This window comes from Podarcis melisellensis (assembly GCF_964234715.1).
Source record: "Podarcis melisellensis genome assembly, chromosome: 13".
In the NCBI taxonomy this organism is placed as follows: domain Eukaryota; kingdom Metazoa; phylum Chordata; class Lepidosauria; order Squamata; family Lacertidae; genus Podarcis; species Podarcis melisellensis.
In genome coordinates this window covers 55,373,094-55,575,380 of record NC_138545.1, presented here as the reverse complement: position 1 = coordinate 55,575,380, position 202,287 = coordinate 55,373,094, and the positions used below count along the sequence as shown (strand labels likewise).

At 44.6% G+C, this 202,287-nt stretch overlaps 2 protein-coding genes across 9 annotated transcripts; both read right to left on the bottom strand.

The window, feature by feature from the left end:
• Positions 1-2,219: 2,219 nt before the first annotated feature.
• LOC309354483 (beta-crystallin B3-like) lies at positions 2,220-14,350 on the bottom strand. The gene is given in 6 exon segments (XM_081884636.1): positions 2,220-2,535; positions 7,293-7,435; positions 7,777-7,909; positions 9,399-9,517; positions 13,657-13,785; positions 13,789-14,350. Coding segments are annotated over 6 exon segments (753 nt in total). The 5' UTR covers positions 13,852-14,350; the 3' UTR covers positions 2,220-2,369.
• A 1,863-nt stretch (positions 14,351-16,213) lies between these two features.
• KIAA1671 lies at positions 16,214-145,967 on the bottom strand. Of its 8 annotated transcripts, none has more exons than XR_014162325.1 (14): positions 145,865-145,967; positions 118,877-118,978; positions 116,624-118,345; positions 115,264-115,357; positions 111,569-114,631; positions 110,970-111,095; positions 55,159-55,277; positions 43,077-43,317; positions 42,809-42,986; positions 41,516-41,640; positions 40,294-40,424; positions 38,877-38,994; positions 35,782-36,238; positions 16,214-18,924 (listed from the first exon to the last, which is right to left on the bottom strand). XR_014162325.1 is itself a non-coding variant. In XM_081884560.1 (13 exons), the coding sequence occupies exons 3-12, from the start codon at positions 118,306-118,308 to the stop codon at positions 38,916-38,918; spliced, it is 5,841 nt and encodes a 1,946-aa protein (XP_081740686.1). In that variant the 5' UTR covers positions 118,309-118,345; positions 118,877-118,978; positions 145,865-145,967; the 3' UTR covers positions 16,214-18,924; positions 38,877-38,915. The 8 variants fall into 8 exon arrangements, 6 of the variants coding, with proteins under 6 accessions (XP_081740686.1, XP_081740688.1, XP_081740689.1 ...); XR_014162326.1 differs by having other exon boundaries at positions 38,908-38,994; XM_081884560.1 differs by lacking the exon at positions 35,782-36,238.
• Between the last annotated feature and the right edge of the window lie 56,320 nt (positions 145,968-202,287).

Sequence of the window (202,287 nt, the reverse complement as noted above, 5' to 3'; positions counted from 1 at the left end):
AGACGCCGCGTCTCGGTGCGTAGCAGCAGCCAGCCCTGCCCTTGGAGCCCTAAAGAGACGCTTACTCGCAAGTAAGCTGCAATCGTTTCAAGGCCGCTTGTTCAGCGCCTGAAGCCCACTGAAATGAAATGTGCTATGGATTGTGCCCCTGGGAAGCTAAGCGCAGCGGCTGCCCCCCCTTGCCTCTTTTTCCAGCTCCCTCCCCCCCATGCCACTTCTCCAGCCCGCCACAAGGTCTGAGGGACAGTGGACCAGCCTGTGACCAAAAGGAGAACATGCAACAGCAGTTTTTAAGATTTCTTATTATAGCAAATGTGGATCACGGAGCTTCATTTTATGCAAAGCAGATTGGAACCCTCCACACAGAATGGCATGTCACGGTTTGTAAACACATGTACAGTGGAACCTCGGGTAATCCGTGACGGAGGCAATGTCTGCAACCCGCAGCGTTCGCATCCTGAAGGGTAATTCCATAACCCGAAAAAACGTAACCTGAAGCGTCAGTAACATGAGGTATGACTGTAGATGATGTTGAGGCCTGTAGACATCCTGGGCAGCCCAGGATCAAAAAAAGAAGAGGGCCCTGAGCTTGACAGGCGCAGCAGAGAGCCAGAGAGGCGTAGGCAGTGAGGTGGTCAAGGCTGGTGGACCATCCTGGCTCCAACCCTGAGCAGGGTCCGGAAGAGGCAGAGCCTCACAACCAAGTGGGATCAGGGCGCTCGGGGGTGTGTGTGCAGGATCCCTCGCCAGTCCAGCCACAGCGCCCAACTGCCAGGAAGGCCAAGGGGCGGGGGGGCAGCCAGGAGCAGCAGCTGTCCAGCACACCCTCTTCCCCGCCCTGCGGGATGCAGTGGGTGTGGACCACCCGGGGTGTAATCACTGAGGGGGGTGACAAAATGGCAAAAATATGTGTGTTTTTATAAAACAAGGGTGCCCGGCAACCCTAAAATAACTCCCTCACCCCCTTCCAAAGTGAGGCATTGGGCCTGCATCTCTCCTGAGGGGGAGGTGGCAGGCGGACTGCCTGCAGTCTCTGAGCGGCTTTTTCGAGCAGCATGGGGCTTGGTCTGCCCACCACCTCAGCCGCCCTACAGCTGAGGGGGAAGCTGCGGAGGGGCTCCATGCAGTGCACCCTCCCTTGGCTCGCTCCGCCCCCAGTTGCAAGATGCTCCCCTCCTGGGGTCTCCAGTAACTGGCCTTTGGAAGCATCTCTGGCTCTGACCGTGGAGGCAGAACAGAGCCAGCAGGGCTAGTGGGCACCAATAGCCTTATCCTTCTTCATGAATTTGTCCTCTTTTAAAGCCATCCACATTGGTGGCCATCCCTGCCTGCTGTGGGAGGGAGTTCCACAGTTTATCAAAAGAAAACTATGTGCTGCGTGAAGGACTTTCTTTTATCCATCCAGACTCTCTTGACATTCAGTTTCATTGGATGTGGCCCCAAGTTCTAGTGTCAGGAGAGAGAGAAACCTTTCTTTGTCCACTCTCATGTCATGCAAAATTTTGTAAACTTCTGGGGTCCTGATGGCTCAAATCTCCCAGACTTGGTGGGCTCAGGAGATTTTGGGGGTGGCACTTTGACCCCACCCCTATGAGAATCTTAATTCAATTGGAAGGCAAGCAGGTCAGACCACCTCCAGACCTTTATTTCCCTTTCCCCCCTTTTTTTCTTTTTTCCGCCTCCATTCCATTTTAGATTAAGCATTTCTTTTATTTCAGTGTATTATAAAAATATACTATGTATTGGGTATGAACTTTTGCATATCCGTGTGTGTGTGTGTGTGTGTGTGTGTGTGTGTGTGTGACAAAAAACTCCTAAGAGACATGATGGATGGAGCTTGGGCTGATGTGAGTGCAAGGGCAAAACTGGATGAACCAATGCTAAGTACTGGCAGCCTTGCATTATGGCCTTTTTTGGCACAAGGTGAAGACTTTGATTTTCCCATGTGTTTTAAGATCACTTGTGTCTTGATGGTGATATGACCTAAGGATCTAGCAGGAACCACCTTTGCTCCCAGTGAACAAGCCATAGGAACATTCAAAGCTGCCTTAGAGTGTGCCAGATTCACTTAGCCCGTCGCTGTGTCCACTCTCTGTGGCCATCCCCAGCCCTGTGAACACCTGAGGTCCTTTTTAACTAAAGCAGTGGAGGACTGAACAGGGGACCTGCTGCCTACAAAGTTCTGCCATCAAGTGACAAACGAGGGGAGACACAGCAAAGAGCAGAAGCCTTGGAGGCTCAGAACTTTATTGAGAACATTAGGCTTTATTTTTATTTAGACAGCAAAACACAGCCTTTTGCCAGCACTTCAGGGAGGGGAGGGTCTCATTTCTGTTTCTTCTCCTTGACGAATGTGACTCGCTATTACTTTAGCTTTCCTCAAAGCAGCCTCTTTTGTGCCATTGCTGGTCCCGGATGCGCCGCACTGACTGGATCAAAGGTTGGCTGGCATCCCACTCATTCCAGTGGCAGTACTCACCCTTCTCAAAGACGTACTGGCGGCCACGATACCCGGGATACTCATATCCCACCCATCTATGGAGACAGAGGGGCAAGAGAAGGAGGACCTATCAGTATAGGCTCAGCCAGGCATCCTTCCCAACACAGCTCATCGCAGTAACAACTCATTTCCAAAGATCCAAACTACTCATTGAAGCCAGAACTACTCATTGAAGCCAGAACTACTGCCTTTGGGCTCTCAACAGTTCCTCTCCGAAGACAATTTACAAAATGAAATTTTCATTTACATAATAAGATTCAACAAAACAGAGCTATATGGTAGGTTAGGTATGAAAGTTGAAAAAACTTGGTGTAAAATATGAAAAGGATACACACACACACACACACACACGAAGCCTCTTTTGGGAAGTAGTTCCACAATTAGGGTATTACAGCTGAAAAGGTCTTCTCCTGTATCCCAACGAAATGTACTTCTCCTGGTGGAAGAACCTGGATCAAAGGTCCCAAGGTAAATGTGGTGGGCTGTCAGGTTCATATGGAAGAAGGCCATGTCCCAAACAGTTTACGGCACACTTCCCCAAGCTGGTGAATATTGGACTACAGTTCCCATCATCCCTGGTCATCAGTTATGCTGGCTGGGACTGATGGGAAATGGAGTCATGAGAGTAGCCGTGATTTATGTTAGGGGGGCAAACCTCCATTAGTTATGTATTTTTATTGATTTACCTGATCTGGGGGGCAGTCCCCCCTGCCCCCTGGCTACACCCATGAATGGAGTCCAGCAATGTCTGTTGGGCACTAGCTTGGAGAAAGAATGGTTTCCCTTAAAAGGGAGTTAGCAACATCTTGAATTGGGTCCTGAAATTAATTAGACGTCAGCACAAGTACCAGGAAGATAAGATCATCTCACACCAGTTTTAATTTCCATGTGCCGTTCAAAGGCAAATTCAGGCAGAATGTGTGTTAGAATTAGTTCACAGAATTAGTTCAAAAATCTCTGAACTATGCATAAAGGTAGTTCCCATGATTTCTGGTTGAACTAAACTAGGTTTGTTTCTAGTTTATCTTCAATTTCATTTCCTTACACACTTTTTTACTCTCTAAGTTCGTAATTGTTGAGGGAAATGAACTTATTGAGTCACGTTCCACTGTCTGTGTGGTTCAATGTCTTCTGAAGTATATGTCACACCAGTACAGTAGCTGCTGACATCCTGAATGCTGAATTCCCTCCCACCCCGGAGGATCATTTAGATGAATTTAACAACATCAGCAGAGCCTACTGGATCCAAAGAGAGCCATCTAGTACAGCATCCTGTTCTCACAGTGGCCACCTAGATGCACTAAAGGGGAGAATCCCTCAACCAGGAGCTTCTAGCAACTGGTATTTAGAAGCATTACGTGAACTCCATTTTTTCTCGAGAAAGACAGATGCCAACAACTTGAACTAAACTGGTTGCTGAACCACTTTGTTTTGTAAAGGGACAAACATGAACTGGAATTACTTTCTGTTGTGGCATGTCAAGCATGATCTAGTATTAGTTCCTTTCAAAAATGAACTTCCCAAACTCTGGTTACAATAATATAAGCTGGATTGGAGCCTGCCCTCTGCCCCCTTCCTGTGGGCTGCTATTTGCATTGGTGGGGGGCATGATTTTAAGGACATCCTCAAACTCTATTTATTTTAAAACCCAATCCTTGATTATGCTTGCATATCCTTCAGTTTTGAGCAACACATTCCAGGTCTCTGAGATTTGTTTGTGATGCAGGCTCTAATTAATTTGCTTACTATGTTTTTTTTTGGGGGGGTTATTTTTAGTTCATTTAAGCCACCACAAAGGCCATCTGACTGGAAAAAAGCAGGATATAAATGCTACAAAGGAATTCATTCATTTATAGATTGCTCACCCATCAGTGTCCTCTGGGTGAATTACATCTCAGTACAGTACTGGTCAAATAGTCCTTCAAGATGCTTTCCTGGGCATTTTATGGCCACCTGTGCTGCTTGTTACAGTTTTCAACTCATAGACTCACAGAATCATGGAGCTGTAGGGTTGCAAGGGACCCCAATGGCCCTATAAGCTAGGGTTACTAGAAGTCCCCGTTTCCCTGGGATAGTCCCCGCATTTGCGAATAATGTCCCTGGATTTCATCTAATATCCCCGGGAAATGCAGCAGCGGGAGTCTCAGCAGCCCAGAGCAGTTGGCTCTGGCTGGCTTCAGGAGCTGCTCAGAAATCCCCATATGATGGTAGTGCAGGGGCTCTAAGGTGCAGCTTCCAAGCTACTTCCACCTTCCCTGACCCCAGCAATTAAGCTGTGAAGGGAGGCTTCATTATGCCTACCAAAGCAGCCTCCCAACTCCTACTTGCGTGCAAGCAGGACGTGCAAGCATCTCTCAGTTAGGCATGAGGAAGCTGAGGGATCCCCGCCTCCTCCTGCTTGCACACAAGTAGGAATGGGATTGGGGCTGCTCCAATGGGAAGGGAGGCATTGCGCTGCCCCAGCCGCTGCCGCTGCTCTCGGCCCTCCTTCTCTGCCTTCCATGCCTGACCCACTGCGCACTGCTTCCCCCCCCCACCACCACTGAAGAACCAACAACTCAGGGGCTGCCCAGGCTCATGGAGAAAGAAGATAGAAGCCTCGGAGGAAGGGGAAACATCGCGGTTGAGGTCAAGGTGGCGGCCGCCCCTCTGCCACCGACATTGCTGCAGCATCAACGTCCTGAACATGTAGCATTTATTTATTTATTATTTATTTATTTATTTATAGTGTCCCCAGATTCATTTTAAAAAAATCTGGTAACCTTACTATAAGCCAAATCCCTGCAATGCAGGAATCGCAACTAAAGAATCCCTGGCAGATGGGCATCCAACATCTGTTAAAAAAAGCCTCCAGTGAAGGTTCATCACCTTCTGAGGTCATCTGTCCCACTGCTGAACAGCTCTACTGTCAGAAAGTTCTTCCTAATGTTTAGTCAGAATTTGAATCCAACTCTCTTTTCATTTTTCATTGTTCATATCACTTTTTAATTCCCTTTTTTGTGGAATGCTTTCCCCAGGGAAAAATACCAGAGACAATCCATTTTTATTTGCCCAGACCTTGTATATTATTGCTTTGCATTTTTTTCTGTTTTAATCTCATTTTATGCAGCACCTAGAGAGCATTTGTACTGGACATCTGATTAATAAAATATATAAGACCAAAATGCCCAAAGATATTCAAGCACCCACCAGCCACTCTGGTTATAAGCATGATTGTTAATAGATCTTTCTCACTGGCCATTGTCCCTCCCAGAGCCAACATTACATTCATTTATAATATTTGAAGCATTTTTACTGCCATCATCCCAAATTCTTTGGCTGGAAAAGACTATCAGAGTAGCTTACAAAGATCTATAATGAGAGACAGGTTTTAAGAGCAAGAACCACGCTAATAGTCTTGGCCCTTATTCCTCACATTTCAAATAATGCGAAGATGGAGGCCAGAGACTGGGAGAGAAAGGCAAAGAGCAAAAGGGGGCCTGGACAAGGTGTGTGGACAATTAAAATGAGATCAAGTCCTGGCAGAAACATTTATGGGGGTTGCTTCAGGAACGCCAAAATGGCTCAGGAAGTTGAAGGTTGTTCCTGAAGGAAAGTCTGTTCCAAATGTGTTTGAGCTATAGTCAGTAGCTCAGAGCCACCACTTTGGAGAACCAGCTCCTCCTTCCTGCATTTTTGGGGTTTCTGTGCCTCCTGCCTATTCTTTTCATTTTTTTGGGGGGGGGAGAGATAAGCCCACATGCCAGAATGAGCCAAAATAGGTTGAGTTCCATCATTATTTATTTCATACAATTTATATTCCACTTGATTGTAAAAAAAGAAAACCCTCAAAGTGGTTTACAACAAAGATAAAACAATAAAATTGTCTATAAGAAGAATTAATAACAATTTAAGACTAAAACAATTTAAGGCTAAAAACAATTTAAGGCTAAAAGCGGATTAAAATACTAACTTTCAACTGGGTAGGTTTGGCTAAACAAGAATGTTTTTAACAGGGCTATATCATTCTATATCGTTTTAACAGAGATATATCATTCTAAAACGTCACAGGTTTTTTTACCTTTTTATTTGTCAAAGCGGCTGTCTTCCTACTGCCGGTTGCTGGCTGCTCTGCAGTGCCCTCTGGTGTCACCTTTCAACAACTCATTAGGACATAATGTGTCCTGTGGCTGTCAAAACCATTTCTTAGCCCTTCCTTAAGGTTAAAAACCCCTGGAAAAGACCCTGATGTTGGGAAAGATTGAGGGCACAAGGAGAAGGGGACAACAGAGGACGAGATGGTGGGACAGTGTTCTTGAAGCTAGCAACATGAGTCTGACTGCGGGAGGCAGTGGAAGTGCCTGGTGTGCTCTGGTCCATGGGTTCACGAAGAGTCGGACACGACTAAACGACTAAACAACAACAAGGTTAAAAACCCTGAGTGTAGATCTGCCCCAGGTGCTAAAAAGAGTACAGTGAAGGCACCTGCCTGATGTCAATAGGAAGGGAGTTCCAGTGTGTAGGTGCTGCCACACTAAAATATCCATTTCCTACAAATGTGGAATAGATATTATGCAGCCCCTGCAAGAATGCCAGATCTGCCAATTGCAGCGGTGAAGGGGGAAAAGATATGGGGCAAGCTGGTCCCAAATTAAGGGTTTTATATATACTAATTCTAAGGAAGCTGGTTTAGGGATTTGCTCTTCCAAGAGAAGCAACCGTGCAAAGAAGCCCCCTTCTGAAGCAGAGGCACCCCTCCACCTTTCACAAGGGGCTACAGGATTTGCCTCCCCTCCCCCCGCTTCCTCCTTACATTCCATTCAGGGCCTTAATGCTGGCCACGCGGTCCTGGAAGCCATGAGCCCACAAGCTGGGGACGTCATCCTCCACGATCTCCATCTTCCTGCCCCCATAGCTGGTGTTTTCAAAGAGGTGGATTTTGTGGTCTGCACTGTCCTGCAATGGGAACAAGTGATGGGAGCTGGTGTGGAGTGGGGGTGGCTGAACCCTCTCCCCCTGCAACCACATATTCACAATGCACACAGAACACAGGTGATGAGAAGGAAGCGCTCTGCCTGAGCTCCTGGAAAGCTGTTGCCAACCAGAGTGGACAGCATGGGGCTAGAAGGATAAATATCCTGAACAAACAGGATATGATAAAGGGAGCATGAAACTGGCATACAAGGGCTGCCCAAGGCACTGGGGTGTCCTCCCCCAATGTAGTTCAGGACAATAACAGATACACATAATTTAGTCCATGGCCGCTGCCCTTTCGTGGGCAAATATCTGTGACTTACGATCAGCAGGGGGCGAATGGAGAGGAGGCTGTCACTGCAGTGGCTGTTGGACCAGGAGTCCCAGCGAGGGTAGTCGCCCTTCTCCAACACAAACTGCTCGCCACTGAATGCCTGACGCTCAAACCCGAGCCACCTGTGGGAGGAATCAAACCTATTGTTGTTCCTCAGTCAACCTGAGAAGCTTGGCGTGTAAAGAGGTTGCTCCAAATTCAGACTACATGGCTATCACAAGCCAATATTGAATTCCTGTGCAGCATTTTCTGAATACTGTATGGAAAAGCACATGAATGTGACCTTTAGGAAGTTTGTAAATAAACCATTTTTAACTTACTAAACATGTGGTCTTTTTCTATACTGGGGAAGAGGGGAACTTTGGAAGGAACTCAGAAGGGCATATCTAACAGCCCATATTTCCTCACTTTACTTTGCTGTATATTTTGTGATTTTAAATCTCTGCTGGGTTTGTCTCATCAGAGAGTACATGCCCCAAACCTGGATGTTGGCATCCAGGTTATTATTCTTTTATATCTATTTTTTCCTTGCCAGCAATAGTTAATTTGCTACCCATTGACAGAATGTCTGTGTTATCAACATGTAAATGGCCCCTGTAACACTGCCTCTAACTTTTGTGTATTAATTTCCCTCTGACCTAGACCAGCCATGTAAAGTCTTAACCTGATTTTGGGAATATGCGAAATTAATTGTTTCTGTTTTGATTTTATTTTATTTTTTGTTCTTCTCTTCCTTAGTGGGTTGTGCTTTCTATAGGTAAGGAGCCCTGGGAAGTGGGCAGTGCCACATGACACTTGGTTTTTCTGCAAGAGCCTAACAAGACTTCTAGAAGCTGTGCTGATTGTCAATAAAGAAAACACAGGTTAAAAACAGCAGTTATCAGAATCAGTACCAATTTTATCCCCATAACTCAGACAGGAAGGCTGAGGGGCCAGGTTACTTACTGCCCAGGGGTTGAGCTAGATGACCCTTTAGGTCCCTTCCAACCAGGGCTCCTTTTTTTTTTTTCAGCTGGAACTCACCAGAACTCAGTTCCGGCATATTCAGAGAGGGTGCCATTGCCATTATTATAAGAGAACAAAGGAGGTGTTTAGGTGCCAAATAGTTCTGGCATCTATTTTTCTAGAAACTCTACAATTCTATGATTCTGGAAGTGAGTTTGTGACGGGAGCAATTCCCTGATTTGTAGCTCAGCCTCTTAGCCAATTCACCTCTTGCTCTGCTTGCTCCCTTTGGGATCACCTGGGCACAGCATTTAAAGCTTTTTTTTTTTAAGGACACACAGCTGCCTGTAATTGGCTGCACAGAGCTGAGGAGGCCTAAGGGAGTTCACTGCAGCTTTGCAGCCCCCGGGCCTTTCCTGACTGGCACCCCCCCAAACCAGAACTTTGCCAGCAGTCCAGAACTAGAAAAGAGGTGCCTTCAGGGGGCAACTAGGAGCATTATACACCTCTCAAACTACTTTTACTCCTCACAAAAGCTTCTGGGATAAAACCCAAATCAAAATTGGGTGCTTTTAAAATCTAGCTTTCCTTGAGAATGCTCAGATTTCAAGACATGTGCTTCTAGCCCGGTGTGGCTCCCTGCTCTTTCCCATGCTTGGTACTCACGGGCCAGCCTCCACCTGGATGGAGCCCACTTTGTCCAACTCCTTCTCCGTCACGTTGGGGTTCTCATCCATGAGCTCACATTTCCTGCCCTGGAAATTCTCCATCTCGAAGAGGGTGACCTAGATGAGGGCACAGAAGTCAAGTGGCCCAACAGCCATCAAGGGGTAAAGAGCCTCAAAAAGGAGCATGTACTGATGGAGAAACAGTTTTGGGAGAGAAGCTATCAGCCAGCTTGTTTGCAGGGGGAGAAAAAAGCATTCCCAAATTGAGATGCCCTCCACCAAAGGTGACACAGACACCTTTAGGACAGACAAAGCTGTTTCTCTCTGTGTGGAGGAGGGAAGGCCAAAGAATGAAGACTCTCTGAATATATTTGCAGCTTCCAGCAGCTCTTATTTTTCATTTGTATTCCACCTTTCCTCCATGGAGCCTGAGGTGGTATGCATAGTCTTCCCGCTTCTCGTTTAATCCCCACAACCACCTTGTGAGATAGGCCTGGCTGAGTGGGGATTTGAACCCGGGTCTCCCTGGTACAGCACTCTAACCACTGCACCACATCACAATTAAGGCACAATTGTGGTGAAATTTGAAAGACTTTATTCAGGGACAACAAGGACACAACCACAGAGGCAGGGGGACAGTGTTCAAAAAGTAGCTTCTAACAAGGGGCCCAAGAAAGGTGCAGGAAAACTTTTGTTAAGGAAAGTTTTATAAGAAAAAAACTGCTCCTTTTCCCTTATGGGGTATCCAAGTGGGTTTCCTATCAGTTGGAGAAAATAACAGAGGCCAACCAGAGTATATACAGAAGCAAAGTGGCTAGTAAATCTGATCTTTATTAACTGTTGCAACAGGGTCCCCACTCCCCACATGCAGGAGGGAGGAGAGAACCCTGAGCAATGGAGCGTGAGTCCTTACACAGACTTTTGAAACTGCCCACCATGTAGCTCAGGACCCCCCCCCCCAAAAAAAAACACATCATACATACATCACAGAAGGAGGCGGTCTACAGCAAAAATAAATCACAGGAGGTGGTCTACAGCAGAAATCCTGTCTGCCAGGATACCTGAAAATGGTCACTGATTGCACTGATTACATTACCTGGGCATTACCTGGGCAGCCAGGCTCACCCTTATACACAAATACGCGCCCTTAAGACAGGATTTGTAAGCAAAAGACAATGGGGAGGATTTCCCATTTCCTTCCTCCTTGCAGAGAAATATTTGAGGTCAATTTGGGAGAGTCAAAATGGCTTTAGGATTGCTCTTTCAGACAAATGGTATGTATGTGTTTGCCTTGTACATTTATGAACATTTAATTTATATTTGAGACCTTAGAATTCTCATAACAAAAGCCTTAGAGAAAAGAGGTGGAAGTGGAGGGGAGGTGTGTGTCGAAGAAAGTAATAGTTCAAATATGTAGCAAGTGATGGCCAGCTCATTGAAAGACGACAAGGTCTTGAAGATATGATTGCCAGGTCTCCAGGTCTGATTTGAAGCCTCTGGGTTTGCCTGGACCCCTCCAGCTGGAGGACTTGATTCTCAGGGTGGGTGAGAGTACCTTTATCAATAAGAAAAAATATCAAGCTTCAGCTTGGCAGGGGCTGGCTGCAAATTGGGGGGGGGGCTGCCTTCCTTCACTCCCCTCTCCCAAGTAACCTCTGTTTCCTGGGCCTCCTACCATGACATCACCAGGGGCCACTCTTAGGTTTCAGGCCATCACTGGATGAAGGCAACCATCATCACCAGGCCCAGCCTGGCAGCCCAGCCCAGCCTGGCAGCCCTGATGCCACTGCAAGAACATTCATCCCCAACAGGCTGTGCATATCTGAACACAGGAGGCTCTTCAGCAGTCGGCCCAACCATTAGACACAGTGAGGCAGCTGCCTCAAGTACAGAGTGGTCAGGAGCACCCCAGGTCCTGAGATTTCAGATCTCTCTGATACCCAGATGAATTTTCCAGAGATAGGGAGCAATGCCACAGGCTCAAGAGGTCACTGGGAAGGCAGTTGAATTTAGGTATCCAAACTCTTGAAAAAGAAGAAAAGGAGCAGAAGGTGGTCTAGTATAAACCACCAGAAAGTTTACACAGACAGCCCAGAACGATGAAGTGGGCTCTAACCAGTTACGTTGTTGCAGAAACCCTTGGCTGTCTTTGCACACATGCGCAGCACATGCCCACAAACACCTCCTACCACAGCCGGCTGTTGTTGGGCAGGAAAGGAGAGGCTGGGGAAAGTGTATGTGCTGGGGAGAGGGAGAAGCTATGCGGAGCCCAGTGCTTGGGAAGCAGGGAGGGCCCGAGGAAGGGATGCACCTGTGAGCACCCATACCCTGCCCTAGACGAGTGCAATGCCCTTGAGTGCAAGGTGCAAGCAGAAGGGCTGAGGAGGTGTGTGCAACTGCCAACTGCAGGCATAGGAGTCAACTCCTAGGGGCCAAGGGGTCTTTGCCTCCCTTAAATATTTGAGGGGCTGCCCCCCCAAAGTGGATAGGCATTGCCTTTCAAATGGTGTGTGTGCACTGCATCATGTGATCAATTATGGGGACGGGGCTTACACCCCCCCAACTTTTATTCAAGTTGCCACCCCAGCTGAAAGGGCTATGGCTAGCAAGACAGTGGCCTGGCACATCCTAGCCCAGTGATATGCAGAAATGGCAACCCTGGTGAGAAGCTGGCCGCGCAGCACCCATACCCAGCTGTCATGGGAGCAAGCGTGCTGCCCCGACACCTGCCCTGATCCAGCTCACCAAGAGGTGCCACTTGGGCAGCGAGTGCTGCAGGAGACCCAACTAGTCCCCGGGGTTGGGAGAGCAAGGTTGCCGGTCAAAGTGCGAGAGGAGCCGATTACCCAGCAATCCCAATTCCAGCCTGAGTCCTAAGCTACAACGCTTGCAATGTCAGTGTTTTTGCACCCTTAAGGATTTTGCTCCTGGGACAACTGCCCCAACACTACGCCACTGGAAAAGGCCACAAACTACATGCTATGGAAAGATAATCACATCACTCCTTGCATGTTTGCTGGTACATGGAGGTCAGGCTGTGCTCAGACTTGCTCTTGGCAAGCAAAAGATTTGTTGGATAAGTCAAGAGTGCCATCTTCTGTCTAAATCTAGAACAACCAGCTTTGAAAAAAATACAGTGGTACCCCGGGCTAAGTACTTAATTCATTCCGGAGGTCCGTACTTAACCTGAAACTGTACTTAACCTGAAGCACCACTTTAGCTAATGGGGCCTCCCGCTGCTGCCGCACCACTGGAGCCTGATTTCTCTTCTCATCCTGAAGCAAATTTCTTAACCTGAAGCACTATTTCTGGGTAAGCAGAGTCTGTAACCTGAAGCGTATGTAACCTGAGGTACCACTGGTATCTGCTTCTAGTAAAACGTGCACCATGTATTGTTACATGCCCCCTATTCAATCTTTGAGCAGTGAGAGAATTCAGGAGTTCCAGGAGCTTACCTAGTTGCATTCCTTGGAATGAAGGTCAATGGAGACTGTGGCGTACAGCTTCCGGGTCATGTGGCCAGCATGACTAAGCCGCTTCTGGCAAACCAGAGCAGCGCACGGAAACGCCGTTTACCTTCCCGCCGCAGCGGTACCTATTTATCTACTTGCACTTTGATGTGCTTTCGAACTGCTAGGTTGGCAGGAGCAGGGACTGAGCAATGGGAGCTCACCCCGTCACGGGGATTCAAACCGTCAACCTTCTGATCGAAAAGTCCTAGGCTCTGTGGTTTAACCCACAGCGCCACCTGCATTGACATTATTTACACATTATTTACAACATGAGCATAAATGGATGGACTCACAGCATTAAAACCCCCAAGGATCTTGTTTCTCCATTAGTCAAGTCACAGTTTGGGATCCAGCACAGAGCAAGCAGGCCTCTGGGTCTCCAGCCTGTTTTCAGCTCAAAACTCACTCTCTCTCCTGGCTATTGTTCTCTTACTTAACAGTTAGGTGAGAGGGGTGGAGGAAAGGGCCCCATATCTGCCTGGAGGGCTCCATCATTTAGTTATTGCCCTTGCTACCATTGCATGCCATTGAGGACACTTAAGTAGCCAGCTAAGCTTCTTGTTTCACAGAGAAACTTGTCTGAACAGCTCAGCAATATAACCCTTTATTTCTACCCTCACTGGGTACAGGACCCCAAGAAGGGGCTCAGGGCATCATCCAGACTGACTCCCCAAACCTGCAACAGTATAAAATCTTCAGGGGCTTTGTGGGACAGGGAAGGGATGAATTCAACACTTGCCATACCTTGTAATTTGGCCCCATTTCCTCTGGGCTTTCCGCAGCTGCCATCTCCTCCATAGGTGTTTGTTGTTCAGTCATGGTGTCTGCAATCAAACCCTGTCCCGCCCCCATCCCCGTGCAAGTTAGAGATGGTTATTGCTCCAAGGAGGAAAATCCTCTCTGCCAAAGATTTCTGCCAGCCTTTCTGTCAGAGAGCATGAGAATGAAGATATCATCATCTGCATAAGGAGACTCCCAGTCTCCAGGGACTCTGGGAGAGTGACCTGCAAAGAACTGGCCAAAGTAAGGCAGTGGTCATTCCTACTTTATTGTCTAGCTTTAAGACCAAAAGGGCAGGAGAGCTTTGGGGAGGAACCTATTTGTGATGGAGGCAACTGTCAACTTCATTGGACTGGAGACAGGGGACACAGGGATGGAGAGTAAACACATCCCACACCCAGCTGGTCTTTTTCTCATTCCTTATTACTGGTGAAGCTGGTTGACCCTTAGGATTCCTTCCAACTCTGCAGTTCTAAGCTTCAGGGAGGCAGAGACACATGGAAGGTTCTCCTCCAAGAGTGCATGACTCAAAGCTCTGCACCTCAAGGAACTGCAGAGCAGCACACTGCATTTTTGCTGTTACAGATCAACCCTGTAAGATTCCTCTCAGCACTCTGCCCACCCACTGACCCACAATGAGTTGTAGTTCAAGACGCCACCTCATTTGCAGCTTCCTTCAGGTTTCAGTCTTGGAATTCCACTGCTGGTGTTCCAGCTCCCCACCCTCCCAAGGCCCTCCGCGACATCTCCCTGGCCTTCCCTCACTGCTGTCTCTGGTACAAAGACAGATGCCGTTACATACATCTACCTCTCATCTCATCTACCTCTTTTTTTGGCTGTGGGGGGATAACATGGATCAAAAGCTTAAGTATGACATTCAAAAGCTTTTGCTGGAGGTAGGGAAGCGCTATGCGAAGGACTCCGGGGTAACCATGTGTCTGGTGAGGACACATTCATACCTCCTTTTCCAGATGCTGTTGGAAACTCTGACAGGCAGGCAGGCAGGCAGGCAGGCAGGCAGAGGAAGCAGGCGCCTATTTATGCGCTTGCCTCTGAGCGCAGCCCTGGCTTTCGAGGGGTGCTGAGGCAGCAGCAACTCCATCCAGCAGACCCCACCCATTGCCTTTCACTTCAATATTGAGGGCTCCACTCCACAATACGGAGCCATTATGCAGAGGCCTCCCAGCTGACAGTTTGGAGAAGATTAACAGCCTGCCTGCGAGTCAGCCCATCAGCATGTTGGCACTGCTCCTTGCCAGAACTTTACAGAAGTTCTGGGTCAGCAGCTTTCCAACCCCAAACCAAAGCCCTTTCAGCAGCAGCAGACACTCATGCCGTATGTCCAAGGCCAGGGAGATGTTGCGGAGGGCCTTTCCATTGAAAGGAGCAAGAATTCTGTGCCTCCAGTCTCAGGTTGCTGGACTTTAAAAGGCAGGCTCATGAGAATCCTCATCCAGGTTATTAAAACTACGTGTTTATTCTAGAGAGTGGAAGTGATTTGAACCAGCAATGTAAGGAGGATATTGACAAGCTGGAACATGTGCGGAGAAGGGAAACCAAGATGATTAAGGGTCTGGAAATCAAACCTTATGAGTTGAAGGAATTGGGTATATTTAGCCTGGATGAAAGGAGTTATGATTGTTATCTTCAAATATCTTAAGGGCTACCACACAAAAGATGGAGCAAAGCTTGTTTTCTCCTGCTCTGGAGGGTAGGACTCGAACCAATGGCTTCAAGTTCAAGAAAGGAGATTCCAGCTAAACATCAGGAAGAACTTTTTGACAGTAAGAGCTTATTGACAGTGGCAAGGTCTCCCTTGGGAGGTTGTGGACTCTCCTTCCTTGGAGGTTTTTAAGCAGAGGTTGCACGGCCATCTGTCATAGCTGTTTTAGTTGCATTGCAGAGGGTTGGACTAGATGGCCCTTTGTGTTCCGTCCAACTGTACAATTCTATGATTTATGAATTTTGCTCTGTCTGTTTTGCATGTCTATGCATCTTCCTCTAGGTGCCAACCAGCTTAGCTTCAGCAAAGTGGTGAACACATCACAACACTCATTCATATCATTCTCTGAAGCCAGAAACTTGTGGTCTTGCAACTTGTGTGGAATTGTTTTGCTATGCTTCATAGCAGCCATCATCTGGTAGGATGCAAGAGTTGGAACTGGGACCCAAGCTGCCCGAAAATGGTATAGCTACCACCTCAGGAGTAAGAAAGGGCCCTGCCAAACTCCCATCTAGTCTTCTCTCCTTTCCAAACTATATGTATAGGAGGGGGGGGGAGAAGGCAGAGATGCTGGGACCCTTCTTCAGCTACCTGTTCCCTCTTTCTGGCTACCTCAGAGAGAGAGCAAGCAAGGCTGCTGCAGGTGAACAACCCTTGCCCCCCCCATCCTGTTCTGAGAGAGTAACATTTAAAAACAGACTGTGGAGTCTTCTATGGGGGAGGAAAAGGGGAAGGAAAACCTTCTGCTTCAATAAATGTGAATAGTTTAAAAGAAAAATGAAAGATGGACATGCAAAGTCATTCTGAATGCTGTTTTTAATCAGATATAGTTGTCCAAACATTTCTTAGTAGTAAAACTACTAAAATACAGAATTTCAGTGCCTTGCACAAGCACAAAAGAGAACCCGTGTGTGTACAGATTCAGAGGGATTTGCCTTGATGCCACCTTAATCCCGCTCCTTTGTGCAGGGCCAGCTCCCCGGGGAATCCAGGCATTGCATACATTCCAACAAACCCCCTGCCTCCCCCCCCCCACATGAAAGAGATGCTGTGGATGCCCCAAACTTTGCTGTAGGCCCTCACATCCCAGCAAAAGGTTTCTGCTAGGCTGGGAAGGAGTCTGTAGAGAGAGAGAGAGTGTGTGTGTGTGTGCATACTCAGTGCAATTTAAGGAAAGGCTTCTAGCACACATTAGAGTCACAGACGGAAATTAAACCAAATGAGAACACCAGGACAAAATCAACTGATTTTTTTTAAAGCGAAGCAAATGGGAAGATTGTCAGCACCTTCAGGGGCATTTTGGTGCTAATCACGTTTGCCACTACAGCACAGCCAACCCACCTAGCAAACAAAACAAACAGACTAGGGCCAAACCAAAATATCCTGAGTCTTAGGAAGTGGCAAGGTCTGGGGGGAAATCTATACCCACAGCTACTTGAAAAGGAGGGGCATTGTGACGGCATCTCTCTAATCCCCTTCCCAAACCATGCCAACTGGGTCTTCCCTGTGGGCTGGGAGTGGTGTGAGGATGCTGCTAAGCAGCACTGAGGAGCCCAGGATACATCCTTAGTGGTGCTCAGAGCAGAATATATTATGTTTTCCTATGGCAAAATATTACTGCTATTTCTGCTCTGAGAGGAACCCATGGGAGGTGTCTGGTTTAATAGGGGCAGATCCCCAGGGGATGTATAAAGCTTATTCTAGCTTATTCTGCCTCATCCCAAGAAAGAAGGTGCTCCATCCCAGGCACAGCCACTTAGCTGAGGAATGGTCTCCTGAAAGGGAGGGGCTGACTGGGAGACAGCACCATTTGCATGGGGCTTGGGCATAGGCCGAAGACTGCAAAACCCACGTGGGGCAGGGCAGGGAAGAGCAGAAAAAGCCAACTGCGTGAGGAATTGGCACAAAGGTTACAAATGTCTGAAAGCCCACAAGGGCAAATTGGGGGTGCTCATCTTCAGGGTTATGCCTAGATCAGTGGGACACATCCCCTGCCCGTTCCTAAGGGCCAGTGCAGATGTATTTTTGTACTCCCAACAGGGCTGTGAACTTGTGAGACACTGCTCAGCAGTGAAATCTTCTGCCCACCACAGACCATGTGTGCATGTCCATGGAGGACATCTGTGCAATGCAATAGAAATCTGTCTAATTATGTGACAATATAAACTTTAATTTTCTGAAAATAGAACATTTCTGGGAAGAGCACTTAGGGGTAATGCTATTTTCTTAACATCCAAAGAAGGAATCCCAAACATGGGGGCTTTGGGTAAGGAAACAACAACAGCAACAGAGAAACCTCATTATGGACGAAAGAATCTTGCAGATCCTTCATGGGAACTTGTTCAGGTAAAGAGGCTTCCTAGATGGCAAAAGCAGAGACTCAGCAATGGAAAAGAGGAAGGAAGGTGCTTTGCAGGGTCATAATTCACCTGCCCCCCCCCCCGTACATTCACAAGAATGAGCGACCCTGGATTTCTTTTGACAGATTGTGACAAGGTAAAAAGGCTTCTTAGAGTCTGTCTCCAAGAACGCTTGGAGACCACAGGCAGGGACCCTAAGCTCCTTCACTGATACCATCCAAGTTTAACATTTGTGGAAAAATAGTTACACACTTCTGCAACTGAACTTTTGAAATAATCAGAGGAATATAAACTATTTATTTACCCCTTTATTTACAGAAAGAAAAAACTTAAACTTCCAGCAAGAGAACCCAGTAGGGTTCCTACGCAGCCCTGATACTGGCAAGGTGAGACTTCCCTTCTTTTTTCAGTAAATAGTGAGGGGTGGGGAACCACCCCTCAGATTATTTACAACTATTTTAATGAGGAATGTCTGATGTTATTGCTTTATCCCTCTAGAAATGGGATGCTCATTACTCTGTGTGCTGACAAAACACACGCACATACAATCTCACTTAAACAATAAAATCTCATTTGATCCTAAAAAAGAAAGAAAGAGTATATATCACATTGTCTTGGCGGAACAGATGATCCACAAAGTTAATACCAGCCAATCAAAATTTTCTTAAAAAATAATCAGTCAAGTTTCCTCTTTCAATATGGCAGTAAACATAATCTGTTTCTTCCTCTTTCCATTTTCCATCCTCAGACAGCAACAAGTCTTTTTGCAAGAGACCAGCCTATAAGTTCATCCGCTACAACATCCTCTCTTTGTTCATAAGCCAACAAAAGAGCAGGTTGGTGTGCCCAATTCCCCAGCCAGAAGGCCAGTGCGTCAGGCACAGCACCGCCCCCCCGGCAGCTGGAGTGGGGGGTCAGCTCTGCAGCACAAGGAGACCATAACAGCCACAGCTGCGGAGGGACGGAATGGATCCTGAGGAGTTGGACAGCCTTCCGCATCAGGCCCACCATGGACTATGGAGAAATTCTTCACACCAGATGGAAAGGCACTGCGCACACAGCAGTCAGGGCGGGAAGCAGCAGCAGCAGGGGAGAGGGGCGTGAGCAAGTTAAGGCTTCTTCTGTCTTCCAAGTCATCCGGACTTCCACCTGGAAAGTTGGGGGAGAAACACTATTTCATATCTGCTGGTGGAAGAAGGCCTTCTTCACACAGTGCATAGTTAAACTGTGGAACTCTCACGGACAGGAGGCAGCGATGGCCACCAACTTGGATGCATGCACACGAAAGCTCATACCAAGAACTAACTTAGTTGGTCTTTAAGGTGCTACTGGAAGGATTTTTTTTTTGTTTTGACTCTGGCAGACCAACACGGCTACCTATCTGTAACTGTTTCTTTGCCACAGACTCTGGAGAGCCCCTGCAAGCCAAAGGAGGCCATGCTTTCATATATCATCATCATCATCACCACCATCATCAAATTATTACTATTATTATTGTTCAGCTGCTAACAAGCCTCTTCAAATTCCTGATAGCCATCTTCAAATATCTCAAGGGCTTTTACAGGGAAGATGGAGCAAGTTTGTTTTCTCCTGCTCTGGAGGGTAGGACCTGAACCAATGGCTTCAAGTTACAAGAAAGGAGATTCAGACTAAACATCAGAAAAAACTTTTTGACAGTAAGAGCTGTTCAACTGTGGAACAGTCTCCTTTGGGTGGACTCTCCTTCCTTGGAGGTTTTTAAGCAGTAGTTGGATGGTCCTTTGTCACGGCTGTTTTAGTTGAGATTCCTGCATTGCAGGGGGTTGGACTAGATGATTCTTGAGGTCTGTTCCAAATGTACAATTCTAGGATTCTACAAGTAACTTGTGTCTGCTAATTCCAACAGGCAGGAGTGGCCCATTTCACCACTTGAAGCAAAATGGGAATTTCTCTCTCCTTCCCCCTCCCCACCCCACCCCTTCCCTTCCACTGCAGGAACCTTGGTGTCAGGGAACTGCCATCAGCTCGGAAGTGGGAGGTGGAAGAGCAGTTGGGTTACAGGGAGCCGCCAAAGATTGTGAGAAGCAGCTTGTCCTCCGAGGAGGAGCAAAGCCATGCCTCCAGTGGGGAAAGGGATGCAGGGCTCGGAAGATGCAAGGGAGAGCCGCAACACTGAACCTGAGCAAAGCGGGGGGGGAGGCAGGTCCAGCCTTGCCCATGCCCTCTCTGCACAGAGAGGGGAGGCGTAGGATGGGGGTAAAAAAACTGCTCTGCTGGGGAAAGTTTAAGGACCGCCCACTCCCAGATTCTGCTAGTGACTGAGCAGACAAGGAAAAGAGTCGATTTGCATTGTGAACGTTTTGGACAGAAAATAAAGCCTTGGAAAGACACCAACAGGAAGTCTTGCCTGTTTGCTCTTGAGCAACCAGGCCGGCATTTATAACACTTGGCATTTGCAAAGCGTTGCTGATGTGTTTTTCTGCCTGCAGACAGGGAAGCCGAGTGGTGGCCCCTCCTGCTGGAACACCCTCTCTCACCAGTGAGAGGGAGACATTCTGGGAGCAGGAGAAGCAGTGGGGCAGGTGGAGAACACCTCTTGCATTTCCGCTGCCTGAGCCGGGTGCTTCCCCTTGCCTCATAGGTGGGCCAGCTTTGTCAATTAGGGAGGCAAAAAGTTTTCCCATTTATAAAGTTTCCAGAAACTTACAGACTTACCGTATTTTTCCCTCTATAACACGCAGATTTTTTCTCCTAAAAAGTAAGGGGAAATGTCTGTGCGTGTTATTGAGCGAATGTGTGGTCCCTGGAGCCGTTTGTCCCAAGTGCATGGCAAAAATCATATTGCGCCGTCACGGAGGAGAGGAGGCTGCTGCTTTCCTGCATTCTGCCTCCGGGTCTTACTGCCCACCCTGTTCTGTTTCGGTTGCTGTTTGCTCAAACGGAATAAAGAGCAGTGAAATCCCCTCCCCTCCAGGCAAGCAGAGAGGAAAGCAGAGGTCCTTCCTTCTAATTCCTCTCCGTGCTCCCTCTCCGTGCTCCAGTGCTGCTGCTGTGTCTGGGGACTCGACAGGCAGCGGAAAACATGCAGATGAGAGAGAGGGAGGGAGGGAGGGCTGGCTTGGGTGGGTGGACTTTTGCCTTCCTCCCCCCCCCCCCGCTTTAAACCCCTCTCCTGCATTCTTAGCCAGCTGCTTCTCCGCACACCCCTCTCGTGCTCCTTGTCCCTTCTATATTTTTCCTTCCCTCCCCACTTAAAACGTGGTTACAAAGCACGGATCCACATGGATCCTCAGGATCTTTGCATTGGGTCACCTCAAATTCACCATCAGATCACATAGCATGTCCATGGCTACAGCCTGCACCAAAAAAATCACGCACCCACTGTTGCCTGGGGCTGCAATGGTGCAAAAATGTGGTTACAAAGCATGGATCCACATGGATCCTCAGGATCTTTGCATTTGTTGTTTAGTCATTTAGTCGTGTCCGACTCTTCGTGACCCCATGGACCAGAGAACGCCAGGCACCTCTGTCCTCCACTGCCTCCCGCATTGGGTCACCTCATCTTTGCATTGCGTCACCTCAAATTCACCATCAGATCACATAGCATGTCCATGGCTACAGCCTGCCCCCCAAAAATCACGCACCCACTGTTGCCTGGGGCTGCAATGGTGCAAAAATGTGGTTACAAAGCATGGATCCACATGGATCCTCAGGATCTTTGCATTTGTTGTTTAGTCATTTAGTCGTGTCCGACTCTTCGTGACCCCATGGACCAGAGAACGCCAGGCACCTCTGTCCTCCACTGCCTCCCGCATTGGGTCACCTCATCGTTGCATTGCGTCACCTCAAATTCACCATCAGAGCACATAGCATGTCCATGGCTACAGCCTGCCCCCCAAAATCATGCACCCACTGTTGCCTGGGGCTGCAATGGTGCAAAAATGTGGTTACAAAGCATGGATCTACATGGATCCTCAGGATCTTTGCATTGGGTCACCCCAAATTCACCATCAGATCACATAGCATGTCCATGGCTACAGCCTGCCCCCCCCAAAATCACGCACCCACTGTTGCCTGGGGCTGCAATGGTGCAAAAACGTGGTTACAAAACATGGATCCACATGGATCCTCAGGATCTTTGCATTGGGTCACCCCAAATTCACCATTAGAGCACATAGCATGTCCATGGCTACAGCCTGCCCCCCCAAAATCACACACCCACTGTTGCCTGGGGCTGCAATGGTGCAAAAACGTGGTTACAAAGCATGGATCCACAGGGATTCTCAGGATTTTTACATTGGGTCACCCCAAATTCACCATCAGATCACATGTCTGTGGCCACAGCACGAAGCACAAAAATGATACATCCACTGTTTCATTCAGAATGTTTTTCCCCTTGTTTTCCTCCTCTAAAAACGATGTGAGTGTTATGGTCAGGTGCGTGTTATAGAGCGAAAAATACGGTACACATTAAATATCTGGGGGGTATGACTGACAGCTAAAAACATTAGACTTTAAAATATATTTAAAGACAATTACATAAACACTTGGAAAGAAATATAGTGGTACCTCGGTTTTTGAACAGCTTAGCTCCTGAACAACTTGGAACTTGAACGCTGCCTATCATTCAAGTGTTCTTACAAAAGTCAGTGTTCTGGTTTGTGAACTTTGCTTCGGAAGCCGAACATGCTCCTGAACTTCTGTTTTCACTGTTGAGCTGCTAATTTGCATTGCCCCATTCTAATCAAAGCCTTTTCCCTCCCATTTTCACTGTTGCACTGCTAATTTGCACCCCCCATTGTAATCAAAGCCTTCCCTTTCCAATTGCAGTGTTCCGAGGTGATATTTGGAGCTTATATTTGGTGCTTTTGTTTTTGCTATTTTTTTGCATTTTTGTTTGTGTGGCTTTTTCGTTTGTGTGGCTTGTTCTTCATTTTATTATTTATTTATAAAAGTAACAACCCGTGAGTAATATGGAAATTGGACTTATAAAAGGGAAAAATTTTCTTTGGATTAGGCACGATCGGGGAAGGTGCAAAGAGGCGTCTCCCCACCTTGTAAACAACTTAAAGCAAGGACTAGATAACTAAGGTTGAGAGAACACCTTCTTCTTTAGTGGATAAAAGTAATTAATTTCACGTTTTGGCAGTATAAGTGATCTTTGCTGGAGGACAAGAGTTAACTTTGAGAGCGGAAGTGTCACCCCCCCCCCCAGGACCCGGGAGTGATCCGTGAGAGAGCCTGTTGAAGAGACATAGAAGATTTTGACAGCTGCCAAACTAGCTGTCAAAGTTGGGAAGAAAAGAGAACTTTGTTTCTGGTGTCTTTGCTGGTTAGATTTGTTGCAATCTGGTTATAAATTGTTGAGAACAAAGAAGAATAAGTTAACTGGACTTTTGGGTTAGAACTGGAAAGAATACTAAGTAACCAGAATCCCTCTAGGGATGTTCAGGGACATTACAAGAATGGCTGCAAGTGGAAAAATACTGACTGAACTGGATAGGGTTTTCTTTCTCTTGGGAAAGTTACAAGAGCAAAGTGATGTTTTGGATTATGATGGGAGATATGAATGGGGTGGTATCAACCAACATGGATAAGTCATATAGCCAAAACGTGACAAAAGATGGCAGACTACCTAAAACATTTTTTGAACTGACTGACAATATGGACTTGATTGATATTTGGAGGACAAAGAACCCCCTGGGAAGAGAAGGAACATTCTTTTCTGAAGCCCAACTGACATGGACAAGAATCAACCAAATATGGATAACTAGAGGTCTGGCACCCAAGACAAGAAAAGTGGAAATCTGCCCAAAGACCTGCTCCGACCATAATGCCGTAAAGATGGATATGAGACTAACTCCAACCGGCTCCTTCAGATGGAAGATGAATGACAATTTGTTTAGAGATCAGGAGATTACTAAAAAGGCCCAAAAAGCTTTGAAAGACTATTTTGAGATAAACTTGAACACTACGGTGGAAAAAAGAATCATCTGGGACGCAAGTAAAGCGGTTATGAGGGGGTTTCTGATACAACAGAACACCATAAAGAAAAGAGCACAGAATGAGAAAAAAGACAAGATCCTGGAGAAAATTAAAGAATGTGAGAAGAAGTTAAGATCGAGACCGAAGTCAAAGGAGATTTTGAGAGAAATTAAACTTTATCAAGCACAATATTCTAAATTGATAAATCAGGGAGTGGAAAGTTAAGCTAATGAAACAAAGATCATTTGAATCGGCAAATAAATGTGGAAAACTGTTAGCATGGCAGTTGAAAAAGAGGCAAAAACTAAATACGGTCACAAATCTAGAGATTGAAGGAAGAAATATTCAGAATCCAGTGGAGATCAGAAAGTGTTTCCAGAGATACTTCAAACAACTATACACTCAAGGGCCGCAAAATGAGGTTGAGATAAAACAATTTTTGATAAAGAATGGTTTACCAAAGCTGTCTCAAGAAAATAGAACAATCCTGAATTATAAAATAACACAAGAGATTGAAGAAGCCATTCAGAATATGCAACTGGGCAAGTCTCCAGGACCAAATGGGCTTACCTCCAAATATTATAAGACATTGAAAGACTACCTGATACATCCATTAATGGAGGTTTGCAATGAAATTATGGAGGGGAAGAAGGCACCGGAGTCGTGGAAAGACGCTTTCATCACATTGATACCTAAACTAGAAACTGAAAAGACACAACTCAAGAACTACCGCCCCATCTCCCTCCTAAATTTGGATTACAAAATATTTGCAGACATTTTAGCAAGCAGGTTTAAAAAAGTTTTAAATGAAGTAATTCATAAGGACCAGGCAGGCTTTCTCCCAGGTAGACATTTGTTTGGTAACACAAGGAACATTATTGACATTTTGGAACTTTTGCAAACAAATATTAATACAAAAGCAGTGTTAATATTTATAGATGCGGAGAAGGCCTTTGATAATATTTCATGGAAGTTTATGAAGAAAAACTTGGAAGGGATGGGAGTGGGACGGGGATTTGAGAATGGGATAGATGCAATTTATTCAGAACAAAAGGCTAAATTGATAGTGAACAATGTGGTGACGGAAGAGTTCAAAATTGAAAAAGGAACACGACAAGGTTGCCCTATCTTTCCTTTGTTATTCATTTCGGTCCTGGAGGTGCTCTTGAACATGATTAGAGGGGACCGGTTGGTGGAAGGAATTCAGGTCGGAGCGAAACAGTGTAAACTCAAAGCTTTTGCAGATGACCTGGTTTTGACCCTACAGGAGCCAGAATCTAGTACGAAAAGGGTATTACAATTGATTCAGGAGTTTGGTCGGGTGGCGGGATTTAAACTTAACAAGCAGAAAACTAAGGTATTGGGGGGAAAATTGACACCTTTAGAATCAGAAAGGTTTCAGAAAGAGACAGAGTTAAACGTGGTTAAAACAGTAAGATACCTAGGGGTAAACATAACAGCTAAGAATTTGAGTCTATTTAAGGATAACTATGAAAAGTGTTGGTCAGAAATCAAAAGGGATTTAGAAGGTTGGTCAAGATTGAAACTTTCCTTGTCGGGCTGAATTGCTGCTATAAAGATGAATGTATTGCCAAAAATGCTGTTTTTGTTTCAGACTTTACAGATTGTGGATAAAATGGAGTGTTTTGGGAAGTGGCAAAGAGACATTTCTAAATTTGTCTGGCAGGGCAAAAAGCCCAGACTTAAGTTTAAGATATTAACTGATGCTAAAGAAAGAGGGGGCTTTGCCCTGCCAGACTTAAAGTTGTACTATGAATCAGCAGCTTTCTGCTGGTTGAAAGATTGGCTGCTTCTTGAAAACACGGATGTTTTGGATTTGGAAGGTTTTAACAATGCTTATGGATGGCATGCATATTTGTGGTACGACAAGGTTAAAAGTCACAAGGCTTTCAAGAACCATATTGTCAGGAAAGCAGTGTTTAATGTCTGGACAAAATATAAAGACTTATTGGAAAACAAGACCCCAAGGTGGTTATCACCAATGGAAGCTAAGGCCCGGAAAAGACTCAATATGGAGGCCAAATGGCAGAAATATTGGGAAATACTAGAAAAAGATGGAGATAATTGGAGGCTGCAGAGTTTGGAGAAACTAAAAGATAAAGTGCGAGATTGGTTACATTATGCTCAGATCAAAGAGGTTTTTAAGTTGGATAAAAAGATAGGATTCCAGGTGGAAAAATCAAAGTTGGAAACGGAATTGCTAGAACCTAAGACTAAGGTACTTTCAAGAATGTATAATTTGCTGTTAAAATGGAATACACAAGATGAAACGGTCAAATCGGCTATGATAAAATGGGCACAGGACATTGGGTACAATATCATGTGTGCTGACTGGGAAAGGTTATTGTGATGGGATAATGAGCTGCTTGTGCGTAAAAGCTTGATCCCTCCTGGCTTTGGCTGGTCAGCCAGCCTGAGTCACTAACGGAGCTCCCAAAGCATGACTCCGTTAGTCGCTGGTAGAATCCGACAGTGGGCGTCTACGGAACTTACTCCAACATAAAAGCTGTTTGACGGACATGCGCCTCCTGGACTCTCTGCGTGACAGTTTCCGGCGAAGGGTGGGAACTCCTAAAGGGGCCCTTGTTACCTCCTCACTGTTCTCACTGGAAGTATCCCAGAGCCTCCCCTCCGACTCCCTTCCCGTTGGAACTCCTGCTCTCCCCCTGCTGGTTCCCTCTTCTGCTGCAGACTCTCTCCTATTCTCCTGGAGCCCTTCCGCCACCTGTCCTTCCGATGGCAGTTCCCTGACATCCACCTCCCCCCTAGGGCCCCCTTCACCCCCTCCCGCCTCCTCTCCCACTGGCGGTGAGGGCGGAAAGCCCCTGAAGGAACTCTCCTCATCGTCCGAGGATTCAAACACTTCTAGCCACGGCTTACCGTCTCTTTCTCCGTCTTCCTCTTCTTCGTCGGAGTCGGTTTCTTCACCCACCCCTGACTCTGGGAACCCTTCAAACTCCCCTTCCTCATCGGTGGTCCCAAAGTGTTCCCTTCTAAATCGAGCCACGGGTTGCGGTTTTTTTGGGAAACGCTGATGAAATGTTTCTATTAAAACCTCGTCATTGACTACCTCTGCTGGTACCCAAGTATTTTCTGACTCTACTTCCCCCTCCCATTCTACCAGATATTCCACCTGATTCCCCTTCCACCTGGAATCAATGATTCCTGCCACGTTCATGTCGCGTTCTCTCTCTTCTATTACGGGCGTTTGGGTGACCTCTTTCTCACGCTCCCCCCACTCACGTCCCTCTCGGTGCGGCGACAGTAATGACTGGTGAAATACTGGGTGCAACTTCATATGACTGGGCAGTCTGAGTTTGAATGCTACTGGGTTGACCTGCTGTATGACCTCAAAGGGTCCCAATCTTTTGGGTCTCAATTTCTTACTCCCTCCCTTGAACGGTAGTCCTTGGGTGGATAGCCACACCCGGTCTCCCACCCTTACAGTTTCACCTTCCCTCCTATTTCTGTCTGCTTGCTTCTTATATTCTTCCTTGGCTTTCTCTAAGTTAAGTTGAAGCTGACGGTGTATTGCTTCCATCTCTTCAACAAAATGTTCCGCCGCCGGCACGCTCCACCTCTCCCCTCCTTCTCCTGGAAATGCCCGGGGATGACACCCATAATTTGCCAGAAAGGGACTCATCCCTGTGGACACGTTCTCCGCGTTGTTGTAGGCAAATTCTGCCAGAGGTAACTTATCTACCCAATCATTTTCTCTGTCTTTTACATAACACCTCAGGTATTGTTGTAAAATCCCGTTTGCCCTTTCCGCTTGCCCATTCGTTTCTGGGTGCCGGGCAGTTGAAAAATTGATTTCTACGTGCAGTAAGCTCATAAGTTTCCTCCAGAACCTGGAAGTAAACTGCTTCCCTCTGTCGCTGACCACCCTCAAGGGGGCGCCATGCAACCTGAAAATATGCTCTACAAACAACTTGGCGGTTTCCTCCGCTGTGACCGCATGTGAACAGGCTATAAAATGACACATCTTACTTAATAGATCTACCACCACCATAACAGCTGTTTTGCCCTTGGATTTTGGCAGGTCCGTCATAAAATCTATGGATACTGCCTCCCATGGCCTTTCTGGTGTGGGTAAGGGTTGTAATAGCCCCGCTGGCGCCACCCTCTCCCCTTTTGCTCGCTGGCACCTGTCGCAACCCCTGACATATTCCCGTACATCCTCCCTCACCTTAGGCCACCAAAACTCCCTGGTAACCAACCACATGGTTTTGTGCTGTCCAAAATGCCCCGCGGTGGGGCTGTCATGCAACTGCTTGAGTACTCTGCCCCTCAGTTCCCCATCGGGTATGTGCAGTGCCCCTTTGTAATACAACGCCCCGTTCTTTTCTTCAAACCCCCGTGTTCTCCTCTGTCCTCCTGAGTTCTCTGAGTTTCTCTTGGGCGTAATCATCGTTCTCCGTACCCTCTAACAGTTCTCTCTGCCCCACCAATGCCGCCCCACACACCCAGCGGTCTTCAGGGATTACATGCCTTGCCTCAGGCGCACCCTCCCCCTCTAAGTACTCAGGTTTCCTGGAAAGAGCGTCCGCCCTTATGTTCTCGGAGCCTGGCACGTAAAGAATCTCAAAGTGGAATTTGGAGAACTCCTGGGCCCATCTTACTTGTCTCTGGTTCAGCACTCAGGCTGTTCTCCAGTATTCCAGATTTTTGTGGTCAGTTCGGACTTGAATCTTGTGCTGCGCCCCAATCAGCAAGTGCCGCCATCTCCGGAATGCTTCATGAATGGCGAGCAGTTCTTGGTCGTATACTGTGTAGTTCCTCTCGGATTTGCTCAACTTCCGCGAGAAGAATGCACACGGTCTCCATTCAGACGTATCTTTTCCCGGCTGGAGAAGCACGGCTCCCACCATTCGGTCTGACGCGTCAGTCTCCACTCTCATTGGTTGCTGTAGATCTACATGCAAAAGTTGCTCTGCCGACGCAAACGCCTGCTTTAAGTGTTCGAACGCCTGCTGCGCTTCTTCCGTCCAAACAAATTTTTTCTTGCTGCTAAGACAATCCGTGATGGGCGCTGTTAAATGGGCAAAGTTTTTGATGAACTTCCTATAGAAGTTTCCAAAGCCCAGGAATCTTTGCACGTCCTTCTTGGTCTTTGGTGTTTTCCACTCCAGTACCGCTTGAACCTTGCTGGGATCCATGGCCAATCCCTTGTCAGACAACCGGTACCCCAGGAATTCCACCTCCCTGGTATGAAACTGACACTTCTCCAGTTTCACCCACAGCCGATTTTCTCGCAGTTTGCTCAGTACTTCTCTTACATCTCGCACATGCTGCTCCTCATTCTCTGAATACACCAGGACGTCATCTAAGAACGCTGCGCAGTTCTTGTAGAGCAATGGCCCCAGGACGTGATTCATGAATGATTGAAAACAGGCCGAGCCCGCTTGTAATCCGAAAGGCATAACCAAGTACTCAAAAGCCCCCAAGGGGGTGAACATAGTGGTCTTCCACTCATCCCCCTTTCTCACACGTATCAAGTTATATGCCCCCCTAAGGTCCAGTTTGGTAAAAATTTTCCCTTTTCTCACCCGTGTCAGAATGTCATCAATTCTAGGCATAGGGAAAGTCACTGGTTCTGACACTGCATTTAGGGCTCTGAAATCACATACAAGCCTGGGTTTACCCGTGTTTTTTTTGTCCACAAAGAACACTGGGCTGCCCCCCACTGCGCGTGACTCTCTTATGAAACCTCGCTTAAGGTTCTTGTCAATAAACTCCCTTAACTCCTGCATCTCACTGTCTGACATTGCATACAGCTTGCCCACTGGCAATTGTGCTCCTGGGAGTAAGTTAATTTGACAGTCAAAGGGTCTGTGCGGGGGCAGTTTATCTGCTTCCTTTTCGCTAAAGACGTCAATCAAGTCAGCGTATTGTGGTGGCACCTTCCCCTTGTCCATCACTTCCATCCCTGCTAGAGTGGCCCTGGCCCCTGCCTGAGCCTCTCCCTCCTTGCAGTGTTCTAGGCAATGTGCTGATCCAAAGGAAACCACTCTCTGATGCCAGCCTACTAGCGGATCGTGTAGTGCCAGCCAGCTCATTCCCAAAATAATAGGAGCTCCTCCCAAGGTGGCTACGTTAAACGCTATCAGTTCTGTGTGTCTTGCCACCCTCATTATCATTGGTACAGTCTGTTGGCTCACTTCTCCTCCCAACAGTTCCCTCCCATCAATCGTGGTAACCTGCAAAGGCTTACTTAATGGGATAGTCTGTATCTGGTGTTCGGCTGCAAACTCCTTACTCATGAAATTACAGGAGCTGCCTGAATCCAATAGCGCTTTTATCTTTAGTGGGTGTCCGTTTGACAGTTCCAGCAACAGCTCTATCACAAGCGCTGGTCTTGGAGGTTCCGGCGTGGGCACATTCACTACTCCCTGGCCTGGCTGTTGCCCTGATGTTGGCAGCCAGGCGTTGGCTTTTACTTGCTCCTGAATTTCTTCTTCCTCCTTCCCCCCAACAGTTCCCGCCATCCTTTGCCATTCCTTCCTTTGCGGACAGACTCTGGCAAAGTGACCTGGCTTTTGGCAGAGATAACATCTCTTGGCACTCTTTCCCTCCTTCTTCCGCCCTTCACTGTTGTTTGAAACTGCGCGCGCGCGCGCGCTGTTCCAAGTTCCATCGGCTCTGCTGGCGGGAAAGGCTGCTCCGGAATCTCTGGAATGCGGAAGTCCTTCCAACGTTCCCCCTTTCCTTCCCGCTTTTCCAAAGCTCTTGCCTCCTGGCGTGCTCCTATGGACAGCGCAGATTTAGTCAGCTGGTCCATAGACTCTGCCCTAGGCGCCCGGGAAAGTTCATCTTTCACTGCCGGAGAGAGCCCTTCTTCAAACAGCATTTGAATGGGTTCACTCGCTAGATTCCACCCCAGTCTATGTATCAGCTTGGTGAACTCAGTCCAGTACTCACGTACAGATCGGCTCCCCTGTTTACACGCCATTAACTGCCTGCGCACCACTCCCTGCTCAATCTCGCTGGAAAACATCAGGTCCATGGCGCGAAAAAACTTCATCGTGTCCTTTAAGATTTCATTGTTGGCTGCCATCAGGGGTCTAACCCAGTCCTTCGCCCCTCCCTCTAGATGGCCAATAACGTACGCCACTCTAGAGTTCTCATCGGGGAAGTCATCAAACAGTAGATTGAGAGCATATTGCATCTCTGTTCTAAAGGCTTGATAGTTCCTGGGATCCCCCCAAAATCTCTGCACCAATCCAGGCACCTTTCTGGCAAGTGGGGTGGTTTTCCCCTTATCCGCATCTTGAGCCCTCCTCTCCTCAAGCCTCGCCGTTTGCAACGTGAGCTGGACCTCCAACGCCCTGTACCTTTCTTCCAGGCTTGGACCCGCTCCAGCTCCAGCTCCTCCGGTTCCGGCTGGTTCGCTCATGATGCCCTCTGCTTGCACAAGCTGCTTCCAAAGACTGTCGGATTGCTGTGATAATGAGCTGCTTGTGTGTAAAAGCTTGATCCCTCCTGGCTTTGGCTGGTCAGCCAGCCTGAGTCACTAACGGAGCTCCCAAAGCATGACTCCGTTAGTCGCTGGTAGAATCCGACAGTGGGCGTCTACGGAACTTACTCCAACATAAAAGCTGTTTGACGGACATGCGCCTCCTGGACTCTCTGCGTGACAGTTTCCGGCGAAGGGTGGGAACTCCTAAAGGGGCCCTTGTTACCTCCTCACTGTTCTCACTGGAAGTATCCCAGAGCCTCCCCTCCGACTCCCTTCCCGTTGGAACTCCTGCTCTCCCCCTGCTGGTTCCCTCTTCTGCTGCAGACTCTCTCCTATTCTCCTGGAGCCCTTCCGCCACCTGTCCTTCCGATGGCAGTTTCCTGACAGTTATGGACCACCGGTCTGAAATTTACGGCATGTAATGACTTGAAAGAAAATATTATGAAAATGATATATAGGTGGTACATGACTCCAGTCAAGCTTGCAAAAATATACCATTTGTCTGATAATAAATGTTGGAAATGTAAAGAAACTGAAGGAACGTTCTTTCACCTCTGGTGGACCTGCCCTAGAGTTAAGGCTTTCTGGGAAATGATATATAATGAGTTGAAAAAGGTATTTAAGTATACCTTCCCTAAGAAACCAGAGGCCTTTCTTTTAGGCATCGTCGGCCAGAGGGTGTTAAAGAAGGACCGAACATTTTTAATGTATGCAACAACAGCAGCAAGGATACTTGTCGCCAAGCACTGGAAAACCCAAGATTTGCCCACACTGGAAGAATGGCAGATGCAACTGATAGACTATATGGAGCTAGCAGAAATGACTGGCAGAATCCGAGACCTGGGAGAAGAGGCTGTGGAGGAGGACTGGAAGAAATTTAAGGACTATTTACAAAAATCTTGTAAATTGTATGTGTTAAGAAAGATGCAAGATTATAAATAATATGGCACCATTAAGTTAGTCGAAAGGAATATGAAGATAAGTGAAAATATAAGAAAAGATAAATTTTGGATAAATATTATGCTAAAATCAAGCTTTTAAGGTTTGGGTAAAATTATCTAAAATTAGGAACACAATACTGGAAAATTATAAAATAAGAATTGAAACAAGGTGATAAATTGCTGGGTAAAGTTTGACAAACTTGGAACGCAGGAACGAGAGACGCGAGGAAGTCCAATGAAGCGAAGAAAATATGGCTACTGTAAAGTTACATGTTATTTTGTTTGTTTTTTCTATTGTATTAAGAAAATCTTTAATAAATATCTTATAAAAAAAAACCAAAAAAAACAACAAAGTGATGTTTTGGCTACAAATGTTACAACACTGAAACAGTAAATAAACTTACTGAATCTGGAAGGGACTTAACTCAAGTCTTTGCAGCTGAACAAAAAGTCTTTGTAGCTGAACAAAAAGTCTTTGCAGCTGAAGAAGAAAAGAAATCTGAGAAATCTGAGAAAGTGGAGAAAGAGATACATGATGATCTGGAGGGAAAGGAAGGAGGAGCTACAATGCCGCAGATGATTAAGGAGAGCCAGAGGCCTGTTAAGATGGACATAAAGGAAAATAGGATCTGGATGATGAAAATCTGGTTTGAATTGAAGAATTAAGAATGGAGAGATCTCCTTATGTGGAGATCTGAAGACCTATGGATTACAAATTTGACCAAGGTGGAAGCTGGAGCTTTTGGAGCATTTGGACTTAAAAGAAGCAAGAAACAAGACTTGGGCTCCACTCTTAAATATGGAGGTCTGGCTGGAAGAAAAATGGACATTTTGGGGACAGAGCTTCTCCGAGACTTGGTGTTTAATATAAAGGACTATCAAAAAAACCGGCAGAGAGGAGTTGAGAGAGAATTAAGAGCCTCGGATGTGAGGTCTCCAGGCTGATAGCAGTTAGACTGATGGATATTTGTTGGGGATCAAAACCGGGAAAGGGGGGGTGAGGCTTGGGAATCCAAAGGGTGTACAATTATATTTTGTTTTTGTTTTTTATTTTGTTTTGTTATTAGTATAAAAATTGGGGAATTCGTGGAAGGGAATTGGGGTCGACCTTAGAAAAAGATTTTAAGAATGGGTACTGATGTATAAAGACTGATGTTTATAAGTTAAAATTGATTATATAAAATGAACTAAATATAATAATGAACTATATATAATAAGATTAAAAATTGGGGATAAGAACTTGTTGAACTAAAAATTGGAATTGGAATACAAGAAGGGGAGGCGTGGGGAAGTCATGGAACTAAGTTATTGAAAATTAGGCTTGTAAATGTGGAGTGTTTTTTTTCTTTTTTAAATTTTTTTTCTTTTTTTCTTTTTTTCCCTCTTTGAAAATTTCAATAAATATCTTTTTTTTAAAAAAAAAGGAAGTACAGGACACTTCAAGGAATGGCAAAAAGTTATTTCTAGATTTATCTGGCAGGGAACGCCAAGGATAAAACATAAATTGTTAACAGATGCTAAAGAGAGAGGAGGCTTCACCCTGCCAGATTTGAAATTATATTATGAAGCGTCCTGCAGTTGCTGGATCTGGGAATGGATAACATTGGAAAAAGAAAGATTAGCTTACCTGAGGTGTAGATTTATGAAATGGGGACGCTGGGGAGAGTAGATTGGGTATTTCCTCTCACATGACCTCAGGCAAACAATAAAGGAAAACAATCAGTGCGACTGCAGACCATCATAGGGAGGGTTCCACTGTCCCCAGCATCCCCAATTCATAAATCTACACTTCAGGTAAGCCAATCATTCTATTTATTTCATGGGACGCTGGGAACAGTGGATTGGGACATACCACAGCACTTCCCAATCCGGCTTACGCACTGACTACAAAACTTGGTATACACTGTATGGCCAAAAGCCGCCTCAGCTGAAGACATTTAGTTTAACTTACAATGCCTAGTGAAAGTGGAAGGAGGCAACCAAGTAGCTGCCCTACAAATCTCTATTAAAGTGTCATCAGCCATAAAGGCAGCAGAAGTCGAGGCTGAACCAGAGGACTGAGCAAAATATGAGATGGGTGGGGCAATTTCATAGTATCATAAGCTAAGGAAATGCCCACCCTAATCCCTCTAGCTAAGGAAACTGTAGTGCCCTTTGCACCTAAGGTGGAAGGATGAAAAGACACAAACAAAGAATTAGTGTATATACACTTTTAAGGCTCTGCGGACATCCAAAGAGTGCCAAGCCTTTTCCAACGGATGTTTTTGATCAGCACAAAAAGTCAGGAGAATGAGTTCCTGTCGAATGTGGAATTTTGTAAGATCTTTTGGTAGAAAGGAGGGATCTTCCACCTTCTCCTAATGGAAGATGCATAAATGCTTTGCTACCGACAAGGCTGACAGTTCTGAAACTCATCTCACCTGAGGTATCGTAACCAAAAATAGGATTTCAAAAGAAAGGTTCTTTAAGGAAATTTGGCATAGTGGTTCAAATGGAGGCCGTTGCAGTGCCGACAGAACAGAATGCAAGTTCCATGATGGAAAATGGTACTCACTGGAGGATGCTGTAACATAGTTCCTTTGAGAAAACGTTTGATTAGCAACGTTCTGTGACAGTGAAGAACAGCCAGCAGAACTTAAAGTCGAAGAAATGGTGGAAAGGTGACATTTTAAAGTATTAGGCCATAGACCATTTTGCAGACCATGTTGGAGATAGTGGAGAACTCTGTGTGACCACAGCTTTACACTAGGAGGTAAAGGCTGACCATGTTGATTGATAAATACATCTTGCGGGTGGACATCTGGAAGCTAGAATGGTGGAGATAACAATCTCATCCAGACCACGATATTTCAGTCTATAGCGCTCAAACACCATGCAGTCAGGTTCAACCATTGTAGGATTGGATGAGTCAATGGTTCCTGGCGAAGTAAATTGGAAGTAAATACAGGAAGATGAAATGGTGGTGCCACTGAAAGGCTGAATCTCTTGACAGCCAAGGTCTGCGGGGCCAGAATGGTGCAACAAGACCCACCTGAGCTGTTTCCAACCTTTCAGAGGACTCTTGGAATGATAGCTTGAGGAGGGAAGGCATACAATAATTCCTTTGGCCATGGTGTCATTAGGGCATCCCAGGTGTCTGCTTGGTTGTCTTTGAACCTGCCAAAGTAATGGGGTAGCTGACAGTTTAGCTTGTGAGCAAAGAGATCGACTTGTAGAGGACCCCAGCATTGTTCAATCTGAAGAAACTCCTGTTCATTCAGTATCCATTCCCCTTGATTTACCTGGGATCTGCTCAATCAAACTGTTTGCCGTCACCAGTGGCAAGATCTGTCGTGAGGCTGAGGAGTTGACTCTCAGCCCAACTGTAGAGAAGAGCCATCTCTTTCTGGAGAGATTCCAAATGGGTCTCTCCTTAATGAGATATGTGGACTTTTGTTGTTGAGCTGTCTGTTCAAAGTGATGGAGTTGAAGACGAGAGGAGAAGCAAACAATTGCCAGTCTGGCTGCTCTCAACTCTAGCCAATTGATGGAGTAAGTGGCCTTCGGAGGCATTGAGTGTAGAGAGATTAAACCTTGTAATCCATTTGTAATCCATTTTTTTTTTTTTGCAAACATTGTTACCTGAGTGCTGCAGGGATTTCTGAATGGAGTGCCTTTCCAAAGACTGGAAGTTTGCGCAGCATGGACAGTTTGAGTTGAGGAGATAAGAGCAAAGACCTGGGCCAATTTTGAATGATCTCTCATTGATGCAGAAGTAAAAACCACTGCAGGGTTCTTGTGTGGTGTTTCGCTCAAGGTGTAATCTGAGAGACTCACATGCAGAGACCTAGAATTGTTGACAGTTGTTTGGCTGCCATCTTTTTTGTCTTTAAGATTGAAGCTGCCGCTGTGGAGATTTTGCTGATCTGCTCTGGTGAAGAGTCACGAGATTTGAACCGTATCTAGCCGGGTACCTAAGTGAATGATCCTTTGTGATGGAACAACTTTTTTGTAGTTGATCAAGAAGCTGTGAGATTGAGGGTGATCTGCAAATGGAGATGAGCCTGTTGAAGGGATGTTGCCTGGAGGAGCAGGTCGTCTAGGAACGGATAAATATGAACGCGTTCTCTTCCAATGCCACAATCATGGACTATGGGAAATGGCACAAACATACATCTCTCCAATGCAGTCACAAGTGGATTGGGTCTGCAAGACGCAGAATAATAAATGAAAATAATAATAAACAATTGAATCACTCCTTAACTAAGAGGTTCAGAAGCAGTCTATCAGTGCCTGCTCACTCCGTTGCCATGACTGCGAACTGGGAGGAGAATATATAATAACCCCAACTCCTTCTGCCGTACCACGAACTAGGAGAGTAGTCAATATGAAGCCTTAATGAAGCCTGAAATGATACAGAAATGGCTAATGGCTAAAGACTGTAGAAATCACCAAAGAAATGAGGTGGTGATTTGGAGCCAGCAGCCACTAAAATTGAGCTGCAATTGCAAAAAGACTTGGGTAGGATCCCCCCCCCATCTTTAAATCTGATAAATGTGGCAAAACGGAGCCACAGCATGCAAAAAACGAGCATATTCAGTGACCGTGAAGGAGAACACTATACAAGGATGCTCTCCAAGAAAGTATACAAAATAAACTAAAAACAAGAAGAACTAAGGTTGCTAAGGGAAACAACCAGGGTGGGGAGGGATGAAATATTTTCTGGAGAGTGTGTGTGTGTATGCAAGACTCAAAGACGGGGTAAGTTGCTAAAACTAAGCAGGATTAGATAAAATAAAGCAATAATAAAATGAGATCAAAATTGAAAAACTTATCTGAAGAAGGAAAGCCAGGCAGAACAGACTGCTGAGTCAGGCAGGAGAAAAAAGACTGAGGAGGAAGTGCCTGCCTCCCACAAGTCTTTGCTCCTGCCTGAGGTCATGCGAGAGGAAATACCCAATCCACTGTCCCCAGCGTTCCATGAAATAAATTGCAGATATTTTAAATCTAGAAGGACACGATAATAGATTTGGATGGCACAAATACTTATGTTATGAAAAAGCAAAGGTGCATAAAGGTTTTCAGAACCACTTAATAAGAAAATAAATTTTTATGATAAGGGGAAAATATAAAAACTTACATCTTGGTGGCTTTAGAAACAATATCTCTGAAAAAATTGGCCGACTAGGAGGCAATAAGAGATTTATTAACGGATTGGTTACAGTATCACCAATTAGATTATATCTCTAAGACAGATAAAAAGAAAAGTATTAGTTGTGAAATATCAAGATTTCAAAAAGAGTTGTTAGAAAATAATGTTAAATTATTGTCCAAAATGTCTAGTTTGCTTTTAGAGTGGCATACAAACATGAACAAGTCAGTAATGATACACTGGGCAAAGGATTTGGGACATAATATCCAAATGGCAGATTGGGAAAGGTTATGGAAAACAGACTTGAAATTTACAGTGCACTGAAAGAAAACTATATGAAAATGATGTACCAGTGATATCTGACACCTACTAAGCTGACAAAAATGTATAGGACAAGTACAAATACCTGCTGGACATGTAAAGAAAAAGAAGGTACCTTTTACCATATGTGGTGGAACTGTAAGGTAATAAAAGCTTTCTGGGAGATGATATATAATGAAATGAAAAAAAATGCTTAAAATAACCTTTCTTAAGAAACCAGAAGCTTTTCTATTAGGAATTACAGGTACCAACATTCCAAAGGAACAGAAAAGACTTTTCATGTATGGAACAACAGCTGCCCAGATGTTACTCACCCAGAAATGGAAAGAACACAAAGTCCCTACCAGAGAGGAGTGGCAAACCAAACTGATGGACCATGCCGAGATGGCAAAACTGACCGGAAAACTCAGAAACCAAGAGGACAAAAACTTTATAAAAGAATGGGAAAAAATTATAAGTTATTTAGGAAACCACTGTAAGCAGATGGAAACATTAGCAGGACTTTGATTTCATTTGTAGTGTAACAATTACCATGTATAATATGGATTGATATAAAAGTTGCATTAGCGAAGAATATGTAGTAATAAATGCAGTGATGGCCAAAATTGGCCTTCCATCTGTTTTGGGACTACAACTCCCATCATCCCTAGCTAACAGGACCAGTGGTCAGGGATGTTGGGAATTGGTAGTCCCAAAACAGATGGAGGGCCAAATTTGGCCATCACTGATTAAATGTTTAAAATGGGACCCCATGGAGTGGATCGGGGGAAGTCCTCAGATTTGGAGAAATCTCTATATATGGATATATATTTGGATACTTTTTATAACTTTGTACAGTCATACCTCGGGTTGAATGTGCTTCTCATTGAGCATGTTCGAGTTGAGCTCCGCGCCAACCTGGAAGTAACAGAGCGCGTTACTTCCAGGTTTCACCGCTCGTGCATGCACAAATGTTCAAAATGACGTCATGCTCATGCACGGAAGCAGCAAACCGCAACCCGCCCACGTGCTGTCGCTTGTTACGTTCGCTTCAGGATGCGAATGTGGCTCCGGAACGGATCCTGTTTGCATCCCGAGGTACCACTGTATTTGTAAAACCAACTAAAAATGATTTCAAAAAAACAAAGTTTCTAAAAATGCTCGCTACCCCAGCATCTGGAATCCAGAGCTCCTGGATGGCCCCATGTCACCCCGCCCTTTCTCCCCTGCATTGGGCCACGCTCATTTGCTCTGCAGACCCTCTTCCACTCAACAGGCAGCTAACCCCATCACCGCCACTGCCGCCACCTCCAGACCTCGGTCGTCACACTTGGTTCTCGTATTGGCTCTGCCTCTTCTTGGACTTCAGCTCCTTCAGCCAATGTGGAGACAGCTCCTCCGACCTGGAATGCAGGAAACAGGCCTGGGTCACCCCCTTTACAAACAAATGCACATCCCATTCGAGGTCCTTCCACGAGAAATTCATTACTGGGGAGCTGAAATAAAGAGGGTGCCTGCTTCTCGCAAGCCCATCTTCCCTCTGCCCTTAGCCCTTGTTTGGTCCTCTTTGCGCACAGGTGAGAAGGCGCAACATCCTGGTTGCCCAAAGTTTCAGCAACACCTTTGGATTCAATCCTACTAATGCATCTAAAGGAGGGTCTTTTCCCTCTGCACTCCATGGCGGGATGTGCAGCCATTGCTCCCTCACAGCTGATCAAGCTGAGCTTGGCTGGGGCAGAAGTTCGGAAGTCTTGCCAATGCAGCCCTGGCTGGTGATTATGGTCGCCTGAACCCAGAAAGACAAGGTGGTGTCGGCCCACTTTCCTCAGCAACTGCTTTGCGCTTCCTCCCACTGACACCATGAGTGAAGCCTTTGTTTGCCTTTTGAGATGCTGCCAGATGACCAAATCTGATAGAAGGTGCAGCGAACAGGATGATACAGTTCTGCTGGGTGATTCCTTATTGGCTTCACTCACAGAACAAGAAGAAAAAACTTAAAATACGGACATTGAAAATAGCAGCTTATCTGGGGCTGGAAACAGGGCAATCAAAAAACAAAGAAACTGCATGAGTTCCCCAAGTTTCCCCAAGAGGCTTTTCATGCCTTTTGAAAGCACACTTCTCATTTAAAAAATGTTTAAAGTGCAAAAACTCAGCAAAGTGCTGGTATTTATGTAAATACAGTCTCAAAACTGGGGACGAGAATAGGCTCTGTATGTAGTCTTGAATGTAGTACAGTGGTACCTTGGTTCAAGAACAGACCTGTTTATGAACTATTTGGAATATGAACTCCGCAAAACTGAAAGTAGTGTTCTGGTTAGCAAACTTTACCTTGGTCTATGAACGGAAGCCAAATGGTGGGAGGGCACCGGCGGCGGGAGGTCTCATTAGGGAAAGCACACCTCAGTCTAAGAACGGCTTTGGTTAACAATGCACTTCCAGAATGGATTAAGTTCGTAAACTGAGGTGCCACTGTATAAGCTGTAGAATTCCACTTCAAGATGTATAATTTTAAAGTCACCAGCCCTTATGACTATAAAGGCATTTAAAGTATTTGGGCAACCCCTGCTGGAATCTCAGAAACCAAAAGACTTTTGGGAAGCTAGAAGGTGGGGCTTTCACAAGTAGCAAAGCAGTAAAATCTGCAGAAAAACTTAAAGGTGAATTTATCAGAATGTCACCCTGACAACAAGCCTCCTCACCTCTCTTCTTTCTCCGTGCCAACAGGCAGAACTCTGCCAGCAGGAACTCCAGCCTGAAACGGGAATTTTGGTGACTTGGACAACTGCACTTCTCCTGTTCCATCTGGTTCATGTCTTTTCCTGAGTTGAGCCTGGAGGGTGGCGGGAGGGGAACCCTGTAAATGTCACGGTTGGATCACAAGTTTCACAAAAGTCAGCATGAGAAAGGGACCCATCAGCAATGAGCTCACTCCAAGGAATGTCTAGCCAAGGGTCATCACCAAGGCAAGGGTGGTTATGCATCATGTGGAGGGGCATGATTTCAGGGATGGAGCACCCGGCTAGTGCATCCAGTCACCAAGTAATCAAGGAGCAGCTCGTGGAAAAGACCTGAGGAGGCCTTTGAGGGGAGACCAGGCTGAGACCAGACTGCCCTCACTTACGACACCCAGCAGATCTCTGCAGTTTGCAGGACAGTCTCTCCTGCAATTTCCCCAAACCCTACTCCACAGGAACTCAGGACAGGGCTTTTAGTGCAGCTGCAACTGTTCTGTGGAACAGCATCTCGGATGAGAGACGGAAGGAGTCCACTTTCTGGAAACAGCTGAAGACATTTTTGTTCCAACAGGCTTTCCCAACCAGATAAACCATGGACTTTGCCATGAATGTGTATTTTGTATGGTTTTAATCTTGTTTCAAATTTATTTGTTACTTTAGTGTTTCTAACTGCTTTTAATTATCTGACATGTAAATCACCTTGAGATGATGGTTTGGAAGGCAATAAATAAATTAATTGTAGCAATAATACAATAATACAAACATTCTGACACGGTAAGGGGCAGCTTCCTAAATCTTCAGGCAGCGTTGAATGGAGGCTCACAGCACAGGGCATGGGCCTCCCAGCTGTCTACTGGGCATCCTGTTCCCAGTCTCCAGTCACTGGCCCCTTCCTCCCACACCGTTCCACTGCCTCCTTGCATGCAACATGTGAGGTACCCCATTTCCATAGCCCACCCTCAGGTGCCTTTGGGGCTTAGAATGGGCTCCAGGTATTCCCATTGGTACCCAAAGTGCCCCCAAGACATTTCTCTTCTTGTGTTATCAAATTACACGAACTAGTACCATGTGTTTCTCAGCGCAGGTTGAGGCAGAATCAACCCCTCCACAGTGTCTCTGAAATATACTCCACGACAGGTTCCCAATGCTAAGGACAATTGTGTATGGGGGGTGCACCAACATTCACCTTGAGGGCTGAGTGGTCCATCCCTGGAAAGACAGGGAGCCTCTGCAGCTGAGAGATGGGCGACCTCTCTGTTGGCTGTGGGTTTCCGTCCTCACCAGAGTCTTCTTTCTTGGCTGAGCTTTCTGCTTAAGAATGAGGATTACTCATGAGGCTTCAGACACTTTGGGAGGGAGGGAGGGAAGGAAGGCACAAAACACAGGGCTAGAAACCCACTGCTTGGCCCCCTCCCACCAGCAGCTTCTGTCTCCTTTCAAAGCAGTCCTTGGGATGACTTTCCAATCAATTCTCCCAAGCCAGAAGCACCAGAAAGCAGCTTGGTCAGCTGGGGGATGCGACTTCACCCTCTGCCATCTTTGCTCCTGCCCAGGCCTCTGTGACTTTGCTGACCAGGTCCCTCTGTCTCCAATCTCCCTGTGGTGGAAAGGTCAGGCACTGTGGCCCCAAGACTAGCCAAGGGCCCACTGCTGCTCCAGCAACCACCCGCTTTGCAACCAGAGGCACCATGGGGGAATTCTGGGTCTACACAACCTTTCCTGACCCTTCCAGGTACAGAGGTGACTGGAGAGGTAGCAGGGCAGCAGTAATAAGATCCTTGCTGGCTGGGAGGTGAAAATCAAGTTTAGCCTCCCCCTCCCTTCTTTCCTGCATTTGCACCTGTTGAAGAGCCAGAAGGCTGAGCCAGTGAGTCCCACAGCTACAGCTGCTTCCAGAGAGAAGCCCGTCGCATGGGCCATTGTGTTGTGGGTGGCAGCTGTGTTTTGGTCCGAGCACAAATGCAGCTTGGGAAAGTATGAAGTATGAATCACCGGGTGCTGCTAAATGGATTTACGTCCACATTTGTATTTACTATAGCTTTATTGTATTGTCTCTCATATTAATTTGTTCACCGTTTTGTGGGTCTTGGCCAGAAAACAGTATAGAAACAAGTGGACGAAGATGATGATGAAAGTCTCGGAGCCCGCACTGATGGGTACTTCCAACCTACAAAGGCGGGAAGAGTTCCATGTGCTTTTGGCTAAGGTCTCCCACCTCACCTCTCCCTCACAGTGAACCATCCAGATAGGAAGCTAGAGAGCATGTAGCTGCACCTGACAATATATCCGTTGGACACTATTCTAAGGGCACAACGACCAGGCACACAGCTCTGTGCTATCCAACACCCTTTCAACGTGCTCAAGGATGGCAAGTAATCCAGGTTCAAATTGGCTGCAGCCTGGCTCGCTTACTTGTATCACTCATGGAACTATTTGGCAGATTCTGGGGATTTGGGACAGGACACCTTCCCTCTGCTACCTGTGGAGCCCTTGAAGAACCACGTGCTGTCTGCCTCTTCTGTCACAGAGAGTCGCTGCTCAGTGTCTCCCCCGGTGCTTCTTCTGAGCGAGTGGGAAATTGGGGCTCGGTGCTGGCGCCTCCTTTTGCTGAGCTGCACGCGGGTTTTCAAGACACTGGAGTCCAGCACAGGAGTTTGCTTTGAGAAGAACAAACACACATGCTGTCAAACACAGACCTGCAACACTGCCTGCAATGTGTCCCTCAGGGACATGCCTCAAGAACTTACCTCCAGGAAGGAGAAGTCTGGGCCATCCCCTGCTAACGCAGGGGCCTTAGCCCCGTCTGCAGATTCTACATCTGTGCTGAAGCGGTCCAGACTGGTGCTCCTGTGGTCCCTGGAGGAATCGTGCTGGTCGGTTGCAGAGGCAGGATCTGTTTGAGAGGAGAAGGACGAGAACCGGCTGCTGGGGGGCTGTTTCCGGGCTGAAGCCATATTGCTTTCTGAGGAAGGGGACTCTGGCACAAAGCTACGACAACCAAGGGGAACAGAGCAGTGGTTAGCCAGAGGAATACAAAGCAGGGAAGGTTGGGGGGTGACTGAATCACCCCCCAACCCAGGAGACAGCTGCCTCTTGAAGCAGGCTGCTTAAAGCTCAACCTCACCTCCTGTGTTTGGAGGCCCACCGTTCTTGTCCCCTAGAGGCCCACCCAGATGTTAATATCAGCAGAGGGGGCCCTTTTGGTAGCTCCCTCAGGGTTGTAGGGTGGGCGTGTGGGCCTGGAGAGGGCCTTCTCTGTTGCAACCCCTGAGTTGTGGGACCTGCACTATACAGCCTTGGGGAAATTCCGAAACCCTGGCCTTTGGCACCTGAGATGTGTATCTTTAGGATCCCTCTTAGTTCTGTGATTCTAAATTGTTTTAAACTCCTTTCGATGCTGTTTTTGAATGTTGTAACCTGCCCTGGGACCTGAGGGAGGAGGACAGTTAATGAATAACAGTAGTAATACTGACAATAACCTATTATCTCACTTGACATTCTTCCTTTCTTGCCCCTTTCTTGCCACAGAGCACAGGAAGTGATATGTTTACAAAGCCAAGGAGAGGCAGGGGGTCCCAGGATGCCCTGCAACACTGAAGAGTCCAGGTACCAAGGAAGAAAACACTGACTGCATCTTGGAAGGAAGTGCAGAATGGCCATTTCGGAGTTTACATGAAGAGAATGATGGACATTTTAAGAGAAAAGCCCCAGTGATCATACCCAAAGAACCATCTTGTCCCTTACTCTTTCCCTACAGTGGTTAGCCAGATTGGGAACCCACACACTGCATGCCCACAGGCTTCTATACACCAACATCAGACCAATGGTTCAGGTTGAAGGGATTACCTGGGGCTGCTAATAGGCAGCAGAGGGGGCTGGAGGTATAAAGGAGTATCAGGCTTTGGAAAGCCTGGTTGTCACATGCAGGAGGCATTTGAGAAGAATGGAAAAGCAAAGCCCATTTCAGCCTGGTCCCAGATGGCAAAAGACTGACAGCTCCCTCCATGGACCCCTATGGGACCTAGGCTGGCTTTTGAAACCCGGGGAGGTCTCCTCCCCTGTGAAGGGCTGTTGTCCACGACAAAAGACAAAGGGGGGGGGGTGCACACAGGGCCAGCAGCATTACTGAGCACTCTTTCTCTGTGCAACCTGTCTGCTTCCTTCCCTCAATTCTTCCTTTGCTTCAGCAGCCCCCTCCCCACAATTATTCACCTTCTATTAAGACAGATCTGAACTGGTCACTTGCAGAGGACCAGGTGGAGTTAGGCAGGCTCCCCAGTCCCAGTTCAGCAATTGTTCTGGATGGTAACTCAGTGACATCCCCTAAAGGGACCCTTCCTGGCCAAATCAGCATTCCCAAATGGTTTCTAATGACAGCAGCAGCAGCAGCAGCAGCAGCAGCGTGGAATAGTTTGACAACCTCCTGGGGCCTGGCTGTTCTTAGCAGGTGGCCACCTGGCTGAGACACAAACTCCACCCTCCCACCCCAGGGAAGGCTGCTCACGTCTGAACTCACCAACAGTGAACAGAAGCCTGAAACAACTAAGCATCATCTCACAGCACCATTTTAAGAGGCTGCTGCCTTAAAAACACACTGAACAGGCATATTTCTCAAGCTCTGGTGCCGACTGATTGAGAGGCAGACAGGCCTTGAAAAGAGAACACTCAAGAACAGAATCCTTAGGCAGCTTCTTCTGCCCAGAAATGGCAGCACCAAGCAGCCAAAGGCAGCCTCTTCTCATCAGCTCTCCAGGTCAATTAAGACCACCTCCTAATGAGCTCCTAATGACCTCACCATTTGCAGTGAAGGATATCTTTAACTCAGGGATCAGCAAACTTTTTCAGCAGGGGGCCGGTCCACTGTCCCTCAAATCTTGGGAGGGGGGGCAAGGACTATATTTTTTGGGGTGTGTGTGAAAGAATTCCTATGCCCCACAAACAGCCCAGAGGTGCATTTTACATAAAAGCTCACATTCTCCTCATGTAAAAACATGCTGATTTCTGGACCATCTGTGGGCTGGATTTAGAAGGCAATTTGGCTCGATCCGTCCCCTGGGCCTTAGTTTGCCTTAACTGAATTTGCTTAGTTTGCTTTAACCGAATATGCCCTGATGTGGAAGAATGGAGACCGTTGGCCACACTTGCCTTTCTTTCAGTCTTTACAGGGTTTTAGGCTCCTTTTTGTTCCACAGTTTTCCCCATGAAGACTTGCTATTTAAAGCTGTCCTGAGCTTTCCTTGTGAAAACCATCTCTTTAAAGCTCAATCAGAGCAAACCTCAATCCACAGAATACCTGAAATAAGGTTTGCACTGATTCAGCTTTAAAGAGATGATTTTCACAAGGAAAGCTCAGGACAAAATCCCCCAACACCACTAAGACTCAGAGCATTAAAGCATGGGTAAGCAAACTAAGGCCCGGGGACCAGATACGGGCCAATTGCCTTCTAAATCTGGCCCACGGATGGTCCGGGAATCAGCATGTTTTTACATGAGTAGAATGTGTCCGTTTATTTAAAATGCATCTCTGGGTTATTTATGGGGCATAGGAATTCATTCATTTCACCCCAAAAAGTATAGTCCAGCCCCCCACAAGGTCTGAGGGAAAAAGTTTGCTGCTGGAAAGGTTTGCTGACCCCTGCATTAAAGGATGGACCTCTGCCTGGAAAGATGGATAACTGATGTTATACAGTGGTTCCGCTCCTTCCTCCTGGGTCGTGTCCAGAAAGTGGTGGTGGGGGATGAGTGTTCAGACCCCTGGGCTCTCGCTTGTGGGGTGCCTCAGGGTTCCATCCTCTCCACTATGCTATTCAACATCTATATGCAGCTGCTGGGAGATCATCAGGGGGTTTGGGCTGGGTGTCCATCAATATGCAGATGATACCCAGCTCTACCTCTCTTTTAAATCAGAACCAGTGAAGGCGGTGAAGGTCCTGTGTGAGTGAGTGCCTGGAGGCGGTTGGAGGATGGATGGCGGCTAACAGATTGAGGGTGAATCCTGACAAGACAGAAGTACTGTTTTGGGGGGAACAGGAGGTGGGCAGGTGTGGAGGACTTGCTGGTCCTGAAAGGGGTAGCTGTGCCCCTGAAGAAACAGTTGCACAGCCTGGGAGTCATTTTGGACTCACAGCTGTCCATGGAGGCGCAGGTCAATTCTGTATCCAGGGCAGCTGTCTACCAGCTCCATCTGGTACACAGGCTGAGTCCTTCCCTGCCCGCACACTGTCTCGCCAGAGTGGTGCATGCTCTAGTTATCTCCCGCTTGGACTACTGCAATGTGCTCTATGTGGGGCTACTTTTGAAGGTGACCCGGAAACTACAACTAATCCAGAATGCGGCAGCTAGACTGGTGACTGGGAGCGGCTACCGAGACCACATAACACCGGTCTTGAAAGACCTACGTTTCCGAGCACAATTCAAAGTGTTGGTGCTGACCTTTAAAGCCCTAAACGGCCTCGGTCCAGTATACCCCCATTGTTCTGGCTGGACACTGAGATCCAGCGCCAGATCCGGTTCCCTCGCTGTGAGAAGCCAAGTTACAAGGAACCAGGCTGAGGGCCTTCTCGGTAGTGGCACCCGCCCTGTGGGATGCCCTCCCACCAGATGTCAAAGAGAAAAACAACTGCCTGACATTGAGAAGACATCTGAAGGCTGTTCAGGGAAGTTTTTACTGTGTGACGTTTTAATGTATTTTTAATCTTTGTTGGAAGCTACCCAGAGTGGCTGGGGAAACTAAATTATTATTATTATTATTAGCCCTCAGATGGGGCAAAGGGGAGAAAGTTAGCCCTGGGGTGGATCTAGAAAGCCTTGGCATGAATAAGAGGAGAAGGGGAGGGAGACACTTGACCATCAGAGTGTGATACAAGAGATTAATTTCATAAAAGATGAAAAAGTGGAAAGCTGGACGTCAGGGGAGCTCAAGGACAAAAACAGTGCACTTAAAAGTGTTGAGCATGACAGGATAAGGGCTTAAGGTACCATGTTCACAGCAGTGGGAAGAAACACCCATGGTGCTATGGGAGGTGCAGAGTATAGAATAATAGAACTGGAGTTAAAAGGGACCCCAGGGTCATCTAGTCCAACCCACTGCAATGCAGAAATCTCAGCTAAATATCCATGACAGATGGTCATCCAACCTCTGCTTAAAAACCTCCAAGGAAGGAGAGTCTACCACTTCCTGAGGGAGATTGTTCCACCATCGAACAGCTCTTACTGTAAGAAGTTTGTCCGGATGTTTAGTCTGAATTCCTTTCTTGTAACTTGAAGCCATTGGTTCAAGTCTTACCCTCCAGAGTAGGAGAATACAAGCTTGCTGCATCTTCCATCGGACAGCCCTTCATATATTTGAAGAGGACAATGATATCTCAGTTCCCTCTTTTTCAGGCTAAACATACCCAACTCCTTCAAGCGCTCCTCATTTGGCTTAGTTTCCAGACCCTTGATCATCTTGGTTGCCCTCCTCTGCATACGTTCCAGCTTTACAACATTTTTATTAAATTGTAGCACCCAGAACTGGATACAGTATTCCAGGGGTGGTCTGACCAGAGCAGAATAGAGTGGTACTATTACTTCCCTTGATCAGGACACTACATTTCTGTTGATGCAGGCTAGAATAGCATTAGCTTTTCTTGCAGCTGCACCACCCTGTTGACTCATGTTAAGCTTGTGGTCCACCAAGACCCCGAGATCCTTTTCACATGTACTGCTAGTAAGCCAGGTGCCTTCCATCTTTTATTTGCGCATCTCACTTCCAGTTTCCTGCCCAGCGGAATGGCAGCGTGGAACTGATCGCTCTGTAAATAGTGATCATTCCGAGGCTTGCAGAGACAAGAGGGGAGCGTGCCAGGGCTAGGCACCCCCCCCACACACACAAAGGTTCACTGAGGTTAGTGAAGTGTTGAGTGGTCCATCAGAAGCACCAAGCTCCCACCGCCCACCCAAGAACCTTGCTGAGGGGGGGGGGGGAGTGCAGTGGAGCGCACTCCAGGCTTCATCACAGCTCTGCCTGCTGAAGTCACAGGCTGCCGCAGCAAGCAAGAGATTTGCATAACAACAATTGAAGCTGAAGAACAATAAGCAGTTTAAAAGTTATTTTATCCAAATAAAATTAAATTTGGCAAAACAGAAACTAAAGAGGAAGTCAACTTCCGTTTTCTGGCAATCTGCCAACTGCAAGGGAAGGATTTGTAAGTGCTTAAAGGACAATATTGGACGCTTCTATGGTGAGAACTATATTTTCTGGACTTCCGCTTGAGGCGCCACAGAAGATGGCTGAAAATACCATCACTCCGGCTCCCACGGGGTAATTAGAGGCTGAGATGGGAGTAATCAGCCTCCCAAAATCTTTCTGGGGTATGGGAAGATGCAGTGTCATCCGCGGATGCCCAACAAACCAGCCCCAATTTCATAAAGAAGGAGGGGGTGAGGGCACTGGATGGAAAGCCCCCGAGGGAGTCTGGATCTCCCAGACGCTGTCCCTGCAAGCGCACCAAGTTCCATTTCTTAAGATGAAAAACTGGATTTAAGTTTTGGACATGCTTCGAGTGAGGAGGGGGAAATTATTCTGCCAATTAAGCCAGCCACTGAGATAAGGAAAAAGGATAACATATAAGTTGGTACGTTGAACAGAACGGAAAGGAGGGGGGTAAGCCTTTTTTCTTTTTCTGATTTATTATGATACTTGGCAAAAAACAACAACCCAGAAGAACCGTTTACATCATTTATAGCAAGCGAGACTGAAAAGTTTTCTATTTGTTGATATGAATATGTCTCTAAAACTATAAACTGTGTGGAAATAACAATATTATATAATTAAAGCTTTTGATCTTTGAATTGCTTGGAAGAAGATAAAAGATTCTCCAACTGTTGATATTAGAAGCAGGATCTCATTAGCCGCTGGAGGATGTTAAAATTTTTTGGATGGTTTCCTAGATTGTGTTGGAGGATTCATGACACATTTTTAATTTGGAAAACCACCATTATGGAATAAGACTGAGCTGCAGAATTATAAATAGTCATAGGGGGAGGTGAGCCTTTAATATGCTACTGTATATGTACTTCAAGTCTGATTTGGTAAATCTCCCCTAGAAAGGCTAATGTTTGATGCAACCGGTCTGGGAAAATTAATGAGCAGACGCTTATAACTGATTACATAGGAACTGAGAGAAGATGGCGGCTGCCAGCAGCGAAAAGACTTTTGGATTGATTCGGCAGAAATACCAGCATGTGAGGAGATACTGCAAAGGACAGAGGGGTATCATACACATAAAATTCACACAGAAACACATCATTTTACTTCAACTCGCTTGTGGAAACAACTCAGAGGCCATGAAAGAAGGAAAACAACAGGAAGATTTAAAGGAACTATTAGAAATGACTATCAAAAGCAGTAGAGATATGAGATGATCAGAGCCCCGCCCCCCTGAACTTGAAGCATGGGAAGTCCCAATAAAAAATTAATAACTCAGCAGAATATTTGGATTATTTGATGTGTATATGTATAATTTGGAATACTTAATGTGATTTGATTGGATTGTTAAAATAGAAAACTTAATAATTTTTTTTAAAAAAAAGAGAACTATTTTTTTTCTTTTTTGGAATTTAACAGGATTGGTTTTGACACTAAACTTGGAAGGTGCTCTATTAGTCCTGATTTGGAATAATATCCTTTAAATTGGAGCTTGACAAAAGAGCACCGGCTTTCTGGATTTTGGATTAATAACACCTGGATCTCCACAATCAGACCCAAAGCTAAGCAGGTGAACACTCACCCAACTCTGGGAGGGACCTTCGGGACGGGAGAGTGCCTGGAATTAGCTGGAGGGCATACGTTGTGAGAAATAATATGAAGAACGGTGAAGAGCAGTGTGTAAGGAAAATATCATATTAATTTGGATTTACAATTATTTTGGATGTATAAACATTTTGGATTTACAATTTAAAATTACCCACGTCTGACAGGAACTATTTGGAAGTACTGAAAGACCCGGGTATAGGGTGGTATATAAATTCAGTAAATAATAATAATAATAATAATAATAATAATAATAATAATAATAAATCAAAAGAACTGAGCAGCTGTGAGCAGCATTACATTTTTTATTTTTTTTATTAACTGTGCCTACAGTTTAATCTTTAAATTGCTTAATCTTTAAATTCCTATAAACCTAAAGTTACATTGTCCATATTTGCTAAATGCGTACTCTTTGTATTGGTGAACATACTATGTCTCTGCGAACAGTTTGATTTTTTTCGTTTCCATCCTGTTTGCTCTTGTTATTAGGTTGAGAACCGAAACAAAAATCTGAGAGGTGGCCTTGAACAACTAATAAGAGCAGGGGTAGGCAAGCTAAGGCCCATGGGCCACAAGCGGCCCACGGGGGTCATTAAACCAGCCCACGAGCCGCCCCCGAACCGAGCTGCCTGCTCGGTGAGCCCCCGCGCGCTGCGCTAAACCGGTGCAGCGCAACACAGGGACTCGCTTCTGTGGTGCTGGAAATCGGGTCTGCGCATACTCAGATGCCGAAAATCTCACCTGCGCAGCAGACACCGGAAATCACGGCTGCGCATGCTTATGCATGCGCACGATCTGGCCCACGGAGGGATCTCCAATGGAGTGAACCAGCCCAAGCGAGATAAACCTTGCCGACCCCTGGATAAGAGTGACACTGAGAAGCCATTTTTTGCCAGTGTTTTTAATGTCTCTTCTTAAACAGACATAAAATTGTAAGTAAGCAAGGGATGGCATCTCCAACTAGAAAGAAGTAAAGGCCTCTCAGGTCGATGAGATTCAGTTCCTGAGGGCAGCATAGCATCTGAGATGGTTTCCATTTTGGGAGACTTTAAAAAGCAAATGCTGGCACAAATGCAAACACAATTTGATAGTGTCAAGGAGGATATTAGGGGGGAGATGGAAAAGCATAGAAAAAAGGTGACAGATGCCACGGAAATAAGCGTTAAAAATTTGGAGACCAAAACTCAAAAAACGGAAAAAGTCATCCAAGAATTGCAGGAAGAACAAGAGGTAATTAAGAGCGACATGAAAGGTCTATCGGGTAGGCAGGACCAATTTGAGCTACAGCTTGCCCTCCTTGAGATGAGGCAAAAATCCAATATTCTCAGAATAAGAGGTTTGCCAGAGAAGGAGGGAGAAACAAGATTTGTTGACATATATAGCCAAGACAATTGCTGATTGGTTGGGGGAAAGTCAGGAGTATCTGGAAGAATCAAGTTGCTACCGGGTTTCGTTCGAAGACTTCTAGAGCTAGAAAGCAACCTGGAGACTGCTTGGGGTCAGGGGAGCTATTCTCCAAAAAATTATGAAAACAGCCTCCAGGTTGACAGTAATGAGATGGCCATTTACAAGGAAATCCCCCCGATTTTATGACAAATGGCAAAAATGTATTTCTATTTGGAAAGGGAAGAAACCGAAAATAAAACATAAAATATTAACAGATATTAAAGATAGAGGCGGATTCTCCCTTCCAGATTTTAAATTGTATTATGAAGCAAGCTGTGTTACTTGGATCCGGGATTGGGTCAAATTAGAAAATACTGATTTATTAGACCTGGAAGGACATGATTTGGCTGGCAATGAGTATTTATGGTACAGTAAAGGGAAGGTACATAAAGGCTTCCGTAACCATATAATTAGGAAATCAAACAAACAAACAAACAATCTTTATTACGGTCCAGAGACCAACAAAACATTACAAATCAATACAGAGTTCATACAGCCTACCTCCAGGTTAATCAAGCACTTTGTTTGGAATATAGGGCTCATTTGTTCTTGCAACCACCGATAAAAACTTTGCCACTGCCAAAGTTCTAGCTTTTGTCCGGTCTTCCAGTAGGAACCTGACATAGTGAGCCTCTGACTTTCCCGGGAAAGGCACCAGCAAGGGTAGTATCAATTCAGCCCTGGCCTGCTCATACTTCGCACAATGTAACAAAATATGATTTATGGAATCGATGTCTTGAGCACACGAGCAAAGTCTGTCCTGGTAGGGAACTCCTCTCAACCTACCATCCAGCACTGCAGAGGGGAAGACATTCAGTCTGGCCTTGGTAAATAGCCTTCGATAGTTAGGTACTGTCAGGTTTTTGATGTAAGATGTTAACTCAAAGACATACCCATATTGAACTCCTGCTGCCAGTGGACTACAGGCTGCATGTGATCGAGATCGCAAGTCACTGTGTGCATTGTCCCATAATCTTTGCTTTAAAGCCTTTTGGGCGCCTTCATAGCCCAGGTAATACAGTTGGGGGGGAGACAAACCAATAGAGGTGGCTTTTTTAGCCATGGTTTCCTGCCATTTTCTGACAAATTCCTCATTGGTCAAATGTTGGTACAGACCCCTAGATTAAACACTGAAATCCTGAGCCAATGTCTTAGGGCAGCCCACCACGCTCTAGCTGAAATTGGGCATTCACCAGCTTCCAACAAAAGTACGGAGTTGGGGACACAGTTAGGTACCTGCAGCAGAGATCGTATAAATTTTGCCTGAAAGCCATCTAGCTTTGGCAGGTCCCCATTATGCCAGACATTTGCTGCATACAGGAGTTGGGAAACGGGCTTTGCGTTGAAAACCCTTAAGGCTGCTGGAACATATTTGCCGCCCTTTGTGAAGAAGAATCTATGTATGGCTAGCTTTGTAATCTCCGCCTTTTGAAGGGAGGTTTGCCAATGGTGCTTCCAAGATCTTGTATGATGGAATGTGAGCCCTAGGTAACTGAAGTATTTTACCTGTTCGAGGTTATGGCCATCCAGTACCCATTTAGACTGGGAGAATCTTCTTTCGAAGACTAAGATTTTAGATTTTTCATAATTAATGGATAAACCATTTCCAGAACAGTAATCAGAAAATTTATTAGGAAATCATTAATAAAAGTATGGGGGAAATATAAAGATTTATTAGAACAAAAAAATGCCCTGGTGGGTTGCCCCAACAGAGGGAATATCAATCAAAAGGATAAATATGGAAACTGGATTATGAGGAGATTAGAGACTTTGTTCATGATTGGCTGCAACACCTTCAACTAAATGAGGTTTTTAAAGAAGATAACAAGAAAGGATTCTGTTATACCATATATAGATTCCAAAGAGAAATTACAGAGGATAATAATAAACTTTTAAAGAAAATGTATAATTTATTGTTAGAATGGGAGACGAAAGACGAAGAGGTTAAATCGGTAATGATTAAATGGGCACAAAATATAGGTCATAATATACAAATGGAAGACTGGGGAAAGTTATGGAAAGTTAATTTAAAATTAACTGATTGTGTATTGTTAAAAGAGAATTATATGAAAATGATGTACTGATGGTTTATTACACAAGCGAAAATGGCCAAAATGTATAGAACAAGCTCCAATAAGTGTTGGAAATGTAAAGAAAAAGAAGGAACGTTTTATCACATGTGGTAGAATTGTAAAATAATTAAAAACTATTGGTACATGATGAAAAGAAATGAAATGAAAAAGAATGTTTAAGATAACCTTTGTTAAAAGGCATTTTAGGTCAAGATTTGCCAAAAGACAAAAAAAAATTATTTATGTATACTACAACAGTGGCTAAAATTTTACTAGCTCAAAAGTGGAAAGGCGATGAAATGCCAACGAAATAACAATGGAAAGAAAAACTGATGGAATATGCTGAAATGGTGAAGTTGACTGAAAGACCTAAAGATAAGGACAATATTGACTTTTAAAAGACTGAGAACCTTTTATGATGTACATACAGAAGCAACATAAGGAAAGGGACTCACTTGCAGGGTTTTAGTAAACACAATCAACAAATAGAACATAATAATGAAGTATAATCTTAACTTTACTATATTAGGGAATAAGATAACATGCAGGAGAAGTGAATACGTTATAAAGCAGAAAGGGAAGTTGGGGGAAATTGTGGGGTCGGGGTGGTATTGGAAATCTATTTTGTGACCATCTTACCAGTAGGGATTATTTTAAAATTTGTTCTCTCACATATATATATATTATATATATATATATATATATATATATATATATATATATATATATATATATATATATATATATATAAAATAGATATAGATATAGATGGTATAGATATAGATGATGTAGATAGTCCCTATTAAAATTCATTTTGTTAGCTTGTGCCCAGTTCTCCAATCTGTTGAGGTAATTTTGAATTTTGAATCTGTCTTCTGTGGCATTAGCTCCCCCTCCCAGTTTGGTGCCATCTGCAAATTTGATGAGCATCCCCTCAATTCTTTCATCCAAGTCGTTTATAAAGACATTGAACAACAATGGGCCCAAGATACAGTGGTACCCCACTTGTCATTTTTTTCCAGGATGACAAGGAACCATTAACCATTACTGCTTGGGTTTGGTCAGTCAACGAGCTACAAATCCACCTAACAGTTACATTTTACCAGCATTTTCACAAGAATATCATTGGGGACTTTGTCAAAAGCCTTACTGAAATCAAGTCCAGAAGCTCAAAGGCCTCTCAGTTCTGCAATTCTGTACAGCTCTAGCTTACCAAGCCCCCTGTGATATACAGCCTTCGCTCTGCCCCTTTTGCAAAAGGGGAACTGAAGCTTAGAGGCAGCACCTCTGCCCAAGGACACAAAACAGATCAAGGGCTCAGTTTCCAAGGTTCAAGCCTATTGCAAAAGTGCAGGGATCAGAAGGAGCCACTGCCCAGCTCCCATCCATTGTAAGAGACTGGGAAAGAGAAAGGTAGAGCCCAAGTGGATCCTGACTCCAGGTGGGAGCAGGCCCTTCTCCCTTACAAAGGGATCCGTGGACCTTGGCTGCTCAGGGGTGCCACCCCAGGAGCCTCACCTGTCCACACTGTGTCGCTGGTCGCTCCAGGTGCCATACTGACTGTCCGTCTCTTGCACAAGCGTGTCGGTGTCCTTGGCTTCTGCAGCTGGCCTGCCAAAGCACTGCTTCAGCTGATCCTGCAACACACAAGGGAGGGGGGAGCATGCATTAGCCCCTTCTAGGGCAAGGAACAGCTAGCAGGTCTAGGGAGTGATGGCGAATAAAGGGTCGCGATGTCTGTTTCCTCCTGGCACTTAGCAGGGTGTGGCCTCCCCAACGGGCTTTCCAAGCATCCCACCCCCACCTTCTATAGGGAATCATCTGTAGAAACTGAGAGGTGTACCCTTGTTCCATGGCTGCTTGCTTGTTCTTATAAACAGCCCCACCCCAATACAGCAAAGGGCCAAAAATATGGGGAAGTCACCTTTAAAAGGACAACTTTCAAGGAGGCTGAAACCTGGTGTCACTTAAACTGCTCTAGGTATTGTTGCTGTGTGAGGGCTATGAGCATCCTTGACTAGAAAGCCGGCTGTGTGACAGAGGGGATTCCCAGGAAGAGTAATGGGGGTAGGGCTCCTGGGTCTTGTACCATGCGGGAAAAGAGTTAGAAGGACTCACAGAAAAATAGCAGGGTTCTCTCACAAAATGTGCCAAATTTTCCTCTTAGGAAACAGAGCATAGACTCATCTTGCCTAGACAAAGCTGGTTTTAGAAACCAGTGAACACCCCAAAATCTGGTACTGAGTGTTCCTTTCTCTCACTTTATACATTTTGCTTTTCTGTTTGGCTAACCCATGGGTAGGCAAATTAAGGCCTGGGGGCCAGATCCAGCCTAATCGCCTTCTCAATCTGGCCCGCAGGTGGTCCGGCAATCTGTGTGTTTCTACATGAGTAGAATGTGTGCTTTTATTTAAAATGCATCTCTGTGTTATTTGTGGGGCATAGGAATTTGTTCATTCCCCCCCCCCCCCAAAATATAGTCTGGCCCTCCAAAGGTCTGAGGGACAGTGGACTGGCCCCCTGCTGAAAGAGTTTGCTGACCTCTGGGCTAACCTGTTCAAGGTCCTTCTTATCTTGCCCAACCCCTTTTGTTTACGGAATGCCCATCACAGGCCTGCTCTCTCTCTCTCTCTCTCTCTCTCTCTCTCTCTCGCTTGGCAACTGTGCCACGATTAGGTCACTACCAACAGGCAAAGCTATTGAAAAATAATATGGTACATGTTAATTAATGGAGACAGCAAAGCGAAAGAGCAGAATAAAGCTAGGTCAGCCCAATAAAAGCCCTTTGTTTTATGCAGTTCCATTCCAGCCACCAAATGATTCTGGTCCCTTCTACCCAGCCTATCATGACAATCACTTTTCATTAAAAAAGAACTATGTGCTTCCTTTGCCAAGGCCCTCTGAAACCCAAAAAAGTTATTTGATTTGCTCTCAGTCCTGCCATCAGCATCCCTCTAGAAGGGAAGTAAACACAGGAGGAGGTTCTTCAAGCACTGCCAGGGTCCTCAAGCTGAGCTGCTGGTCGGCCACACTCTTCCGTCCTCAGAACCTTCCCAGCTCAGGGAAGTAAACACAGACATGTGACACACCAGCCACAATGTTAGCAACAAAGGAGTGATTTGCTAACAACACACACCAAGAGTGGCCACTCCAAAGGATTCCAACTTGTGCACTGCTAATGGCAGGGACCTTTACAACATAGACACACACTCCTTTCTGTGCCCGAGGAAACTGAGAGAAAGTACAGCCAGGGGTAGCTCAGGAGGGCAAGTCCCAGCCACAAACAAGGAGACTCTCTGTTTAAGCCCTGGGGATCTACTCAGGTCCCAGAACCCAGGTTATAGTCTTAGTTGCGACCAGACCAAGTGGCTACTGGTGAGACAAGGCAGAACTCGAGTAAGAACTTGTCCAGTGGACAACTTTGCCATGGTGTCCTCTGGGCTGTTGTCCAACAGAAGCCACAGAAGACCTTTAAATATTTGCTTTAAAAATTCTTGTGCTCACTGGAAAGGGACCTTCCACTCAGAAGCACAATCAAACTCCTTGTTTGAGTCACAGCAAGCTTCACCAGACCATAATCTATGGGTTCTTGTGCCAGAGAACATCCTGATGGATTGGGGCTCTCCTCTCTCCAAAGCGGAGTGACTTTGCATTGACCCACAGGGAAAATTCAGAAGAGCTTCTGGCTAGATAACACAGGCAGGGAGAAAAGGCTTATTGTGAGAAAGGCCCTGGATTTAGGGAGGGGGAGAAATTCTATTTAGTCTGCATTTGAAGACAAACTGGCCAAACTCCCATATTCCAAATCAAATGTGACTCAAAACACAACCATCCCTTGAAATGTGCATTTCTTTAAAAAAAAATAATCCAGTATAGTTCCCTAGTCAAGTAATGCATCCAAAAGTGCAGATAAAAGCTGCACAGATTAGTGAAATGCATTGTGTTAGGCCGGGAAAATTGGTATGCATGGATGTGTGTATTGGGCACAATTGCATACAGAATGTATTCAGATAAATTCACACCGAAATGCTGATGAACTTTCATGAGCTTTTTCTAAAAGAAAATTTCAAATTGTTGCAAGAATGTGGAGAACTAAATTTAAGGTTGGAAAAATAAGAAATAGAGAGAACTGATTTGGATTATGAGAGACTGTGGAATAATTACATGTTGCTCTAAACTACTTGACCCAAACCATATGAAAGTTTCCAGTTTGTTAGTACAGCTGCTCTACTAAGGTAATGGAGACTCCGTGGTACAACATTTTTGTTTCTAGACTCAGTCTTGGGGAAAGAGTTTAGAACCTCCAGCTCAATGAATATCTTGAGGCAAACAGCCACCACATGTTATTTATGCGACACATTAAATACCTGCTGGAAGGCCCTGTAGTCAGCTGGCCAGAGAAGGCCATGTGAACCTACAGGAGCTTCTGGGTGAAACTCGCTAACTAGTCCGCTGGACAGGAGCCTGGTTACTCACCACACTCACCATCAGCAATGGGAATTAAAAAACCCCAGTAAATGTGTACATGGAGAACAATGAAAAATCTACATTTTTAACACTCCTCCTGTGAGTAAAAAGTCTGCTAAAGGGACAGCTTGAATGTGTAAGCCATGACTTTGTCATGAAAGATTATCTTTAGACATCAAAATGTGCTGTGGAAATTCTTCTACCAATGATGGGAAGTGTCGAGAGACACCCAAAAAAATCCTCCAGGCAAAACATTTGAAAGAGTTGCACCCCAGTTTGTGGTTGGGGGGCACATAGATGCAAGGCTGAGTTGCACACTTCTGCTACAGGCTGTTTCTTGGTGGGTCCATGTTGTCCACATAATGTGAGAGGACTGGTACAGACACAGGCTGGCACCTTCTGGTAGCAAAATGGCACTCTCTCTCTTGCTCTCTCTGTCTCTTATCCTTTGCATTTCAGCTGGTAGCATTTGATTGCAAATTCCTTCTACAGGTTGATCACAAACTTTGTAAAATAAAATAAAAAGCCCAAGTCTGTGGTGTATGTGAGAAACAAACACCCCCCACCCACCCATACACCCCTTTTTCAGAACATCTATGCTGCAGTTGGGACTGTGGCTGGTGAAAAGGTTTATATAACAATAACAATTGATTATTTATATGTCACCCATCTGACTAGGTTGCCGCAGCCACTCTGCCCCCCCCCAAGTAGTAAAAACACAATTTGCCCTTATCTGAAAGAGTCTGATGTTCAGGCTGCTCTTTAAACCAGAAGTTCTTAACCACTGCAAGCAAAAGTCATCACAAAGGCAACCTAAGAACACGGAAATTTCCTCACCATACAGAAGCATTCGTATGAAGAGTTCAAGGTGCCCCGCCCATAGCCAAGTTGCTGAGCAATAGCTCCCCTAGACCTGTAGCAGTCTTCTATGTCATTGCTTTGCAATGTAATTACTCACCAGAATCCACATGAGGCATTCAAGGTGCAGCAAGCAATCCTTGGTGCCTGCTTAGTTAAATACAGTTCTGTTCTCCACACTATCCCACTGAAAACATGACACACAACCAAACAATCAGCTAAAATACACCAACCCTCATGCACCTCTTAGCTAGGCTCAGGGTGGGGTGAATTTTCAGAAAAAGGAAGTCCAGCCACTCTCACAAATGTTTGTCCACACACATCCTAGTTTCTAAGTCAGTGGATGGATTGGAATTTCTCTCAGAGGGAGATCAGATAGACCAAGATGGGGCATAGAGAGGCAGTCTCTATGTTTTTTGCTTCAGGGCAACTACAAAAGTATGCCCCTCCCTGATAACTTTCTCCAGCCTTCCTAAAAAGCTATGGGCCACCTGCAACCCTAAAGTAAGACAACCACCAACTTTTGCAAAGTGCTTGAACTGCCAGAGGCAACCCTGGTAACCTGGTGACTAGCTACTTGCAAGCCTCCTTTCAACCCGTGCAGTTGTGCCTGGAAAACAAGCAACCCCCTTCTACCAGCACAGCTTTAGGAGTGCCTGCAGTTCCATGGCTGCAATGTTTAGCTAGATGGATTAAAAACCCTTTCATTGACTAAAAATGTGCCCTCAATTACTCAATGTGTTCTTTAAATCTATTTTTAATGCAATGAATTTTTAAAAAGACAGGATGGCACAGCAGGCAGACGTGGCCTGTTTCCCTTTGCATTGTAAAAAATGCCTCCAAGTTGTCAGCCTACTCCATCTTGGTTCCTGCCCTGCAAATGTTTTGGACTACAACTCCCAGACAACCATGCCGGCTGGTGCTAATGCAGGTTGCAGGCCAGAACATCTGAAGGGCATTAGGTGGAGGAAGGCTGCTCCAAGGGCATTCTATAAAACAGAACTATAGCTTTTATACATGTACATATTTAAGTGAATAAACTGACCACAACATTTTAATCAGGTGACAATTTTAATGTCACTTTACTCAAGGTATCCTGTCTCCACTCCAACTGAGCAGAGGGCTAACAGAGTACTCATGCCCCGCCTCCTGTTCTCACAGTGGCCAACCAGATGCCCGTGGGAAACTGAGTGATACAGAACAGGCACATATTTCTTTTAAAAAGTTTACTGACCACACAGAAATGTAAAGGCAAAATCCACATATTGCTCCCCAGAAAGCACACCAAGACACACACACAAAAAAAATCCAAGCACCATTTCCAAATACTCACTACTGGATAGGTTAACTTTGCCCACAAGGATCTGAACATGGCCCAATGCCTTCTTCTAGACCCGGTGAAGAACCCCTGTCCAATGTGCAGATGGCGTTAGGCAGAGCAATTTCCTGAGTGAGAGAAACCTTCCTCTCCCCTAACGTTTGCTGCTGCAGCAACAGATAAACAGTTCCTAGAACTGAGCAGGATCCTATCCCAGCTGACCTCACCAGCCATGGCAGTTATCTGGAAGATTTCCCACAGCATGAAGACACAGCATTTTTCTGTTGCTGATGACTCCTCTGTAGACGCAGAGAGGAGAAGGAGCCAGTGCAGCCACCAGCCCAACCCTCTGAACCCCAGCACATGAGTGGCTTGGGGTAGCCAACATTTCAAGGGCAGGGTGGGGGGAAGGGCCAAGAAGGAAGCCGTCTAAAAGGTGTGCCTTGGAGCCCTGACAGGGTGCTGGGACACCATTGTGGGTACATGGGAAGCTCTCTTATCCCAAGCCAGATCTTCGGTGCCTCTAGCCTGTTCTATTTGCACTGCCCAGGGGTGGTTCTCCAGGCAAGGGACCTTGTCAGCCCCATCCAGAGAAGCTGAGGATTGGCCCTGCATCCTTCTGCATGCACAGCACATGCTCTGCCAATGAGCCACTCTCCTTCCTTTGCCTATAGTGTGGACTCCCAATATCCTCTATGTCTGAAGCATCAGATGGTCCAAACTTAAGCCATCCAGATGAATATCCCTTGTCTCTGAAATCCAGCAGAGGACACAGAAACATCACTGGGTGTAGGAAATATTGACAAGGAATATTGACTTTCCACAAAGTCTTACAAATGTCATTTTAAGAAGGTGTCTAGACTTTTCCCTGCTAGAACTCTTTAGCTGGAAACCACAACAGTTAAACATGACAGAGTCTGACTTACATGTGTAAGAGAGTGGTAGGGGATGTTTTATCCCAAGTTGATGGCCTTTCAGCTGATTCCCTGGTGGCCCGCTGGAATGCGGAGCTAACCAGGGCTATTGACTGTCTGGCTCCGAGGCGCCCTCTCTGATTGCATGGAACCCGGACAGCCCCGTGGTTTTCCCCGGAGCTGAGGGTGATGAAACAATCTTTGAGATGGCTAGAGCGCCGGTGGCGGAAAACTCATTCTGAATCAGACCGGACACGGGCTAGAGCTCAACGTCGAGCCTACCAAGTGGCAATGGCGAAGAGGGCCTTCTTCACCGCCTCCATTGCATCTGCAGAAAACAACAGCAGGAGACTCTTTCAGGTGGTTTGCAATCTATCGGAACCACCTGCACCATCGGGGCCTGGTAGGGACCCCAAGATCTCCTGCAATGCTTTTGCAAAGTTTTTTGCAGATAAAGTCGCTCAGATTCAGAAGGAGGTAGACTCCACCGTGGGAGCAGGGCCAGGGTGGGAGAGTGCTATGAAACCGCTGGGAGAGATCATCAGGGGGTTTGGGCTGGGTGTTCATCAGTATGCAGATGACACCCAGCTCTACCTCTCCTTTAAATCAGAACCAGTGAAGGCGGTGAAGGTCCTGTGTGAGTGCCTAGAGGCTGTTGCAGGATGGATGGCGGCTAACAGATTAAGGTTGAATCCTGACAAGTCAGAAGTACTGTTTTTGGGGGATAGGGGGCGGGCGGGTGTGGGGGATTCCCTGGTCCTTAATGGGGTAACTGTGCCCCTGAAGGACCAGGTGCGCAGCCTGGGAGTCATTTTGGACTTACAGCTGTCCATGGAGGCACAGGTTAACTCTGTGTCCAGGGCAGCTGTCTACCAGCTCCACCTGGTACGCAGGCTAAGACCCTACCTGCCCGCGGACTGTCTTGCCAGAGTGGTGCATGCTCTAGTTATCTCCCGCTTGGACTACTGCAACGCGCTCTACATGGGGCTACCTTTGAAGGTGACCCGGAAACTGCAATTAATCCAGAATGCGGCAGCTAGACTGGTGACTGGGAGTGGCTGCCGGGACCACATAACACCGGTTCTGAGAGATCTGCATTGGCTCCCAGTACGTTTCCGAGCACAATTCAAAGTGTTGGTCCTGTATACCTGAAGGAGCGTCTCCACCCCCATCGTTCAGCCCGGACACTGAGATCCAGCGCCGAGGGCCTTCTGGCGGTTCCCTCATTGTGAGAAATAAGGTTACAGGGAACCAGGCAGAGGGCCTTCTCGGTAGTGGCGCCTGCCCTGTGGAACGCCCTCCCAGCAGATGTCAAAGCAATAAACAACTATTTTACTTTTAAAAGACAACTGAAGGCAGCCCTCTTTAGGGAAGTTCAGCCAGATGGGCGGGGTATAAATAATAAACTATTATTATTATTATTATTATTATTATTATTATTATTATTATTTTGGACATGCTAGAAAGAGTTCTGATGGTAGCACAGCTCATTTAAACAAGGCTCATTTAAAGTTATTATTATTACTACTATTTATTACGCATCCTTCACCCCCAGATCCCAAGGCTTGTTTACAATAATTAAAACACAAATGCAGCAGCACCCCAAATGAACATGGCTAACAGGTCCATTAATTTTAGCGAGTCTACTCTGAGCAGAAGTTACTTGGATCCAACCCCCAGGCTCCAGCCTGGTCTACACAAGTGAGGTGACAAAACATTCCTGGACTGTCCCATTTCAGACTGCAGGGGATGTACTATAGACTGACACAGACACACACACCACTTTGCATGTGGAAAACATCTCCAACCTTTTGCTTAATAAACTGGTTTGCTGTGCAGAGTGAGTTTATTTGGGAAGAGTGGGAAGAGCTCAGATATGCAGCCGCCTCTCCTACTAATGGCAGCCTGCAATGGTACAATCCAGGAGCACAGTTTTACCCCCACCCCCTCTGTGGTGTGACCAGGATTTCAGAGAGTTCCCCATCAATAGTGCAATCACCAAGAACATACGCACGCCTGCTCTCGTGGTATGTAGGTGGATATGACAGAACAGCAAATGTTATGGACTATTGCTAAAAACCACAAAGCGACACGGGTGGTGCTGTGGGTTAAACCACAGAGCCTAGGACTCCGTAACGGGGTGAGCTCCTGTTGCTTGGTCCCTGCTCCTGCCAACCTAGCAGTTCGAAAGCACGTCAAAGTGCAAGTAGATAAATAGGTACCACTCCGGCGGGAAGGTAAATGGCGTTTCCGTGCGCAGCTCTGGTTCACCAGAAGCGGCTTAGTCATGCTGGCCACATGACCCAGAAGCTGTACACTGGCTCCCTCGGCCAGTAAAGCGAGATGAGCGCCGCAACCCCAGAGTCGGTCACGACTGGACCTAATGGTCTGGGGTCCCTTTACCCTTTATTGCTAAAAACCACAAAGGGATGAACAGGAGATGAGACCTTAGCGATCCTTGAGACTTACTTGGTCATTAGCAAACTAGGACAGTTGCAGGTTTGGGAACACACACAAGCCAAAGAGATGCAAAACTCTGACAGCTAGCAACAGGCCAGGAGATCAGTATGTATGTGTCTCTCTCATCTCCATGCACTAGGAGAACAAGAGCTGCTGCTATATTAAAGCAGTGCAGGAGATGCAAGCAGAGCTCATTTTTCTCAACACCTAACTAAACATCCCACCTACTCTTGTACCATGTAGCTGAATGCTCTCACTGCTAATAATACCAGCCGCTACAGCTCAAAGGTTGCTATGCAACCAGAAGGCTGCCTGAATGATCCAAGTTACGTATTTCTCTCCCACAGCATCCTGCAAGTGACATCACTTTTGTGGAGCCATGAACATTTAGTATCAACAAACATTTTGCTTGTTGTATGCAGCAGTGGTGATATTCCTTATGATTTTGTGGCCTATCTTGCAAAAGGTTTAGACTGGATGCCACAAACATAAAATCAGAAGAGATATAATAGAGAAATGAAATCAACCCTATCAACAAAGCTCAAAACTGAAAGGGCTCAAAGAAGAGAAAGCAGTAAGGCCAGCAAAGCACACACTCACTTGCACTTAAGTTTCGCAGACAGAAAAGTCCTTCTTCACACAGCGCATAAACTATGGAACTCTCTCCCACAGGAAATGGCTTTAAAAGAGGACTGGACAAATTCATGAAAGAGGGGGCTTTCAATGGATACTAGCCAGGATGGCTATGTTCCTGTTGCAGGAAACCACAGGAGGGAGAGAATGCTTGTGCTTATGCCCTGCTTATGGGGTTTCCCCTGAGCCATCTGGTTGGCTACTGTCAAAGCAGCATGGTGGACTGGATGGGCTGCTGGCCAGATCCAGAGGGCTCCTTTTTTGTTCAAAATGCTGCTGGTGGGACACTCAAAGTGCAGTCCATCTGAGAAAGGGGAAGGGCCAGGTGAAAAGGAAGGGTTAAAATTCATATGGTATGAAGTCAAGGAGGCGGAGTGGAGAGCACCTGATGGGACAGGCCTCATGGCAAATGGAGAAGGTTGACATTTCAAGGTATTCAGGAAGCCATCACCAGGTGGCTGGCAGAAGCAGAATGATGCAGAATCCTCATCTGCAATGAATACCAGGTTGGTGCACTCTTTTCACGGGTTCAGAGGCACCCGATGGCATCAAAGTGCTGCTCCAAAGGTTCACATGGAAAGAAAGGTGTCTGCATGATAGCTGATTCTGCAGTACAGGACTGCCAACCTCAGGCTTGTAAAGGTCACCTCACCAAGCGGGTGGCAGGCCTGCAAAGAGATGGTCTTTGCTTTAAGATCAGAGGAAGCTTTATGAAAGGATGAAGCAGGAACTGGGAGGACAGGGCAGTTCAGTTTGGTAAAATTAAAAGCGAGTGTGCTCTCTGAATGCATGGAGAAGCTGGAATTAGAACTGGAAATTTTATTATCTAACCTGACACAAGCATTCCCTGGGCTGATGTTTAGAAGCAAGTAACCAGATGGCTTAACATATAGGTCTGAAAGCTTGCAGCTGGAGGAAAACCCAGATTATCCCTGACCATAGATGGCTTACTTGAATACCAAGATCTTGCACACTACTTCCTGGAGACGCTCAGGCCTTTTCAGACCTCTCTTGTCTAGCCTGCCCTGGCAAGAAACAGCTGGAATTTGAGATAAAGATGGCAGCAGCTGATTTGCATGCAAAACCAGGCTGAACAGGCAGCAGGAAGATGACCTCTAGTCTAGGAGTTGTATTCAAGTAAGCTTCACTAACTGTAAAACTTAGTCTCATCCATTCATTTCAACGTTTCTACTCTGAGTAAAACTTACTTAAGTACACTGGTGCCTCGCAAGATGAAATTAATTCGTTCCGCAAGTCTTTTCGTCTTGCGAGTTTTTCGTCTTGCGAAGCACGGTTTCCCATAGGAATGCATTAAAAATCAATTAATGCGTTCCTATGGAAACCGAACCGCCTTCAGACCAGGTCTGGGGACAGTCTGTCCCCCGACCTCTTCTGAAGGCTGGCGGGGGCGAAGGTCTTTGCTTCCCCCCCGCCTGCCTTCCCGGGACAGTCCCGGGGGCTTTTAAAATGCTGGCGGGCGGCAGCGAAGCCTTCGCTGCCGCCCGCCAGCATTTTAAAATCACCCCGGAACAGCGGAGGAATTCTCAGCTGTCCCGGGGCGATTTAAAAGCCCCCGGGAAGGCAGGCAGGGGGGGAGCAAAGACTTCCGCTGTCCGTGGGCGATCTTAAAATGCTGGCGGGCGGCAGCGAAGCCTTCGCTGCCTTTTCCGCTCTCCCGGAAAGGCAGGCGGGGGGGAGCAAAGACTTTTGCCCCCCGCCCGCCTTGGGAAGAGGTCCAGGACCTCTTCCCAAGGCGGGCGGGGGGCAAAAGTCTTTGCTCCCCCCCGCCTGCCTTCAAAAGCCATCCGGGATAGCGGGAAGCGCTTCCCTGCTATCCCGGACGCTTTTAAAATGCTGGCGGTGGGGAGCAAAGCCTTTCGCCCCCGCCGGCCTTGCTGGACCTCTTCTGAAGTCCGGAGGGGGGGAAAAGGCTTTGCTCCCCACCGCCAGCATTTAAAAAAGGGTCCCCGAGATTTCCCTATGGGCTTTCGTCTTGCGATGCAAGCCCATAGGGAAAATCGTCTAGCGAAGCGTCGCAAAAACCGAAAAACCCTTTTGTCTTGCGGGTTTTTCGTCTTGCGAGGCATTCGTCTTGCGGGGCACCACTGTACCACACTAGGTTTCTTCCTGATATGCTGGTTTCCCCAAGAGAAAATCTCTTCCTGCAGTCTGATGCCGTATGGTCCGCAAGTCTTTACCAGCTCACCTGCTATGTGTGTGTTAGCTAGGCATGAGATCCAGTGGAATGGGGAAGTCTCCCACAAAGGGGTTCCAGCATAAGCACATATCAGCCGGTTGCTGCGCATACTCCCTCGGGCCAGCCCAAAGAGCAGCCCCTAAGGGCTTTCTGGAGAACACAAACACAGTTCTCTCTTCCAATTTCCTTGGCAGTCAAACACTAGCCACTCATTGTTTGGCACAGACTGGGTTTACACTACGGCGTAAAACATTAGTTAACATCTCCAAGAATGTTCCTTAACCAAAAAGGGGATGATGTATTGTTATGAAGGCTGGTAATGTCATTTAATAGGAGAATGTAGGATAAAGCATGACTAAAACAAATTGCCCAAGGTCACCATGAATGGCAAATGTAGAGGCTCTCCCTTCCAAAGGGAGACTAGTTCCTGATGTAAAATCCAGCATTAGTCTTGGTTGCATTTAAAAGACTTATAGCAGGCTTCCTCAACCTCGGCCCTCCAGATGTTTTTGGCTTACAACTCCCATGATCCCTAGCTAGCAGGACCAGTGGTCAGGGATGATGGGAATTGTAGTCTCAAAACATCTGGAGGGCTGAGGTTGAGGAAGCCTAACTCATGGAAAGCTCCTTTAACGCTGTAGTGGTTCATGTTAAATTTTCTTCTACAAAGCTAACTTTTCTCCAATGAGAGAAAATATTTGATTTTTACATTTCCTGCAAGAATATTGTAGCACATACTTTAGAAAGAATCTGAGCAGCTCTCAAGAGATCAGCAGAAAATCTGACAATGATGAAAACAAAATTTTATCTGCTTTTAAATTTTGTCAACTTATAAACAAAAAACCCAGAAATTGTTCTAGTGAGGAATGCTGAGCTGAGAAGGGCTTCATGTGGCAGGCAACCAGCAAATTGCTATTATTTGACGTACAGAGCACCTTAACTGGTAAACATTTTCCACCCCTTCCTTTGGTTTATCCTTGAAATCAATTGGGCAATAGGGAACTACATAGAATCATAGAGTTGGAATAGACCACAAGGGCCATCGAGTCCAACCCCCTGCCAAGCAGGAAACACCATCAGAGCACTCCTGACATATGGTTGTCAAGCCTCTGCTTAAAGACCTCCAAAGAAGGAGACTCCACCACACTCCTTGGCAGCAAATTCCACTGTTGAACAGCTCTTACTGTCAGGAAGTTCTTCCTAATGTTTAGGTGGAATCTTCTTTCTTGTAGTTTGGATCCATTGCTCCGTGTCCGCTTCTCTGGAGCAGCAGAAAACAACCTTTCTCCCTCCTCTATGTGACATCCTTTTATATATTTGAACATGGCTCTCATATCACCCCTTAACCTCCTCTTCTCCAGGCTAAACATGCCCAGCTCCCTTAGCCGTTCCTCATAAGGCATTGTTTCCAGGCCTTTGACCATTTTGGTTGCCCTCCTCTGGACATGTTCCAGTTTGTCAGTGTCCTTCTTGAACTGTGGTGCCCAGAACTGGACACAGTACTCCAGGTGAGGTCTGACCAGAGCAGAAGACAGTGGCACTATTACTTCCCTTGATCTAGATGTTATACTCCTATTGATGCAGCCCAGAATTGCATTGGCTTTTTTAGCTGCCGTGTCACACTGTTGGCTCATGTCAACATCCCTGCCTTTCATTATCATTAGGTACTCAAGAATGCTTATGGAGCTGAAATATAGACAATATCAACCAAACCAGCACCACGTATCAAGAAAACAGCAGCTGGAGAACAATAACAAAACATTACAACCAGGACAGAGAACACAAGAAGGATGCCCACCAGCTTCCTAACCCTTGTGAGGGAGTGGGGACTGGGTGGGCTTCTCTAGGTGGTGAGTTTCCAAAGGAGTGGCACCATCAGCAAGGAAACTTGGCTGCCTCCTCACCTCTTTGGTAAAGAGAGCAAAGAGGGGAAACCTACTCGCATACCAGCTGCAAGTGCCATAGCATCTGGAAGAGAGAGGGTGCTTGAAACAGCAGCAGCTGCTTCATGAAAGCACAAAAGGTTAGGCATGTCTACCATTTCAGCTGACCTACTAACATTTACCATCACTTCTGATAAAGTGCCCAAATGATTCCCAATCCTCCCTGCCTGGTAGCTGAGATGTAACCTGCCAAGTGCCACAGACCTGGCTGGCATCTGAAAGATTTGTTGATTCTGCTTAGCTGAATAAAGCACTGCTGGGTCACTGCTATACGTGGAACACCTGAAAGATTTCTTAGAAACAGCAGCAGCTGCCTTATACGGACTCGGACCCTTGTGTGCATCTAGCTCAGTGCTATCTACATAGACTGGCAGCAGCTGTCCTGGGTTTCAGGCTGGGATTTTTCCCAGTCCTACCTGGAGATGTCGGGGATTGAACTGGGAATCTGCATGCAAAACAGGTTTCTGCCAAAGAGCTACAGCCCTTGCCCCAAAGGGGAGTTCTTCAAACTTGTTACCCTTAATCCACAGCACCACAATGTCTCTCAGAATGTTGCTCTGAGTTACCCACAATGTGCAAAGGCAACAATTATTATTCTATTCAGAATTTTGGGTTAAAAAAAAAAGATGTATGGCCAGCATGTCTATGGAATCTTACAGCTGTCTGATGTTTCCCTTTGCATGTAACCAAGGAGTAATTAGTTTTAAATACCATTTGCTTCTGGATGCATTCTCAGAAGGCTTCCTTCTTCTTTTAGAATAATTAGAACTACCTTTCAATAAAGTGATTTGCAACATATAAACATGCATCCCAAATGCAACAGAAGTGCAGTAAAAACATTCCAGAGGCTCCTCCTTCACGGGCTGATTCTTCTGCCCCCAAAGTGATGCCACCTGCACCAGCAGCCGAATGAGGGCGCAGCAGGCTGAGTGGCCCCTGGGAGTGGGGGGGAGCGGGAGAGGTGCACTGTATGTGGAATGGAGTATTTTGGGGGAAGACCTGGCTGGCTGGAACCTTGAGCAGCAGCACTCCACGCTGCAATCTTGTGCTACACTAAAGATTACTAAAGATAAAAGGGAACCCTGTGGTTTAACTCAAATCATTTTGGGTCCCATTTGTCAGGTTGGTTTAGTACAATTATTCCACTTAACTCTGACGTGTCAGATTGAAACTTGATATACACATTCAGAAACAATTCTACATTCTAAACACCAAGCCCCAGTTCAACTCCTGCAACCATTTTCAAGGGAAAGATAGAATCATAGAATTGCAGGGCTGGAAGGGACCCCAAGGGCTATCTAGTCCAACCCCCTGCACTGCAGAAATCAGTAACATGATGTGGACACAATGGGGTATGGAGATGTTGGCAGACAAGCAGGTGCACATGTACAGGGCACAAGGATAGATTTCCAGTTCAAGCCTGAGCACTACTCCACCCATTTTCAAGAGCAAACGAGGTCTCTGACTGCGCTATGTTAGGTTAAGTTATTTAGGAATATTGCCTATTAACACACCAACTTCGTTTTAACTTGGTGAGACGTGGTTTCAAGAAGGCACCATCTGAAAACTGGAGATGGGAAGAATACAGTAAACTGAAGAAGCCTTTTTCTTAGAGGCCAAGCCTCTTCTGCAAGCAAATTCCACAGCCTATTAAAGAGGTTATCAAGTGGAAAACTATGAACTGCTTGGGTGCCGGTTCTAGTCCCCTTGTTTATTAAATTCAGTTGATTTGTGTTGTCACTGTGTATGATAGGGTTGCCAAACATATGACAACCCATGTCGGCAGTGTCGTTTTTGGCAATTTCCCTTTAAAATAGCTCCAAAACTTCATTTATTTTTGGTGAATTTGCCAAAAAAGCAGAAGAGAAAAACTAGCCAGTGCTCTGCACCCTCCCACCAGCTTTATGGGCTTTCATTTTACATAATTGTAAAAAGAGCTCTGCACTAGCCTGGCCCACTAAGTGACCTAGCTGCCAATCAGGGACTCAAAAGAAAGACAAGCTGTATGCCATGGAATAATACACAGGAAGTGGAGTGCCTGGGCCTGACATTGACAGCCCTTCCCTGTACTCAAGTCTGCAAAATCATGGAAGTCCAGACCAAAAGTAATCCCGAAATGTCTTTGGCCAGGAGTAAAGGGGTAAAATGCCAACATCCATCTTGCCCCTTGATGAAGCTTAAAGCCAGATTCGGAGAACGCTGCTGGTGGTGGTGCCTTAAGTGAGGCTCCCATAGTTTGTTTACCCAATTAGACTCTCAACGTGAACTTCCTTCCGGAGGAGCCATCTGTAGGGGCTTGCCACAATGAGCACCAAGACAAAGTGAGGACCACGAGCCCTACTTAAGGTCAGGAAGCTCCAGAGTCCAATTATGATCAGAGATCCAAGCTTGAAATATAGGCAGGATCATCTGAAGCAAAGAGACAGATTCTTGACTAAACAGACTGTTTCTTTAAAACCCTTCAGTGCAACCATGGGGGTGGGGGTTACAAAAGAAACTTTCTCCCCGTTTGTCAAAATGTGGCCTCTGGTCAGGTCCAAAACAAGTCAGGAAGTCACACCATGTCAGGAACCAGGAGTTCCTGGAGACAGGAGGAGAAAGGATCTGGGGGACAAAAAGAAAACAATGACATAAATCCAGCTGACAAGTGAAGCAGTCACTGCCCCAAAACTCTACTGCCACAGCCTCTGCTTTTCAGGGTTGAGAGTGGCCAACCAATATGACAGCCAGCCATCAGAAGCAGGAGTCTGTGCCCTAAAGCTACCAAGCGTCTGGTCTGTCCTTTTGGAATTCAATCTCTTCCCAGGAGGGCTGAGAAAGACTTTGCCTGAAATTCTGGAGAGCCAACCCCAGTCAGTATAGACTAGTTCTGCCATGACTCTCCCACGTTGGCAGAAGCCATCATTTTTGTACATGTTCAAGGCTACATGGAGATCACAAACCAAGGCTGCTCCCCTTCATGGGAGCCCCAGTCTGAGGACAGATCCCCACCATGTATTTAAACCACACCCAACACACATTTTAAAGTACATGTCACCCACCAAAGAATTCTGGGAGCTGTAGTTTCCCTTTACAGAGCTGCAATGCCCAGTACTCACAACAAACTACAGCTCCCAGGATACTTTGGGGTGTAGTCATGCACTTTAAATGTATGTTAGATGTGACTTGAAAGCATAGTGTGGATCTGCCTTGTGGTCTTGGCTAGCTGTGCCAAGAGTCTTGGTTGGTACAGGGCAACTTCCTAAGTACCTTACCACATTCATTTCTGTACTACAAACTTCTATCAGCTGTGCACCAGTGCAATTTTTCATGACCTCCACTAAAGAACCCTGGAACAATAACTAGTGCAGTTGCAAAACTACACATGTTTAAGCAGTTCCTGTTCATTCTGAACAGGGCTGACACAGGACAATATCCTTACAGAAAAGAGGCATAACCCTTGGGAACTTTAGGTTAAGAATTATATGGCACAGAGAAAATTAAAAGCCTCAACCATGGCAGGTTCAATGTGGAGACCATGTGCTTGACCTCACCTTCTGGACAAAGTTTTTCAGCATGACCAGATATTTGCTGAAATTAATCAAATTTACTTCTGATAACTGTTGGTGCCATGCCAACAACCACCCAGATGGAGTAGATTTCTGGCACCAAATTGTTGTGCAACCTGGATCAGCCATAAACAAGTCATTCAATCCAGGTGCCACTTTTAACCTCTACAATTCTGATCAACACCACATAAGGTACATTCCCCTCCAGCAACCAGCTTTGTTATTCAAACAACCTGCCTTTGCCTACCTCTTACACAATAATGTCTTTTTAGTTTCTCTGGCAGGCCCAGCCAAAGAGTAAACAAAGAACAGCTCAGGCCATGGAGGAGGTTTAACTCTTCGCTCTCAAAACACTCTAGCATGAGGCTGCAGAAGCCACCCTTCTGCTGTGTTGTAGATACCAACATGGAAAATCTGAAGCAGTGTCATTAGAGATAACAAGTGTGGTAGCTGTGACCCTGACACCTCACTTCTGGATGCAATAAACCTTCTGGACATCCCACAGGGCCTTCTGGAGAAGGTGGGTTCAAGGCAATGAAACATGAAGGGTGAAACTGTTGGGCCTGTCTAAGCCCAGCTGGAGTAGGGGGAAGTCAGCCAGCTGGAAGAATATTCCCCCTAGGAGAGTTGAAAAGGCAAGACCTATCCTGCCCAGTCTGAAATTTGGGGAGCCTTTCTGAGAAGCCTTCTTGGGACATTGGAGAACCTGAAGATGCCAATGGGCAAGAGAGAGCTTGGCATTCCACACAAACCAAAGAACCCATTTTTAAAATTATACTCCCAGCCCACTCTTGCTTCAGCAAATTCAGAGCACTCGCAAACTTACACTTCCTCCTATCTACACTTTCCTCAAAGTAATAAGAAATGTCCTTGCAGCATATTCTCAACGTTGGAGGTAAATTCCCTCTCAAGGCTGAATTGGCTAAGTTTAGAATCACAGCAGCCTTTCCTGGCATTATGCTGGAACTGAACAAGGCCGCAAACAATGATTTCTTCAGGAAGCCCTTGTGTGTGTGCACTATGCAACTGCAAGTCCACATGGTCCTGTTCACACTCACACCCCCACACCCCCCATTGACCTGGTTAGACTTTTAAGGGAAGCTGAGTATAAGTGAACAAGAAACCTTTTACATGGCTCCCCAGCAGGGACTTAGCCCATGACCACAGACAGGCACCCAGGTGTTACGTTATCAACTGAGAGAACAAAAAGGCCAAACACAGCTCTTTTGTGTTTTGCCACAGGGCCCTCAGAAAGGGTGGCCGAGGGAGCATGTTGATCTTGGACCCAGGGTCAGTCAGGGGCTTAATGGGAGGAAGGGTGAGTCAGGCTTCACCCCAAATGCCATTTCCCAAGCTCCAGTTCAAAGTCCTCATAAGAGGAAGCACCCTTGAGCATTTGCAGTGTTTCCAGCTGTTCCTTCCTTGCCTCCCCTTCAAAGTTTAGAATTAGGGAAGCAACATTCCAGAACAGAGAAGACCAAGCTCCAAGCAACTGTCCCTAGGAGTGCTTTCTTTTTTAGCCCCATGCCTGCATCCAAGGACTTTGAGTTATTTCAAGAAGAAATGAGCCACAGACCAATCGCCCTGTTGCCCAAGTACCTTTGGGACAATGAAGGCTAAAAGATCTGAAAGAAACACCCAACAATGCTAAAATGATCAACAGCAGGAGGCTTTTTTCCTTCTTAAAACTAAACAGAGATACATTTGCAAGCACACAAACTGTAGCAGGGTTACCAGCCTAGAATGCAACAGCAACCATCCTGGCTCAGTTCATATCATCCACCGGCAGCTTAAAAGGGTGCTTACAAGGTCAGGCTGCTCGGAGCTGGCTTGCCTCTTCCTCAGAGAGGAAAGCCTTTGCTGACTGCGCATGGAAAACCTGCGGAAGGACTCTCTGCTCCGGGATGCAAAGTGCCTGAAGGAGGAGGTGCGCTTGAAAGGGGCTCTGCTTGCCCCCACCCCACTTGTTCGTTCATGGGCAACTGCAGTTGTGACTAAATTCAGCGCCTCTTGCAAGGACCTTCGCACGGAGCCCACCCAGTGGGTCATGTGGTTCTGCGCCACCGTCAGCTTGTCTCCAAGGTAATCCATCGTTCCAAGGCACCCAAAAAGGCGGGTGGGCTTGCGGGGGGGGGAGAGACAGACCGAGAAATTTACTTCCCCCTAAAATGAAACCAGAGCTGCCCGGGAGCCAGAAACTACTAAGCACTCTTGAAAATCTAGTTACAAAAAGAAAAATGGGGAAAAGGAGCATGGGGGATGGGGGAGGGAGGATGGAATAAGGCTGGTAAATTTCTAAGTTTTTTTAAAAATCAAGTATTTTTCTTCCTCAGTTGTGGATGCCTCTTTGAACCAAATTCACCCAGTAAAAATGCATCTGATATATCACAGAAATCTAGAGCTTGCTTTGGCAGCAGAATGGCATTTGGTCTTCTTTCTCATTCCCACAGAGTCTCAGGGAACTCCTTTCCACAGGCCAGTTTGGCAGTTTCCAGGTTGAGAATCCTAGAAAAGCAGCTCTTCTCTTCCTTCCCCCTCTGGCCTGGTGAGCTTCTGAGGCAGCAGCACAGAGAATGAAGTTCCGAAGGTGGCCTTTGAGCCATTCATGAGATGGGCTCTTCCCATCTCCCTAGAAAGCCAGTCCTTCAAAGGTAGGTCCCAGAAGCCCCCACCCTGTCAGAGGTCCGTTTTAATCTCCGGCATCACCACGACCAGCACTTGCCTTAATTTCTAGAGCCCCGTCAGTTCCAAGATGGGGAGAACGATGTGAAGCATGCTGCCTTTGAGACCCTGCTTGCCTGACTCACAGCCTCCGGAAAGTCTTTTGCATGGCTCTCTGGCTCAGGAAGGGGCTTCCGTGGGGCTGAGAGCTTGAGAGTGAGCGATTGCTGGCTGTTCCAGGAGAGGCAGCAGAAAGGCAGGCTTCCTCAAAGCACTCCTCTCCACCTTCGTGCCACTAGAAGGCACCCTCCAGAAATGCTGCTGGCTGCCGCAGCACTGGGCAAGCCCACCTGGGTGTCTGCAAGTGGAGGGGGAGCTCGATCAGGGAGGCTCTGAGAGCAGCTTGAGGCCTCCTCCCCACTTAGAGGCACCCGGTTCCTCCTCTCCCCTCCTCTGCAATGGGAAGGAAAACAATGAATGAGATATAACCGCTGCAGGGGCTGGGCTTGATTAGAGTACAGCCCTGGTTGTCATGGCAACCAAGGGGAACAGCATCTGCCTGGTGACTGGGCAGGCGGAGATCCCTTGGAATGATTCAGTTTGCATCTCATCACGTGGAACCTGGGCAATTGTTAACCCTTGCCTGCACACCAGGAGAGAAGCCACCTGGGCTTCTTGGAAAGCTTCCCTTTAGCAGCAACAGCCAGCGGAGGAATAAAACTGGTCACCCAGAGTGCTCTACAAAGCAAACCCCCCCCCCTTCTGTTGACTGGGAGCAATTGTTTGTTTGTTTGGTCATCTGATGTTCTCCCCTAGTTTTATCTGGAGCTTGTAAGCTACTACAAACTTAGTATGGAAAAGAGCAAAGCAAAAAACGTATCCCCATTAAAAAATAGCTGTGAAGACAAAATGCTAGTCAATCAAGGTTAGCCGAACATAAATTATATGAAAAGATTCCAGAAATAAATAAAGTTATTCAGTGTCTGCACTGGCAGTTGAAGTTTACTTAATATGTTAAGTCACAGTGGTTCCTTCAGGGAACATCGACTGGACACACCAAAAGGGCAGCAGCTCAAATCAGAAACTAATAGATGCTTCTAAGTCATAAAAACCCCAGATTGTTTCTTGAATAGAACCACCGGTTACTATTGTAGGAATCAGAAACTCCTTTTGGTTATATTAACCTAAGGAACTGCCTCCTGATGAATAGCCAACTCCTTGAAACACCTATTATTTGAATTTATAAGTTTGCGTCCCGTTCAAGGTGGGTTTCTGAATACACTCTGTTCATGAGCAGCATTCTGGCCAGATCTTCTGTTGTTGTTGTTGTTGTTGTTGTTGTTAACACCACCACAAATATGTCTCAAGGTGTTGCACAAAACATAAGAAAACAGTTAAAAACAGCAAATTAATTTTAAAAACTATACAAAGAAAAAACCTATGGCCGAAATCAATTCATTCAGCTAGGAAAACTTGTCAGAACAAAAAGGCATTCAATTGTTTCGTGAAAGCAGCAGCCACAGGAGAAGCCTTCCTCTGAGCTCTTTGGAACTCTCCCGCAGACCACAGCGACCTAATGGTTATATGAAAGATATGATGCTCCTTCGAGAAACCTTCCCCTGAGCTGTATAGGGCCAAAATCTTGAACTTCGCCAAATAGCAGTTGGCAGCTAGAGCAAGTCCTACAAAGAAGGTGCTTTGTTGAAGGTTGTGAGTCTCCACCAGCAACCGAGCCACTGCATTCTGCTGCATCTGCAGTCTCTGGACCAGCCTGAAGGGCAGCCCCACATAGAGGAGCACATTGCAGTAATCTGACCATAAGGTCTCCAGTCCATGGACAAGGGTAGTTACAGTATTTTGACCAAGGAATGGCAGTAGCTGAAGCTAGCAAATAGTACTCCTAGCCACCAAGGACACCTGCGCCTCTGTCAAGTGACAAAGCTGAATCCGGGAGCACCTCCAAACTGCGCAGCTGCTCCTCCAGGGAGAACGAGACTCCATCCATGACAGACCATGGGCCACGCTGGCTGGGGTGGATGAGAGTGGGGAGTCCAACAGCAACTGGAAGATCACAAATTCTTCATCCTGCACTAACAGGGCAAGTAGGCTTGTTCCAAGGGTCCCCTCATGTTCCAATGTTATCTTAGGTTATGTAGGCTCTTCTGGAAGCATAAAGGAGGGCAACATCACAAGAGGAGGATAGTTGAACTATGGAACTCCATCCCACAGGAGGCAGTGATGGCCACACACTTGGATGGCTTTGAAAGAGGATCAGACAAGTTCGCAGAGGAGGGGGCTATCTTCGGTCACTAGCCTCCACAGTTGGAAGCAGAAATGCTTCTATGGGGAGAGGGCTGCTCTTGTATGTAGATCCTGCTAGTGGGTTTCCTGCAAGCATCTGGTTAGCACCGTGAGAACAGGATGCTGGACAAGATGGGCAGTTGATCTGATCCAGAAGGCTCTTCTTACCGTCTTAAATGAAATGTTTGAGGGGCAAGGCTTGGGGTACAAAAAAGCTTGGGGTGCAAAGCTTTAAATCAGCTTTGGAGAACCTTGTAGGTAACAGAGTTTAGTTCTGCACCCTCAGTACAAAAAAATATCAAAATCAATCAAGATGGTCTCATTCTATACAAAACTAGGGTTGCCATGTGTCCTCTTTTTCCAGGACTCCATGGCCTCTTTTTCATGATAAGTCATCATAGAGATCCATAGTTAAAAGCAGAAGTCAGCAAGTGTTCTCTTTTTTGCTCTTCAAAAACACCAAAGGAGCAACCATGTCACTGAAGTTACAAACCTGCTTTGATCATTATCCATTTGCAACCTATTAGACACCTCCATTCCTGCAGCATTCCCAAAAGGACATATGCCCCCCCCCCCGTAAGAGGAGGAGGAGGAGGCGGAAGAGGAGGAGGGATGAAGCTTTCTGCCACTTGTTCAAAGCTGTAACTATCAAGTACTATCAGGCTGATGAACCTTTTTGTAGTAGTCATCATTCCATTATTTTCTTCATGAGAGCACCACACCCTGAGCTCTCTCATTTTAAATGCATTGAGCATTTCATACAATATATCCTTGTAAGCAATAAATTCTAAGCAAAAATCTGAAAGTGTTTGTCAGATTGGGGGTGGGTGTCGACAGGAGGTTATTAGCCATAAAGAGAAGCAAGCAGCAGAAAATTCAGTTTTATTCTTAAGTGAAATATGCACAATAATGTAAGGGGAACATCTGCAAACAGTGGTGTTCCAGCAGCAGGAAATGGGAGCTTGTAGAAGGAAAACAGAAACAGCCCCTGCCCCTGCAAATAACGAGATATTTGCAGCTCAATCCTAATTTAGCGAAGCAGCAACCTCAGCAGGTGGGATGCTATAGCACTTGGGGCCGCCTTCTTGATGTACCTTGAGGACAATGATCCTAAAATTATTTTAATTTGGCAGCAAAGAGGATGCATGACCAAAACATAAGAACATGATGTGTGGCACATAATGCACTCAGTTTATGGGCATTCGGTATACTAGGTCATGCAAATGTTTCATCCAGCGGTGCAAAGATTTTGTGTTGGCTTTATAGGCAGTCATTATTTGTCATCACCAACCAGCTCAGCAGAGTGGGCAACAAATTGCCTGGAGACCTGTCTCCAGAGGTCTCTGCAGTTAAGGAGAGGGAATGGGAGTTTTCAGTGCCGGGGGGGTGCAGATGTTATAGGCGAAGGGGATTGAGATATGGATATGCTCGTACCCCTTCCAATCTGCGCCCCATCCTGAGGGATGAGGGTAGGGTGAGCAAGGATTACTCACCTCCATCACTGGTGCTGTGCAATGCCAGGTCTATAGGCAACAAAACCGCAACAAAACCTCGCAGGGGGTTGACCAGGCTTGTGTGACAGAGACCTGAGTGTGCGAAGGGGAAACAGTTACCTTATGAGAGATGATGCCCCCGGGTTTCTCCGTCCTCCACCAGTCACTGACTGTGGGCCGGGGGGGGGAGGGGTGGCATTATTAATCTGGGAAGATTGTTCTTTCAGGGCTCTACCATCGCCATCAATCCCCGGCATTGAATGTGTTGGCCTAGTGTGGGGCTCCGAGGTGAGCTTGGCTGTCTGGCTGGTGTACCAGCCACCTAGCGCACCAGCAGCCACCCTGTCAGGCCTACTGGAGGTGGTGGCCGGCTGGGCCTTGGAGTTCTTAAACTATTGGTATTGGGGAACTTCAACATCCATGCTGATGCCACTCCCTCCTCACAGGCTCTGGATCTGGTGTCTTCCATGGCGACATTAGGGCTCTCCCAGTTTGTTTCGGGCCCCACACATCAAGCAGGCCACACGCTGGATTTGATCTTTGGCGTAGGTATAGATGTGATCATGTCTCCTTCGATGAAGGTGCCATGGTCTGATCACTACGCTCTGAAAGCCAGGATTGACTTTCCACCCCCACCCTGCTTAGGTGGCGAGCCAATTTGGGCTCACCCGCAGAGGCTGATAGACCCTGATAGATTCCGTCAAGCCTTGCGGGACCTTGCTCCCCCTGGCAACTCATTGACTGAGCTTGTTGAGGGCTGGAATATCCAGCTCCTGGCAGCCATCAATGAGATCGCACCTAAGCACCCTCTGCAACTCCGCAGAAACCGGGCTCCCTGGTTTGCCGAGGAGCTCCGGAAAATGAAGTGGTACCTCAGACGGCTAGAGCGAGTATGGCAGGGTGCCCGTGACGGAGCCTCAAGAACATCTTATAGGGTTTTCATGAAAACCTACGAGATGGCAGTGAAGGCCGCTAAGAAGTCTTACTTCTCAGCCTCCACTGCATTCGCTAGCTCACGCCTGGCGCAATTATTTAGTATAATTAGGTCTTTAATGTCCCTCGAGGGACAGCCAAATTTAAATAACAATTTGACACACAGCTGTGAGGCATTTGTGAGCTTTTTTGCAGAGAAGGTCCTGTCGCTCCGCCATGACCTCCCTGCCAATTTGGATACACTAACGGAACTGGAGGCCCCTCGACTGTCCTTGGGTCCAGTATTGGACCACTTTGACCGGATATCCCCAGCCGATGTAGACAGACTCCTCCGAGCTGGAAAGCCCACCACCTGTCCTCTCGACCCGTGCCCGTCCTGGCTGATTAAAGCGTGTCCAGATGAGGTGCGGGCCCCCCAGGGGATATCAGCAATCTCTCCTTGGCACCGGGACATTCTCAGGGGAACTGAAGGAGGCAGTGGTGCGCCCGATCTTAAAGAAAACATCATTAGATCCTTTAGATCTATCCAATTACCGCCCGGTTTCGAATCTTCCGTTCCTGGGTAAGGTGATTGAGAGAGCAGTTGCTGAACAGCTTGGTGGGTTTCTGGATGAAACATCGGCTCTGGATCCATTTCAATCTGGCTTCCGCGCTGGTAATGGGACCGAGACGGCTCTGGTCATTCTAACAGATGATCTCCGCAGGCAGCTGGATCGAGGCAGGTCGGGGCTGCTGATTCTTCTAGACCTGTCAGCAGCCTTCGACATGGTCTTTCACAAACTCCTGGACCACCGCATTGCCGATGTGGGGATCCAGGGCACAGTCCTTCAGTGGCTGCACTCGTTTCTCTCTGGTCGGGGACAGAGGGTGGTGCTTGGGGGGAATTGTCATCACGCCACTCATGGGTGTGGAGTGCCATAGGGTGCGATACTCTCCCCGATGCTTTTCAACAACTTTATACGCCCCCTCGCCCAGCTTGTCCGGAGTTTTGGGTTGGGCTGCCATCAGTATGCTGATGACACCCAACTCTATCTGTTGATGGATGGCCATCCTGACTCGGCCGCAGACACACTGACCAGATGTTTGGAAGCTGTGGCTGGATGGTTACGTGGGAGCCGGTTGAAGTTAAATCCTTCGAAGACAGAGGTCCTTTGGCTGGGTCGGGATGATATGGGTTTTGGGGGGGCAACTCCCATCTCTTGCGGGGGTGCAATTAGTGCCAGTGCCGTCCATTAAGAGTTTGGGTGTAATCTTCGACACCTCCCTTTCCATGGAGGCACAGATTGCAGCTATAACAAAGGTGGCGTTTTTTCATCTCCACCAAGCTAAGCAGTTGGCTCCTTACCTCTCTCGCCCTGACCTAGCCACTGTGATCCACGCGGCGGTCACCTCCAGACTGGATTCTTGTAACTCGCTCTACGTGGGGCTGCCCTTGAGACTGACCCAGAAACTCCAGCGGGTGCAGAATGCTGCAGCGAGACTCCTTATGGGGTCCTCGCTGCAAGATCACATTCACCCGGTGCTATACCAGCTGCACTGGCTCCCGGTGGAGTACAGGATCAGGTTTAAGGTGCTGGTTTTAACCTTTAAAGCCCTATACGGCCTAGGACCCTCGTACCTACGGGACCGTCTCTCCTGGTATGCCCCACAGAGAAATTTACGGTCTTCAAACAAAAACATCTTGAAGGTCCCAGGCCACAGAGAGGTTAGGCTGGCCTCAACCAGAGCCAGGGCTTTTTCAGCTGTAGCTCGGATCTGGTAGAACGTTCTGTCACAAGAGCCTAGGGCCCAGCGGGACTTGACATCTTTCCACAGGGCCTGCAAGACAGAGCTGTTCCACCAGGCCTTTGGCCAGGGTGCAGCCTGACTCCCTCCTTTGGCAATCCTCACAGAACCTCTAGCCCAATGGTTGCCATTAATTTGATTGGAATTAATTTGATTTTAGAATGTTTTATCGTTTTACTGTTGTTAGCCGCTCTGAGCCCGGCTTCAGCTGGGGAGGGCGGGATATAAGTAAAATTTATTATCATTATTATTATTAACATTTTACACTCTTGAATCATAGATTTGTAATATTGGAAGGTATCCACAATGCCGTGTAGTCCAACCCCCCTGCAATGCAGGAATCTCAACTAAATCATCCATGACAAGCTCATATTCATCACTCTCTCAAATGGGGCAATTTATTGCTGCATTAAAAGCAAAGAGAAACATCAGCCAGAATGGAAGGCAGCATGTCTGCAACATCTTCATTTCAAGGAAGTCAGAAACAAAAGTTCCAAGGCCTCCCCTCCCCAGGCAAGTGGCCGTTCTCTTCACTACACATCACAGTCACATTTACATGTCATAAATATATATGTTTTAAGAGAAGAAACTTACTGAAAGGCAGGCTTTGTTTACGGATTTTTTGAATGACAAAATTAGAGATAACATCCCACCCAATGCCTGTTATACAGTGGTACCTCGGTTTACAAACTTAATCCATTCTGGAAGTCTGTTCTTAAACCAAAGCCCTTCTTAAACTGAGGCATACTTTCCCTGATGAAGCCTCCTGCCGCCGGTGCCCTTCCACTGTTCGGCTTCCGTTCGTAGACCGAGGTAAAGTTCTCAAACTGGAACACTGCTTCCGGTTTTGCGGAGATCGTATACTGAATAGTTGATAAACAGGGCTGTTCTTAAACCGAGGTACCACTGTACATTGCTCCAAAATAAGCTGAAAACCTGTTGTACAACTGGGGTAAATATGTGCAATGTATGAGTCCAATTTTTATGCTTTACTTGATCTGTGATATTTTTGTAATAAAAATACTAAGCGACATTTTTAAGCAGCACTTAGGACTGATGTATGATGGGACACAAGCCTTGCACATTTTAAAAATATATTCCAGGTGGAATGGAGAGAACCAGTGAAACACGGTTATTGCTAGATATAAGCTCTACAGGAAGGATAGGGAAAAACATACTGGTATTTATTTATTTATTGACTGACTGACTGATTGATTGATTGATTGAATTTATATACCACACTATACCCCGGGGTCTCAGGGCGGTTCACAGAATAAAACCAATATATAAAATCACTAAATACATTAATAAAAAATAAAACAACCACACAATAGCCCCTCTCCACACACACAAAAATTATATTACTTTGTACGCCAAAGAGGATACCGAATCCACCTGGCTAGAAATCCAAAACCAGGCAGACTCTTCCACAGAATTGTTGTGGGTGACAATGCCAGGCCCCAAGAGTAATTTAGTACTGGGGATGTGCCATTGTCCCCTTGATAAAAATGCTCAAAAAATCTTGACATGAAGGACATTGATGAGGCACCCATAAGAGGAAATGTTGAAGCAATGGGTGACCAACTACCCTCACATAGATGGGCGACATAGGTGTTCTAGTAGTGGCAAAGAGGTAACATTCTGTTATGTGAATCAAGATACTACAGGTGTCAAATCAGCTGACCCATTCCAGGATGTTTGTATTGTTACGGAAGGGGGGGGCATGTCTTCTTCACCTTCTTCTTCGCTACAATATATCAATTTATTTCCAATTGTCAATGTCAAAAGGGACTAAAATCTATAAAATTCATGGAAAATCAGCGTGCCAGTTTGCTCGGTTGCTCTGGGACTCCATCGCACCTCCCCTGTCCAGCATGGTCCCTCAAGCAAGGTGTCAAGACCCTAATCCTTTCAAATTGCTCTGATCAGCCTTTCCTCCAGACAATGTCAGGTGGCAGACTATGCATATTTGGGACCATTGTTTTCTCATCCCCAGGAAGTGTTTATCTGTGCATATCTCCAGCTCTGCATATTCCCCCCTCCCTCCTCCATATGTTAATCTGTGTAACCCAACCTCCCTTTAATATATTCATGATGTAATCTGTGTAACCAAACCTCTCTTTAATGTATTCATGACGTGTTTTGCACTGTATTCTGGGACATGGAGGGAGTTTCAAAAACTCATGTCACCCCTTTCTTGCTGTTCAATCTCGCCTTGAACCTGTTGCGCAATAAACTTGGATCTTCTGCAGTTTGCTCCTGTCTCCGGCTGAGCTCATTTTCCTCCACAGGGACCCACGGACTTAGTCCGATGAGCTGGGTGGCAGAGCAGCCTCGCACCCAGATTTTTGCCGTAACAGTATCCTCACCCCCACTGCTATGTGAATGGTCAATGTAACATGCATTTAAGCTATAATCCTGTTGGTTGGTATACACTTTCCTCTGACAACAACTTACTGTACACTTCCTCTCCCCTTCCAACCAGAGGTGCATGTGTGTCTGTACATTTGTGTGTATGCCTGCCCTATCCCCACTCCTGACCCACTAAGGTAGGGAAAGACCTCATGCATATGATGAAGTGGACTCTGGTCCATCCCATAATAAATCCTCAGAATATCTGTCTAATCCATTGCCATACTTAGTGGCAGCAAATACTGTGAATAAGTCACTTATTTTGCCTGTCCTGAATCCACTGTCAATCAGTTTCACTGAGTGACACCCTGCCCCCTCCCGAGTTCCAGTAATATACAAGGGGGAGCAAAGGTTTTCTGCCCACTTTCTCCACCCTGCTCCAGCATATCTCCCAGTTAGCCACCCTTCTAAAGGAACAAAAGCAAAAAACCCCTCATCAGCTCAAGCACCTAGGCTGAAGCAAGAAAAGCTAGAGATCCATTTTCCCATCTCAGCAGCAGTCTGCTCTGAAACCACTGACTGAAGCCATTTGCTAGCTGAAGTTACTCAGAAGAGGCCAGGAAGCGGAACAGAAAAAAAGTGGCAAGGTCATCAGCAGGGTTAAAGGACTCTGCACAGCAGCTGGCCTGAAATCTCTTCAGCAAACTGAGCTAGAAACTGCTTCAGTTAATATTTAAACCAACAGCATAAATACCATTTTAGGAAGACATTCCCAACTGCAGTTTGGTTGTTCCCCCCACCAGCTGGCAATCCCACACTGGTGTGGAACATTATGTGTGCAGATGTGTTCAAGGTGAAGGGATGGTGTGGAGAACCTCAAGGAGGTGCACAGCAGCACTAGGAGAGCTGCCTGAATAGCATTAAGAAAACACGCCCTGCGAGATGAGCACCTGGGAACCATCAACTGTGTGTATGTGCGTTTGGGGGGGCAAAGAAAGAGAGAGCATCTGGACAATGTGCCTGTATTCCATTATTCCAACATGTGCTTCAGCTGGCCACCATTTAAAAAACATTGTACAAGGTATCATCATTTGCACATGGCTGTTCATTACAGAATGTATCCAACTAAGTTCTACTCAGAGTAGGTCTACTGAAATAACATTAATCATGTCCATTAATTTCAGTGGGTCTCCTCTGAGCATGACTAGCAATGGATATAGCCCTAAACATGCAAGAAATTAATATACCGTATTTTTCACTCCACAAGACGCACTTTTTTCTTCCTAAAAAGTAAGGGGAAATGTCTGTGTGTTTTATGGAGCGAATGTGTGGTCCCTGGAGCCGAAATGCCCAGGGGCAAAAAGCAGATAATGCTTTTTTTTTTTTTGAAAGAGGGAAGTGGCTGTTGAAACAAAGCCACTGATCGCAAGCGATCGCAAGCGAGATAAGGGGATAAGGGGCGCTAGCAAGAAAGGAGGCTGCCTGGGAGGGGGGGGGAGGTAAAGACAGCAAACTTGCAAGGAGAGGAGACAAGGAAGATTAAATCAGTGTTTCCCAACCTTTTTTGGGCAAAGGCACACTTGTTTCATGAAAAAAATCTCGAGGCACACCACCATTAGAAAATGTTTAAAAAATTAACTCTGTGCCTATATTGACTATATATAAAGTAACTCTCTTTAATAGGAATCAAATAAACACAAAGATAGTATTTTATAATTACTTTATTATGAAATAGTAAGTAAACAGAAATACGAAAAATTATAAAATACTTTATTCAGTGCGCAACCTGGGCCTGTTTGGCTGAACACAAAGCTGATATTCTGGCTGGAATCGAAGAAAGACACACACGTAGCTCTTCGTCAACAGCTCTCAGTCTCTCTCTGTATTTAGTTTTTATAGCAATCATGCTTGAAAAGCTCAACTCACAGAGATATGTAGTGGAAAATGGGAGCAATGTCAAAATAGCTTTGTTTGCCAGAAGGGGGAACTCCTTGGCAGTTTCCAACCAAAAACTGTCCAAAGGTAGATCAGCAAATCTTAGCTTGAAACCACGATTTTGTCTCAGTTCAGTTAGTTCCTCCTGCTCCTGTAAAGTCATGTCCTTTCCACCAATGATGCTGAGCTATAAGGGTCCCTAACCCAGTCAAGGCATTCAATGGAGACTGAAGAGAAATAAAATGACAACTTCCCCTCGAGAGTTTTTAAATGTTTACCTATTATCTCACACAGTGCAGCAGTGTGAACACCTTGCCATTGCTTGGTGAGTGCGAACATTTCAAGATTGCCACTTTCCACGTGTTGATGCCAGAGTTGCACCTTTGAACGGAATCCATTTATTTTATCTGTACTTGTAAGCAGGTTTTCATTTCGGCCTTGCATTCGTGTGTTCAGTTCATTCAGATGAAATATATCTGCCAGGTATGCCAGTCTTGCACACCACTCATCACTTGCAAGCAGCTTTGCGTAATCTGACCTCTCATTTGTCAGAAACACTTTAAGTTCCTCCTGCAGCTCATACACACGAACCAAGACCTTGCCACGCGACAACCACCGGACCTCCGTATGAAACAGCAAGGTTTTATGCTTCGCTCCCATCTCCTCACACAAAGCTGCAAATATGCGACTTTTCACGGGTCGTGACTTTACAAATTTTACCATGCGCACAACATCATCCAACACATGAACTAGGTCTGCTGGTAAAGTCTTGGCTACGAGGGCCTCACGGTGCAAAAAACAATGCGTAACAATCACATCTGGATTTCTTTCCTTCACTCTGCTTACAAAGCCTTTGGTGTGCCCGACCATGGCTGCAGCTCCATTGGTGCAGACACTTGTGCAGTTTTCCCACTTAAGTCCTCCTTGTTCAAGGTATTCTGATGTGACCCGAAAAATTTCTTCTCCTGTTGCTTTTTCTGGCAATGCCTTGCAGAAAAAGAAGTTTTCTCTAATTGCATCACCATCAACAAAACACACATTGGCCAAGAGTTGAGCATGTCCACTGATATCAGTAGACTTGTCAACTTGTAATGCAAATTTCTCTCACTGCTATGGATCTTTTCCAAAACCACACTTTCAATGTCTGCAGACATGTCATTAATACGTCTGGGAATTGTGTTGTTTGAGAGGGGGACTTTGGCTATTTCCTTAGCTGCTTCAGGTCCGAGCATCTCCTCTACAATAGCTTTGCAGGCAGGAAGTATTAATGTCTCTGCCACAGTGTGCGACTTTTTTGACTTGGCTATAAGTTCAGCAACGTGATGGCTAGCTTTAAGACCTCTTTCATTTACCTTTGAGGTTTGTCACATGAAAGTTGCCTGTTTCTCCGTGTTTTCACACAGGCGAACAAAATAGTCCGCATTCTTGTTTTGAAGCGAAGGGTGTTTCGTTTGGAGATGGCGTTTAAGTTTGCTTGGGACCATAGCACTGTTAGCTAGCTTTTCACCACATACCACGCACAGTGGAGTTGGTTGGTTTGCATCTCCGGTGAAAGTAAATCCAAATGAAATACAGCTTTCGCTATATTGCCTTGTGCCAGAGAATTTGCTTGAGCTAACCATCTTTGCTTTCTTTTCATGCCCACTCATACTTGGGCTCTCATCTGGCTCCAAATTTTGTTCAGAGTCCAGTTCTTTTCTTTTCAAAAACTTTTCCATCACTGCAGTATCCGGCCATCCAATTGCCACTGACAAACGGATACAGACCCCTTTTTTTTACAGCACAGCTCGCACAAATGTACATGGAACACCCTTTTCGAATTAAAACACACAGTCTCACGAGAGCAAGGAGCAGCGATTTTATATTTTACGAAAAGAAGTCACTAGTCCTCATGGTGACAGGGTGGAAAATATTTAAAAGCAGAACCACCTTGAGGAAGGTGGAGCCATATCACTTCCCGGCAGGAGGCCTAAATTGGTGGAACGCTCAGGCCCCGCCTATTCAAAGAGGACTATTAATTTGGAGAGCTGCTATCTTCCAAACTGTGAGACGATGTGGCAAAACGGGAACCCTGAATGGAACTTTGCGTTTTTGTCTCAATGCCGGTCTCGCGCTGCCGCTTCCCGCGCTCTCAAGGACCCGGGAGGAGGAAGGCGTGAAGGGAATCCCGAAGGCGTGAAAACCTCGCGCATGCGCAGGCCTTCCGCCTGCGACAGCCCAGTAGGCTGGCCGAAGCGAGCGGCGATGGGATGTGGGAGGGAGGGAGCTCGCCACCCCGCGTGTGCTTGCCGCCGCCGCCCCGCCTCTCGCCGCCCGCCTCACCCGCCTCCCTCCCACGGCACACCAGGCAACGTCTCGCGGCACACTAGTGTGCCGCGGAACACCGGTTGGGAAACACTGGATTAAATCAATGAGGAGAGAAATTAGAAGAAAAGGAGGAGCAAAAAACTGCTACAGCTGAGGAAAAGACACTAAGGCAAACAAGAGGGAAGGGAGTGTTGAAAGGAAGCAGCTGATTGGTGGGATCAGGAGAGAGATAAGGGATGCTAGTAGAGGCTGCCTGGGAGGGGGGAGGTAAAAGGCCATGGATTCTCAGGATTTTTGCTTTGGGTCTTCCCAAATTCACCATCAGATCTCATAGTATGTCCATGGCTACAGCCGGCACAAAATAGATAAATAAATAAATCACGTACCCACTGTTGTGTGGGGCCACAATGGCACAAAAATGTGGTTACAAAGCACAGATCCACATGGATCCTCAGGATTTTTGCACTGGGCTACACCAAACTCACCATCAAATCACATGTCTGTGGCCACAGCATGAACCACAAAAATCATACATACATTCACTGTTTTGTTCAGAATATTTTTTTTTCTTGTTTTCCTCCTCTAAAAACTAGGTGCGTCTTATGGTCAGGTGTGTCTTATGTAGCAAAAATATGGTGTGTATAGAGACACACACACACAGAAAATTTCAGTTTTTCCAAAAGGCCACCTTAATCAGAGCTCATTTCCAAGGAAAACTGAAAACATGCTGGCCAGGAGAGGTCTGCTAGTTCTATTTTATGAACCCTCACACCAAATGGGTGTGTTAAAAACAAACCACACTAGTGGCCAAAATTGTGGAAACCTTTTGGAGAAAGTGTATTTCCAAGGTTTGATGGCTCATAACACCACTTTCTTTTGGAGTAATACCATAAAATTATATATCATTGGAAAGATAATTAAATGAAGAATGTAATGCAACAAGGTTTGTTCAATTATCTGTATTCTATCAAGAGTTATAGCCAAATAACCAGAAAAAGGAGTGTTTAGAGAGCCAATCAGGTGTCATCTTATTTTGGCAATGATGACTCATAACACCAGTTTTTTTGGGGGGGAATAATACCATAATTATATATGAAACAGAATGTAGATTTACTGGACTTAGAAGGGTTTGACAATCGCTATGGGTGGCATGCATACTTAGGATATGAAAAGGATTCCTCAGTCATATCATAAGAAAGCACAAAGAATTACTAGAACCCTAAACCCCTTGGTGGCACTCCCCTCTGGAGGCTATAGCAGTCAAAAGGAAGAGCATGGAAACGCTATGGGCCACATATAAAGATCTCTTAGAGGAAGAAGGTAATAAACTGAAACTGAAAAAATATGAGGAAATAAAATATCACTTGACAGGATGGATTCAATACCATCAGTTGAATGAGGTGTTTAGAATAGATAATAAAAAAAAGTTTTGCAAGAGAAGAGTCAACACTAGACAACGAATTAATACAAAGCAAGAAAAAAGTAATTTCTAGAATGTATGGAATTATTTTAGAATGGGAGGCTAAAGATGGGCAAGTAAAGGAAATAATGATTAACTGGGCAATGGACCTAGGCAAAAATATTCAATTATTGGCTTGGGACAAAGTATGGAATAAGGACTGGAGATTCACGGCTTGCGACTTGATAAAAAGGAAAATTTTCTCTAGATGTTTTATAGGTGGTATATAACACCTACCTGGTGCTGGAGGAGACTCTTGAGAGTCCTATGGACTGCAAGAAGATCAAACCTATCCATTCTGAAGGAAATCAGCCCTGAGTGCTCACTGGAAGGACAGATCGTGAAGCTGAGACTCCAATACTTTGGCCACCTCATGAGAAGAGAAGACTCCCTGGAAAAGACCCTGATGTTGGGAAAGATGGAGGGCACAAGGAGAAGGGGACAACAGAGGACAAGATGGTTGGATAGTGTTCTCAAAACTACCAGCATGAGTTTGACTAAACTGCGGGAGGCAGTGGAAGACAGAAGTGCCTGGCGTGCTCTGGTCCAGGGGGTCACGAAGAGGCGGACATGACTAAACGACTAAACAACAACAACAAATAAGACCTACCAAAATATCCAAAATGTATAAAACAAAATCTAAAATGTGCTGGAGATGTAATCAATCAGAAGGGTCGTTACTTCATACGTGGTGGACCTGTAACAAAATTAAGAGCTTCTGGGACACGGTATGTGAGGAGTTGAAAAAAATATTTAAACAAACTTTTGTAAAAAAAAAAACAACAGAAGCATTTCTATTGACATAGTAGATTCAGACATGGCAAATGAAAATAAGAGAATATTCCTTTACACAACATCCACAGCAAGAATGTTAATTGCAAAAAACTGGAAACGTGAAACAGTAACACAACAAAAGAGTGGCAAGAGAGATTATTTGATTGCCTTGAGTTGGCAAAAATGACGGATGCAATTTCAAAAAGATTGGGGAAAGTACAGAGATTATTTTAAAAAACAGTGCCCTCAAATTAAAACCTGGACTCGCTTTGAATAATTTTTGCAAAACAAAATATGGTTTACAAATACAACATATGGAGAATGGTAGAAAAGACGAAATGAAAAAGAAACAGTTTATCAAGTTTAAAGTCAGACCCACACTGAGAAGGAAGTCTATTAGAATAGAATAAGAACTAAAGATTAGATAACAAAAGTCCATGTGCAGATACTTGCAGATTTATGGATATATGTTTATCATTTAATTTGTATTTTCTTTTGTAGTTTGTTTTCTAAGTGGGATGTGTGTGTTCTGTAATAATAAGTTAATAAAAAGTGTGTGTGTGTGTGTGTGTGTGTGTGTATCCCACATGCAACAGAAACCCACATGGGCCACAAAAAGCCAGTGCAGAGGAGGACACCAGCTGAGGCCAGCTCTCTACTCGGGAGCACCAGGACAGGGCTTCCTCTCCTTCAGACCAAAACTGATCAGCAATGCCAGTGAAACAGCCTCCTTACCTCCCTTGTAGGCAGGGAAAGAGTGAAGCAAAACACATACACACCTCAGCTGGGAACTGGATAATGCTGAGGCAAAGGGACACATTTCCTTTTTGTTGCAGGAAGAGGCTGCTAACATTAGAAACAAGCAAGTCAGATCCAATGGAAGTATCTGTGCCGCAGTAGACAAGCTTCCTGGTGCCCTACTACTGGATCTTTCCTTTTCACGTTGTTGGGTGTACAAGTACTGCCAGACACACACTCAGGTGAGCATGTTGCTGAACTGTGGGATGCAGCTTTTATTCTAATTCTATAGTGCAGGGTCCAGGTGATAAGTTCACAGAGATTGAGCAGAACAGAAATTCACCCCCTTTGCATTAAGTAAAACTAAAACTGTCTCAATAGTTGTTTTAAATTATGTATTTCTAAACTGATGTTCAACCAAACATACACTTGTGTTTTCTATCTTGTGAAGAATGTTTTCTGAGTGGCAGGATGTAAGTTCACTATATAAATCCGTCTGATATAACTGCCAACAAACTCAAAGAAGAGGCCCAGCAAGGATGTGGGAGGTTCATCCCGTCCTACTTCAGTCACTAAGAATTCCTTGCCCCACTGTAAGAGTATGAGCAGAGTATGAGCACCCACATCCCATGGCTTGCCATGGTGTAATTCAAACAACCTGAGAGTCAGAGTGGGGGACTTCCGGGTTCCCGCGAATGGTGACAGAGCACGAGCCTTGATCTCGAGAGAAAGGCTCAATCAGTGAGGGGGCACGGGGAAAGTACAAGGACGTTGTACACCCCCCCCAAAAAAGCGAGTTTTCAACCAAAGAATTTTCAACCAAAATGACAGGATTCGGAAAAAATCAGTGCGGGGGATGGGGGAAAAATACAAAAGGCCTTGAGGAAACAACAGAAAAAACACAAACAGAAGGGGGAAAATTGAAAAGGGAACATGATAAAATGAGGGAAGAATCAGCCGAGCTGATGAAGATGCAGGAAGCTGCCTGGGACTCGATTGCATTTCTGTAAATGCAACATAAAGATTTAACTTTGTGTTTTCGTGGGATACCGGAGGAGACTGAGGAAGACATAAGAGAAAAAATAATACAGGAATTAGTCATCTGGATGGAGATACAAGAATAAGTAGTCCAAGCGATCAACAAAGCCTTCAGGATAAAATTAAGCTTTGCAAAGGCAAAGATGTTGCCAGGGGACTGCCAGGTGACCATCAAGTAACGTATGGCAAAAGATGGAATACTACAGATGAATTATCAAAAGAGACTTCAAACAGATGAACTTAATGTAATAATTCTGAAGGACATTCCAACTGGATTACAACATAAGTGCCAAATCGCAACCCGCAGATCACATTCGCAACCTGAGCATCCACTGTAATATATGTAAATATTATATATACACACACACACGCATACACACACAGTGGAAGATAAAGGGGAACCAACTCCTGAGGATAAAGAGGAGAAACAAGAAAGAGAGAGATAATAGAAAAATTGATTTAAAAACCTGGTAAAGATGCAATATAAAAATGTTGCAAACACAATTTTCAATGTTAGTGAATTGAAAGAAAGATAAAAACACTAAGGCAGAATTTTTTTGAATTCGCTAACAAACCTGGGAAACTTGGCATGGCAGTTAAAGAAAAGACAGGGAATGAAAACAGTTAACAAACTGAAAATAGATGGAAAAATAATAATTCGAAAGACATAAGAAGACAATTCGTAAAATACTATACAGAACTATATCGATCGGTAAAGAAAATAAAGGTGAAATCGAGAAATATTTGATGCAGAATAAATTGCCACAAATTCCAGTTCAGAAAATTAATCATTTAAATGCACCAATAACGATGGTGGAATTCCAACAAGTAATCAACCAGACAAAAATAGGCAAATCACCAGGACCAGACGGACAATCAGCAAAATATTATAAGAAATTACAAGATTTTCTGATATAACCCTTAAAAGAAGTAATGAATAAAATTTTGAACCAGAGTCTTGGAAAAAGGCATATATCACTTTAATCCCAAAGTAAGACACAGACTTACTATCCGTAAAAAATTATAGGCCAATTTCTCTGCTACATAATGATTACAAACTATTTGCCAATATAATGGCAATCGTATGAAAACGTTGTTCAAAGATTTGATTCATCAAAATCAAGCAGGCTTTCTGGCCGTCAAATGAAGGATAGCATAAGGAATATAATTGATGTTATATCTGGAGGTCAGGAATGATCCACATTAATGTTTATAGATGCAGAGAAGGCCTTTGACAATGTGTCATGGATGTTTATGGGGGAAAAACAATAGAGATGATGAACTTTAGAGAGTCATTTCAGAGGGGAATAGAAGCAATTTACTCAGAGCAATAGGCTTTGCTAATAGTGAATAACATGATAAGAGAAAAATGTAAAATAGCTAAAGGGACAAGACAGGGATGTCCCCTGTCCCCATTATTGTTTATATTAATTTTAGAAACCCTGGCAAGATGTATAAGATCAGATGATGGAATAAAAGGTATTACAGTTGGGTGCAAAGCATATAAACTGAAAGCATTCGCAGATGACATTGTGATAACAGTAGAAGACCTGATGGTAAGTATACTAAGGGTCTTGGACAGAATTCTGGAGTTTGGCCAAGTAGCAGGTTTTAAGTTAAATAAAAAGGAAGCAAAAATGTTGGTTAAAAATATGACAGAAAAACACAAAAGGACTTACAACAAAAAAACAGAACTGTTTTAATAGAAAAAAGCAAGGAATATAAACATTTTTAAAGACAATTATATAACCACTTGGAAAGAAATAAAGAGAAATTTGGAGGTATGGGGGAGGATGAAGTTTGTGGGGAAGGATATCAGTAATAAAAATCAATGTATTGCTAAGAATGTTATTTCTATTCCAGACAATTCCAGTAATCAGTGGAGTAGGATAATTTAAACAATGGCAGAAAGCTATGTCCAAATTTATCGGGCAGAGGAAGAAACCAATGATAAATTATAAATTGTTAACGGATACTAAGGAAAAAGGTGGCTTTCCCATGGCAGACTTGAGATTATACTATGAGGTGTCCTGTCTTTGCTGGCTTTGGGAGTGGATTGTTCTAAAGAATGTGGATATTTTAGACTTGGAAGGTCTTGATAATAGATTTGGTTAGCATGCATATCTATGGTATGAAAAGACAAAAGTGCATAAAGGTTGCCTAAACCACTTTGTGAGAAAATTTATTCTGTGTGGGAGAAATATAAAAATTTATTGGAACAGAAAACATCTTGGAAGCAATATCTTTGAAAATTTAATGCAAAAGGTGAGTGGGCAACTTATAAAGAGCTGTTATCAGAAGTAGAAGACCAATTGAAAGTGGAAAAAATTGAGGATATATGACATTTAGTAACTGATTGGTTGCAATATCACCAATTAAATGATGTATTTATAAAGGATTAAAAAATGATTTTTAGTAAAGAAATTTTGAGGTTTGAAAAAGATTTATTAGAGAATAATGTGAAATTACTTTCAAAAATGTATTAACTGTTGTTAGAATGGTATACTAAAGATGAAGAAGTTAAATTAGTAATGATACAATGAACAAGGGATATTGGACATAATATACAACTTGCATCATGGGAAAAGTTATGGAGGGAAGAATTAAAATTTACAGCATGCTGTACGCTGAAGGAATATTATATGAAAGTTATGTATTGTTGGTACCTAACTCCTACTAAATTAGCAAAAATATATAGAACCAAACCAACAAACACATGTTGGAAGCATAAAGAGAAAGAAAGCACATGTGGATGTGCAAGATGACAAAATCATATTGGGAAATGATTTATAATGAGTTGAAAAAAATGTTTAAAATTACTTTTGTGAAAAAACCAGAAGCCTTTTTATTAGCAATTTTAGGTCCAGAAATACCAAAGGAGCAGAAAAGACTGTTTATGTACGCTATGACAGCTGTGTGGATGTTCTTTGCCCAAAGATGGAAGGAAGACAAGGTACCTACAAGAGAAGAATGGCTAACAAAGATAATGGACTTGTTGAAATGGCGAAAATGACCTGGAGGGCAAAATGACCTGAAGATAACAAATTTAATAAAGAATGGGGGGGGGGGTTTAAGTTACTTAAAAGAACACTGTAAACAATTAAAACATTGGCTGGCTTCTAAAAAAAACACTTGCAATGTAGTGAGAACTATGGTAAGAATTGAGTGTTAAGAAAATATGGAGAACATTATATGATACAGTATGGAAACCAAGGAGGGGCGAAGGGAAGTCCAGAGATTCAGAGAATCCTATGTGTACAAGATAATGATTGATTTGTGATAATTGTTAAAGGTAAAAACGACTTTAAAAAAAAGAGAGAGAGAGAGAGCGCAGTGTGGGAATCGACAACTTACATAATCAGCTACTGAATCCTGGGACTATACAGAGTCTGGGGCAGAACGTAGGCACAAAAAAGGGAAGTTAGTGGAGACGAGGCAGAACAGAAACACACCCCTTGCATGAAGTAAAACCAAATCCTTCTCCGTTCCTAGACAAGCTCCCGATTCCCTTCAAAATCAACACATGGACCAGGCATAGGCAAACTCGGCCCTCCAGATGTTTTGGGACTACAACTCTCATCACCCCTAGCTAACAGGACCAGTGGTCAGGGATGATGGGAACTGTAGTCCCAAAACATCTGGAGGGCCGAGTTTGCCTCTGCCTGACATGGACCATCCTGCAACAATCACCCTGCCCTCTGCCCCATTTTAATAGGATGAGAATTGTCTATCATTTTAATGCAACAGTATCAATCTTCCTAACTGCTGGCATATGAGGCCACCACCTGGCTGAAGTCAAGGACGTCTGTGGAGACAACCGCACCCAGCAGGCAGCATTTCATGCTTTCTCCCAGCTACTGTGCAGTAACACTTTGCCATCAAGGATGGTTAAACGGCTCCCATTTTAGCTAAGAGCAGGGTCCCTTACAATAGCCTTTATATAGATAGTATTCTGACTGTTCAAAGCACTTTGTAGGCATTATACAAGGATGGACAAAAAGATGAATTTGATGAAAAGGATTTTGAGGGGATTTATAATATAACAGGGACGCGGGTGGCGCTGTGGTCTAAACCGCAGAGCTTAGGACTTAGAATCATAGAATCATAGAATCACAGAATCATAGAGTTGGAAGAGACCACAAGGGCCATCGAGTCCAACCCCCTGCCAAGCAGGAAACCCCATCAGAGCACTCCTGACATATGGTTGTCAAGCCTCTGCTTAAAGACCTCCAAAGAAGGAGACTCCACCACACTCCTTGGCAGCAAATTCCACTGTCGAACAGCTCTTACTGTCAGGAAGTTCTTCCTAATGTTTAGGTGGAATCTTCTTTCTTGTAGTTTGGATCCATTGCTCCGTGTCCGCTTCTCTGGAGCAGCAGAAAACAACCTTTCTCCCTCCTCTATGTGACATCCTTTTATATATTTGAACATGGCTATCATATCACCCCTTAACCTCCTCTTCTCCAGGCTAAACATGCCCAGCTCCCTTAGTCGTTCCTCATAAGGCATCATTTCCAGGCCTTTGACCATTTTGGTTGCCCTCCTCTGGACACGTTCCAGTTTGTCAGTGTCCTTCTTGAACTGTGGTGCCCAGAACTGGACACAGTACTCCAGGTGAGGTCTAACCAGAGCAGAATACAGTGGCACTATTACTTCCCTTGATCTAGATGCTATACTCCTATTGATGCAGCCCAGAATTGCATTCACTTTTTTAGCTGCCGCGTCACACTGTTGGCTCATGTCAAGTTTGTGGTCAACCAAGACTCCTAGATCCTTTTCACAAGTACTGCTCTCAAGCCAGGTGTCACCCATCTTGTATTTGTGCCTCTCATTTTTTTGGCCCAAGTGCAATACTTTACATTTCTCCCTGTTAAAATTCATCTTGTTTGTTTTGGCCCAGTTCTCTAATCTGTCAAGGTCGTTTTGAAGTGTGATCCTGTCCTCTGGGGTGTTAGCCACCCCTCCTAGTTTGGTGTCATCTGCAAATTTGATCAGGATGCCCTTGAGTCCATCATCCAAGTCGTTGATAAAGATGTTGAATAAGACCGGGCCCAAGACAGAACCCTGTGGAACCCCACTAGTCACTCTTCTCCAGGATGAAGAGGAACCATTGATGAGCACCCTTTGGGTTCGGTCAGTCAGCCAGTTACAAATCCACTGAGTGGTAGCATAGTCAAGACCGCATTTTACCAGCTTCTTTACAAGAATATCATGGAGCACCTTGTCAAATGCCTTGCTGAAATCAAGGTAGGCTACATCCACTGCGTTTCCTTCATCTACCAGGCTTGTAATTCTGTCAAAAAACGAGATCAGGTTAGTCTGACATGACTTATTTTTCAGAAATCCATGCTGACTATTGGTGATCACAGCATTCCTTTCTAGGTGCTCACAGACTGTTTGCTTAATGATCTGCTCCAGAATCTTCCCTGGTATTGATGTCAGACTGACTGGGCGGTAATTATTTGGGTCCTCTCTTTTCCCCTTTTTGAAAATAGGGACAACATTTGCCCTCCTCCAGTCTACCGGGACTTCGCCTGTTCTCCAGGAATTCTCAAAGATGACTGCCAGTGGTTCTGAGATCACATCTGCCAGTTCTTTTAATACTCTTGGATGCAGTTCATCTGGCCCAGGAGACTTGAATACATCTAGACTAGCCAAGTATTCTTGTACTATCTCCTTAGTTATTCTGGGCTGTGTTTCCTCTGCTGAATCATTTGCTCCAAATTCTTCAGGTCGGGCATTGTTTTCTTTATCGGAGAAGACTGAGGCAAAGAAGGCATTGAGGAGTTCAGCCCTTTCTGTGTCCCCTGTTTGCATTTCCCCATCTTCTCCTCTGAGTGACCCCACTGTTTCTTTGTTCTTCCTTTTGCTACAAACATACCCATAAAAGCCTTTTTTGTTGCTTTTAACCTCTCTAGCAAGCCTGAGTTCATTCTGTGCTTTAGCGTTTCTGACTTTGTGTCTACACGTGCTGGCTATTTGTTTGAATTCCTCTTTGGTGGTTTCCCCCCTTTTCCATTTTTTGTACACATCCTTTTTTAATCTTAACTCAGTTAAAAGTTCTTTAGATAGCCACCCTGGCTTCTTTAGGCACCTTCCATGTTTCCGTCTCATTGGTATTGCCTGAAGTTATTCTTTTACTATCTTCCTCTTAACAAACTCCCAGCCATCATGAACTCCCTTTCCTTTTAGTATTACTGTCCATGGGATCTCACCCAGCACTTCCCTAAGTTTTATGAAGTCGGCTTTCTTAAAGTCAAGAAATTGAGTCCTAGTATGCTTGGCTGCTCCTTTCCGCTATATAGTAAACTTCAGAAGAGCATGATCACTCGCGCCTAATGATCCTTCCACTTCTACCCCACTAACCAGGTCATCAACATTGGTTAGGACCAGATCTAAAATGGCTGTTCCTCTTGTTGCTTCTCCCACTTTCTGGACAATGAAGTTTTCTGCAAGGCCAGTGAGGAATCTGTTTGACCTTATGCTCTTGGCTGAGTTTGACATCCAACAAATATCCGGGTAATTGAAGTCCCCCATTACTACTATCTCCCTTCCTTTTGCATGCTTGGCCATCTGTTCCAGGAAGGCATCCTCTATGTCCTCCTTTTGGCTTGGGGATCTATAGTAAACTCCCACAATGAGGTCACTGTTATTCTTCTCTCCCTTAATTTTGACCCAAATGCTCTCACTTTGGCTTTGAGGTTCTAAATCTTGGATCTCTTCACAGGTATACACATCCCTGACATATATCGCCACTCCTCCTCCTTTCTTGTCTGGTCTGTTTCTCTGAAATAGATTGTATCCCTCCATTTTTACATTCCAATCGTGGGACTTATCCCACCAGGTTTCAGTGATGCCTATTATGTCATATTTAGTTTGCTGTAACAAGAGCTCAAGCTCATCTTGTTTATTTCCCATGCTTTGCGCTCAGAAGTTTATTTCCCATGCTTGCCGATCAGAAGGTCGGCGGTTCGAATCCCTGCGACGGGGTGAGCTCCCGTTGCTAGGTCCCTGCTCCTGCCAACCTAGCAGTTCAAAAGCACGTCAAAGTGCAAGTAGATAGATAAATAGGTATCCGGCGGGAAGGTAAACGGTGTTTCTGTGCGCTGCTCTGGTTCGCCAGAAGTGGCTTAGTCATGCTGGCCACATGACCTGGAAGCTGTACGCCGGCTCCCTCGGCCAATAAAGCAAGATGAGTGCCGCGACCCCAGAGTCGGCCATGACTGGACCTAATGGTCAGGGGTCCCTTTACCTTTTCCTGTTATAAAGCAGCCTTCATCAATGGCCATGGAGAGCTGTGGCTGGTGGGAGATTGAGGTCCAAAACATCTGGAGCCACAAGGTTGGGGAAGACTGAACTAGCTGGGCATTTAGTCTGATCCAGCACAGCTCTTTTATTTGTAGCTCTGCAGTCCTCACAAACCCAGTGGGATTATACACAGCAGAATGGGGGGAATGGGAAGACAGTGGCCTTCTATGAACAGGGAGGTGGCATGGGAATTGGTGAAGGAATAGTGAGGACCTCAGATCAGAAGAGCAGGTTGCTGGGGAACACAAGTTGGGGGGGCACAAATTATAAAATATGCCAGTTTATTTTGGTATATTATTATTATTATTATTATTATTATTATTATTATTATTCCACCTTTTCCTCTGGCAGGACTCAAGATGGCTTACAGATAAAAATAAGAACCACTACAAACAAAGAAAAAAATCAATCATTAAAATACAATTAAACACCGGTAGAATTAAAACTATATACATATAAAAAAATCTGTTTAAAACATACCAATAATTACAATAAAACCAGCATAGCACCAACCCTTTCATTAAAAGCAACCAGTCTTGTTTGAACAAGAAAGTCTTCATCTGCTGGTGGAATGACAGAAGGGAGGAAGCCTGTCTAGCATCTCCAGGGAGGGAGTTCCAAAACTGTCTGGAAGCAGTCACCACCGAGAAGGCCCTCTCCCGCATCCCCACAAAGCGTGCCTGTGAGGGGGGCAGGACCAAAAGAAGGGCCCCTCCCAAAGATCTCAGAGCCCAGGCAGGTTCATACGGAGGAATACTGCCATTCAGATAGCTTGGAGCTAAGCCCTGTAGGTGATAGCCAGCACAGTTTGACTTGTGCCAGGAAACAGACTGGTGGCCTGTGGAGCTGTTCTAGCCAGGGAGTCACCTGCTCCCTATAACCAACCCTAATCAACAATCTGGCGGCAGCCAGGTATGTGGGGCTGCTTACATTTTTCACGGGCAGCCCCGAGTAAAGTGTGTTACAGTAATCCAAACAGGATATTAAAAAAGCATGTGTCGATGGCCAAATCAGACATGTTCCATTTTCTAAATTGGGATGGTTCAAACTAGCAAGACCAAGGAGAAAGTTTTAAGGTTGGCAGGCAGAGCTAGTGAAATCCAGAGGTTTCCATCAACCCAAGTGTGTACCACTACAAAACTAAAGAATTGGCAAATTCTGGCAAATTCTGGGTCAAGGTGACTACAGTGTAATAGTGCCCTCCTGTGGTTAAATCATGAGGACACTTTGCAAAAAGACTACAGTGATTTGGTGAAAAAGTCTACTTCCTATCAAAAGTTATTTTATTAGAATATTGTTCAGGCCTGTCCACCCACTGCAACCACATACACTTACCGAAACATTCTTCTGCCTAGTGCTCTAGAGAGAAGGTGCTGACATTTTGCTCAGAGTTGTGCAACAGAAAGCTCCAGTTCATAAAATTCTCTCTTCACGCACACAAACTCCTAAGTCAATATTCAGCCCCAAACCAAGACCACACACTCAGGAGAATGTCCTCTTGGGACACTGAGCTCTCCGGCAGCGTCTGCTCCTGCTTAGCTTGCCCAGTCTTTACAAAGGGTTACAAGAATTTTTGTGTGCTCATTTCAAAAAACATTTACGGGAACGATTTGCTTTCTTATGAGGTATGCCTGGCTCTATCATGATTAACTTCCAGGAGGAATTTTAAAACATTCCCATTTGCTGAGGCAATTGCTGTTGGCATCTGTCTGTCTCAAAAGACAATGGGTGAAGTCAAAATGCTGCATTAGCAGCACTAAAGTGACCTCCCTGGGGCACCAACCTCAGCAGTGTGGGTGGAGGTCCTGGGTTGACCAGACAACAAACCCCCCCCCCTCTCGGCCTTGCTGGTGTGGTCTAAAGGAAAGCAGAGACAGGTGTTTAGCACCAGCTGGGCTGCAGGAGTTGTCTGAAGGAGGTGTACAAGGCACCACCCAACTGTCTTAGGGATTCCACTCTGGATTTGTGTAGGGTTTAACTCCTTAGCCTTTTCTTCTCCCCAAGACATCCTTTGTGGCTGAAGAATACTGTTCCAGGTAACCTTAAGATCATTGGATGGAAGAATGCTTTCAATCTTTTCCACTTCAACTGCTTTTGAATGTTTTTAACTATAACTGATGTTTTTAATCGTAATTGTTTTTTGAATTGTTTTCATCTGTTTCAGATTTTATTTTATTTTCTGCTTTATTTGCTGCCCTGGGTTCCTTAGGAAGGAAAGGAGGAACATAAATTCAATAACTACAGTAAATAAAAATATTGCCATTAGCAATTATGCTGTGGTTTCATTTGCTGTATTAGTTGATGTTTGCAATGTTGTAGCATTTTGTAAGCAGCCCTGTCTTGAAAAAGAAAATCAGCAAAAACAAAATACTTCTAGTTATCTTTGAAAGGAAACGAGCCACCTCTTGATGACCTCTTCTCAGAAATGCACATTGGGGGGAAATTCAGGATGGCTGAGGCATTATCATTCATTCATTTCATTTATATCCCATCTTTTCTCCAAGAAGCTCAAAGTTGGCATACATAGTTCTTCTCCTCTCCACTTTATCCTCACAACAACCCAGTAAGGTAGGTTAGGCTGAGGTTAGGCTCAAAGTCACCCAAGGAGCTTCAAGGCCTAAACTCATTGCCAAGCCTTCACTTGAACTAAGCGCAATAGAGTGTGGGATGCAGACCATCAATAATAATAATAATAATAATAATAATAATAATAATAATAATAATAATAATTTATTATTTGTACCCCGCCCATCTGGCTGGGTTTCCCCAGCCACTCTGGGCGGCTTCCATAGAAACCAGAAAACACTAAAATATCATGCATTAAAAACTTCCCTGAACAGGGCTGCCTTAAGATGTCTTCTGAATGTCAAGTAGTTGTTTATCGTTTTGACATCTGATGGGAGGGCGTTCCACAGGGCGGGCGCCACTACCGAAAAGGCCCTCTGCCTGGTTCCCTGTAGCTTTGCTTCTCGCAATGAGGGAACCGCCAGAAGGCCCTCGGCACTGGACCTCAGCGTCCGGGCAGAACAATGGGGGTGGAGACGCTCCTTCAGGTATACTGGGCCGAGGCCGTTTAGGGCTTTAAAGGTCAACACCAACACTTTGAATTGTGCTCGGAAACGTACTGGGAGCCAATGTAGGTCTTTCAAGACCGGTGTTATGTGGTCTCGGCGGCCGCCCCCAGTCACCAGTCTAGCTGCCGCATTCTGGATTAGCTGTAGTTTCCGAGTCACCTTCAAAGGTAGCCCCACGTAGAGCGCATTGCAGTAGTCCAAGCGGGAGATAACTACAGCCTGCACCACTCTGGCGAGACAGTCCACGGGCAGGTAGGGTCTCAGCCTGCGTACCAGGTGGAGTTGGTAGACAGCTGCCCTGGATACAGAATTGACCTGCGCCTCCATGGACAGCTGTGAGTCCAAAATGACTCCCAGGCTACGCACCTGGTCCTTCAGGGGCACAGTTACCCTATTCAGGACCAGGAAGTCCTCCACACCAGCCCGCCCCCTGTCCCCCAAAAACAGTACTTCTGTCTTGTCAGGATTCAGCTTCAATCCATTAGCCGCCATCCATCCTCCAACCGCCTCCAGGCACTCACACAGGACCTTCACCGCCTTCACTGGTTCTGATTTGAAAGAGAGGTAGAGCTGGGTATCATCTGCATATTGATGGACACCCAGTCCAAACCCCCTGATGATCTCTCCCAGCGGCTTCATATAGATGTTAAAAAGCATGGGGGAGAGGACGGAACCCTGAGGTACCCCACAAGTGAGGGCCCAAGGGTCTGAACACTCATCCCCCACCACCACTTTCTGAACACGGCCCAGGAGGAAGGAGCGAAACCACTGTATAACAGTGCCCCCAGCTCCCAGCCCCTCTAGACGGTCCAGAAGGATGTTATGGTCGATTGTATCAAAGGCCGCTGAGAGATCCAGCAGAACTAGGAAACAACTCTCACCTTTGTCCCTAGCTCGCCGGAGATCATCAACCAGTGCGACCAAGGCAGTTTCAGTCCCATGATGAGGCCTGAACCCCGATTGGAAGGGATCAAGCAAATTGAGGCTTCAAGTCTCTCCTTTGCTGCTGCTGCTACCTGCCTACTCTGGGTTCTTTAGTGGCCTCTGGGAGAAGAGGCTTGGTCGCAAATGCTGCCTGTCATTTCACCCCAAGTTGTAGCTAGCACTAGCCACAGTTTCCAAACCAACTTCAAAACGGATGTTTCCTTTTCTGGCTTACCAGTTACAAACCACAGCTTGGTTCTGATGTCTGAATTAGGCCTATTGCAGTATAATTACTCACAGGACACATGATCCTCCACCACTGCATTTGAGAATGTTACATGCTTTCAAAAGTAGCCCCACAAATGTGTTTCCCCCCACTCCTAGACAGAAAAGAGAGATGAAAGGACTTCTACCAGTTTCTGACACAAATGCCAATTACCCTCTCAAAAATTCAAAGGCAACTGTCTTAATGTTGTAACAGAGCTATTCATGAGCTCTAGAGAGCTTTAAAAAATGAATGAATGAATGAATAAACAATACAGTTAGAAACGAGCTTGTAACCAGAGCTTGTCTTTGCAAGCCTCCCCACCTAGCAGAGCACTCAAAGTGCCCACCTGCATCGGTCTCAGGTGCAAGCCCTCCCCAGGGTGGAAAAAGGCCCTCTGGGCCACTTCTGACACAGAAAGCAGTACTGTGACCCAGGTTCATTTGGTTCGGCTGGGAGATGGGGACTGGGTATTTTGTTGACTGAATCCAAGCGCAGACAGGATGAGGTTTCAGTGGCTGGCAAGTCTGGGATTTAAAGGTGCCAGCCTTCTCATTACCAACAGGCTCCAGCCCTTCTATCTGGGCCTGTCCACAGATTTCGAGTCCACCTGAATTCAGCAATGCACATATAGTACCAGCAGCCAAGGAATGTGGGTTACCATAAAGGCCGACTGCAGGCGCTAACACCCTGTTACCGGCACAGTTTATGTTAATTTTAATCCTGAATCCTGCCAACATCGTACACCATCCCTGGTGAAAGTCAGCTGACAAGGAGCAGGAGCAGGAACAGCACAATCCAAAACAACACTGTGATCGCTGTAGTAAAGAAGAGACACTTCTCACTGGCCTCAGCCCGCTGCAAGGATCTCCTTTTAGTTCAGTTTGGGGTAGCAACAGAACTGAAGAAGTGGTGAGCAACAAGCCCCCACACTAGCAAGCCTGCATGATGACTAAAACACACAAGGCGCTGGGAACCAAAGAAATCCTAGGTGAGCTTCCAAACTTCATAAGCCATGCAGGCTTCCAGAACAAAGTATGTGCTAGTGCAGGGCTTCTGAAAGGGAGCAGTACAGCCCCTGGGGAATCACCTAGAGGGCACTATGTGGCAGGGCCCCCCCAACAAGCACATCAACCACTTATTTACAACTGACCAACCTACAGCCCAGCAAAATGCCTTCCTCACTTTGTATTTTAAGCTCTACTACTGCTCTATTTTTATATGGTAGGGCAGGGGGCACTGGAGATGCGTTTGTGGAACTGAGGGGGCAGTGCCCCCTCCAAATGGGAACCACTGTGCTAGAGGCACAATGAAAAGCAGGAAGGCCAAGGCGTGAAGGGGCAAGTTCGACATAATGATTAGAAAATTCATCCAGGTCATTTGACCACTGTCTCTGGTTTGGTTTCCTTCCTATTTTTCAGCACACAAGATACCCTTCAGACAATGCTAAAGGAATAGTTTTCTCCCTTTAATTTGTAACCTGGGTGCAACTTACTACCTCCAGTCACCCAATCGCTAGAAGCAGGCAAAGAGAAACACAGTTTCCCAGATAATGGGAAACAGAAATCAAACTACTAACAATGTTGTTCTGCCATAGCACTCAGTGGGTGTTTCACCTGTGTTCCTGTGTGCACGACAGTTGAGATGTACAAATCAACAAATGTACACCCTTTCATACAAACACTAGCACCAGTGTTCAATGCAAGGTGTGTAAAGGTAACATGTATCCCTAACAGGAAAATATGGTGTTAGGAAGATGGTTGGCTGACATTCAGGAACTCTGAGCCAGCAAGGGCCCTTGCCTTCCATGGGATCCCCTCCCACAATGAGTCTACGGCCTTAGCCCCATGATCACCAGCTGCTCCTGCTCCGGCCCTTCTTCCTCTTCACTGCAACCACCTGCTTCCTTGCCAGGCAAACAGAGCCACAGAGCAAGCAGGCAGGAGCATCTCTGGACCCTCCTTGCCCCATCAGGAGGAGCACCACCCCCACTGTTGTCAGGGAGAGATGGGTGGGCAAGCAAGCTGGTGAAGAGGGTGAAGAAGAGCAGGTGCCTCTTGCTGGGGTGAGGGTCCTCAGCAGATGCCCGCCCATGCCAACCTTTGACAATGGTTCTGGGAGGCCACCGGCAGCGCTTACAGAGCAAATTTCTCAAGGAGTTTTACTAGGCCCAAAGACTGAATACCCCACTCCAGATTACTAATTTTCTAACTGTAGAAGACTCTGACATCTCTGTGTAAGGGGAGGGGGCTGGGAAGAAGCAACGGGGGAATAAATATTTTTCTACCCTTTGAAGGCCACTAAGAACTGAACTAGATTTGCCTTCCTCAACCTACTGTTTATTCTTATTTATTTCATAAAATTTATATGCCACTTGATTGTTAAAAAAAAACCTCAAAGCGCTTTACAAAAAGAATAAAACAATAAGATTATCAGTAAAAACAGCTAGGTAAATAATTAAAATCAGTGATAGGTTAAAACCAGATTAAATCACATATCAGGACAGGTTTGGTGAAAGAGGACAGCGAAGGCCCCTGGCAGGGAGTTCCAAAGTGTGAGCACTCCCAGACTAAAATATCAATTTCTTGCAATTGTGGGACATGTATGATGTACCTGTAACAGCGCCTGTTCCGCAGATGGAAGTGAACGAGGGGCCATCTTTGGGGTAATGTGTCCCCAAGTCATTAAGGCCTTTCTATGCTAATAGTAACACCTTGAACTTGGCAGCCACTGCCGATCTCTGAGCACAGGTGTGATATGCGGACAAGGTTTCACAGCTACCAACAATTGTGCTGCACTAATGGCAGCTTCCCAATCAAGCACAAGGGAAGCCCCACACAGAACCCATTGCATGGACTATGGTGGCCAAACCGCTACCCTCCCAATGTTTTTGACAGCTGCCATCAGCCCCAGTCAGCATGGCTGCTTTGTTTGGTGCTTGTCTCACCGAAAGGAGTTAGGATCCCAGTCCCATATACAAACCACAGATCTATGCTGTCATCTTTTATTATCCTACCATGATTAAATTATTTTCAGGTGTCTCTTTTCAAATGACCTTCCCCTCCTGGCTCCTAACCAAGAGACACCAATTGCCCTCCCTCCCTCCCTCCTGACAGACAGGTCTCAAAGCCATGGACAGATATATTTAACGGGAAAGAAAGTGCACCCCAATATTGAGAATATGAGCAAGAGGCAGATGTTCTACTCACCCACAGAGACCGTAAGGACTTCAGCAAGTTTGGGCAGTAATAATACTCCATTCTCACCAGAAGATGGAAAGAAAGCGTGCTCCCCCACCTCCGTTTGTTTTTCTCTTTAGTAGAAAGTCATAAGCATATCAGCCCAATTAAAGGCACCATGAATAATTCAGAGAGCTGCTCAATAGGAGGAAAGGATCTGTGCACCGTCTGTCCCTTTAACAGGTGGGGGTGCTGGTGCTAAAGCCACTTCCAAGCCTATTTACATTAACCATCAAGTGCTAGTAGATCACCAGCAAGAGTGCAGCTGCAATTTCAATTTCCAATTATACTTCTGACCAAAACTTCTTTTTCTGAAAAAGGCCTGTTGAGCGGATACAGGCTGCAGTATGTGGCAAAAGGAGCAGCCCTTGCTTTGTGGCTGACTGACCTCATTTCCCCTGAGCTGCAAACCACAAAAGGGGGTGGGGGAGAGGAACAGGCTTAGCATAAAAACACTTTTCAAATTAAAGAAGAGGATAAAACTATTCTAGAGCATGGAATAGTCCTGCGCTCCTCTGATGACCAGCAGCACTTGCAAACTAAAAACCAGCAGTAAACCCTACAAATTATTCATCAGCTGCTCTGTGTTCCTCTGCATGCAGCTTCCTAAGCAAAGGCTGCGAGAAGGAGGAGGAGAACAGCTTTGCCACCTCTCAAGATCTCAGGTGTATGAGAAGAGGAAGAGGCGAAAGAGAGGTCAAGATGCTGCTGCCCACACTTCTTTGAGTCACAGACTGCAGCCTGCTTAACCCTGGGAGCCTTGCCCTACTCAATGGGGCTTACTTCTGAGTAGACTTGCACAGGACTGCAAGAGCAGCCAGGGCCAGATGAAGACCTTGAGAGGCCCTAAGCACTGGAAAGATTCTGCCCCCAAATATGTAACTCAAAATAAAAGCAATACTAAACCATAAAATAAACACATGAGATGATCTGATTTCCTCTTATTATTTCAATCTACATTAGTAAGACACAACCCTGGTTCATGTAGGTGCAGATGAGTAATAAAAAGAGAACGTGAAAGGGGGAAAAGAGTGTGCAATGCAGTGTAAGGAAGTTTTACAAAGTTCTCATTTTTCCCATGATAATGATGACTTCAATGCTTTTTCTTAAATATCAAATGTTAAGTTCTTCTTTTTTTAAAAAAAAAAAAGATCACATTTTTGGGGGGTGCCCCTGCTTTGCTGGTGCCCTAAGCAAATGTTCAAGTCTGCCTACTAGGTAATCCAACACTGCCGGCAGCCTCCCCTGCTTACCTAAATATAAGTGCTGTAAGTCAGCACCCAGAACCTTGGGCACAAGGTAAGCAGAAGTTCTTGCAACAACAGCTGAGCAGGAGCCACACACACACACACACACACACACACCGCCCAGGAGGACTTCATCTGACAGCAGTGGATGTGGGGAGGGCTGTGTGGAAGCAAGAGTTTGCAGGTAAGACTGGGGGGGGGGGTCATTGCAAAAGGCAGAATTGCCTATCCTGTTTTTCAGGTGCAACCAGCTGACACAGATTAGCCCTTTCCAGGGCTGGGATTAGCGTGAGGAAATCTGGACTCCCACAAAGATTAAGCCCTGTTATGATTAAAGTCATCTACTTACATCAGCCAATCCCAGTGTGCAGTGCTGGGTTCATAGGGAAAAGACAATCGTGCCCTTGGTGTACTGAAGCAAGAATAGGAGAGCTCACACCATCTGAGGGCACAGGTTGGAGCACACAAATGAAAACCAAGAGACTTTTAAGTGAAATGAGGGGGGGGACACACACAATGCCCCGTGCATTGTCTGTGCCCCTCTGGATTTTGTCGGCTGCAGACAATATGGCCAATGGTCAGAGATTAGGGAAGCTGGAGACCAACACTGGGCAGTGGGGAGGACAGTTTCCAGTATTCACCTCTCTCCCACAGAACATATAAAAATCATCATAATCTCATGATTTCCCTTTTCAGCAACAGTGCAACATTATGATGAAAGCAAAACCCCAAATCCACCCCCGTGTCATTACCCCTTAATGTAAGGAGATGGAAATTCATATTGTTATTAAGAATATTTTTTAACGTTTGAAATTGGGTGACGTTTCAAGGGTTTAGCTAAACCTGTTGTTTAAAAAGGTGGGTTCTTTTAACACACACACACACACACACACACACACACACTTGAGTGATAAGGCTTTAAAGGGAACAAAAATGGGTACCTTGCCCAGAATGAATGGATAAAATGTTGAAACGCCAATGTGGTGGCACCATTTAGGACTGACACACACCAAGCACAATGCAAACATATCTTGGCTTCCCATTAGTAAGAATCTCACTACCAGACGAGAGATTGATTCACTCAGAAGACAGTGAGCCAGATTTTATATTGTCTCCTAGTTTTTCAAACTGGGATTCCACCAAGGCACATCAGAGCTCTGCCACAAGAAGGCTGATAGTCACAGACAAGTTATCAGACAACCACTGTTCCTGGTCTTCCCCTGTTAACATGAAGCTCCAAGGGATGCTGGGTATGTTTCAGGGCAACCTTGCAGGACAACAATAATGCCCAATAAAGTTTACAGGCATCCCCCCTTCCCGAGACTGGATCCTAGAAAGCACTCCCAATCTCTTGCCCATGCACAGACATCACAACATGGACATGACAAGAGTCCCCTACCTGCCAACTTCCCCAGTCTTAGTACTCATTGCTAGCAGCTGCTGAAAAAAGCATACAATTTTCTAAACAAAGCAATCCTTTCAGTCACCACATGGTGGAGTTGAACACCCAGGTGATCAGCAAATCTTTGATTTAAAGCACACTTTTGAGTTTCCTATTTGCAGGCACAACTCTGAAAAGCTTCCTCCTCAAGGATAAGCACTTAACTGGCAGTTTACTACTGTCACCAGCGTCCCATAACCCATCAGACACTGTTCCTATCCTTTCATCAATGCTGATCAACAGCAGCACCAAACAACACCAACTTCCACCTCTGCTGTTTATGCACTGGCACCTCAGAATTCAAAAACAAAACACATAATTCTGAAAGGGAGAGGCTGGAAGGAAATGAAGCAAGACTTGCGCCTCACACAGTGAGATATCATTCCCAGCCACAACATTTAATATGCTTTAGCCCCTTTTCTGGGACAGGCGCCTGTTTCAAATGAGTTCTGCACCATGGTCAATTTCATAAGGTAATGGAGAAGGAATGGCATTGATTGCAGGCATTCTGGCAATTATTTTCAAATACCTGCCTCTTAATTTCACCTCATGCATCCAATTATAGGTAGTTACAACAACTCACAAAAGCGTTATTTAATTACTATTAAATTTATTTACTGCCCTTCATCCAAAGATCCTAGGGCAGTTCACAACAGAAAAATAGAAAATGAAAATATAAAATATATAACAAAGACAAAAACAAACCAATAACCTCACTTCCACAAACATATTTCAAAAGCTACAGAATGTTAATCACCCCAAGGCCTGGTTGAAGAGAAACGTTTTTGCCTGGTGCCTAAAGGTAGCCAATGAATGAGCCAGGTGAGTCTCCCATGGGCATTCCACAAATGAGGAGCTGCTGCAGTAGCCTTTAAGATGACAGCAGGCTCACTAAGTCTTGCCTTTGAGTAAAAGACTAACTGCATGGCTGTTTCTTAGGTTCAGTATTCCCACTCTCAAGAGGGTTTCTAGATAGTGATAATTCAAAGTAGCCAGCAGAAAACGTCCGATTGCCTTTTGGTTTTTTGAAGTATGGCTTTACTTTTTAGATATTTTCAAACTAAAACCTATTCTGTGCTTATAATTTTTTTTTTAAGAGAAAGGTTCAAAATGAATTGCATATTTCACAATGTTTGGGGTGGGGTGCGGATATTCTCTACATCTATGAATAGAAGGGAAAAGTACCAAGTAAATTTGTCTACCAGATGGCTCAAGACTAAAGTATGCTTTTATCAGCAGAGCAAAGAACACCTTGTTTCACTTGCTCATGTCTCCCTCGCTATCCAGTTTGTTGAGCTTGATCCCCTCTTCTAAACTTATGCCATATTCTCCTCCACCCCAACTAATCACGCTGAGTCAACAATAGGGCTGGGCAATGTCTGATTTTCAACATCGTGATATATCACCAGATCACTAAGTAGCCCCTTTTAGAGGCAATCCAGCGATCTAGGGTAGACTCATTGCTCCCTCAGCAGCCCCACAGAGAAAGGACTGGCGCAATGTGATTTAGGCAAGTCACTGGCCCACTCTAGACCAGGAAACCTTGGTTGAGGAAGGCTACGGAAAAGAGCAATGCAGGGTGGAAAGCACATCTGCACTCATAGCAAAGTGTGTAAACCATTCTGTGGGCAGTGAAGCTCTGAGGCCTTCAGTGCACCACATTTACGCAACTAGATTTGCAGGCCTGAAAAAAAAATCACAGAAGAAGAGAACGTACCGTTGCCCAGTGGTCAGTCCTTTTGTCTTTGTAAAAACTGTGGCTCCTCTGCTGTAGAGGAAGGTAGGGAGAATTTCTTGCTCCTGAGCCATCACGGTCCTGCTTGGTCCATTCTTTGTCAACATCCTTTAGAGAAAGAAATTTAAAAGAGAACTGAACTCACAAAAATCAAGACCTTGCTTTAATGCCACGAGTCCTTGCAAAGTTTTTATATCTTCCACTGCAGAGAAGTGGCAGAAGGTGTGGGTTTGTCTGCCCATCTGCACAGCTAATACAGCTTGCCAGTGGTGCACCCAAGGGTCAGCTGTATGTGCTGTGCAGATGGGGCAGACAAACCTTGTGGGGCATCATAGATGACATGAGAACAAAAAGACCTAGAATGGTCATTCCCCTCACCCTTTGCTCATTCCTTTCAGTAGCCTTCCCCATCCTAATGCCTTCCAGATGTTGCTGGGCTGCAATTCCCATCACCATGGACCACAGGCCACACCGGCTGGGGATGATGGGAGTTGGAGTCTAGCAGCATCTGAATGGTTCCAGTTGCAGAAGACTGCCCTGCAAAATACAAGCTCCACTCAGTGACTGGTTCTGTAATGTACCTTTGTCCTTTCAAGGAGAAAAGAGTCCCGTTGAGATGTCCTTTGTTGGTTCAGCTGGCTGTCCATAGATTCTGGTGGGAAGCTTTGACATACTCTGTTTTGGTTTTGTCTTCCTCTTGTTTCTGGCCCAGAGGGTAAACTGCCCCTTGCCCTGGACTGGCGACTCTTTTCAGAGTACGAACGCTTTAAGTCTGGTAGGTCACAGGCCAAACCAGATGTGGCGTGACTCCATTTGGCTCTGCTCTTGACTGCAGAACCGTCATTCTCCAGAGAACTTCCACCTGCACCAGCTTGCTTCTTATCAGCCCCACTCGCATCAACACTGGTGCTCCAGTTGCCCTCTGAATGCACAGCTGACAGTTGCTTCAGGCTCACATCCTTCCCCAAGGCACCGTCACTGAGTACCTGTGGGGGATGAAGGACAAAGCTTGTCTCCAGTTCCACATCCGTACTGACAAGACTGGAGACCTGTGAATTGTAATAAGCATATTTTGCACTTTGGTGCCTTAACACAAGGTCCTCTCCTTGATCATCATCAACTATGAATGTTTTTTTCCTAGTGATGACTGGATCTGCTGCAGGTGAATACTTTGGTTTTTCTGCAACTGCCCTTGCCTGGAAAGGAGGGCTGAAATTCACATCTATGGCCTTGGAGGGATTCAGCTGCTGGCCACAGTTCCTCAACAGCTCTCTCTCTCTTATGCAGAATTCTGTGGCGTAAATATCCTGCCTAGTGCTCCCTGGAGAATTCCTTTTATGTGCCAATCTCTCCCAAGGAAATGAGCTGCTATCTTCAGGAAGACCACCCTCTTTCTTGCCCAGAGCCACAGAGTCCTTCTTAGAATCTCCTTCATATTGGGCCATCAGTGCATCAATGTCAAGAACTTTTGACCTGTAATAATCAGAGGCCTTAGTTTTGGCCATACTGTGGCTGTGGTTGCTACACTTCTTTTGCCCTAAATGCTCACTGTCCCAATGAAGAGGTCTGAAATAGAAGAGAGACTCTGGCCCTGCTAGATGCAGGGGATCTCCTTCTATAACCCTCGCTTTAGCATCCTCTAGTCGCTTCTCCGGAGCCATCGAGTTCCCATCTCTGGTCTCAGTTAGTGTATGTTTAAATGTTCCTTTCCTTGGAAGATCTGAGGCACTACCTTCTCCCCCTTCAATCCCATTCTTTTTAAGATGCCTGTCCAGAGAGACATGTGCATCTGTAAATCTTTTACTATATTGGTAATTTGGGGGATAGGATCTTCTGGAAGTACTAGTATTGGGAGTAACTGAAGCATCTTTGGCTAGTGAAGAAATGTGTTTGCTTCTGAGAGGATCAAGTAGTTTTTCAGAGATATTTGCGTTTTCATCAGGGATCTGGTAAGTAATAGCAAAATATGTTGCCTTCGGCTCTGAAGGAGAGAGCTGATTCTTAAGATCATTGTCTGGACTGCTGGGAGTGACTAAACTCCCATCCTGTGGCTCTGCTCCACACCTGGGGTTTGGGTTTCTCTTTGCAATCAATTTGTCATGAAGTTGCAAGGAGTCCCGTCTGCTCAGGGCTTTGCCACTCTCCTGAGCCAGCAGCCCAACTTCCTCAAACTGGGCAGCATCATGAGGCAAGGTCTTCCTTCGCCATCTTTCTGAAGCTTTTGGACCAGAAACATGACGGCCACTTCTCCTGACCATCTCTTCTCCACTGAGCTGTTGATGTTGGTGTACCTCAGCTTTGTGCTCCAAAACATTCCGTTCTTCTTGGGCACTGTATGCCATTGAGCATGTCGTTAATCCAAATGCTTTAGATTCTTCTTCCTGCTCGTAAGATATTGTAGGGTCTGCCTCTGGGTGGGGACACTTGCTGCTGTGCTTTTGCCACTGGTAATGGGTTATCCCACACAGAGAAGTCTGGCTCTCCTGCTTACTGGAAATGAGTGAAGAAATGTTCTGACCACCATTTGCTCTGGCTTCACAGCCATCTGTCCTGTCTGGACCTGCTTCAAAACTCTCTGGGAAGCATTTCAGCATTTTGGAACTCTCCATCTTACCAGCAAGAACAGCATCACTTTTTCTTTTTTCTGTCCCTGAAGACAGCTTAGAGACTGTGTCATCTGTTTTCCCCAAATCCTTCTCTCTATTAGTGAAGTATGAAGCTATCACAGTTGCATGCTGCTGTCCAGTCAGATTTTTATCCAACTCAGCTCCTTGCTTGTGGGAAACATGTTGGCTTTGGGAGGCACTAACTTTTCTCAGAGCAGTTACCTTTGTTGAAATTTCCTCTGCGTCTCTTGCTTTGAAAAGGAAAGAGTCATCTTTCCAGCCATGACCCTTAATGTCGGAGCTACGGGTCCAAGAAGCATCCACAGCACTCCCATCCGTTCTTCTCCTCTCTTTCAAAAATCTTCTGCTGCGTAGGGTTACAGCCTTATCCTCAGGCACAACTGCAATTGCCTCGCTTTGCACCCTTTTGCCAACTGTCTGGAGAATTTCATATCTTGGCTCTATCCTTTGGTACATTAATGAGTCCTCCACATGCTTTGCAGTGGGTTTTTCATACTTGTCTTTTGCAGTGTATATCTCTGATGCCTGAGGAACTTTGTCTTCATTTGAAATGTTTGCATTTCTTTGTTTTCCAGCATCTGCTGATATATGAGCCTGCCTGGAGGACACTTTTTTTTGGTTCATTTTAGCCTCCCGAGCTTTTTCTAGCCATGACTCCTTGCCAGATCCTAGCTGCCCCTCAACAAACTCATTCATTGCCTGCAATGTAGACTCAGCTTCAAAGTGATCAGCAGCTATGTGGTGCCTCTGCACATTGTGCTCAAACATGGTTGCTCTGACAGTTTTAATGCACACATTTTCTATAGAAGGCTTGGAATGTGTTTTCATGTCATGATCTGTGACCAAAGCAGGACTTTCACCCTGCAGAGTGACATTTTGACTCTCTATGGCAAAACTACTATCTCTCTCAAGGTGCCCATCTCTGTGTGGGATTTTTAAAGGCTGCTGTAGCTTCCAGGAAGTTCCAGCCAAATGGGCTTCTCTAGAATCTGTTGCATGCAGGAAATGTGCCTCATCCTGAAACAATATAACATTAGAAAAAGATATTTTAGAGCATTTCTAAATGACATCTTACACATATGCCACTCCTGTAGCATTAAAAATAAATAAATCATAAGAACAACCTTGTAACACCCCAGAATTTTAAACCAACTCACACGTTTGACTGAAATTTAAAAGCAAACTGAACATATTTTTTAAAGATATAAAAATATGCCTTGACACAAACTGAGAAACAACAAGTCTAACAGTGAAACTTCTGTCCATATCCAAGTATCATTAAGACAAATGGAATGAAATGTTTAGAGAGAGTTAATTGATGGCATAATGATTAAAACAAACTAGCACTATTCACAGGAGAAAGAAGAGAGGCAGGGAACTCTTTCATAAAAGGCTACTAAGCTTACTGCTGCATTTTGCTATCTTATTTTGCTATCAAACATTCACATGAGCCAAACACCCCTAAATTAAGGATTTTTCTTTGCTGCCTAGTTCAGCAAAGGAATTAGCAAGTTAAGCACCTTAGGATTAGGTCATTCTTAAAATGCACAAGGTCCACTTCTTGATCAGGCATATGCACAAGCAGAGCCTGAAACAATGTCAAAACAGGCTTACATTTAGAAGAACCAAACCCTACAATGCTCTCTCACCTCCTGAATATCTGGCGTTTGACTAACAGGCTTCATGTTTGATTCAGACTGTCGCTCAGGCTTCGTGTCATCAGAAGTCACAGGGTTGGAAAACCTGTTTGCAAAGATTCCACTGAGTTAAAAAGGAATGATCTAACCTGAGTAACAAAATTACTAGCCATTTGCTCCAATACAGGTACATCAGTACATTACAGGTAAACAGCATATTAATTTAGCAAACTTCCAAAAATTCCAAAGCAGCTTTTCATAAAGGTCACTGGAAAAATTAAATTTAATAGCAATGCATCCACTCCAGAAAACCCTGACCTGTCTTACTGGCCTGCCATGATGTGTAAATGGATCTAATTATGTTTGCCCTTTGCCCCAGACCTAATGAGGGCCAGCTCTGGATCTAAACAGAGCAGGCACAAGACAATGAGCCACTGGAGCCTGGCCCAGCAACCACCTCCTCCCTCCCTCCTCGGCACCCTGAGCCACCCCCCACCCCCCGCCCACCATGACAAGCAGTCAGACTGGTGGGGGGGCACCTTTGTCCTTCCCCTGAGCCACTCCTGACAAAGTGACAACAGGTTGCCTCAGCTTCAGTCTGAGGAAGCAATTGACGGTGCCATGTGCAGGGCTGCCTGAAAGAGTGCTTGTGCCAAAGCCATTTTTCTGCACTTCCAAATGCAATGTTTTAAAGCAGTGGTAGTCCAGGCACTCTCTGGTCAAGCTCATCCACAATACCTCACTCTGAGCAAACCTGGGAGAACCCATGCCACTGCTGTGAGAGGGCCAGCAAGCAGAAGGGGGGAGCAGCAGGTGGGCAAGAGAGAAAGTTAGTCGTGTCAACCCCCGTGAACTGCAGGGAGCAACTGGCCCCATTGGCAGATGGAGATGGTGTACAATCTGCTACCCCTCCTATTAAAACAGCTGAACACACTGAAAATATTGCCCATTCAGCTAACAAAAAAATAAACCTATTAGACTCATTCACATACATTTGTTACTTTGATAGAACTATCAATGCTTGGTCCTACCTTACATTATGAATTTTGCGTTATTAAAAAAATCATTATTTTAAAAATCAAGGGTAATCCTGCTTCTTTAAGGCTGTGCTGAAACCTGCAGGGAATCACAGCCCCCAACCAGAACACACCATTTTAAAGAAACAGTGTGCTGTCAAAGGGCATCACTGACACTCCTTTCCACACCAGCAACTGCCCCTATCAATTTGCAAGGCAAAATGCCAATGCTTGTGCAGACAGATAAGATTTCAAGAGCAACTGAGGAAGTAGGAGAATGAGAATAGTGGAAATGTTCTAAAAAGAAAATTTTATCTGAATTTATGGAGTTTACATCTAATTCTTCCAAAACTTACAGTTTGGTCAAGTCTGCAGAAAGAGGCCGCGAGCGGAATGACTGGCGCAGGTTTCCTTGCTTGGTCTCTGTATTTTCAGCAGTCAGTTCTCTGATCCTCTGCTGGATGTTCATAATTTTGTTTTCTTTCCCAGGACTTTCTGGGAAGGACTCAGCATTCACTGGAGGTGCGCAGCTTTCAAATGCATCTGGTAAATTCACAAAAATTTTTATAGTGCCTTCCCTCAAGCTTTTGTTTTTGGTGTCTGAAACATTTGCAGAGATTTCACTAAAGGCACAAGCTCCCTTGTGGTTTGGTGCCATTCTCTCTTTGCCAGACAGCCCTTCGCTACGGGGTGGCTCTGTGGTTTTCCCTGAAGTTGCTGCAATATCTGTTTCTCTCCCATTTTCTTCCTCTTGGATTTTAAGTCTCATCTCCCATAGGTATTTTCTGTCCTTTGCAGAGACTTGATTCAAGTCTTTTGGAGTGTTCCGGCCTAGGGACCCAACTTCATTTGAAGAGGGCTTCTGGATTTGAGCAGTAGTTTTATTTTTAATACCCAGGCAGTCATCAACCTGAGTGGCACTTTTCAAATGTGACTTAGAAGAATCCACTCTATTTAACCCTTCTGCTTCACTCTTGGTCCTCAGTTCAAATGGTCTGCTGCTGCCCTCATTGGTAAGGAGGTTCCTCTCCTTGCTTTCAGATAGGCAAGATTTCCTTTGAATTGAAAAGTCTCGGATTTCAAATTTTGCTGTAAGATCCATGGATAGTGGGCGAGGCTTCCTAACCCAGGACTTTTCAGGATTAGGTTTTTCATCAGAAACATCAGTTCCACATTGCTTTTGATCCTTTAAGGACTCCAGAAAAATGGCAGACACTGGTCTCTGTTTGGGCCTTGGCTGCTCCTCGCTAGCCAAACTAGCGCTGCTCTGCTGCTTTCCAACATTTTTAGGCCTTTCCTCAGTAGCACCTGAAAAGGACTCTTTCCTTTCGAGAGATCTGTGAGGGTTGCAGGAGACAGGCTTGGACTCTGAGGAAACAGAAAATTGCCGGTGAATGGCAGCACCTTCAGGTCTTCTGTAGGACATTTCTGATTCTGAGGGAAGCTGCCTCTCCTGCGCCCGTAAAGTGCTGTATGTTTTCTCAGAAGATAACTTCATCCTTGTTTCCTCAGTACTTCTGGTTTCAAATAGGATTACTGTGTTAGCCTGGGGACTGGAATAAAGGGGCATATTTGCAACAAACTCACTTGTGCTTTTGTTCTCGATTAATTTCTGCTCTACCAAGGGCGGAATGCTTCCACTAAGCATTCCCTTAGCATCTGCCACATTGTCTTCAACGTTTTTGGCAAATGCAAAGGGTCTGCGGGCGACATTGCCAGGTTTGGCTGTGGGGACAGGAGCTTTCACCGCTGCAAAAGTGTCCCAAGACTTCTCCCTTGAGAATGGCTTCGGAGTTAATCGTGGCCTTGAAGTAGCTGGAGGCATTGTTGCTGGTCTCACAGGGTTCCCAAATGTGCTCCTTCCTTCTGAAATTTGTGGGGACACAGAACTTGGATGCTCATTGGACTTGTTGCTTGTATCAGAAAGATTGCTGGCAAAGGTGTGTTGAAGTGTTGCCTCATTCACAAGCTCGCTTCGATTGGTCAGGGATGTCAGGACAGAGCTGACTTCAACTTTCGTTGCCATCGCTCTCATTGCCATCCAGGGGAATTACAAAGAACCCGTGAGGAAGAACATGCTATAAAAAAGCAATAAAATTAGGTGTTACTGCCCCTCAGTTCAACAAATGGGAGGTGAACAAGCAGACATGGATATGGACGGAAATGGACGGTGGTGACAGGATTCTAACAATGTTTTTAATATCAAGAGTTTCTTATTTGGAGTCATCTTTGCCAATAAATATTTTTGTGGGTACCTTTTGCCCACATAAATGATTTCCATGTAGAAAATGCAAGTTTCTCAGATTCAGACAATCATTCTCATTTGCAAAGGCACACTTGTAGTTGAACATATTGTCCCAGCCCAGCCCTCTTTGTTGTCTATTTCCACTTGATTCCCAATGCACTTTCCATCACAAAAACACATTTATATCACACAAAACACAAAAACACAGTTGCAAATATCCGAAAGAAAGGAAGGAAGGAAGGAGCGCCATTTGAAATCCAATGGTGCGTCAGAAGCGAATGTGTGCTTCCATTGAATTTGTTGTAGTAACATCAAACCCACAAGACATTTTCTAGTACCCCCCTTTCACACAAACCACACCGACCTTAGTCTCCCTGGCCACCGGAAAAAGAGGCAAGCTGGATCTGGAGACATTCTGCAGAGAGTCCTCTCCATGCATCACATGAGAAAAGTATTGCTCCTCCTCCTGTGAATAACAACAGGTCTTTTTAAGAAGACAACATTCAGAGGCAAAGGAAGATCCTGAGAACATGCAAACGCACATGCTTTACTCAAACTGCTGTGTAACCTCTCCACTTGAGCTGTCTCGCTCATAGGACGTCTTCTTAGGATACTGACTGACTGCACAACTTTGTAAGGAAAACGGCAGCTGGAACTGAGGAATCAGCAACAAGACCAAGAAGCAAGGAAGGGTGAGGAAGTGACAGAAATCTAGAAATCTAGACTGATGCAGCACAACATACTTAATTTCAACAGGCTCTAATAAGGATGATGAAACCAGATGGCAGGAACGTCTCTCGCTTATGTGAAAGTAATTGTCTAGCTCTTTCTTAATGGTGTTGTTGAAACCATAACAGTTAAACAGGATTTTGTTGACTTAAAATTTTTGTCTTAATTTTTTGAATTCTGTATTTTTGTGACAACCTTTGCTGGGAGCCTTTCTTGCTAAAGGAGGTATAGAAATAAATATTAACAATTACTGTACATTTTAAAGTGTCATCTGTTTGCCACAGGGGCCTGCCCTCTTGTACTCTGTGAAACACAATGTGTACATTTATGTTACTAAATATACTGTATATACTCGAGTATAAGCCGACCTGAATATAAGCCTTTGGCAGATCCAGAATTTCACCACCCTCTATCCCAACTGGAATCTGATCAGCCAATGCCAAGTGACGACCCTCCCAAGGGAAATGGGACACATAGAAAGCCAGAGACAGATTTAATTATCTTTGACGAAGACCCCCCGATGGCACCAGCAATCCAAATAACACCGTCGATGCCGGGAAATCGGGAAAATGCTGCAAATCAACCCCGAGAACAACAACACCGTGCATATCTTAAGAACGGTTGCATCATTACCGAACCAGTGGGAGAGCTGATAACAATTTCCCCACCACAATGAAGCCAAGCCAGTTATGGAACGAGCAGCTTTAACATTATCTCATGGAACATAGCGGGTTGGGCTAACAAACTTGGGGACGAGCCATTTCGTGAATATATAATGGGTTTTGACATAATAATGCTGCAGGAAACTTGGGCAACTGATAACATAGCTCTCGACGGTTACGACGTCTATGAAATCAAGGCCTCTAAACCGCTTGGAAGGGGACGACCGAGGGGGGGGCCTAGTAACTCTGGTTTCCACTCAATTGACGTCACAAGTTATTGAGTGCTCAGTTTTCGAGCAGCTGGCACTGGGGATCACCTTGCATATGGAATCCAAGAGTATTATTTTTGTTTCAGTGTATATTCCACCATATACAGTGCAAACACAGATAGAGAGCACGTGGCGTAAAATCCATAGTTTCCTTTATTCCCTACAAATTAGGTACCCTGGCTCGCCATTTTACCTAATGGGAGATATGAATGCCAGAATAGGCTCAAATGATGATAGCCTGGAAATAAAATTCCCAATATTAAGAGATCTAAAGGAAAATAGCGCCCTCTTGCTAAACCCACCCCCACGTAGACATTCGAAAGATTGCCAAATCAACTATGCTGGATTCTGCCTGGCTTTTTTACAAATAAGTCTGGATCTGATCATTGCTAATGGGGCATTCCCCGGGGACAGAGAAGGCGAGTACACATTCATAAATTCAAATGGGGCCAGCACAGTAGACTACTGTCTCACTAACAGACAGGCCTTCGAATCAATTAAAAAATTCACAATAGATAATAGGACTGAAAGTGACCACTTACCTCTTATCATCTCCATTACCGGCCAAAATTCAATTCAGCACTCTCACATAGAACATGAGGACATAGACAAAGCAAATGATCCAGCATTGCGTAGGAAAAAATGGACACCTGAGATAGCAATTGCAGTTGAGAATAGATTGAATTCACAAACTGCAATTAAGTTAAGATCAATTATAATAAACAATTTATCAATAGACTCCTCCCTGACAGCTTATGAAAATCTCATTGAGTCCTTGCAGGATGTGGTCTCGGTTAATATAAACTCAGCCGGCAAGCCACGCACTGCTAAAGGGCGCAGTTGGTTTGACCAAGAGTGCCACACAAAGAAGGAAGCCCTAAGGAACGCCTATTTGGCCTATAGAAACGCTGGATTAAGCTACTTACCTCAATCTTATTTCAAAATCAAAAAAGAGTACAAAGCGCTTTTGGCCTCAAAAAAAAGGCAGTCCGAACAAAATTCCTGGTCCCTACTATTGAATGCCTCACTAAACAATGAAACTAAACTCTTTTGGCAACTGGTCTCCGACTCAATGAGAAATGGCTCCTCAGCCCCCAGCTGTGTCATTCCAGCTCAGGTTTGGGAGAACCACTTCAGAAATATATTTATGGAAAATCCAAACCTCCCTTCCAGTTTACAGGAGGATGACAGGGTACAATTGTCACTGCTCCCTAATTGGAGGCCGGTAACTGTGGAGGAAGTCCATACATTAATTGGGAAGCTGAAGAGCGGAAAGGCTCCGGGGAAAGACTTTATCCCAGCTGAGGTGATTACATCAAACCAGCACTGGTGGGCCCCGCTTCTGGCAGCACTCTTTACGGTAGTAAATAACTCTGGTAAGGTACCATATAGCTGGAAACATGCTATAGTAGTCCCAATCTTTAAGAGAGGCCACCCAAATGTACCTTCCAATTATAGGCCTATTAGCCTGCTCTCAATAATTGGGAAACTATATGCCCATTTCCTCAGTAGCAAATTGACAACTTTTCTAAATGAACATAATATACTATCTGAAGCCCAGGCAGCTTTCCGTGAGAATCATTCAACAACAGACCACTGTCTAATGCTGTCCTTCCTAGCTGAGAAGTATACCAGACACCTACAGGGTAAACTCTTCGTGGCCTTTATGGACCTGAAATCAGCATTTGACTCCATCCCCAGATCCCAGCTATGGTCCAAATTGAGTCTGATCTTGCAGGACAAACGACTTCTCTTTCTTATAAAAGCCCTGTACAATGGAACCAAACTGCAGGTCCGATGCGGTCGACAGGGACAGCTATCGAACAGCATCGAGATGACTAGGGGGGTGAGACAGGGTTGTATTTTGGCCCCCACATTGTTCTGCCTATTCCTAAATGACCTAGAAGAGAACTTAATGGACCCAGATGGACACATTCCAAAAATAGGAATGAGAAGGACCCCTTTGTTGTTGTATGCTGATGACGCAGCCATCATCTCGCGTTCCAGGCCGGGCTTGAATTATCTGTTGAGGAAATTTTCTGATTACTGTTCTGGAAATGGTTTATCCATTAATTATGAAAAATCTAAAATCTTAGTCTTCGAAAGAAGATTCTCCCAGTCTAAATGGGTACTGGATGGCCATAACCTCGAACAGGTAAAATACTTCAGTTACCTAGGGCTCACATTCCATCATACAAGATCTTGGAAGCACCATTGGCAAACCTCCCTTCAAAAGGCGGAGATTACAAAGCTAGCCATACATAAATTCTTCTTCACAAAGGGCGGCAAATATGTTCCAGCAGCCTTAAGGGTTTTCAACGCAAAGCCCGTTTCCCAACTCCTGTATGCAGCAAATGTCTGGCATAATGGGGACCTGCCAAAGCTAGATGGCTTTCAGGCAAAATTTATACGATCTCTGCTGCAGGTACCTAACTGCGTCCCCAACTCCGTACTTCTGTTGGAAGCTGGTGAATGCCCAATTTCAGCTAGAGCGTGGTGGGCTGCCCTAAGACATTGGCTCAGGATTTCAGTGTTTAATCTAGGGAAGGGTCTGTACCAACATTTGACCAATGAGGAATTTGTCAGCAAATGGCAGAAAACCATGTCTAAAAAAGCCACCTCTATTGGTCTGTCTCCCCCCCAACTGTATTACCTGGGCTATGAAAGCGCCCAAAAGGCTTTAAAGCAAAGATTATGGGACAATGCACACAGTGACTTGCGATCTCGGTCACACGCAGTCTGTAGTCCACTGACAGCAGGAGTTCAATATGGGTATGTCTTTGAGTTAACACCTTACATCAAAAACCTGACAGTACCTAACTATCAAAGCCTTTTCACCAAGGCCAGACTGAATGTCTTCCCCTCTGCAGTGCTGGATGGTAGGTTGAGAGGAGTTCCCTACCAGGACAGACTTTGCTCGTGTGCTCAAGACATCGATTCCATAAATCATATTTTGTTACATTGTGCAAAGTATGAGCAGGCCAGGGCTGAACTGATACTACCCTTGCTGGTGCCTTTCCCGGGAAAGTCAGAGGCTCACTATGTCAGGTTCCTACTGGAAGACCGGACAAAAGCTAGAACTTTGGCAGTGGCAAAGTTTTTATCGGTGGTTGCAAGAACAAATGAGCCCTATATTCCAAACAAAGTGCTTGATTAACCTGGAGGTAGGCTGTATGAACTCTGTACTGATTTGTAATGTTTTGTTGGTCTCTGGACCGTAATAAAGATTGCTTGTTTGTTTGAATATAAGCCGAGGCACCTAATTTTACCACAAAAAACTGGGAAAACTTATTGAATATAAGCCGGTTCACCACACCACAAACCTCCTGGTGGACCGGAGTGCGTGTGCACACGGCAGAGGGGGCTTCTCTCTCCCCCCCAGCCCCTCCCGTCCCCCTGCCTACCTAGGGTGCTGCCGAGAGGCAGAGGCTGGTGGTGGCAGCGGCGGAGGAGGAACAAGAAGCCCGAAAGCCTCTGCCGCTGGAAATGTACTCAGGTGGGACCCTCACTTGAGTATAAGCCAAGGGGGGCTTTTACAGCATATAAAATGTGCTGAAAAAGTCGGCTTATACTCGAGTATATACGGTATATTATTTTCTTTCATTACTAAACAATAATGTCACCCATATGATCTCTCTGGCACTTCTAGGAAGGGCTGGGAAAGAACCCTGCCTGAAGCCCTGGAAAGACGGTACTAAATATAACGGCAAGTCCAAGGTCTGGATTTGTAGCAGGCGATGTTCCAATAGAAAAAGTCACTCTTCATCACCATGGGAAGTGGGGTGGGAGTGTGGTGTACCAGAACGAGAGCCGCTTGCCTAGCTGCTCTATCTCCTGTGTTTCCATGAGCTCCTGGCAGCATTGGATGGCACTGGTTCCTTTACGGAGCAGCTGGACAGCTGGACAAGCAGAGGCAGAGGTGGGAAGAGCCCCCAGCCTCTCCTGCTAAATACTCAGTCAGCAGCCAGGGATCTCACAGTCTGTGATCACACACCCAGCAGAGAAAGAAGGGAGCCGCCAGATTTTGCCTTCCCGTTGCAGCAGTGACCTGTTTGTACTTTGCAAAAGACATGACGAGAGACACTGATCGAGAGACTCTGCTGCAACAAAACATGTGAGGCAAGTAACTGTGTGTAGCTGCTGCTTCTACAAACCTTGATGATCAACAACAGTACTTAAGGATCTGTGGGTGTTTGGGATACTCTTGAAGAACTTTTTCTGTGAGAAGAGGCTTCCTATTACTGGAGTCATACTATTATGAAAGAAACTGGCTGAAGTTTGTTATGTCTAGTAAACAGCTAAGAAACTCATGAGCAATATTATTAGATTTTTCTATAAAAACATTTAATCTTACCTATTATAAGAAAAAGTAAAAAGCGATGTTTTTGTTTGTATTGGAAGTAGAGATGGGAAAGCCGGGGGGGGAATGGAAAAATTGGGGGAAAACAGTTTTTTTCCATTTTCTTCCAAAGCCGTTTTTCCCCAATTTCCCTGGTTTTTCCCCATGACTTCCCATCTCTAGTTGGAAACTGCCCAGAGTGGCTGGACCAACCCAGCCAGGTGGGCAGAGTAAAAATAGAAGAAGAAGAAGAAGAAGAAGAAGAAGAAGAAGAAGAAGAAGAAGAAGAAGAAGAAGAAGAAGACGACGACAACTATCTCTTTTCTTGAAAGAGAAAAATGAAATTTGGGAAAATTAGATACACTAAAGACCAAAAGCTCATCAAGGACTGGGGAAAATTGGTGGATTATCTGAAAAACATATGTGGTATAAACACAACGTTAGTGGGTTTTCAAGAGGAACTGTAAAAAAACAAATAAGTATTGTTTATTAAAAATAATGGGAGTAAGGAGGAATAATGGCAATATGAAAAAAGGGACTGTGTATCAAAGATATAAAAATGGATGACTATCAGAGACGCTGAAGGAAGTTCAAAACAGGCATAATTTGTTGTATTTGGGTTAAAATGTATAACTGGATGAAAACTAATAAAATTTATTATAAATAAAGAGAAAAGTGAAATCGCTCAGTGGGGATAAAAGGAAAAATACCTAGGAATTATTGGCTGGTGAACATCACTTTAAAATTGTCGAGCTGAAAACCAAGTGGCAGGCGGCCCCAATGCTTCCAGTGTTCTTAGTAAAGTATACTGCCAACGAGAAACTGCCTTGAAAATCGATGGACTCCTATTGCAAAAGAAAACTGAAAGCTGTTAAGCTCATCCAAGTTTCTCCATTTCTCTTATCAAGTCACATTTCAATTGTACTTTAAGACTATTTTAACAGGATAAGCTGAAATAACTTTAACACAGTTAAGGGCTCATTGAATGTTAATATGCAGTTATGAATTAATTGCATGCGGGGATCTTCCTTCCATACTTTTTGAATAGATTTCCCAAAAAATATAGTAGATAAAGTTTAAGTTTTGTTTGTTATATTCAAACTATGATAACTAGAATTTCTGTTTACTATCTCATCTGTAAACCAGTTTACACAATTTACATTAAATAACAAGGTGAGGTTTGGGACCTGAAGGCTCTTTTTTTGTCATAAAAGATTTTTTGCTTTTAATCTTGCTTTCTTTATTGTTGCATATAAATTTCAGAATAAGTTGTTGCCACTGATGAATTTACTTGATCCTAATTGAAAAATATTGAAATAAAAATTATTCTAGACTTTTCTGAAGTTGCTCTGCATGTATGACTGCACAGAGATCATGAAAGGGGAGGACACCTTTGCAGACCCACAACATTCTTTGCTTTAAAAAAAAATGCTCGCAGTTTTATCTTCTGCATGTGCCTCTGTATACAACCCTGCACTTAGATCTTTGATCCTTAATCACCCAGAGCACAAGTCCTCATGGGAGCATCCTAAACACAAGAACAGGGAGAATGGAATCAGGCTAGAGAAGGTCTGGCACACCCTAGGAACTTTACCCTTTGCCGTCGGCGAAGCAGACAGCCCAGGGGACTGGCAAGAAACCACCCAGAATACCTCACCAAAGATCACTGGGCAGGAGTGTTCCCAGGCAACCCCCGACTACTGTCGATTCAATGCCCTGATAATCTTTAGTCTTACAACCTTGATCTTGAGATTTACAGGCTTATAAAAAGGGTGCTGCAATGTGCGGTGCAAATTTATTCAAAAGGCCGTCTGTTTTGCTCTACAAAAGACTTATGTGGTGAACACTTGCTCAGTGAAATCAACAACTTGAAAACATGATCATCACCCCTGCTCACATGCATCACAATCAAGCAATCAGAAGTGTCCATCAGTATGCAGGATGGATGGTCCATCTTAATTAGGAACTTACCTGGCACTGACCACACTCCACAGAGTGCATTATTTGACTAGTTAATGGTTTTTCAAAAAATAAGGGCAGCCATTGCAGCAGAAGACATGCATTCATACGTCTCTCTCAGTACACAACTTAGGGAGCCAAATCCCACTAGTAGTGACACAGCAACACAAGTGGATTTTTAATTTATTATTGTAAACCAGCAGCCTTGTGCCTGGTGTTGCTTAGGAATGCTAAGAAACAAACAATCAAACAAAAAAACAGTGCAGTTTTGAAATCAATGGTTAAACTCAGTGTAGTTTTTAAGGGTTCAGTCCGCAATCTTGATTAAAAAGGGAGAAAAACGTGGTTTGATCTCAGGAACCATCATGCAAATTTTGGCTACACTATCTTAAGAGGAGTTCAAATGCATAGTGACTTAGTGAACAAACAACTTTCTGAAATATATTGCATGTGGTTCTATGGAAATAAACCAGGGAGGAGGGGTGTTATTTCCACATAGTAAACAAAAATCCCAGGCACTTGACCAGTTTACTACTTAGAACTTGGATACTGCAGCAAAAGCATTTGAAATACTGATTGAGGTCCCTACCCATGGCTCATGAATTTGTTGCATCTGAAGGCAGCCCTGTTTAGGGAAGTTTTTTATGTTTGATGTTGTCAGAGCCACCCGTTGGTCCCAGCTCACAAGAGACCCAAGTCCAATCCAGTTTATTTACAAAAGTCTTTATTGAAGATCATTGCTCCTTTTACATTCCATCTCCGTGGCTCCACGTCTGTAACATTAGATCGCTGAAGTCCCCTCTGAATCCGTACCGCCCCTACACCAGTTTAAGAGGCTTGTGCTGGACCACCTCTTCCTCTCCTTCCTTTTCCGCAGGGTCTTTCTGCCCCCCTGGGTTCCCCCCCGCCGGGACTCGCCCGAGGCTGAATCCTCTGACGCCTCTGCCCCCCTCCTTCTTGCTTTGGGGCCGGGCTCCTCCCCAGGGCTCTCCTCACTTCCGCGCGCCTCCACATTTGAACTTGGCGCGCGTACGTTGCTCCTGACCTTTCTCTCGACCGCTACACTGCTCCCGGTGCTACTCTCTGCCCCTTCCGGCAGAGCGTCCTGCTCCGATCTCCTCCCCCTGTCTCCTTCTTGCTCTGCTCCCTCTGACACACTGGTAACTCCACCCCCTTCACTCCGTTCCGGCGGAGAAACCGGCTCCGATCTCCCACTCTCACTGGGGGCTCTCCTCTCGCTCCCCTGCTCCTGATTGCTTCCCCCTTGGGGTCCCCTTGGTCTGACCAGGGGGGCTCCCTTTTGGGAGTCCTCTGACTCACTGGACAGACTCACGGACGACCTTTGGTCATTGTCATCCTCCTCCTCGTCTCTCTGGGATTCTTCCCCCTCGCTCTCTGTCTCCTCCCCCATCTGCCCTTCTTTCCCTGAAACCCTGACAGATGTGTTATCATGTTTTTAATAATTCTGTTGGAAGCCACCCAGAGTGGCTGGGAAAACCCAGCCAGATGGGCGGGACTGTTGTTAGCTGGGGAATGAGGACTGGATGTGTAAGGACAAACCCACCCCCCTTCACCAGACAAAAAACAATATTACTGCCTCATAATTAGCACCTTTGGTCTGTTAATAGCCATTTTGACAAGCACTTGTCAACTGGCCATTGTTAACCGTGAAGCCAGACATCTCTGTGCCACCTCTAAAAGTTACATCTGGAAACCTTGGCCATTTGGAAGAAAGGATTGTTCAACTAACTGTAAAATGAAAAACACCTGAGAAAACAAAAGCCAAATCACACCTAAGCACTAGCTAGCACAAATCTAGGACTGAGGTTAAAAGATTCCTCAGGTAAAACATTATAAAGTCATGAAGTGCCAAGTGCAGCTCCCTCTGCCCGTAACAGGAAATCCTACCTCTTAAACATATTTAAGCAGGCAACCCAGGAGTTGTAACCACTGAGAAGCCACTGTGATTAAGCAATATGGGGTGCAAGGATATGTTCAAAGGTATGTGCAGACTACCTCTAAGCAATTCCACTCCCAGAGTAATGACCTGAGAGAGGTCTCTGCTCCAGCACTAGAAATATATCCTTCATTGCAGCTGCATGGCTGAGACACAGCTAGCTTTCTTTTTAAAAGACCTCTCTCTAACATAGGATTTGTTCCCCTCCTTAAAAACTTAGTGAGTGTCTGAAAAGTAAAGGAAAGTAATTACTCCTTGGCTGCCAACATGGTCATCACTCTGGGAAAACACAACCAGCGCTCCAGTAGAGTGAGGAAGGGAAAGTTTTCTTTCTGGATGCAGAAAATGAGTCTGCCAGGGCAAAGGAGCTCAAGAAAGCAGAAAAGTAAAAGAAAAGAAAAGATCTGAAGGAAGCAGGTTGTGATGACAAAAGGAAAGGGGGCCTTTGCCTATGTACTTATTCTGTGTAGCTTGCCATGTTACAAGAGGATGAACATCAACTCATTAATACTGCTTGTTCATCCTTCCACGGTAAAGCAGCTTCCAGTATTTTCTATTGCAATACGTGACACTTTTCTTTCTTCTTGGGTAAGGCAGGAAAGGAAGGGAAAAGATTCCACATATTTGCTGCAAGCCTGTCTAAGAAGCCTCACCCGTCTGGATAGGAGAAGGAGACATCAAGAGGCCACAAAAATGGCTGTGATGCAACATGGCATGTAGGCTTCATATCTTATGTCCATAATTCAAACTCCGCTCCAAGACCACTCATGGCTCATTAGGGAATGACCCACTGAAACAGCAATAGCAGAAATGTTTAAAAAAGAGACTGGTTTATTTAACAATCCGGTATACCTCTGTTTGTTCTTTTTGGTCGGGTGTTTTGTTCCTGCTCCCATTTAAGTCCATATCTCAGTCATTCTCAGCAAGCGGCGGGGGGGGGGGGGAATCAACATATTCTGGCTGCACCCTCCCTCCCAAAATCATACCAGAGCACAAGAGACACAACTCCCATGATCCCTAGCTAACAGGACCAGTGGTCAGTGATGATGGGAACTGTAGTCCCAAAACATCTGGAGGGCTGAGTTTGCCTATGCCTGCTGTAGATAGTCTTACATAAAAGTCTTCCCTCTACACAGTTTTAGAAATCATTTTGGGGTGGCTTGTCTTAAACATTCATCATTTTGAAATATTTTACAAACCCTTTTTAATTCTTCAGGAAAATTGCCTTTGGCAGGGGCAATGGGAGGGGGTGTCCCTCCACCCAAAGGTCCCCCCCCATGTTTTCTGAGGCCTTCACATCTCAGATGCTGTGTATGCGCAAGGAGTGCCAATGAGTGACTGGGCCCAGCCCCTTCGATTCCAGGTAGCCTTCCCACCATCAAGCTTGCCTCAGAGTTGCCTGCATGTTATCAATCTTCCTATCTAGGATGAAGCCACTTCATATATCTACTGAAGTAGAGCTTTTCCGCAGAGTCTTTAGCACTATTTCCTACCTGGGAAGGAAAATCAACATCCCACAATGTACTTCATTTCAACTTCAGAGCCTCTTGCTTGATCCCCCCCCCAAGTGTGCTGCCAGTAGCCACATTATTTGCCAAGTCTTCCCTTCTGAACATGGATCAACTTTGCCCACACACTTCCCTTTTCGCAAAAAACTGTGTTCCTTCCATCTGCCTTTTTCCTCCTCCATGAACAATATCAGTCTGATGATGCCTCTGCTTTCCCCTCATAATATGAACTTGTGCTTGAACTGGATGGAGATACACCAGAAAGAATTCAAGGTGACATCTTCAGCAATTCCTCAACTTGCTTCCCCAGAACAACCTCACTCTCCTTGCTTACACTGCCCAATAAAGAAGCCTCACTGATACACCTGCAGCTCCTTCCTTCCTATTAGCCATTTTCTCTTTCTTGTCGCTTAGTCACGTTTCTGTGCTGCCTAAAACTATTTGTGTGTGGAGTCAAAAGCGTATTACAAAAATCAGGTTTCTTCCAATAAAAGCTATTGTGCTTTCAAAACCTCTGCCTACAGTTTACCTTTACTCCCCACTGCCAAAATCAAAGTTTCATGAAAGATTTGCAGAGGGTGCTCAGTCGTATGTAGGCTAAAATGTGCTGAATACATGGGGAAGTTGTAAGAAATAAAGGATTGGGGGAGAGAGAAAAAATTAAAAAGTTAAGGGTGTGGGTAAGACAGCTGAAAGTGGCCAATATCCACCCAATGTTCGGAATACTTCGATAATAATGGCATCTAGCCAATACCACAAATGTTTTGCAGTTCTTATTTTTTAATCTGCATATATATCTGATGAAGTTCCACAAGTGTCCAACATGTAGCAAAAGAGATTTCAGTAATTCACAATTTCTCCTTCCCATTTCAGTACTCTGTAGTTAGCAACCCTCAAAACAAAATTCAGATAAAACCATATTATGCTCTTAACCTCCATTACCTCTCTCTATACAACGCTACACCTGAAATAACTGAAAATACAAAACACCTAGACAAATGGAAATAGAAAAAAAATCAGAAGAGAATACACATCTAAGCAAAAGTCTATGGCAAGCTAAACAAATAAAAGTTAACAAGAATTTAGCTTTACCAGATTCACCCACAAGAAATTCAAACCTGTACAAACCTAAGTATCCCCAAGCTAGGTCACCAGCCAGCACAGAGCCCTGTCTTGTCAGAATAGCAGGCCCCAGGGAAGCTCATGGGCAGGACCAGACAACCATCGCCATCCCCTGTGGTTTGTTCCAGTAATGGGCTGAAGCCAGAAACACATCATACCTGCAATGCCAGATCTGCATCACAGACTGCTGGGCTTCTCACAGATGTAGCTGCCGCTACACACGTACTGTACTGCAATTTCAAATCTTCATGCATTAAATATAACTTCCATTTTAGCCCACAGCTTGCTGCAACCTACGAAGTACAGCAAAACCTGAGATTACTTCATATTCAAGGGAAAATCAAAGGCAACTCTGTTCCTGTGCCTGTAATTTGTCATCACTGTGTTTAATTCTGAATGTTAAGTTGTTGTAATTTTTGTGGGTGTTCCTGCTGAAGGGTGTGTAATAAATTTAGTAACAACAGCAGCAGCAGCAGCAACTCTCAAAGACACTAGATTTAGGACAAAATACTAGCTCCTGGAAATTTGTTCAACTTGCTAATGAACAATTGGGCCAAAGGAGACACCACACAGCTCCCTTGGCTGAACATATAATTATTATTATTATTATTATTATTATTATTATTATTATTATTATTATTATTATTATTATTTATATCCCGCCCTCCCCAGCCGAAGCCGAGCTCAGGGCAGCTAACAACAATAAAAATATGTGGGGGTGGGGGCGTATCACAAGACTGCTTGAGTGATGGATCTGACAAGCAACTTGCCTCGAAGGAGCTGTTGCTGCCCACGGATCAGTAGCTGAATTAAAAGCTGCCCTGCAGAGCTAGTTGATTCCTGCTTTCCCCCCTCCAGACAGGGGTGGTTTTTTGTGGGGAGGAGTGTTCTAGAATATTAGAGGACTGGCACCCAGCCAGTGCCTATCAGCTGCATCTACACCTGAAGCAAAAGCATAGAGTGAGGGATATAATCTCTAGCTCTCTATAAGAAGAACCTTGTCTAGCGGAGCCTTCTTGCAAACTACAGGGGACAGCAAGTCACAAAAAACAGAATGCTAGCACAGTGCTGCCACATGTTCAACAGCTGGAAGCACCAACATAAGGGAGAACTATGGCCTATCAGGTGACCCTCCTGATCACTGCATGATGGCAACAGGGTTCCCTGTAGGAAATGCCTTCACTTCTTATTTCCCAAGTGCTACTGCAGAGGCACCAGGTGAAGTGGAGCATTTCCTACAAGCTATGGCAATGACATTCTTCCAAAGGGTCTTGGGATTGTCCTTTCAGGCAAGGGCTGAAAAGTCTCTGCACAGAGACCTGTCATGCAGAGACCTGTTATGAGAGATCCTCACAGTAATGCAGTTCCCAAGACTCCCTGTGAAAAGGAAATTACTGTGAAATTCAGGCTACAGTACAGTACTCAAGATGGTTCAGCTCACTCACGGTGTGCAAGAATTGCACTCGGGAGGCTGCAAAGGGAAGATTTTGCAAACTGGGGGTGCTTTCTTTGTTTTAGGTTCCTGAGAAGCCGCAAATGGCCCACGCAGGTATATGTGGACAATTAGGCTACAAAATGCTTTTTGTGGACTTTTGTAAAGTTGGTTTGACCAGTCTCGGTTTGGAGTGCAGATTAGCCCTTGGTGTGGCACATCAATGATTTGCCTGCCCGTCACTCAGTTACTTCAACAGACATTCCTCTGGGATTACCAGCTTTACCCCGGCACTGGCAGGCCTCTCGTCCTCTATTTCATGAGCCCTCTGAGCTTTAGCAGTGAGTGTCTGACCCACCCTGTCCACCCAGAAATCTGCCCGCGGAATCTGGGCAGATCAGGAACTGTGCTGCATTGAGAAGACACAAAACAGAGAGGGGAAGGAGCCACCCCCTAAAAAAACAACAACAACATGACACTCAAACAACAGGAGAAAATGATTCCTGTATTTACTTGAATCTAATGCTCACCTTTTTTTGCAAAATTACGTTGCAAAAATTAAGGTGAGCATTAGATTCAAAGGCACATTTACATTTGCCTGCAAATACCTTTTTTGTTTTCAAGGTTCTGAAAACTCAGGTGTGCATTAGATTTAATGGTGCATTAAAAGGTAAAAAGGACCCTTGACAGTTAAGTCCAGTCGCGGACGACTCTGGGGTTGTGGCGCTCATTTTGCTTTACTGGCCTAAGGAGTTGGCGTTTGTTTGCTTTCAGCTTCTGGGTCATGTGGCCAGCATGACTAAGCCGCTTCTGGCGAACCAGAGCAACGCATGGAAACGCCGTTTACCTTCCCGCCACAGCAGTACCTATTAATCTACTTGCACTTTTGGCGTGCTTTCGAACTGCTAGGTTTGCAGGAGCTGGGACTGAGAAACGGGAGCTCACCCCATCATGGGAATTCGAAGCGCCAACCTTCCGATTGGCAAGCCCTAGGCTTTGTGGTGCATTAGACTTGCATAAATACAGTATTTATATAAACTCCCAATAATATACACACCATATTTGTAGCAAGTCACAGAGTAACAAATAAAAGAGTCAGGTCCCAACCACCTGGTGCATGCAATCCAAATTTTAACAACTAGCCGACAGAGGATCTAACTCCTGAATGTACTCTTCTGTGTAGAAAGTAGTTTGATGTTAAATACACACACACACACACACAGACACACACACAGAGAGAGAGAGAGAGAGAGAGAGAGAGAGAGAGAGAGAGAGAGAGAGAGAGAGAGAGATACCCTCCACAAATTTTACTGACAAATATGAAGCCACAAATGTTAAGAAAGATGGCTTCTTAATTTAGCTAGTGCAAAGCCAACTCTAGATGACCAATGGGACCATGACTTGCAACCTTGTCAGATAGCCTAAAGCAACACAGACCAAGCCAAAGATTTCCCCTAGAAGATTTTCTAGTGAGATATCCTGCAAGGTGAGTACCACCCACCGAAACAGTCCTACTCTGTGCACACCACCTACTCTGTGTACAATGAAGACACATCTGCACTGGTGCAAGAAAGCAGTAAAGGAAAGGACTAAAGTTCAGCAGTACAGCATCTGATATTCACATGTAAATTTAATCCCTGCTATCTCCTGGGAGGTCTAGGAGAAACTCCTGAAGAGCCACTGCCAGTCAGAGTAGACAATATTGAGTTAGATCAGAGGTCCTCAAACTTTTTAAACAGGGGGCCAGTTCACTATCCCTCAGACACTGTTGGGGGCCGGACTATAGTTTGAAAAAAATATGAACAAATTCCTATGTACACTGCACATATTTTATTTGTAGTGCATTTCCCAATCTCCAAAGAAAGGGAAGCGAGAAGGAGGGCGGGCTGGCAGCGCAAGCGAGGGGCTCGCCTTTGTCTCCTCCCTTCCCAAGGAACAAGCCTGCTCTGTGGGGCTTTCGGCAAGGTGCCTCCTCCGAGTAGACCCGCAAGTGGAGGAGGCGGCTGCCAAGGTAGGGGTGCTGCGACACAGCCGGATCAGACGAACGCCCGCCTTGTTTGCTCATGAGCAAGCATCTCGGAGGTTACCCTCTTTGCAAGCGCGTTTCAGAGCTTATAATGGGGAAATTGGGCAGAGGTGATCCTGTGCCTCCTTCCATTGGGAATAAGGCCCAGGGAAGGCGGCGGCGCTGATTAAAAAGTTTGAGGACCCCTGGATTTGAGGATTTAAGATAATGTTTGTTTATAGAAAGCAGCTTTGTTGGGTGTTATATTGGATTGGATGAAGTGAATATTGTATTTATATAGTAGACAGATGAAGAATAGGAAGTTCTTTACTTTCTGAATCATATTTTTCTCTTTCTCTTTTCACTTCTTTTCTACTCTTTTTTCTATCTTTCTTATAGAATCATAGAATCATAGAGTTGGAAGAGACCACAAGGGCCATCAAGTCCAACCCCCTGCCAAGCAGGAAACACCATCAGAGCACTCCTGACACATGGTTGTCAACCGCCTAGCCCAACCGCCTGCAACGTAGGAATCTCAACCAAAGCATCCAAGGCAGAGGGACACCAGCCTTTCCCAGATTATTCTGCTATTGCAAAAATAAAGATTCCCACAGGATGCTGTGTCATGGGTTTTGATTGCCTTTATACTTGTACATTATCCCACTACTTATCCTTATCACCTCAAGTTCCTTCCAACTACCATGAGTTCTAAGTCTCATGGGGCAAGGATTTGTCTTTCCTTGTTGCTTTGTAAGTACTCTGCACAGTGACACGCTTTCAATTAACAGAATACTTTATATATTTCTGTTAATTAAAGCACGTATGTGTGTATGAGAGGAAACATCTCAAAGTGATTTACAATAAAACCTGTTAGAACATGATAACAATAACAATAAAACAACACTATTAAAATCAGTATAAATGTTATTAAAAGATGGTTTGTGCCAAAAGCCAGCCAAAGCATCCATATACAGGTAGATTCTTAGTGTGTGTTGAACATGTATTACTGTTGGTGCCCACCATTTTTTTTTGGCTGTTGCTTCAGGAGGAGGTCTATATAGAAAAAGGTGTTTGCTCTGACAAAACCCTACACAACTTCAGATCAGAATCAGGGGTCGGCATCCTAAGGCCCATGGGCCGGTACCGGCCCATGGCGATCCCTGCCGCTCCCGCCCCCGCCTGCTCTTACCAGCACGGTGCGGGGACCGACTTCAGGGTTGATGGTGCCTGTACGCATGCGTACGGGTGCTTCTCCAACCCAGATGTGCGCTGGAAATAGCGTGTGCGCACACACACTCTTCCGGGTCAGAGCAGCGCTCGTGTGCATACGCTGTTTCCGGTGCACTTCTGGGTCAGAGCGCCAGAAATAGCGTGTGTGCACGAGCACAAGCACTTCTCAAATGCCTTCTTTGCCTCAGTCTTCTCCGATAAAGAAAACAATGCCCGACCTGAAGAATTTGGAGCAAATGATTCAGCAGAGGAAACACAGCCCAGAATAACTAAGGAGATAGTACAAGAATACTTGGCTAGTTTAGATGTATTCAAGTCTCCAGGGCCAGATGAACTGCATCCAAGAGTATTAAAAGAACTGGCAGATGTGATCTCAGAACCACTGGCAGTCATCTTTGAGAATTCCTGGAGAACAGGCGAAGTCCCGGCAGACTGGAGGAGGACAGGATCACACTTCAAAACGACCTTGACAGATTAGAGAACTGGGCCAAAACAAACAAGATGAATTTTAACAGGGAGAAATGTAAAGTATTGCACTTGGGCCAAAAAAATGAGAGGCACAAATACAAGATGGGTGACACCTGGCTTGAGAGCAGTACATGTGAAAAGGATCTAGGAGTCTTGGTTGACCACAAACTTGACATGAGCCAACAGTGTGACACGGCAGCTAAAAAAGCCAATGCAATTCTGGGCTGCATCAATAGGAGTATAGCATCTAGATCAAGGGAAGTAATAGTGCCACTGTATTCTGCTCTGGTCAGACCTCACCTGGAGTACTGTGTCCAGTTCTGGGCACCACAGTTCAAGAAGGACACTGACAAACTGGAACGTGTCCAGAGGAGGGCAACCAAAATGGTCAAAGGCCTGGAAACGATGCCTTATGAGGAACGGCTAAGGGAGCTGGGCATGTTTAGCCTGGAGAAGAGAAGGTTAAGGGCTGATATGGTAGCCATGTTCCAATATATAAAAGGATGTCACATAGAGGAGGGAGAAAGGTTGTTTTCTGCTGCTCCAGAGAAGCGGACATAGAGCAATGGATCCAAACTACAAGAAAGAAGATTCCACCTAAACATTAGGAAGAACTTCCTGACAGTAAGAGCTGTTTGACAGTGGAATTTGCTGCCAAGGAGTGTGGTGGAGTCTCTTTCTTTGGAGGTCTTTAAGCAGAGGCTTGACAACCATATGTCAGGAGTGCTCTGATGGTGTTTCCTGCTTGGCAGGGGGTTGGACTCAATGGCCCTTGTGGTCTTTTCCAACTCTATGATTCTATGATTCTAACCCGGAAGAGAGCACATGCGCACACGCTCCGGCCCATCCTCCAACGGATTGAGCGTCAACCGGCCCATCCTTCAATAAGGTTGCCAACCTCTGGATCAGGTTATAAGTCAGTATCCAAAGCTTAAGCCTGGCTGCTGGTAGCAAATGGGTAGCCAGTGCCAATTTTTCCAGTTTTTTGTGATATACCCTCAGTCAGCAGCTCCACTCTGCAACTTAACCACTGCATTCTGCACTAACGGCAACTTCCAAGCACCCATAAGGGCCGCCCCATACAGACTCCATTACAATAACTAGATCTTGAGGTTACCAATGTTTGGATCATTGTAGCAAAGTTATCCCATCAAGAAAGAGCTATACCAGCCAAAGCAGTACAGTGGTGCCTCGCAAGACAAAAATAATCCGTTCCGCGAGTCTCTTCGTCTAGCGGTTTTTTCGTCTTGCGAAGCAACCCTATTAGTGGCTTAGCGGCTTAGCGCTATTAGCGGCTTAGCGGCTTTAAAAGGCTTAGCGGCTTAGCGGCTAAAAGGCTATTAGAGGCTTAGCAGCTTAGAAAAAGGGGGGGAGCAAAAAAATCGCAAGACTCGCAAGACGTTTTCATCTTGCGAAGCAAGCCCATAGGGAAATTCATCTTGCGAAGCGCATCGATAAACGGAAAACCCTTTCTCTAGCGGGTTTTTCGTCTTGCGAGGCATTCGTCTTGCGGGGCACCACTGTACAGTGGTACCTTTGGATGTGAACGGGATCCGTTCCGGAGCTCCGTTCACATCCAGAGCAGAACGCAACCCGCGTCTGCGCTGTCGCAATTCGCCGCTTCTGCGCATGCACGTGGTGTCATTTTGAGCGTCTGCGCATGCACAAGCGGTGAAACCCGGAAGTAACCTGTTCCGTTACTTCCAGGTCGCCATGGAGTGTAACCAAAAACGCTCAACCTGAAGCGACTTTAACCCGAGGTATGACTGTACAAGGGGCTCCGAGCCACTGTGGCGACTTGAACACCCTCTCAAGCCACACATCTCTTCCTTCAGAGGGAGTGCAAACCCATCCAGAACAAGTAATGTGCTTGATTACTGGACCAGGAACCATCCTCCCCACCGTCTCTGCATTGCCAGGATTCAACTGCAGTTTGTTGACCTTTATCCAACCCACCATTGTGCCCAGACACTGATTCAGATCTAGCCCAGGCACACCTGACTCAGATATAACAGGGAAACAGAGCTTAGTATCTGCAGCACACTGATGACACCAAGCTCCAAATCCCCTAATGACTGCTCCCTGCACTATGTAAATAAAATGAAGTAAAAATAGTGCCAAAGTAAAGGCTATGCGAAAGATCAAGATGAACATAATCCCTGTGAACCTCTGGCAGTTGCATGCCTAAACAAGCAACATTACCTCCTAACCACAGCATACGACAGATTGACCTTGGGCTAGATACTCCACCAAGTGCCTATTCCCCTCAGATCCTTCTGAAGCATCTCATAGGCTGCAAAGCAGTGCTTTGTTCTCCTGACAGTAGCTTCATTATTTCACAATTAAGCAGAAAGCCAAAAGCACACATCCGCACCCAACAGAATCCGGTAGAGGGGCAACCAACGCAGAACAGAGATGGATAATAACCTACTCAATTGTAACCTAATTCACTTGTAACACATCATATAAATATTATTTTACACACCTTCTGTTACACATCTCTAGATGGCAAGTTAAAGATGAGCTCTTTTCACAGTTTAAATCTTAATTTCACTAGTTGTCTTCATGGAGACAGAGAATTTTTTTTTTATTTTTTTTTTTGCACAGCATAAGTGACTTCTAAAACCATGCACCTCAATTATACTTTTCATGCCACCCTGATCAAAAACGACAGACTGGCATAAAGGCCTATAAGAAATAAACAGTGATGCAAACTCTTGAGGCTGCTCCCCTCAAAATAGACGTGGTCTGGGAGGGGGTGAGCAAAACACCGCTGGAACGAATCTGTTTGGAAAGGAAAAGACTCTAGTACAATTATTACATTGCATTACATTACATTACGCCCTATCCAAAAGAGACTTGTAGGCACTATAAATACATTTCAAACGAACAATGATGTTTATCAACTCAAGATAAAAAAAAATTAAAGAGACAAGACTACCTAAGTACCTAATCTGACACATAAACACAGCCATTTTCAGTTTTCAGCCATTTATAAATTGCACCCTTGAAGAAAACATGGAACAAGAAAGCACCAGTCAAGGAAACTGACACAGCCTCTTAAAGGCCATTTCAGAGTGGAAGCTGGATTGCAAGACCAGCTCTTTTGACAATAAAGGATTCTATGTGGCAATGGGGATTGGCCTGTGGAGGAAGATGCATATAGCTGGGAGAGCAATATACTTTGGACCACCTTAAAGTATAAAAGTTAAAAGCTGCAAATCAGCAAAAAGCACCTCTAAGAACACTGATCAATGCAAATGTACCCAAGTTACTAATACATTATTTTTCTTCTAATATGCATCCACTGTCAAACTTTAGATTGTAAGTGTCCTGGGACAGGGTCTGTTCAGGCCCCGTTTTCTTCCTCTCCCTTTTTTGCAGGCACTCTGAAGATATAAGAGCTGCCTTGCTGGATCAGGTCAAAGTTCTACCTAGCCTGGCTAGTTACTCACAGGATAGCAAAAAGCACAGGGATAAGTGACATATGGTATGCATCTCCTATTTCTTTCTGTCATAAACCAGAACTGAAGACGCTTCTAAAAAGCATCCCAAATACAGTAGCTTAACTTGTAACTTGTTTGTTATGACAATACACACTACAGAGCCAGGGGATTCACCCCATTTGTCACATTCCCAACCAAAGTAACAATGTCTTCCCCTTGATACAGTCAGTTTCCATGGTGCTACCACCATACAATTGGAGGCCGGAGTTGGCACACCATTGATACGAGAGGTTTTCTAAAATTACCATACCCTGGATAATTGCAAACTCCCTAACTGGTTTGACTAGAAAAACTGGCATGTCTTTCCTATGCATTTATACGTGGGTCCCTAATCTTTGCCTGTTCAGTTTAACAGGTGATTTAACACCACCCTGGTGAGCAAATTACTATTTATGTGGCAAAATCAGTGCATGGTTCTTCACAGAGAAATGAAAACTTATATATAAGACAACAGACGCTCTAGAGCAGTTAGGGGGATCAAGATGCTCATTAAGTGGCAAAAACAATCAGGGTGGTTTGAAAAGTCAGGGGGAAACTTATTTGTGCATCACAAAATGCAGTGTCCAATTTTAAAAAATCTTCTGCCAAATCAAGCTGTCCAGGCATGTAAGATTTAGAAACCATATTTTAATTAATATAGCCAGGCTACCATTGTTTGATAGTGCATCCACCCACAACCTAGTCCAGATGTTTTGGAATACAACTCCCATCAGCTCCAGTCACAACTGCTGCGCCGGGAGTCCAAAACATCTGGAGGATATGAAGTTGTGGCTGGATGCACTAGTGATATTGTGTGAATGAAGTTGTTAAAGCAACTGAAATAGCCTTATCATGAAAATATCACTCATCTGCCAATAACCAATTAACTTTAGAAGAAGTTGGCAGTAACACAAAACAGCAATTCCAGCCAGGTAGGGAAGATCTCCTCACTAGCCGCTCCATTTTTTGTCATGATCAACTCCTATAGAACAGGGGGTTGCATTCATTTAATATTCATTTAATATAAGCAAGGATCGTTTGTGATATTATCATGGGTTGCACCAGCTGTCTGATACGTCACATTTATCAACTGTAAAGTTAACTTTTTTCACTCTATTCTCACACTCACATTATTTAATTTGCATTTTGATCAACTTGATGTGTTGTGATATTTCAAACTTTCTGTTGTCTTTTCATCAAATGCACTACCTACTGGTATGACCCAGAATGCCAGAGAAACAGTGCTGGACATCCTCTTAGCCTAAAGGCCTGCTCTGTAATGCAAAAAATGGGTGAGGTATAAATAATAAATTATTATTATTATTATTATTATTATTATTATTATTATTATTATTATTATTATTATTCCAATGAGGGCCCTCAATTAAGCAGCTGCAGAGGTCAAGAACAAACCAGGAACTCTTGTAGTCTTGTCTCTATTTTCCCAGGTATTCTCTTCATTCACTAATATTTTAACTGGGGCTGCAACCCTAACTACATTTACGTGGGAGTAAGTTCACTGGGACTTACTTCTGTGAGAATATGCATCGGATTGCACAGCCAATGCGTCTCCTCTGCTCCAGACCTCCCTTCCTTCCACTTCCTCTCTTTTCCTCATGCATTTGGTTACTGAGATGGTTTAAGTCCGCAGGCACATTCTTGTGATTTGTCCACCCTATGTCATATTTATTCTTCACCACTTTGCTTTAGGCATTTAGGAAATAATATTTGCACACAGATCAGGTAGTACATATCATGTTGCAAGAGACTCTGAGGGGCACCTTTTGAATTATGGTGCAGTTGCTTGGGGGACAAAATTTTTTGGTTCAGGCCTGTACATGTGACTTTTTAAGAGTGCTGCCTACAGCTGCTGAGAGTAATGGATCATTGCCATAGAAACATTAGCTACCCTTTTTCTCGCAATGAAATTTTCTCATAATTGTCACCAATAAAAAGTCATGTATGACGGATCAATAACCATATGTTGCAATCCCTGAATAGCGATGCCAACTTCACTTAATGATTGCACTCGCCAGATTAATTTGAACAGAATTGTATGATCCAAAGTACCTGGAAGAGAGAGATACTCAAGATCATTCACACATTAAATCATCATTAGAGACACTGAGGTTGAGAGATCAAACTTGAAAGATTATGAACTGGATACCATGTGGTACACTGATTAAGTCTGCATCCTGCCATCTGTCAAAGACTTTTCCTAATCCTACTTTAAACACGGAAAATACAAAACTTTCTTCAAGCCAGACGTCAGGAAAGCACCTGTCCTTCCAGATTAAATTGCTCAGTTTATCACACAACAGGCACAATCCCCAATGGGATTTGCAGAGAAGGTTTGCCTCTGCAAACTGAACATGTCAGGCAAATAGGGCCATAAAGGCAGATTTGACAATCTGAGGAAAATGTTTAACCCGCAAAACCAGAACATTTGCAGGATACCCAGTAGCTGGTCATTTTAATGATTACTTGGTAGTGCTTTTAATGTATTTTTAAATGTTTTTATATTGCTGTATGTAGCGACATTGGTATGTTATGAGAGGGTCGTTGGTATATTCTTTTATAAATACAGACACTGCCATTACACAAGTTTAGCTTGCCGTCTTAGACAAGACACATTATGCATGTTTTGGTTAACAATGCTCAAAACCAGAACATCTGCCACATTGCTTAAAGGGCAGATTGAATATACCGGTACTTGCTGAGTTTCCTTTTATCCCTATGTGATCTTTTCTCACATTACAGTTTTTTTTCTCATTTCTTTCTTTTAGGTTTGCATTTCTTTATGAATCTTTCATCTCCCTCCCCAATCTGAATATAAGTACCGGTATGTATGTACCTATTTGAACTGAAAATTGAATAGAGAAACTAAAAGAAAACTATTTGGCAGTTCTAATACAAAAAATGCAATGGAGCATCATATAGCCTGTGTTAATTCAAGTCAGTACAGCATGAAAACTCAGGGTCGTAGGTTCAAGGCCCACATTGGGCAAAAGATTCCTGCATTGCAGAAGGTTGACTGGATAACTCTTGTGGTCCCTTCTACCATTCTTTTTTTTAACAATTTCAATATAACAAAATATCAAAACATATCCTATTCATTATTCTTCCCCCCCCCCCTTCAACTCTACAAATCTATGGGGTACAACACTTCCACAGTCAAAGATGACATGACCCGTGGGCAGTTCTCAGAGGAATGGGAACTAGAATCTCCAATGCCAGCACAAGGAGCCCACCCTAGTCCTTGAGGGCACATTTTCTGACAGGGCAGAGCAGGCAGGAGGCTGAGGCTGCTGACACATGGAGGCTACCTATCCATTTGCTCAGCAAAGGATGCTGCTGTAGCTGCCACAAAGCAAAACACATTTTGCACACATGCAGCCAGCAGAAACAGAGCTGGGCTCCTCAGGTTGAAATCATAGAACTGTAGGATTGGAAGGGACCCAAATGGTCATCTAGTCCAACCCCCTGCAATGCAAGAATCACAGTGCTAAATGGGCTTTAAATGCTTATGTTTGTTTTCCTAACTGCTATGAGAGACATGTCATTAACATTCCTGTTTCACAGTTGGGAAGTAAATTCTATTAATTTCAGTAGGATTTTCTTCCAGGTCAATGTGCTTAACACTGGGGCATTAAACTAAGAGGTTTTGAATATCCCAGCACTCTTCCATAATATCATATCAGATACAGAAAACCGTATTTCAAATATTCAGTAACACCAGATGTCTGATGCAGTACAGTCTATCAACAGTGTCTAGAGAACTGCTAAGAAATGACAGAGATTCAGTGAATCCACAGCTGAGAAATGATTTGACTGTCAGGTGCCTCAGAACCAAATTAACTGTGCCATCAATAGAACCAAGCTCATGCTCCCTTTGGAGTCAACTTTATCTTTCAACTTTCAGGCAGAACACACACCATTGTGGATGCCTGTGGAACTAGCACTAAGCTTAATGCCACAAAGGAGACCCTAATTTGCCAGCCTGGTGCCCTTCCAATGTTTCGGACTGAAACTCTTGACAACCTCATCATAGGGCCATGCTGGCTGGGGCTGATGGGAATTGTAGTCCAAAACACCTTCAGGAGACCAGGTTAGCAAAGGCTGCCCTAATTCAAAGCATCTGTCTTGAAAGAAGTTCAGCTGAAATAGGATGTCTAAAGTGTTCATCATTTAGTCACACTATTACTGCTTCAAGTAAAAAACACAATCCTACAATATCCCTTATAAAAAAAACTACAAAAGTAATAACATCATTAATCTGTCAACTAAGTTGCTTTTAAATGAGAAATGGATATTGATTCAAATGTGTCCAAAGCTGAAGAAGTCTTTCCATTCACATTCTCCAACTACACCACACTGCCAAAACCTTTTATTAAACACTTTGTCTGAATAATAAAAAATAGACCCAGATTCATTTTACAACCATACTATCAGCACAGGACATACCACAATAAGGGACTACCCCCTTCCCCAAATTAATTTCTTTTATAATACCACAAGTCAAAAATTAGATCCCTCCAACTAGCCAGCCCCTGGCCTTTGCTCTGGGAGATGCACAGAAGCCCAATGATCCCCTCATGTACATTACATGAAGGGAAGGGATGCTGACCTCCCATTTGCACCCCTTCCCAGTTTACAAGTGCACAGCAGTTTCCTCCAGTCTGCCCTCCCTGAGACATACACTCTATGTAGGAAATAAATGAATAATCTCTGAAGGAGAGAGGGGACAAACAATGACATTAGCATAACTCAACTAAACATAATCATCTCAAATGCAGTAAGACAAATTACGGATGTCAGAATCACTTAATTATCCCATGGGGCTTTAATGAGGTTTAAATACTATGATTTAGCTATGCAGAAAGAAGAAACTCTGGAAATAGCATAATGTGATTTTTTTTAGGGTAGGCATGATCAAGATGAAGCGGATTTGTTTTTGTTTTTAGTCAGAGCAACCCAATTTTGGAACAAGCCAAGCCAAGCTGCCTGGCTGATAAGGATCCTGCTCTGTCCTCCTGGCAGCTAACTAATGAGGGGGAGAAATGGGTCTGGGAAATGGGAAGAACAAGGAACTCGACCTGGCTCCAGCCCCTGTTGCTATTTTTCCTCTGTCAGCTTTGGCCTTTAATCCCATCAAAAGGGTCCGGCTTATTGGACGCTAAAAAGGGAGAGCCCATTACACGCAGCGAAAACAAGGGAAGGGGGGGGGAGGGAGGGAGGAAGTAAAAATCACTCCAGGGAGTTTTAGACCTTAAAGAGGAGGCTCCCTTTCCTTCTTTCAAGCTTGCCTGGAGGGCTCTTCCACCCACCCTCCCACCCGCATCCCATCCCATCCCATCCTTCCATGCTCTTCTTCCCGCAAAGAAAGCAAAGCAGGCACTGACCCCCGACCTCTTTGCACGGCTGGAGGGTTTCGCAGGCAGGTTCTCCCCAAGCTGTTGCAGAGGCGCCTGACCGAGGCGACGGGAAACAAAAAAGCCGAGCAAGGGTAGGGGGCACACAAGGCAGAAGGGGCTGTTGCCAGGCAGGAAAGGAGGGAGGGGAGGGGGGCTCCGTGTCAGGAGGAATCTGGGGACACAGCCCTCCCCTTGGGAAAGGGCCGCCTGCACCCATGTAGACCCCAAGGAAGATAATGCGGGGGGGGGGAGGTGTCCGGAAGAGAAGGAGGCTTGGGAAGAGGCTGCGAAGCGGGAGAAGAGTGGGGGGGGGGCGCATCCCGCAGATCTGAGGAAAGGAAAGGAGGAAAAGCAAACGAGGAGACCGAAGAGGACGCGGGGGGGGCGGCGGGGGGCTCACAGGTGCCCAGGAAAGATCGGAAGTGATTTGCTGGAGGGGGGGGGGAGACTGCCCCGAGGAAGAGGCTTGTCTTTGGCTCGCACAAGGGGGAGACTTGGGCTGTCTTCTTGGGGAGGAGGGGCAGCGGCTGGTCCCGGAGATGGAAAAGGATCGGGGGGGGGGCAAAGAAAGAGAGAGAAAGAGACCCGACTCCTCCTCCGAGCGAAGCACCTTTCTTGGGGGAGGGGGCGCCCCTTCCCCGTGAGGAGATTTTGGGAGATGCCATAGACCGAAGGAGACTGGCCGGGGGGCGTCGCTGCTCCCCCCCAGCTGCATTTGGGGGAAGGGGGTCCCCAGAGGGAGGGGCCACACAATACCACCCCGCAGTCCTCACCAGAGTCCGACGGCGGTGGCGCGTGCGCGCCTGCTCCGTCCTGCCCGCCGCGCTCGGCTCCGCGTCTCTCCTTCTGGGCGTCAGGGGCGCGCGGCGCTGCCCAGCTTGCGTCGCCCGGGCGCCAGGGGGCGGGGCTTGCAGACGGGGAGGGAGGGGCGGGGCCTGCGCACCTTCATGGGCGGGGCAGGAGGAAGCGCCTCTGTTGCCATGGGGACCGCGCGTCCGGCGCAGGCCGCGGAGACGGGGCGGAGTTGCGAAGCCCGCCTGGGAGGGAAGGGCCTCCCTTAAAGGGGGAATTAAGGGATCATTGCATAACATTTCTCTGCCGCACGACTGTGTGTCGGAGGGGCTCCTGGCCCAGAGTTCAGCCTCAAGTATTGTATTAAAATTGAAAGTGAAATTCTAGGATTATGAAAAACAATAATAAAAATTGGGATTTTTATTATAAAATATAAGACTTCTTCCCACACACAATTTCTCTTTTTGAAATAATTTGTATTGTTTTTACAAAGTAAATCAAACAATTAAAATTTTTTTAAAATGTAGTAAAAATAAAACAAGATTTTTCCAAATCTTAGGACCTCCCTCCTCCCCTCTGTGGGTTTAAATGTCTATGTCAACTGCATATTATAGTTCATCCGAATTACAGTCCTCCAATATATCCAAGGTATAACACTGCAAGAGTTATTCAAAGCCTGCCAAAGAGTTCAAGTGTTTACAATGTTCTTTTAAATACAATCTGTATTTGTCCTGGGACGCGGGTGGCGCCTTGGGTTAAACCACAGAGCCTAGGGCTTGCCGATCAGAAGGTTGGCGGTTCGAATCCCCGTAACGGGGTGAGCTCCTGTTGCTCAGTCTCTGCTCCTGCCAACCTAGCAGTTCGAAAGCACCTCAAAGTGCAAGTAGATAAATAGGTAAAGGTTTACCTTCCGGCAGGAAGGTAAAAGGCGTTTCCATGCGCTGCTCTGGTTTGCCAGAAGCGGCTTAGTCATGCTGGCCACACGACCCGGAAGCTGTACGCTGGCTCCCTCGGCCAAGAAAGCGAGAAGAGCGCCGCAACCCCAGAGTCGGTCACAACTGGATCTAATGGTCAGGGGTCCCCTTTACCTTTTATATTTTTCCTATTCTCTATGGAAGTTTTGATCCTTCTGATTTCTGATTTTCCTAGTCAATCTAGCCATCTCTGCATAGTTAAGTAATTTCATCTGCCAATTCGCCTTTGTCAGCATCTTGTTCTCTTTCCATTTGCTGGGCAAGCAGCATCCTTGCAGCCGTAGCCGCGGACATGAACAGTCTTCTCAAATCCTTCAGTATGTCTGCACCTAAAATCACTATTAAAAACATTTTTAAAATTCATTATATTTCCCATAATTCCTTTATCTTTTTACAATTCAACCCCATATGGTAGAAGGTGCCCTCTTTTCCCTTACATTTCCAACAGACATTTGAGCTAGTCCTATACATTTTCAGTAACTTACTGGGAGTTACCGTAAATACCAATGATACATAATCTTCATATAGTTTTCTTTCAGCATGTAACTCGCTGTAAATTTTAAATCCTCTTTCCAAAGTTTTTCCCATGCTGCCAATTTTTTGTGGCTGGGGAAACTCAGCCAGATGGGCAGGGTATAAATAATAAATTATTATTATGTTATATCCGAAATCTCTTGCCCATTGAATTATTGCTGACTTAACTTCTTCATCTTTAACAAACCATTCCAAAAACAATTTATACATTTTAGAAAGTAGTTTCACCTTATTTTGTAAATTCTTTCTCAAACCCCGATAATTCAGTGGCAAAACCCTTTCTTTTATCCATTTTAAAAACATAATTCAGCTGGTGATATTGTAACCAATCTGTTAAAATGTTGTAACCAATCTTTTCTCATATTCGATTTCTTCACAAAAATCGCTTCTATTTTTTTTAATAATAATTTTTATTAATTTTCCAATTTTTACAACAAAACCACACCAAACAAAACACACAACAACAAACACAGACAAAACATACATTTTGCTTTCTTAACCTCATTTTCATAAGCCTCTTTTCTCAGACTTCCCCATACCTTCCCGTTTTTGCATCCTAGTTTTCCAGTTTTTCAGCAACCCTTTTAATCAATCATAATTTAACTTAATCTCATTTCAATTTCACTTTAAATCAAAAAAGAAAGGGAAAAAAGATAAATATAGCTGTAATTATACATCTTCCTCTCCCTTAACACTTTAACATTCCTCAAATTTATAGCAATTTTTAAGATATGCTTTAAATTTCTTCCAGTCCTCCTCCACAGTCTCTTTCTCTTGGTCGCGGATTCTGCCGGTCATTTCTGCCAGTCCCATATAGTCAATCACTTTCGCCTGCCATTCTTCCAGCGTGGGTAGCTCTTGTGTCTTCCAATACTTTGCTAGAAGAATCCTTGCTGCCGTTGTGGCGTACATAAAAAAGATCTTATCCCTCCTTGGCACCAGTTGGCCAACCATGCCCAAGAGAAAAGCCTCTGGTTTCTTATGAAAAGTACATTTAAGTACTTTCTTAATTTCATTATAGATCATTTCCCAGAAGGTCTTAATCTTTGGGCAGGTCTACCAAAGGTGAAAGAAGGTACCTTCGGTCTCATTACATTTCCAGCATTTGTTATTGGGCAAATGATAAATCTTCGCGAGCTTGACTGGGGTCATGTACCATCTGTAGATCATTTTCATAATGTTTTCTCTTAAGGCGTTACAAGCCGTAAATTTAATACCTGTGGTCCACAACTGTTCCCAGTCAGCAAACATAATATCATGGCCTAAGTCCTGTGCCCATCTAATCATAGCTGATTTAACTGTCTCATCAATTGTACTCCACTTCAACAGCAAGTTATACATTCTTGATAAGTTCTTAGTATTGGGTTCTAGCAGTTCAGTTTCTAATTTCGATTTTTCCACCTAGAATCCGAGTTTCCTGTCTTGTTTAAAAGTCTCCATTATTTGAAAATAATGGAGCCAATCTCGTACCTTGGACTTTATTTTCTCAAAACTCTGTAATTTAAATTCACCACTTTCAAATTCTAATATCTCGGAATATTTTGGCCAATTGGTTGTCATATTAAGTTTCTTCACCTCTTTGGCCTCTATTGGTGATAGCCACCTGGGGGTTTTATTTTCCAACAGATCTTTGTACCGAGTCCAAACATTATATAGTGCTTTCCTAACAATATGGTTTTTAAAACCCTTGTGCACTTTCACCTTGTCATACCAGATATATGCATGCCAACCAAACATATTGTTAAAACCTTCCAAATCCAGAATGTCTGCATTTTCAAGTAGTAGCCAGTCTTTCAACCAGCAGAAAGCTGCCAATTCATAATACAGTCTTAAGTCCGGCAGGGCAAAAACCCCTCTTTCTTTTGAGTCAGTAAGTATCTTAAAGTTTATTCTGGGCTTTTTGCCCTGCCAGACAAATTTAGATATATCTTTCTGCCACTTCTTGAAACAATTAAATTTATCCACAATTTGTAATGTCTGAAACAAGAATAACATCCTAGGCAATACATTCATTTTGATCACTGCAATTCGGCCTAACAAGGAGAGCTTCAAGTTCGACCATATTTCTAGATCTTTCTTTATCTCTGTCCAGCACTTATCATAGTTGTCTTTAAATAAGTTCACATTTTTTGATGTCATATTAATTCCCAGGTATTTTACTCTTTTTGCCATAGTTAGACCAGTTACCTCTTGAAATCTCTCTCTTTCCTCATTTGTTAAATTTTTTTCCAAGACCTTAGTTTTTTGTTTGTTCAGTTTAAATCCTGCAACTTGACCAAAGGCTCGGATTAAATCCAAAGCTCTTTTTGTACTAGTGTCTGGCTCCTGTAGGGTCAAAACTAAGTCATCTGCAAAAGCCTTCAGTTTGTATTCTCTGGCTCCGACCTGAACCCCTTTCACCAGCTGGTCCCCCCTTATCAAGTTCAACAAAACCTCCAGGACTAATATAAAAAGTAGTGGGGAAATTGGGCACCCCTGCCGTGTCCCTTTTTCTATGGAAAGTTCATCAGTAACCACATTATTTACAATTAATTTTGCCTTTTGTTCCGAATAAATTGCACCTATACCATTTTCAAACCTTTGGCCTACCCCCATCCCGTGGAGATTCTTCTTCATAAATTTCCAAGAAATATTGTCAAAGGCTTTCTCCGCGTCCACAAAAATCAAAACTGCCTTTGTATTAATATTAACTGTCAGCATTTCTATAATGTTAATTATATTCCTTACATTATCAGATAAATGTCTACCCGGGAGAAAGCTTGCTTGGTCTTTATGAATCTCCTCCACCAGCACCTTCTTCAATCTTTTTGCCAAAATATCTGCAAAAATTTTGTAATCCACATTGAGTAATGATATGGGGCGATAGTTCTTGATTTGATTTTTATCAACTTCAGTTTTTGGTATAAGTGTGATAAAGGCTTCTTTCCACGATTCAGGTGCCTTTCTCCCCTCTAGTATTTCATTGCAAACCTCCTTAAACGGCTGTATTAACCATTCCTTCTGTTGCGAAATTTTTTGTAATCCATATTTCTTAAGGAAATCTTCCATTTCTCCTTCATTTTCCGGCCCTTGTGCATAGAGTTTCCTGAAATAACTCTGAAAGCAGTTACTAATCTCGTTTGGCTTAGTTATGGTCTTTCCATCCACCTCCAAACTTGTAACTGTATTCAATTTCTGTCTCTTCTTCAATTGCCATGATAAAAGTTTCCCACATTTATCCGCCGATTCAAATGTCCTTTGTCTCATTTGCTTAATTTTCCATTCTATCTCCTGGTTCGTCAATTCCATATACTGCATCTGATAAAATTTGATTTCTCTTAAGATCTCATGAGACTTTGGTTTCAACCTCAGTTTCTTTTCACCTTCTTTTATTTTTTCCAAAATCCTGTCTTTCTTCTCATTTTGTTTCCTCCTTTTTAAGGAATTCTGCTGTATTAGGAAACCGCATCACGGCCTTGCTTGCGTCCCAGATCACTCTTTTCTCCACTTCTGTCCTCAGGTTTATTTCAAAATAGTCTCTCAAAGTTTTTTGGGCCTTTTTATAAACTTCTGGATCTCTGAATAGGGTGTCATTCATTCTCCATCTGAAGGAACCAGCTGTTGTTACCTTCATCTCCATCTTCACCGCGTTATGGTCGGAGCGTGTCTTTGGGCAGATTTCCACTTTTTTTACCTTTGGAGCCATTCTTGTCCATGGCATCTGTGACTCTGAAAAGAATGTCCCCTCTCTCTCGAGAGGGTTTCTTGTTCTCCAGATATCAATCAAGTCCATATTGTCAGTCATTTCAAAAAAAGTCTTAGGTAGTCTCCCATCCTTAGAAATCACCTGTCTTTGTGCTTTGTCCATATTTGTAGAGACGCCGCCGTTCATGTCTCCTAAAAGGATCATCTTATGATCTAAATAGTCCATCAATGTCTCATGCAGTTTCTTGTAAAATTCTGCCTTCCCTTCATTTGGTGCATATATACCAATTATCAAAAGCTTTTCTCCTTGGATTTGTATTTCAATTATCAAAATTCTTCCATGTTGATCTTTAAAAATCAATTTTGGGTCCAAATTCTCTTTAGCATAGATCACCATGCCTCTTTTCTTGACATTATCTGATGAGATAAATTCTTGTCCTAATCTTTATTTATAAGTAGTCTTCTATGTGCCCTTGTCACGTGGGTTTCTTGTAAACAGATCACATCCAATTGTTCTCTTTTCAAGATATGAAAAACTTCACGTCTTTTTCGGGGAAGGTTCAGTCCATTACAATTCCAGGTTAAAAATCGCAGAGACATTGTTGGTTAATTTCCTCCAGCCGCACCCTGCGGCTGTTCTTTTTCCGATGGTGACTTGAGCCCAAATGTCAAGTTTCCCAGGTCTGTTTCAGATGTCGAGTCCAGCACTCCTTTCACCAAGTCCTCCTCGTGTCTGTCCAGGAATTGTTCTTTATCTTGTACAGTTCTTATCTTTACTTTCTTCCCTTTGAAATTGAAGGACAAGCCTTGTGGATATTCCCACCTAAAAAGTATGTTGTTCTTCTTCAGCAGGTCAACCAGGTTCTTAAAGTAGGTTCTTACCTCTAAGATGTATTTTGGGATGTCCCTATAAATTTGCACAGTAGCGTTTTCGATCTGCAAAGTTTTCTGGTAATGCAAGTTTAAAATTTTGTCTCTTTCCTCTTTAGATCTCAGAGTTATTAGGCAATCCCTTGGGATCTTCCTACCTTGCCTTCTGCCCAATCTGAAGGCAGTTGTTATCTCAAATTCTTCTTCCTCTAGGTTCACCTGCCAAAATTCAGAAAGTTCTTTTGTGAGAAAGTCCACTAGACTGTCCCCTTCACTCTCTGGGACAAGTCTAAGTCTTAAATTCTTCTCCTTATGCTGCATTTCCCATAAGGACAAGACCGCCTCATGCTGGTCAAGCTTCTTACAAACCGGTACTAGGTTTTGTTGTGTTGTTGTGTTGATTCCGCAGTAGATTTAGCTTCTTCTGCAATTTTTCTAATTGTGGCGTTTTCTTGCACCAATTTATTTATAGTCTCTGTATTAGATGTGATGCTTTTGGTGTTTAAGTCTAATTTTGCTGAAAAGTTCTGACAATTGTTTAGTATTTTCCGTGCTCTGTTTATTCAGTTGTTCTAAAGATTCATTTATTTTAAGCAGTGCCTGTGTCACTGAATCCATAAATGCAGTTGTTACTTTCTCCTGTTGGGCTGCACCTGTAGGCAAAAGTCCTGATAGAGAGCCCCTTTTCTTTTGTGCAGCTTTAGCTTTAGATCTTGTTGCTATCTCTTCTGCAGGGCCACTCATGTCCCAAGGTCGTTCTCACAGGAACAGGTTTTCAGTGGAAAAATCCAGTGACTTTGCTTTAAACAGTCTCTGTTGCAACTGTTACCTTCAGCCCTCTAGAGGGAGCATCAATGTATCCAATGAACGAAAAAAAAAAAGAGTCCAAAAGCCCTCAGAGGAAAATAGTTTCTAAACAAATCTATCAGTCTTTTAGTTGCAACAATGTTATTTCTGTAGAATCTCAAGGATTATATCCAATAAAGTCCCCACTTTGTAACAAATCTTGTCTGACAGTTCCCTGTCAAAGTGTTTCACCCAGGCAGTCCGTTCCCAGAGTTAGAGACTGCAGGAAATAGTCCTTTAATTTCCCTCACGCAGGCTACCTGTTCTTCTTCTCCCCCCCCCTTTTCCTGCTTACAAGGGGGGGAATTTACCTTCAGTGTTAGGGTTAGCCCACTTAAAAAGTTCACAATAGCTTTTCAATTACAGTTTCCAAGTTCCGTTGCTTTAAAAGTCATGCAATCCAGGGGAGGCAGACTTCCTTTATTTACCGTCCCCGGTTTCAGCCGAATTTAAAGGTAATTATTTGTAATCCCAGTAAGGTCTCCAATCTTACTTACAGGTGCTCAGTTTTAGTCCAAATTTTCAGGAAGGAATCGGCGCTCTCCGCCTATGGCGACGCGGCTTCACTCCACGGGCTGGGTAGCGACTCTCAGCACCGCGCGATCCCCCGATGCTCCTCCGGAGCCTTTAAAAAGGCTCTTTTGCAGTAAAGGGGGGCGCAAATGGTGCCCACCGAGTCTCCTTGTTCACAGGCTTCCGCGCCTGTGATTTTAGGGGTCCCCGCTTCGCCGTAGCGGTCAGACCCGAACTCGTGGAGCAGCCCTCTCTCCGGAGATCAGAGAGAGAGCCGCCATTAAGCGCTGGCGCCAACCGGAAGTCGCTTCTAATGGCGATAACCACCATGGAGTTTTTTGTTCTAGCAAAAAAATGTATTTATCCCATACCACATATAATGACTTTCTTATTACATGGTTCAGGAATCCTTTGTGGACTTTAGCTTTTTCATACCATAAGTACGCATGCCATCCAAATCTGTTCTCATGACCCCCGAAATCCAAAATATCTGTATTTTGTAATGTCATCCATTCCCGGAAGCAGCAGAGGCAGGCTGTCTCATAATATATTATTAAATATGGCAGGGAAAAGCCACATCTATCTTTTGAATCTATTAACAACTTATGCTTTATTATTGCTCCCCCCCCGCACACCATATAAACCTTGAAATATCTCTTTGCCATTCCTTGACCACAGGAATCAGTTGAAACAAAAATTACATCCTCAGCAATACGTTTATTTTCATCACATATATCCTCCCCCAGAATGATAAATTCATCCTGTGACAAATCTCCAAGTATCTTTTTATTTCTTTCCACGCGGTCAGGTAGTTATCCTTATACACATTAATATTCTTTACTGTCAACCAAACTCCAAAATATTTGACCTTTTTGCTTATTACCTTATCAGTAATTTTTTGTAGTTCTTTTTTATTTTGTTCTGTCATGTTTTTCACCAGCATCTTTGTTTTACTTTTATTAAGCTTGAAACCTGCCACTTGGCCAAATACATTAATCTTCTCCAAGACCCTCAGTAAACTTACCATCAGGTTTTCTGTTGTTATCACAAGATCATCTGTGAATGCTCTAAGTGTGAATACTTTATTTCCCACCACTATTCCTTTTATTTCTTCATCTACTCTTATTTTCCTTGCCAGGATTTCTAATACTAAAATAAACAGTAATGGTGGCAGGGGACACCCCTGTCTTGTCCCTTTCATTATTTTACAACTTTCTGTTATTACATTATTAATGATCAGCTTTGCCTGTTGCTCTGAATAAATTGTGCCAATTCCTCTATAAAAAGTCTCTCCAAAATCCATCATTTCTAGTGTTTTTTCCTAAAGTTCCATGAGACGTTATCAAAGACCTTCTTCACATCTGTGAACATTAATACCGCCTGCTTGTCACTGCTGGCCTCCAGATATTCTATTATGTCAGTTATATTCCTTATGTTATCCTTCATCTGGCAGCCACGTAGAAAGCCGGCTTGATCTTGCTGAATTAAATCTTTTAAAATCCTTTTCAATCTGTTTGCCAATATATTAGCAAACAGTTTATAGTCATTGTTTAGTAAGGAGATAGGCCTGTAATTCTTAACTGACATTAAGTCTGTATCATGTTTAGGAATAAACATAATGTATGCTTCTTTCCAGGATTCTGGTAACTTTCCTGTATCTAATATTCCATTCATTGCATTCTTAGGTGGTTGTACCAGAAAATCTTGAAATTCCTTATAGTACTTAATTGGCATTTTGCCTAGTTTTGCCTGGGTTATTGTTTGCTGGTCCCGGGGGGGGGGTTACTGTGCAGTGTGGTCTGAGTAGAGTCCGAGGTCGAAGGTGTGGTATGGAGGCTGTCCGTCAAGGCTGAAGCGGGGTCCAAGGCAAGGAGTTGGGTGAGGTCAAGAACTCTGGCAGAAGAGCAGGACAGGGTGCCAGCAGGAACAGGTTACCAACAATGTTGCTCCCGCAACCTGGGACTGGGCTGACTGGCCTTTATTTCCTCTGAGGCCTAGGGCAGTCCCGGTCTACAGGTGACCTGCCTCTCCTGGCCTTAAGGCAAGCACTCCTCCTGCGAGAACTTAGTTCCCTCTGTCTCTCTGCCCTGAGCCTCGGCAGCTCAGGAGAGGCTGGAGGGTTACTGGACCCAGAGGCAACCTCACCTTCCCCTGATGGGGCTGAGAGTGGAGCACCTGCAGGTAATGGGTCCTCGATCACCTCCGGAGCCAGAGCAGATTCAGCTGGTTGTCTGCTCCTGAGGATCCAGCACAGGTGAGGGCCCTTCAGGTTCAAGCCCCAGCCCTGGCTCAGCCGGTCCTGGAGGTGGGGACTCCTGTGCAGGCTGGGATTCCTCAGGTTCAGCCTCTGAAACCGAATCCCAGGCCATCACATATTGCCTGTTGTACCTCCATCATTGTAACTGGTGTGTTCAGGTAATTAATCTTCTCTTTCACAATTTTTGGTAAATTATTCTGCTTTAAATAATCTTCTGTTTTATCTTTATGTTCCTCTCCGGCTCGATATAGTTCCATATAGTATCTTACAAAATGTTTCCTTATATCTTTCAGGCCATCAATTATTTTATCTTCTACTTTCAATTTATTTATTAAATTTTCACTCTGTTTTTTCTTTAATTGCCATACTAACAGTTTTGGCGAATTCAAAATTCCTTTGTTTTAACATTTTGATTTTCCATTCAATTTATTGACTTGCCAACATTGAAAATTGTGTTTGTAACATTTTTATATTTTGTTTTAAGATTTTCATTGTTTTGACAAGGAAAAATTTCTGAGAGACCACGAAGAAGACCTGCAGAAAGAAGCTTTAGAAGAGTTAAGAGTCTTAAAACCAGGAGTACTAGACATAGCACCACCACCTTTGGGATTGGACAAACCAGCAAAAGTGATACCACCGTCAGAACAAGAGGAATTACTGGGAGCAGTTGGAGGAAAGTAGAATAATTACACAATGTCTCTGCAATTGCTAAGTTGGAACATTCATGGATTTAACTCCCGGAGAAGAGGAAGAAAGTCTTTCATTTATTGAAAAAGGAACAGTTGGACTTAATTTGTTTACAGGAAACACATGTGATAAGGCTACACAGGAAAGTATTGATTAATAAAAGAATGGGTCAAGAGTTTATCTCATCGGATAAGGTTAAAAAGAGAGGAGTTGTAATTTATGCCAAAGAGAGCCTATCACCGAAATTTGTTTTTAAAGATGATCAAGGAAGATGTGTGGCAATTGAAATTCAATCACAAGGAGAAAAATTTTTGATAGTAGGAGTCTATGCACCAAATGAGGGGAAATCTGAATTTTTTAATAAATTGCACGAGGCATTGTTAGACTATATGGATTACAACATTATTATGATGGGAGATATGAATGGAGTGGTATCTACAAATATGGACAGGTTGTAACTAAAGATGGCAGACTACCAAAAACTTTTTTTGAACTGACTGACAATATGGACTTGATTGACATTTGGAGAACTAAGAACCCCTTGGGAAGGAAGGGAACATTCTTCTCTGAAGCCAAAATGACATGGACAAGAATTGACCAAATATGGATAACTAGAGGACTGGCACCTAAGACTCGAAAGGTGGAAATTTGCCCCAAAACTTGCTCCAACCATAATGCTGTGAAAATGGAGATGAAACTAACACCAATCGGTTCCTTCAGATGGAGGATGAATGACACCTTGTTTAGAGATCAAGAGGTTACCAAGAAGGCCCAAAAAACCTTGAGAGACTACTTTGAGATAAATTTGAACACCATGGTTGAAAAAAGAGTAATCTGGGACGCAAGTAAAGCGGACATGAGAGGGTTTCTGATTCAACAGAATGCAATAAAGAAGAGAGCCCAAAATGAAAAAAAAGATAAAATTTTGGAGAAAATAAAAGGAGAGAAGAAATTAAGAGTGAAACCAAAGTCGCAAGAGATTCTGAGAGAAATAAAGCTATATCAAGTACAATATATGAAAATGATAAATCAGGAAATAGAATAGAAAATTTAACAGATGAGACAAAAGACATTTGAATCGGCGAATAAATGTGGGAAACTGCTAGCCTGGCAGATGAAAAAAAGACAAAAACTAAATACTATCACAAATCTGGATGTGCAAGGAAAGATGATACAGAATCCATTGGAGATTAGAAAGTGCTTCCAGAGATATTTTAAACAACTATATACACAAGGGCCACAGAAAGAGACTGACATAGACCAGTTTTTAAGAACAAATGGATTACAAAAAATCTCCCAAGAAAATAAGATAATGTTGAACCATAAAATTACAGAACAGGAGTTAGAAGGTGCCATTCAGAATATGCAGTTGGGTAAATCTCCAGGGCCGGATGGACTAATCTCAAAATACTATAGATCTCTGAAAGATTGGTTAATTCAGCCACTAAAGGAGGTTTGTAATGAAATTTTGGAGGGGGAAAAGGCGCCAGAGTCGTGGAAGGAAGCTTATATCACACATACCGAAAACTGAGTCTGAGAAGACACAACTTAAGAACTACCGCCCCATATCCCTGCTTAATGTGGATTATAAAATTTTTGCTGATATCCTGGCTAACAGATTAAAAAAGGTATTAGTTGAAGAGATACATAAGGACCAAGCTGGCTTTCTCCCAGGTAGACATTTGTCTGACAACACGAGGAATATAATTAACATTTTGGAAAAGCTGCAAGTGAATATTAATACCAAAGCAGTTTTAATTTTTATAGATGCGGAAAAAGCCTTTGATAATATTTCTTGGAGTTTTATGAAGAAAAATCTTCAGGGAATGGGGGTGGGCCAAGAGTTTGAAAATTGTATAAGTGCAATTTACTCAGAACAAAAGGCTAAGTTAATAGTCAATAATATGATGACAGAGGAATTTAAGATAGAGAAAGGGACACGACAAGGCTGCCCAATTTCCCCATTGCTTTTTATTTCAGTCCTGAAGGTTTTGCTGAACATGATTAGGAGGGACCGTCTGATCAAAGGTATTCAGGTCAGAGCCAAACAATACAAATTGAAAGCTTTTGCAGATGACCTAGTTTTGACGTTACAGGAGACAGAATCTAGTACGAAAAGAGTATTAGAATTGATTCAAGAATTTGGTCATGTGGCAGGATTTAAGCTGAACAAGTCAAAAACTAAAGTGCTTGAGAAAAATTTTACACCGATTGAGAAAGAGAGGTTTCAGAAGGAGACAGGTTTAACATTGGTTAAGAAAATAAAATATCTACGGGTTAATATGACTGCTAAGAACCTAAACCTATTTAAAGATAACTATGAGAAATGTTGGGCAGAAGTGAAAAAAAGACTTAGAAATATGGTCAAATTTGAAGCTTTCCTTGTTGGGTCGAATTGCAGCTGTGAATATGAATGTATTGCCAAAAATGTTATTTCTGTTTCAATCATTGGACAAGATGGACTGTTTCAAGAAGTGGCAGAGAGATATTTCTAGATTTGTCTGGCAGGGCAAGAAGCCCAGAATAAAATTTAAAATATTAACTGACGCAAAGGAAAGAGGCGGATTTGCCCTGCCAGACCTTAAACTTTACTATGAATCAGCAGCATTCTGCTGGTTGAAAGACTGGCTGCTTCTTGAGAACACAGACATTTTGGACCTAGAAGGTTTTAATAATGTTTTTGGGTGGCATGCATATTTGTGGTACGACAAGGTTAAAGCTCACAAAGCATTTAAAAACCATATTGTCAGGAAAGCATTGTTTAATGTCTGGATAAGATATAAAGACTTATTGGAAAATAATACCCCAAGGTTTGTCACCAATGGAAGCGAAGGCTCAGAAAAAGCTCAATATGGAGGCCAAATGGCCGAAATATTGGGAAATATTGGAACAAGAAGGAGACAAATTGAAATTGGAGTTTTGAGAAACTAAAAGATAAAGTGCGAGACTGGCTTCACTATTATCAAATAAGAGAGGCCTATAATTTGGACAAAAAAATTGGCTTCCAGGTGGAAAAATCAAAATTGGAAACAGAACTGTTAGACCCCAAAACTAAGATAATTTCAATAATGTATAACTTGCTGTTAAAACAGAATACGCAGGATGAAACGGTTAAATCAGCTATGATTAAATGGGCACAAGACATTGGTCATAACATTATGTTTGCTGACTGGGAACAGTTGTGGACCACCGGTATGAAATTCACAGCATGTAATGCCTTAAGAGAGAATATTATGAAAATGATATACAGGTGGTACATGACACCAGTCAAGCTTGCAAAAATATATCATTTGCCCGATAACAAATGTTGGAAATGTAAAGAGAATGAAGGTACATTCTTTCACCTTTGGTGGACGCGCCCAAAGATTAAGGCTTTCTGGGAGATGATATATAATGAAATGAAAAAGGTATTTAAATATACCTTTCTGAAGAAACCAGAGGCCTTTCTCCTGGGCATAGTCGGCCAATTGGTGCCAAAGAAGGATAGAACTTTCTTCATGTATGCAACAACAGCAGCAAGAATACTTATTGCAAAGTATTGGAAGACACAAGATTTACCCACCCTGGAAGAGTGGCAGATGAAGGTGATGGACTATATGGAATTGGCGGAAATGACTGGCAGAATCTGTGACCTGGGAGAAGAGTTGGTGGAAGAAGATTGGAGGAAATTTAAAGACTATCTGCAGAAACACTGTAAAATTAATGAATGTTAAAATGATGTTGGATTGAAAATAAGTGGCATTAGCTTTTAACTTATTTTTTCTATTTTTTCTATTTTTCTCATTTTCTGTATTTTGTATTTTTGTTTTTGTTTTTTCTTTTTGTTTTTTAATGCATTTTTGTATTTATGACTTTGTAAAATCTTAATAAATATTCTTAAAAAAAAGGTTTTCATTGTTTTCACTTTTTAATTATCTCCTCCAGTATCCCCCCCCCTATGTTTCTCAGAAGTGTATTTTGTTGTATTAAAAAACCTCACATTACTGCTTTACTTTTATCCCACACCACATTCAAATCTGTTCCCTGGTTCAAATTTAATTTGAAAAAGTCTCTTAAAGATTTTTCTGCTTTCTGCAAAGCAGACCTATCATCCAGAATTCCTTCATTTAGTCTCCACTTCTGTGGTGGTTTCCTTTCACCCCTCAGGTCTAATAAGACTGGGTCCTAGGTTGTATCTCTGGTTTTTTTCCATCACTCGATATCGATATTGAGGTGATTCTTCCAGCAGATTGATTTGGTTCTGAGAAAAAAGTGAATTCTTTGTCCATTGGGTGTTTAAATCTCCATATATCAATTAAAATAAAGTTTTCCACTAATTGAAAAAAAGTTAATGGTAGTCTCCCTTTCTTATTTTCAGATTTCTTAATGTCCTGTCCATCTCTAGGGAGACTACCCCATTAGTATCTCCAAGTAAAATTATTGTCTGGTCCATATATTCAAACATTGTTTCCTCAAGTGATTTGTAAAATTCCGACTTTCTCTAATTCGTCACATAAATTCCTATTGTTATTTTCTCACCTTGTGCTGTTACCTGTATTGCTATCATCCTTCCTTCCTTGTCTTTGAATAATAATTTCAGGTTGAGCTTAGTTTTTGCATAAATTACAACCCCTCTTCTTTTTGTTTTATGTAATAAGGTCCAGTCCTAATATTTTATTCAAGAATCTTCTGTGCTTCCTTGCTACATGTGTTTCTTGTAAACAAAGTATGTCCAAATTTTGTTTCAATAAAATATGCTCTATTTTATTTCTTTTTATTTTAATGTTTAGTCCATTTACATTCCACATTACGATTTTCAGCTTTATCATCCAATTATGTATTATTACAAAAAAAAAATCTAATTAAGAGTCTTATTCTTTTACTTCTCCTTGTTTTTCTCCTTATCTGCTACCAACCCCTCACTTACTTCTCCCACTGCCGGTGGTTTTTCACCTCCTAGTTTTTTGTACTTTCTCCCAAAAGTTTCTGCTTCACCTACATTTCTGCATCTCTGCTTTTTCCTTTTGTAGGTGAAGGAAATTTATAGTTACTCCTTTTCTAAAGCAGTCATGCTGGAATCTCTTTTAAAATAATAATATTTTTCTCATCCATTTGCAGTGTTGTTTTTTGGATAATTTATCTGCAAAATCTTATCTTTTTTTTAAAAAAATTAATTTTTATTAACAGGCCAATCACATCACATTATCCAAATCACATGAATTCCAAATTATACAGCCAAATTTAAAATTTTGTTGGGGGTACCCATACATCAAGCTCCGAACGAGTCCAAACATCCCTTATATTGCTGCTTTGATTAAACAGTTCTATTGGATTTTGATTAAACAGTTCTATTGGACTTTCGGAGGCGGCGCGAAACGGCAATGGCGGTCCTCCTCACTTGCTGAGGGGGAAGCTCTGCGGAATCGGGTCATCCGCTACGGCAAAGCGGAGACCCGCTTCGAAAAAAACACAGGCAGCAAGAGCCTGTGGACGTGGGACTCGGCGGGTGCCAAAAGCGACCCCTGAAACGTTGAAGAGACCCCATAAGGAGCCTCGGATCGCGGAGGGGGTTGCGGCGCTGTGAGTCTATCGCTACTCTGCAGAGTGAAGCCGCGCAGCTGCTGTCGGTGAGCGCTGACCTTTTTTCCTTTAAATTCGGAACCAGAAGCTACAACCCGTGAGTAACGAGGGACTTTTTACATTTGGACTCTAAAATTAAAGAAACTTGGCTGAAAGCGGAGAGACGTTAAAAAGGAAGTCCGTCTTCCGCTGCTATTTAAATCACAAAGCAAAGAGCTGGAGGAGTGGAGCTTTTGGAGAGGCTGTTTAAACTTTCTAAATTGAGCATCCATTAAAACGACTTTTTAGATGAAGAAAAGATCCATTTATTGGACTTACTTCCTATCTGGACTGTTTTAAGTAACTTTCTTCTGTGGGAACTACAAATTTGGACTGAGAAACCCAGGTATTGGGACTGCCTAAGGAACAAAAGAACTGTCAGTTTGCTAGCTTGGCTACTGTGTATCTGAACTTGTAACATTCTGAGCTCTTACAGACTTGCTACTTTGAAATACCAGCTAGCACTGGTTAGAAACAATGTTATGTTATTAACACCAACTCTGCTAAATATTAATTTGAAGGTCCTGGAACTTTAAATTTAACTTTATTGACTTTATTTGACTTGACTTCTTCCCTCAAGACATTCCAAGCCCCCTCTAGGGGATTTGGGACTAATAGCAGTGACAACATTCCACTTTCTCTTTCCTTTCCTCCTGCCTGATTGTTTACCTCTGGGCTGTTAGTTTCTCATGGGAACAACTCAGATTGACCTTGACTCCCAGATAACTTTGGAATGAGTGGCACAAGAAAAAGAGGAGCAAGAACTAGACAAACAACTCTAACCTCGGCCTTACAGACATGTAGATCATCTGTACCTATCTTACCATCGGCAGCGGAAGAAGAAACTGAGCAGCTACAACTGGAAGATATGGCCTCAGGAACATCTGCTTCAATTCTAGAGAAAATCTTTGACAAGTTGGAATCTTTGGATAAAAGAGTAGAATCTTTGGACAAGAAAGCAGACGAACAAACAGCCAAGATTGACCAAAACACAGCCTGTTTAAATCAAATAACTGGACAGGTGGCACAGAACGTACAAGCAATTGGGCAGCTGACTGAGGACACTGTACAAAATCGAAAATTGGCTGAGGCTACTAGTCAAAAAGTTGAAAAATTGGAACAAGAGGTAAAGCCACTCTGCAAGCAGGTTGGAGAGCAACAGACGTATTTATCTATGATAGAACTATGGAACCGGGAAAATAACTTAAGGATAAGGTCAGTACCAGAAGTTGAAGAAGGAAATCTAATTGAGTTCCTGACCAAAGAGTTTTCCAAGTTTTGGCTTATAGAAGAGAAGGATTTTAAAATTGTGTCAGCTTTTAGACTTGGAAAATTTGCAAAGAAAGACAAGCCCAGAGATTGTTTGATAACTTTAAGATCGAAGGAGGAAAGGGACAAGATTTTGGGCCTACACTACGGAAAGTCACTGGACATTCTGGGCAGAAGAATCGAAATTTACAAAGATATTCTGAAACAACTGCTTGACCTTAGATCTGAATATTTTGAACTGGCCAGACTGCTGAGGAGCAACTCAATCATCTTTAGGTGGGAATTTCCTCAGGGACTATCTTTCACCTTCAGAGGGAAGAAGGTTAAAATTAAAACATTGGAGGATAGAGACAAATTTTTGACTGCTTACGGAGAGGACCTACAGAAAGGAATTGAAACACCATTTGGGCCTGGAGCATCTGCTGTACCTACACCCTCGGACACTGAGGATCTTGAGAAAAAGGAACCACCCCTTGAAAAATAGCAGATTTATTCAGGATGTCTCTGCAACTTCTGAGTTGGAACATAAATGGCGCTAACATTCCGGAGAAAAGGAAAAAAATATTTCATATTTTGAAAAAAGAACAATTGGACATTATTTGTTTGCAAGAAACACATGTGACTAGGCTACACAGAAAAGTGCTAATAAACAAAAGATTAGGCCAAGAATTTATATCTTCGGACCGAGTGAAGAAGAGAGGAGTGGTGATCTATGCAAAAGAGAGCCTGTCACCTAAATTTCTTTTTAAAGATGAACATGGAAGAATTTTGGCAATTGAGATACAACACCAAGGAGAGAAGCTTCTGATATTAGGAATTTACGCACCAAATGAAGGGAAGTCAGAATTCTATAAGAAGTTGCATGAGAATGTCCTGGACTATCTGGACTATGACAACATCATTATGATGGGAGACATGAATGGCGTGGTTTCAACCAACATGGATAAGTCTCAAAACCAAAATGTGACAAAAGATGGCAGACTATCCAAGACATTCTTTGAACTGACTGACAATATGGACTTGATTGACATTTGGAGGACAAAGAACCCCTTGGGGAGAGAAGGAACATTCTTTTCTGAAGCCCAACTGACATGGACAAGAATCGACCAAATATGGGTATCTAGAGGTCTGGCACCTAAGATCAGAAAGGTGGAAATCTGCCCAAAGACCTGCTCCGACCATAATGCGGTAAAGATGGATATGACACTATTACCAACCGGCTCCTTTAGATGGAAAATGAATGACAATTTGTTTAGAGATCAGGAGATCATTAAGAAGGCCCAAAAAGCTTTGAAGGATTATTTTGAGATAAATTTGAACACCTCGGTGGAAAAAAGAACTATCTGGGACGCAAGCAAAGCCATGATGAGGGGGTTCTTGATACAACAGAACGCTGTAAAGAAAAGGACACAAAATGAGAAAAAAAATAAGATCTTGGAGAAAATTAAAGAATTAGAGAAGAAGTTAAGATCTAATCCGAAGTCACAGCCGATTCTGAGAGAAATTAAACTCCATCAAGCACAATACTCTAAACTGATAAACCAGGAAATAGAGTGGAAAGTCAAACTAATGAAACAAAAAACATTTGAATCTGCGAATAAATGTGGGAAACTGCTGGCTTGGCAGTTGAAGAAAAGACAAAAACTAAATACAGTTACCAATTTAGAGATTGAAGGAAGAAACATTCAGAACCCCGTGGATATTAGAAAATGCTTCCAAAGATACTTTAAAAAATTATATACACAAGGGCCGCAAGATGATGCTGAGATTAAACAATTTTTGGAAAAGAATGGACTACCAAAATTGTCACAAGAAAACAGATCAATCCTGAATTGTAAAATATCACCACAAGAGATTGAACTTGCCATTCAGAACATGAAATTGGGCAAATCTCCAGGGCCTGATGGGCTGACCTCCAAGTACTATAAGACACTGAAGGATTATTTGATACAACCACTGATGGAGGTCAGCAATGAAATTATGGAGGGGAAGAAGGCGCCGGAATCGTGGAAAGAAGTCTTTATCACATTGATACCAAAATCGGAAGCTGAAAAGACTCAACTTAAGAACTACCGCCCCATTTCTCTCCTAAATGTGGATTACAAAATATTTGCAGACATTCTAGCAAGTAGATTTTAAAAAGTTCTAAATGAAATAATCCATAAAGACCAGGCAGGCTTTCTCCCAGGTAGACACTTGTTTGCTAACAGAAGGAACATTATTGATATTCTGGAACTTTTGCAGACAGATGTCAATATAAAAGCAGTGTTAATTTTTATAGATGCGGAGAAGGCCTTTGACAACATTTCTTGGAAATTTATGAAAGGGAACCTAGAAGGGATGGGAGTGGGACGGGGTTTTGAAAATGGGATTGATGCAATTTATTCAGAACAAAAGGCTAAACTGATAGTTAACAATGTGGTTACAGAAGAGTTTAAAATTGAAAAAGGAACACGACAAGGTTGCCCTATTTCCCCATTGTTATTCATTTCAGTTCTGGAGGTGCTCTTGAATATGATCAGAGGAGACCGGCTGGTGGAAGGAATTCAGGTCGGAGTGAAACAATACAAACTTAAAGCTTTTGCAGATGACCTAGTTTTGACCCTGCAGGAGCCAGAATCTAGTACGAAAAGAGTATTACAATTAATTCAAGATTTTGGTCGGGTGGCGGGATTTAAATTAAACAAGCAGAAAACTAAGGTATTGGGGAAAAATCTGACAGATGCAGAGTCAGAACGGTTTCAGAGAGAGACAGAATTAAATGTGGTTAAAAAAGTGAAATACCTAGGGGTAAACATAACAGCAAAAAATCTGAGTTTATTTAAGGACAACTATGAGAAATGCTGGTCAGAAATCAAAAAAGATCTAGATAGTTGGACAAGACTGAAACTTTCCTTGTTAGGCCGAATTGCTGCAATTAAGATGAATGTATTGCCAAAAATGTTGTTTTTGTTTCAAACATTACAGATTGTGGATAAAACAGAGTGCTTTCGGAAGTGGCAGAGAGATATTTCTAAATTTGTCTGGCAGGGCAAAAAGCCCAGAATTAAGTTTAAGATACTAACAGATGCGAAAGAAAGAGGGGGCTTTGCCCTGCCAGACTTAAGGCTCTACTATGAAGCAGCAGCTTTCTGCTGGCTAAAAGACTGGCTACTTCTTGAAGACACTGATGTGTTGGATTTGGAAGGTTTTAACAATGCTTTTGGTTGGCATACATATTTATGGTATGACAAGGTTAAGATTAACAAGGTTTTCAAGAATCATATTGTCAGAAAAGCAGTGTTTAATGTCTGGACAAAATATAAAGACTTACTGGAAAATAAAACTCCAAGGTGGCTTTCACCATTGGAAGCTAAGGCCCGCAAAAGACTCAATATGGAGGCCAATTGGCCAAAGTATTGGGAAATATTAGAAAAAGATGGAGACAATTGGAAACTGCAGAGTATGGAGAAAATGAGAGATAAAGTGCGAGATTGGTTACATTACGCTCAGATTAAGGAAGTTTTTAAACTTGACAAAAAGCTAGGATTCCAGGTGGAGAAATCAAAGTTGGAAACAGAATTGTTAGAGCCTAAGACTAAGGTACTTTCAAAAATGTACAACTTGCTGTTAAAATGGAACACACAAGATGAAACGGTAAAATCGGCCATGATTAAGTGGGCACAGGGCATTGGGTACAATATCATGTTTGAGGACTGGGAAAGGTTGTGGACTACTGGTTTGAATTTCACTGCATGTAATGCCTTGAAAGAAAATGTAATGAAAATGATATATAGATGGTACATGACCCCAGTCAAACTTGCAAAAATATACCACTTGTCTGATAATAAGTGTTGGAAATGCAAGGAACATGAAGGAACATTTTTCCACCTCTGGTGGACCTGCCCTAAAGTGAAGGCCTTCTGGGAAATGATATATAATGAACTGAAAAAGGTATTTAAGTATACCTTCTCTAAGAAACCAGAGGCCTTCCTTTTGGGTATTGTCGGCCAAAGGGTGGTAAAGATGGATTGAACATTCTTTATGTATGCCACAACAGCAGCAAGGATACTTCTCGCGAAATACTGGAAAACTCAAGATTTACCCACACTGGAAGAATGGCAGATGCAACTGATGGACTATATGCAACTGGCTGAGATGACCGGCAGAATCCGAGATCTGGGAGAGGAGACGGTAGAAGAAGATTGGAAAAAATTTAAGATTTATTTGCAAAAACATTGCAAACTGTATGAATGTTAAGCAGGATGCTTGATTATAAACAAATTGGCACCATTAAATTTGATGAAGTGAAGTATGAAGATAAGTTAAAATGTAAGAAAAAATAATTTTTCTTTTGGATAATTATTTGGCTAAATTTAATTGATAATCAGACAGTAAGGATGGAAGTAAGGTGATAATTTGCTAGATCAACTTTTTAATATGGAAGGTAGGGGCGGGAGATGCGAGGAGGTCACAAGAAGATGAGAAAATATGTTTATGTTATGTTATAACTTTGTTTGTTTGGCATATTGTAACTTAAAATTTTTAATAAATATTTATAATATATATATATATATATATTGCTGCTTTGATTAAACAGTTCTATCCAGTTCAATCCAGATAGTCCTTTATTACTTTCTTCATCTTCTTGTTGTTATCGTATATTCCTTTCTTTGCGATCTCTGATAATTTTCACAAGCAGATTGGAAACAGGCATCCTCTGTGTGGGTTTTAAACTCTCCAAAAATCATATCGCTCAGGGACAGCCGCTATTCCATGCTTCCATAAAGAAATTAATATTCGATCTGTCCTTTAATTTTCTCAGACTTGCCAAGTATATCAGGAGGCTTTGTCAGGTCAAGATTACATTCCAACCATCTCATTCCAGTAGTCCTGATTCTCCTCCCCCTGTCCTTCTTTCTCCGGCAAGCCTGTCTTCACGAGACGCCATTTTTTAACTGCGTCATAAATTTTCCTCCGTTCTCATTGTTTACCAATCTTCTCTTTAGCTATAACCCATCCCACACAGTTCTTGAATTCCTGCTTGTGGTTAGTAAAACGCAACGATCTTATTTCTTTCTGGGGTGGAGGGTTATTAATATCACATAGTGCAAAGAAAAAAAGTTTTTTTCCTCCACCCCCCCTTCATTCCAAACATACAGTCTCATAATGGTGGTTCATCAGAAGATTTACTTATCCATCCGTCACTCCGGTCACAGAGATCCATTAGTCAGCAGTCTTATCTCCCGAGCGATGCTTGATGTATATGCTTTAGCTTCATTCCAATCATATGTTTCCAATTATAATTCCGAGCTAAAGCAAGCCAGCACGCGCTAATTGGAACTGGCATCAGGAAGAGCTGACCTCATCGAGGGCTTGTGCCAAGTGTCCGGCACCCCCATCTCGCAAATCCGGGGGTGCATTGTGGGCACCGCTTGCAAGGCAGCCCCCCCATCTCCTTGGGGGGGTAGGAAGACTGCATACTTCCCATAGCAGCCTCTTAATTACCTCGTATAGGTCAGAGAGATGTTGTTGTCGGCCATCTTCCAATGCGCCACCTGGTGGCCCCCCTGTAAAATCTTATCTTTGACGGCTCTTGAGTTGAAAACTACCAAACAGTCACCAGGCCATTTTTAAGCTTTTGCAAGTCTCGATTTAACTCAGAAAAGTTTTCCAATATACGTAGATATTTCATCCTCATGTATCTCTAGCCAACTAACTAATTCCTTTGTTAACCTCTCTCATATCCTCGTCAGCGTCTTCCAGGATCCCCCGGAAGCACAATGTCAGCTCCTGCTGCATCTCCAAGATTGCAATCGAATCCCAAGCTGCTTCCTGGGTCTCTTAATTCTATCACTTCCTCCTTTCTTTTTCCCTGTTCTTTCTTTAGCTCTCTGCCCTCAGCCGGGGTGTTTTTCAACATCTCTTCTAGGCCTTGGGTTTTTGTTTTTAGGTCTTGTACCGATTGATAATTCCTTAATTTGACCCTTTAATTCCACAATTAATTTTGTATTTTGTTCAATTCTACCCCTCCACCTCCCCCCAATTTATCCAATTTTTCGTCCAAGGCCGTAGCATTTTCACTTATGTCTTTTTTTAAACCCATAATTAATTCTGAAACATCCATTTTTGGCTCCACTTCTAGTGCTGACCCTCTTCTCCCTTATGCAGGAGTGGGAGTTACCGCTCCTGTCGTTGGTTGTGGCTTTTCAGTTGCCATATCTCAAATTGTCTTAAATAATTATTTAATTTTCTCTTTACATTCTTAATGTAATATTGTTTTGACTTGCAATAATTTTAGAAACCTCTAGGTGTCACTCTTACCCCTGTTTCCCCTCTCTAATTCCAAAAAAAGGAAAAGTAGTGTTATAAAAAACCAATTGCAGTTCCCCTCTTTTACCACTAGATGTCTGTCCCCACACATAATTTCTCAGTTTGACTGGCTTCATTGCCTAGTTCTTCCCCAGGCATGGGCATAGCTAGGGGGGAGCGGGGGGGGGGGAGCTGCCACCCCCAAATCAAGCAAATAAATAAAAGCACCACAATCTCCCTCCCCAGCATGCATTTCTCTAGAGCCATCTCTGTCTGGCCCAGCCAGGCCCCCCTTGCCCTGTAGAGTACTCATTCAGTACTTTGTGGGGAGTAATGACCTGTATAAGGTCAAGATGGCAGGGGCTACTGCATTGGGAGGGAAGGAAGAATTTGAGAAGGAAGGGCCGAAAAGGTGTTCAACAAATCCGAGAAAACTTCTTTTAGTTTAGATGTTTTTTAAAAGGCATGTTTTTGTAATTTTGCAAAATATACTCGCTAAACACATGAAAGGTACTCCCTGATGTCAACTGCTTTGCATGAGGAATGTCCTGGGATCTTCAGGTAGGAAAGACTCCTATGTGAAGCCCTGGAGAGCTACTACCAGCCAGAGTAAGAAGAACTGTGTGAAGTAAACCAAGGAGCTGACTCAGAGGCTTGTAAGGCATCACTTGTACTTTGTGTGTGTCTAATAACTCTTACACACCCCTTGATATAAAGAAGAGGAATGATGGAGGCAGTTCGAATGCTGTTATCAGTAGGGCTGATCTAATCCACTTTCATGAGTTTGACCAAACTGCGGGAGGGAAATGGAAGACAGGAGTGCCTGGTGTGCTCTGGTCCATGGTGTCACAAAGAGTCGGACATGACTAAACGACTAAACAACAACAACAAATCCACTTTCAGTGTTAGAAGTCACCGAGAACAATACAAAGCACATGGTGCACTATTGAAAAGCATGTTTCCCTGTGTCTGTTTTTAGACTTTTTATAAGGAATTGTCAACTATGTTACTTGCAAGGTGTCATGTGCATAGAGGGCACTATAAAAATAAGAAATAATACAGAGCAGGCTGTGAAATTGTGATGGTAGGGAGTTGGGTTAAACACACTTAGTGCTACCCTCGACTCAGAATCCACAGGGCCCAGCCTTTTCTTCCACTATCCGCAGTCAACAGAAGACTCATTGTTTCCCACGACACTTCCGGCAAAGCACTCTCACAGTCAGGTTGGGGGAAAGTGCTTGAGCACGTCACGATCGCAGCAAGGCAAGGGAAGCACAGGGCGAAGTGAATTCTCCCAAAAAGGTCTGAGAGGACACCTCAGACCGAAAAGGGCACCAAACAGTGCATAAAGGGGTTCAAGCACAAGAGTGGGAGAAGGACTGGAGAACCTCAGCGCTAAAAAATTGGGCCAACCTTGCAGCGAGACACCCCAAGGACTGAATTGAGTAGTGTTGAACTCTCTGATTTATAAGAGCCGCTGGACCCTGCATCTTAAATAAAATAAAACAAAACTTGGACTAAAAGAGGCTTAAACTAAAAAAAACCCAAGTTCATAGATGCAGAGGTTACAAATTACTATTAAGAAATCTCAAGCCGAAAGGTTTAAAAAATTTTACTTACCAGAGATCCGCGGCAACACGATCTATTTAATTGCAACTAAAGAGCTTTACAGTGGTACCTCGGGTTACATATGCTTCAGATTACAGACACTTCAGGTTACAGACTCCGCAAACCAAGAAAAAATGCATCGGGTTAAGAACTTTGCTTCAGGATGAGAACAGAAATCGCATGGCCGCACGGCAGCAGCAGCAGCAGTGCGAGGCCCCATTAGCTAAAGTGGTGCTTCAGGTTAAGAACAGTTTCAGGTTAAGAACAGACCTCCGGAACGAATTAAGTTCGTAACCAGAGGTACCACTGTACATCAAAGTAAAAAGTGAGGCTTTGCCTCTTGGCTCCTGCATACTAGCTCAAATACTGAGGTCGAAGTGAGCAAAATAGTTCAGCAAAGTTTAAGAACTGACCTAAATCCCTTTTAACGTTAAGGCGGAGAGTGGGAGTGGGGGGGAATCACTAGATTCCCCCAATCCTACTACTTGGCTTCACGGAGAATCACTTCAAGCAAAGCCGTGGAGAAGGCAAAAGAATTAAAATAGTAAGCAGAACCCAAGGGAACCCAAGTGAGCTATAAAGACCTGGCTGAGCGTTGCAAATGGTAAAGAAGGAAGAGAAAAAGACGGGAGAAAGAAAAGCCAGCGTCAGAGAGGAAAAAGGAGGTTGAACAGGAAATTGTGGGAGAGCGCAAAGCTACAAAAGATAGCGGGAACAGAGTGTCAATAGAAGAAGCAAAGCAATGAGGATCTGAAGAAAGGGTGGTAAAATGGCGATGAGTATAAAGAAAAGTTGAATCATCTAGCGTCCTGCCTGTTTAAAATGGAGCCATAGACAAAGTAGAAGGGCCTGCAGCTCCAACTCCAGCAACACCTAGTGGCGGAGGAGGTAAATGCTTTAAATATTACATCATGGCTTGTTGTTCTTTATACAGTGGTACCTCGGGTTAAGAACTTAATTTGTTCTGGAGGTCCGTTCTTAACCTGAAACTGTTCTTAACCTGAGGTACCACTTTAGCTAATGGGGCCCCCTGCTGCCGCCGCGCGATTTCTGTTCTCATCCTGAAGCAAAGTTCTTAACCCAAGGTACTATTTCTGGTACTATTTCTGTAACCTGAAGCACCTGTAACCTGAAGCGTCTGTAACCCGAGGTACCACTGTAATAAGGTTTGGAAAGAAATAAAAAAGGATTTTGAAACTTGGAGCAGATTAAAATTATCAATAGGAGGAAGAGTTTCCATACTTAATAATAATAATAATAATAAATTTTATTTATATCCCGCCCTCCCCAGCCGAAGCTGGGCTCAGGGCGGCTAACAACAATCAAAATAGTCCAACATTCTAAGAACATTCATTATAAAATTAATTAAAATCAAATTAAAATCAAATTAATGGCAACCATCAAGCAAAATTCTGTGCAGATTGCCAGAGGAGGGGATCAGGCTGCGCCCTGACCAAAGGCCTGGTGGAACAGCTCTGTCTTGCAGGCCCTGTGGAAAGATGTCAAGTCCCGCTGGGCCCTAGGCTCTTGTGACAGAGCGTTCTACCAGATCAGAGCTACAGCTGAAAAAGCCCTGGCTTTGGTTGAGGCCAGCCTAACCTCTCTGTGGCCTGGGACCTTTAAGATGTTTTTGTTTGAAGACCGTAAGTCCCTCTGTGGGACATACCAGGAGAGACGGTCCCGTAGGTACGAGGGTCCTAGGCCGTATAGGGCTTTAAAGGTTAAAACCAGCACCTTAAACCTGATCCTGTACTCCACCGGGAGCCAATGCAGCTGGTATAGTACCGGATGAATATGATCTCGCAGCGAAGACCCCATAAGGAGTCTCGCTGCGGCATTCTGCACCCGCTGGAGTTTCTGGGTCAGTCTCAAGGGCAGCCCCACGTAGAGCGAGTTACAATAATCCAGTCTGGAGGTGACCGTCGCGTGGATCACAGTGGCTAGGTCAGGGCGAGAGAAATAAGGAGCCAACTGCTTAGCTTGGCGGAGATGAAAAAATGCCGCCTTTGTTATAGCTGTAATCTGCGCCTCCATAGAGAGGGAGGTATCGAAGATTACACCCAAACTCTTAACGGACGATGCTGGCACTAATTGCACCCCCGCAAGAGAGGGAGTTGCCCCCTCAATCCCATATCGCTCCGTCCCAGCCAGAGGACCTCTGTCTTCGAAGGATTTAACTTCAACTGGCTCCCACGTAACCATCCAGCCACAGCTTCCAGACATCTGGTCAGTGTATCTGGGGCCGAATTAAAATGAATGTCCTTCCCAAAATGCTCCATCTCTTTCAAACAATTCCCATATCTAGAGAAATATGTTTTGAGGAGTGGAGGAAAGATATGACAAAATTCAAATGGCAAAATAAGAAGGCCCACATAAAATTTAAACTCCTGACAGACAAAAAAGAGAGAGGAGGTCTAGCGTTGCCAAATTTAAAATTATACTGTGAAGCAGAATGCCTTGTATGGCTGAAAGAATGGATCACTTTCGAAAAAGCAGATTTATTAGACCTGGAGGGCTTTAACAACAGATATGGATGGCACGCCGACCTCGCATATGACAAGATCAAAGTCCATAAAGTCTGGAGCAAGTACAAAATGAGACTGGAGCCAATGACACCATGGTGGCTTGCATCTCTAGAAGCCCATGCCATGAAAAAATTAAACATGAATAAGGAATGGGCAACATATAGAAATTTGATAGGGGAAGATCAAGGTAAACCTAGAATAAGACCATATGAGGAAGTAAGGCATTATGTCTCCAACAGATGGCAATATATACAACTTGGAAGTGTCTTTAACTCGGACTCGAAGAAAGGCTTTGCTAAAGAGAATTTATTAATGCATGAAACATTACTAAAAAAACCCAAAAAAATTACTATCTAAAATGTATATAACCTATTGCTAGATTTGGATATGATTGATGAGGAAGTGAAAGAGACAGTGATTAAATGGGCGTGAGACTTCGGCCACACAATATATTTAGAGCAAAGGGAGAAACTTTGGCAGGAAGATATAAGGTTTACCACCTGTAGTACTGAAATATACTCAGAGTCGAGAGTGGATTTCATGCTCTTTATTCAGCTCATAGTGGTGAGGAGGAACGAAAGTCCCCTCAAAGTATCTGCTTTATATACATTATTTACACAATGGGCTGCACGTGACTGGCTAATTCTGGACTTCTCCTGTAGGCCAATCAGGTTGTGGATTCACTTCCATCTGGAGCCGGATTGGGTGGCTCCTGCAGACCAATCATACTGCTGCATTGTTCTAGGACCAATCAGACTGCTGAATTCTGAATCCTATTGTTCTAGGACCAATCAGACTGCTGCATTTTGGATCCTATTCAACTCAGTACATAACAAATACAATAAAAGAAAATTTAATCAAAATGTTCTACAGGTGGTATTTAACACCAGCCAAATTAGCAAAAATCTATAAACTAAAATCCAACTTCTGTTGGAAATGCAACAAGGAAGCTGGCACAACAATGCATATGTGGTGGAGTTGCACCCCAATTAAGTACTTCTGGGGAAAAATACATGAGGAGTTGGAAAAAATGCTTAAAATCCCATTAACGAAAAAACTAGAGGCTAACCTACTGGGCCTTTTAGGAAAAGAAATACTGAAATTGAAAAAAGAATTTTCTTATATGCGACCACCACAGCTAGGATAGTAATAGCATCTAAATGGAAAGCTAAAGAACTACCTACCAAGGAGGAATGGATTCTCAAATTAAATGAATATTTAAAATTGGCTAAATTAACAGCATCCATATGACAGCAGTCAAATCAAAAACTAAAAAATGAATGACAATGCTTTGATGATTATATGACAAAATATTGCTCTACAAAAGACATGCTAGTATGCTTAGATTAAGAATGTAAATGCATCAAAACAATAAATTATCAATGACATATGTATGTATATAGAGAAAATAAAAACAATCAGAATCCAATGATAAGGGTAACATTGATTCTAGATAAGACGAGTAGTGGTGGAGGAAAGTTAAACTCGGTGGTGGGTTTATTTTATTTTGTTTATGGTTTTTCCCCCCGGATATTGTATAATGATTTAATGTATAATGATTTAATGTTTCTTTTCTGTTATGTATTATTTCTCTTTTTTAATTAAATTGTATGATGGAAAATCTAAATAAAAATACAAAAAGAAGGGGGGGGAGAAGACCCATTGTTTTCCAGGCCAGCCTCCTCCCATCTGCTACTCTTCAGCAGTATCACCAGTAGCCAGGGATGATGAGAGTCGCAGAAATTGTAACTGAAAAGTTGGCCAATGCTCCTACCTTTAATTTCAAGTTGAGGGCTTTTTGGAAGCCTTCTGCTAGACATTTTGCATGGCTGGGCAGCCGCTACAGCAGGCTGTAGGGGCCCTTGTAAAGCAACACTTAAATATGCAGTCCATTGGGACACTCCTGCTATTGAGATGAATGGTGAGCCTTACAAGAGCCTTACATTTCAACAGGGCTTGCCTATAAGAGCATCCCAATGGTTTCTATCAACTAAAATTACTCAGTCTGCCATTGGATTCCACCTTTAATATTCAGATCTCCAGGGGAAATTGAAGGCATTCACAGGCTATGAATGATTGTTTCTTAGCTTGCCCCTTCTGCACATTGAGTTTGGGCTCTCATTCCTTGGAATCACCACGACAACATTCCTCTGGAGCACCAAACATCCTTGAATCAAACTCTGGAAGCAAACTAGTCTCAAGCTTCTGCAAACACTCCTTTTCTGTTGACTCCCCCCCCCCCAGGTGCAACATTTATTTGAGTTTTCCCCGCTGGCCTGCCTCCATGAAGGTGCCAGGAACATGCTTTGCTCTGAGAAATTCTCCTTGCACTCTCCTTTGCACCCTTGTACTGTACTTGAAATCCTACAAAAGTGCTCTACCATGAGGGATCAATGTGTAAGCAGGAACCACAAAAGAAGTTGTTGTTGTTGTTGTTTAGTCGTTTAGTTGTGTCCGACTCTTCGTGACCCCATGGACCAGAGTACCCCAGGCCCTCCTGTCTTCCACTGCCTCCCTCATGCTGGTCGCTTCGAGAACACTGTCCCACCATCTCGTCCTCTGCCGTCCCCTTCTCCTTGTGCCCTCCATCTTTCCCAACATCAGGGTCATTTCCAGGGAGTCTTCTCTTCTCATGAGGTGGCCAAAGTCTTGGAGCCTCAGCTTCACGATCTGTCCTTCCAGTGAGCACTCAGGGCTGATTTCCTTAAGAATAAGTAACCAGTCTCAAAGACATTCACGTTACTATGAGTCACCCCCAGGAATGCATGGAGCAGGTGAAGAGAGGTCAGGCTGCTAGTATAAAAATGTACACTAAAGCAGCCCTTACTGGTTCATAGACCTGTAGCTGTGTGTATTTTCTGCAGATTTCAAACAGAGAATCTCTTCTTGCTTGCTTTGCACATGGGATCTTTTCTTACTAGGGCTGCCATGCTTGGTTTGCTAGATGGATGGACTAAGGTAGAGCATCTGCCTTGTATGCGGAAGGTCCTAGCTTTAGTCTCTGGCATCTGCAGGTAAGGCTGGGAATGTACCCAGTCTAGAATCCTGGAGAACTGCGAGTAAGTGTAGACAATCCTGAGCAATGTGGCCCATTGGTCTGACTCAAGGTGGCTTCCTATGTTCCTATAATGTACACACACAAAAAAACACATTTCTTCCTCCCCCTCCAGTTAAAGTTTGTCATGCAAACTTTGTTTCAATATAAAGTTAAGAACAAATACCACATTGTCTGCACAGAGACTGCTGCTGCTGCAATTCCATCTCTGGCAGACATTTCTAATAGCAAATGGGCATTCCATAGCTGCCCGGGCAAAAGCAGGCCTTGGGGCTTGACACTCAAAAGTGTCCAGGATTTCTCCTGGATCCTCAGTGATATTACATGTAAAATATCCAAGTCCCCACTTGGTGGATGTGGATCTGTTGGATTCTCTGCACACATCTGTTGTTCTTCAGTTGCAACACAACCAGAATTTGCCTTTGCAATGATGACTAGACCAGTGTTTCCCAACCTTTTTTGGGCAAAGGCACACTTGTTTGATGAAAAAAATCTCGAGGCACACCACCATTACAGCCCCGTGACGTCAGCGCGCAGCGTCGCGCCGGGAGAGACGCACGAAAGTGTAAGTTTCAATTTTTTCCCCTCCCCTCCTGTGTAAAGGGGAATGCACTCTGCTAAGTAAAGGCACTTGCCACAGCAGCGTCAACGTCACAGCACCCACCGGCACCCAAGAGAGAAGGGGTCTCAGCAGCCCTTTTGCCAGGAAGAGGAGCAAGAACGAGAGGAGGAGGAGGAAGAGGAAGAGAGTCCCCCCAAAAAAACATTCTCCTTTTGATCTTCCTTATTTGCAATTCCTCATTGCAAAACAGCGGTTGATATAGAGCTGATTTTTTTGTTATTACAGTCCCCACCCCCTCACCTAGAAAAACACCCCCTGTCAATTTTATTATTATCATTATTATTATTATTCCCCGCCACTCTGGGAGGCTGAAGCCCTTTAAGGCTTCCTTCTGTCCACTCTCTGTGAATTACCTGCCCGGAGCGGGTTTCTGGGGGGGGGGGCGCTGCTGCCGGTGTCCTCCCCGTCGAGTCTCGCCTTGCCCGGCGCATGGCGGCTGCTCTTTCCCACACTCTGCCGGCTGCGCTGCCAAGCGGCTCAGCCTGTCAGCGTTACCGGGCTCGGCGGGCGGTAATTCCCGAAGAAAGCCGGCGGTGCTTGAAGAGCTGGCAAGCCCCCATTTGCATGTCTGTTTTCCGCAGCCCTTGGAGAGGATTAAGTTCCCTCCTTCCTGCCGGGGAACCTCCAAGCTTTGGGGGTGGGGGGGGGAGGAGGCAGCAAAGCGAGGCAGGAAGGAGAGCGCGGCTTGGCTGGGTGAGCTTTGGCAGGGGCAGGAAATGAGAGCCGCGAGGCGGGCGCTGCGGGCAGAAGCGCTGCCCGCCGAGCTCGCAGGCAGCCAGGCAGGCAGACGGCGAGAGCCCCACGCTGGGCGACCTCTCCTCGCCGCCGCCGCCCCGCCTCTCACCGCCCGACTCGCCCGCCTCCCTCCCACGGAGGTAGGCTGGTGTGCCGTGGGAGGGAGGCGGGCGAGTCGGGCGGCGAGCACACGCGGGGCGGCGAGCGAGCTCCCTCCCACATCCCATCGCCGCTCGCTTCCGCCGGCCTACTGGGCTGTCGCAGGCGGAAGGCCTGCGCATGCGCGAGGTTTTCGCGCCTTCCTCCAGTAGGCCGGCCGAAGCGAGCGGCGATGGGATGTGGGAGGGAGCTCGCTCGCCGCCCCGCGTGTGCTCGCCGCCGCCGCCCCGCCTCTCGCCACCCGACTTGCCCGCCTCCCTCCCACGGAACACAAGGCAATGTTCCGCGGCACACTAGTGTGCCGCGGAACACCGGTTGGGAAACACTGGACTAGACTGTGGCTCTAGAGGTGCACCGTCAGTACCCTGCTTCTTAGCAATTCCTGTGTGTTAAGTTGTGGGCGAACATAGCAGACGACACAGTGATTCTTCAAACAGCTCTTCTTTATTCAGATGTCAGAACAGAACTAAACTGAGGAGCTCAGTCAGCCTGCTTATATAGAGCTCCAGAACAATGTAACTCTTGCTATTTTCTAAAACTATCCAATCACTGGACGTCACTTTTCGATCCTTCATTTGCATAACTATCTACAGTATCCCCCTGCTGGCCCAGGGTGAGAACCCTGCTGGCCCAGGGTGGAGCCTCGCCATCTGTAAGTGTCCCTTCTGGAGCCACGAGTGCAGTTGGGGGCACCACAGTAGTGTCCAAGTCCCCAACCCTGTGCCTAAGCTGGTCTATGTGCCAGCACCACAAGCGTCCGTCTTCAAGTGCCACCTGGTACGAGCGAGGTCCAGTGACTCCCACTACTGTGGCTGGCACCCAAGGAATGTTCCCCACATAGTTCTGGGCAAAGACCTGGTTTCCTGGAACAAATGACTGTGGCGCGTTGGCACAGCCTGGGGGTTCGGCCACGGCAAAGTCCGGGTGCAGCCGGTCGAACGGTGACCTGAGGCGGCGGCCCATAAGCAGTTCAGCAGGACTCCACCCGGGGTCCCCATGAGGGGTGATGTGTTGCACGAACAAGTATTCGGTGACCCGCTCGTGCCAGTCCCCCCGGTCCAGGTGCGCCAGTACCTCTTTTGCCAAGTGCACCATTCTCTCCGCTTGCCCATTGCTGGATGGATGAAATGGTGCCGTTAGGGCATGGCGGATGCCCAGTCCGAAAAGATACCGCTCAAAAGTGCCTGATGTGAACTGCGGTCCGTTGTCGGAGACAAGGACATCAGGACACCCATGCGTCGCAAACAGGCCTTGCAGAACCCGGATGACGGCCTCAATAGTGGTGGAGGGCATCAGGGCCACCTCCAGCCATTTGGAATAGGCGTCCACCACTACCATAAAGGTCCGGCCGTGAAAGGGGCCAGCCAGATCGATGTGCACCCTCGACCAGGGTGTCTTTGGCGTCTCCCAGGCGTGTCCCTTACTTGCCGGTGGTGCAGGCCTTGACTCTTGGCACGCTTGACAGGCGGACACCCAGGCAGTGATGGCATCGTCCATATGAGGCCACCAGACGTAACACCGAGCCAACGCCTTCATTTTGACAATTCCCGGGTGGCTAACATGCAGAGCCTCCAGGACACGCTGACGGAGTCCCTGGGGAATCACGACGCGGTCTCCCCACAGCAGACAGCCGCGGTGAGCCGAGATTTCATGTTGTCTGGTTGCGAAGGGCTGGAACTCCGATGCAAAAGGCCCTTGTGGCCCACCCCCTCCACACCCAGTTGAGCACCCAGCTGATGGTGCGATCCTGGGCAGACACGGAGGCCACAGTGGCAGCCGATACAGGCGCTGCCGGAAGATCCTCAATCAGGAGGAGCGATGAAGTTGGAGCCGGGTCTTCCATAAACACTGGAAGAGGGCAACGGCTGAGGGCGGCGGCATGGCCCATCGATTTTCCCGGGCGATGGATGAGCCGGTAGTGGTAGGCAGCCAGGAAAACAGTCCATCGCAGCATGCGTGGCGAGAGGACCGGTGGAGTTGGACGATCACCGGCGAGGAGGCCCAGGACTTGCTTGTGGTCAGTGATGAGCTCAAAAGTCCTGCCATAGAGGTATTCATGGAACCTCTTCACTCCAGCCACAAGTGCCAGTGCCTCCTTGTCGAGCTGGCTGTAATTTCGTTCCGTCGGAGATAGCGTCCTGGAAAAGTAGGCGAGCGGTGTTTCCCGTCTGGAAAACGGTGACTAAGGACAGTGCCGATGCCAAAAGGTGAGACGTCGCAGGCAAGGACCAGCGGCCTGGATTCACTGTACTGTACCAGCACACGGTCCGATGAAAGGAGAGCCTTGACCTCGTTGAAGGCCGCCGTCTCCCGATGACCCCAGGCCCAAGGCTTCTTTGTGCTAAGGAGTCGGTGAAGAGGCTCAGCGACCGTGGCTTTGTGGGGCAGGAACATGTTATAAAAGTTCAGTAGCCCCAGGAACGCCTGCAACTCCGTCTTTTGATGGTGCTCCGAGACACGATGGACAGGGCAGACCCGGTGTCAATTTCTTTTTTTTTTAAAAAAAGATATTTATTAGCTTTTCAAAGAATATACAGAAAAAAATAAACACAACTGTCAGAGCTGCCCGAGGTCCCAGCTCACAAAGGACCAACGCCAGTTCGTTACTATTTACAAAGGTCTTTATTGCAGTTCAGTTTCGATTTCAAAGCCGCGGCGCGCAGCCCTACGTCTCAAACTCTAGACCGCTGAAGCTCCGTCTGAATCTCCTCCCCCCAGACACCAGTTTAAGACTCTAGCCTTGCTCCACCTCTTCCTTTGCTCTTTCCTCCTCTTGGTCCCCCTGTCCGCTGGGGTCTCGCTCCTTCTACACTGACGCTGATTCCCCTGAGTCTTCCCCCTCTCTCCGGCGGGCTTTAGGACCTGGTTCCCAATCCGTGTTTCCTGCTGTGCCGCGCGCCTGCACATTCGAACTTGGCGCGCGCGCCCAGCCGGCAAACTTCCTCCTGACCGTTACACTGCTCCTGTCACTGCTTTCCCCTTCGGGGAGGCTAGCTGAAACTGACTTCCCCTCCGTTCCCTCACTCTGCGATGGAGGCGTGGCCAGCTCTGACTCATCTTCTCTCCCTGCTGGGGGAGACGCTGGCCCTGATCCATGGGACCCTTCCCCCCCACTACGCTCTGGTGGGGAAGGTGGTCCTGATCTCCAGCTGCTGCTTTGGGAGTCCCCGCTGGCCTCTTGTTTCTGGTGCGTCCCCCCTGCCACTCCCCTTGCCCTGGCCATCGGCGCCCCCCTCTGGGAATCTTCTGATTCGCTGGAGAAGCTCATGGAATCTCTCGGGTCACTGTCATACTCCCCTACGCTTCCCTCAGATTCTTCCCCTTCGCTCTCCATTCCCTCTCTCCCCTGTGCCTCTGCTCCTGAGCCCCTGACAACAACAAAAAAAGACATATCAAAAATAAAAAGAAAAAAAATACAATACTAAAAACAGTTTAAAAACAAGTAAAGTTTCATTCCCTTATTTTCATGTAACTTACTTCCCAGAACTCCTCATACCTCCCCTTTTTGTATTCCAATTTCTAATTATTAATTCAGCAAATCCTCTCCCTTAGTTTTCATTTAATTTTTGTAATGGTTGTTAGGGGTTACTTGTGCGTAACCTTACTTCAGTTCAGTTAGCTTGCTTGCCCCAACCATGCCCAGGGTCGGAGCTCACCCTCTGTGACCTGTTAGTCACTTGCAGAATCCGAGAGTGGGCGTCTCTTGAACCTCTTCCAGCATAAAAGCTGTTTGACCCCGAGTCTCCTCCTATGTTCTATGCGCGGAACGCATCTGCGCAAGTAAGGGGAAGGCAGGGGCGTCCCAGCGCTCTCTCCACTATCGTCGGGGGAAGGGTCTTGGAGCCCTGTCACCAATTCCTCCATCTCCCTCTCTTCTCTATGGGTGTTACGTTGAAATCCTTCCCCCCTGCTCGTCCCCTCTCCGGCATCACTGGGTGGCCCTGCCTCCGTCTCCGAACTGATGGCAGTTCCCTGACATCCACCTCCTCCCCAGGACCCCCCTCACCCCCGGCCTGACCCTGTGACGGGACCTTGTCCCCTTCTTCAGCCGACGATGCCGGGAACCCCTGAAAGGAGCTGCTGTCGTCGTCCATAGACTCAAACACCACTTCCCACCTGCTCCAATTTCTCACGGGCGGGACTTCCCCATCTGACTCCTCCTCTCCTGACGATTCTCCTCCTTCCTCCTGGGAAGCCGGAAAACCCACGAAATCCTCCTCCTCATCATCGGTGGTGGCAAATTGCTCCTCCCAGAATCTCCCGAGGGGTTTGGGCTTCCTCGGATACCTGTTGTGGAACTTTTCCACCAGATATCCATCATCTATTTCCCCTGCAGGCACCCACGTGTTTTCTGACTCGGGTTCCCCCTCCCAAGCCACTAGGTACTCCACCTGCCGCCCTCGCCAGCGCGAATCCAGGATCTCCATTACCTCGTGGTGGCATTCCCTCTCTTCCATTAGTGGGTGGGTGAGCCCTTCCCCTCCTGCCTCCCCTCTGTACGGTGAGAGCAGTGACCTATGAAATACCGGGTGGATCTTCATGCTGTCTGGCAACTTGAGCCGGAACGCCACCGGGTTCACTTGGTGGGTCACCTCAAATGGTCCCAGCCGTCTTGGCCTCAGTTTCTTACACCCGCCCTTGAAAGGTCAGCCTTGTGTGGATAACCACACCCGGTCCCCCACCCTAATGGTCTCCCCTTCCCGGCGGCGTTTGTCTGCTTGTCTTTTGTACACTTCCTTGGCCCTATCCAGGTTCATCTTAAGCTGCTGGTGCAGAGCTTCCATTTCTTTCACAAACTGCTCTGCGGCGGGCACGCTCCACCCTTCCTCCCCTCTCCCAGGAAAAGCCCTGGGGTGCAACCCATAATTAGCCATGAACGGGCTCATCCCCGTGGACACATGCTCAGCGTTGTTATACGCAAACTCCGCTAGTGCTAGCTTCTCTACCCAATTGTTCTGTCTCTCGTTGACGTAGCAGCGTAGATATTGCTGTAAAATGCTATTCGCCCTCTCTGCTTGCCCTTTGGTCTCCGGGTGTCTCGCCGTCGAGAATCCCACTTCCACCTGCAATAAGCTCATGAGTTTCCTCCAGAACCTCGAGGTAAATTGTTTCCCCCGGTCGGAGATAACCCTCGTCGGAGCCCCATGCAACCTGAAAATGTGATCCACAAACAACCGGGCAGTTTCCTCGGCCGTTACTGCATGTGAGCACGCTATAAAATGGCACATTTTGGTTAACAGATCTACTACTACCGTGACTACTGTCTTCCCTCTAGATTTGGGTAAATCGGTCATGAAATCGATCGACACCTCCCCCCATGGTCTTCCCGGTGTGGGTAAGGGCTCCAGTAACCCTGCCGGGGCCGCCCTCTCTCCCTTGGCCTGTTGGCAGCGGTCACACCCCCGTACATACTCTCGTACATCTTCCCTCACCCTTGGCCACCAGAATTGCCTCGTAACCAGTAACATGGTTTTGTGTTGCCCAAAGTGCCCCGCTGTTGGGTTGTCATGAAGCTGTCTGAGAACCCTTTCTCGCAGGGCTTCCCCGGGCACATACATTGCTCCCCTGTAATACAGCAGTCCTTCCCTCTCCTCAAAGCCTCCCTGATCTCCCCCCGTTCCCCTGAGTTCCCTGATTCTGGTTTGGGCGAATTCGTCCTGGCGAATCAGCTCGGTTAGTTCTCGTTTCCCAACCAACGCTCCCCCGCAAACCCATCGTTCCTCAGGAAACACGTGTCGAGCTTCCGGCGGTCCTTCTCCTTCCGTATACTCAGGCTTCCGTGAAAGCGCGTCTGCCCTCACGTTCTCTTCCCCCGGCACGTACTTGATCTCAAAGTTGAACTTGGAGAACTCCTGTGCCCATCGAATCTGTCTCTGGTTGAGCACTCGAGCTGTTCTCCAATATTCCAGGTTCTTATGATCCGTGCAAACCTGAATCTTGTGCTGTGCCCCTATTAGGAGATGTCTCCACTGCCGAAACACTGCATAAATAGCTAACAGTTCGCAATCATACACCGTGTAGTTATGCTCCGATTTGTTCAGTTTCCGTGAGAAGAAGGCGCACGGCCTCCAGGTGTGTTGGCTCTGTCCCGGCTGTAGCAACACTGCTCCAATAGCTCTGTCTGATGCGTCGGCCTCCAGCCTCATCGGCTTCTGCAGATCCACGTGCAGGAGCTGTTCCTCCGAGGCGAACGCCTTCTTTAGTTTTTCGAAGGACCTTTGGGCACTTTCCGTCCAGACGAACTTCTTCTTGCTACTGAGACAATCCGTGATGGGTGCGGTCAAGTGGGCGAAGTTCTTGATGAACTTCCGGTAGAAGTTGCTGAACCCGAGGAACCTCTGCACATCCTTCCGGGTCTTAGGGGCCTTCCATTCCAGCACTGCCTGCACCTTGCCAGGGTCCATGGCAAGTCCTTTGTCCGACAACTTGTATCCCAGGAATTCCACCTCACGGGCGTGAAATTGGCACTTTTCCAGCTTGACCCACAATTGGTGCTCTAGTAGCCTCTTCAGCACTTCCCTGACGTCCTGGATATGCTGCTTTTCATTGTCTGAATAGATTAGTACGTCGTCCAGAAATGCTACACAGTTTTTGTACAGCAGGGGTCCCAGCACATGGTGCATGAAGCTTTGAAAACAGGTTGAGCCCGATTGTAGTCCAAATGGCATGACTAGGTACTCAAAGGCCCCTAGGGGGGTGAACATGGTGGTTTTCCATTCGTCCCCCTTCCTTATTCTAATCAGATTGTATGCTCCCCGGAGGTCCAGCTTGGTGAAGATCTTGCCCTTCCTCACCCTAGTCAGAATATCATCAATTCTGGGCATTGGGAAGGTCACGGGTTCCGATACAAGGTTTAGTCTTCGAAACTCAACTACAAGCCTCAGCTGATCCGTGTTTTTCTTGTCCACAAAAAACACAGGGCTGCCCCCCACTGCCTTAGATTCCCTTATGAACCCCCTCTTAAGGTTTTTGTCAATAAAGTCTCGCAACTCCTGCATCTCTCTGTCCGACATGGCATACAGCTTACCCACCGGTAGCTGCGCCCCAGGGAGCAGGTTGATCTGGCAGTCGAAGGGCCTATTTGGCGGCAGCTTGTCCGCTTCCCTCTCACTGAAGACTTCCTGTAAATCCGCGTACTGTGGCGGTACTACTCTGCTTCAGTGTAGTTGCTGCCACTCTGGCCAACCTCACCCTGGGCGGAAATGACTGGCAGAATCCGAGACCTGGGAGAAGAATTGGTGGAGGAGGACTGGAAGAAATTTAAGGACTACCTACAAAAATATTGTAAATTGTATGAATGTTAAGAAAGATGTAAGATTAGCAACAATACGGTACCAACAAATTAGGTAAAAGGAATATGAAGTTAAATGTAAGTTAAAAAAATAGACAAATTTTGGATAAATACTATGTTAAAATTAAGTTTTCAAAACCGTGATCTAAATTATCTAAAATTAGGGACATAATATTGGAAAATTATATTATAAGTATTAAAACAAGTTAATAAATTGCTGGTAAATTTTAAGATTTTCGAATGCAGGAACGAGAGTTGTGAGGAAGTCCAATGAGGTGAATGAAATGTGGCTATTGGAAAATTATATGTTATTCTGAATGTCTTTTACTGTTTAAACAAAATTTTAATAAATATAATTATATATATAAAAAAGAATTTCCCAATATTTCGGCCACTTGGACTCCATATTGAGTCTTTTCACAGCCTTTGCCTCCATTGGCGACAACCACCTTGGGGTTTTATTTTCCAACAAGTCTTTATATTTAATCCAGACATTATACAATGCTTTCCTGACAATATGATTTTTAAATGCTTTGTGAGCTTTAACCTTGTCATACCACAAATATGCATGCCACCCAAAAATATTGTTAAAACCTTCTAGATCCAAAATGTCTGTGTTCTCAAGAAGCAGCCAGTCTTTCAACCAGCAGAATGCTGCTGATTCATAATAAAGTTTAAAGTCTGGCAGGGCAAATCCCCCCCTTTCCTTTGCATCAGTTAAAATCTTAAATTTTATTCTGGGTTTCTTGCCCTGCCAGACAAATTTAGAAATATCTTTCTGACACTTCTTGAAACAGTCCATCTTGTCCACAGTTTGCAATGTTTGAAACAAAAACAACATTCTAGGCAATACATTCATCTTTATAGGCTGCAATTCGACCAGACAAGGAAAGCTTCAAATTTGACCAGATTTCTAAATCTTTTTTCACTTCTGTCCAACATTTCTCATAATTATCTTTAAATAAATTCACATTTTTAGCTGTCATATCAATCCCCAAATATTTCACTTTCTTAACCACAGTTAAACCTGTTTCATTCTGAAACCTCTCTTTTTCAATAGTTGTTAAGTTTTTCTCTAAAACCTTAGTTTTTAACTTATTCAGTTTGAATCCTGCTACTTGACCAAACTCTTGGATTAATTCTAAAACCCTTTTAGTACTAGATTCTGGCTCTTGTAATGTAAGTACTAGATCATCTGCAAATGCTCTCAATTTGTACTGTTTAGCTCCGACCTGTATACCTTTAACCAACCGGTCCCTTCTGATCATGCTCAACAAAACCTCCAGGACTGAAATAAAAAGTAGTGAGGAGATTGGGCACCCCTGACGTGTCCCTTTTTCTATCTTAAATTCTTCCGTAACCACATTGTTTACAATTAGTTTAGCTTTTTGCTCAGAGTATATTGCACCTATACCGTTTTCAAACCCTTGGCCTACCCCCATCCCCTGAAGATTCTTTTTCATAAAGCTCCAAGAAATATTGTCAAAGGCTTTCTCCACGTCCACAAATATCAAAACTGCTTTAGTGTTTATATTCACTTCTAGCTTTTCCAAAATGTCAATTATATTCCTCACGTTATCTGACAGGTGTCTTCCCGGGAGAAAGCCCGCTTGGTCTCTATGAATCTCCTCCATCAAGACTTTTTTCAGTCTCTTAGCCAAAATGTCAGCAAAAATTTTGTAATCCACGTTTAGTAACGAAATAGGGCGGTAGTTCTTAAGTTGAGTTATTTCAGTCTCTGTCTTCGGTATAAGTGTAATATAAGCCTCTTTCCACGATTCTGGTGCCCTTTTCCCCTCCAAAAATTCATTGCAGACTTCCTTCAAAGCTTGTAATAACCACTCCTTCAAAGCTTTATGGTATCTGGAAGTCAGCCCATCCAGTCCCAGAGACTTGCCCAATTGCATGTTTTGAATGGCACCTTCTATTTCCTGTTCAGTTATTTTGTGATTCAACACTATTTTGCTTTCATGGGAAATTTTTTGTAATCCATTTGTCTCAAGAAATCGGTCTATGTCCATTTCTTTCTGTGGCCCTTGTGAGTATAATTGTTTGAAGTACCTCTGGAAGCAATTTCTGATCTCAGTTGGGTTGTAAATGTTCTTTCTTTCCACTTCTAAATTTGTAACCGTATTTAATTTTTGTCTTTTCCTCATTTGCCAAGCCAATAGTTTACCACATTTATCTGCTGATTCGAATGTCTTTTGTCTCATTTGTTTAATTTTCCATTCTATTTCTTGGTTCATCAGTTCCATATATTGTGTTTGATATAACTTAATTTCTCTCAAAATCTCTTGAGACTTTGGTTTTGATCTTAATTTCTTTCCCCCCTCTTTTATCTTCTCCAAGATTTTATCTTTTTTCTCATTTTGGCTTCTCTTCTTTATTGCATTTTGTTGTATCAGAAACCCTCTCATAACAGCTTTACTTGCATCCCAGATTACTCTTTTTTCAACATTGGTCTTCATGTTTATTTCAAAGTAATCTCTCAGGTTTTTGGGGCCTTTTTATACACTTCTTCATCTCTAAATAAGGTGTCATTCATCCTCCATCTGAAGGAACCAGTTGTTGTTTGCTTCATCTCCATCCTTACAGCATTATGGTCGGAGCAAGTTTTTGGGTAGATTTCCACTTTCTTTATCTTTGGTGCCATTCCTCTAGTAATCCATATTTGGTCAATTCTAGTCCATGTCATCTTGGCTTCAGAGAAAAAGGTTCCCTCTCTCCCAAGAGGATTCTTTGTTCTCCAAATATCAATCAAGTCCATATTGTCAGTCAGTTCAAATAAGGTTTTTGGTAGTCTTCCATCTTTAGTGACTACCTGTCTTTGTGCCTTGTCCATATTTGTAGATACTACTGCATTCATATCTCCCATCAAAATTAAGTTATAGTCCAAATAGTCCAATAAAGTCTCGTGCAACTTAAAGAATTCAGATTTCCCCTCATTCGGTGCATAAATTCCTACAATCAAAAATTTCTCTCCTTGAACTTGAATTTCAATTGCCAAAAATCTTCCTTGTTGGTCTTTAAAAATTAATTTCGGTAGCAATCTCTCCTTTGCATATATCACAACTCCTCTTTTTTTAACTTTGTCAGATGAAATGAATTCTTGTCCCAATCTCTTATTAATAAGTATTTTTCTATGTAACCTCATCACATGTAAGCAAATCAAGTCCAATTGTTCTTTTTTTAATTTGTGAAACACTTTTTCTCTTCCGGGGTGAGTTCAAACCATTACAATTCCAGCTTAGAAGTTGCAGAGCCATGGTGGAGTTACTTAATTTCCCCTTCTACTGCTCCAAGTAGTTGTTGTTCTTCTGTTGGTGGTTTCAGTCCGAATGATAAATTTGCTATATCTAGTATTCCTTTTCCTGGTGGAATTGGCTCCTCTCCAGATTCCGCTTCTTTCTGAAGATCTTCTTCATGGTCTCTCAAAAACTTGTCTTTGTCGTTCACTGTCCTTATTCTTATTTTCCTTCCTTTGTATTTGAAAGATAGGCCTTGGCGGAATTCCCACCTGAAGAGTATGTTGTTTCTTCTCAATAAAACAGCCAGATCTCTATAGTAGGTCCTTACATCCAAAATATGTTTCGGTGTATCCTTAAAGATCTCCACAAATGAATCTTCAATTTCCAAAGTTTTTTGGTAGTGAAAATTCAAAATTTTATCTCTTCTTTTGATCTTAGAGTAATCAAACAGTCTCTTGCCTTATTCTTTCTTTGTCTTCTACCGAGTCTAAATGCACTCACTATCTTGAATTCTTCCTTCTCCAGGCCCTGTTGCCAAAAATCCAAAAATTCCTTTGTAAGGAAGTCCACCAGATTATCCTTCTCACTTTCAGGTACTGCTCTAATTCTTAAATTTCTCTCCTTTCCTTGTAGTTCAATCATAGGCAGTGTCAAATCGTGGTCCTCTAATTTCTTGTAGACCGGTGGTATCTTCTCCTGGGTAGCAATTGCTTTTTTTTTAAATAGATATTTATTGGAGTTTTTAGAAAAGAAATACAATAATAATAAACAGTGTTGCTTTGTTTTTACAAAATTTCATAACATCCTTAGACTTCCTCACGTCTCCCGCTCCCACTTGCATCGTTAATAAATTTTTGTCAAGCAAATTATCATCTTATTTCCAAATTTATAACCACTTATTTAAATACAATAAAAAAAATTCTCCTACAAATTTTGTTTCTCTTAATCTCTCTTATCATCAAATTCTGATCTATTTTAGTGATGGCCAATTATTTATAACCAAGCATCCTTCTTAACATTCCACTAAATCACAATGTTTTTGTAGATAAATCTTGAATTTCTTCCAATCTTCTTCAATCCTTTCTTCTCCCAGGTCTTGGATTCTGCCAGTCATCTCCGCCAATTGCATATAGTCCATCAGTTGCATCTGCCATTCTTCCAGTGTGGGTAGATCTTGAGTTTTCCAGTTCTTAGCGAGTAGTATCCTTGCTGCTGTTGTTGCATACATGAAAAATGTTCTATCTTTCTTTAACACCTTCTGGTCGACAATGCCCAGAAGAAAGGCCTCTGGTTTCTTGGTGAAGGTATACTTAAATACCTTTTTCAACTCATTATATATCATTTCCCAGAAGGCCTTCACTTTAGGGCAGGTCCACCAGAGGTGAAAGAATGTTCCTTCATTTTCTTTACATTTCCAACATTTATTATCAGACAAATGGTATATTTTGGCAAGTTTAACTGGGGTCATGTACCATCTGTATATCATTTTCATTACATTTTCTTTCAAAGCATTACATGCAGTAAAGTTCAACCCAGTGGTCCACAACCTTTCCCAGTCCTCAAACATAATGTTATGCCCAATGTCCTGTGCCCATTTTATCATAGCCGACTTAACCATTTCGTCTTGTGTATTCCATTTCAGCAGCAAGTTATACATTCTTGAAAGTACCTTAGTCTTAGGTTCTAACAATTCTGTTTCCAACTTCGATTTCTCCACCTGGAACCCTAACTTCTTGTCACTTTTAAAAATTTCTTTAATCTGAGCGTAGTGTAACCAGTCTCGCACTTTATCCTTCATTTTCTCCATACTCTGCAATTTCCAATTATCTCTGTCTTTTTCTAACAGTTCCCAATATTTCGGCCAGTAGGCTTCCATATTGGGTCTTTTCCAGGCCTTAGCTTCCAAAGGTGAGAGCCACCTTGGAGTTTTATTTTCCAGTAAGTCTTTATATTTTGTCCAGACATTAAACACTGCTTTTCTGACAATATGGTTCTTAAAGGCCTTATTGATCTTAGCCTTATCATACCACAGGTATGCATGCCAACCAAAAGCATTGTTATAACCTTCCAGGTCTAACACATCAGTGTCTTCGAGAAGTAGCCAATCTTTTAGCCAGCAGAAAGCTGCAGCTTCATAGTACAACCTTAAGTCTGGCAGGGCAAAGCCCCCTCTTTCCTTCGCATCAATCCTATTTTCAAAACCCCGCCCCGCTCCCATTTCTTTTAAATCCCCCTTCATGAATTTCCAAGAGATGTTGTCGAAGGCCTTCTCCGCGTCTATAAAAATCAGCACTGCTTTAGTGTTTATGTCTGTTTGCAAAAGTTCCAAGATGTCAATAATGTTCCTTGTGTTTGCAAACATGTGTCTACCTGGGAGAAAGCCGGCCTGGTCTTTATGAATTACTTCATTTAAAACTCTTTTAAGTCTGCCTGCTAAAACATCAGCAAATATTTTGTAATCCACATTTAATAGGGAGATGGGGCGGTAGTTCTTAAGTTGTGTTTTTTCAGTTTCTGATTTTGGTATCAACGTGATAAAAGCTTCCTTCCATGATTCCGGCGCCTTCTTTCCCTCCAGAATTTCATTGCTGACCTCCATCAAAGGTTGAATCAAATAGTCACTCATTGTCTTATAATACTTGGAGGTCAAGCCATCTGGCCCTGGAGATTTGCCCAGTTTCATGTTCTGAATGGCATGTTCAATTTCTTGTCGTGTTATTTGGCTATTCAGGAGTAATCTGTTTTCTTGTGTAAATTTTTTAAGACTATTTTTCTTCAAAAATTGATCAATCTCAGCCTCATTTTGCGGCCCTTGAGTATATAGTTTCTTGAAATATTTCTGGAAGGATTTTCTAATTTCCACGGGGTTCTGAATATTTCTTCCTTCAATTTCCAAATTTGTTACTGTATTCAACTTTTGTCTCTTCTTCAACTGCCAAGCCAGCAGTTTCCCACATTTATTTGCCGATTCAAACGTTTTTTGTTTCATTGATTTAATCTTCCATTCTATTTCCTGATTTATCAGTTTAGAATATTGTGCCTGGTGAAGTTTAATTTCTCTCAGAATCAGCTGTGACTTCGGATTTACTCTTAACTTCTTCTCTAATTCTTTTATTTTCTCCAAGATCTTGTCTTTCTTTTCATTTTGTTTCCTTTTCTTAATAGCATTCTGTTGTATTAAGAACCCTCTCATCACAGCTTTACTTGCGTCCCAAATTGTTCTTTTTTCCACCGTTGTGTTCAAATTTATTTCGAAATAGTCCTTCAAAACTTTTTGGGCCTTTTTAGTAATCTCCTGATCTCTGAATAAGTTGTCATTCATCTTCCATCGAAAGGAACCGGTTGGTAACAATGTCAAATCCATTTTCAAAGCGTTATGGTCGGAGCAGGTCTTTGGGCAGATTTCCACTTTCCTGACCTTAGGTGCCAGACCTCTAGTAATCCATATTTGGTCGATTCTTGTCCAAGTCAGATGGGCTTCAGAGAAGAATGTTCCTTCCTTTCCCAAGGGGTTTCTCGTTCTCCAAATGTCAATCCAGTCCATATCGTCTGTCATTTCAAAAAAGGTCTTTGGTAGTCTGCCATCTTTAGTAACTTTTTGACTTTGCGACTTATCCATATTAGTTGATACAATCCCGTTCATATCTCCCATCATAATGATGTTGTCAAAGTCCAGATACTCCAGCATGCTCTCATGCAACTTCTTATAAAATTCCGATTTCCCTTCATTTGGTGCGTAGATTCCTAATAGAATAATTTTTTCTCCTTGATGTTGTATTTCGACTGCCAAAATTCTGCCATGTTCATCTTTAAATAATAATTTAGGTGAAAGGCTCTCCTTTACATATATCACCACCCCTCTCTTCTTTACTCTATCTGAAGATATAAATTCCTGGCCAAGTCTTTTATTTACCAAAACTTTTCTGTGGAGCCTAGTCACATGTGTTTCTTGCAAGCAAATAATGTCCAATTGTTCCTTTTTTAATATATGAAAGATTTTCTTCCTTTTTTCGGGAATGTTGCAGCCATTTATGTTCCAACTCAGAAGTTGCAGAGACATCCTGTATAAATCTGGTTATTTTTCAGGGGGTGGTACCTTGTCTTCAGAATCCAAGGGTGCCGGTTCCTTTGGTGCTCCAGGCTCCGGCAATGATCCAAGTCCTTTATGAAGGTCTTCTCCGTACTGGTTCAGAAATTTATCTCTATCTTCCAATGTTCTAATTTTAATCTTCCTCCCTCTAAAGGTAAAAGATAGTCCTTGAGGGAAGTCCCACCTAAAGATGATTGAGTTGCTCCTCAGTAGTTTTGCTAGTTCCAAATATTCAGATCTCAAATCCAAGAGCTGTCTAGGAATATCCTTGTAAATTTCAATTCTTTTACCCAAAATGTCCAGTGATTTTCTATAATGTAGGCCCAAAATCTTGTCCCTTTCCTCCTTTGATCTCACTGTTATCAAGCAATCTCTGGGCTTGTCTTTTCTTATCAATCTTCCAAGTCTAAAAGCTGATGTAATTTTAAAGTCTTTTTCCTCAAGTTTCCACTGCTCGGAAAATATTTTGGTCAAAAACTCAGCCAGGTTGTCTTCTTCTACTTCGGATACAGATCTTATCCTTAAGTTGGTCTCCCTATTTTTCAATTCAATCATCGAAAGATAGGTCTGATGTTCACCTACTTGTTTATTGAGTGGTCTCACCTCTTTTTCTAACTTTCCAAGTCTTTGGCTAGTGTCTTCAGCCAATTTCCTGTTCTCCTCTGTAGCCTCCTCCAATTTTGCAATCGTTTGAACATTCTGTGCCACTTGCCCAGTTAATCTATTTAGACATTCTGTGTTCTGGTCTATTTTCGCTGTTTGTTCATCAGCCTTTTTGTCCAAAGATTCCACTCTCTTATCCAAAGATTCCAATTTTTCATAGATTTTTTCTAAAATGGAAGCAGCTGATCCTGAGGCCATATCCTCCAATTGTAATTCCTCTGTCTCTCCTCCCCCTGCCTGTGGCAAGGAGGCAGCTTCTTCCTCAGAGTGCAAAATAGGCACAGACGATCTGCGTTGTTGTAAAGTTGAGGCTAAAGTTGTTTGTCTCGTTCTTGGTCTTTGTTCTTTTTCTTTAGTCTCCTTTGCGCCACTCATTCCAAGATTATCTGGTAGTCAAGGTCAAGCTGAGTTGTTCCCATGAGAAAAAGACGGCCCAGATGGCAGCACTCAGCCGGCAGGCCGGGAAATAGAAAGTAAAACAATATCACTGCTGTTAAGTCCAAAAACCTCTAGGGGGAGCTTAAAATATCTTTCAGGAAGGATTACCCAAAAATAATAAAATTTAATGTCCAAAAGCCTTCAAATGTTAAATTTTTAGCAGAGTTGGTGTTATGGAAACACAATGTCTCAAAACAGTACTTGCTGGTACTTCAGTTGGTGTTATAAAGTAACAAAGTCCAAACCTCTCAAATTTTTCCAGTTTTTGTATCAAAATGCTTGAGTCTGCAAACTGACTGCTACTGTTACCAGGCAGTTCCAGCCCCTGGTTTCCTTCTTTAAATTGTAACTTCAGCAGAGGAAGATTTCCCAGTCCATGCTAACACATAAATCCAATGCTTAAACTCCTTTTCTGCCTTTAAATGCAGTTCAGTAAATGCTCAGATCCAATCAGTAAAAGATTCACTTACAGCCTCCACTCCTCCAGCTCTTTGCTTTGAAGTTCAATGGCAGCGGAAGACGGACTTCCTTTTTCTTTTCGTCCTCCGCTTTCAGCCAAATTCAGTTACTTTTTAGTCTCGAATTGATTAAAAGTCTTTATTACTCACGGGTTGCTATTTTCAAAGTGCCAAATCCAGGAAGAAAGGTCAGCGCTCACCGGCAACAGCTTCGCGGCTTCTCTCCGCCGATTGCGGAACGACCCTCAGCGCCGCTGCCTCCTCCGCGATCCGGAGCCCCTTACGGGGTTCCTTCAACGTTTCGGGGGCAGCTCCTGGCGCCCGCCGGGTCCCAAGACTGCAGGCTTCTGCCGCCTGCAGTTTTCCGATGTGGGTCTCCGCTTCGCCGTAGCGGACGACCCGTTCTCGAGCGGAGCTCCCTTCCCGGTTAGGAAAGGGCAGCCATTACCCTTCGCGCCGCCTCCGGAAGTCTCCACTCTTTTTTTTTCCTGGGTAGCAATTGCAATTTCCTTTGCCTCCTCTGCAATCTTTCGAGTTGTGGCCGATTCCTCTAGGAGTTTTTCGATGGACTGTGTGTTAGAATTCACCTTCTTTCCCAGTTCACTGATGCTTGTAGTATTCAAGTCAATTTTTGCTGAGGCCTCAGCTACTTGTTTGTTAGTTTCTGCAACTTGTTTATTTGTCTCTGCTACCTGTTTCGTTAAATTTTCCAAAGATTCATTAATTTTGCCAAGTGCCTGTGCCAAAGCGTTTTCAGATAACATAGCTTTTGATTTTATTTGCGAGGCAGCAGCTGCTCCTGTGCCTCCAGATGTTGAAGCCCTTTGCTGGTGTGGAACATCAATCTTGTATTGTCTGTCAGACCTGGTAGTTTTTTCCTGTACCAGCTCTATTTCCCCTTTACCATAACACTCTCATGCAAAGCCAAGGTCAGTTTCACACCTGTAGATTTGTTTTGAAAAGGAAATTTCCAGTGGCTTAGCTGCTTAGTTGTTGTTGCAACAAAGTCTCCTCTAGGGGGACAAACTTCCAGCTTCACTTTGCAATTTTTTTGAAGCAAATATGTTCTTTATAAGTCCCCCATATCCCCTAGAAAGCCACAGTTTCAGTTGCCATAAAGATTACTTTATTGTCAAAACAGTCTGGAGACACTGTATCTTTCGCAGTTATTTCAAAAGTCTTTACCTTTAACGTGCTGACAGCCCACTGATCGGCTTCCCTGTCAAAGGCAGCCCGTTCCCAGGATTTTAAGGCAGCGGATGTATCTTTATTCTCCCCTTTTCTTGCAGGTATATAATGTGCAAATTCCTCCCCCTCCGCTCCTGCAAACAGGGGAGGAACCGCTTTTTTGGAGGGTGTTGGATTTGAGCCTTTTAAAAAGCAAACATCTTTCAAAGTTACAGCTTTACAGTCTCTTTGCGTTAGACTATTTACAGGCAGGAAAGGCAGACTTCCTGTTTATGCCTTTCCCGTTTCGGTGCCAAAATTCTTCTAATTTTGCTCCAATTAAATTGATTAAACCTACTAACGGGTAGTTGCTTTAGAGTCCAATTTTCAGGAAGAAATCAGCGCTCTCCGATAATGGCCGTGTGGCTTCACTCCACGGAATGGGTAGACAACTCTCAGCACCGCGCCGCTCACCCGTTCCCGTTCCGAAGCCTTTAAAAAGGCTCCACGGTTTGGGGGGGCGCAAATGGTGCCCGCCGAGTCTCCTCGCTCACAGGCTTCACCGCTGTGGTTTTTAGGGGTCCCCGCTTCGCCGTAGCGGCAAGACCCAGTTCGATTCCCTCCATGTCACATGGAGCTCCTTCAATGAGCATCATGATGTTCAGCTTGCGTCGCGTAGGTGAGTCGGTTTGGCCAATCGTGGTTCCAGATGGGCAGTGGCAGTTGGTGAGAGCGAAACAGCTTTCCTTGGCAGACTGGAGTGAAGACTTGGACTTACGAGTCGGTGAAGGGGGGGTGTCAGACGGAGCCAATCGGCAGACCTTAGCGATGCGGCCCCTTCTGGAACACTTCCGACAGATGGCATCTCTGAATCAACACTTGGCACGGGAATGGTTGCCTCCGCAGCCGGCACATTCTGGTTGGCCCTTGGACTTCTGTTGGAACTTCCTGCGCTCCCGCTTTGTCTTGTGCACGTCATCGTCTTCACTGGAGGATGCCTCATCACTGCTGGCCTCTTCGTGATGCATTGGAACTGGCTTCCTAGCAAGACGCGGGCTGCTGGCCTTGCGGATCTCCTGGGCAGAGCGTTCAGCAGCTTCTGAGGCCACAGCCTCCTCAATGGCTTTCTGTAGTGTGAGGTCTGGCTTGGCGAGGAGACGCCATTGCAGATGGATGTTCCGGACCCCGCAGACAATTCAATCCATCAGGGCATCGTCTAAGTCTCGGAACTCGCAGTGCATTGCAGCCTGTCTGAGGGCAGTGGTGTAGTTGTTGATTGACTCCCCCTCTGCCTGGTTCCGGTGGTAGAACGCATGGCGGGCAGCAATCTTGGACGGCTTTGGCGTGTAGTGGTTGTGGAGCTTCTCTTGGATCGTGTCCCATGGTGTTACTTGGACTGCTTCAGGCGCAACCAATGCTCGAGCCGTCTCAAACACCTCTGGCCCACAGAGGCTGAGGAATAGGCCCCGCTTCCGTTCCTGTGATACTGCTGTCAGCTCGTTGGCTTGGAGGTAACAGTCGAACCGAGCGAGGTAGGAGTCCCATGATTCAGAGGCTGGCGCAAATGGCGGTAGAGGCACAAGTGAAGCCATGGTTCCGATGCCGACATGGAGGCGATGGATGGAACACCGTGCTCTAGCCAGAACAGGCAGCTCTGAATTGGTTCTGTTCAGTGATTTCGCTCAGTGATTCAGCTCAGTGATTCAGCTCAGCTCAGCTGCATCTGGCTGTGCTCTGATGTCCATCGATCCCACTTTCGTCGCCAGTGTTAAGTTGTGGACGAACATAGCAGACGACACAGTAATTCTTCAAACAGCTCTTCTTTATTCAGATGTCAGAACAGAACTAAACTGAGGAGCTCAGCCAGCCTGCTTATATAGAGCTCCAGAACAATGTAACTGTTGCCATTTTCTAAAACTATCCAATCACTGGATGTCACTTTTCGATCCTTCATTTGCATAACTATCTACAGTATCCCCCTGCTGGCCCAGGGTGAGAACTTCAGTACATAACACTGTGTATAGTCCTGATAATGTCACTGAGTCCCTTGTGAGAAATACATAAGAATAAATTTAAGGATTAAAGGCAAATGGATGAGCTAAGAGGATTTGCAGCCCAAGCATCTCCCCTTTCTTCAAATACCTAATTTCAGCTTAGTTCCCCTCTTCCTCTTCCAAAGCTGTGTAGCTCTTCCAGCCAGAAAAGGATTTAAAAAACATAATATGCAAATCAGAACCGTTTATGTAGACCAACAGTAATCTCTTACCTTCACCTGGTTTCTGTCACTCCATAATGTTGTATCTCTGCACCATATACTGTACTGAAGAAAGCAGACAGCTGTATAGAATCATAGAATCATAGAGCTGTACATGGTAAAGATGAATTATCTTGCATTTCCTTCTTTGACAAATATATAAACTTGCCTTTGCCACCCTATGTTAAACCTTTAGGTAAAAAAAGCAAATGGCAGTTTCCCCACAATGGTCATTTTCCCAGTTGAACAGCAGGGCTTGGATGAGAGGTGCCATTCAGGGGCAATGTGGAAGAGATGCTACACAGCCAGGATTGAGGAAGGAGATTTTTATTTAATCCTTGTGAATCTCATGAGACAACTCTGCAAACTTGTCTATTAAAATATCAGTGTTCGGAAATAATTTGCTCCAGTTGCCACTTGCATTGCAGGGGGTGGGCTAGATGACCCTTGGGTCCCTTTCAACTTTACAATTCTATGATTCTAAGGTATACTTGAATGTTTAGAAGACTCAATCATTTTTAAGCTAACAAACCCTACCTATTTGAAGGGCCATAGCTCTGCGGTGCATACAGAAGGTCCCAGGTTCAATCCTTGGCATCTCCAGAGACTCTGAACCTGAGTTGACAATACTGAGGTGCTCTGGTTATCTCCCACATTGACTACTGCAATGTGCTTTATGTGGGGCTACACTTGAAGTTGACTTGGAAACTACAACTAATCCAGAATGCGGCAGCTAGACTGGTGACTGGGAGTGGCTGCCAAGACCATATAGCACCGGTCCTGAAAGACCTACATTGGCTCCCAGTACATTTCTGAGCACAAATCAAAGTGTTGGTGCTGACCTTGAAAGCCCTAAATGGCCTTGACCTGAATGAGTGTCTCCACCCCCGTTGTTCAGCCCAGACACTGGGGTCCAGCTCCGAGGGCCTTCTGGCAGTTCCCTCACTGCGAGAGGCCAAGTTACAGGGAACCAGGCAGAGGGCCTTCTCGGTAGTGGCGCCCGCCCTGTGGAATGCCCTCCCATCAGATTTCAAACAGATAAACAGCTATGTGATTTTTTAAAAAGACATCTGAAGTTCAGGGAAGTTTTTAGTGTGTGATGTAGTATTGTGCTTTTACTATTTTTTGTTGGGAGCCTCCCAGAGTGGCTGGAGCAACCCAGTCAGATTGACAGCATATAAATAATAAATTACTGTTGTTGTTGTTGTTGTTGTTGTTGTTATGAGTCAGACGGACCAATGGACTGACTCATTGTAGGGCCATTTCCTATGTATGCATTAACACCAAGAAAGTTCAGTGCTGTCACTTGTGGATTGAGCCAGCCAATCAGCATAGCCAGCCCTGAGGGATGACAGAAGCTGTCATCTAATATTGAGAGGACTGCAGGGTTCCCACCCATTATCTACCACATGGTTAGCCAACCATGGTTCCCTCCAGATGTTGTTGGATTACAACGCCCTAATTCCCAACTATTGGCCAGGCAGGGTGGGAGGGAGTTTGGGAGTCCAGCAACATCTGGAGAGCCCCACCAGGACTATGCCTGCTCTAGACCAAACCATGCCCAGTTCTTTTCACTCTGCAGCCTAACTAATGAGAGATCAAGACACCTTTCATTCCTATAAGGTGCTTTGATTGAACCTGTAAGACCTAGGTTGAAAGGTCTGTCTCATCTTCCTGGCCTTGCTAAACCTACATTAATGGGGAGCGGGGGACACAACCCTCTAAGAGCAGAGGTGGTAGGGGAGTGCAGAAAGTCCTGTGGGGACACATGAGCCTCGGATGCAGGTTCCAAGTTCAACTCCAAGTAGAAAGATGCTGGGTTAGCAGGGCTGGGAAAGCCCAAGACCTGAAAGAGCTGTTGCCCAAGGCCTGCCCTATTTGGCTGCTCTAGAATAGAAGAGCACCCCACCAGAATGAGTATATTGTCCTGTGTCCTTCAGAGTGCCCAGTATACTTTACAATGTGAGAAGTCAGTGCCTGCTGAATGGGGAACTAACTTCCATGTCAAATGGGCTGACGTAGAGACTGCAGAAGCTGTTTGCATTCTAAGCAGTCCAATCTCATTCACTCCACCCTCTTATGACAGCATGGAATAGCTCTTATTCACCCTTTAATGATAATACAAGAAGCCATGCTTAAAACAAGGCAGGGTTTATAAGTCAAAAACTGTGGCTTATGGGTGTCATTTGTTTGTGGTTAATAAACCGTAACAAGCAGGGCTCAGTGTTATATGCAAACCAGGCTAGAGAGACATAACTCAGAATCTGTCCCAATCCCAACACCAGAACTGTTACATATAACAGCCATATTTTGTTTGTTTGTTTGTTTGTTTGTTTAATTATTGATTTGAAAATACATAGAACCATAGAGAATATATAACTTTCTTTTGTCTTTCTGGCCCCACAGAAATAAGTTACAATTAACATTGGTTAACAAAATATCAAAGAATTTTTTTAAAATAACCAAGATTATGCCACAGAGCGGAATGCAAACAGGCAAAAAGCAGCACTTTTATTGTCAAACATTAACTATGAAAGCAACATCAGGGCATTTCATAAGGAGTGATACCAGAGTAGCCCAAAGGAGCCCGCTGAGACACACACAAAGCAGCAGCAGCAGTAGCAGCAAGTTGTGTCAGGCAGCAATCACTCAACAGGATACATTCAGAGCTCATGTTTTCTTGCTCCAAAAAAGGTACCTGAAGAACCTTCCTGGGTTGCTTGACACACACACACACACACACACACACACACACAGAGAGAGAGCGAGAGAGAGAGAGAGAGCGATACCACCTTTCCAACCAGAACCCCCACTAAGCTTCCAGCTTTGGGTGTGTCTCTTTTGGCCAAGATGGAGCCCCCAGCCCCACCCCACCATAACTGTCAACCTTCCCTTTTTTGGGCAGGAAATTCCCTTATTTAAGTGCTGTTTCCCGCTGCTATCCGGGTTGTTAGATATCCCATAGACTGTCTCTGGGACAGGTGAGCCTGCTGATCCCTTATTTTCAAATCTGAAAGTTGACAGCTATGCACCCCATCCTGGTTAAAACAAAAACGAAGCTCTGGTGATTAGGACACAGTTGCCCACAAGCCAACAATTGCTAATTCACACGGAGAAGCTGTAGACCATGGGTAGGCAAACTAAGGCCCGGGGGCCAGATCCGGCCCAATCGCCTTCTAAATCCGGCCCGTGGACAATCCAGGAATCAGCATGTTTTTACATGAGTAGAATGTGTGCTTTTATTTAAAATGCATCTCTGGGTTATTTGTGGGCATAGGAATTCGTTCATTTTTTTCTCTCTTCAAAATATAGTCCAGTCTGAGGGACAGTGGACCAGCCCCCTGCTGAAAAAGTTTGCTGACCCCTGCTGTAGACCAACCAGGGACCCTCCAGATGTTGTGGGGCTCCAGCTTCCATCAGCCCCCACTCCCAGCGCAGCTGCATGATGATGGGGCTGATGGAAGGAAGGCCACATAGGCTTGGTCTGATAAGAACTGTAGTCTTAAAAAAAAAGTGCCCTTCAACCCTGGGTCCTCAGATGTTGCTGGACTACATCTACCATCATTCTTGGCCTTGGGTTAATTTGGCTGGGGATGATGGGAGTTGTTGTCCAACAACATCTCAGGGCTCAGGGTTGCAAAACACTGGTCTATAACACTCAGAGTGTACCAGGTTGGCGAAGGCTGATTTAGATGCACACAAATCTCACAGCTCCAATTCACAAGTGCTTCTCATCTTTGTTCTGGCATACTTCCTTGTGTATGATAGCCCGCCCTGCTGAAATGAATGGGGATTTCTCCATCACCACCATATGCAGGAGGAGATCATAGAACTGTAGAGTTGGAAGGGACCCTGAGAGTCATCTAATCCAACCCCCTGCAATGCAGCTGTCCTGTACAGGGATCGAACCTGCAACCTTGGTGTGTGTGTGCACATCAGAGGGTGTCAACAACTTTGGATTGGGGCCAGAATCCAGACATGCAGCAGAACAGAGGCACCCCTAAATGAAAGCACAGCAATACATTTTCTCTGCTTTGAACTTTGCATTCCCTTAAGGCACGGATGGGACACCTGAGGCCTTCCAAATGTTGCTGGACTACAACTCCTGTCATCATCCCATATTATTGGCCCTGCTGACTGCAGCAGATGAGAGATGGGAGTCCAGCAATGTCTGGAGAGCCACAGGTTCCCTATGTTTGCTTTAAGGTCTTCAGATAGAGCTGACATTGGAAAACAAACACACGCACACTAAAAAAGAGCTGGCTGGAACAGTTATTTCCAAATATGCCACTTGAATATTCCACAGTCAGCCTGTTGCAAAACTTGCTTCTTCCAGCACTGTACACTAGTCAGAGGAGAACACAAGAACACTTGGTGTTCAATGGCAAGGGTATTTACTACACACAACAGAACAGGTATCAAAGTCAGCTTGGCTCCAACGTAGGAAAAAGCAGAAACGGTGTTGCAATGGAAGGAGTGTGTGCTTTTTCAAACACCAAAATAGCAGCAATTGAAACCTTTAAAAAAACATATCTGTGGCAATTATCACCAAAATTTCCAGCTGCAAC

Coding starts and splice junctions, on each gene's coding strand:
- KIAA1671 (XM_081884560.1), bottom strand. CDS start 118,308: ATGGCAATGAGAGCGATGGCAACGAAAGTTGAAGTCAGCTCTGTCCTG. Junction 43,318..55,158: donor CAGCGACACAGTGTGGACAG/GTGAGGCTCCTG, acceptor TGGTTGTCGTAG/CTTTGTGCCAGAGTCCCCTT. Junction 40,425..41,515: donor TGGACCACTCAGCCCTCAAG/GTGAATGTTGGT, acceptor GCCACCCTCCAG/GCTCAACTCAGGAAAAGACA.